The sequence below is a fragment of the Elephas maximus genome, chromosome 8, assembly GCF_024166365.1.
Source record: "Elephas maximus indicus isolate mEleMax1 chromosome 8, mEleMax1 primary haplotype, whole genome shotgun sequence".
Classification (NCBI taxonomy): Eukaryota; Metazoa; Chordata; class Mammalia; order Proboscidea; family Elephantidae; genus Elephas; species Elephas maximus.
Genome location: NC_064826.1, coordinates 33,579,458 through 33,867,815, shown reverse-complemented (window position 1 = coordinate 33,867,815; position 288,358 = coordinate 33,579,458). Strand labels below are relative to the sequence as shown.

At 36.7% G+C, this 288,358-nt stretch overlaps 1 protein-coding gene across 8 annotated transcripts; it reads right to left on the bottom strand.

Moving 5' to 3' along the window:
- Nucleotides 1-77,311: 77,311 nt before the first annotated feature.
- TFEC (transcription factor EC) lies at nucleotides 77,312-282,665 on the bottom strand. 8 transcript variants are annotated; one of them, XM_049893992.1, is made up of 9 exons: nucleotides 282,578-282,665; nucleotides 233,946-234,198; nucleotides 129,757-130,008; nucleotides 118,368-118,454; nucleotides 98,068-98,182; nucleotides 95,811-95,867; nucleotides 90,148-90,223; nucleotides 84,291-84,438; nucleotides 77,312-83,387 (listed from the first exon to the last, which is right to left on the bottom strand). In XM_049893992.1, exons 2-9 carry the CDS (start codon nucleotides 234,141-234,143, stop codon nucleotides 83,007-83,009), a joined length of 1,314 nt encoding a protein of 437 aa, XP_049749949.1. In that variant the 5' UTR covers nucleotides 234,144-234,198; nucleotides 282,578-282,665; the 3' UTR covers nucleotides 77,312-83,006. The 8 variants fall into 8 exon arrangements, with proteins under 8 accessions (XP_049749949.1, XP_049749948.1, XP_049749951.1 ...); XM_049893991.1 differs by lacking the exon at nucleotides 282,578-282,665 and adding an exon at nucleotides 240,156-240,212; XM_049893994.1 differs by lacking the exon at nucleotides 282,578-282,665 and adding an exon at nucleotides 240,156-240,212 and having other exon boundaries at nucleotides 129,862-130,008.
- Between the last annotated feature and the right edge of the window lie 5,693 nt (nucleotides 282,666-288,358).

Here is a 288,358-nt window from a genome sequence, read left to right as displayed (position 1 = left end):
GGGCCAAGAGAAGGTCTGGGGGCCATGATCACCAGGGTCCTTCTAGGCTCAGTCAGACCATTAAGTCTGGTCTTATGAGAATTTGGGGTCTGCATCCCACTGCTCTCCTGCTCCCTCAGGGGTTCTCTCTTGTGTTCCCTGTCAAGAAAGCCATTGGTTGTAGCCGGGCACCATCTACTTCTTCTGGTCACAGGATGATGTAGTCTCTGGTTCATGTGGCCCTTTCTGTCTCTTCGTCTCGTAATCACCTCGTGTCCTTGGTGTTCTTCATTTGCCTTTGATCCAGGTGGGCTGAGAACAATTGATGCATCTTAGATGGCTGCTTGGTAGCGTTTAAGACCCCAGACGCCACTCTTCAAAATGGGATGAAGAATGTTTTCGTAATAGATTTTATTATGCCAATTGACTTAGATGTACCCTGAAACCATGGTCCACAGGCCCCTACCCCTGCTACGCTGGCCTTCCAAGCATTCAGTTTATTCAGGAAACTTCTTTGCTTCTGGTTTTGTCCAATTGTTCTGACCTCCCCTGTGTGCTCTTTCCCTTCACCTAAAGTAGTTCTCATCTACCATCTAATTAGTGAATGCCCCTCTCTCACCCTCCCTCCCTCCCTCCCACCTCTCGTAACCACAAAAGAATGTTTTCTTCTCAGTTTAAACTATTTCTCAAGTTCTTATAATACTGGTCAAATTTTTTTTTTTAATACAATATTTGTCCTTTTGCAACTAATTTCACTCAGCATAATGCCTTCCAGGTTCCTCCATGTTATGAAATGTTTCACAGATTCCTCACTGTTCTTTATCGATGCATAGTATTCCATTGTGTGAATATACCGTAATTTATTTATCCATTCATCCATTGATGGGCACCTTCGTTGGGTCCATCTTTTTGCTATAGTAAACAGTGTTGCAATAAACATGGGTGTGCATATATCTATTTGTGTAAAGACTCTTATTTGTCTAGGATATATTCCAAGGAGTGGGATTGCTGGATCGTATGCTAGTTCTATTTCTAGCTTTTTAAGGAAGTGCCAAATCGATTTCCAAAGTGGTTGTACCATTTTACATTCCCACCAGCAGTGTATAAGTATTCCAATCTCTCCACAGCTTCTCAAACATTTATTATTTTGTGTTTTTTGGATTAATGCCAGCCTTGTTGGAGTGAGATGAAATCTCATCGTAGTTTTGATCTGCATTTCTCTAATGGCTAATGATCATGAACATTTCCTCATATATCTGTTAGCTACCTGAATGTCTTCTTTAGTGAAGTGTCTATTCATATCTTTTGCCCATTTTTTAATTGGGTTATTTGTCTTTTTGGAGTTGAGTTTTTGCAGTATCATGTAGATTTTAGAGATCAGGCACTGATCAGAAATGTCATAGCTAAAAACTTTTTCCCAATCTGTAGGTAGTCTTTTCACTCTTTTGGTGAAGTCTTTGGATGAGCATAAGTGTTTGATTTTTAGGAGCTCCCAGTTATCTAGTTTTTCTTCTACATTCTTTATAATGTTTTATATACTGTTTATGGCATGTATTAGGGCTCCTAACATTGTCCCTGTTTTTTCTTCCATGATCTTTATCGTTTTAGATTTTATATTTAGGTCTTTGATCCATTTTGAGTTAGTTTTTGTTCATGGACTGAGGTATGGGTCTTGTTTCATTTTTTTGCAGATAGATAAGATAAAGTTTTGTGTAGTCAAAATGGCCTGTTTATAGATATAGAGAAAAAAAAAAAAAAGAAGTATACTGTTCATTTACTTAAATATCTGTCCCTTATCTGGTTAGTATATGTTGAAATCATATCTTTCTGTTCTTACAAAAATAATAAATGTTAAGAAACTGAGGCATGCACAAAGAAAGCATAAATCCCACGCAATTCCACTCAGCACATGCGCTGCTGAGCACTAGAACTCTAGTGCTTACTTGGTTGAGGGAGGCTCTGGTCCTATTCCCAATCTCCTAAGTCAATTCTACATCAGGGTCCTTGATAAGTACAATGGAACTTTCTTCTCACCAGTATTAGTCCCCACTGGCCTTGGCTCTGCTTTAGCTGTAACAGAGACTCGCCATCCAAAGCCTCCAACTGTGCCTTATTTCTCTCAGGTACCCTCCTAAACCTTGTAGTTCCATCCCACTAATGAGAGAGATCTGGACTCACATCCAAACCTTGCATGTGGGCTGTGAGTTTTACCTTTCCTCCTGTCTGGGACCAAAGGTGGACGATGCTCCTAACCTAGTTTCTGGTTCTGAGTCCATTCCAGATGTTTGCTGGGGGTGTAGTTTCTTCAAGGAACCTCAAGCTCTTGCCAGTTCCTCTCAGTTCTGGGTTTGGACCGTATCTCTGAAATCCTTCATATAACCTTGGGTGGAGTTCCTTGCCCTATCCCTTGTTCACTCACACAATGCTGAGACTTCTTGCCACTACCTATAAACCACACCACCTTGCCCTGCCAACTGATCTTGGGGGAGACTCTTTGATGTCAGCACACTTTGAATTTTTCTGCATTAATTTTTATTTGTAGTTTTAACTCTCCCAACCTTTCTGTGTCTATTGGATTTCCCCAATGTCTGATCTGAAGAACCTCAGGAAGTTTCTCCTTGAATGGGAGCTTCCAGGAAGCCCGATGGCCATGGAAACAAAAATATACTAGTGAGTATCACGATCCATGTCTAGCTATTCCTACTTGTGGCCTGTGGACTACCATGCTAATCATGTGTGGAAAATGATCTATCCTAGAAGTACTCACTACATGTATTCATTCCAATTAATCTGTTTATTTTAGTGATAGAAGTTAATAACTATAATTTTTGGCTTACTGTGGAGGGTTCCAATATGGGGCAAATCCTCCACTCTCTGGAGCTATATCCCAAGCAAAAACACAAAGTTTGAGAATTCAATCTCCAGGAAGTTCTTAGTTTGCAGAGAAAGTAGAATAGCCCCTAGAAATAGAGTCATCAAAGTTCTGGATTAATGAATATATGTCAGAGACTGTTCTAAATTCAGAATGGACAAATTTGAGAGGACAGGTGAGGGGCTGCTAAAGGAATTTTTCAACCATCTTGCTCAAGATGACATTAGGCAAAAAACCTCTGTTAGCATAACTGTCTTGTTGGGAATTGTCCTAAACGTTTGCTACAAACTTAACCCTTTACCTTCAGCTTCTGGACTTGATGGCAGATAACAATAATAGCAACTCTCAGTCAAACCAAAACTTTCTGGGTATCCATTGTAGTAAAAAATGAAACCAGTTGCCACTGAGTCGATTCTGATTCATAGTGATCCCATGTATTGCAGAGTAGAACTTCTTTCCATAGGGTTTTCATGGCAGATCACCAGGCTTTTCTTCTGAGGCACCTCTCGGTGAGTTTGAACTACCCATTTCAGTTAGCTTGATTTCAGTTAGTAGCTGAGCGCTTAACTGCTTGTGCCACCAGGGACTCATCCAGGGGAGCAGGGATACCTTCATGGTCTTGGCAATATTTGGAGATAATTCAACCTACTGATGACAATAAACACATTGGAGGAAAAATAAAATTTTATCAAAAATGTTAGTTTTTAAAAAGATCCACCATTTTATTCAGATGTGTTCTTAGTTTAAGTTGTTCCAAATTAATAATTCTCATACTCAACCATTTTATTGTTCATGTGGCAGAAGCCATAGCTGTCAGTTATGTAAGACTTTCATTTTTTCAGGGGAAAAAAAATCAGATATTTTGATTATTTTTCATAAATATGTAAAGAATGTAAGGCTTAGATTTTAAAAAAGAAAATGTACAGATTTTTCATAGCAATCAATAGAAATTAAGAAGTCTCAGTCCTTTTCTTTCCTGTCCTCTTTGATGAAATTCTGCTGTTAGAAGTTCCACTATGAGTCAGAAGATGTTCCGAGGGCTGACCTACTAGATAATTTTTTCCTTTGCTGTTTGGTCCAAAGTCCATAAAAAATTGATGTTCCCTTCTCAGGTAACATGCTTATTTTTATCTACATGAAACTCATTGATCTCCTTCCAATTTGGTGTTAGCCTCTTCATTCCACTATCATTCCCGAGGTAATGAATGATATTTTCATAGGCATGGCTAGTAATCAATATAGACAAGCTCTGCTCATTGATTTGAGAAAGACCTTTGATCTGGAAAATCACCAATTATGGCTATTTAAAGTAGATTCAATTGGATTAGGCAGAACAAAAAAGAACTGGCACCCACGGTGTTCTTTAATACTTTCAAAACCTAGAAAGACACAAAGTTAAATATAAGCCCTCTTACAGAATAAGGGTTAATTTTCTTTCTTTCAATTTTAAATGAAGATTTTCCTGCACATTCTCCTTTATTTCTGAATTTTTTATGGCTGTGTAATGTGGTATTCTTATAAGAGACATCCAGGTACAAGGTAATTGACGATTTGCTGAGAGTCTCTGACAACCATCAAATCCTAATTAATAAAAATAGATTCAGCTTAAATATTGATATGCTAAGTATTAGTCTTCTTTTAACTGAAAAAGGCGGACTCCTAGCCCCAGCAAATGAAGTCTTTAATAGTATGCAGGCTACCTGGTTGATTGATAGGTTGCATTTTTCTTGTGCAATTTCTGGTTACTATTATTTTCAGCCTGTGACCAAATTTGAATTAGAAATGAGGATGTGGATTGTTTCTTGCCTACATGAGACTAATTATTCCCCAGAGTACAATCTGTATTACTTAATGTAGAATATTCTCTACTGTTTCTGAAAACCATGAATCATGAAAGGAATGGAAGGAAAAAAGTAAGGCCCAACTGTGTTTTTCCCTCATCTCTTCTCTATATCCAGGGACTCCTGAATTCTGGCGAAAGTTTTATAGTCTTAAAAGCTGTTTAGTTTATGACTAATAGCACAAGTTATGGAGTAGAGGGACCTGGATTCAGATTCAAGCTTTACAATTTACTAGCTGTGTGATCTGAAAGGTTTTTAATCTCTTTTTTCTGCAGTTCCTTCATGCCTGATAATAATAGTACCTACCTCATATATGGGTTGTGAAGCAAAGAAAGTAATACATAATAACAATGATAATAGCTAATTCCTATTTATTTGTCAATTACCATGTCATGAATAGTCCCTGGGTGGTGTGCGGGTTAATACACCCAGCTGCTAACCGAAAGGTTGGAGCTCTTTAAAGTTCTCCCAGGGCACCTGGAAAGAAAGACCTGTTGATCTACTTCCAAAAAAGCAACCACTGAAACCTTCCTCTGACATTCATGAGGTTGACATGAGTCAGAATCCACTCAACAGCAGCTGGTATTGGTACATGATGAGTAATACTCTAAACACTTTAAAGTATTTAGTCTTCACAACAACGCTATGAATGATGCACTCTTTCTCTCCCCATTTTATAGATGAGGAAACAACCACAGAGAGTTGAAGTTATCTGCCCAAAGTCAGAAGCTAGTAAAAAATCAAGAGAGGGCTAACATACATGTAGTCTCTTTTAGAAGCTGCCCTCCTAATCAACTCTAGACACACCCAAAATACTTAGCAGAGAAACTAGCACATAGTAAGTCCTCAATAAATGATTCTGAATGTTAACAAATGTAAACAGTAGATTCCCCAAATTCTAACTTTCAGGTTTCAAGATAAGTAATATTATGCCTAACCTTTAAGTGATATATTATTTCTTTAGGTTTAGAACACTGCAGAAAAGTCCAAGGGCATTTCTCCTTTCTAAGGGGTTTATGATCTAGAACACCCATGCCTTTAAGCCCAGGCAGTTTCCTTCCTGGGCATATCCTATGGGTCTGGACCATATAGGATAATTTACACATTCTGAGGCTGCTTTGGAAACCCTGGTGGCATAGTGGTTAAGAGCTACAGCTGCTAACCAAAAGGTTGGCAGTTTGAATCCACCAGGCACTCCTTGGAAACTCTATGGGGCAGTTCTACTCTGTCCTGTAGGGTCGCTATGAGTTGGAATTGACTCAACGGCAATGGGTTTTGTTTTTTTTTTTTTTTTTTTGTCAGAGGCTGTTTTAGGACACAGATGGGCAGAGGAGAGAAGCAGTAAAGTCAGGAGTCTAGTGATAGAGGATCATAGACCTGTTCCTGTAATTCAGAATGCAGAAACATGACAATGCTGAGTTTTGCACATGGAAAAAAGTGGTGATTCTGTCAGAGCTGTTTGGTATCGTCCCTTCAAAGGCTCACCCCTCCTCTTTAGCTACCCTACTTATGGAGGCACCAGAGGGTCTCCCTAACATAATAAAATTTGCATCATATTGCAAAATATGCACCCCAACAGTGATGTGCAAGAATATAATTTTACTAACTTTAAAGAGAAACCTCAACCACCTAGGCATACACAGAAGCTACATAATGACCTCAAGTCATTCTTTTTTTAATCAAAAGTAAGATGGAAATTATATATAGTCACAGAAAAACAGCTTCCCACCTGGGGAATCCTGAGCAAAAGTGCCAACCCCTGAGAGACTGGTTCACAATAGCACTTTCTATTAGCAACATGCCATTATAATACTTTCTTTTGATTTAAGGTTAGGATTAGGGTTAGGGTTAGTGCTGTTCTTTCTAAATCCCAGATCTGTGGCTTTTTTTTTTTAGCAGCATACTCAAACATTTAGCTTGGTATGCAATTCTCTTCCCAATTTCAACCTAAGCTACTTTGCCAGAACCATGTGTACTTCCTTTCACATACCTTGCTGCCTTGACAACATAGTTTTTGTCATTTCCTCATACCATGCACTTACACACCTCCGTGACTTTACCTGTTGTGCCAGACAGAGTTGGTAGTCTTCTCAACAGTAATACTATCCTGCATTCTTGTTCAAAGAACCCAATTAGCTCAGGAACCAGGCAGACACATGCTTCTATGTAGGCTGTGCTGTCTTAGGCCCCAGGGAGATAAACCAATCATTGCAACTCCATTTTTTTCATCAGTGATTGCTTTACATTTGGAAATATAATGTAATTCTGACCATTGTAACAAGCAGAGAATTTTCCTGGGGAGTTTTAAAGTTTTCCTGCTTCTTAAAAAGAGAGCCTTCAGAAGGGAAAACTGAGTTTGGGCATGTGTTTACCTTTCAGTTATATTTTTATTTTAGTTACTGTCATGGATTGAATTGTGTCCCCCCAAAATTTGTATCAACTTGGCTAGAACATGATTCCCAGTATTGTGTGATTGTCCACAATTTCGTCATCTGACGTGATTTTCCTATGTGTTGTAAATCCTACCTCTATGATGTTAATGAGGCTGGATTAGAAGTAGTTATATTAATGAGGCAGGACTCAATCTACAAGATTAGGTTTTGCCTTAAACCAATCTCTTCTGAGATATAAAAGAGAGAAGTGAGCAGACATACATGGGGACCAAGAAACAAGAGCCAGGAGAATAGCAAGTCCTTTGGACCTGGGCCCCCTGCTCTGAGAAGTTCTTTGACTGGGGAAGATTGATGACAGGGACCTTCATCCAGACTGACAGAGAGAGAAAGCCTTCCCTGGAGCTAGCACTCTGAATTTGGACTTCTCCTAGACTGTGAAAGAAAAAATTTCCTTTTGTTAAAGCCATCCATTTGTGGTATTTCTATTATAGCACCACTTAGATAACTAAGACAGTTATATATTGTACATATTGAAAGAAAATAATCTTATAATCATATATATTACGACCAAATGTATTAGATAATTTTTCTGGAGAAATGTAAATGTTTTATATTTATAATAGGCAGACAAAAATATAAGATATGTAAGTGATGTATAAATATTTGGAGATCAAGTAAGTTTAGATGATTGCACCAATTTTTAAATAAACATTATATTTTACTTTTATATTTAAATAAACATTATATTTTACTCTTAATTAGTTATTATTCTTACCTGTATAGCCTCATACTAACAACCCAATTTAATAATATGACCAAGTACTAGAAGACGGATGGTTATGGAGAGGTATTTTCTAAATTTCTTCAGTTCTACAACCTATGAGATATTACTAAGTGTTGTACAAAAAAAAAAAAAAAGATTCTATGTCAAATATATTAGGGAAACGCTGATTTAAACAAGGTAAACAGATTTCCTTACTATAAGACTTCTCAGAAATGGTATTATGCTGACATAGATTTTGTATTATTTTCAAGAGTGGTATCTAAGAAAGTGGGAGCTAACTCTTTCTTTTGAAGTCAGCATTTAAGATGAAAATCATACATGTTTAAAATTACCTTAGAATTCCTTAGGAAAGCACAACTTTGAAAAATTACATACTGTTTTTGTAAGCTCAATAAGCCAGTGTTTCCTCCAGGGTTGGGTCGGATGGTTTTTTCTGTGGTATGGTACTTGAATAGGTAGTTGGCTGTCAACTATGGATCATATCATATGAAAATCTGTTTTAAAAAATTGATTATACTCAGTATGGCAAGATCACACTATAAAAATTGCTTAAACTTAAGGCCTAAAATAAATCAATTCATATATATTATATGCTCATTCAGTGAAGTATCCAGACTAAGACAGACTAGGAAGAAGGACCTGGCAGTCTACTTTTGAAAGAATTGACCAGCGAAAACCTTATGAACACAGTGGAATTTTGTCTGGTATAGTGCTGGAAGATGAGACCCTCAGGTTGGAAAGCACTCAAAATACACCTGGGAAAGAGATGCCTCCTCAGAGTAAGGTCCTCTTTAATGATGTGGATGGAGTCAAGCTTTCAGGACCTTCATTTGCTGAGGTGGCACAAAACAAAATGAGAAGAAATAACTACAAACATCCATTAATAATTGGAATGTGGAATGAATGAAGTATGAATCTAGGAAAATTGTAAGTCTTCAAAAATGAAATGGACCACATAAAGATCGATATCCTAGTTGTTAGTGAACAGAAATGGACTGTTATTAGACATTTCGAATCAGATAATCATATGGTCTACTATGTCAAGAAGGACAACTTGAAGAGGAATGGCATTGCACTTATCATCAAAAAGAACATTTCAAGATCTGTCATGAGGTACAATGATGTCAGCAATAGGATAATATCCATATGCCTACAAGGAAGACCAGTTAAAACGACCATTATTCAAATTTACACACCAATCACTAATGCCAAAGATGAAGAAACTGAAGATTTTCACCAACATCTGCAGTCTGAAATTGATCAAACATGCAATCAAGATGCACTGATAATTACTGGTGATTGAAATGTGAAAGATGGAGGTAAAGATGGACCAATAGTTGAAAAATATGGAGATTACATGAAAGAATTTTGCAAGACCAATGTCTTCTTCGTTTCAAAGACCTCTTTTCAACAACATAAACGGTGACCGTACATGTGGACTTGGCCAGATAGAATACACAGGAATCAAATTGACTACATTTCTGGAAAGAAACAATGGAGATGTTCAATGTCTTCAGTCAGAACAAGGCCAGGGGCTGACTGCAGAACAGACCGTCAATTGCTTGTATGCAAGTTCAAGTTGAAGCTGAAGAAAAGCAAAGCAAGTTCACGAAAGCCAAAATACAACCTTGAATATATTTCACCTAAATTTAGAGACCATTTCAATAATAGATTTGATGTAATCAACACTAATGACTGAAGACCAGACAAGTTGTGTAATGACATCAAGGACAACATACATGAAGAAAACAAAAGGTCATTAAGAAGAAAGAAAAGACCAAAAGGGATGTCAAGAGAGACACTGAACTTACTCTTGAATGCCGAGTTAGCTAAAGTGAATGGAAGAAATGATGAAATGAAAGAGCTGAACAGAATATTTCAAAGGGCAGCTGAAGAAGACAAAGTAAAGTATTGTAATGAAATGTGCAAAGACCTGGAGTCAAAACCAAAAGATAAGTGTTGGCATTTCTCAAGCTGAAAGAACTGAAGAAAAAGTTAAAACCTCAAGTTCCACGTTTGCAGAATTCTGTGGGGAAAATATTGAATGACCCAGGAAGCACCAAAAGAAGATGCAAATAATACATGGAGTCAGTGTACCAAAGAATTGGTCAACATTCAACCATTTCAGGAGGCAGCATATAATCAAAAATCAATGGTACTGAAGGAAGAAGTCCAAGCTAACTGAGGGAAATGGTGAAAAACAAGGCTCCCAGAACTGATGGAATACCAATTGAATGGTTTCAACAAATAGATGCGGCACTGGAATCGCTCTCTCTTCTGTGCCAAGAAATTTGGAAGAGAGCTACCTGGCCAATGAACTGGAAGAGAACTATATTTGTGTCCATTCCAAAGAAAGATTATCTAACAGAATGTGGGCATTATAGAACAATATCATTAATATCACACACAAGTAAAATTTTGCTGAAGATCATTCAAAAGCCGTTGCAGCAGTACATCAACAGGGAACTGCCAAAAGTTCCAGCCAGATTCAGAAGAGGACATAGAACCAGTAATATCATTGCTGATGTCAGATGGATCTTGGCTGAAAGCAGAGAATACCAGAAAGATATTTACCTGTGTTTTATTGACTACGCAAGGGCATTTGACTGTGAGGATCATAATAAATTATGGATAACATTGCAAAGAATGGTAATTCCATAACACTTAATTGTGCTCATGAGGAACCTGTACATGGACCAAGAGGCAGTTGCTCGAACAGAACAAGGGAGTACTGCATGGTTTAAAGTCAGGAAATGTGTGTGTCAGGGTTGTATACTTTCACCATGTCTATTCAACCTGTATGCTGAGCAAATAATCTCAGAATTTAGACTATATGAAGAAGAGTGCAGCATCAGAATTGGAGGAAGACTCAATTAGCAAACTGTGATATGCAGATTACACAGCCTAGCATGCTGAAAGTGAAGAGGACTTGAAGCACGTACTGAAGATCAAAGACTACAACCTTCAGTATGGATTGCCCTTCGACATAAAGAAAACAAAAATCCTCACAACTGAGCCAATAAGCTCCATCATGATAACAGAAAAGATTGAAGTTGTCAAGGATTTCATTTGACTTGGATCCACAATCAAGCCCATGGAAGCAGCAGTCAAGAAATCAAATGTCGTATTGCAAATCTGCTTCAAAAGACTTCTTTAAAGTGTTAAAACACAAAGAAGTCACTTTGGGGACTAAGGTGTGCCTAACCCAAGCCATGGTATTTTCGATGGCCTCATATGCATGCAAAAGCTGAAGAAGAATTGATACCTTTGGAGTATGGTGTTGACAGGGAATATTGAATATACCTTGCACTGCTAGATGAAAAAACACATCTGTCTTGGAACAAGTACAGCCAGAATGCTCCTTAGAAGCAAGGATGGTAAGGCTTCGTCTCAGTTTGTATGTTATCAGGAGGCACCAATCCCTGGAGAAGGACACCATGCTTGGTAAAGTAAAGGTTCAGTGAAAAAAAGGAAAACCCTCAATGATATGAATTGACACAGTGGCTGCAACCGTAGGCTAAAGCATAACGAGGGTTGTGAGGATGGTGCAGGAGCGGACAGTGTTTCATTCTGTTGTACATAGGATTGCTGTGAGTCAGAATTGACTCTATGGCATTTAACAACAACAACAACATATGCTTATTCTGGGTCACATGCTCACTGGATTTGAATTATGGGTGTAATAAATCTGCTTTTCATATTTGGATTGTACCCTTGTTTATAACAGATAAATGAATGAACAGGTGACTGTTTATGCTATTGTTTTTCTTTAAGACTTGGAATAATTACCAGAACCTTTCTTGGGATGAAAGAGCACTGCTGGCACAATGGTTAAGTACAGGGCTGCTAATGGAAAGGTTGGCAGTTCAAACCCAACAGCCACTCTGTGGGAGAATAACATGGCAGTCTGCTTCCATAAAGTTTGTAGTCTTAGAAACCCTATGGAAAAATTCTATAAGTAGGCACTGACTCAATGGCAATTTTTTTTTGGGGGGATGGTTCTTGGGATGTGGGCATTTACAGAGAGAAGGAGAAAGCCTTGGGAGAAACACTGATGAATTGGGAGGCTTAGAATAACTGAAGTTAAAATTCTCTTATTGCATCTTCTTACCTAGAGTTGTCAATGGACGGTCTCCAAATGTTTTCATCTATTAAATGTGTTAGCAGTATAATTTTCATTGATTCTGATATTTTTAGGTGATACTTCTTGCTTTTATTTTTGGAAGACAATGTTGCTTTTTACTTAGTGTCTATTTAGAGCTGAAGTTACTGAATTTATCAACTGATTCCTCAACAAACCTGAGTCTCTAATATCTGCTAGGCATGTGGTATAGAAGTTACCAAGAATAACAAGACAGGATTCTTGCTAGAGAAGGATTTGGTAAAAAAAATTAGGTGATTACCAATTTCTCCACACAGATAGTTATTGTGTTTACTTATGTGCTGGTGTCTTAGGCAGAAATCCTAATATATTTCTTGATGCTGTGGAAGGGTTATTTATTATAACCTTCTTTCAAAGTCTTACCTAATGAAGACTAAATGCTCCTGGTTATAACATGTCTTTAATGAGTTCTTTCATTTTATTCTAATTTTGAGACACTGCTCTCCCTGACTTTACCTAGGGCTAAAACTGAGTATCATAATCCCATTGTGGTTTCTGGTTCATCAGAAAACACACTGAAGTCTCCCAAAAGGCTTATTACTCTACTTTTGTAAGAAAAGTGCATGAATCCAGGGTAAGTAATGCTTTCTGGTCTCTTTTAATTATTAGTATGTAGAGCCTAGTTTTGACAATGACATTGGATAGCTGATGAAACACTAGAGATCTAAGGCCAAGGACTAGTTGCAGTAGTGAAAAAGTCAACACTTACAATGTTCTTCACACTTTCCAATCACATTGCTCTTTTTCCTGACCCTAACAATTCATGCACAAACTCTCCTTGTTAATATACCCTTTCCTGACACCAATACTAGTACAGTTACCACAGAGTTGATTCTGACTCATGGCGACCACATGTGTGGGGACTTCCCTGACACAAAGGTGCTCTATTTTTCTTATCTTACTCTTTTTCTACATTGTGATTCAGAACTGCACTAGTCATGTGGCTTACAAGTTATGTGGCATAGTCACCTTTCTCTACCACCTCCATAGGCTTTAATCTGGACAAAAGAGCCACTGAATACCTCAGTTATCTTTGTATCTCCTTCAGTGGATTTAGCTCATTGTTAGTGTATGTTAGGGATTGAATTGTGTCCTCCCAAAATACGTGTAAATCCTATAGTCCCATTTTGGAATGGATTTTCTTTGTTATGTCAATGGGGCAGTATTAGTGTAGAGTGTGTCTTAAATCAATCTCTTTTGAGATATAAATGAGATTAAAGAAACAAGCAAGAAGCACAGATGGGGAAGAGAGATGCCAAGCCACATGAAGAGCATCCAGGAGGAGAAGCTCAAAAGAGACTAGGACCTTCCTCCAGAGCCAACACAAAGAGAAAGCTTTTCCATAGAACTGGTGCCCCGAATTCAGACCTCCAGCCTCCTAAACAGTGAGAAAACAAATTTCTGTTACAGCAGCACTAGATAACTAAGACAGTGTGCAAAACATGAACTTCCAGAATGTATTTCTTCAAATTCAGGACTGTACATTTCCTACATGTACAAAGCTCCTTTAGAAATATCTGACAATATTTTATCTATAAAAGAAACAGTCTGTGGGACCCTACTGTTTCTCTGTATGGATTGTTGAAATTGCAGAAGTATTACTTATAATTGGAAATTTGGGTGTTTATTAATCTTCACAGAAGAGATTTAATTTCTTACCACATTTGTTACAATTTTTAATATGATAGTTGCTACTTTATGGGTAAAACTGAGAATAAGAATTTCTTCTATCATTGTCACTATTTTCGAAGATAGCGTCTTTTATTATTTATTACCTGGCGGAAAAACAGACAAAATGGTAAATACGATAATGTGAAATAAAGAAAAGACCTTGCCTTCCGTTAGAACTATATTGATTAAAAATACATCGTTGACAACATCGCCATCATTCAAGGCACTGTACTTTATTCAGATGGCAGGTACTATTTTCAAATGCAGAGCTAATCAGAGAGGGCTTCTTTTTTTTCTTTCAGTCCCACAGAACTCTTCTATTCCACTAAAACAAAGAATTAGAAAAATTATGAAAAACAACCTAAGCATCCTCTTTTGTTCTTTAGCATACAGTGCTTCTATTGGAGATTTCAAATGGAATTTATTCATATGTCAGATGTATGGGATTACATTGTCCCCATTTTGAAAAGTTATAAATTCTTCATTACTCTTCTGCCCATATTTCTGAATGCCTTAACTGATGCATTGCTCAGGCTGTATTGGATGATTTCTGGTCAAAGTAGCTCTAATTCATAACTTTTGGTTTCTTTCTCACATTGGGACTGGTTTCAACGTGAGCTACTACATTCATCCTAGGCCATTTATTTTAAGGCTAAAAAAAGTTTTTGCCTTTCTTTTTGTGCTGTTTATTTATGTAAATTCAATAAAAATAAGAGACATAGAGATGAATGCTTTGAAATAAAATACTTACAATGTTAGAAAGCATTGTTAGGTGCCATTGAGTTGGTTCTGACTCATAGCGAGCCCATGTACAACAGAATGAAACACTGCCCAGTCCTGTGCCATCCTCACAGTTGTTGCTGTGTTTGAGTCCATTCTTGCAGCCACTGTGTCAACCCATCTGTCGAGGGTCTTGCTCTGTTTCACTGACCCTCTACCTTACCAAGCATGATGTTCTTCTCCAGGGATTAGTCTTTCCTGATAACATGTCCAAAGTAAGTGAGACGAAGCCTCGCAGTCCTCACTTCTAAGGAGTATTCTGACTGTACTCCTTAGAAAGCATGCATTTAAAAATTATTATAAAATAACCCTTTTGATTCTAGAAAATTTATTTTATAAAAGTAAATATAGTTTATATGTAAAAGCAACACATGCCCAATAAAGGTATGCAAATGTTATATACTTCTTGTAAAGGACTAAGAAACAAAATAATATACTCTTATTTAGCATTTTAATGAAAAATATAAAGGAGTGAGTTACTCATTGCATGAAGATGTTGTTATCTAGTATAAAAAAAAAGGGATTGGCAAATTAAGGCTCACAGGCTGGGTGCTTGTTTTCGTAAATTCAGTTTTATTGCAACACAACCATGCCCATTTGTTTACATGTAGTTTTTGGAAACGTTTATACTACAGCAGCAGAGATGAGCAGCTGTAAGAGACCATAGGGCCCAGAAAACCTAAAATATTTACTATTTGCCTGTTTCAAATAAAAATCTGTTGATCCTTGATGTAATACTAATTTTCATAAAATTATATCCCCCAAATTTAGAGGCTGAATGAGGTAGCTATCAGATTTTCTAAGGATAAATTATAAACGTATTTTATTTTCAGATACCGGGACATGAAACTTAGTAATAAGACCCAGTAAATGCAAAGGAAGGAAAAATATCTCATAATGCTTAGTGTCTGCAGTCTAAACCAATAGCACTCGAGCTACACTGTAGGAAATTTTCTGTGAGACACTGAAGGAGCTATTCATCGCCTCTACAAAAGATCTAACTTCATACAATAGAGAGTACAAAGAGTCAGCTGTTCCACCAAAAACCTTATTCTAATGTGAGATGGCAACAAGAGCTGGGCAAGCTAATGGGAGGTCTACAAACTGCATTCATAAAGCTCTGTATTCTCTGGAGAGATGAGTCTAGAAAACCAGGGAAATGTGAAAGCATTTAGCCATGAGCTTATTTCTTGCCTTCAGACTTTGCTTTGATTCTGTATTCATCCACAATACTTTTTTTTAAATTAACTAAGAGTTGTATAAAACACCATTAAAATAATCCTTGAGTACTTAGCTTTCCTGCAAATAGCAACTTTACTCCTGAAAAACGTGTTCCATTAATTATGATTTTACACTGGCTTTTCTGTCGCTGATGGCTTGAAAATGAACCATTCTTTATTTCCATCCAATGTATTGGACTTCGTTGCTTGGAATTGTTCTGATACATTTTTATCATAATAGCCACTGATATGGGCTCCTTAATAGCTGTTGACAAACGCAGTTGTTCTTTTAAAGAAGAAACCCTACTATTAGGCATCTATGTCTCTAATGAGAGCATGAAAGTTGTAAAATATGATATTGATATATTCAATATGTAACATTGTCTGCCTGGGTTAAAGATCTAATCTCTATGTTTCTTTGACCTCATAACCTTTTACCTCAACTTTGAGTCTGTGTTCCATTAAAAAATGTAAATATTATTAGTGCATATAAGAAAGATCATCTCTGTTTGAAAATTGCATATAAATAACTCCAGAGGACTGGAAAGAAGCCTAGGCTAGAATCATTGCATAAGGATTAGATCTGTATTACATTAACTGCAGAAAGAGGGAATTTCATATATTAACATACAAAGAACTAGTGAAGAGATTTGAGCTAAAATTTATAAACAACACAGATGTAAGCCAGTAAATGAAGCTCATGTTGAAAGATATTTTCTCCACAGTTGTCTCTCTGAATATTAAGTGTCGTACTAGCTATTAAGTATGGCTACAGGCAAGTAATTTAAAAAAATGAAGGTGCTCCTTATGCTCTGGGATACTGAGAAAGCTGGTGGCTTAAATCGAAGGGTCTAATTTCCATCCTGTTACATATCTACTGACATGACCAAAGGGATATAAAAATAGACCCTAATCTGCATCAGTTAAAGAACCAGAGAAGAGTTATCATTTCCTTTGTCAGAAATAGCAAAGTATTTCTGCTAGATTTAGTGCAGATAAGAAGACAAGACACCGAAGGCTGGCTGAAAAGTCCCCTCTTGCGAAAGTGGTTCAGAGTCTCGGAAAGTGTTCAGAGGATAGCAGACCCCTGACACGTTCTGACTGAGAACATGAACACTGGAGGCAAGGAGAACCTATGGAGTTGATGGGGAGTTTAAATTGGGGATCCCTTTTGCTGTTGCTAGTAGTTTTCTAACAAGTTTTTTGGAGATACCGCAGCATTTTCTTGTTTTCCCGGTGGGCAGCATAACAATAATTAATATTTACTTAGAGCTTATTAAGTACCAGAAAGTTCTCTAAATGCCCAACATGAATTATCACATTTAATGTCCCCATTGATCTTGTAAGGTGGCTACAGTTATTAGATCCATTTTATTGCCAAGGAAACTGAAGCACAGAAAGATTAAGTATCTGATCCAAAGTCAGGTAGTAAGTGAAGGAGCCAAGGTGAAATTATACAGTGGAAAAAGGCAAGAAAGTGAGCTGACTCCCAAGGGATTCTCTATTCTTAGCATGTACTCAGAAACAATGGACCTTAGGTAATGATAGAAAAGACTACTGAAAATTCTAAGTCAATACCTTGTCAGGTTGGGAGTTACCTACAAGATGGGATATGCTTTCAACCAGCAAATGCAATGCAGTTCTTTTTCTCTCCTAGCTGGAGCACACTGATCTTGGCACTAAGGGATAGTAATAGGAATGGCACTCCACTTCATCACATTTAATGATCTGCTTGCAATTTTTTAATTTTCTTATTTTGGTGAATTTGCTTCCATCGGTTTAGAGATCTTGGTGACCCAGGGAGGAATACTTCCTTCAGGGGACACATCAAAAGTTCTTTGAGTTAAATGTTCAGACTGCCACCTTTCAGAATAGCACTTCTCATGCAATTAGACCAACACAAAGAGGGGACTTTGTGTTTATTAGGGTAATTATTAAGGCTCCAGGAACTGATGGAATATTAATTGAGATGTTTCAACAAATGGATGTAGCAGTGGAGGTACCCACTCATCTATGGCAAGAAATTTGGAAGAGAGCTTCCTGATCAACTGGCTGGAAGAGATCCATCTTTGAGCCCATTCCAAAGAAAGGTGATCCAACAGAATATGGAAATTATTGAACAATATCATTAACATCACATGCAAGCAAAATTTTGCTGAAGATCATTCAAAAGTGGTTGCAGAAGTTCATCCATAGGGAGATACCAGAAATCCAAGCCAGACTCAGAAGAGGATGTGGAATGCCGATATCAGATGAATCTTGGCTGAAAAGCAGAAAATACCAGAAAGGTATTTACCTGTGTTTTATTTACCATGCTAAAGCATTTGGCCATGTGGATCATAACAAATTATGGATAACATTTCAAAGAATGGTAATTCCAAAACACTTAATTGTGCTCATGAGGAGCCTGCATATAGACCAAGAGGCAGTCGTTTGAACAAAACAAGAAGATACTGAGTGGTTTAAAGTCAGGAAAGGAGTGCTTCAGGGTTGTATCCTTTCACCATACTTATTCAGTTTGTATGCTGAGAAAATAATCTGAGAAACTGGACTATATGAGGAAGAACACAGCATCAGGATTGGAGGAAGACTCATTAACAACCTGTGTTATGCAAATGACACAACCTTGCTTGCTGAAAGTGAAGAAGACTTAAAGCACTTACTGATGAAGATCAAAGACTACAATCTTCAGTGTGACTTGCATCTAACATACAAAAAAAAAACCCAAAATCCTCACAACTGGACCAAAAAGCAACATCATGATAATTAGAGATAATATTGAGTTTAAAGGGTTTCATTTTACTTGGCTTCACAGTCCTTGCCCATGGAAGCAGTAGTCAAGAAATCAAATAAGGTATTGCATTGGGCAAACCTGCTCCAAAAGAACTCTTTGAAGTGTTAAAAAGCCAAAATTTCACTCTGAGGACTAAGGTGCACCTGACCCAAGGCATGGCATTTTCAATCACCTCGTATGTATAAGAAAGACGGACAGTGAATAAGGAAGACCAAAGAAGAATTGATGCCTTTGAATTATGGTGTTGGCAAAGAATACTGAATATACTATGGACTGCCAGAAGAACAAACAAATCTGTCTTGGAAGAAGTACAGCCAGAATACCTCTTATAAGCAAGGATGGGAAGACTTTGTCTCACGTACTTTGGACATATTATCAGGAGGGACCAGTCCCTGGAGAAGGACATCATGCTTGGTAAAGTAGAGGGTCGATGAGATAAGTTGACACAGCAGCTGTAACAATGTGCTCGAGCATAACAACGATTGTGAGGATGGTATGGGACTTGGCAGAGTTTCGTTCTGTTGCACATAGGGTTGCTATGAGTCAGAATCAATTTGATGGCACCTAAACAGCAACAATGGGGTCACTGATCCTGATTATTAAGGGGAATAAGGTTGCTGTTACCATGTGCAGCAGGGAGAGCTATATATGGAACTCACGAAATCCCCTGGGAGATACCCTTGTTCTGCCTTGTCTACCCATAAAACTTTATAGAATAGCAGGCAGGATCAAAAATGCTCAGACTCTCAGGTATGAAAGTTCGGGTTACCTCATAAGGTAAAAATCCAGCTCATTTGATATGTTGTCCAAATGTGAGGATAACTGAGAAAAGGGACTGAAGAAAGTCATAAACAATAATAATGTCCTCATGATCAGTTGCAGAAATAAGGACTAAAATAACTGCTCATATTGTCTTCCTGTACACTTACATACATATTATTTTTGTCAAACAATTTTCCCCCATTAGATATAGTGACTGGTGAGATTTTAGGTTTCCCTTTTTGAAGAGAAGGTGAAATATTTTTCATTTGTACATGGAAAGGTGCATTACTGCAGAATACATTCTCTTGTTCTATTGCTGTAATCTGAAAGGTTAAGACTGGAAAGGAGGACTTGTACAAATGTAAATATCTAAAGTGGTGGATTATGGTAGATATAGTAGTTCAGTACTCAATACCCATCGAAATCTCTCCCAAGGTGGCTTCCAATATTGCAAATGCTAGGAAATGAAAAACCATGTTTTAGTTCCAGGTCGCACTACAGCCAAGTTTCTGGATGTGCGTAAGGTTCCATGACTCGGATGCACACTGGTAAGACTTGGAAGATGGAAGTGAAGCAAAAGGGTTTGCTATTTCTACTGGCAATGGTGATCAAAGGGGCACTTGATTTATTTTCAGCTGCAACATTAGCAGAGGTCCCAGAGCCTGGTCACCAGATGCATGGATGTCAAGGCAGAATAGGTGGCATCCATTCTGCTGTACAGATTCCAACAGGCATAGCATTGGTTTGGAGCTGTTATCATAAACAAAGCAATTTCTTGATGACAGTGCCTTACTGATTGATCATAGTGGTTTGTGGATTGTGGTAGTGGTAGTCTGGATCCAGGGCCAGCAGCAGCCACGCCCTACAGGGGAAGGTGGTTTTCCGATCATAGAAGAAGCGACATCTGTTTTAGCGACCACGTTCTGCAGTGTGGCCGTGGGAGTCATTCCTGAGTCCCAACCTATCATTTGTTTCTTCGGTATTTTTGGCAGTTCCGTAAGCCATGCATCCTGTATATTTCTACTTAAGCTAGGTAGAGCAAATTGTTTTCTATGATGAAATCCTAAGTATACGGAAGGCCTGACCACATTAGATTGAGATGAGAAGTAAAGAAATATAAGAGTAGGCTGGGAAAAGACATGTAGAGGATATAAAAATTGCAAGGTTAACAATTAAGTTAAAAATTTTAAATTTGCGTGAAATGCAGTAAGGATTAGGATGCACATGGCAGAAAACTGAATGGAGACATGGCAGACAAACTTAAGAAGCCATCAAGAAAACAGAATAAAGACCAAGGAAAACAAGAAACAATGTAGTAGACATAGATGTGAAAAGATATTAAATATGTGGATATTAGGTGCTCTGTAAAAATAAACCAGAACTGAAGACAGGCAGTAGTTATTATACTACTGGGGGCGGGGGGTGGCAAACAAACAAACAAAAAAGTAAACTTAATTCAAAAGAAAATAAATCTGGGTGTGCAGAACACAAGGTCTCCTTCATAGATTTAGGTAAAGTTTTCTGATGACATGTATGAATCTAAAGACAACTAAAATTATACAAATACCCAGGCCTAAACAAAAGCAACCTCTCTAAATACCCCAAAACATTAAAATACTAGGTTATGTGAGAAGAAGGAAAAGTAATTTTAGGTCGAGTTACAGAGCACACTAAAATAATGTGTACGAAACTCAAAGGGAAAAATTTTCATGACCTAAGAACTATCCAAAACCAAAATTCAAACCCATTGCCACCGAGTCAATTCCAACTCATACCAACTGTATAGAACAGAGTAGAAGTGCTCATAGGGTTTCTAAGGCTGTGATCTTTACAGGAGCAAACTGCCACATCTTTCTCCCACAGAGTGGCTGGTGGGTTTGAACCACCAACATTTTGGTTAGCAGCCAAGCTCTTAACCATTGCACCACCAGGGCTTTTTATGGTGTAAAGGCAATAGAAAGAGCTCTAGATATGCAAGAACTCAGAAAGTATGCCACTCACATACCCTTCCTGAAAATAATTATTTAATAACCTACAGTCGCCCATGCATCTGTCCGTTTGTCGTATGGTGGGGCCTTGCGTTATTGCTGTGATGCCGGAAGCTATGCCACTGCTATTCAAATACCAGAATTGTCACCCATGGCAGACAAGTTTCAGCTGAGCTTCCAGACTAAGACAGACTAGGAAATAAGACCCAGCAGTCTACTTCTGAAAAGAATTAGCCAGTGAAAACCTTATGAATAGCAGCAGAACATTGTCTGATATAGTGTCAGAAGGTGAGCTGCCTCGGTTGGAAGGCATTCAAAAGGCAACTGGGGAAGGGCTACTATGCCGGGAATGACAATTTGAAGAGGAAAGACATCGAATTCATCATTGAAAAGAACATTTCAAGATCTATCCTGAAGTTCAGTGCTGTCAGTGATAGTATAATATCCATATGCCTACAAGGAAGACCAGTTAGTACAACTATTATTTAAATTTACACACTAACCACTAAGGCCAGAGATGAAGAAATTGAAGATTTTTACTAACTTCTGCAGTCTAAAATTGATTGAACATGCAATCAGGGTGCATTGATAATTACTGGTGATTGGAATGTGAAAGTTGGAGACAAAGAAGAAAGATCAGTAGCTGGAAAATATGGCCTTGGTGATAAAAATGATGCTGGAGATCACATGATAGAATTTTGAAGACCAATGACTTCTTCATTGCAAATACCTTTTTTCACCAACATAAACTGTGACTATACACTTGGACCTGACCAGATGGAATACACAGGAATAAAAATGACGACGTCTGTGGAAAGAGGCTATGGAAAAGCTTGATATTATCAGTCAGAACAAGGCCAGGGACCAGCTGCAGAACAGATCATCAATTGCTCATATGCAAGTTCAAGGCGAAACTGAAGAAGATTAGAACCAGTTCGCGAGAGCCAAAGTACAATCTTGAGTATATCCCACCTGAATTTAGAGATCATCTCAAGAATATATTTGATGCGTTGAACACTAATAACCAAAAACCTGACCACTTGTGACATGACATCAATGACATCATACCTGATGAAGCAAAAGGTCATTAAAAAGACTAGACAGAAAGAAAAGACCAAAATGGATGTCAGTAGAGACTCTGAAATTTGCTCTTGAACATCGAGTAGCTAAAGCAAAAGGAACAAATGAAGTAAAAGAACTGAACAGAAGATTTCAAAGGGCGGCTCAAGAAAACAAAGTATTATAATGAAACGTGAAAAGATGTGGAGCTAAAAAGCCAAAAGGGAAGAACGGTCTCGGCATTTCTCAAGCTGAAAGAGCCAAAGAAAAAATTCAAGGCTCGAGTTGCCACCGTGAAGGATGCTATGGGGAAAATACTAAACGATGCAGGAAGTATTAAAAGAAGATGGAAGGAATCCCTATACCAAAAAGAATTGGTGGACATTCAACCATTTCAGGAGGTAGCATATGATCAAGAACCGATAGTACTGAAGGAAGAAGTCCAAGATGCACTGAAGGCACTGGTGAAAAACAAGGCTTCATGAATTGATAGAATATCAACTAAGATGTTTCAACAAATGGATGCAGCTCTGGAAGTGCTTACTCATCTATTCCAAGAAATTTGAAAGACAGCTAGCTACCTGGCCAAGTGACTAGAACAGATCCATATTTACGCCTATCCCCAAGAAAGGTGATCTGACTGAATGTGGAAGTTATCAAACAATATCCTTAATATCACACCCAAGTAAAATTTTGCTGAAGATCATTGGAAAGCCACTAAAGCAGTATATCAATAGGGAAGTGCTAGAAATTCAAGCCGGCTTCAGAAGAGTATGTGGAACCAGGGTTATCATTGCTGATGTCAGATTCATCCTGGCTGAAAGCAGAGAATACCAGAAAGATGTTTACCTGTGTTTTGTTGACTCTGTAAAGGCATTTGACTATGTGGATCATAACAAATTATGGATAACAGTGCGAAGAATGGGAATTCCAGAACACTTAACTGTGCTCATGAGGAACCTGTACATGGATTAAGAGACAGTCGTTCAAACAGAACAAGAGGATATTGTATGGTTTAAAGTCAGAAAGATGTGCCTCAGGGTTGTATCCTTCCACCATATTTATTCAATCTGTATGCTGGGCAAATAAGGGTTGTGTTCTTTTACCATACCTATTCAATCTGTATGCTGAGCAAATAATTCGAGAACCTGGACTCTATGAAGAAGAACGAGGTATCAAGATTGGAGAAAGATGAATTTACAACCTGTGTTATGCAGATGACACAACCTTGCTTGCTGAAAGTGAAGAGGACTTGAAGCACTTATCAATGAAGATCAAAGACCACAGCCTTCAGTATGGATTACGCCTCAGCATAAAGAAAACAAAAATCCTCACAACTGGACCAATAAGCAACATCATGATAAATGAAGAAAAGATTGAAGTTGTCAAGGATTTCATTTGACTTGGATCCACTATCAACACCCATGGAAGCAGCAGTCAAGAAATCAAAAGATGCATTGCATTGGGCAAATCTGTTGCAAAAGACCTCTTTAAAGTATCAAAAAGCAAAGATGTCATCTTGAAAACTAAGGTGCACCTGACGCAAGCCACGGTGTTTTTAATCGCCTCATATGCATGCAAAAGCTGGACAATGAACAAGGAAGACCTAAGAAGAATTGATGCCTTTGAATTGTGGTGTTGGCAAAGAATATTGCTTATACCATGGACTGCCCAGGAAGGAACAGATCTGTCTTGGACGAAGTACAAGCAGAATGCTCCTTAGAAGCAAGGATGGTGAGACTAGCCTCACATACCTTGGACATGTTGCCAGGAGGGATCAGTCCCTGGAGAAGGACATCATGCTTGGCAAAGTACAGGGTCAGTGAAAGAGAGGAAGACCCTCATCAGGATGGATTGATGCAGTGGCTGCAATAGGCTCAAGCATAGCAACAATTGTGAGGATGGCGCAGGACCTGGCAGTGTTTTGTTTTGTTGTACATGGGGTCGCTATGAGTTGGAGCCAACTCAATAACACCTAATGACAACAACAACAACAATCTATGGCATTCAACCAGGATGAATCAAAGTAAATTAATGAAAACTATGGTAGGTGTAACATAAAAAGATGGAGTAAAGAGCATTGAAACTTAGGTTATAAAATAGAAATTAAACCCATAAATGCTTCTTGAAGGTAAAGACAAATAATATAACAATAATAGTTTAAATTTTAAAAAGTTGGTTTTTATGTGTCCATAGAGTATTTGTTAAATAGATCCTATATTAGGACACAAAGTTTGCTGCAATATGATCCCCAAAGCACCTTTCATTTGACCACACTGCCGTTAATTAAAAACTAGCCCCTTTGACAGAAAAAAAGGGAAAAATGCTAAATAACTCCTTGTTCAGAGAGAATATTAAAACTTCAATTATATAATATTCAGGGGAAAAAAAGAGAACACGCAAACTAAAGCACATGTGGCCAATAATATGAGTAGAGGCAAATTCAGGACTTTAAAACCTTTAATTATTAAGCAAGAAAAATAAAATTAAAGAACTAAGTATTTTTATTCAGAACTTACATGAAGTAAAATTTAAGCTAAGGAAAACAGAAGAATTGATTCAAAGGTAGAAAATCAAAAAGTTAGAAATTCACAAACAGAAAAAAAGTAGAATTGGTAGGCACGAGTGCATTTCTAACCCAAATAGTCTGAATCAGAACTTACATTTTAACAAGATTCCTAGGTGATTCTTATGTATGATAAATGTTTAGGACCATTACTCTACTAATGGTCCTCAGAATTGCCCCCTAACAGGCAGCATGAGCATCACCTTGGAGCTTGTTAAAAATGCAAATTGTCAGCAGGGGTTCAAACCTGAAGGAACTGGCTTGAAGCCCTGCTTTGATTTACTTTTTCTTAATGACTAATGATTGTTGAGCATAGTTTCATATGCTTATTAACCATATATATATACTTTTTTTTTTTTTTTTGAGAAATGACTGTTCTGATCTTTTGACCATTTCTTAATTGGGCCTATCTTTTATTATTTAGTTTTAAATGTTCTTTATATATTCTGAATAAAAGTCCCTTTTAAGATATATAATTAGCAAATATTTTCTCCTATTCTGTGTCTTGTCTTTTTATTCTCTCGATGTTATCATTTGCTACATGAAAGTTTTTAATTTTGATGAGGTCCAGTTTATCTTTTTTGTCACTTATACTTTTTATAGCATATCTAAAAATCTATTGCCTCATACAAGGCCACAAAGATTTTACTCCTATGTTCTATTCTAAGAGTTTTGTAGTTTTAGCTCTTATATTTAGGTCTATGCTCCATTTTAGGAAACATTTGTGTATGGTGTGAGGAAAGGATTCAACTTCATTCTTTTGAATGTAGATATCCAGTTGTCTCAGCACTATTTGTTGAAAAGACTATCTTTCCCCATTTTTTTGTCTTGACACCCTTCTCAAAAATTAGTTGACCATAAATGTCAGGGTTTGGTTCTGGACTTTCAATTCTATTTCGTTGACTTATATGTCTATCCTCAATCAGTACACACTATTTTGATTATTATAGTTTTGTAATAAGTTTTGAGATTGGGAAATGAAAATTCACAATGCTGTCTATGATTTAAATCCTTTTAAATTTATTGAGGCATATGTTATAGCCTAGCATACAGTATGTCCAGGAGAATGCCCCATGTGTTCTTGAGAAGAAAGCAAATTCTTCTGTTGTTGGGTGGCACATTCTATAGATGTCTTGGTTTATAATTTTGTTCAAGTCTTCTGTATTATTCATTCTTGTCTTCTGCTAGTTTTTCTATCTATTATTGGAAGTGGGGATTTCAGTCTCCAAATATTTTCATTTAATTGTCTGTTTTTCCATGTAATTCTGTCAGTTTTTACTTCATGTATTTTGGAACTCAATTGTTTGGTACATATATATGTATAATTGTTTTATATGTTCCTCATAAATTGACTCTTATCATTATATAATATTCTTCTTTAGCTCTAGTAACATATTTTAAAGTCTATTGTGACTGATACTAATATAGCCACCCCATCTCCCTTATTGTTGTTGTTTGGTTGGTATATATTTTTCCGTTATTTTTCATTCAACTTTTTGGTATTTTTAACATAAAGTGTGTCTCTTATAGGCAGCATGTGGTTGGATCTTGATTTATTATTCAGCCTGTCAATTTCTATCTTTTGATTAGATTGTTCAATCCGTTTGCATTTAATTTCATTATTGATATGGTTGGATTTATGCCTGCCATTTTGCTCTTTGTTTCCTTTACGTCTCATGTCTTTTTTTGTTCCTCTGTTCCTCATTTAGCAATTTTTAACTATTTTTTTTGAATTATTTTCTTAATTGTGCCTTTAGGTCTTCTTCAGATTTGCACTAATTTAATTCTACTATGATGGCAATGGGTTTTTATGGGTTATGATATAAAAATCTTACTCCTACATAGCTCTGTTTCCTACTCCCCCTTTTTGTGGTATTATTATTATGCATTTTACATTTATATGTATTACAAATACAACAGACATTGTTGTAATTTTTTGTTCACTAAAAAAGCAAAGAGAGGTAGGAAGAGCAAATATATAGTATATACTTATTTTTTTTTTTTTTTACTTATAGAGTTTGTTATATTAACTTTTTGGTTCTTTTCATTTATTCTTGTGGACTCAGGTTAAAATTTGTTGTCATTTTCTTACTCTGTTACAGCCTTGTTCCTGCCTTTTTTGTGTTGCTGCTATCATACATATTACATTTCAGTATATTTTAGGCCCCAAAATAAACTTATATACATAATGTTTTACGTGATTAGTTTTAAAATCAGTTTTAAAAAAACAAAGATATATGCATTTAAAATATCTTCTATAATTACCTACATATTTGCCTTTACTGGTGATCTTTGTTTTGTTATGCAGATCCAGTTATTAAATGACACATGTATTACTAAATGAGAATTTGCCATAAGATGTAGAGTACAACCCAATTTGTATTAGTGAATTAGAGAATTGGAATAAAGTGTTGCAAAATGTTGATCATTGTTATCTCTGATTTATTTCAACTCTATAACCCGTTGCTGATGAGTTGATTCTGACTCATAACAAGCCTCTAAGACAGAGTAACTGCCCCCATAGGGTTTCCAAGGAGTGGCTGGTAGATTTGAACTGCCAAGCTTTTGGTTTGTAGGCATATGCTTTATTCATACTTTGATGTATTTTTCAGTTTTTATAAAATGAATATATGCTATTATATAACAAAAAAGTATGCTTTAAAATACAGATTATGCAGTGCCACATTCTTGTTTTCAATGCCTTTTTAGTTTTATCTGAATATCCTGTTCTGCTCACTTAACTCAGGAGCCTTGATAAAGGCTGCAATGTCTCTGGACTATAGTGGAATGTGCATAGGATACCGTGAAAATCTAATCATCTATAGTGATTTAGTCAAAATATTTACTTTCCTCCAGGGAAATTGTTGCACCTATCAAGAAGAAAAAGTCCACCAAAGGATGTGAAAAAAGGAAGAATAGTCTAAATTGGGATAATGTGGGTCCTCATGTAAGTGGAATTGAAAATTTTTCTTGCTCATTATTGATATTTTAAGTGATGAAGAGGGCTTATTTTCCTAAAAATGTATATCTATATATCAAGAAATGTTAAGTAATTGCGACAGTTAAGCAGGCATTCCCATGAATAAATGTCTAGGATGACTCTAGGAAAACCGGCATTAACTATTCACTGTGTTGGACTCAGAAGCTCCTTTCATGACCTGTGGGATATACAGTTGCCCACCCACATCTTCTGCCTCTCAGATTACTTGGGATGCTACTTTGTCCAGTAAAAGTATTTGCTACCCTCCAGTGGAGACTTGTGTAAAGGTGAAAAAAGAAAAAAAAAAAAATTCATTGGCACAAGATAACTGGGGTATCTGGCTTAAATGTTATGTAGTGCTGGGTATGGGTACAAGAAGTGTGATTGGGTAAATTTTTTTTTTTATCTCTTTTGGCTTTTGTACAAGTAGATAAGCCTTGTAAGCATATTCATGGTTTCCTGGTGGCATAGTGGTTAAGTGCTACTGCTGCTAACCAAATGGTCAGCAGTTTGAATCCGCCAGGTGCTCCTTGGAAACTCTATGGGGCAGTTCTACTCTGTTCTATAGGGTCGCTATGAGTTGGAATTGACTCGACGGCACTGGGTTTGGTTTGGTTTTGGTCTGTGTAGTAGCTGGAGCCCTGGTGGTGCAGTGGTTAAGAGCTGAGGCTGCTAACAAAAAAGGTCAGCAGTTCGAATCCACCAGCCACTCTTTAGAAACTCTGTGGAGTAGTTCTACTCTGCCCTATCGGGTCACTCTGAGTCAGAATCAACTTGATGGCAACAGGTTTGGTTTTGGGGTATGTAATAGTTAGGGAGCCCTGGTGAGTTTGTTTTTGTTTTCGTGTCTGTCATATTTGGAAAACCAAAGGTGCCCGATGTAACCAAATGGAAGGTGCCTTGTAACAAAGCCTGCCACTCAGGCCTGGTGGGCCAGACTGGTGCTTACCAATCATGGCACCAGAGTACCCCCTGAGTTTTGTGGCTAACATGTATGCCCATATAATGTTTCTCAAAATCCATATAAGCAACCAAAAAATCAAACATACTCAATGATTCAGCATGCTTCCATTAATGAAAACACATGATATCAACAAAAAATTCAAAGCAGAAAATAATTGGATTTTAAAAGGTATAGGAAGTTAAATAAATGTAGTTGAACATCTTACCCTGTTTGGGGATAAAAATATTTGACCTATTCTATGTCCAATTTGGAAACCCTGGTGGTGTAGTGGTTAAGTGCTATGACTGCTAACCAAAAGGCTGGCAGTTCATATGCACCAGGCGCTCTTTCAAAACTCTATGGGGCAGTTCTACTCTGTCCTATAGGGTCACTATGAATCAGAATTGACTCAACAGCAAAGGGTATGTCCACTTTATTTTCTTGAGTGACAGCTAGACTTTGATTCTTAGTTCAACTTTCTTTCTTTGAGGTTCCAATACATTTTTAGCTGTATTATTTTGATGTATTCTGAGGGGTTTTAAACAGGTCCAACTTGTGAATGAGTTTTCTTTTTAATCACCATGTTTATGTTCATGCCTTAAATACATTATTTTAGTTGTGTTTCAACAAAGACATGTCAAAAACAATTACATGCCTTAATTTTATTTCTTCTCTGTTTTGGTGGTTTTAATATGCAAATGTGGAACCCTGTTGGCTTAGTCATTAAGTGCTTGGCTGCTAACCAAAAGGTTGGCGGTTTGAACCCCCCAGCCACTCCTCAGGAGAAAGATGTGACTGTCTTCATCCACAAAGATTACAGCCCTGGAAACACTACGAGGCAGTTTTACCCTGTCCATATTATAGGGTCACTATGAGTTTTTTTTTTTTTTTTATGAGTTGGAGTCAACTTGATGGCAATGGGTATGGTTTTTTTGGTTTTAGCATACAAAGCAAGTTAAACAATAAGCTCACCATGATACTTAGACCTTAAAACAAGAACAGTTAATTAGAGGCTGTGTATGATATAACAAGAATGAGGGAACTCTTTAAGATGATATACATATATATGCAATTAAGGCCTCCATTTTTTAAGAAAAGATCTTGGTTTAAGGAAAGTTAGATTCTTTCTTCAGGTCTCAAGGGAAGACAGGCAATTTTAAAAAAACAGCAAATGAGGTGGAAGTTAAGAATTTTACTTCCGAAAATATGAATTTAGTAATACGTGATAACTTTCTCATTGCTCCCATTATGGACCAAGGAGAGATGTGCATGTTCTCTTTGTGAACACTGTATTAGTGAAATTGAAAGTTGTGTGCCTTATGCAGTGTTTATGTTCCACAATACTTTGAAAGCTTAGCTGGGAATCCCTGTGGTGCTGACTGTAGGAAAAAAAGAAGCAAAGTCTTCTCCAGTTTTTAAAAACCAGAAGTATTTTTCAGAAGTCATGCATGAAATAAACTGCTTATGAGAAAATGACTGTAATGTGGCCTCAGTTTTCAGTGATAGAGGGATCTGTTTAAAATGCTCTGACACAAAAAATAAATCAGCTATAACTTCAATTATTAAGTGCTAAAAGTAGTACCCTTTGATAGAAAGTGGTGGGTTTCTGGTATCTCAATGATAAATATGTATGAAAAGAGTTATGTAACCATGGAAACCGAAACCTCACCATATTTTTTTAGACCCGGCAAATAGTATAATAGAAACTTGGGATCTCTTTAAAAACAAACCATTGAAGATCAACCACTGTTAGGGTATGTTTTTGTACTCTTATGTTTTATTTTGTTTTTTATTATGTTTTTGTATTCTTACAGGTTTGGGGTTTTTTTTGGCTATGGAGCTAACAATGAGCAGCCTAGTACATATCTTAAAACTTAAAATCATTGTGATACACTCACATCACAAGGAACACCATCACTTTTGTTGTTTACCTGGTTAACGTGAATACTATTTCAGTGAGCAATGCGGAATAGGTGATATAGCTGAATATTGACTACATTGAACTCTTAGTACAATGCATTATCAGTGATAATGGATGACAAAAAAAAATTACAATCTTGTAGAGCATCACTCTACCAATGGGTTTCTTGTAAAGAGGTTTCTACCTCTTCCATAACATTCTCCCTATTCTCTAAAACTCCATAGGCCGGCGCTGCTGCAGATACATCAACCCTGTCATGACTCCTGTAGTTGGTGGCACATATGTGGAGCCATAGCCCAAGTGACTTTGCAAGAGTCATCTAATTACTCATGTGAGGATGTAAGCCTCCCCAACTCTAGGTGAGTCCGCACAGTCAGGCACATGCTGCATGCTTCCACACTCGGACGTGCCTTAAAGCACCCAACTAGTTGCAGTCAAGTCAACTTCAACTCATGATGACCCGCCCCATGTGTGTCAGAGTAGAACTGTGCTTCACAGGGTTTTCAGTGGCTGCTCTTTTGGAAGTAGATCTTCAGACCTTTCTTCCCAGGTGCCTCTGGGAAGGCGGACTCGAGCCTCCAAACTTTTGGTTACCACCTGAGCACATTAACCATTTCTACCATCCAGGGACTCCTTAGCATGATTAAGATGAATTACTTAGTCTAGTTTAAAATCTCAGTGACTAAAAAGAATACTGGCGCAACAGACTTGCGACAAGAAATATGCCCATCCCAAATGGAATAACTAATCTTACGATGCTCGTTTCCATTTGCTTTTATTTATTTTGATGGCAAGTATATTAGTCATTTCCTTTTATTGGACAAATATGTATGTTTTTAAGTTTCTCATTCTTTAAATGAGTCACAATATTTCTTGTTTCATAGATACTGTCATATTTTCTGGAAAATGGGCATATTTCCAAAATAACCTTTCCTTTCTGTTTCCACAGAAGTGTACAACACAAAAGATAAATTCTAACACAAAATATGGGCTTTAGTTAATAATAATAATGATACAGCCTTGTCTAATTTTATTTAAGAGTTTACTGTTCGTTAAAATTCTCTGAGAACGGGCGAGAGAGTGAGAGGGGTGGGAAAAAATGTCATAAAGAGAGAAAGCCTGTGAACAGTTAGAGTCTGAGGTTGAAAGAAGGGCATAGAGCGGGAGTCGCAGGTCCTCAAAGATAAAATTCTGTTATTTCAAACCCTTCCTAGGCTTGGCTTTATCTTAACTTGTCCTTCAAGAATGCACCTACCTCCTCTCAACAATAGAATGGCATTGCACATGTTGGTTTCACCTTTAGGACCTTAACACACGTGGATGACACAACCACAGGATTCTCCCTTACATTATTACATGGGTCAGTTGTCAACAAACCATGCTTTAGCACATTTGAGCAGAGAACTGGAAAAGAGAAGACGAACCAAAAAAGAGATTGTTCTAATCCCAGACCCCCGTGGGACCAGGAGTAGAGAAACAGTGAAAAAAATAACACAAATGAACAATTGTAATGAAAACTGTTTTTTTTATCATATATGAACCATAAAACTTTGGCTGTTTGATAACAGTTATAGAATACAATGATCACAATTATTTTCTTGCGAGTTAATATTTTTGCATTATTTGTATCTTTGAGACCAATATATTATTTTTCTTTTTTTCCCCAGATTTCTTCTTTTCACATATGAAAATTTCCAGGACACAAAATGCAACTTGTAAATAATTTGGGCTTGGCAAGGCCTCATATGCACTAACAGATTACATATTGTTCCGATTAGGCACGCCAAACATGCTACTCAGTATGTAGACGGGTTTCAACTCACGATGAAAGCTCGTGTATGATTTACTATGCTGACTGCTCAAGGCATTTGTACTGATTCAGTATTCATATTTATTTATGCCAAAATTTTGTTGTAAGCAAAGCAATTTAAATGATATATCAGATGGCTATTGACAAAGAGTTTTTAAAGGCTGCTCACTTGTATTTTAAAGGAAAACAAAAATCACATAAATATGCCAAAGTCCTATGCCAATAAAGTAGATCTTTTTTGAAAGTAAAATAAATCCAACAACATTCCACTCTATGTTTCCTGTGCCATATTCTTTATACACTAAACTGAAAGAACTGTCAACAAGATGGTTCAAACATTTTTCTTTAGAAAAAGAATATTTCTCCATTAAGAAAAAGGCCTTTAGAGAAGAAACAAAAACCGGGGGTGGGGGGGGGGGTGGGGGGGGCAAATTCTTCTTTTTAGGTTTTTAGTTCACTCGAGTCAGAGCTGAACTCCAAGTGCCTGCTGCTTTTCCATGCAGGAACTTCTGTATGATCTAATCGGTGAGAGGTGACTCAATCTATAGCCATTGCACGGGCGGAATAACATGTGCTGTTTTTCTTTCACAGACAGTGGTAAATCACTCCATCAAGGGAAACACTTGTTAAAAGCCCAATGGTCAGATAAAAACATGCAAATTTCTAAAAGGAAAACAGGAACCCATTTCTGGGATCGTCTCTTAAATTGCACCCACACCCCGGCCACACAGGAAGAAAGCCCAACTTATTGCTTAGGCAGTAAACTGAATCTTCTCAGAGGAGGGAGAACTCACTGTGTTGACCTGTATCTTCCTGGCATGTTTATCTCTGATCAGAGATTATTACAATGTCGAATTTAATAGTGAGAGGGGAAGACATACCAGAACAGTTTATTTCCATGGTGGACTAAAACACACACACACACACACACACACACACACACACACGTATTTATAAATGTATATTTATGAGTTTAAAAGCATAGCCTTTAAAATCATTAAAACAAATTTACATTGTCTTCCAAGTGGTTTCCATTGACCTGATGAAAGTCATCCAGGATTTAAAATGGAAGATGGGAATACAACTTAAGCAAATAACTTCCTAATATTTCATAAGAGAAGGAAGGAGGAAATGATTTTTAAAAAGAAAAGATGGAGAAATAATGACAAAGGGAGAAGAAAAAATAAAAACTTTGTATTGGTTTCCAGATTTTTTTTCCTCACTCCAAATCATATTAAAAGTTGTTGTTGTTGTTAGGTACCTTCAGGTTGGTTCCAACTCATAGCAACCCTAGGTACAACAGAACAAAACACTGCCCGGTCCTGCGCCATCCTCACAATTGTTGCTAAGTTTGAGCCCATTGTTGCAGCCACTGTGTCAGTTCATTTCATTGAGACCTTTCCTCTTTTTAGCTAACCTTCTGCTTTACCTAGCATGATGTCCTTCTCCAGAGAGTGGCCCCTCCTAATAACATGTCCAATGTACATGAGACAGTCTCACTATCCACGCTTCTAAGGAGCATTCGGCTGTGCTCCTTCCGAGACATATTTGTTCATTCTTCTAGCAGTCCGTGGTATATTCAATATTCTTCGCCAACACCATAATTCATTTGCATAAAGTCTTCTTCAGTCTTCCTTATTCATTGTCCAGCTTTTGAATACACATGAGGTGATTGAAAATGCCATGTCTTGGGTCAAGGGTATCTGAGTCCTCAGAGTGATATCTTTGTTTTTTAATACTTTAAAGAAGTCATTTGCAGCAGACTTACCCAATGCAATATGTCATTTGATTTCTTGACTGCTACTTCCATGGGTGTTGATCGTGGATCCAAGTCAAATGAAATCCTTGACAACTTCAATCTTTTCTCCATTTATCATGATGTTGGTTATTGGTCCAGTTGTGAGGATTTTTGTTTTCTTTATGTTGAGGTATAATTCCTACTGAAGGCTGTGGTCTTTGATGTTCATCGGTAAGTTTTGCATGTCATCTTCACTTCCAGCAAGCAAGACTAAAGCCTTCTAATTATTAAGGCTGCACAAAAGTCTGAACCAATCAGAAGACAAACCAATTGTCTTTTTTTATAATCCCCTAGAAATAAGAAAATAAACATTTAGCAATTTTACCTAAAGGGTTAACCCCAAAACCCACTGCCGTTGAGTCGATTCTGACTCATAGCGACCCTATAGGACAGAGTAGAACTGCCCAATAGAGTTTCCAAGGAGTGCCTGGCGGATTCGAACTGCCGACTTCTTGGTTAGTAGCCATAGCACTTAACCACTACACTACCAGGGTTGGGTTACTGAGAAAAAAAGTGTACTGGAACTTTTTAAAGTTTGGAAATTGTTCATGATACTTTTACTTCCATAATACGTTCGATGTCAGAATGCTAATAATTAATCTGAATAAAAACCACTTAATAAATAATCGAAATATAATCATCAACTACCCTATTTATGGAGGTGTACAGAAAAGATCTCATGAAGGTGTACCATTCTTTTCAAGGAAAAATCCAGTCTTTTCTAACGTCTCTTGTAGATATTTTCAGCTTCTGTATTTTAATGGCAATTTATTTTATTATCTTTTCTTAGAAACCCTAGTGGTGCAGTGGTTAAGCACTCACCTGCTAACCAAAAGGTTAGAGATTAGAGCCTACCAGCCACTCTGCAAGAGAAAGATATGGCAGATTGTTTCATAAAGATTACTTCCTTGGAAACTTTATGGGGCACTTCTACCCTGTGGTGTAGAGATGCTGTGAATCGGAATTTGACTTGATGACAATGGGTTTAACTTTTGGTTTTAATCTCTTTTTAAGATTTTTGCCTTGAAAGGCACAAGCTTGACTACTACCTCATTTAAAAAATAAACTGCATTGACAAGAAAGAGAGAAAAAAAAAAGCTATCACATACATAAAACTCTTTGTCGCTGCTCTAATTTGATGAACTTTGTTTTGATTCCATCAGATTGGGTTAATCTATCCTCTATGAGTCAGAATCTACTTGAAGGCAACAAGTTTGTCCTCTTGTTAATTAGAATATTCTGAATTAAATAAAAAAATAATAAGAGCTGCCCGAAGACGTAAATATTAGTTTATCAGGCATGGAGACTGAAGGAAACATACCTTTAGGGGCATAGTGTCTACTGATGGATAACAAGCCCCCTGCACTGAATGCCTGCTCTGAAAAACCATCTTTCTTAAAGATAGCACTTATTTTACGTTCTGCTAAAATGATCCACTTACTATTCTGTGTAACTAAGTTTTTCCATAATAAAATGTCACTGACAATGTCCTTAACCCTCCAAAATCCAACGTCCGAAGAATTTATAATGTAAACATCACTGTGGTATAAACACTATATGATGCTATCCAGCCATTCTTTTTTGTTTTTATACAGTTTTTTTTTTTTTTTTTTTCCAAACTGCCAGAATGATCCAATCATTTAGGGAGCTTACAGTAGCCACTTCACCTTTCTGAACAGTCTCCTCAACCGTTAAGTGAAAAAACAGACAAAGTCTCTTAAAACATCTTCCTGAACCAAAATTCCGTAAGTCAGTTATTATCTCAGCCATCTTAACAGCTCAGATGGATCACTTGTGTGATTTTATTAGGAGCCCACCATTAACTCAAAAACACCAAAATTTTATAATAAAAAAAATCTGTTCAGTTTAGTCACTTGAGTGTGAAAACGTGTCAATCAACCTCATATTTGATTTGGCTGACCAGTAATTCCGCCAAAATGCTTGAAGCAATTGCGTATGTGGATTGACTTTCCATCACCAAACATGGCTGATTTGGAGTCGGAGGCGGGGTGAGGGGTGGGGGGGACTTTAACTGCTTAGTAAGTTATAGTTGGAGGAAGAGGTATTGTTGAGCTCTTTGGGTATTTCAATCATGTTTTAAATAATGCATCACCTATTTTCTGGTTCCATGAGAGTGTAGTTTCTGATTCTCAAAACTGTTGTCTGACAGGTCTGTGTTCTCCTGCCCAGGTTGTGCTACATTTTGCAGCTTGTCAAATGTCCTCGCGCCCTTTTTCATTATACACTATTGCTCTGTGCTCAGCCACTGCACCCGTTCGTGCAGACATGGGCTACCTTCAGTATAACACTGCCATTGATTTGCGAGGCACTCCTTTGCTTCTTCACATTTCACAGCTTCCCATTGAATTTCTTGTGTCAAGAGCTCAGCACTGTCTTTCTACTTCCATCCTCAGAAATCTGAACACTCTTTGGGTTTTCTGAATATTTAAATGGCCTGGCGACTGATGTCAATGCATTATCTTCTGTGCTACTTGGCTCAGTGCAGTTTTGTATTGCGCTTTGAGAAGACTCTGTGCTTATTTGCATTTTAGATTCTTTCTGTTTTAAAAGTATTAAAACTTACTGGTCTTTTTGCATGAGTTAATGGTAAGAGACTTTTTTTTATTACTTTTAAGACAAGGTTTCTTATTACTGTTTCACCCAGAAAAAAATATATTTTTAAATCCGCTGTATAATGTGGATTTGCTTTCAAGTCGATAGTCTATTTTCTGAAAAGGGGATAGACAAGGAAAAAGCAAGGCATTAAATACCCTTACGCAAACGAGAAAATGCTCCTTCTTTCCCTGCAGATGTGAAGAAATGAATGTGAAATGGTTCAGGCTTGCGATTATGTGATCTGAGTTAGCACCAAATCTTAGACACTTTGGGAGAATTTGAAGCACGAGGGTTTATGCTCGTTGATAAGGCACATTTACTGTGGCGTATTGTTTTAACTGGTCCAATTTTTGAGACTTTTGGAAGCGTAGGTGAAAGTTCAAACTTCTTTACTAAAGTGTAGTCATTGTGTAATAAAATACCCAAGATGATTCATTCAGTCAAACTAATATCCACTCATCAAGGAGGAGAACAAGCTAAGCAGGTATTATTACATCTTTCTCTAGCATAACATGTTAAGTGCAGCATTCCAATCTAAAAGGTAGAATTGTTCCTTTGAGTAAAAAAATTAATGAGCCCAACAAAAGGAAAGCTGTTACGAGAGAGACCTCTAGTGGTAAAAAGTACAAGTGTCTTGAAAAAAGGTTTTATTGTTTCCGCTTCGTCTGAAAACGGAGCTTGCCCATGCTGTTCAAGGCACCGTCCACAAAGCAGCAAACTAAATTCCCCTTTCACATTTAATATGTGCTATTTGTCCGAGCAAATAATGCGTTTCGGAGCAGAGCCAACCAAGTGCTCGAGGGAGACTTAATTTCTTAGACGTTATAATTTGAAAACTAAATTGCAGGTACCTATAAGAAGACAAGAAGTAAAAGAAGGCAACCGGAATCTGGAGGCACTGCGTTTTCTAGGATCCGACGGCAATTTTTTTTTTTTTTTAATACCCTTTTAATTTGTTTGTTAAGTAATACTTTATTTGAGGTAGTTTTTTAATATAGAAAATTATCAAAGCACCTTTTTTTTTCTGTATAGGGAGTGGTAATTAGGGAAATTTTTCAGTCTTTCATAAGCCATCACATTTAATAATAAAACATTAAAATATCAACTCAAGTTATTTAAAAAAAAAATCCAAGATCAGGGACACACAGAGTAGGGAGGCACCCAAGTACAGGTTATTTAAAGAAAATCAGTGGCCTCTGGATTGCAGAATGTTTCATTCAACTAATGCCTTTTAGAAGATTCTTTTTTTGTTTTTGATACAATTGAATTTAAATTTGCCCTCAGATATATAATCTAATTTTAACTATATTATGATTTTTCTACACTAAACAATGTTAATGGTAAATGTAAGAATTCGAGTATGTTTTCTGGTTAGAGGTCTGGCATAATAATACTAAATCCCAACGAAATCTACTATTACCAGCTAGGTAGTAGTAACACAACTTCTAACTCAAATTAGGGTATCCACTGTTTTTTTATCCACTGTAGTTCAGAGAAACCTGACCTAAAGCTATATAACCTAAGAACATGCCCCAGGCATAAGGAATAAAGTGAAAGAAGCCGATAATCCAAACATGCAATGCTAATTCAGGCACTAAAAGACGGTCACAATTTATTATGAAAAGTATCAGAGCTGTGGGAACCAGTTGCTTACAATAACAATTTCTGAAATTTCGTTCTAGAATAATATTGACAAATGTTTTTGTTTTGTTTTGTTTTAAATTAACCACAATGGAGATTTGTTTTTGGTATTGCTCAGATATAGCACTGAACTTAGGAAAAGAGCGTTTTGTAAGGTTATTTTTATTTTCAGTGTCAGCCCCTAGTTTCTTTTCATTTTTTAATTCTGCCAATCTCTCCTTAGGACCATGAAATTTAGAGCCTGTTTGTGGGACAGGTTATCCATAGCCCTTCAATTCCTTGTACTAATGTACTAATACATCTCAGTTAATGCTGAAGAAGGTCTATCTTTCCATTGTTACCAAAGTCCAAGCATCCCATAAAATAGGACATTGTAATTCTGAGGAAGCGTGGTTCATGAATCTCTCCAAATTTGGGCTACTGGCTGGCAACCGCTTAAATGAGAATTGGTAGCAGGGGAGGTGGTGGTGGTGGTGGTGGTGTGTGTGTGTGTGTGAGCGCGCGCGTGCGTGTGTGTGTGTGTATGTGTGTGTTAGAGAGTGTTACACAAATTTCATTTCCCTGACTTTGTTGCCAATTTAGAATAGACCTTCTTCAGAGACAGAAAAGTATCTTCCAAGTGTAGAGGCTTCATATGATTTTTTAAATTTATCTTCAAAATTTTAATTATTTTTAAATCATATGCTAGAAGAAATTTCCCAAAGATAGAAAAGCAGAAAGAAACATATTTACCCATCTTCTTGCCTGATTCTTTTTTTAATAGACAATTCATCATTTTCCAAGGTTACTACATATTCCTTAACTACAACTTATATTTTAGTTCATAACTATTTCCCCCACCAATGCATATACCATCTCTATTGGCATGTGCACCTCTGGAATAGTTACATTGCAGTCTTTCTCATCTTAATACGTTGCTCACCACTCAAGTTCCATAAAAAATTACTTTTCACAAGCACCTTGGGATGAGAAAGAATAAAGGTGAAAACAGTTTTCAAAGTTTGCCAGAATTCTTGTTAGGGAAGAAAAAGTCGTAGTTTGGTCTGACCCACCCCAGAGGCTGTGATGTGCACACACAATAAAAGCAAAAGGAAAAAGTCTGCAATAAAATTTCATCCCTATATTACACACGTGGAGACCTCTGCCATAATTCTGTAACTATGGATATTTATACACCTACTAGGAGCCCTGATGGCACAGTGGTTAAAGCGCTCAACTGCCAACTGAAAGATTGGTGGTTTGAACCCACCAGCTGCTCTGCGGAGGAAGGACGTGGCAGTCTGCTTCCACGAAGATTTACAGCCTTGGAAAACCTGTGGGGCAGTTCTACTCTGTCCTATAGGGTCACTATGAGTCGTAGTCGACTGGAAGGCAGTGGGTTTGGTTTGGTTTTCATACTCCCACTACTGCCTTTTTGCTTCTCTTTTATGTGTAAATGATGGATAGAAAGGAAGGAAGGAAAGAAGGGAGGGAACAAGGAAAGGAAGGAGAAGGGAGAAAGAGAAAAAGAAAGAGGAAGAGGAAAAAAGAAAGAAGGAAGGAAAGAAAAAGAATTAGCATCCTTTCTGCACTGAACATATGCTTTGTTTTTATTTTGCCTTTTAGTTGGGGCTGTGTTTTTATATAATCTTACCGGCTGCAAGAAGTTGGATCAAAATTTGTCATTTTCCGACCTTTCAATGTCATCCTCATTCTTACTCCCATTCCAACAGTCATGTACCACCAAGTAAGTACAAGCTGTGCTAGTAAAAGGATGCACCCTAGCAAAAAGCAAGCAAAGAAAAAGTACTCAGTTGAGTTGAGTTCTCCCCTCTGCCGCACTGGGCTGTAGTCTCTGCTCTGACAGTAAATACTTAGGTTACCTCAGGTAGGTACCTAACTCTTCTGAGCTTTGGTTGCTCTATCTGCAGGATGGAAATACCAATATTTCCCCTATGCAAACATTGATGAAAAGAGAAAATGCTGTGAAGAAACATAAATGCAAAAGCAGCGTTATACATCTGAAAGTAAAAACATCAGCTGCAGGATACTATCTGGAGAAGCGCTCTGCGGCAGAGAGTTGTCAGTATACTCTGTATCTCCCTACCTCAGACCCTGTGTCTGCTGCTTTGGGACCTTGCTACAGTCACAGTAAACTGCATTTCGCATATGAGTGACTGACTCGGAATTGTAGGCAGGACTAAGCAGAACCTTGAATTGATGTGTGTGCTTCCTTTCCTTTGCCAATAAAGCATCTGTGGCCGATTAGTTTCCAACACCAACTTCCAGCAGATAAGTGATTTCATGCCCCAGATGCAACTACACCGAGGAGGGCTAGAATTTCTCATGCCCAATTGTTTTAGGCTTTTCATCCTCAGAGGCTTTCAGAGGGAAGGAGGACCTATGAGGTCATCTGGTCCATTTATACAAGGAATTATTTAAGCACCTACTATGTAAGTAGAGCTTCCTCTGGTTCACCAACAAGAATGTTTCTGGTAGGAAATATCATGGAAATATAAGTTATTAAAACAGACATCTTAATCAATTCAAGACTTTTTCACTATAGTTAAACATTGGGCTTACTTTCTCTTGCTCGGGAGAAATCACAAAGGTCGGTCTGGAGTTTATGGAAAGCCATCATTCCCACATCAGATGCAGGAAAATGGGAAGGGGTTGTTTCACCTATCTTCTTTAAAGAACATCCACATAATACAAACATAATTTCCCTCCTTTTTAGATATATTATCTAAAAAGCCTCTTTCAGCTCTTAAAACTCCAGTTTTGTTCTCCTTTGTTCGTATGATGAAACTCGCGGGAATTTAAAAATAGTATATATCAATGTGAACTTGAATATTTGCATGTTGTTCTGTGTGGTTGCACACAGAAAAGGAATCGAGAAATTATCAGATAGGTGGTTAATTCAAGGTTGTAGAGATCCTGTGGGCGTAACTTCAAGCTGTGTTTTAGTATATTGTACATCTATCCATCTCCTCTGCTGGGTTATGAGTTTTCTGAGGACAATGACTCAGTAATCTTTGTATCTCTAGTACTCTGAATTCATTCATTCATTCAACATTTATTGAGCACCTATGTGCCCAGCATAGTGTTAACTGTACAAATGTTTACAAACATGAATTTAACATTATCCTAGCCCTAAAAGAGGTCACAGTCTCCTGGAAATAAAATAATATCACACGATTTTAGGAACTGTAAAGTTTGCAGGTTGTATTTACTTACATACTATCCTTTGAACTTTAGCAACCATGTGACATTGATATAATTATCCCCATTTTATGGATGAGGAAAATGAATTTCACAGAGGTTAATTATGCTTCTCCAGGTCACTGGGCTAATCAGTGGCAGAGCATGGAATCCAGGCTGCTTAATCGAAATCCTGCAGGTGCTTATTAAATAGAACCACTGATCTAGCAATAAAACCTTATATTGTTGGATTATTAGTATTATTGGATTATTAGTTGTATTGCTGCTGCTTCTGATCAAATGAAAATATTTATAAAATATCTCCTTAAACATCTGTCTTAAATCTATTCCATAAGTAAATTACATGGAATCAAAACTGAAACTCCTGATCCAACCAGATGAACTGTGAACATAGAATCTTTCAAAATAAATCAAAATATTCACATATCCTCAAAAATTTAGTACTGCAGATCTGATTCAGTTCATTTCAACAGCAAGAAAAAAAAAAACTTTTTATACATAAGGCATTGCATGCAGTAGAAGGATACGTTAGTACTTGCCCTCATGGTTCCAGTTCAAAGAATTACTGTGCCAGAAGTTGTTTCCTCTGTTATGGGTCCAGGAAAATCTGATTCTTGTTAGTTTCACTCCCTATACACAGGGAAGGTAGGCGAATGCTGCTTTGATTCAATCCAGTCTACACATCATGCTGTGCCTGCCAGGCTGGGTTTGTATTAAAAAGAGAAAAAAGTATAATATGGTACCCAAAAAGCTTCTGTGTTGCAACCGGAGGGATAGTAGAGGCAGGATGGGGGACATCTTAAGCAAAGTGGACTGAAGAAATACTATAAAGAATCATTTAGACAATCCAACTGCATCATATGCATGTTAATTTGAATAAACATTAGATCAAACCAGATAAAAATTGTATGAGGAATTATCAGTTGAGGGAATCATTTTAACAAAGTGTTAAATATTCTCAAAGGCAACATGACAGATCTTGTTTGGTAGCAGATGTAAAAAGCTTTGTGCCTGTTGCCTTGACTTTGGGTCTGTTTTATACTCAGGCATAGCTGTGCTATAAGCAGGATTATCTTTGGCCCATCTTGGAAACATAAGCTCCTGCTTCTGTCATTACCTTTTTTATTTTATCCAAACCAATGTTTGGATAGAGTAGTATTTAAAGTGATTGGAAACACTGTGCCATAGGGGTGTCTGAACATCTCAGATTGAAGACCAGTAAGCTAGAGATCAGAAATCAAGTATAATTGATTGCTATGTACCCTGCTTATTCATTCGTTAATTTACGTATTCATTCCACAAACTTTTATTGAATATTTTCCCTGGGGTTACAGAAACAATGAAGCATAGGCCTTTTCCTGTAGGAACCCACAGGTTAATGATATCAGAACAATAAAAGTAGTTTTCTATTACAACGAAAGCATCATCCCAGTTAATATTGAAGATGAGAGTCAAAATGAAGATGAAGGAGGTCAAGTCATCTCATGAGGATATGACGCTAAGATGACTGGCAGATCTTTAAAGAGGGAGGCATTGCATGGCTTAGGTTTATCATCTCCTGTGTCTGGGAGAGTGGCTGGTACATGGAAGATAATAAATGTTGACTGAAGAATGAATGAACGAATCAGTAAGTGAAATGAGCATTGTAGGTCAAATTTTCAAAGAATCCAGGAAATGTCTGTTTTCTTGGCTCCACTGAGTAAATAAATGTTAAGTTAATGATGGATGAATGACATAAGCCCTGAAGGCTTCATGCTCTAGTAAAGACCAGTGTTCCTGTCACTGGCGTGGACCCACACTGCCAACCACCTTATCCTTTCATAAGATGGACCAAGTGAGAAAGGAGAATAAGTTGACCACGGGACAGGTATGGAACGCCTTGGTTTTCCACAGGGTCTGGCTTGCCTGGTGCAGTCCACCTGTCTCAGTATAAGGTTTTATAGGGCTCCTAGTGAGCTCTGGGTTTTTTACATACTGAAAACATTGTCTGTTTTAGTGTCCTGCATATGACATCACTCTGACATACTGTAAACATAACGGTGCAGTTTATGGTGCTGAAAAAATAAGCAAGAGAAGGAAATATCCTTCCTCCACGCTTTGGTCAAACATATTTTATAGTTAACTAAACTTAGCGCACATGCGGTTTCCAGAAATGTTTATAAAGGAAATTTCTACTTTGGGTAAATTGTATCTAATGAATGCAACCATTCACAGAAAAAACCTAGAAACTCCATGAAAATGTACTATTTCCTGCTTCAAAGATGTGTTAGACCTTCAAAAAAAAGTCTTTAATATAATTCTAGTTCTAGGATACTAATATTGATATGCTGATGTCTCATTTTCATGCTCTCAGAATCCAGATAAATTTGTTAAATCATGAAAATTCATATATTATCCTTTCTATTGATTTTAAGTTACCCTTCCCCCCTCCACCCCTCCCCCCCCCCAAAAAAAACAAATCAGAGCCCTGGGGTCAGTCTTGTTGTTATTGAACAGCCATCAGGAAGAGGAGAAATAAGAATAAAATGGTAGGAATCAAATTTAAGTAGAGGACGTAATGAAGAATGTAGGGACAGGCAGCAAATAAAGCCAAAGCACAGGAAACAAGACAGCTTCGAGCTTCCTCTTTCATAGGAGGCCATCTTGACTCTCCTAGGCTTACTACTGTCCTGGTGGTTTCTGAGGTAAGCCCGCTCTTATTGGACACTTGGAAGTGCCAGAGGACAGGTTTCTTATTTATCACGTAGGTTATTCAAAATTATACAAAAAAAGTAGTGTTTAGTCATTTCTTGAAGTACTATTAAGAAGGTCAGGTTGTGGCATTCTGGTTTTTTGAATCATTTCCTGACTTTCAATTTCTCTGAAAACATGCAGTAAAAATATCCACTCACGTGTATTGCTTAAACACACAATCCCTACTTATCCTGTTATTATAAGTCATCTCTGTGGTACGGAATAAGTATGAAAATTGTTTTTCAATAGGTTTTAATTTTTGGTTCATCTTAGATATGTTAATAGGATCTGGTATGTCATTGATTCATGTTTAAAAGTTAAGAAAAAAGAATATAGAATTAAGTTTAACTAGTCCAGTAGTCCCTAAAGATTTTTTTTAAATCAAATTCATACATTTACAAAAAAAAAAAAAAAACTCATAAGAGAAAACAAACAAACAAAAATTCTGCTGCCTGGAAAAATAAAGCACAACTTATTTGTAATCTGTCTTCCAGCTGTTCGAAACAGAAAAATTCTATTCCATTATCTTGATGAAGTAATCTGCTCCTATTAATATTATAAGTTTTTATTTTTTCCTTTTTTTCTCCAGTGTTCACTAAGGATGTTTAAAATAATCTTGAGCTACTTCGACAGCTATGTATCGATGCATTTTATGCCTTTCGTTAGCTATAATCTTTAGTCATTTTAGTACATTGAGCCCTAATCTTCAAGTCTGTCAGTCCCATTTTGCATTACAAATCACTTGTAGTTTTATAACTGTCATTTCCAAGGACATCTGGAAAAGATGGATTTATGAAAGGTTACCATGCATTCTAAGAAGGCCGAGAATTAGCATGACTTTGTAAAGGTTCTTATAAATTGAGCAGCAGTCATCACGGGCAATAGGGTGTTTTCTGCTCTTGTCAAGTATCTTTATTTAAATATTAAGGGAAGGATATGACCTTTGGCCTTGGAGATCACTGTGGCATGGCAATGGCCCAGTCTATTAGCTGTCAGTGGACTGCTATGGCCTGCCTCTCTCAAGGCCCCTATTTGTGGACAGTGTTATAATAACCCTTCCATTAGGCATCCCCAAGGCAAATAACCTCAGCTTTAGCAGAGTCAGTTTAAAATTCCTTAGAGTAACATTAAGAGACTATCTGGTTTTTGTCAGTTTAAGATCAACTACTCTCTGCATTAGTTCAATTCTGTAAATTTTAAGTAGCCACAGTTATTTAAGAATTATTTCATATCTGCCTGGAGGTAAATATTAGACGCATAGAATGTAGAAATAACCCCATCTACTTCTTTGATTCCTTAACCAGCCTTTTTAGAGATTAACTGAATCCAAATGGGCTTGAGAGTCTACTTTTTTAACATGACTCCTTTTCATCTGTATACATACCTTTTGTTAATAGAAACTTCCCAGAGTTGCTGCAGTAGTTACTACATGGTATGGACAGGATCTGGAGGCAGCAAATCCTCTCACAGTACACAGTAAACTATCATAAATGGAAAAGACAATGTAATATTCACTAGGAAGCAGGCGTACTTCTCTCTGTGTGTGCTAAGGATAATGAGTACAAGACCAAAAGTGCCTTATTTTCTCTGCTTTTTCACCCTGGTTTGGTGAGCATTTTACACTATTTTCCCCCAAGTTAGTAAATCTGGTTGTACTAAAATGAAAAGCTTGTGTTTGAATCACAAATAATTACCACTCTTATGACCATTATTAGGCTCAGACTTTGGGGGGGGGGAAATCTTAGGTCAAAAACATCTTGATTCTGTAAAAAATCAAGATCAAAATCCCCCAGAATACTTTGAAAAATTACAGTTATGATCCTGAGTCTTAAAATAAATCACTAAAGGTGATATTTACTTCAACTATTTGGTCATAAACTAAATTTAGTCTCTTCTGAATCTAACTTTTGTGTTTGGGTCTGTGGCTTCTCTCCAAAAACATACAATCCAAATTAAAAAGCAATCCATTTGTGCTATAGATGGCTTCTCAAGTGCAACCTTCATTGTTTCATTTTCTTATAGTTAACTGTCTACGGATAAATTAGCTTAATTGGGAAATTTTTTTTTTTAAACTTATGGAAAAGTCAACAGATGTTTATAGAGTGTGTCTACAGTGTGTACCTAGCATTGAGAGGAGTATACACATGAATCTTTAAATATTCTTTCTGTAAAAACCCAGTCGATTTTAGAAATAAAAGACTAATTTCTAGGAAAATAAAATACAAATTTAATACTGACTTTCGTTATTGATGCACAAAAACTTTAAAATACAAAGAGTTGTTGATTGCATTAAATTTTGTCCCACATGAGGTTAAATGCTATAAGAAAAAAAAAAAATAAATGATATCATGTGCTAAAACTCCAGTGCTCATAAACAACACTTAGCTTTTGATTTACAGTGAAATCACAATTTTCCATTTCTCATTCCCTCTGTCTCTGACATTGCATGTGAGACCATAGGGCAATACATGCCCTTCGACATAATATAGGATGTAATTTAAAGGGTTCTATTGATGCCATAAATCACAAATAGTTCTGCTGAAGCAGTTTATGAATAGCAGTAAAACACAAAGACTGAATTATATCATTAGAATTATGTACCACATGCAGGTATTGTTATTTGTAATTGGGGATAAAGTATTACAAAACGCTTACGGAGATGTCATTTTTTCTTCGTATATACAAGCATCTTTTACTCTCAGGCAAGAAGACGTGTTTTGGGTTAAAATAAGAAATCTAGGAGTACAGAATATCTGTCACTCTGGAGAAAGGATTTGTGTGCTCTGAGAGTAGACCATTATAGTTAGAACATACTCTGACAGGTCATACATAACCTAAGTGTTAAAAGCACAAAAGACCATCTACATAGGGGCCACCAGCCAAGTTGACAAGGTATATTAGCATACACTTAAAGGCATGACACTACAATGACTCTGACAATATGATGCTCTAAAAGCCAATTGAAGAGTATAAAAGGTCAATCAACCTCTTGGTGCAATCTACAAGAAAATATACAACTGTAGTGAGCCACTATAATAAGCAACTATAATATTATGTCCCCCACGTGTCTGTCAGTTTGTCATACTGTGGGGACTTGTGTGTTGCTGTGATGCTGTAAGCTATGCCACTGGTATTCAGATACCAGCCAGGTCACCCATGGCGGACAGATTTCAGCTGAGCTTCCAGACTAAGACAGATTAGTCTGGACAGACTAACGTTGCAAAGAATGGGAATTCCAAAACACTTAATTGTGCTCATGAGGAGCCTTTACATAGATCAAGATGCAATTGTTCACACAGAGCAAGGGGATACTGTGTGGCTTAAGTTAAGGAAAGGTGTACATCAGGGTTGCATCCTTTCACCATACCTATTCAGTCTGTACGCTGAACAAATAATCTGAGAAGCTGGACTACATGAAGAAGAACGGGGCATCAGGATTGGAGGAAGGCTCATTAACAACTTGTGTTATGCAGATGACACAGCCCTTCTTGCTGAAAGTGAAGAGGACTTGAAGCACTTACTGATGAAGATCAAAGACCAGAGCCTTCAGTATAGATTACACCTCAACATAAAGAAAACAAAAACCCTCACAACTGGATCAATAAGCAACATCAAGATAAAAGGAGAAAAGATTGAAGTTGTCAAGGATTTCATTTTACTTGGATTCATAAACAACACCCAAGGAAGCAGCAATCAAGAAATCAAAAGATGTATTGCATTGGACAAAGCTGCTGCAAAGGAACTCTTTAAAGTGTTGAAAAGCAAAGATGTCACCTTGAAGGCTAAGGCGTGCCTGGCCCAAGCCATGGTATTTTCATTGGCCTCATATGCATGCAACAGCTGGACAATGAATAAGGAAGACGAAGGAAGAACTGACGCCTTGGAATCATGGTGTTGGGGAAGAATATTGAATATACCATGGACTGCCAAAAGAATGAACAAATCTGTCTTGGAAGAAGTACAACCAGAATGACCCTTAGAAGCAAGGGTGGAAAGACTGTGTCTCACATACTTTGGATATGTTGCCAGGAGAGATCAGTCCCTGGAGGCCATCATGCTTGGTAAAATACAGGGTCAGCAGAAAAGAGGAAGACCCTCAATGAAATGGATTAACGCTGAGGCTGCAAAAATGGGCTCAAGCATAACAATGATTCCGAGTAAAGCACGGGACCGGGCAGCGTTTCATTCTGTGGTACATAGGGTCACTATGAGTCGGAGCTGACTCGACGTCACCTAACAACTACAGCATAGTGTTATATGGATAGCATTTTGAAGAATGGGAATTTCAGAACACTTAATTGTGCTCATGAGGAATCTGTACATAGACCAAGAAGCAGTTGTTCAGACAGAACAAGTGGATATTGCACGGTTTAAAGTCAGGAAAGCTGTGTGTCAGGGTTGTATTCTTTCACCATACTTATTCAACCTCTATGCTGAACAAATAATCTGAGAAGCTGGACTATATGAAGAAAAACAGGGCATCAGGATTGGAGGAAGACTCGTTAACAACCTGCATTATGCATATGACACAACCTTCTTTGCTGAAAATGAACAGGACTTGAAGCACTTACTGATGAAGATCGGAGACTACAGCCTTCAGTATGGATTACACCTCAACATAAAGAAAACGAAAACCTCACAACTGGATCAATAAGCAACATCATGATAAACAGAGAAAAGATTGAAGTTGTCAAGGATTTCATTTTACTTGACTCCACAATCAACATCTATGCAATCAACAGTCAAGAAATGAAATGACATATTGCATTGGGCAAATCTGCTGCAAAAGACCTCTTAAAAGTGTTCAAAAGCAAAGATTTCACTTTAAAGACTAACATGCACCTGATCCAAGCCATGGTGTTTTCAATCACCTCATATGCATGCAGAAGTTGAACAATGAATAACGAAGATCGGAGAAGAATTGATGCCTTTAAATTATGGTGTTGGTGAAGAATATTGAATATGCATACCATGGACTACCAGAAGAATGAACAAATCTGCCTTGGAAGAAGTACAGCCAGAATGCTACTTAGAGGCAAGGATGGCAAGGCTATGTCTCACATGCTTTGGACATGTTATTAGGAGGGACCAGTCCCTGGAGAAGGACATCATGCCTTGGTAAAGTAGAGAGTCAGCAAAAAAGAGGAAGGCCCTCAATGAGATGGATTGACACAGTGGCTGCAACAATGGGTTCAAGCATAACAACGATTGTGAGGATGGCGCAGGACCAGACAGTGTTTCACCCGGTTGTACGTAGGGTCTCTATGAGTCGAAACAGACTGGACAGCACCTAACAACAACATAATGGACTTATCCTTCCAATTGAACTGACTTGTTTTTATAGACACATAGCCATTGCGAAGCTCTGAAATAATCTTGACTTACAAGCTTCGTTTTTGGTGAGGATAAAATGATAATTGCAGTCCATCAGGTATTCTTGGCACATCTTTGATAATAGAAATTCCAGTCTTCTGCCCCTTTTATCTGCATCCTTCTGTTATTTGGAGTAAATTATTCTAGTGGATGTGTCTATGTAGCTAAGCAAGATAACCTGGCTTGTTGCCACCACAGTTCTTCCATCTGCTATTTTTAATGTTTATTTTTTTCCTTCAAAAGAAGCTAAAATATCTTGTAGGGGGGGATATCACAAGTAATTTCAGAATACCATAGGTGGACCTATGGGTTTTTCAGATTAATATCCCCCAAAGAGGTCAATTCCAAGGAAAATTCTAAAATACGTTGATCATTGAGCACCTCCTTCCTTTCTCTTCCAGGCTTTGACCTGCAATGGCCATCGACCCCAAGCATACCTCTGGTGTCCCCAGGATACACTAGGTCCCTCACTCCAAGCTTATCCATATGATCACCTGTCACAGCTATGTCCTATCATCTTAGGCTTCTCCCTGCCATATTTCCCCTCCCACAGAAACACATTTCTTCCAATCTCATTCCTTTGGGACAAGGATAATAATTAACTGACTAGTAAACTATCTGCATTCATTTGCAAATATATAGATTATTTCAAAGTGGCTTTCTGGAAATGACTCTAAATTGATTAATCAAAAGATATATCTCAAAAGATTCAACTATGAAACCAAGTAGAAAGGGCAGTTAATACTGTGGCAGGCTAGTATTAGCATTTGATTTCAATTAAGTTGGACAGTGAAGTTCATTCATTCTGCAAAAAATAAAAATGAATATGAATAAAAATATAAATCTGTATATATAAGCAATTTATCTCAAACATTAATTCTGCACAGATGAAAGAATTTTGGAAGCCACTTATTTCCAGAGGCATACAACATTTCAGTGTAATATAAGCAAGATGTCTGGAGCCAGGCTACCTGGGTTCAAATCCTTATGAGTTGTATGACTTTGTCCAAGCTACTTAATTTCTTCATGCCGAAATTTCCTCATAAGGTAATTGTGAAATTTTAATGTGTTGATTTATGTAAAGGACTTACAGCAATGATTACCAAAACCAAAACACATATATTATATGTCTGTCATTCAGATAATAATACTCTCTAAGAAAAAGATGAAGTTTTTTAGCCAATATTTTTGAATATGTACACACATTTTTGTATAACTTGTGGATTATAGAATTACTGGTTGTGATTGCTATCCACCTAGTCAGCAATTTATTCATTCAACAGATAATTTTTTTAATTGTGTTTTAAGTGAAAGTTTATAAATCAAGTCAGTCTCTCATACAAAAACTTATATACACCTTGCTGTGTACTCCTACCTGCTCTCCCCCTAGTGAGACAGTACACTCCTCCTCTCCACCCTGTATTCTCCGTTCAACAGATTACTTTTAACACCTTTAATACTATGCACTAAGCTAAAAAAAATAAATAAATACACAAGAAAGCAAAAAAAGAAAAAAAACTTTTGCTCAATTAAAGTTTTTCACCTGTTAAATCATAAGAGAAGATATAAAAGATATAGCTGTAACCTAAGGTGGAAAGTGATAAAGAAGGCAGAGCTAACGTGCTATCGTAATTTAGATGTGGTAAAGAGGACTATCAGGTAAAGCTTCTACGGAAATCTTGGAGAAGGCAAAATTTGAACTGAATCAGGAAGACTAATCAGCACTCAGAGATAAAAGAGATTGTCATTTTGGAGGAGCATGGTCAAAGAAAAAGGCAAGGAAGTGAGAAATTATGGGTGCACGAAAAGAAGGAGTATGAGACACAATTTCTATCCATATGGAAACTCTGGGAAATGCAGAAGAGTGTAAAGAGGAAAATAATAATTTTACACTATACTCTTCTAACCAATTAATATTAACACTGTTATATCATTTTCTGGGTTATTTTATGCATTTAATTTTATTTAAATAGTTGAGAACATAATATAAATATACGATTATATACATATACGATTATATGTACATATACAATTATGCAATATATAGATATAAGTGTATATACATATATAAATCATATACATTTATGATTATGTATACCCTTCATTTTAAAATAACTTGATTAATCTTTAAAATAGCTATATACTTTTTCATTATAAGGATGATTGATTAATCTTTCAATCTCTATTTGAAATTTATATTGATCCTAACATTTTGCTATTGTCAATTAGATTAGAATAAATATACTTACACGTAAATCTTCCCAGAACTGAAATTACTGTGTCAAATATGTGAAGAATTTTGAGGTTTCAGGTATAAAATAACATATTTCTTGAGTGTATTTGATTTACACTTCTCAAGTAGTGATAGAGTGCCACCTTAATACCTATTTTCATCTTTCCTAATCTGATAGGCATAAAATTGTATTTCATTTATCTTTAAATTTGTAATTTAACAGGGATAATACATTGTTTAACTTTATTAATGATGTTTCTTCTTTGCTTTTCTTTATACTGATCTCTCTGCTGTTGGAAGGATATTCGGTTACCTATGAGAATGTTAGAATTCTTACCACAGAAAAAGAAACAGTAAGAATTTTTATTTAGCTTTTATTTTAACCCTGATGGCTTAGTGGTTAAGTGCTACGGCTGCTAACCAAAGGGTCGGCAGTTCGAATCTGCCAGGCACTCCTTGGAAACTCTGTGGGGCAGTTCTACTCTGTCCTATAGGGTCTCTATGAGCCGGAATTGACTCGATGGCACTGGGTTGGTTTTGGGTTTTGTAATAAAAAATAGGATTTTTTTTTTTTTTTGCAGAAGTAAAAATATTTTGAAAGTTAAGCTTTATTGTGAGAACAAAGATCTTTCCAAAACACACAAACTATGAAGGTTCAAGTTCAAAGGTCTCAGATCATAGTGCAGATAGAAAAATTTCTTTGTATTCATCCTGTTTGGAGCCTGTTGAGCTTCTGTGGGTTGATGCCTTTCATACAATTTAGAAAAATCTTGATCTTTATCTTCGGGTTGTGGGTTGATATCTTTCATATCTTAGATCTTTATCTTTGGGTTGTAGGTTGGTATCTTTCATATACTGAGCTTCCGTGGGTTGACATCTTTCATCCAATTTAGAAAAATCTCAATATTTCTTCAAATATTATCTTCCATCAGATTTGGGAAAATCTTGTCCTTTGTTCCTTTAAATACTGTTTAAGTCTCATGATCTCTTTCCCCTCTCTATCTGTGACTTCAGTTACACATACGGTAGACCTTTTGAGAGTATCTCACATGTCTCTTATGCCATTTTTACTGGTTTACTGGCTTTTTACTGGTTTGTTACTCAATGGCTTCAGCTTTAACGTTTTTCTATTTATATGTCTTTTGCCTTACTGACCCTGTGTTTCATTATGTACGGTAAGTTGTTTGATCCATCCAGTGTATTCTTTTTAAGCTCAGATACTGTATTTTGAAGTTCTATAAAACTCATTTGATTCTTTTTTATAGATTCTAATTCTTTCTTAAATCTTTGTCTTTTTACCGATTTTGCTTTATTTTCTTCAAAATAAAAATCAGTTATTTTGAGGTCCTTTTCTGCTAAATCCAGTATCTGGATTGTCTGTCTTTCCCAGTTGAGTCTTGAGATGACTGCAGCCTGTGAGTGACTCAGAGTCAAAAGCCCAGCTAAACCATTTCTGGATTCCCGACCCATAGAAACTGTGAGATAATGAATGTTGTTTTAAGCAAACATTATACTTAATGGTGATGGAGCTGATGTTTTCCCTAAGATCTCACTACTTTTAATCAATCTGGACTATAGGTTCTGATCAATGAACCACCCAGGCAAGAAAAATAATTAAAGTGATCTGTATCAGAAAGAAAGGAGTAAAGCTGTCTTATTCACAGACAACAGAATCATCTATGTAGAATATCTGATGGAATCTACAAAACAAAACAAAAAGAAACCTGCTAGAACTAATAGTTGAGCTATTCAAGGCTACAGGATATAAGATAAACATACAAAAATTAATCAGATTTCTATGAACTGGAAACAAAATCAGAAATTGAAATAAAAGTACCATTTATAATACTATCAAAAATATCTAATACTTAGAGATAAATATAACAAAATTTTTTGAAAGAGTTATACACAGTAAACTTAAAAACTGAAAGAATTAAAGAGGACCTAAATAAATAGAGACATATACCATGTACACAGGAGCCCTAGCTCATAAGGTTTTTGTTTATGCTCAATTGTTAAGCACTTGAATGCTAACTGAAAGGTCATTGCTTCAAACTCACCAGCAGCTCCATGGGGAAAAGACCTAGTTAACTACTCCCATAAAGATTACAGCCTAGGACACCTGATGCAGCAGTTCCACGAGTCAGAATTGACTTGACAGCACACAGCAACAGCTATAACTATGTACATGAATTGGAAAGCTCAATATTGTCGAGATGCTAATTGTCCACAAATTGATTTATAGAGTCAAAGCAATCCTAAGTAAAATTCTCAGTTGACAAGGCAACTCCAAAATTCATATAGAGTTGTAAAGGACCTTGAAAAAGAAGAAAAAAATATACAGCTTACTCTACTTGTTTCGAGACTTTCTGTAAAGGTTCAGTAATCAAGACAGTGTGGTATGACATAAATATAGTCAAAGAAATCAATGGAACAGATTAAGGAGTCCAGAAAGACACCCATAAATATATGTACAAGTGATTTTCAACAAAGGTGCAAAGGCAACTCAATGGAAGAATTGTCTTTTTAAGAAGTAGTCCTGGAAAACTTGAGTATCCATGTGCTTTAAAAAAAAAACAAGAAAAACTCCACTAAACATTCATATAACCACCCCCTCTACTCACACAAATCTTAATAGATCGAACTTCATTAGCCTAATAAAAAGTATCTACTAAAAACTTACAGAAAACTTTATATTTATGGGTTAAAAAAAAAGTAGAAACATTCTCAATGTTAAAGTATAATTAAAAAAAGTTAAAACATAACTGAACAAACTTAAAATGATCTTGTAGAACTTGTATCAAAATCAATTGTATATCTAGCAAACAAAATTCTTTGTGCTGCTAAGCGAAAGGATCATTTGCTTTACTCTAAAACAAGAATCATGGCATTGCTATCAATTTTCTACAAGTTTACATCTTTTCCTTAGAGTTGTAAAATTATTTAGTCAATAAAAAAAATCAATCGAAGTTACAAGTACTGAAAAGATATCCAGTGCTCTCTTTTGCATATTGCCATTTTGAGTAATTTGCTTGAAAGCATAGTTTTAAAAAAAAATTATCTGTTTTATTGTTGTTGTTGAAAATATACATAGCAAAGTATACACTAATTTAACAGTTTCTACATGTATAATTCAGTGACACTGATTACATTCTCTGAGTTGTACATCGCAACCGTTTTTACCCTCCTTCTCTGAGTTATTTCTTCCCCATTAACATAAGCTCACTGACCCCTGAGTTCCTGTCTAATCTTTCAAGTTTCTGTTGTCAATTTGATCCCATGTAGATAGTTCTTTAAAAAACATAATGCTCAAGGCAGACATTTTTACTGGTTAACCTAAACCATTGTTTGGTTTTAAGGAGACTTCAGAGGATATTTTTGGTTTAAGGTTTAAAGACTATCTCAGGGAAATAGTTTCAGGGGTTCAAACAGCCTCCACAGCTCCGGAAAGTCTAGAGTCCCTGATTTTTAATTTTTTTCCTCATTTTTCCCTTTTTGATCAGGATTCTTCTATATGATCTTTGATCAAAATGTTCAGTAGTGGTAAATTGGTACCACTCACAGCAAAGGAAGGAAAGGTCACTTTTTTTATTGACACCATTAAAATCATTAATAAAACTCTGATACCCTTATCATTGCTAATTTAACACTGAACTAGATATACAAGCTAAAACTTTGATACATATAAAAGAATACAAGGATTGCAAAGGAAGAAGAAAAGTTTTCATAGTTTACACAAAAAATTCAAGAACATTTGCAAACATAAGGTTGTAAACCTGGATTTCCTGTACCAATTCCAACCATCCATCCCTTTGTATGATATCACTTCCACACAGCTGCTGCCCAATGGAGAAAGGACTGGCATGCCATATCTGTACTGTTGAAAAATGCCTTAAATGCTTCTTCTAACATTCAAATGTTTTAAAATATGCTTTTGAAATATTAACCAAAATAATGCCTTCTAATATTCTTGGAAGACATGGATATTAAAAAAAAAAAAAAAATAGAAATGATTGACTCAAAAAATATCCCAGGGAGATGGAGTAAGATAATGAAGTGAGAGGAGGGTCCCACTTACTCTTCCAGCAAATAATCCACTGAATAGTGAATAAAAACAAGCAAAGACTGAGGTCTCAGAACTCCAGACAGCAGCTGAGGTGTTGGAGAGTCAGCATGAGTCCAGAAGTGAGAGAAAGGAGGAGTAGGGATGTTACAGAACCTGGGAGAACCTACCCACAAGCATCAGGATTGCTCGCTCTTCACGACAATTTTGAGACAGGGTTGGGTAACTCTCCAAGCAGGGAACACAGAAAAGGAGCTGATCTGATGAAGCTGAAGCCCAGTTTTTTTTTTAGGTGGCACAAATTGGCCGTAGGAGTTCACAGGTCATGCAACTGGGAGAGGGTGAAGGGAGGCCATGGCTCTGCAAGAGTATTGTTCAATCTCCCTGAGGCCAAGACAGATGGGCACTAGAACCAAGAGGAACAGCAAGAGCAGCAGGGTGAGAGGAATACATCAGACTGACAGGGATGCACAGAGGGAAATTGTCCACAGTGGGACACTGTGGGTGAGCCTGTGCAGGGGCATCCATGAGGGAAAGATATAGAGAGCCTCCTTACCTTTCCAACAGGAAAGTCGAGCCCCACCACTTACATCAGCATCTGCAACCAGCTAACCCCCCTCCCACAGATGCATATTGAATCCTAGAGATCAAGCATCCAGAACTCCTGAATCAGCACTGGAAAAAAACCTAAAGATAAGAGTGCCCTCTAGTGGTTCTCAGGAGAAGATACCAAGTCCCCGCCACTGGGTTGATTCTGACACACAGCAACACTGTAGGGCTAAATGGAGCTGCCCTGTGTGGTTCCCGGGGCTGAGAGTCTTTGCAGAAGTGGGCTGCTGCATCTTGTCATGTGGAGCGGCTGGTGGGTGTGGACCCAGCCTTTTGGTTGGCAGCCGGGCACTTAGCCCCTGCACCAACAGGGCATTCCATCAGAAAATTTTCTGGCCTAAGTTCAACAAAAAATACTAAAACACACAAAAAAATCACAAGAGAAGGACCACTCAAAAGCCAACCTTGAAGAAGAGGAAATTTCTCCTATGGAGGCCAGAATAATGCAAAGAATTGATAATTTTCAGATTATGCTGCTAAGTATATTTAAAGAAAACAAAAAAGCACATAGAAAATAAACTAGCAGAGATCAGAAAATGTACAGAGCAACAAAATAAGAGACTCAACATGGAAACTGAAAACATAAAAAAAAAAACACTAATGAAAAAGAGAGAGGGAACTATTGTGACTGAAGACTAAAACAACTGAGTTAGAAAAAGTAAGAGAAACACTCAGCAGCTGAGTCAGACAAAAGATAGAATAAAATAACCAGAAGACAAAATAACTGAATTTGTCAAGTCTCTAGAGAAAAAAAAAAAAAAACCCAAGAAAAATGAACAAACTCAAAATGAAATACGGGTTTCAATTAAGAAATCTCACATTAAAATTATTGGAATCCCAGGGCACCATGAAAACATTAAAGGGATAGAAATGATTTTTCAAGAGATAATCAGAGAGAATTTCCCAGATGTGAACAGCTTCGTGAACCCCAATTAAAAAAGACACAAAAGATCATCTTTGAGCCATATTCTAATAAAATTCTTGAAAATCAAAGACAAAGAGAGAATTCTGAAAGCAGCAAGAGAAAAATGCAATATAACATACCAAGGGACTTTTGTAAGAATCAGTGTGGATTTCTCCCCAGAAACTCTAAAGGCCAGAAGACAATGGAGTGACATATATAAAATACTGAAAGAAAACAATTCCCAACCAAGAATTTTTACCCAGCAGTGTTGTCATTCAAAAACAAGGGGGAAATCAAGACATTCCCAAACAAACAGAAGCTTGGGAATTGGCCACCACCAGACCAGCTCTGCAAGTGTTACTCAAGGGAGTACTCAAAATGGAAAGGCAAGAGCCTTAAGTAATACTCATATCTACACATGGGAAAAAAATAATCAAAAAATAAGTGACAGAGAGACAAATCTCCAAAAAATGCAACACAAGCAATCACTAGGACAAAGCGTATCTTTTCAGGGAGTAAACCCAATACTAAATCCCACAAACAATACAGCATCAGGTTTGTAAGAAATTAGTACAAAATAAACTTACCAAATACAGGTCGTATATTGATGTTAATGGAGATACCCCAACAGAAATGCAGGAGGGAAGACCATATCAGGAATAGTTTTATTATGTTATGTTTGTATGTTAACTATTGTTCATATGTTAAATGTTGTTGCAATTGTTAGTTGTGTAATATAACATATGTGGTAACCACTAAGAAATCACCAAGAAGAAACATTAGGAAGAAAAGAAAGACATTAGCAAAAAGGCTCATCACAAGATAGCAGCCAAATAAAAACAAAAACAGAAAAGTCAGAATAAAAAAACAAGGAAAATATGAAATGCTTGAAAAACAAATAGAAAAATGAATTAGGTAAACACTTTGTTTTCAGTAATAAACTTAAATGTAAATGGTCTAAGGTCCTCATGCAAAAGGCAGAGAGTGGCAGAATGGATGAAAAAACATGATCCATCCGTTTGCTGTCTACAGGAAACACACCTTAGACATAAGGACACACACTGAAAATAAGAGGATGGAGAAAAACATTCCCTGCAACCAGTAAACAAAAAAGAGCAGGAGTGGCCTTACTGACATCAGATAAAACAGACTTTGAATCAAAATCTATTACAAAAGATAAAGAAGGATATTACATAATAATAAAAGGGTCTATCCAGCCAGAAGACATAACAATTATAAATACATATGCATCTAACACAATACACCAAAATACATGAGACAAATACTGACTAATATGAAAAGAGAAACAGACAGCTCCACAATAACTTCAGGGAACTTCAACATACCACTTTCAATTATAGACAGAACCTCAAAAAAGAAGATTATTAAGGACATTGGGAACTTAAATAAAGCCATAAGCCAAATGGACCTGACAGATGTATGTAGAACGCTCCACCCAGCATCACAACACATACTCTTCTCCAGCACACACTGATCATTTTCCAGAACAGGCTATACGCTAGGACACAAAAAACAAGTCTCAACAAATTTAAAAATACTGAAATCATACAAAGCTTCTTCTCTGACCATGTCTTAGTTATCTAGTGCTGCTATAACAGGAATACAACAAGTGGATGGCTTTAACAAAGAGATTTTATTTTCCCACAGTCTAGTAGGCTAGAAGTCCAAATTCAGGGCATCAGCCCCAGGGAAAGAGTTTCTCTGTTGACTGTGGGGGAAGTTTCTTCTCATCAATATTCCCCTGGACTAAGAGTTTCGCCATGCAAGAACTCAGGGTCCAAAGGACATGCTGTGCTCCCGGCACTGTTTTCTTAGTGATATGAGGTCCAGCCCGCCACCCCGTCTCTCTGCTCTCCTCTCTTTTATATCCCAAAAGAAACTGGCTCAGGACACAATCCAGTCCCATAGATTGAGTCCTGCCTCATCAACACAACTGCCGCCCATCCCCCACTCATTAACATCGTAGATAGACAAGTTTACAATACATAAGAAAATACCACCAGATGACAAAATGGTAGACAATCCACACCTTAAAATTAAAAACTTATGCTCATCAAAAAACATTATTAAAAGAATAGACAACATACAGACTGGGAAAAAAATCTTCAAAAATGACTTATCCAATAACAGTCTAATCTCTAAAATCTATTAGAAAACTGCAACAACTTAACAACAAAAAGACAAACAACCCAGTCACAAAATAGACAAAGGACATGAACAGAACCTTCACCAGGGAAGACATCCAAGCAGTGAACAAACATATGAAAATATGTTGACAATCATTTGCCATTAGAGAGGTGCAAACCAAAACTACAATGAGATACCATCTTACCCTGGCCAAAATGGCACTGATTAAAAAAAAAAAAAAAAAGCAGTTAACAACAAGTGTTGGCAGGGATGTGGGAAGATTGGAACATTTATTCATTGCTGGTGGGACTCAAATGGTACAACCACTATGGAAAATGGTATGGCGCTTTCTCAAAAACCTAGAAATAGAACTATCCTATGATCCAGCAATCCCACCTAAAAATAATGACAAAGACATACACACACGTATGTTCATTGCTGCTTTGTTCACAATACCAAATAAATGGAAACAACCAAAGTGCCCATCAATGGATGAATGCATAAGCAAATTGTGGTACATACATACAATGGAATATTACACAACCAAAATGAAAAATTATGTGTCCACAAAATGTATTATAACATGGTTGGACCTGGAGGGCATAAAACTAAGTGAAATCAAGTATATAAGCACAAATATTATATGATCTCTCTTTTACAAGAAGACAACAATAGATAAATATGTTTTTGTTGTTTAAGTTGTCCTCAAGTTGTTGATGACTCATGATGACCCTATGTAAAACAGAACAAAATACTGCCCAGTCCTGTGCCATCTTCACAATCCTCGTTATGCTTGAGCCCATTGTTGCAGCCACTTTGTCAGTCTACCTCATTGACAGTCTTCCTCTTTTTCGCTCACCCTCTACTTTACCAATCATGATGTCCTTCTCCGGGGACTGGTCCGTCTTAATAACATGCCCAAAATATGTGAGATGAAGTCTCATCCTCACTTCTCAGGAACATTCTGGCTGTACTTATTCCATGACAGATTTGTTCTTTTTTTTTGGCAGTCCACTGTATATTCAGTATTCTTCACCAACACCACAATTCAAAGGCTTCAGTTCTTCTTCGGCCTTCTTTATTCATTGCACAGCTTTCACAGGCATATGAGGTGATTAAAAACACCATGGCTTAGGTCAGGTGCACCTGAATCCTTAAAGAGACATATTTGCTTTTGACACCTAAGGTCTGTGCAGCAGATTTGCCCAATGCAGTGCACCATTTGATTTGTTAACTGCTGCTGCCATGGGTGTTGATTGTGGATCCAAGCGAAATGAAATCCTTGACAAAGTATTTTCTCCATATTATCATGATGTTGCCTATTGGTCCAGTTGTGAGGATTTTTGTTTTTTTTTTATGTTGAGGTGTAATCCATACTGAAGGCTGTAGTTATCAGTAAGTGCTTCAAGACCTCTTCACTTTCAGCAAGCAAGGTTGTGTCATTTGCATAAAGCAGGTTGTTAATGAGCCTTCCTCTAATCCTGATGCCCCATTCTTCTTCATATAGTCCAGCTTCTCAGATTATTTGTTCAGCATACAGAGTGAGTAATTATGGTGAAAGGATACAAGCCTGATGCATACCTTTCTGACTTTAAACCTTGCAGTATCTCCTTGTTCTGTTTGAACCATTGCCTCTTGATTTATGTACAGCTTCCTGAGAAGCACAATTAAGTGTTCTGGAATTCCTATTCTTCACAATGTTATCCATAATTTGTTATGATCCACACATTCAAATGCCTTAGCATAGTCAATAAAACACAAGCAAACACTTTTTTGCTTTCAGCCAGGATCCATTTTACATCAGCAATGATATCCCTGGTTCCACGTCCTCATCTGAATCTAGCTTGAATTTCTGGCAGTTCCCTGTTGATGTTCTGTTGCAGCTGCTTTTGAAGAATCTTCGGCAAAATTTTATTTGTATGTGATATTAATGATATTATTTGATAATGCCTGCATTCAGTTGGATCACCTCTCTTTGGAATAGGCATAAATATGTGTCTCTTCCAGTCAGTTGGTCTGTTAGCTCTCTTTGAAATTTTTTGGCATAGACGAGCGAGCGCTTCCAGTGCTGCATCCATTTCTTGAAACATCTCAATTGATATTCCGTCAATTCCTGGAGCCTTTTTTTTTTTTCTTTTGGCCAATGTCTTCAGTGCAACTTGGACTTCTCCCTTCAGTACCATCAGTTCTTGAGCATATGCTACCCCCTGAAATGAGTGAACCTCAACCAATTCTTTTTGGTATACCGACTGTGTATTCCCTCCATCTTCTTTTGATGCTTCCTGTGTTGTTCAGTGTTTTGCCCATAGACTCCTTCACTATAGCAACTCAACGCTTGAATTTTTTATTTTTCAGTTCTTTCAGCTTGGGAAATGCTGAGTGTGTTCTTCCCTTTTGGTTTTCTAACTCCAGGATTTTTGCACCATTCACTATAATATTTTACTTCATTTTCTCAAGCTGCCCTTTGAAATCTTCTGTTCAGCTCTTTTACTCCATCATTTCTTCCATTTGCTTTAGCTACTCGATGTCCAAGAGCAAGTTTCAGGTTCTCTTCTGATATCCATTTTGGTCTTTTCCTTCCTGTCTTTTCAATGACCCCTTGCTTTCTTCATGTCCTTGATATCATTCCACAACTCATCTGGTCTTCAGTCATTAGCGTTCAACGCATCAAATCTGTTCTTGAGATGGTCTCTAAATTCAGGTGGGATATACTCAATGTCTTACTTTGGCTCTCGCGGACTTGTTCTAATTTTTTTCAGCTTCAACCTGAACTTGCATATGAGCAATTGGTGGTCTGTTCTGCAGTCATCTCCTGGCCTAGTACTGACTGATGATATTGAGCTTTCCACAAATGTAGCCAATTTGATTCTTTGTATTCCATCTGGCAAGGTCCATGTGTATAGTTGCCATTTGTGTTGCTGAAAAAAGGTATTTGCAGTGAAGAAGTTGCTGGTCTTGCAAAATTCTACCATGAGATCTGCGGCATGGTTTTTATCACCGAGGCTGTATTTCCCAACTACTGATCCTTCCTCTTTGTTTCCAACTTTTGCATTCCAATCACCAATAATCATCAATGCATCCTGATTGCATTTTCTGTCAACTTCAGACTACAGAAGTTGGTAAAAATCTTCAATTTTGTGTGTAAATTTCAATTTGGTGTATAAATTCAAATAATAGTCATATTATCTTGTCTTCCTTGTAGGTATATATTATCCCATCACTAACAGCCTTGTACTTCAGGATAGATCTTGAAATGTTCTTTTTGACTATGTAGGCAACGCCATTCCGCTTCAAGTTGTCATTCTCAGCATAGTAGACAATATGTTTCTTCAATCCAAAATGGACAATACCAGTCCATTTCAGCTCAATAATGCCTAGTATATCGAAGTTTATGCATTTCGTTTCATTTTTGATTCCCAATTTTCCTAGATTCATACTTTGCATATTCCATGTTCCTATTATTAATGGATGTTTGCAGCTGTTTCTTCTCATTTTGAGTCATGCCACATCAGCAAATGAGGGTCTCGAAAGCTTAACTCCATCCACTTCATTAAGGTCAACTCTACTTTGAAGAAGCAGCTCTTCCCCAGTTGTCTTCTGAGTGCCTTCCAACCTGAGAGGCTCATCTTCTGGGACAAAAGCAGACAATGTTCTGCTGCTGTTCATAAGGTTTTCACTGACCTTTTTTTTTTTTTTCAGAAGTAGACTTCCAGGTCCTTTTTCCTCATCTGTCTTAGTCTGGAAGCTCAGCTGAAACCTGTCCCCACGGTTGACCCTCCTGGTATTTGAATACCAGTGGCATAGCTTCCAGTATCACAACAACATGCAAGCCCCTAGAGTATGACAAACTGACAGATGTGTGAGGGAGATAAATATAGAGAAACCATTATTCATTGGTAGTTACCAGGGAGAGGAGAGGGGATGAGGAAAGTATACTTTATACCATAGAGACTAGTTGTTTTTGATGATGTGAAAAGTGAAATCAAATGTGGATGGAGTAAGCACAGCACAACCAAAGTAAAAATGAGTGTTTGAGCACATATGGATGGGTATAAGCAAACTGGTATAGGAATAGGTACAAGTACGTACATAGGTAAGAACAGATAGAAGTATCTATAAACCTGTTGCCATCGAGTCAATTCCAACTCATAGCGACCCTACCGGGCAGAGTAGAATGGCCCCATAGAGTTTCCAAGGGGCACCTGGTGGATCTGAACTGCCAACCTTTTGATTAGCAGCTGTAGCACTTAACCACTACATTACTATGTATAAATACAAATATGTGAATGCGGGTACATATATTCATCGAAGACACAAATACGGATACTTCTCAGACATAGCTGAACACCTTCCAACATTGGTTTTCTGGGTTTGAAGGCTTAGGACCATAGTCTCATGGAACAGCTCAGCCAACTGGCAAACATAGTTCACAAAAATGGTGATCTGCATCCTAGTGAAGTGAGTAGTGTCTGAGGTCTTAAAAGCTTGCAAGTGGGCATCTAAATGCACAACTAAAGGCCTCTACTTGCCAGGAGCAAAATAGTAAGCAGGTAACCAAAAGCACAAAAAAGAAATAAATCTACACAAGCCACAACCTCATCTACCCTGAGACCAGAAGAACTAGATGATGCCCAGCTACCACCACTAACCATTCTGACCAGGGCCACAATGTCTGCTCCTGGATAGAATGGGAGAAAAATATGGAGCAGAATTCAAATTCTTATTTAAAAAAAAAAAAAAAGTCATACAAACTGGGACAGTAGAAACCAGAGGACTGAGACACTTTTTAAACCTAGAACTGAGCCTATCCCCTGAGATCACCTTTTAATGTAATAACAGAGTGACACAGAAGATAAAGGTATTACCCATAAGATTGGTGCCCTACTTAAAAGCCATCAATATGAGACCAAAAGGCCAATGATTACTCAAAAGAAAAGATAAGAAGATAAGGGAGCAGGGAAACTAGAGTACTGGAAAGTGAGCAAACTGAATACAAAGGTAATGTTGACACATTGTCATAAATCTAAATAATGTCAATGAACAATCTGTGTGGAAATTGTCAAATGGGAGCCTGGCTTGCTGTGTAAATTTTCACTAAAAACTTAATAAAATATTGTTTAAAATAAAATAAAGAGTTAGGTTTATATGTAATGAAACAGAAAAAAAAAAAAAATTCCCAGGCACCAGAATGCTAACCACACCACTTCAATTAATATTATGAAAAAGAAGTGGTAATAAATAATTTTCCTATATCCTAACTGATGATAATTTAGTTGTGGTTAAAACTGGGGACTCAAGAGCTCAACATTGCCGGTCACATGTGTACATACTAGTCCTCGATTAAATCCAAACAGACATGTTATGTTATGTAATGAGTTTGGAAGAACAGCCTGTATCAGGAAGACATCTTCAGGTGATGCTATGACTAGAATACTCTACCAGCCAACCTGTTGCCATCAAGTCGTTTCAACTCATGGAGACTCCATGTGTGTCAGAGTAGAACTATGCTACATAGGATTTTCAATGGCTGATTTTTCAAAAGTAGATTGCTGGGCCTTTCTCCCAAGTGTCTCTGGGTGGAATTGAACCTCTAACCTTTCAGTTAGCAGCCAAGTGTGTTAACAATTTGTACCACCAAGGGATTCCCTGACTCTATATCCATGTCTCCTACTATAGTCTTCCACCTTCTATACAACCTAGTTGCACTAGCCTTCTATTCCTTAGCCCTTTCTTTACCAATTTTTTATTTTAAATATTTTTGATTGCATGTGTTTTCAGTATTGCAATCCATACTTACTAATTGAGTGTGTTTAAATTTTTGGTTGGTAATAAGGATTTTGAGAAATATGGTTTGGTAATACAAGCCACCAATAAGGTGAGTGGCACTCTTGTGCCACAGATCTGTGGTATAACAATATACCAACAAGAACTAAGTAGAGAATTTACTGTGGACAACAGCAACGGGTTTGGTTTCGTTCCATTAGATTACGTGAGGGACCTCTGGTTTTCCAAATATGACACAGAAAAACTAAAATGACCCATCATGTCTCCCTAACTATCACACAGAAAAGCTATAATTACGCTTGCAGCATTATCTCACAGAAATAAAGAAAAAAGACAAAAGTTTACAAAACTAACACATGCAGAAAGCATCACCGAATAGAATGGTCAACCTATACAACAATGAGACTCCAACTCTGGACTGCTGAGCTTCACACATTTTAAAAGGGACCCACCTTGACACTACATGCATTAGAGTCAGAATAACATACTGCCTATGAGGTCCAGAGGCATAAAAAGTGGCTGGTATACCATTAAACCAATAGGAACTAAAGAGTTAGACAAGCTAAGTTGTTCCTACTTTGAGGCTTTTTAACATTTACTCTTTCTTCTTCCCGGTCCTTTGCATAGCTCGTACTTCCATATCTTTGAGATTTCTGTTCAAATGTCACTTAATCTGTGATACCTTCTGTGATCTCCATGTTCAAAACAATTATCTCCACTCCCATCATATCTGTCATATTGTCCTGCTTTGTTTTCTTCATAATACTTCAGAGTACTATACAGTTCACATTATTTACCGATTTATTATATGTTAATTGCCTATCTCCCTTCTTAGAATGTGTAAGATAAATGAGGGCAGGGTCTTGGTCTTATTTACTACAGTGCCCCCTTGTCTATAATAATGCCTGACACGTAGCACAAACTCTATCATTTGTGGTGAAAATATGATTAACTTAGAGCTAGAATGATAAGGGTTTAGGTCCAAACCCTGTGATCTGGGTTATGTGGTCTAAGGTGGACCATTCATCACTTTTATGCTGAGATTTTGAATACTTACGGTATATAAATGAGCTATATGAAAATGTCTTACAAAACATATGGTCCTATGTACTTTAAATTATCTTTGTAATAAGGTTGATATTGGGTAGATGGCTAAACGGGGGGATGGAGAGATAGATACCAAACAAAAAAAAAAACATTGCCATCAAGTTGATTCTAACTCATAGCGACCCTACAGGACAGAGTAGAACTGCTTTATAGGGTTTCTAAGAAGAGGCTGGTGAATTTGAACTGCCGACCTTTTGGTTGCCAGCCAAGCACTTAACCACTACACCACCAGGGCCATGTGGAGAAGTGTTGGATGTGTAGTAAAAACTAAAGTAATGGCAGGCCACTATGTGGCTCACCTACCAATTACATAAATAAAAATTTGTTAGGAAATAATAATAGAAAGGAGTACCTCATCTCTGATAATAATTGTCATAGTTATTGGTGGCTCAGTGGTTAAAGCTCTCAGCTTCTATCCATAAAGCTGGTGGTTCCAACCCACCAGCCACTCCACAGGATAAAGATGTGGCTGTCTAATTCAGTAAAGATTTACAGCCTTGGAATCCCTGTGGGACAGTTCTACTCAGACCTATAGGGTCACTACGAGTTAGAATCGATTTGATGGCAATAGGTTTGGTTTTTTCAGTATTATTTATTGAATGGTAAATACATGCAAGGGATTTAGCTAAATTCTTTATGCACTTCTCTCACTTAATCCCTACGAACAATTTGACAACTTTCTTCCCATTTTACACATAGGGAGACTGATGCAAGTGAGATTAAGTGAATCCTCACTGTCACTCTTTAGTTGCAGAGCAAGGGCTTGAACCAAGTTTGACGACAAAGGCTATGGAGCTCTCAAGCACTGTATGCTGTCTCAGAATCTAAGAAATCTGAAAGTCTCCAAGGAATTCCCCATAGGAGATCCCATGCATTTTTTTTTTTTAACTTGCTGAACGAATGTGTCTGCCTGGGAAATACCTAAAGTGAGCTGGGTTACTTGAAAGAGTTGCTGAAAATAGTAAGATCTAGAGTATCCATTACTGTCGAGTAGATCCTGATTCACAGTGATGCTGTAGGACAGAGTAGACCTCCCTATAGGATTTCCAAGGCTGTAATCTTTGTTTTGGGTTTTTAATTTTTAATCTTTGTTTTGGGTTTTTAATCTTTATGGTAGCAGGCTGCCCCTTCTTTCTCCTGGTGGGTTCGAACTGCCAACCTTTCGTTTAGCAGTTATTCCCTTAACAACTCCACCACCAGGGTTCCTTAAGATCTAGAGCACAGTCATAGAATTTGAAAAGAAAAAAGCCATTCAAAACTTCAATTTTCCTCTTTTCCTTTATGAATAATTACAAACACCCACAGAGACATTTTGCATTTAATTAATCTTTGTCTCCTCCTCCTCTTCTCCCTGCTCTTCCTCCTCCTCCAACCTTCCCCTTTTCTCTCTTCTTCTCCTTTCCCCTCCTTGCCTCTCTTTTTCACTTTCTCTTCTCCTTCTTCCTTTTATTTTTGGCTTCTCTTGGATTATTTTTCTGTTTTCACCTTTTCAGAGATCCCACTCATGCCCATGGTTTGAATACCAAATCTAATATGAGCATTCTCCATCACCTTGAGGCTGTCTTCTGTGATCTACAAAATTTACCAATATACCCACAAATAACTATGCATAATGCCCATGTCACTGTAAATTTGCTGCTTGTAAAGCCCAGTCTATTAAGATAGTCCTTTACTGAGTACACTTTCATCCACGGACAAATCTAAGTCCTATTCACCCAGAAAAGCTGCACTGAGAAAATAAGTGTATTGCAAGCACTAGATCAGTAGTGGATTCTGCAGCTACATAGAGACCCTGCAATCTGTGTAACAGCACATTGGCCTGGAGCTAGGTGACCTGGAGTCTGATTCTAGATCTAGCTGTGTGATGGTGACGAGTCACAGAAATTATCCCGTCTCATTTGAGTGTAGGGTATCAGGAAAATGATAAAGTCACATTTCCCTCTGAACATCCCCCCCAAAAGAAAAACATTGCTGTCTAGTTGTTTCTGACTCATAGGGACCCTATAGGACAGAGTAAAACTGTCCCAGAGGGTTTCCAAGGCTCTAATCTTGACAGACAGACTGCCACATCTTTCTCCCGAGGAGTGGCTGGTCGTTTGAACCACCAGTCTCTCAGTTAGCAGCCAGGTACTTAACCACTGCATCACCAAGGCCTGGAAATAGTCTCTGCGTTTTAAGATGTATGTGATTAGACTGATCCCACCTGAATAATGCGGGGTACTCTCCCATTTAAGCATCCTTAATTGAGCAGTCTCAACGCAGACCTCTAAAGCAACTTTTGAAGTTTCTTCAGCCTCACAGCAATTTCCTGCCCTCTGTTCTTGATCCTTTTCATCTGCTTCCTGAAGTGGTCACTGACCTCAGGGTCCACCCTGAGTCAGGCTTTACCCCTTTAAGGTATAACAGAGTCGCTCTAGATTGAGTCTGAATAATGTTGTATTTTTACTATTCATTTATTTCAATATATCAGGTTTTCCTGGATGACCAAATGGAGATAAGTGGGCTACAATGTCAACACAATGAATGTTAAGTGTTGGAGGGAGGTCATAAGAGATGTGTTGCAGGGTTCTGTCTTCCCTAGTGTAAATGATTTCTATCAAAAACCTACATTAAAAGAAATTAGAAGTCATGAAATGAGAGGTAAATTTTTCTTTGATGTAATGAATTGCAGGAAAGAATCAATACCCAGAAAGAGTTCAGTAGTATGGAACTTCGGCCATATTCTTCAGCATAAAATGTAACAGTAATAAAGTTCTATACTCAAATCCAAAAAACTAGCTAAACAAAACTTAAAATGGGAACTTAACACAGTAACGGTCTTGCAAGTTGTGTGTGTGTGTGTATATATATACATATATATATACACACGTATATACATATACATGTCTGTATATTTGCATATAAAAAAACAAACCCATTGCCATCGAGTTGATTCTGACACACAGCAACCATATATACATATATATATATGTATACACACACACATATGTTGTTGTTGTTAGGTGCCATTGAATTGTTTACAACTCATAGCGATCCTATGTACAACAGAACAAAACGCTGCCCGGTCCTGCACCATGCCCACAATCATCGTTATGCTTGAACCCACTGCTGCAGCCACTGTGTCAATCCATCTCGTTGAGGGTTTTCCTCTTTTTCTTTGACACTGTGCTTTACCAAGCACGATGTCCTTCTCCAAGGACTGATCTCTCCTGATAACATGTCCAAAGTGTGTAAGATGTAGTCTCACCATCCTTGCTTCTAAGAAGCATTCTCATTGTGCTTTTTCCAAGACAGATTTGTTTGTTCTTTTGGTAGTCCATGGCATATTCAATATTCTTCGCCAACACCACAATTCAAAGGTTTCAATTATTCTTTGTTATTGCTTATTCATTGCCCAGCTTTAGCATGCATATGATGGTACTGAAAATACCATGGCTTGAATCAGGCAGACCTTAATCTTCAACGTGACATCTTTGTTTTTCAACACTTTAAAGAGGTCTTTTGCAGCAAATTTTCCCAATGCAATGCATCTTTTGATTTATTGACTGCTGCTTCCATGGATGTTGATTGTGGATCCAAGTAAAATGAAATCCTTGACAACTTCAATCTTTTCTACATTTATCATGATGTTGCTTGTGGGTCCGCTCATAAGGATTTTTGTGCAATCCATGCTGAAGGCTTGGTCTTTGATCTTCATCTGTAAGTGTTTTAAGTCCTCTTCACTTTCAAGGAAGCAAGGTTGTGAACAATGCAGGTTGTTAATGAGTCTTCTACCAATCCTGATGCACTGTTCTTCTTCATATGGTCCAACTTCTCGGTTTATTTGCTCAGCATACAAATTGAATAGGTATGGTGAAATATCTCTCTCTCTATATATATATATGTTGTTGTTAGGTGCCATCGAGTTGGCTCCAATTCATAGTGACCCTATGCACAACAGAACGAAACACTGCCCAGTCCTGAGCCATCCTTACAATCGTTGTTATGCTTGAGCTCATTCCTGCAGCCACTGTGTCAATCCACCTCGGTGAGGGTCTTCCTCTTTTCTGCTGACCCTGTACTCTGCCAAGCATGATGTCCTTCTCCAGGGACTGATCCCTCTTGACAACATGTCCAAAGTATGTAAGACTCAGTCTCGCCATCCTTGCTTCTAAGGAGCATTCTAGTTGTACTTCTTCCAAGACAGATTTGTTCGTTCTTTTGGCAGTCCATGGTATATTCAATATTCTTCGCCAACACCACAATTCAAAGGCGTCAATTCTTCTTCGGTCTTCCTTATTCATTGTCCAGCTTTCACATGCATATGATGTGATTGAAAATACCATGGCTAGGGTCAGGCGCACCTTAGTCTTCAAGGTGATATCTTTGCTCTTCAACACTTTGAAGAGATCGTTTGCAGCAGGTTTCCCAATGGAATGCGTCTTTTGATTTTTTGACTGCTGCTTCCATGGCTGTTGATTGTGGATCCAAGTCAAATGAAATCCTTGACAACTTCAATCTTTTCTCTGTTTGTCATGATGTTGCTCATTGGTCCAGTTGTGAGGATTTTTGTTTTCTTTATGTTGAGGTGTAATCCATACTGAAGGCTGTGGTCTTTGATCTTCATTAATAAGTGCTTCAAGTCCTCTTCACTTTCAGCAAGCAAGGTTGTGTCATCTGTATAACGTAGGTTGTTAATGAGTCTTCCTCCAATCCTGGTGCCCCATTCTTCTTCATATAGTCCAGCTTCTTGGATTATTTGCTCAGCATACAGATTGAATAGGTAGGGTGAAAGAATACAACCCTGACGCACACCTTTCCTGACTTTAAACCAATCAGTATCCCCCTGTTCTGTCTGAACAACTGCCTCTTGATCTACATAAAGGTTCCTCATGAGCACAATTAAGAGTTCTGGAATTTCCATTCTTCTCAATGTTATCCCTAATTTGTTATGATCCACACAGTCGAATGCCTTTGCATAGTCAATAAAACACAGGTAGACATCCTTCTGGTATTCTCTGCTTTCAGCCAGGATCCATCTGACATCAGCAATGATATCCTTGGTTCCACGTCCTCTTCTGAAGCCAGCCTGAATTTCTGGCAGTTCCCTGTTGATATATTGCTGCAGCCGTTTTTGAATGATCTTCATCAAAATTTTGCTTGCGTGTGATATTAATGATATTGTTCTATAATTTCCACATTCGGTTGGATCACCTTTCTTGGGAATAGGCATAAATAAGGATCTCTTCCAGTCAGTTGGCCAGGAAGCTATCTTCCATATTTCTTGGCATAGACGAGTGAGCACTTCCAGCGCTGCATCTGTTTGTTGAAACATCTCAGTTGATATTCCATCAATTCCTGGAGCCTTGCTTTTTGCCAATGCCTTCAGAGCAGCTTGGACTTCTTCCTTCAGTACCATCGGTTCCTGATCATATGCCACCTCTTGAAATGGTTGAACATCGACTAATTCTTTTTGGTATAATGACTCTGTGTATTCCTTCCATCTTCTTTTGATGCTTCCTGTGTCGTTTAATATTTTCCCCATAGAACTCTTCATTATTGGAACTCGAGGTTTGAATTTTTTTTCTCCAGTTCTTTCATTTTGAGAAACGCCGAGCGTGTTCTTCCCTTTTGGTTTTTCATCTCCAGCTCTTTGCACATGTTATTATAATACTTTACTTTATATGTGTGTATACACATACATAAAATGTATATGTAAATGTATAAATATATTCAAGTCTATTTATGTAGATGTATATGCATATAAAAAATTTTTTTATATGTATATGTAGGTATATAAATATGTTCAAGTCTATTTATGTAAATATAAGTCACTATGTAAGTCACAAGCTATTTTGCCAATACATTTATTTATGTCTATCTATTTATGTAGATATAGACAGATAGATGATTCAGGAAAGGTACCTAAACTAGGAAAAAGAATCCCACACTGGAATATTGCCGTTTGTTCCGGAGTCATTTTAAGGGAAAGCAACTGAAACTTTGGAGAAAACTTAGGAGAAATGACCAAAAGAGTGAATGAATTTTAAAACCATTTGATATGAGGAACATTAAAGTTACTGGCAATTTTTAGATTTAAGGAACAAAAATTTAGATAATATTTGAAGACTTTCACATTCGTAGAAGAGGAATTGTTTGAGAGTTAAAAAAAAAAAAAAAACTAGTGTAAGAAATAAAGATTTTAGCCAAACATGGGAAAACATACTTAATAGAGGAATTTTTGAGTGGAATGGTTTGCCAAATGAAAAAGATATAGGAGACATGGATAGAAATTTAGGATACTCTAACATCTAAGAAGCTGAAATGGAAAAACAGACTGTGAAGGAGAAGACAGAAAAACGAGAAAGATGATAGTGATGTCAGAGACAAAGGGAGAGCGAAAGAATGAGTTTCAGAGTGGAGTGGCCAAAAGATTTTAATGCCTGGAATTCCATAGTAGCTTCCTAACTGGTCTCTTTATTTAAAACTGCAACCTACCCTCTAACCCCCACTGTTGGTACCAATTTTCAAAGCATGTGCTTTTCTTGAGTAGCATTCTTCAGTCCAAATAAGATTATTTTTTGTGGAAGATGCTGTAGGTAGGATTCAGGTGACACTTCTGGGGATACTTTAAACTTTAAGACTCTATCATTCCACAAAAATTATATGGGAGACAAAGATTACCTATAAGGAGACATCTTACCCTAAAAATCCAATGTTTCCATAATCTGGTGGCTGTCTCTACTTCTTTTTGCTCTGAGCAAACAATTCAAGAGACTTCCTTGTTCACTCATTTAAACAAAACTCAAGAGCTTGACATTGGGAACATCCTATTTTCCATTAGACTTCATCTCATCCTATTCCTCAATCTTTCACTCCTGACCAGAAGCTTTCCTTACTGTTTTCTACGCAAGATTTTTTTCTATTTCTATAATGACTCTGATTGCCGGAGTATGGAATGTTCTTTCCTGTTTTCCCAACAATTCAATTCCTAGCCCAAGACTTTTCTTGGACCATATATCTTTCATAGACTTTTATCTTCATGGAGAGTGTCACTTATTCTAAATTTTTACAGTGTAAAACCTCTGCATTAGATTTGAGCCCTTGTTCAGATATTGCTTTGAGTTCTCTGGTTATTTCACATATTTAGTGCTCTGAAATTCTATTTAGATGGCTAAATTCTTCAAGCACAGATTCATTTTTTTGCATTCCCCTCAGCAGCAGCCATTGTTACTTGAGGCATGCTTATTAAACACACAGTGAATGAATAAATGGATGAATTGAAGAGCAGTTTCTCTACATCACTTGTCACAAAATTTGATATTTTTCCTCCTTGAACTCACATTTTAGATAAGCCAAAACATAAGGTAAATCTGATCTCACTGCAGGTGCAAGAATTGACAAAGAGAGGTTGGAAGGCAAGCATTTCAATGAATGGTCACAGCCTTAAGTGACCATCACTCCATTTGAAGATTCTGACACTTCTACACTTCTCTTACCTGCAATTAACCATCACTTAATCATTTATTAAAGACCTGTCATGTTTAGGCAAGTCACTCTGTTAAGTACTGTGGGATACAGAGAAAGTTAATTTGTATTTTTGCATCTAGTGTCATGGGAAAGGTAATCTATGCATTGCTGTAATAAACAGCAATACAAAGACAGAATATAAGTAGCAGTTGAATGATGCAGCCAGCAAAGACTATGTTGATGATAACTGATGACTGGGTGGGTGAGAGAAAGCCTGAAAATTAGGAAAATCTTGCAGTGGCCTTGATACATTAAAGAACGGAAGGCCAGACTAGGATGAGAGTTGTGAGGGCTGACTATCCATTGAATACGGATCCTGTGTTGCAAAGGTGGGAGCCCTGGCAGGGCAGTGGTTAAGCATTTGGCTGCTAACCAAAAGATCGGCAGTCTGAATCCACCAGCTGCTCCTTGGAAACCCTATGAGGTAGCTCTAATCTGTCCTATAGGGTCGCTATGAGTCAGAATCAACTTGGTGGCACCGAGTTGGTTTTTTTTTTTGGTTGTTAAGGTAAGCCATCTACATCTGAAATCTGCTTTTAAATATGAAAGGATTGGTAAATCATTGGCAAATATAACCAATGAATATATAAAAATTAATGTCAGAGCAAATGAAGTTTTAGGTTTCCCCAACTTTCAGTAACTGTCCTTACTGAATGGATATCAGAATAGATTTCATACAACTACATACTGCCTCTAACACTGTTAGAATGATTGTAAAGTCTTGAAGGATTTATAAACTCACTTGCACCATATAATTATGTAAAATCAGTATTTTTGAAGAGATAGCCCATTTTACTCAAACACTTTTTTTCTCCACACATACACACAGCATTCACTTTTCAATTTGTGTAAGCAAATAAATTATAATCTTGACTGTAGTATTGTTTGCAGCAATTCAATATTTTCTGAACATAGCTGTTATTCTATTATGATGCTTGAATGATTCACATGTAATGTTTCCAATCTACTTTTCCTGGCTTATGAAACTTTTTAAAGAAATGTTAGCATTTGCGGGCACCAGATGTTTTGACATAAGGAGAAGCAATATGTAAATTTTAATCTTTGTTAGGAACAATAGCCCGCAGGCAACTTTTTCTTATTACATGAATCATGCACTTAACCACAATGTGGTCAATCCTATCAAAATCATCACCATCTAGAATGTTGTACTCTTGTCTTATTGTTGCCAATTAATGAAACCGATACATATTTAACATGATGGGTCTCTATTACTTAACCAATAGGCCTTGTTGTATTTTACCACTTAACCACCTCATAGCTAGAATTTTATAGGTGATTTTTAATAACAACAACAGCTGTTGTTATTAGGTGCCGTTGAGTCGGTTCAGAGTCATAGTGACTCTCTGTACGACAGAATGCAACACTGCCGGGTCCGGTACCATCCGCACAATCGTTGCCATGTTTGAGCCCATTGTTTCGGCTGCTGTGTCATTCCTTCTTGTTGAGGGTCTTCCTCTTTTTGCTGATCCTCTACCGAGCGTGATGTCCTTCTCTAGTGACTGGTCCCTCCTGATAACACACCCAAAGTACATGAGACAAAGTCTCGCCATCCTTTGTTCTAAGGAGCATTCTCGTTGTACTTCCAACGCAGATTTGTAACAGCAACAACTTTTTAGGTGGGTTTTAATCTTCCGTTTGCCAGTCAATAAAATCTATGCTTACATTTAAGCTGTAAATATAAACTATGTTAATAAAGGGCATTAAAACTTATTACAGCTTTCCTCATCTTTTCAATCTTTTTGTCTTCAACTCAGCGTGAAGACATACGTGTGTGTATATGTGTGTGTGTATGTATGCAAGAAAAATGATTTGAGGATAGCTTCAATTTTACCTACATGTATGTCCCAATAATGATAACATATTCTTATGTACATAGCCCTTCCTAAAAGAGAAAGATCAGAAAAATATTAAGACTCTCACATGTCAACACATGTATACAGGCCCAAGCACACCACACACATACATACATACACAATAAACAATCTAATGTAAAAAATCCATTTGGCCACCCATCTTTTCATTTTACATAATGTCAAAAAAAATCCTGACTTATTTCTACCTGTATTAGATTAGTTATTCCTTTTCACACAAAAATTACTATATTGACCAGTTTTTTGTCATCGATAATTCTTTAAGAAAAATATCCAGGTGGTATTAGTTCTTAAAAAGCAATGAACCAATATTTGAACATATAAAAAACATAAAATATTGCTTTTTATAGTTAACTCAGAGCAGTCCTCTTTTATCATTCTTGAAGCAAGTATGTAGGACAAATCCATAAACACAGTATTAAATATCAGAAAGTCTCAACACTTAACTGAAATCCTTATTAATTTCATTACCAAGGGATAGGTCTAGTCAATACCAATTAGCAGTGTTATAATATTTTACATATTAAAATCCAGTATTCTGTTTATCCTCGATTGTCTGGGGACCATCTAGTATATTAAAAGGTTTTACAGAGTTTCTTAGAAATTTCACTGCTACCATTATGCCTGCTAGCAATTTTGCAACATTCTGATAAATATTTTCCATAAATCGGACCCATAACAGCATGGAGAAGCAGATGGCAAGAGACCATGTTAAAGATGTAACAATTATTTTCATTAATAGGGAAATGTTGGATCACAGTTTTCAGCATGGACTATTTAGTGAACAATTGTTAGTTGTGAACTGTTCTGGCTGCTAAATATCCTTTCAGATGATTAACCCACTTTCTGTATTTCTCAGCGCAGTCTATGTAAAAAGACAGAACAAACAGCACAGTAAACGTTTAATAATTACATGCTTTCATTTTACATATGCAAAGAAAATATCGGCGCATTTGAAAAACTATTTCTACAAAGATTCATGTATGTATTAACGTACACCAGTGTTCTTTATTTTCTTAGAAAATAAGACATATTGCTTTGTTACTAAAAATGAAAAATAGCAATAATTACCAATTCTAGAGTCTTATTACACTAACAATGTTTTCTTGATCTAACCAATGTTAGATTAAAATTATAGGAACGTTATTTCAGCTATTCATACATCTAACCATATTAAAGTCAAAGATTTTTAACTACATTGTTATTAAGATTAAATAGCTGAATTAATTTTAGCTTTTTATGCCATAAGCAACTGAAAGCTGTTAGATAAAATCCTTGATTTTAGTTACCTTTTAAGATTTAGAGTCCATGTATTAAAAAGTAATATAATATGTAACTTCCTGATTATATATCATTCTTTCAGCAAAATAACAGCCTCCACTTTTCTTTTGCATATTTCTAGTCAGTTACATATATAATCACCAGCTTTAAATAACACACAAACAAACTTATTTCTGTGGGAAAACAAAGATGGAAATGCAAAATTTTGAAAATAAAGTAGTAACACAGGAAAGGGAGAGGTAGCGTTTAAACACAAAAGTCTTAAACTTTATTCTGGAAGACTGTTGAATAAATGTAGGGGGGAAAAAGACATTTCACTGAGGATTTCATCAGTAGAAAACACAACAGAAGCCATCTGGATATGTAGAAATACATAAGTCCCTTTGCAAAAAGAAGATAAAAAGTTCCCTTTTATGTATAAAGCAGCAAACAGTAGTATTCCATTGCTAAATTGGCTAAATCCAGGAGGAGTTTTCTTTTTTTTCTTTTAGTCAAAATAACTGTCTTATGATAATCTCCTACACACCCAAATTCTCTGTGAGCCTGACAGGAAAAATAAAAAATACATAGCATAGAAAATTTTTAAGAAAAGCTATTTTTTCCTCAATTTTTTAAATGTTTTTTTTTTCAACTTAAAAATCACACAAATGCTAAAACATTTTTGTGTGCAATGAATCATGATCATAGGAGGGTCATATGACACATTAGATCAGCAATACTCCAAATGTGTTTAGTATTTATTAAGTAAAGGTAATGAAATCTGTGTCTATGTAATTCATACTAACTCAAATTGACATCTTAATCTTATCAAAGCAAAATAATATTCAACATGCCGGGGCAATGGAGGGGCAAATGGTGTAATTCCTTGTAGTGTATACAGATTGTGTCATTACCAATACCGAAGCAAAATTCAATCCTTCAGGTGTTTTCCAAAAACCCAGATGGATGATCTAGTGCTGATAAAACAGTAAAATGATCCATTGAACTGAATTTTTGTCTACATTTTAGGTATTATAAGATCAGTAAATATTAACCTTGAGATATTATAAAATCATTGGAACACTTAATTATGTCATTTTTATATTCAAATATTAAAATACCTCAATATCAAAACAGAAAAAGTATTTTCACGATACCTTGAAGCATAAAAAAATTCCAATCTAACTCAATCTGTCAAAACAAAAGAAAAATAAATTCTTTTTTTTTTCAGTTAAGAAATCTCACTTCTCGCCTGACATTAAGGTAAATAGCACACCAAACTTAGAAACTCATTGTGTCTCTCTTTATATATATTTTTTAAGTATGTGCTATCATATATTTTATTTATAGGCACGTGGATGGAGAAAATTGAATTAAAAAAGGAAGAAGGTCATTTCTCAATGTCTTCAGCTCATCTGGTTTTTTATTATTTAGAACTTGTTCCTATACAAAGGAAGTTCTGCACTCATCACCAATATCATGCCTGTAAATTGAGGAAATTGTGGTCCAGTTGACATGGGAAAAGTTCAAAGGAAAAAAAAAGGATATAAAAAATAATTTTAAAAAAGTTGTAAAGGTCTATATATACTCACAGGAAGTCCTCGTTATTTTAATATAATTGTGAATTGAAAAAGGCTGATTAACATGAATCTACTACAAGTGGACCAGCATTTTATAATAAATAGAGGGAAAAGATTAACTGAGAATATACCATGGCCTGCCAAGAGAATGAACAAATCTGTCTTGGAAGAAATGTAGCCAGAATGCTCCTTAGAAGCAAGGATGGCAAGACTATGTCTCAGATACTTCAGAAATGTTATCAGGGAGGATCAGTCCCTGGAGAAGGACATCATGCTTGGTAAAGTAGAGTGTCATTGGAAGAGAGGAAGACCCTCAACAAAATGGAATGACACAGTGGCTGTAACGATGGACTCAAACATAGCAACGATTGTGAGGATGGCGCAAGACCAGGCAGTGTGTTTGGACTGTTGTACATAGGGTTGCTGTGAGTTGAAACCAACTGGATAGCACCTAACAACAACAATCTGGAAAAAATAGTTTAAAAGGATAAAAATAAATTTATCTTTTTAAAAATTATGTTAAAATTGTAATTTTGCATGAATTCTTTCAATGAACAAGTCTTGGTTAATAGTTTATTAATAGCCTAGTGCTATCTGATGCTTTTTTTGCGACAAACTTGTTTGGTAAATAATGTGCCATCTTTTACCGTTATAAGAAGTTTCATTTCTGCAAAAATATCCTACATCTTCATCAATTCTCCCAGGGTTTGCTCTTGATTCTTAGATATTCAAATAATTTACTTTTGAAATTTATTTGCATCATTTTAAAATTGTGATTGTGGGGTGTTTACAATATCCAATAGTCGTAGAGAAACTGACCCACAGATAGGTAACACACAGGAGGCGTAATTGCTAATGTTGAGTGGAAGGACTATTTGGAAGGAGACTACTTTTATAAGTAAACAACTTAGTGAATAATACATTTGGTAGAATTTTGCCTTCCTATGCAGCTATGGGGATTGGGATAATGATATTCAGGTGACTAGGATTTCCTCCCTCATAAGAATCTCCACCCCCATTACCACATATGACACTAATCATGCATGTATCTCTTGATAGATATATGTCTACTTGTCAAAGTAACAGATCGGATGCAGGATTTCTTCACCTGGGATCCAAGGAGCCAATTCAGGAGGTCCCTGAAACTTTATGGATATAGAAAAATTTCTGTCCATACATATGACTCTGTATTTTTCTGAGAGTCTATAACTTTTGCTACATTCTTAAGGGATCCATCCCCTTAAAAAGTTAAGAACTACTGTCTAACGAATTGTTTAATCTGTTTCAATTGACTGTGACACAGCACTACTCTTTACTCTGTCTTTAAAAATCCATTACCCATTTTACAGTGCCCCAACAGCTATCATAATCCAAAAGTAGTAGCAAATTATTAGTACCCCCTCTAGATCTCTTTGTCTAGGTTCTACCATCCTTATGTTATGTGTCTAGCCCTTAGGCTAGCCGAGATGATGAGGTATAGAGTCAGTGCTGGGTAGTAGTACTTTAACAGAGTGAAAAATGATGAACTAGAAAGAACATCATTATTAGGGCAAGCCTTCTCAGAATATAAGATACAAGAATAATGGTGAAAACAGAAATCAGCTTCTATCTAGAATGGCGAGTTTTCCATGGACCCAGAAATCGATTCTTTCTTTATAACTTGCAATGTTGAATGATCAACTCAGATAATAAAATGGAATTTTGTCATAAAGTTAAAAGTAAGTATATAATGTCCTTTTGAAAATTATTGAGAAAATATCTCGCTGCTCTCTGTCTCAGGGTATATTTCAGATAAATTTATCTATTTGGCTTTAATGACTGTCCAGGAAATTAAGAACTTTTCTCAAGTCAAGCAGTTAAAATTATTTTAATTCTTCAAAATCTGAGATAGTGATGTAAGCTAAAACAAAAACCAGTTGCCATCCAGTCAATTCCAACTCATGGCGACTGTATGTGTTTCAGAGTAGAATTGCACTCCAGAGACTCTTCAAAGGCTGTAATCTTTTGGAATTAGATTGCCAAGCCTTTTTTTCCAGACATGGATTAATAATTATGCCATAAGGATTTAATATTTTCCCACTGTCATCAAAGTTTGCTCTGAAGATGACATATTTTCCATGTGAGTAGTATTTAAAACTTCTTTTCACAAATTTATGCCAAAGTTTAATATACATGAAAAATTATATCTCAGTAGTTAGTAACCTATAGTAGCATTTTAATTTTAGGCTTTCTCTCTCCTAGTTAAAAAGAAAAAGTCTATTTTTACTGTATCATATCATCCTAGTTTTCAAGGGCCTGTAAAACCTGTTGCCAATATTATTTTCCAAACTCCCTGATAGGTGTCTTCTCAGGTGGGCAGATTGTTCTAATGAGTGTCCCATGAGGAACCCTCCTCTGACTTATATTTACCTTTATCATTTGGTTTATATTATTTCTCTATAAGCCCTCCTTTTCACACATTTATGTCTTTAAAAAAACCTAAATTCTGTTGTTCCCTTAAAGGCTTTTCTGACTCTCCAACCCTTCATTCGTTTTCATTTTTGCTGACCTGCTGTATTTCCAGCTGCACCAATTAGACCTTAATTCTGTATGTCCTCTATCTTTGGTGGTTGCTTCATATGCAGTCTTTTGGGCTCCCCGAGAAGGAAGACTATGTCTTGCTCATCTGTTCAACACTTTCTCCGGACCCACTGCGGATCCTAGTATTCACTCCACAAATACTCATAGGTCAGGTGATTACCCATGGAGCTTCACCACAAAGCAAAATGTTGGTAACTTAACTGCTAAACTGAAAACAAGCTCAAAAGATAAAAATCAGAGAAAAGCATCATAGATACAAATGTATGTAATAGATGCTAACAAAGCAAAAAAGTTCAGGCACTTATGGGAACAGAACTTTATCCTCCACTAAAAACTAAACATAATAAGAAATAGTTCCATCTTTGATTAATTATCTTGTCAGCTAGAAATCCAATTTTCAGTATTTTGTCAGTTTGAAGCAAAACTGAATCCATTGTTCTCAACAACTATTTAATCGACATCCAATATTGGGCGCGGTGATAAATTTTAAATAGCTGACAAATTTTCTTCGAAGAAAGATTTTTTTATATTCAGTAACCAAAATTGATTATCCAACTTCTCTTCTTGATGAAGGAAAGAAGATTTTGGAATGTGGTGATGATTAGAAAATCTGAATGAAGGGGGGAAAAAAGAACACATACCACCTGGATTGATGCATGTGTATATGAAGCCATAAAATTTTAGCCCATATTCTTACGAACATGGTTGTCAGGAGGAAAACATTCAATGAGTTCCTTTTTCTGTATAGAGCATGTCTCCACAAATATGCAAGGATGCTTTTAGGATTACTGTAATTGAACTGACTAAAGGAATTAGGATCTAATTTTAGAAACCAATATTTTTGTAAGTTTTCTATATCTCATTATGGAAAATCCTAACATCTATCGTATTCAATTTTCAGTTACAAATGACAGATAATCTATTTTATAATTATTTCCCCTATCAGGTTTGAACTTTAGACAACATGACCACCAGACAGTGGAGAGAGATAATGAACGACCAGATCAGTTCATCTTGATTCTTGGGACACTGATCTTGGAAGAGCTGAACAGTGAATATGGAAGTGAATGGCTAAGAAAAGGGTTGTACATGTCAGCAGATTTACTCTTTGCAATCTGTTAGTTCCAGTAGTACATCACCAAGTTTCCACTTTTGAAACACCCAAAGAGAACTATTTTTCATACTCTACTCTTGCCAGGAAAACAAACATTAAGTAAATCTAGACTCTGTAGTCAAAGAGGAAACAATCTTTGTTAGCTCTCAATACTTCGTCAACATCGTGCTTCTTCTTCCTGTGAATTCCTCTGCTGCTTCTAATGAATCTTTTTTTCATGAACAGCATGTTCCTTTCAGAAAAAATAAGCCAAAGATGTACAGCAAATTCAGAACACGATTGCATAGCACCGGCATGGAATTGCTTCCGAGTTGATGACTTGAGTCAGTTTATTTTTTATAACTCATCACCATCATCTGAGCTAAAACTACTTTTTCTACTGCTCTCTTTGGAAACCGTAGGGGAAGTGGCAGATAGCAGAGGATCTGTTCCAAATGGGGATACTGTGTCATCCAGTAACATGACATCCAACCTTTGTTCCTCTTTCAAAGCGGCACTAAATGACAAATCAGTGAAGTGCGACAAGGGATCGGAGAAGGCCATCACTTGATCACAGAGTTCAGGGCTTGGTCCCTGAGACAGAGTCAGTTGCTGGCAATAGTCCACTGAATTCTGCTCGGGATGAGTCTGTTGTTTGGTGACCTGAGCACCTAAGTCCATTGTGCCAAGAGAAGCCAGGGTTGGCAGACCGTGTGCACGAGCCTGTATTTCTAGTTCCTGCAATTTCAAACAAACAAGATTAATTAGCTCATGACTTGGAAAGTCAACTCTAGAGAATAAACCAGAAATAGAAACAACCATTAACAAGCATCCGAGTATGAAGACTAATACAAATTATAGTTTTGCAAATAATGGTAACTGGTATATTTCTAATGCCTGAAAAATAGTCCTGAGAAAAATACTAGGCTTTTTAGTTTGTTAGTTTGTTTGTTTTTTAATTCTTCTCGCGTTGCTCTGTGAAGAAATACACAGCACAATGACGGTTCTGTAGTGCCTCAGCCTACAATACAGCTAGCAGAAGATAGTGGGAAAATCCTTCGCTTACTCTTTCTGATTAATTTCTCACCATAATTCAGGACTAGTAAGCGCTTTAAAAAAAAAAGGCAATAATTATGCTCACATTAAAAAAAAAAACCTGAGAATTATGAAAACCCATATTTTGATATTTTGAGTCACATGAACAGATGAGGAGTGACTTAATATAAGCTAGCACAAAGTGCCTTGAGGCAATGAGATCCATAGCAATGTTACTGAAGAAATAAAAAGGGAGGGGAGAATTTAGTGTCCGATATTATATCCAGAAACAAATGTTCTGCTTAGCATTAGTTTTTGGCTGGCATGATATTGTGTGTCTATTTATGAGATGAGATCTCTTTTCTGCATTTTATAATTAGTTGTTATTCATTACATATTTTTTAAGTCATCTTGATCCTAGATTTCTAATCAAAACCTAATCGAAATGATCCAATTCAGGAATGAGTAAAAGGCAATAAAAACTATCCTTCAGACTGAGGAAAAATAATGGTTAATAAGGAAAAATAAATGAGACCAATGAATAAAACTAATGATGGGTAAGTCATATGTAAGCTACATGGTTCGTGGCAACAGTCTTAGAAAAACCTGAATCCGGAGGAGAAGCCGTCTGTTAGCCTGCTCTAATTTCTTCTGTCTGTGTTCTAATTCTCGGGCTCTCTGTTGTTCTTTTTGTAGCCACTTGATGTACTCCACCGATGCTTTTAGAATGGTTCCTTTGTTCCAGCGCATATCACTGTAGAAGGGGGAGATAACCTTTTCACAATTGTGCATGTCAGCAGAATTCATAAGAACTTACAAAATCTTTTACATTAATATGAAATAATGATTTACATGACTATTATTCACTCTTAGATATTATTGCTTCTGAATAGAAATTTTAATAGAATAGTTAAGAAGCCCTTATATAGTAAAATTAATCCCAGAATGAAAATAAGTGTCAAAAGAAAGTAATAAAGTGACTTTTTGTGGGAGAGCTAAATGCAATATCATGATTCTACCATTACAGTTTTTATATTTTTAGTGAAAATTGCTTTTATTATTAACTCCAAGATTAAAATCTATGTGTAGTATTTCTGCATTAATGAACTAGGAAATGTACATTACTGAGGACTTAAGCCTAAATTTTTTAAGATCATTTCAAATGTACCAATCTTTTAACCTACTTTCTAATAAGCTTGCTTTTATGCTTCTAAGGAAAAAAAAAAAAAATTCAGATCCCTCCTGAATGGTGATCCTGAGTGATTGTGAAACAAATCAGAGTTTAGCAACATTACTTTATGCAATACAGCAAAACTTCCTAAAACCATTCGGGAAATCCTTCTGCACAAAAAGCACCAATGCTTTGTAAAAAGCTGGATACCTATTTTTAAATAAATTCCTGATAGAGAAATACAATTAAACTTTACCAGAAAACCTTTCAGGCTATAACATTGAAAATATTAGTTTAGTAAATCTTATTTTTTAAGACAGGAGAAATGATAGATCTGGGAGTACGGAACAGACTACTGATTTTAATATCTGAAAATAACGATCAGTGTATTTAATACTACATGTGAACTGGTAATATGTATGGAAAATGGGGTAAAACTAATTGTCAAAAAATTAATCAGAGCTGTTGGAAAACACTGATGAATTTCCAGTTTAGGGCCATGGGAGATTTTTAATACAGCATAAGTAAGCACGCTGGGAAATTTTTAAAAGACCTTATACTGTATGTTTTTAGTTTGAACAAATTTACGTGACATATATTGAACTTAATACATACTTATTAAGGCATCAAAAGTAGGAAAATACAGCTTATGAAAGGTCCAATTTCTATGCGCGCCTCATTAGCAGTGACAAATTAAGGAAAGATACATTTTTCTACTGGCACATAAAATTGTTTATTAAGGCCTGGACAAGCTGATTTTTACTGAAATACACCAAACAGCTGTCAACGTCTGCCTCAATTTTGAACTTGCTTTGTCAGTTCCCTAGGGTCATAATAGCTGTTGGTCTCATTATATTCATGGTGATTGACCTGGTGGCGAGAAGGCTAGGGAAAAGCAGGCTACTCGTATCGTTAAACCAAGGTGGTATCTTTGAAAAATGCTGCGGATTCCTAAACTAAAACTGTATGTGAAAGCAGGAGGCTTATGTCCCTTAACATTGTTTCAGTTCTGCCCACAGAAAGAAAACTTTGAAGGACAGAGAGAATAAGATAAAAAATATTAGCCCTAGCCAACTTTGAAGTTTAAATTACTATTTGTTTAGATCTAAAACAAACTTTAAAATGACAGTGGAGACCACATAATGGGTCTGTCTTCAATTGCACCTGATGCTGTTTATGCTAAATATTTAAAAGTTCACTGAATTTTAAAGCCATCTAAGAAGTTTCTTATTAAGATATTTTAAGTTCTCTAAATTTATTAAAGAAATTTTTGCCTCTCTCCCAAGAGAATTTCAAGCAGCTAGGCATTAAAGAGGAGCCCTGGTGGTACAGTGGTTAAGTGCTGTGCTGCTAAACCAAAGGTCGGTGGTTCAAGCCCACCAGCTGCTCCACAGGAAAAAGATGTGGCAGTCTGCTCTCATAAAGATTTACAGCCTTGTAAATTCTATAGGGCAGTTCTACCCTGTCCTATAGGGTCATTATGAGTTCAGGTCTACTCAATAGCAATAGTTAGATAGGTAGGGAGGCATTAAAGATATTGCATGTGATAGTACCCTACAAACATTAACACAGCAATAGACACATGGCTGAGGAATGAATGGATGTTGTTACTGACATTTTATTTTCTGCAAAATGATTTTCTCTGAAGAACTTAAAACATTTTGGGGGTTAAAAGCTTGAGCTTATCTAGTGCCAAAGCCCCAGACCATTGCTGTCGAGTAGATACTGACTCACAGCAACCCTGCCCCATAGGGTTTCCAAGGCTGTGATCTTCATAGGAGCAACTGCCACATCTTTTTCCCATGGAGCAGCTGGTAGATTCAGTTCACCGTTCAGTTAGCTGCCAAGCACTTTAACCACTGCGCCACCAGGACTTCTTAGGGCCAAAGCAGGTAACACAAAGGTGTGAATTGGGGTAGGAGTGCCGCCAGGCAAAACGCTGGAAAATGTACAATGTGTTGTCATTTTAGGAGTGAACATCCCACTTAAAACATCAAAGGATAAAAAGAGAAAAGGAAAGAAAATAAATGAAAAAGAGAAGAAAGAAAACACCAAAACAGGCCACATTTTTCCTGTTTGGGTCAATATTTTGTAACTCCTGATTCAGAAAATCTTATGAGATCTCGTTTACTATCTCAACTACCATTCTTACTCAAAAACAGAGAGAAGTTCTGGCTGTGGAGAGAGGAAAAAGATGAATATAACAAACAAACAAAAAAAAAAAAACAAATTATTTTGTAAATTAAAAAAAGTGGGAAAGCAAGAGTAATTTGATAGCACTAATAGAATAACTCATGTTCTAGTAGTATTTTTTATTTCTACTAATATGATTTTTTTGTAAACGTGGTTCCCACAATGGACAGATGTGCCTCCAAACAGACCGAAGTAGATAACCACCACACATCCATAAAAGCTCTTCACTTTTTTTGTCTGTTAATTGTGCTTTGGTTTTTACCAGCGGTGAAAGGATTGTCATTCCCTGGTAGTTTGCTCTGTCATGTAATTTTCTCAACCTATACTACTCAACTGCAGCTGTTCTCTATGCTGTTTTCCCTGCTGACCTCACCATTTTGACCTGCAAAGAAATAGAATTTCTGCATGTCTTTAAAACATAAAAAAATGGCAACTTCACATAACTCAAAATGTCTTCAGGTATTAGCTTTGATTTCCTAAAACAACTCCAAAGTTTATTCTAATCACAAGCTGGAAAGTCCTCAGAGGTCAACCACTCCACAGTTCCTGCTATTTGCCCAAAAGCATGTAGGATTTAGAAGAAGAGCCCAAGGTCTCCTCACTTCGGTCGGTGTTCTTTCTGCCACCTGTGGTTTCCCTGCCTTAGAAATGCATCCCATTCTGAGCAATATGTTTTATACTATGACTCAGTGCACTCTTAGTACATACAGCTGCAGTAAAGCTTCCACAAGGTGTTACTATTCTCCCTACATGTAATATTCTGATATTGTCATTGCTGTTCTTTCTTCTTTACTTAAAAATGCTGGATCTGCCCCATTGATTGGTTTCACAATCCATTAATAGGTTATGACACACAAATTAAAAAAACACTGCTAGGTCATCCCATAATTTGAAGTTTGTAATTTTTTTTTTTAAGGAATTGTTCATAGTCACTGTATTGGTTGTAATTAGCTTCTCAGCATGAATTGGAATCTACTCAATGGCAATGGGTTAGCTACCTTCTCAACAAATAAGTCTGAGATGTATTAATTAACCTCATGCCTAAATCTGGTTTGATCTTTCTTTTTTTAATATTAATTTTTTGTTAATCTTCACCATTGCTTAAACAGTTACAATGATAATGTTGTTTCTCCCATTCATTTCTCCATCTTCAAAGTGAAACGTCCCTCTTCTATATTTTATTCCACGCTCTTTCCCCAGTACTCTCATTTTCTCTACCATTCAGATTATCCATAGAGTAGATGCTCCTGAGGCCTGGGGATCTAGAGACCCCACTTTTCAATAAAGTTCATTTCAAGAGGCTATGCTCTGGATTCATCCAAAACTCATGAATCCACAAACTTGGATTCCTTGGACTCTCATTGGTGAACCCCACAGAGAGATACTAGAGTACGTAACAGGTGAGGCCACAGCAAGCCAACAGATAAGATATATTGAAATAGAATTGGTGGTCAGATATTTGTAATGCCACACCAGTCAGAAGTATCTTCTCTGCCTGTGTTATATGGACAAATACACATGTAGAAATAGCCAATATATGAGTAATTGGTGTGTTTGCAATTAAACCTGCAATAGTGTTATTTGACTAAATACAACATAATGGTATCTAAAAGAAAAGGGAGAGAGAGAGAGACCCCCTTTTCTGAGATCCATAAAGAAGAAAAAGACACTTAAGAATGTTGTCAATGAAGTTTTTCCAACTATGGTCTCTTTCAAATATGATTCTTAATTAAATTGATTTTCCATATTCTAGATGAGGGGCTGACAAACTACAACTCACAGGCCAAAAATGGCCTGCCACCTGTTTTTGTCAAGAAAGTTTTATTAGAACACAGTCATGCTTATTCATTACATATTGTCTATGTCTGCTTGCATCCTACAATGGCTGAGTTAATAATTGTGACAGAGGCTGTATGGTCCTCAAAGCTTAAAATATTTACTACCTGGCTCTACAGGAAAAGTTTGCCATCTTTGCTCCAGGCAATGAATTAGAACTAGAAAGGAGCCTTTAGATAAGTTTCTATAAAAATGTAGAGTAATAATAATCCCTCACATAAGCTTAGTAATGCACCAAGTAGTCTCATACACATTACTTGATTTTATTTTTATAAAAACCTAGTCCTCTAGAGATGACTGATATTCTCCAACTAACAGAGAAGTTGCATACCCCAGGCTTTAAAAGCCTTGAGGAGTTTTGAGTAGAGCCTCAACAATGACCATGTTGTTCAGATTATCCATCCAGTTATCTTTCTGCCATATTATTCTGGATGCCTTCAATATCTAGTACCTTTATGAGGTTAAATACTATATTCTCTTTCTCACAATTCTTGAATTGCTGAAGTGAAATAGCATATTTGGATTTAAGGAAAAATCTTCAGACCTCACAAACATGACTTTATCAAATATCATCATGTCTAAATAATGGGTAATTGTCAGTATTTGGGGATACCAGTTGTCAGTTTGAATGAAAAAAAAATTTAAATCATTAGTAATGATATAGATCATGTTTTATGTTCTCAAAGAAACATTCAACAGACCTAACTGATACTTTATTTAATCAAATATTTCATGAGATTTCCAACCTCTAACAAATTGTTTGAGTTTGTGTCTGGGTGACACCAAAACCTATTTGCTAATTGACTTAGTCAATTATTTGGTTGGCATCAAATGAGCAAGTTTTTAGAATTCTGTGTTTTTTTTACTTTTATGTCTCCTGAATTTTGGGACCTCTGAAAATAAGGCAATTCAATTTTCACATACATAAATCTTAAATTGGAAGAATTGCTATAATCAAAAAATACAGTATTTGATACTCCCACTAAAGTTGCCAAAATTGTTCCCATACGGAAAGACCCTACGAACTGAGAAGGAATAGTTTACTTATTTTCTAAAGCTCAGAAGGACAACTCTTAGTAACAGTCTTGATGTCTGGAATAAATTTTTAAAAATGAGACCAGCAATAGCTTTATCTTTGCCATAAGCTGCTTAGTTTCTTAGTCCTTGGTTCTCACCCTCTCCTCTTCCCTCCCACCTATTTTTTTTGGGAGGGGGCAGGTATTGAAGCTATAACATTATTACAGAAATAATTGTTGAACTCACGGATCATTAGACCTTGGAATAAGAGTGCCAAGCTCCTTGATTCGGTAATTAATATTATACCTTCTTCTTCTTTCAACTATTAAAAAAGAAATATTATTGATTATTCTCATTAAAAGTACACTTCACTTTTGGTCAGCTGTAAACTTTCCTAATAATCTTTAAGACACAGTGGGCCAAAAAAATTCCATTTAATGAAAAGACAGTACTCCCCAACAACAGAATAATGCCAATGTGTTTTATTCTAGAACTAAAAACATACATTATTAGAATTAGAACTAAATGATTCACGATGTCTTAAAAGCAACATTTTGGTCTCAAAAAACATTTTTTGTTATTCTTTGAAACGTTATAATGTTTACTTACACTGTAAGATCACTATGAGCCAGAATCGAGTCGACGGCAATGGCTTGGTTTTGTTTTCTTTCTGGTAATATGTATAGGTTTATTGGGTTTGCTCCTTATTTCTCATATGTCCATTTTGTCAGTCATTTAGGATTGTAATCCTTGAGGTCATATACCTTGCTGTATTCTTCTCACCGTCCCCTCTCAAGGCCAAACACAATGTTTAGCACGAAGTAGGTATATATGACCGTCTTGAGGACAGGGACTATTGTCTTACTTATTTTTGGTTCAACATACAAACCAAAAAACCCAAACCCATAGATGCTGAGTCATTTCTGACTTATGGTGACTCCATGTGTTGCTGAGTAAATTGCACTGTATAGTGTTTTCAAGGCCGTGACCTGTTGGAAGCAGTTTGCCAGGCCTTTCTTCTGAGGCCCCTCTGGGTGGGTTTGAATGGCCAATCTTTCAGTTAGTAGTTAAGGGCTTAATCATTTGCACCACTCAGGGACTTCACGTATTAAAAAAACCCAAAACAAACCCGTTGCTCTCTAGTCGATTCTGACTCATACAGACCCTATAGGAAACGGCAGAACTGCCCCCTAGGGTTTCCAAGGAGTGGCTGATGGATTTGAACTGCTGTCCTTTTGGTCAGTTGCCAAGCTCCTAACCGCTGTGCCACCAGTGCTCCAAAAAATATATAAAAAAAATATATAGGAGGTGCTAAATGAATGCATGTTGATTACAAATATATTTTACTAATTTAAAATTTTCAGTGTTGTCAGAGCAGTGGTTTTCAAACTTTGGCTTGTAGTAAGCATATCTCAAAGGCTTGTAAAAATAGGTTGTTTTTACACCCAGAGTTTCTGATTTCATTAGGTCTGGGGTGACAGTTCAAACCCACCAGCCTAGCTTCAGGGGAGAAAGATGTGGAAGCCTGTTTCCATAAAGATTACGGCCTTGGAAACCCTATGGAGCAGTTCTACTTTGTCCTGTACCATTGCTATGAGTTGGAATCAATTGGATGGCAGTGGGTACAGGGTGAGCCCCAAGAATTTGCATTTCTAAGAAGTTCACGGATAATGCTAATGTTGCTTGTCTGGGGCTCCAACTTTGAAAATTACTGATACAGGTTCTTATTCAGAGACTGTTTTTTTTTTTTTCTTTTTCTTTTTTCAATTGTTCTCTAGGTGAAGGTTCACAGAGCAAACTAGCTTCTCATTAAACAGTTAGTAGACATTGTTTTATGACATTGGTTAACAGCCCCATGACATGTCAACGCTTTCCCTTCTCGACCTTGGATTCCCTGTTACCAGCTTTCCTGGCCCCTCCTGCCTTCTAGTCCTCGCCCCGTGCTGGTGCGCCCATTTAGTCTCATTTTATGGCCTGTCTAATCTTGGCTGAAGAGTGAACCTCAGGAGTTCATTACTGAGCTAAAATTGTGTCCAGGGGCCATACTCTCAGGGTTTCTCCAATCTCTGTCAGGCCAGTAAGTCTGGTCTTTTTTTGTGTGTTAGAATTTTATTCTATATTTTTTTCCAGCTCTGTCTGGGGTCCTCTATTGTGATCCCTGTCAGAGCAGTCAGTAGTGGTAGGCAGGCACCACCTAGTTGTCCCGGAGTTTTAGAGACTGTTCTTGATGTTTGCCTTTCCATTCATTGCTTATAGCAATTTTGTGCATGTAGTACATGTTCAATAAATGTCAGATTTATAAATAAGTAGAGCTTCCTCTATTGACCCTTGCCTACTCTATATTCCTAATATCTAGAATCCCAGCACATACTTGTATATATTTTCAATAATAACATGTGTCATGGTTTCTAGGGAAATGAATGAAGTAAAAGGCCATAAAGAAGAAATATATATATTTTAAAAAATTGCAAAATATTTAAATAATACACACTTGAGACAAGCTGCTAGAAACAAGGGAAGTCATGAAAGAATATCAATTGTCTGGGTGAACCTACTGTACAAAGCAAATTGCTATGAACAGATTGACCTTCAGGAATAATACATTGGGCTTCCTCTAGATTGGAATATAATTGATTCCCAAGAGAATTTTCCCCCCTTTCACCAATCCTGTTTTCCATGTGTGTGTGATTCAAGACAACAACTAAATTACAGCACCTAAAAAAACTGAACAGAAAAAAAAAAAAACAAGGGTAAAGCTCATAGAAAAACATATATATTTTACAGTAATAGTTTATTAATAATTATTACGTTCACCAGGCATTTAAGATGAAGAAGAGCTATGAAGGATGGTTCACAAACAATTTTATCTCAAAATAGCTCAAAATAGGGGCTGGTCTAGTCCCATGATGCTCCTTTAAAATCTATTATTTAAATTCACCGTACGTAAAGCATCAGTAGCATCTGTTCAACTCCGTTTAGACTGTGGTCCATAAAGGCGTTGTTGCTGTTTGTTTAAAGGTTAACTATAATGAGAAATTTGATACCTCAGTGTTGCTCCTGTTGGTGGTGTTAGGTGCCATCGAGTTGATTCTCAGCTCATAGTGACCCCATGTGACAGAAAAGTACCCCGTAGGGTTTCCTAGGCTGTGACATTTATGGAAGCAGATCACCAGGTCTTTCTCCTGTGGAGGCACTGGCTGGGTTTGAATTGCAAAACTTTTGATTAGCAGCCAAGCGCTAACAATTGCGCGACCGGGGTTCCTTAATGTTACTCATAACCAAAAAACCAAACCCAGTGCCGTCGAGTCGATTCTGACTCATAGCAACCCTATAGGACAGAGTAGGACTGCCTGATAGAGTTTCCAGGGAGCACCTGGCGGATTCAAACTGCCGACTTCTTGGTTAGCAGCCGTAGCCCTTAACAACTGCGCCACCAGGGTTTCCATGTTACTCATAAAAAAAAAAAAAATTTTTTTATAGCCAGTACTAATTATTTGTAAAGGAGTCAAGTTTTAAGAAATTACTAAATTATTTTATGTTGTATGTGGTGGTGAATCAATGGTTCCATTTTTCACAAAATTTTTGATATATTCATTCAATCCTTCCCTTAGATCCAGGCAAGAGAGGATCCTACCTGGACCCCATATTTAAGAGGACACACTCTTGGCTTATATGGCCACACCACTCCCCACGTGGTAAGGTGTTCACAGGGCAAGGGAACACTATGCCCACTTAGAAAATCGCACCAGGAATTTCCTGCCCAAATGCCCTGGACCCACTTCCAGAGCCTGTGCAGGCTGCTTCCCCAGTCCCATTCTCTTGAGGGTAGACCATGACATCAGGATGTACCAAGGGGCTGTTGTTTGCAGTGGTGTGGATGGAGCTTAGATGTAAAGGAGGGGGTGCTCGAGGAAGCCACTGGCAGTGCAGAATGAAATTGGGGTAGGGAGAAGTGTAGGGCGGGCTGCAGGCTGGGAGTTAGCTTTGCTCTGCCCAACATGCCCATCCAGAGCTCAGAGGATCCAAGAATTCTAAATTCAAACTTGACCATTCAGTCTTTAGGGAGGATTGTTGTTGTTCTTATTAGTTTTGCCATGGAGTCAATTCTGACTCACGGTGGCCCATAAGGTCTCTGTGTGACCCAAATGGTTAAGTGCTCGACTACCAGCTGAAAGGGTGGCAATTCCAGCTCACCCAGAGGTGCCTCAGAAGACAGGCCTGGTGGTCTACTTCTGAAAGGTCACAGCCTTGAAAACCCTACAGAGCACTTCTACTGTGCACACATGGGGTCACCATGAGTTGTATTTAATTTAGCACTTTCTAGCTTAATTTATAACTTTTATATATTTTACATATTTAGACATTTGTCTTCATTTGTACTCTAGCCACATCCTCATAAATTTTAGGGCTGTCCCTGTATTTTAAATATACATACGTTTAATTCTATTTACATTTATGATACTTACATTTAATTGCATTTATATTTTAAGTATGCTTAAATTTATGATACTAATTTTTTGACATTCATTTCCCTAATAAGCAGATCATTCAGCAAGTGAATCGAGATTAGAAAACACTTTGAAAATGGGCATATCAGATGCCTATCATACTCTACATTAAATACCACGCCACTATTCTGACTCATGGCAACCCAGTGTGTGTCAGAGCAGAACTGTGCTCCATAAAGTCTTTAATGCTCGTTTTTCAGAAGTAGGCCACCAGGCCTTTCTTCTAAGGCACCCCTTGATGGATTCAAATCTCCAGCCTTTCAGTCAGCCAAGCACGTTAACTGATTGCACCACCCAGGGAATTCACTGTACATTAAATGATCTGCTATTTAAGCTGAGCACATACAGGAGGGAAGATAGGAGCAAGGAGAGTAATAGTTCAGCAGGTACAAAATTTGAAAGAAGCCTATAGTTCCCTGATGTATTTATTCCTTCTACCAACTATTAATACTCCTCAATCGTCTACTACTTGTCTCATAATCTGGAACAAAGTTGACCTGCTCTGCCTCTAGTGCTATGGAACTGGATCATTTTTTCTCCAGGACTACACAAGCGCCCTTTCCTTACTGTCCCGCAGTCAGCAAACTGATTACTCTGAGACGTAGGTGGATGCGTTACAAACAGGTACAGGTTTCATGAGTACCTGTAGAATCAATTTAAGCTAATCACATGTACGGAAGCGATGGTTTGTTGTAGGGCTTTATTTATTTTGTTCTTTTCTCAAAAAAAATTTTTTTTTTTTTGTTCTCAGACTAAGTAGACTTCACACCCAATTACTGAAGCTCACTTAACATAGTTAAGCAGTTGAGACATGACCAAGCACTCTAGAGCTCAGCCTTGCCCCTGAATTGCTTCTCTTGCCTGCATTCTTCCATCTCAGGTGACTGGTTATCAGAGTCAAATTGACCCCAGAAAGCCACTGGAGCTTTTCTTTTTTTTTTTTTTTTTTCTCCTCCCAAAGGTGGAACTAAGCAGTCCAGCATAAACAATGCCTTTCAAATAACATAGCATTACGATGGGAGGAGCAGATTGACCCAGAAAAATGAGAACCTGGAGTTGTGTGTCTTGCTATTTAAGTGTTGTATATTTTCTGAAGTCACTTTGGTCTCTTTAAACTTTTGAGTCAATGAATGCACTCACCTCCCTCACAGAAAGCCTCCTTGGGAGAAGAGTAAGTAACAAGAGAAAGTGTGATGTTTCACTTCACGAAAATATATAGCCCTTCTGACAGTTTGCATTGTTTAAATCTCCTGAAGTAGATCAATTTATTACCATGCGCAATTAATTTTTGGTCACTCTGACATCAAAATGCTTATGGATTGACGAGAAAATGCCACAGATTTTTAACCTCCACACATTCCCCCCTGCATTAATTAATTATATATATATATATATACTCACTGAGGTTGTGGTTATCCTTTTTTTGCCTCTCTTTTGCCAAAGCTCGAGTATCAGTTTCTGACCAAAAGGAAAATAATTGAAACGGTGTTTAGTTCTACCTTAAATGCCCCCCAATCAACATAATCCAGAAATACTAGGTGAAAAGACAAATTTACTTCAAAATATTTTAATAAATTTTTTTAACACAAATATTTGAAATTTTGGAACAGAATACTCTTTAGTAAGAGACAGTGTGATAAAGTCTTCAGGCTCTGGAGTCAGTAAAACCTGGATTTGTGTCCTGGCCTGCCATTCAGTAGCCCTGGAATCTATTACCTAACTTCTCTGTGCTTCAGGCTCATCTGTAAATGGGAATGACAGAATTTTGTGAGGATTAAAAGAGATACAGTACACAGCAAATATTAAACTGCCAGAGCATATTGCAGTATTATTACTTGCAGAATTTTGAGATTCAGAAAGAAATGATTCCCACCTAAATTCTTCAAATAGTTTAATTTTCTACATCCCAAAAGGTGGAATGTAGTTTTCTACATCTGAAGGTTCCTCATATACGCATCAGGCAACACTACGCTCTCTTCTAGTAAATTATATTTCACTCTGTGCACTACATGGTTGATAATGTTTGTATAGCCAGCCTCCAAGGTGGCCCACAATGATTCTCACCTCATTATATTCACACCTTTGGTAGTTCCCTCCCACATTGACTAGGGCTGACCTGTGAAACCAGTAGGATGTTGTAGAAATGACTAGTGTGACTCCCAAGGCTAAGTCATAAAACACTTTCCAGCTTCATCTTTGCTGTCTCTTGGGTTGATAGTTGTCATGAGCTCACTCAAAGAGCCGTATAAAGAGGTCCACAAGTTAAGGAATTAAGGCTACTTGCCAAGACCAAACACTAACATGCCAAGACTGTGAGTGAACCACCCTGGAGGTATTTTCTCCAGCCCCAGTCAAGCTATCAGATGATTGCATCTCTGGCTGACGACTTTACTGCAATCTAACGAGAGACCCTGATTCAGAACTTAGCTAAGCCACAGCTGGATTTCTGACCCACAGAGATTGTAAAAGAAAAATAAGTTTATTATTTCAAGATGCTAAGTTTTGGGGTACTTTGTTACACAGCAATTCTTGGATTATAATTTTAAAAACCACACACCCTAATTCCATGTGTTTATTTAAAACAATATTTTTTAGTCTGAATATTTAGTTTAGTCCGAACCATTTGAATATATAAACATTTTGAGTTATTGATTTGATGCCAAAGGTGGATACCTTGTATTTACTAAAACGTTAGTATTATTAATTGTGTAAAAATTAAAAGTCCAGTGAGTGAGCTCAAATTAAAAACTTGTTATGGAAATTTCAATTGATTTTATTATATTCCTACAGTAGAACTAACACTGGACTTGTAAGTCAGGAAATACTTACTTTGATCCAGTTCTGCCTCTAACCAGCTTTATGACTTTTTAACGTCTTTGACCTTTGATTTCCTAATCTATATGCTGGAGGAATCTGGCCACGTTCCTATAATACCTTTGATTTCTAACACATTTTAAACTGAACTATGGAGAATGAGGAGGGTCCCCCTCGAGAGAGTTATGCATAAGCAGGGCTTCCAACAGGTTCATTCTGGTTTGAATACCTGTTGGGAATTTGCATTTATAACAAGTTCCCAGGAAGTTATATATAAGAATCACCTGGAGATCTTGTTAAACTATAGATTCTGATTCAGTATCTGGGAAGGAAATGTGAATTCTCAGCAGGATTTCGAACCAGAAGGAACTGGCTCAAAGTCCTGCATACAAGTCTATTATGACATCTGTAAATCAAGCCAAAAAGGGACAAATGTAATTAAGTGTTCCTTTTATATAAAATTTTACATACGAAAAGTAGACTTATTTTGCCCTTATTTACTCCATAATTCTGCAAACATGTTAATAAATTGAATCTATTCAATATCAAAATGAAACTGTTAAGTGAAGGACTCAATCAAGCTCTCATATATGTCTAGACAGAGCCTAAGTATATATTTGCCCAATTCCTAAAATAATGAAAAAATTCAGTTAAACTGTATGTCACATTAATTCGCTGTATGGTTTTCATAGAAAAAAAAAAAGGTTGATTTTTCTCACTAAATGTCTCCTATTTTAACTATTTTGAAAATATATATGAGGATAGCTTGGCTTGGTAATGTATTGTCACTCATATCTTATATAGTTGATTTTAAAAAAAAGTAAGAATATAAAAGCAACATTACCTGTGATTTCTCTTTTCCTTGGTAGACCGTTTGGACAGGAAGCACTTGTAAGTCCCATATTAGCTGGTGGAATCCCCTGCTCACCACTGTACACATCCAAAATACTTCCAGACAACTTGAGAGGAAAAAGAAAGAAAAAACCAAGTAAACCTTCTGTAAGCATTGATATAATTAGTTGTTTATTTTAAATTTTCCATTTAAAATTTTTCACTTTATTAATGATGATTTGTGATATGTACCATTTCAATGTTAAAAAGAGATGGGTATGCATTGACAGTTTTTAAATACATTGTGGAATGATTGTGGATCAGATATTTTGAATGAGGCTATTTGGGTTCTGGATTCATATTTAAGCAAAAAACAGACCATTCCTGAAGGAAACTTATGATTAATATTTACAAAGTTACAAAAGTTTGATCCACCATATGACCTGGTTATAAATAAATACAATTAAAAATATCTTTTTGGGAAAAAGATCAATATGTATATTAGCAAGTTGGAAAGCTGATTGCATACCACAAATTAAGTATAATGGTCAAGTATTTTGGAAGCCTTGTTAATACCATTACTGCTACCAGCAGCTCACAGTCAAGAGGTGTTTTACACAGTTAATTAAGTGAGAAAATTTCTTTCCTTCCTAGAAGACATACTTTTTCTCATTGTACACTTAATGTTCTAGATTATTATTAAGTATACCAGCTGGTAGTCAAAAGTCTTCTAAAACTGCTATTTTCTCTAGTGGATATAAACTAAACCCATTGCTGTTGAGTCAATTCTGACTCATAGTGACCCTATAGGACACAGTAGAACTGTCCCACACAGCTTCCAAGGAGCACCTGGTAGATTCAAACTGCCAACCTTTCAGTTAGCTGCCATAGCTCTTAACCATTATGCCAGCAGGGTTTTGGTACATTGAGTTACAGCAACAATGCAATTCTTAAAGCATTTCTTGGGATTAGATTTTCAGAAAGCTAAGATGCTTTATAAACACGATTCAAAATCACTTCAGTCATTATTCAAAATGTGCCTGTTGATTCTGATCACCCAGGAAAATTAAGCTTAAACAATATTAATAATTCAAGTTAGTATTCATTATTATAGGACAGCTAGATTTAAGATTTAGGATTTGGAAATTTAATGTATTTCCATTCTAAGTATCTCTATCCCATTTCTAGGCAAATAAGCCATAAACTGAATAAGTAGAAACTTTTTTCCTCTCCTCAACGACAAGGAACAGTAAATGTAATCCAACAAAGCTATAACCACGTTATTACAGAGAATCTAACTCAATGTTCCCACCTCATGCAAAACTTTAATTCAAACTGAGGAAATTTTTTTGACACTTATAAAGTCAAACTGAAAACAAATGTGAAGAAAGGACATAAGACCAAAATTATTTTCTGACATAACAATCCATGAAACTCTATTAGTAAATATTACATCATTTTGAAAGGAAAAAAAAAACATTGAAAACACTGGAAATCAGTTAATATTTCAGTCTCTGTGCATATGGAGAAAGGCATTATTGACTGCACTCTGATTTATTTCCATATACTGGTTCTTTTCATTATTAACTCTGTTAGGACTCTTCATCTTTAGCTTATACAATTCCATTGTTGTAAGATGTATTTTTACTTTATGGACTTTAGAAGGGACCTACTTAAGTCAGGCACTTATTCCTTCTTAATTTCCTCCTCAGCAAGTAGGAACAAAGTTCATCTAACCTGGGGAGATGATATGTGTTAGTATTAGAAAAGTACAACTAGGAATAAATCAAAAAAGTAGTTATTTCCTTAAGATGTGAATCATTTAGTCATATTTTTAAAAGTGAAAAGTTTCCAAGCTCATTTTGAAAAGCCTGTTGGTTATGAGCTGAGGCATCGCCAACCTGAATTGTACTTTCCACTGTGCCTTTGAGAGACATAATGGGCATGCTGAACAAAAAGACGGGGGTGAGGGGGAAGAAACTAGGGAAAGGGCATATTTCATCTGAAGATCTTGAATTCAGATGGATTTCAATGCAGAAGTGGCAAATTGCAGAAATGTTACAGAAGAAAAGGAGTCATATTACATACAGACTGTGACAATAAAGTGATAGCTTCCTAACTATAGCCCTTCACTGGGTCCACATTACCTGGTCATACTGTAGCCAATGTGTGATTCTTTGGAAGTGGGGCTGAAATTCTAATAATGAATCTAATCCTACTTAACCATAGCTATATGACATCTTCCTCTGACCTTGGTTATTGTCTAATGTATGCCCTAAAGCTCCATGATTAATATCCTACCTAATTTTATGCTGTAGGTACTACTCTATTTCATGTAAATGGCTAATCGCTTTTTGAATATGATTAGACAATTGGTTTCAGTTTCAAAGTATATAATACCCTTCATGCAATCTAAAGTGTCTTTTTCTCAATTAAAGGATCTAAGTATAAAATGTTAGAAAAAATTTAAAGATTGCATACACATCCGAAAGGGTTTACAAAGTAGTTATGTCTACTTTTGTCAAAGTGTTTTAATTAGGCAGCTAAGCGCAAAGCCTTAGCTTTATTTTTGTACATCAGTAGGCAACTCTGATAGACAAGTTATGAAGAAATATTTATTATTCTGCTTAAAAAAAAGATTATTCCTCTGTAAAACAAAATCTTTGACCGAACAATATAGAAACCTATTATTATTAACAAACTCTGAAACTTTAAAGATACATAAAAAAGAATGTATCATAAAATCTTCCAACAACATAGAACATCCTCCTCTATTAGCCCATGCTTCTTTCTGCTAGAAAAAGTAAAGACCTAAACTGATGACTGGCTGTGAAGTGAGGAATGATTGGCAATGGTTCTCTAGTGTCTAAGGCACTCCCCTCTAGTGTTTATCCAAACTTCTACTATCGAGGCCACTAGGACTGAAATGAACTGAGTTCTGACCTTCTCACGAATACACTTCCTGTAGCAGTAGCCAATACACCCTGAAGAAAATGAACTTAGAGGTGAAAATAACAAAACATTTGAGAAAAATAACTATTTCAAAAGCAAAGCAACGTACAGTGTTAGATAATATATCAAATGCAAAAAATAGATGCAATCTAGATTCGTAAATTAGCCTAATAGAAATTCTAAAAGAAATAAGGGAAGATATTTTTAAATATGAAATAAGAAGGAGTAAACATAAAAATAACCAAGCAGAAAGAGGAGATGAGAAAAATATAATACTTGAAATAAAGACAACTATAGAATGGATACACTGAAAAAGGAATTAGTGAATACAACACCAAATTAATCTCCCAGGAGGATGAGGGAAAGGGCCAAGAAATAGAACATATTAAAGAAAACATAATCAGCATGAAACAGAATTACAAGAACTAAAATACAGATAATAGGAGCCTCAAAGGGAGAGAAAAATAAAAGTGGAAAGGAGAAAATAACTTAAAATATAATAGAGATACATTTCTCAGAATTCACACTAAATAAAAGATGGAAGTATTAATTTTATTTTATCTTTATTCTATCTAATTGGATTTAAAAATCAAAAGTTCTATAGAATGACAAAAAAGAAAAACAGGAAAAACCTACACCATGACACATGATAGTGAAATTTAAGAATATACACTGACAGAGAAAAATCTAAAAGCCTAAAGAGAGAAAGAGAGGATTATGTACAAAGAGACAAGAATCAAATTAATATAACATTTTTCAATTGGATCAAAGAAGAAAATATATCATTTTTCAAAAGTATTAAGAGAAAAAATTTTAAACACAGACTTTTATATCCAGCTCAAATGCCATTCACATATGAGACGTGATAGAAATATTCTTAGGTATAAAATGTGTAAGTAGGCTCACTCCACAAAGATTAACATTGAAAACTGTTTTGGGTGAAGTACGTAAATAGGACGAGAGATTTAAAGGAGCTGTTTCAAAAGGTATAAAGCAAAAGTAATGAAATACTGTGACAAAACCCATTGCCATTAAGTCAATTCCAACACATAGTGACCCTATAGGATAGAGTAGACCTGCCTCATAGGATTTCTAAGAAGTGGCTGGTGGATTCGAACTGCCGACCTTTTGGTTAGCAGCCATAGCTCTTAACCACTGCCACACCAGGCTCCAATCTTGGTAAAGTAAATGTATTTTTAAAAAGAAGCCAAAAATCAAAGATAAAGTGAAAAATGAGTAAACCTCAAACTCGATATTAATCTAGATAATATCAGCATGATGGGGTTGGGGTAACAGGGAGACTAAATGACGTAAAGGCAGTAAGAAAGTATTAAGGAAAAACATAGGAAAAAATGGGACAATCTGAAATAATAAATTAAACTGATATAAACAGGTGAAATTTGTAAATGATAATCAATATAAATAGGTCAAACTCCCAGGTTAAAAGTTTGAGAGATTGAGTTAAAAGACAATCCCAGATATATGTAGCTTACAAGAGACACAACCCCATAGCAAAAAGAAGCACAAAAGTTTATAGTTAAAGTATGGAAAAAAGATATAACCACCAAATGATCCAAAACCAACCAAATCTACTGGGGTTGACTCAATTCCAACTCCTAATGACCCCACAGGATTTCCAAAGCTGTAAATCTGCATGGAAGCAGACTGCCACATCTTTCTCCAGAGAAGCCACTTGTGGTTTTCAACCGCTGACCAGTCAATTGTTTAACCACTGTGCTACCAAAACCAAAAAACCAAACCTGTTGCTGTCAAGTCAGTTCCAACTCATAGCAACTCTATAGAACAGAGTAGAACTGCCCCGTAGGGTTTCCAAGGAGCAGCTAATGGATTCAAACTGCCAACCTTTTGGTTAGCAGCTGATCTCTTAACCACTGCACCACAGGGCCCCACTCCACCACCTGGGCTCCTTAAATAAACAATAGCCAGAGGAAAACTGATATAGTTGTATTAATGCAGAGAAAATAGGCTTTAAAACTAAAAACATTAGAAACAATAGAGTCACTATACAATAATAAGAGGCTCAATTCTCCAAGAAAGTATAGCAATTATAAGCATGCATGCATCTAATAAAATAACCTTAAAATACATGAGGCAAAATTTTAAAGAATTATAGAGACATGAATAAATCCACGTTCACAGTGGGAGATTTCAGCACATTTCTCCTCATTAAAAAAAAAAAAAAAACTTTCTGAGTATTTATTATATGTCAGGTATTAAGCTAAGTATGTTTCATGATAATACTTAAATATCTCAATTATTTTTTAAATAACTGTATAGGGTAAAAAGGAGCCTTGGTTGCACAACGGTTAAAGGGCTCAGCTGCAACCAAAAGGTCAGAGGTTGGAACCCACCAGCGGCTCCATGGGAGAAAGATGTGACAGTCCACTTCCATAAAGATTTATAGCCTCAGAAGCCCTGTGGGGGTAGTTCTACTCTGTCCTATGGGGTAGTTATAAGTTGGAATCGACTGGACGGCATGGGTATGGCTATAGGTTAAATATTAAAATTCCCATTTTTAATATAAAATAACTAAAGCTCTGCTCAAGATTATATAGCTTTATGAATAGAGGGTTTGGGATTCAAATTCAGGTCTGTTTGACACAAAGGCTGGATTTTTTACTACCTAGCCTATTTTGGAAGGATCCTTGCCTTCAACACTTTCAGTGATAAAAGGTGTTCCAAATACTCAAATAGGTTGGAAGCCATTGAATGTATTTTTCCTCAGTTTTGTTCTTTCCCACTGCTATTATCAATACCTCAGAAGTCCACACCCCTTCAGTAAGTATCAAATCCAACCTACCCTCTAAGGTTCAGCTCCAGGTTGAAATTCTCCCTGATGCTGTCGCTCATGACAGCCTAGTTTATTTTTCCCTTCACCAAATCACTTAGGACTAATAAACTCTGATATAAATTTTCAAACTTAATTTATTTTTATTGTTTTAGCCCTCTTCATTTATATTCATTCAGCAAGAGAGAGGGCACCATAGTATATTCTCATGTTCTGCAAATTGATTATTGAACTAAAACACTGAAAATTTTCTGGATATATAGCTCCAGGTAATTCCTCATTATAAATACAAAAGGAAAGAAAATCTTATATGTATAATCACATATTGTATTTCTGGAGCCCTGGTGGCATAGTAATTAACAGCTTGGCTGCTAACCAAAAGGTCGGCAATTCGAATCCACCAGCCGCTCCTTGGAAACCCCATGGGGCAGTTCTGCTCTGTCCTGTAGGGTTGCTATGAGTTGGAATCAATTTGAAGGCAATGGGTATTATATTCCAAGATAATTTCTCAATATAAATACCAAAAGGAAAAGAAATATATATATATATATGTAATATATACATAGGCAGTACCAGGTTACAAATGTCTGACTTACAGACAACTCGTATTTAAGAACGGGCTGCCATAAAGCCTATCATATTAAAAATCCGAGTTAAATATAATGGTTCGTGATAATGAACACATACACTCCTTTGTGAAGCTCATGAAAACATTGTGTTGTTTGGCAGTAATAAGTGTTTTAGGCGCATAAAAACCAAAACCAAACCCACTGCTGTCGATTCTGACCCAAAGCAACCCTATAGGACAGAGTAGAACTGCCCCATAGGGTTTTCAAGGAGCACCTGGTGGATCTAAACGACCCACCTTTTGGTTAGCAGCCAAACTCTTAACCACTCGGAAATATATACTGTATACTAAGACAAACATTTGACTAATCCACACATTTGACTACATGACGCTAATTAAGAACAGTATATACCTGTTCCAACGTACCTACAAATTCGACTTAAAGACAGGCTAACGAATGGATCTCGTTTGTACTCTGGGGACTGCCTCTCTCTCTCTCTCTACACACACACACACAGACATATAGAGTACATATATGTACATACATTTTATATATATATATACACACACACATATATCCCACATATTTAGTGTTAGTTTCATGGGAATTTTCGAGTTGTTTGAATTCTCTGTTTTGTTTTCTGTGAAGACGGTCACTGTGAATCTAAAATGGAGAAAGTGAGCATCAGTCTATTAGCAGAATAACTGCAGACATAAAAGGAAGATAAACTTCAGGCCTAAAGAGGAAACCCTGTAGGGGAGCATACACCTTCACAATGTATGCATACATGAAAAACTGGTATTTGAAAGATCCTTTTCTTTTCTTTTTGGTATTTATTCATCTAAATGCAGTATGCTAGGATTTTTCCAGTTTCAGGAAACACACCATCGAAATCCCTCTAAGTTTATTTTATTTGCCAAAGGAGGGCTCTGAGGTCTGAATAACAAAGATTGAACAGAGGAGGCCTACTGTGTTGTTATTATTATTATCATTTTGTTCTATCATGACTGAATAAAAAAAATGTATTGAGTGGGAGTGGGAGATCCCTTGTCCTTGCCGAGCTGGCCTGTAACTCAAAGAAAGAGGTAAAATACAAAAGATTCATAGGTAAAATTCAAATAACTTGTAAATATATTTTGCATCATACATTTCATATACACATAATTTATTTAGTACTAAGTTAATTAAAAAGTTATTAATTTAACATAAACACTATAACAAACAATTACTGGAACCGTACCTCTTTGATGAAAAATTGACAGTAAAAGATTAGTTTCAACAGTCTTTGCTAAACTTCCAAAATTTTTTCCTCAAGCCCAGATCCCTAAAAAGCATCTCATATGGAAACAAGCTTGCTGATACAGCAGATTATATATTTTATGCATTTCAAAGCTCAATTTCTACATACCTTATATTAATTATACATTTATAAAGTTTAAATTCAATATTTCAGGTGGTTTCAATCTCCAAACATTGAAAGAACTCCAAAGTGCACTTGCTCACCAGTTTTAGCTTTGAAGTGTCTATAACCTTCAAAATAGCAATGGTTTTCTCTTTCTCCTTCATCATTTTCTTTCCCTTAAACTTGAACACAATAACTGGGAGAGCTGTACAGAAACTTCTGCACTAAGGTGAACTTTGCTTCTTCCTTGGACTTTAAGACTAATCTGGTCTAGACTGTGATTGACAAAAGCTTGCTTGTTGATGTTATTCAGTCCTTTCAAGCTCCAACCAAGCACAGGAAGGTTGTTAATATTTACTCAGTCCTTGTCTCTGGAATGGTCTTGAACTGTAACAGTTTACTTAGATTGCCAAAGGCCACCAGCATTTACAGACACCTGATTGAAAAATACCTATATATGATAAAAGAAATGAATTACTATGTACAACCACATCTCTGAAAGGGACAGGGTAAAACTAAGACCAATGGGTGGAAAATATAGGAACATAGATGCAAGATCAAAGGCTAAGCAATTGTTCAACTGGAGTGTGGCAGAGGATCAGGTCAGCCTAAATTCCCTTCAAACACTAAGATTTTAAAATTCTATAATGTGGCTACCTTCTTAGAGCTCACAGCAGTGTGGGTAGGATCACTGCATTTGGTATCATGCAGCACTCTGTTCAAGCCCATACCTGGCCGTTCACCAACTATATGAACTTGGGCTAGTTACTGAATTTCTATAGCCTCCTTACCCATTTGTAAGATGATAATAGGTAATAATAGTCTCTAACTCATAGGTTTGTTGTGAGGATTAAATGCAATTGTTCATGAAGTCTTTTGCACAATCCCTGTCACATACCAAGTAACATCATAGCTATTATTATTGTTGTTGTCTTTGTTGCTGCTGCTTTTTCTCCATTAAAATTTCCCAAATAGGAATATATAATGGGAACATTTGTTTTCAATACTACACGTGAATTTTAGAATAATGTATTTAATATGTATTTGCTGAACATCTAAGTTGTGCTAAAATTGTGGAAAAGGCTGTTCCAGGCTTCAGGGGCAGAGCAGTGAACAAGACAGACAAAATCACTCTCTTCAAGGAGTTTACATTGTAGGGGTGGGAATACACAGTAAACAGGGAATTGAAATAATAAGATAATTTTTGTCACTGTACTCATAAGTGTCAGAAAGTATATAAAATAATATACTGGGTTAGAAAGTGATGGAGTGGGATCTTTTAGGTACAGTAATTACAGAAGGCCTTTCTGACAAGGTGATGTGGACTAAAGACCTAAATTATAAACAGGCAACCATGCAAATATCTGGAAGAAAAATATTCCAAGTAAAAATAAAATTCGATGATACCATGCTTGTCATGTTCAAGGAACAGGAAGAAGGCTACTGAAGCCAGGCCCTAAAGTCAAAGAGAAGACCCAATTACGGTAAAAAGTCTGGATTATATTCTGAAGATACTAGGAAGTTAATAGAATGTTAAAAAGGGAGTAACAGAATCTGATTATTGTTTTAGGAAAATCATTCTGGGTGCTCTGTGAAAAACAATAAGATAGCAAGAAGTAGCAGGGAGACTAAGTTGGAACTTATCGTAGTCCAGGTGGAACATGATGGTAGCCTGGAAAAGTGTATAAGTAGCAGAGATGGTGAGAAATGATGATTTGGGGGAATCCTTGGATGCTGACTAGAAGGATTTACTGACAGATCTGGGTATGGGAATAAGAAAGAGAAGAGTAAGAATAACATTTTTTTTTTTTTTTAATTCTGGATCAACAAGAGCAGACTTGCTGGGAAAAAAAACAAAAGCTTCTTTTTAGTCAAATTGAATTTCAGATGTGTGTTAGAAACACAAATAATGTCAGGTAAGCAGAATGATATATACATTCAGCATTTATGGAAGAGAATTAGTCTGGGACAAGTTGAGATCACCTACAGAGTGTGCATAGATACATGAGGAGTCACGGTTGAAGACCGACCCTTTCATTGCTTCAGCGTTTAGACATCTGTTAGAAGAGAAAGAACCATAGGACGAGTAAACGAAAACAAACCAAAGAATATGGTGCGACAAGATCACAGATAGTGCTTCAAGAACGAGGGAGTAGTCAACCATGTTAAATACTGCCAAGAATCCAAGTTAGATGAGAACAGAGAATTTATATTGGCTTCTTCAATATGTAAGTTATTGGCTGGTTTTAAGATCTCTTTTAGAATTGTGAGAACAAAAGTATATTGGAGAGTAGAGAATGGGAGGTGAGATAATGGAGGCTGGGAGTTTTTCTGTGTAAGGGAATAACGAAATGGTGGGATAGCCAGAGAGAGCAAATGTTGTCAAAGGAGTTGTTTTGTTTGATCTAATTTGTCATGGGTGTTATTAGACTAGTGTAATGCTAATACTTATAATCTAATAGATCAGAATATGCTGATAATGTAGGAGGAGGAGAAGCTATTTAGAGAAGGAAAATTCTTTGGAAGGTGCCAACAAATGGGATCCAGGACAAAAGTAGTGGGACTGACTTTAGATTATGAATTGGGACCATTATTCTATTGTAATGGAAGTGATGGCAGGAAAACTGAAAACAGATGAAGGTTGTTTAGTAGAATTGGTGGTGCAAAGCTAATGAGTAAGTGCTAATCTTATTGTATATATTTTATATATAAAAGAAAATCAGCTGAAAAGTGGAGCTTGGATGGGGGAATCTTTGAGATTTGAGGACAGAAAGGGAGGTATAAGAAAGTTGTTTCAAATAATAAGAATTTTACCAGAGAATAGCTGTAGTATAGTCTGGTAATGAACATGCTCAGCATTTTCAAGCTTAAAGAACTGAAGAAAAAACTCATCCTTCGAGTTGCAATAGTGAAGGATTCTATGGGGAAAATATTAAACAGTGGAGGAAATATCCAAAGAAGATAAAAGGAATAAACAGAGTCACTATACCAAAAAGAATTGGTCGACATTTAACCATTTCAGGAGGTAGGTGATCAGGAACCGATGGTACTGAAGGAAGAAGTCCAAGCTGCACTGAAGGCACTGGCAAAAACAAGGCTCTAGGAATTGATGTGATACCAATTCGGATGTTTCAACAAACGGAACCAGCACTGGAAGTGCTCACTTGTCTATGCCAAGAAACTTGGAAGACAGCTAACTGGCCAAACAACTGGAAAAGATCCATATTTATGCCTATTCCCAAGAAAAGTGACCCAACCAAATATGGAAATTATCGAGTTTTTTATCATTAATATCACATGCAAGTAAAACTTTGCTGAAGATCACTCAAAACTGCCTGCAGCAGTATATTGACAGGAAATTGCCAGAAATTCAGGCTGGATTCAGAAGAGGACGTGGGACCAGGGATATCATTGCTGATGTCAGATGGATCCTGGCTGAAAGCAGAGAATACCAGAAAGATGTTTCCCTGTGTTATATTGACTATGCAAAGGCATTCAACTGTGTAGATCATAACGAATTATGGATAGCATTGCAAAGAATGAGAATTCCAGAACACTTAATTGCACTCATGAGGAACCTGTACATAGATGGGATATTTCATGGTTTAAAGTCAGGAAGGGTGTGCACCAGGACTGTATCCTTTCTCCATACCTATTCAACCTGTATGCTGAGCAAATAATCTGAGAAGCAGGACTCTATGAAGAATGGGGCATCAGGATTGGGGGAAGACTCATTAACAACCTGTGTTATGAAGATGACACAACCTTGCTTGCTGAAAGTGAAGAGGGCTTAAGCACTTACTAATGAATATTAAAGACCACAGCCTTCAGTATGGCTTATACCTCAACATAAAGAAAACAAAAATCCTCACAACTGGACCAGTAAGCAACATCATGATAAATGGAGAAAGATTGAAGTTGTCAAGGATTTCATTTTACTTGGATCCACAATCAACACCCATGGAAGCAGCAGTCAAGAAATCAAAAGACTCATTGCATTGTGCAAATCTACTACAAAAGGCCCCTTTGAAGTGTTGAAAAGCAAAGATGTCACCTTGAAGACTAGGGTGCACATGACCCAAGCCATGATGTTTTCAATTGCCTCACATGCATGCAAAATCTAGATGATGAACAAGGGCAACTAAAAAAGAATTGATGCCTTTGAATTGTGGTGTTGATGAAGAATATTGCATATACCACGGACTGCCAAAAGAACGAACAAATCTGCCTTGGAAGAAGCACAACCAGAATGCTCCTTAGAAGCAAGGATGGAGAGACTACGTCTCACATACTTTGGAAGTGTTATCAGGAGGGATCAGTCCCTGGAGAAGGACATCATGCTTGGTAAAGAAGAGCATCAGAGAAAAAAAGGAAGCCCCTCAAGGAAATGTTTTGACACAGTGGCTGCAACGATGCGCTTAAGCATAACAATGATTGTGAAGATGGTGCAGGACTGGGCAGTGTTTCCTTCTGTTGTACATAGGGTCGCTATGAGTCGAAACCAACTCAACAGCACCTAACAGCAACAACAACATAGTCTGACAGTGGTGAATCCTCCTGTGCGATTTTGATGATATATTTGAGGGGTGTACCATCTACAATGTGATAGAATTTATCCATTCAGCTGCTCCAGATAAGATACTGAGTGAAATGAGAGATGAATTTAATCAGGGTTGGGAATTTGTCAGGAGAATAAAAGAAAGGAAATTGGGGTGACTATGGATGGAAGAAATCTTTAAAATGTTAGGAGTGGGAAGTAATAGCTATTAAAAGCAATGATAGGATCAAAGGATTTGGAGCCTCAAGGTGGAACAATTGTTAAGGTAGGAACATTAGAGTAAGTGCACTGAAAAAATAGGATGTGATGGTCAAAGAATGTGAAATAAAAATTGTAGAGGTACAGAAGAATTGATAATAACAAGATCTAAACATGACCATATGAGGGAATAACTGAAATGGGAGTGGAAGAAAATATCATTGACATTACTAAAAAACAAAACAAAACAAAAAACAATCAAACTTATTGCCATCGAGTAGATTCCATCTCATAGAGACTCTATAGGACACAGTAGTACTGTCCCACAGGATTTCCAAGGAGTGGCTGGTGGATCCAAACTGCTGACTTTTTGGTTAGCAGCTGGGCTCTTAACCACTGTGCCACCAGGGCTCCACCACTGACATTAATGAGATGAAAAAACTGAGAGGTTACAGTGTTGACTATGGTTGACCAATTTGGCTCCATTTTTCTGGCACTTTGACTCTTTCCATTTCAGGTTACATGGTCATTGCTATAGGGACTAGTTGATAGGTGGTTAACTCTCTTGATCAAATAGAAATTGAGAGGTAACTTCTGCTTAATTATTCAGTCTAGTCAGCTATCATGTATTGGTGGGTCAGAAATACCTGGGCAAAACTGAATTGTAAACACCTGAACTACTTCATTCATTCTGGATAACCCTGAGTAACTACCACAAGTGCCCCAAGCATCCCTAAGAAGGTTTCCAGTTTCCCGCCCACAGAAGTTATAACATGACTTTAGTTAAGTCTATATGCAGATTTTCTGCTCAAGCCACAGCAAAGGCCCAAAGTGACCAGTAGAACACTCAATGAGCACATATGAGCTGAGTTCTGTCACCTACAACCAAAAGTGCAGTGGATGATAAACTTGCTCAAAGCAATCCTCTGAGTATAACAGGTCTTTATTTTTATCCACAGGAACTATAAAAATCCTTTAGCGTTTCCTACCTCTATTCTATCAGCTATTCTTAAATATTCTCTTTTTTCTCACTTGTTGCCTTTTCTTATGTTCCCTTAACTTGCTACTTTTTTGCCTGCCTGGCCACCTCTTAAAATCTTAACTATTCTTCATAACTATATTTCAAACATCATCTCCTCCTAAAGCATTTCCCAAAATTCTCAATTTAGCGTGGTTACTCCTTCAGTCAAGCTTCAGAGCAACTCTCTGACTGGCATTTAAAATATACACATTTACTCTATTAAGTTTTAATATGAAAACTGCCTCTGAGATAAATACATTTAATTATCCCCATAATGCAGAAGAAGAAAGGAAAGCAAAGAGAGGTTAAATGACTTGCACAATGTCTCAATGTTAGCTGACATCCAGTCACCCTGAACTCTTGACAACCCCAAACACAACATAACTAGATGCTACCCAGTCCTGCACCATCCTCACAACCATTGCTATGCTTGAGGTCATCGTCGCAGCCACTGTGTCAATTAATCTCATTGAGGGTCTTCCTCTCTTTCTATGTTACCGAGCAACACACAACCCACCACTGACAGACAGGTGGTGGCTACACATGAATTGTAATGTCCAAGAATAAAACCTGGGTCTCTTACATGGAAGGTAAGAATTCTATCACTGAATTACCACTGACTCATAATGTTTAGATTAGAACCTGGACCAAAATCCACACCCTTCTCCTCCCTGCCTCTCCAGTCCACCTCATTGCACTGCTCCACTATATTGTCACTTTTTGGTACATGAATTGTCTGTCATTCAAATTTTAGTCTCACATGCTGTTGTTGTTAATGGTTTGCACATAGGTATTCAATATATATTTGCTTAATCGAATTTCTTGGTTTTATATGTAGATTCAGAATGATCAGTGATTTACCCGCCCAAACTAACACAAAATGATGTTGAATATCTAAACAGACCCATAACAAGAGAAGAGATTGAAAAGGTATTTAAAAAACTCCCAATAATAATAATAAAAAAAGCCCTGGCCTAGGGACTGGAAGGTAGGAGGGAATAGGACAGCTGGTAATAGGGAACCCAGGGTTGAGAGGGGAGAGTGTTGGCATGTCATTGGGTTGTTAACCAATGTCATACAACAATGTGTGTACTGTCTGATGAGAAACTAGTTTGCTCTGTAAACCTTCATCTAAAGTTCAATTAAAAAAAAAGAAAAGCCCTGGCCCAGGTGGCTTCACTGGAGAATTCTAAGCAACATTCAGAGAAGAGCTTACAAAAGTACTACTCAAACTATTTCAGGACAAAGAAAAGAAGGGATACTTCCGAATTCGTTCTATGAGGCCAGCATAACCCTGATATCAAAACTAGGCAAAACCACCACAAAAAAGGAAATTACAGACCAATATCTCTCATGAATATAGATGCAAAAATTCTCAACACAATTCTAGCCAATTGAATTCAGCATCATATCAAAAAAATAATACCCCTCGATCAAGTAGGATTCATACAAGTTATGCATGGATGGTTCAACATTAGAAAATCAATGTAATACACCACATAAATAAAAGAAAAAAATCACATGATCATTTCAATCAATGCAGAAAAGGCATCTGACAAAGTCCAACACCCATTCCTGATAAAAACTCTCAATAAAATAGGTATGGAAGTGAAATTCCTCAACATAATAAAGGGTGTCTCTATACAAAACCAACAGGCAACATCATCCTTAATGAACAGAGGCTGAAAATATTCCCCTTGAGAACAGGAACAAGACAAGGATGCTCTTTATCACCACTCCTATTTAACATTGCCCTGGAAATTCTAGCTAGAGCAATAAGGTAAGAAAAAGAAATAAAGGGCATCTAAATTGGTAATGAAGAAGCAAAACTGTACCTATTTGTGGATGATATGGCACTTGGGTTTTTTTTTTTTTTTCTTTATGATACTATACATAGAAAACCCCAAAGACTCAACTAGAAAACACTGGAACTAATAGAAATATTCCACGCAGTAGCAGGACACAGGATAAACATAGAAAAATCAGCTGGATCCCTACACACCAATAAAGAGAACTAAGAAAAGGAAGTCAGGGAAACAATACTACCTATAATAACCCCTAAAAAAAAAATACTTAGGAATAAACCTAATCAGGGATGTAAAAGACCTATACAAAGAAAACTACAAAACACTACTGCAAGAAACCAAAAGAAATCTACTTAAACGGAAAAGCATACCATGCTCATGGACAGGTAGACTAAACATTGTGAAGATAACAATTCTACCCAAAATGATTTACAAACACAATGCAATCCTGATCCAAATACCAACAGCATTCTTTAAAGAGATGGAAAAACTAATCATTAACTTTAAATGGAAAGGGAAGAGGCCCTGGATAAGTAAAGCACTATTGAAGAAGAAGAATAAAGTAGGAGGACACATACTACCTGACCTCAGAACATAATATACAGCTACGGTAGTCAAAACAGCTGGTACTGATACACAGACTCACACTGACCAATGGAACAGAATTGAGGACCAAGACGTAAATCCATCCACCTATGGTCACCTGATCTTTGACAAGGGCCCAAAGTACATCAAATAGGGAAAAGACAGTCTTTTTAACAAATGGTGCTAGCAAAACTGGATATTCATCTGCAAAAAAATGAAACAAGCCCCATACCTCACACCATACACAAAAACGAATTGAAAAGTGGATCAAAGACTTAAATATAAAACTAAAAACTACAAAGATCATAGAAGAAAAAATAGGATCAACTCTAGAGGTCCTAATACACGGCATTAACAGGATACAAACCATAACAAACAATATACAAACTTCAGAAGACAAGCTAGATAACTGGAATCTTCTAAAAATTAAACACTTATGATTATCAAAAGACTTCACTAAAAAAAGGAAAAGAGAACCTACAGTCTGGGAAAAAAAATTTGGCTATTACAAATCCAACAAAGTTCTAATGTCTAAAATCTATAGGAAAATCCAATACCTCTATAACAAAAAGACAAATAATCTAATAAAAAATGAGAAAAGGAAATGAACACACTTCACCAATGAAGACATTCAAGGAGCTAACAGACACATGAGGAAATGCCCACGATCACTAGCCATTAGAGAAATGTAAATCAAAACCACATTGAGATACCATTTCACCCTGGCATTACCGCCACAAAAAAAATCCCAGAAAATAACAAATGTTGGAGAGGCTGCGAGGGGGTTGGAGCTCTTATGCTCTGCTGGTGGGAATACAAGATGGTACAATCATTTTGGAAAATGATATGGCAATTCCTTAGGAAGCTAGAAATAGAAATGCCATATGATCCAGCAATCCACTTCTGGGAACATATCCTAGAGAAATAAGAGCCGTCACATGAAGAGACATATGGACACCCATGTTCATTGCAGCATTGTTCACAACAACAAAAAGACATAAATAATCTAGATGCCCATCAACAGATGAATGGATAAAAAACTATGTTTCATACACACAGTGGAGTACTAAGCAACGATAAAGAACAATGATGTGAAGCATCTCACAACATGTATGAATCTAGAGGGCATTATGCTGAGTGAAATAAGTCAATCACAAAATAACAAATATTGTATGAGAACACTACTATAAAAACTCATGAAAAGGTTTACACACAAAAAGAAACAATCTTTGATGGTTACGAGAGAGGGGAGGGAGTGGGAATGGAAAAACAGTAGACAATAGTTAAGTGGTAACTTTGGTGAAGGGTTAGACAGCACACAATACTGGGGAAGCTAGCACAACTTGTAAAAGGCAAGGTCACGGAAGCTCCATAGACACATCCAAATTCCCTGAGGGACAGAATTGCTGGGCTGAGGGCTGTAGAAACCATGGTCTCGGAGAACATCTAGCTCAACTGGCATAACATAGTTTATAAAGAAAATGTTCTACATTCTACTTTGGTGAATAGTGTCGGGGGTCTTAAAAGCCTGGAAGTGACGATCTAAGATATTCCACTGGTCTCATCCCTTTCAGAACAAGGAGGAATGAAGAAAACTAAAGACACAAGGGAAAGATTAGTCCAAAGGACTAATGGACTACAACTACCATGGCATTCACCAGATTGAGTGCAGTACAGCTCGATGGTGCTTGGCCAGCACCACTCACTGCTCTGACAGGGATCACAATAGATGGTCCTGGACAGAGCTAGAGAAAAATATAGAAGAAGATTCTAACTCACAAAAAAAGTCCAGACTTACTGGCTTGACGTAGACTGATGAAAACCAAAGAGTATGGCCCGTGGATTCCCTTTTTAGCTCAGTAATGAAGTCACTGCTGAAGCTCACCCTTCAGCCAAAGATTAGACAGGCCCATAAAACAAATCGAGACTAAAGGGGCACAACAGCTCAGGGGCAAGGACAGGAAAGCAGGAGGGGACAGGAAAGCTAGTTATGGGGAACCCAAGTTTGAGAAGGAAGAGTGTTGACATGTCATGGGGCTGTTAACTAATGTCATAAAACAATATGTGTACTAACTGTTTAGTGAGAAGCTAATTTGTTCTCTAAATCTTCATCTAAAGTACAATTTTAAAAAAGTAAAGAATAAAAAAAAAGAATTATCAGTGATCTCTGATTGTTCAACAGAAAATATTTCTTTACATACAAAGGAATAGGCCAGTTGTATCTACCTTTTAAAAAGTACATCTGTATATCAAAAGCAAATTCCTGATAGTCTTTGCCATCAATTTGTACTGAGTAAGCCATTTTACACAACTTCTGCAAAACAAGATAATTTGACAAAAAGAATGTTTCAAGATATAATTTAAATGATGTAAGTACCACATCCATGGAAGAGAAGATTGCAGGAAATTAACATCATTTCCTCAAATCCAGAAGTTGAATAATGGTTAAGAAGATAGCATCCTCATGCTGTGAAATTAGACAAGGAAAAATTAGTATCAATACGTATTTGTCTAAAGTATTAGTCACTTTTCATGTAACTATGCTACTTGAAATCTGAAGAGAGAGAGGTAGAAAGAGACGTCACTCTGTCCTAAAAAGAAAAATCTGCAATAAGAACCAAGTTGTAAACCTCATCTAACTTTTGGCAGTTTACACTAGTAACACTATATTATTATACGTGGAGGTGTCGTACGCCAGGAAAAAAAAAGAAAGAGACAAAAGGTAATTCTCTATTTAAGAATTCATTTTTGAAAAGGTGGGGTGCTTACTCCAGGTTTCTTTTAAGCCCTAAATTTAAAACACCATTAATATAACACAAGTTACTAATTAATGGATGAACAGTATCCACAATATATAATATGATCAGAATACGCTTTCTTTAGATGAAATTTTTAAAGGTTCAAGCATAGCCTTTTGTATTCTTTTTTTTCATGTTTTCAAGAAGTTCTTAAACCATATACAAATGAAGCAACAAGAACCACTCAAAATGTGTCAAAAGTGCTTGCATACCCTTTACAGATAACATTTTTAGTGATTACCAAATGAGCAAGGAGAAGGCAACAGCAATCCAGTAAGAGATAAGATACCATCCCTATATATATTATATATTATTCCAGGAATTTGCTCTGATTTTAACATAGAAGTCTTTCTTCATGCTTTAAAGTAGGGTGAGGCCTAGTTTACCTTTCTCCATACCACCTTTAAACTCTGCTTCTTGACTCAGAAGTAAATTTACATTTTTTCTTGTTGTAATCGTTTTCTTTCCTTTACAAGGTGGAGAACTTCTGACTCTAAGTTATTACTCAACCAACCCAACCTATTCCCATCAAGTCGATTCCGACTCCTAGCAATTCTAGAGCACAGAGCAGAACTGCACCAAACGGTTTCCAAGGCTGTAATCTTCAGGGAATCAGACTGCCACATCTTTCTCCCACAGACAGTCTGGTGCATTCAAACCACCGGCCTTTCAGTTAGCTGCTGAGCACTTAACCATTACACCACCATGGCTCCTGTAATAGTTATTAGTCGTGGAGAAATAGTCAAGATTTAGTTACGATCTTACGAAGATGTCTCATCATATGCTGTGCTTCAAACAGGAAATCTAAAGATTAAATCACTCATAGAAAGTGCCTATAACAGATTAGATATACAATTAAACCAAAAAAAACTCTGCCATTGAGTCGATTCCAATTTATAGCAACCCTACATGGCAGAGTAGAACCGCCCCATTGGGTTTCCAAGTAGCACCTGGTGGATTTGAACTGCCGAATTTTGGTTAGCAGCCAGCGCTCTTAACCACTGTACCACCAGCGTTTCCAGATATGTAATTAGATGGATGTATATAGAGACAGATGGATAGGTAGATAGATTAGACAGATGATAGATAGGTTAGATAGATGATAAATAGATGATAGATAGGTAGATAGATAGGTAGATAGATAGGTAGATAGATAGGTAGATAGATAGGTAGATAGATAGATGGATGATAGATAGATGATAGGTAGGTAGATAGATAGATAGATAGATAGATAGATAGATAGATAGATAGATAGATAGATAGATAGATAGATAGATAGATAGATAGATAGATAGATAGATGATAGACAGATGATTGATAGATAGATGATAGATAGATGAAAGATAGAATCTTCCTTGATAACATTATATAATCTTTTTTCTGCATAAAATTTTTCTAATATTAATCTATTTCTAGATTAATGTTAATCTTAATATTATTGATTAAAATATTAATGAAATAAAAATACAATAAAAATATTAATCTAAATAATTTCTAATATTGTATCTGTTTCAAAAGTACAGTGTTTACTAATCAAGCAAAATTCCCTTTTTTTATCATCCGATGATATTATTTACTTCCACCCTATTGACCTCTGCAGGTCTAGAAACACTTACTGTTCTTTGAATTAGCAGAGGAGAGTCTGTTCCTTCCTCTTTAAAACTTGATTCCATACCGATTATATCCTCAAAAACGTCCTCCATCTAGCAAAATACAATATATTTTTTTAAAACAGTGCATAATGATAAAAGTTGTGCTTCAGCCTGATTTCAGATAGGAAAATTTTAGCAATCTTAAATTTTTTTAGAATATTGAAATTGAGGCTATAGCTATATCAAAAACCCATAATATTAAAAAAAACTCAAAACAAGGTAACTCCAATACTCTTTAATCTGTGTTGCTTTTCCTAGCTTTTGCTTCCACCAGCTGATAGGTGACAGGTGGGCAAAGCCCCCTGGGCTTGTCCCTTGGAAATCAGTATCTACTAGACGGAAACATATTAGCTAGTTTCACTAATGACTTATAGCAGTAACAGTAATGGTACTATACGTGCACCCATTGCCTTCGAGTCAATTCTGACTCATAACTACCCTATAGGACAGAGTAGAACTGCCCCATAGAGTTTCCAAAGAGTGCCTGGTGGATTTGAACTGCTGACCTTTTGATTAGCAGCTGTACACTTAACCACTATGCCACCAGGTTTTCCACAGTAATGGTAGTAATCATAATAATAATAACAGTAACAATGGCAATAATCACAGACATCCTAAGTAGTAATAGTAGCAAACACCAATATAGTGCCTGAGATGTTCCAGTGCTCTGCATATATCAACACCTTTAACCTTCACAAAAACCCTGTGAAGTAAGGACTATCATTACTTCCCTAGCACAGATGAGGAAACTGAGGGAAAGAGAAGTTCAATAACTTTTCTTAGTTAGCGAATGGCAGAGGCAGTACTGAAGTTCTGGAAGTCTGCCTTTATAGTCCTAACTGCAATCAGATTTTTATTCCCTTTCTCAGCTCCTTTGTAAAACAGCCTTCCTTCCCTTCTGAAGAGATTTAAAGGTGTGTATTTTCAAAATACCATGCCATTTTTTTCTTCTCTCTCTCTCTCTCATCTTGAGCTCTAGCTCCAACTCTTTTCTCTCCCATCCTGTTCTCCTCAGTGAAATTCTAAAATATGACGTGGACTCAAATATGTGAAATATCTGAGTTTATATAGTTGTAATAGAAATTGCCCATGACATGTGCATAAACAATCATTAGAAAACTCTGGTAGATACATAAAAAAATATCTTATGATTCTGTTACTGTTAGCTTCTAAGCAAGATTTCTGGGAATCTTAGAAAATCAAGTAACCGGAGACTTCTACTAAGACACTCCCAAAGGTTATATGCCAATTAGTTGGAATGTTATTCATATGTTAATTTAACAAATATTTATTGAGCACTTGCTATTTGCAAAGCCTTGTTGTAAGTGCTGGGGCTACAGTAACAAACAGCACAAACTCCCTGCCTTCGCAGAACTCAAACGTTATTGAGAAGACAGACAATGAACAGCTTAATAACAAACAATGGTCTGAAGAGATTAGAACAGGTAGAGGATAGAGCTTGATAAGGACAGGTGTTATTTTAGGAAGAAAGTTTTACTGAAGAAGTGATATTTGAACAGGGACATGAATAATATGGGGAAGGATAGTTCATGGAAAATGACCAGCAGGGCAAAGGCCCTGAGATGGGACAAAACTCAGCATGTTTGAGAAAGAGTGAGAAAGCCAAAGGGAATGGATCAGAGTGAGTGCGGTCAAGAGGGGCTTGAGGAGAAGCTGAAAACATAGGCAAGAAACTGACATTGTAGAGAGTTCTAGGCCTCCTGCCTAAAAGAAAATTCTGCAGTGATGAAAATGGTCTGTATATGAGCTGTCCAATATGGTAGCAACTAACCACGTGTGGCTACTGAGCACTTAAAATGTGGCTAGTGTGACTGAGGAATTCAATTCGTAATCTCATTTCATTCTTAAAATTTTTATATTATCTTATTAATTTAAAATGAAATTTAAAGAGCCACATGTGGCTAGTGAGTACTGAACTGGACAGTGCAGCTATGTGCCAAGGTCAGGATAGGACTTCAGATGTTATTCCAAGTGCTTCGAGGGATGTTTAAAGGACCTACGATAATAAGTATGCGTGTATTGTTTCTTTTGTTTAGTCTGGTCTTTCAAAAAATTTAAGTAAATTCTTGATTATTACTAACCTCAAGTTTTTATTTCATGATATTTCTCCCACATTCCACCATTTAACAGACAACAAAATTGTACTGAACAGAAGTGAGAAAGGTTTGAGAAAAGGAGAACGCTCAACACAACTTGTGGCTTGTGCTTATTCTTCTGGGTACTTCTAGCAGTTCCAGTAAAAATTATACATAAGTCATCCCATCCCTTTTCTCTCTGGGAGCTTGCATCATAAATGACCCACTCTTTTGCATCTCTAATTTTCCTCTTCCTATAAACATGCTCTTCAAGAAAGAAAGCTTTCTCTTATACACCCTTCGTGGTTACTGCCCCTCTCTTCTCATCCTTGCATTTTTCCATTTGACCTGAACCCCACTTCCCTCCATTTGGCCCTCCACACTGGGGCAGAGCCAGCACTGCTCTTCTTTCTTCTACCTCCTCTCCTCCCAATCAATCCATAAGCCCTAGAAGTTGGACTCTGTTCCCACTACTAGGGCCTCTTTATCTTGGTTTCATTATCTCAGAACTATCCATAGCATTTGATGTTGTTAACAACCACTTCTTACTGAAACATCCTTAATTCCTGTATCACAGCATGGTTGTCATTTTCCAATTTGTCTGACTACTTCTGTCTCCTCGCCTGTCTTCCCTTCTTCTTAATGTCTGAATGTGATGCTCCCCAGAGATCTGTACAGAGCACTTCTTTCTACTTCCTTATGACTCTCCACAATAAAAATCACTGAATTTTATGGTTTCAAAGATCATCCATATACAGGTGACAGATGGAATTGCATTGAAAATCTAGCCTCTGCAAAATTACTCAAGAGATGACTCAAGATAAAGTTGAAATGCTTTTCATTTCTCAGAATACCTTTCAGATATCACTTTTCTCTCTACATGTAAAATTGCAGCCCCCTTGGAGTCTCAGCCTTTTGGTTGAACACCTCTATCCCTCATGTATGTCATCTGTACACAGGACTATCTTTGCTTCTTGATTTACTGAAGACTTTGGTCCTGTCATTATCCAAAGTTAATTAAAGATCTACAATCCATCCCAAACCTTTACTTCATAGCTTCCAGACATCTTCATAATTAACAACCCAGGAATCAGGCCGCTATTAAAAAAAAAAAAAAAGCTACAAACACAACATTTTAAATCAGATGAAACAGAAATAGAAATAACAGATCAGACAAAACAAGAATTACAAAATAGCAGAATAAGCATCCTCACAGCACTAAAGGAAGATAATGAAGTACAAAGAAGCAAAAATTTGTTTTGAAGAAAAACAAAATGAAGGTAATGGACATGGAAAGTTCAAAGACACAGCAAAAATATGTAAACTTTCACAGATTAAAAAATAAAGATCTACAAAAGAACAAAAGTCGAACTTTACTACAACATTGGAGGCAAGAGGACAATGGGATAATATTTTGAAATATAAAAGGTAATGAACTTAAAACCTAGACATTTATATCCAGCAAATTATCATTTAAATGTAAGGATAAAGTAAAACATTTTCTTGGACATAAATGACTCAGAAGTCTTCCTTTGAAAAACACTGTTTCAGGAAGTACTGTAAAAAGAAGGTAAATAAAACCATCAAATTGATATATAATGTAAAAAGAAAGACTCAGTAAATAACTTAGAAAAAAAATTCATGGTCTACATAGCAAAGATGACTTTCTTTTTGGAGAAGAATACTTCTTTGCTCATATCTATACCATTGCTCTTGCTACATAATATTATAATTATTTGTTTATGTATCTCTCTCCTCCCTTTAAATTGGACATTCTAGAAGGCATGGATCATATATGATATGTAGTTGGCATCCTGAGCATGTGACACTGACGGTTCCTCTGAATGAAGGAACAAATGAAATCTTATCTGCAGTTCCAAGTTCTTTCCTGAGAAATAGTCTTTTATTTTCAGTTGTCCTTTGAGCTTCCTCTCATGGAAGTCCTACAAGCTTAACTCATCATCATTTCCAAGCCAACCCTCATACTGCCTCTGACATCCCTACTTCTGTTAACAGGGCCATCATTTACATTACTTATCCAGTAACTTAGGCTCAAAATTATGTCCACATCCTCTTTGTCCTTCACAGAATATAACATGACATTGAGATCTATTAACACTACCCCTTTTGTCCATTTATTTTATTTTTCCTAGTGCAATTGTCCTGACCCTGGCTAACATTAAATTTCATTGCAATATTCTCTCATCTGTTCACCTGGCACTAGCCTTCTTCAACACAAATCTTTTCCACTCTACGGCCATTTAAGAGTCTCTGAAGCACATCTCTGATTATAATACTTTTGTCCTCAGAAACTTACTCTTGTTCCTGTGGCAGACGCTGAGAATCAACAGCTAAATATCAATTTTCTCTTTCTTCCTTATGAAAGGGCATTGATTTTGTTTGGTGCAGCAATATGCCCATAAAAAAAAAAGCATTTTTCTCAGCTTCACATCAGCTAGATATGGCCACGTGGTACAGTTTTGACTAATAAATCATAAGCATGAATCTGTTGTGGATTTCTGGGAAAGCTTCGTTCTACTGATATAGACTTCTCCCTTGTCTCTGCCTCTTCTTTCCACTTGGATTGAGGATATGATGCTGGAGATGGAGTATCCGTTTGGTTACCAGAAAGTGCCCATTAGGATAAAAAGCCACGGAGTTAAGAAAAAAAAGACAGAGGAGCCTTGATGAGTGTTGACATCAGGAAGAAGCTGCAGCAGCCTCAGGCCATCTACTTCTGGGCTTCTTCTATATGAGTTGCCCATTTTTAAAATGGACATAATAGCACCTAACCATGTGTTGTTTTGAAGACTAAACAAATTAATCTCGAAAAAGCATTTATAATATTTCCAGACACACAGTAAGGACTCAATAAATGTTAGCTATTATTTTTGTGACTAATATTATGATCCACAACATTATTATGGAAGAAAAATAAATTTGTATTTAGTCCAGTCATTGAGGTTGGGCCCTTTTTACGTGCTTCTGAGAGCTATCCTAACTGATAGAATCCCCCCACTATCTTGGGATCATTTAAGTCTACATATAATGCCCTCGATCCACCTCAGTTCTTCTGTCCAGCCTCAGTCCCTTATTTGTACTAAATTGGATCACTCTGAAACACTCTCCATGTCTGTCAACTCTGTGCATTGCTTATAATACTCCTTACTCTAAAATTGGTATGTTTTCTATGCCCAGATCATGTACCACCTCCTCCAGGTTATCCTGAGACCTGGAACTAAAAGAATCTCTCTTTCCTCTGATCTTCCAGAGTACTTTTATTTCATTTCTCTTATGGCCCCTGTCATATTATACTAACACCCTGTCTCCCACACTAGATGGCCAACTCCTTGAGCTCACATATTTTCTCTTATTTGTTGGCTTGTCTACCATATTGCTTAAAATACTGGTGCACCAATAACAGGACATGAAAGAATATTGACTAAAAAAAATAGTACTCATTTATTCATTCATTTATAAACTTGCCAAAAATATTCTCTGATTTTTGTTCAGTAGACTGATTTTTGTTTGTCTTAGACCCTGAACATAAAAAGATGAATAAGGGGTGGTGTGTTTTTATGAAGGAATTCTAAGACTAGAGAGTAAGACATGTAGCATGTGCTATGAAAAGTCTATTATACGTGCAGTTGTTATCCATATAATATAGGTGTTTTCATGAAAGCTCAGAAAAGGCACTTAACACAGACAGAACCATCAGGGAAAATAGCCTAGAGAAGATATCTGAGATGAATTTTGAAGAGGGAGCTGGAAATATTTAGATGTAGGATTGAGATAGAATGGATAGAACATAAAGAAAGGCAGTAAGAAGACAGTACCCAGTACACTTTAGACTCACTAGTGAACACATATGGCTGAAGCACAGTGTGTAATGGCCATGTTAAGACATGAGTCTGGGCCTGGAGGTAAGGGCTATGTGTGGAAAAGTCACATGTGCCAATGGTACGTATTTAGGCTTTATTCTTGAGAGATGGGTGCCATAAAATGGTTCTTTTGATTTTATATTTGATTTACTCAGTGATTTTTAATAACCAAGGTCTTCCTAATTCCAACCACCAAAAGTGAATTTAAGGATGCTCTCACGGATTTAATCTGCAGTAAAAAAAAAAAAAATTCTGGGGTCTTCTTTTGAATTTATGAAATGTTCCCTGATGTCATGAGAAGACAAGTCATTATTAGATGCTGTCGAGTCAGTTCCAACTCATAGCAACCCTATGTACAAGAGAACAATCCTGTGCCCTCCTCACCATTGTTGCTATGTTTGAGCCCACTGTTGCACTCAGTGTGTCAATCCATCTCGTTGAGGGTCTTCTTTTTTGCTGACCCTCTACTTCACCAAGAGAATGATCTCCTTCTCTGTGGACTGGTCCCTCCCAATAATATGTCCAAAGTACGTAAAGCAAAGTCTTGCCGTCCTTACTTCTAAGAAGCATTCTGCTGTACTTCTTCCCAGACAGATTAGTTCATTCTTTTGGCAGTACACAGTATATTCAATATTCTTTGGCAACACCATAATTCAAAGGCATCCATTCTTTTTCGGTCTTCCTTATTCATTGTCCAGCTTTCACATGCATATGAGATGATTGAAAATACCATGGCTTAAGTCAGGTGCACCTTAATCCTCAAAGTGACGTCTTTAATACTTTAAAGAGGCCTTTTGCAGCAGATTTGACAAAGGCAATGAGTCGTTTGATTTCCTGACTTCCATGTGTATTGATTGTGAATGCAAGTAAAATGAAATCCTTGACAACTTCAGTGCTTTCTGTATTTATCATGATGTTGTTTATTGGTTGTGAGAATTTTTGTTTTCTTCATGGATAATCCATACTGAAAGCTGTAGTCATTGATCTTCATCACTAAGTGCTTCAAGTCCTCTTCACTTTCAGTAAGCAAGGTTGTTGTATCTGCATATTGCAGGTTGTTAATGAGTCTTCCTCTAAGCCTGTTGTTGCATTCTTCTTCATATAGTGCCGCTTCTTGAATTACTTGCTGAGCATACAGATTGAATAAGTATGGCAAAAGGATACAACCGTAATGCACACCTTTCCTGATTTTAAACTACGCGTTATCCCCTTGTTCTGTTCAAATAACAGCCTCTTGGTCTATGTACAGGTTCCTCACGAGCACAATTAAGTATTCTGGAGTTCCTATTCTTTGCAATGTTATCCATAATTTGTAATGATCCACAAAGTCTAATGTCTTCCCATAGCTGATAAAACACAGGTAAACACCTTTCTGGTATTCTCTGCTTTCAACCAAGATCCATCTGACATCAGCAATGGTATTCCTCATTCCATGTTCTCTTCTGAATCTGCCTTGAATTTCTGGTAGTTCTCTGTTGATGTACTGCTCGAAATGTTTTTGAATTATCTTCAGCAAAATTTTACTTGTGTGTGATACTAATGATATTGTTTGATAATTTCTGCATTCGGTTGAATCATCTTTCTTTGGAATAGGCATAAGTATGGGTCTCTTCCAGTCGATGGCCAGGTAGCTGTCTTCCAAATTTCTTGGCATATACAAGCGAGTACTACTAGTAAGGCATCCATTTGTTGAAACATCTCAATTGGTAGTCTGTCAATTCCTGGAGCCTTTTTTTTTTTTTTTTTTGCCAACATCTTCAGTGCAGCTTGGACTTCTTCCTTCAGCACCATCAATTCTTGATCATAAGCTACCTCCTGAAATGGCTGAATATCAACCAATTCTTTTTGGTACAGTGACTCTGTGTTTTCCTTCCATCTTCATTTGATGTTTCCTGTGTCGTTCAATATTTTGCCTGTAGAATCCTTTAATATTGCAACTCAAGGCTTGAATGTTTTGTTCAGTTGTTTCAACTTGAGAAATGCCAAATGTATTCTTCCCTTTTGGTTTTCTAACTCCAGGTCTTTGCACATTTTATTATAATGCTTTGTTTTCTTAGCCACCCTTTGAAATCTGTTCAGCTCTTTTACTTCATTATTTCTCCATTCACTTTAGCTGCTCTATGTTTAAGAGCAAGCTTCAGAGTCTCTTCTGACATCCGTTTTGATCTTTCCTTTCTTTCCTGTCTTTTAAATGATCTCTTGTTTTCTTCATGTATGCTGCCCTTGATGTCATCCCACAACTCATCTGGTATTTGGTCATTAGTGTTCAATGCAACAAATCTATTCTTGAGACGGTCTGTAAATTCAGGCGTAATATACTCAAGGTCATACTTTGGCTGTCATGGACTTGTTTTAATTTTCTTCGACTTCAACTTGAACTTGCGTATGAGCAATTGATGATCTGTTCCACAGTCGGTCCCTGGCCTGGTTCTGACTGATAATATTGAGTTTCTCCATCATCTCTCTCTGCAGATGTTGTCAATCTGATTCCTGTGGATTTGAATTAAATTGACTATGCCACCAGTATTTCAAATACCATGTTGGACAGGTTTTAGTGGAGATTCCAGACCAAGACAGTCTAGGAAGAAGGACCTGGCAGTCTACTTCTGAAAGGAATTAGCCAGTGAAAACGTTATGAATAGCAGTGAAACATTGTGCTGGGAGATGAGGCATTCAGGTTGGAAAGCACCAGTCATGGAAGAGCTACCTCCTCAAAGTAGAGTCGACCTTAGTGACGTGGATGGCGTCAAGCTTTAGGGCCTTCATTTGCTGATGTGTCATGATTCAAAATGAGAAGAAACAGCTGCAAACATCCATTAATTATAAGAACATGTAATGTGTGAAGTACGAATATAGAAATATTGGAAATTGTCAAAAATTAAATGGAACAGGTAACCATCAATATCCTAGACATTAGTGAGCAGAAATGAATTGGTATTGGCCATTCTAAATCAGACAACCATATGGTCTACTATGTCAGGAATGACAAACTGAAGAGGAATGGCATCACATTCATTGACAAAAGGAATATTTCAAGATCTATCCTGAAGTACAGTGCTGTTAGTGATAGGATAATATCCATATGCCTATATGGAAGACCAGTTAATATGACTATTATTCAAATTTACGTTCCAACCACTAATGCCAATGTTGAAGAAAGTGAAGATTTTTTACCAATTTTCACAGCCTGAAATTGATCAAACATGTAATCAGGATGCATTGATAATTATTGGTGATTGGAATGGGAAAGCTGGAAACAAAGGACCAGTAGTTGGAAAATAATAGCCTTGGTGATAGAAATGATGCTGGCGATCACCTAATAATACTTTGCCATATTAATGACCTATTCATTCAAAATACCTTTTTTTCAACAACAAGCAGCTACTTTACACATGGACCTCACCAGATGGAATGCACAGGAAGACAAGGCCTAGGAGAAAAGCAATGTCAAAAGAAGACAAGAGCTACCATCTCCCAAGCTTTCACTCTGCCCTTGTGCTGAGAACTTTTTAAATGCAAGTATCAAAACAACTCTTCAAAGTTTAGAGATGTGGGTCTGAGATGTTAAGGATTGAGGTTTTGACCTAGGTCACAGTAAGTAGTACCTGACTCCAAAGTCCATGTTCTTTCTGCTCTAACACCTGATCTCTTGTTGTCATTGTTGTTAGGTGCCATTGAGTCGGTTCCGACTCATAGTGACCCTATGCACAACAGAACGAAACACTGCCTGGTTCTGAGCCATCCTTAAAATTGTTGTTATGTTTGATCTCTTAGCAATCAAGAATACAGGTTTCCTCTGCTATCCGAAAGTAGACCATGCCTATGAAAGCTTTTGTAAGCCAAAATGGCATAAAGAAAAGAAGCAATTACTATTAATTTATACGGGAAAAAATTTTGAGTGTTCCCTGACCCCAAAAAATAATGTACCAAATAATACATAAACCTAAGATAACAAGAATATATAGTAAAAACAGGAATGCTGAGTATCGTTCCCGAGAAAAGGAACTTGGCAATGCCACTCTCAGTGCTAGGGGTCGGCACTGCTTCTTTAAGGGCTGACTGCAGAACAAATGCTGAATGCTATTTCTGCTTTTTGCCTTTTTTCATAAAAATGAAAATCTGCTTAGGATTTCTTTTGGTTAGCAAAAACAGGTACTAATGTAGGTTTTTCGTAAAAGCAAAGCGGCATAAAGCAAACTTTCTAAAAGAGAGGGATATCTGTATTATGGAATTGTGACATCATAGGATACATCCTTTCTTTTAAAGACAGCAAATATGTGAATGATGGCAAAACTCAAAAACCAAACCCCTTACTGTGAAGTGGATTCCAATTCATAACGATCCTATAGGACAGAGTAGAACTGCCCTATAGGGTTTCCAAGGCTGTAATCTTTATGGAAGCATACTGCCACATCTTTCTTGCATGGCGGGGCTGGTGGGTTTGAACCTCAGACCTTTCAGTTAGCAGCCAAGTGCTCTAACCACTGCAGTAACAATCATCAGGAGTGTCGTTTGGGAGCTCAAACCTGGAAGATTATAGGGGCATGACCCCATCTAACAAATCGAATGGGAGGAAAAAAAAAGAAAAGAAAAAAGAAAGCTCAGTTTTTATTGTGGTTTTTTGACATTGCGATATTGAAGGAAGCATTTTCCCCAGTTAATTCTTTCCCAGTTCTATTCATTCTTCAATATTGCTAGACACTGTCTAATGTGTTTTGTTTCCTCAGCACCTCAAAATTCCTCTTATTTAATAAACAGGCAAAAATCTACTGAAAATAGAAATGAAAGAAAGAAGTAGACGAATATAAAAATCCAGATATAAATCCATAAAATATTAAGAACAGTAAGATTATCAGTCTTATTCTAATAAAGATTTGTCAAGGACATATTTAGTGTTATTTAAACAACTTCTGGCTCTTTAATTTCAGTGGATATTCAAAATAATAACCAATAAATATTTTAGCTGATCAGAAAATCTTTACAGTTAAAGTTAAATCTATTAAACACATATTATTACTCTTTGTGTCTATTTTGACTCATATTGATATATAATTTAAATTGAGTACGAAGAAATAACACGTTCCTTTATGCTAAATGGAAACCCTGGTGACATAGTGATTAAGAGCTACAGCTGCTAACCAAAACATTAACAGTTCGAGTCCACCAGGCTCTCCTTGGAAACCATAAGGGGAAGTTCTATTCTGTCCCACAGGGTCACTATGAGTCAGGATCAACTCTACGGCAACAGGTTTTTTTTTGGTTGTGCTAAATGAATCTGCATTTGGAGTATTTGCTATAAAAATATGGACTTCAATTTCTTTATCAGTGCTCTTTTCAAAAACTAGTCATATATTTACAAACAGCCATGAGACATACATGCCACTCCACATTGTCACCTTCTTCCCCAAGAGTTAGCAACTTGGTGAGTGGATTCCCTGTGAGGCCTGCATCACTGTCTGGAGACACGTGTCCATGCCTCACCGGAGGAGCACCACTGGTGGCTGGAGGATGTGAGCTTTTCAGGGTCTGGTTGAGTATCTGGTGGTCAAGGGTCATGAAGGGTTTCACTTGCTGTCTTTGGGCTTTCTGTAGCTGAGTCCTTGCAGGATTTTCCAGGTGTGCTGGGACCTACAAATAAAAACCAAACCAAACACTATGGGTACATTATCTGTTAAAATAGAGTTCTAAGTTTGACAACCCCCCAGGCTTCTGTCAGTTTGCCTTACTGTGGGGGGCTTGTGTATTGCTGTGACCCTGGAAGCTATACCACTGGAATTCAAATACAAGCAGAGTCACTCATGGTGGACAGGTTTCACCTGAGCTTCCAGACTAAGACAGACCAGGAAGATGGACTGGGCAGTCTACTTCTGAAAAGAATTAGCCAGTGAAAACCTTATGAATAGCAGCAGAACACTGTCTGATATAGTGCTAGAAGATGAGCCCCTCAGGTTGGAAGGCACTCAAAAGACAACTGGGGAAGAACTACTTCCTCAAAGGAGGGTTTAACTTAATGACATGGATGGAGTGAAACTTTTGGGACCTTCATTTGTTGATATGGCACGACTCAAAATGAGAAGAAACAGCTGCAAAGATCCATTAATAATCGGAACATGGAATGTACAAAGTATGAGTCTAGGAAAATTGGAAGTCATCAAAAATGAAATGGAACTCATAAACATTGATATCCTAGGCATTAGTGAGCTGAAATGGATTAGTATTGGTCATTTTGAATCAGATAATCATATGGGCTACTATGCAGGAAACAACAACTTGAAGACGAATGGCGTTGCATTCATCCTCAAAAAGAACATTTCAAAATCTACCCTGAAGTACAACACTGTCAGTGATAGGATCATATCCATATGCCTACAAGAAAGACCACCAGTTAATAAGACTACTATTCAAATTTATGCACCAACCACTAAGGCCAAAGATGAAGAAATTGAAGATTTTTACCAACTTCTGCAGTCTGAAATTGATTGAACATGCAATCAGGATGCACTGATAATTACTGGTGATTGGAATGCAAAAGTTGGAAACAAAGAAGAAGGATCAGTAGCTGGAAAATACGGCCTTGGTGATAGAAATAATGCTGGAGATTATATGACAGAATTTTGCAAGACCAAAGACCTCTTCATTGCAAATACCTTCTTTAACCAACATGAACAGTGACTATGCATTTGGGCTTCACCAGATGGAATACACAGAAATCAAATCGACTACATCTGTGGAAAGAGACAACGGAAAACCTCAATATCATCAGCCACACAAGGCCAGGGGCTGACTGTGGATCAGACCATCAATTACCCACATGCAAGTTCAACTTGAAACGAAGAAAATTAGAACAAGTTCAGGAGGGCCAAAGTACAACCTTGAGTAGATCCCACTTGAGTTTAGAGACCATCTCAGGGATAGATTTGACACGTTGAACACTAATGACCAAAGACCAGACGAGTTGTGGAATGACATCATGCATAAAGAAAGCAAAAGTTTATTCAAAAGGCAGGAGAGAAAGAAAAGGTCTAAAGGGATGTCAGAAAAGACTCTGAAACTTGCTCTTGAATGTTGAGTAGGTAAAGCAAAATGAAAAAATGATGAGATAAAGGAGCTGAATAGAAGATTTCAAAGAGCAGCTCCAGAAGACAAAGTGATGTATTACGATGACATGTGCAAAGAGCTGGAGATAGAAGGGAAGAACACACTCAGCATTTCTCAAACCAAAAGAACTGAAGAAAAAATTTAAGTCTCCAGTTGCCATACTGAAGGATTCTACAGGGAAAATATTAAATGATGCAGGAAGCATCCAAAGAAGATAGAAGGAATACACAGAATCACTATACCAAAAAGAATTGGTCAACGTTCAACTCTTTCAGGAGATAACATTTGATCAGGAACCAATGGTACTGAAGGAAGTCCAAGCTGCACTGAAGGCATTAGCAAAAACAAGGCTCTGGGAATTGACAGAATATCAACTGAGATGTTTCAACAAATGGATGCAGCGGTGGAAGTGCTCACTTGTGTATGCCAAGAAACTTGGAAGAGAGCTACCTGGCCAATCAACTGGAAGAGAAAGGTGATCCAGCCGGATGCAGAAATTATCAAACAATATCATTAATATCAAACACAAGCAAAGTTTTGCTGAAGATCATTCAACCAGCTAAGGCAGTATATCAACAGGGAACTGCCAGAAATTTAAGCTAGATTTAGAAGAGGACTTGGAACCTGGGATATCATTGCTGATGTCGGATGGATCCTGCCTGAAAGCAGAAAATACCAGAAAGATGTTTACCTGTATTTTATTGACTATGCTAAGGCATTTGACTGTGTGAATCATAACAAATTATGGATAATATTACGGAGAAAGGGAATTCTGGAGCACTTAATTGTGCTCATGAGGAATCTATACATGGTTCAAGAGGCAGTCATTCCAACAGAACAAGGGGATGCTACATGTTTAAAGTCAGGAAAGTTATGTGTCAGGTTGTATCCTTTCACCATATTTATTCAATCTGTATGCTGAGCAAATAATCCAAGAAGCTGAACTATATGAAGAAGTATGGGGCATCAGGATTGGAGGAGGACTCATTAACAACCTGCATTATGCAGATGACACAACCTTCCTTGCTGAAAGTGAAGGAGACTTGAAGCACTTACCGATGAAGATCAAAGACCACAGCCTTCAGTATGGATTGCATCTCAACATAAAGAAAACAAAAATCCTCACAACTGGACCAATAAGCAACACCATGAGAAATGAAGAAAAGACTGAGGTTGTAAAGGATTTCATTTTACTTGGATCCACAATCAACAGCCAAGGAAGCAGCAGTCAAGAAATCAAAAGATGCATTGCATTGGGTAAATCTGCTACAGAGGACCTCTTTAAAGTGTTGAAGAGCAAAGATGTCACCTTGAAGGCTAGGTGTGCCTGACTCAACCCATGGTATTTTCAATCTCATCATATGCATGTGAAAGCTGGACAGTGAATAAGGAAGACCGAAGAATTGACACCTTTGAATTGTGGTGATGGCAAAGAATATTGAATATACCATGAACTGCCAAAAGAACGAACAACTCTGTCTTAGAAGAAGTACAGCCAGAATGCTCCTTAAAGGCAAGGATGGTGAGACTGCGTCTTACATACTTTGGACATGTTGTCAGGAGGGATCAGTCCCTGGAAAAGGACATCATGCTTGGCAGAGTACAGGTTCAGCAGAAAAGAGGAAGACCCTCAACGAGGTGGATTGACACAGTGGCTGCAGGAATGACCTCAAGCATAACAACGATTGTAAGGATGGCTCAGGACCGGGCAGTGTTTGGTTCTGTTGTGCATAGGGTTGCTATGAGTTGGAACCAATTCAATGGCACCCAACAACAATAACAACAACAACTTTGACAATAAATACACTATAACATTCGTTTCTCTCAAATCTTGTAGACTTTGCTTCTATTTTAAAATTTTCCTGAATTATTGCTTTTAAGAATAATTTAAACTTTACTGAAATATATTAGATGTTTTTCAAAACATAACCTTAAAATTCCGGGTGTCCTAGGTCTGGTGTACGTAATAAGCACATATTGATCATACTTTTTTTTTTTCACTATATGCCATTACTTATATAAGGACAATTTTAAGCATTTCAAAGTTTCCCTTTAAAAGCCTATGAACACGGTATTGTCTACCTGCCCACTTTCTATTTACTATGCTGTGAGGTGGCTTCTAATACATTTTCCTCAAGTGGCCTGTATATAAGCCTATTTAATATTTCCCTCATGTTAAACAATAGTAAAGATCGCTGTACAGTGCTTATTTTTTGTTTTATTTCAGATGAACAAACTAGCCTTTAAATCCCTTACCATGCATTAGCCCAGATAAATAGCCTTGACTAAGTATTTTGCATTTAAATTAGCTGGTTTGGGGTACAATATTGTGGTAGTTACTTTAGTTTAATTCTGTTATGCTGACATTTTTAGCATTATTTTAATTGTCCTACCATAAAATAATTTTCCAGTCATATAAAAAAGATTAAGATTGGTAATAAAGATTACACATATTACTAATTATATTACTATGAGCTTTAAAGTTGTAAAATAACATTTCATTAAAATGCCAGTGGAAATTTTTTAGGGTAGCTATTTAGACTCTCCTACAGTTTTAAATTAATCCTTCTTAATCTGTCCTATAGGGTAGCTATGAGTCGGAATCGACTCGACGGCACTGGGTTTCTGGGTAATCTGTATACATTTACAAAATATACATTATAAATAGGATTTTTAGATTCACAAATCTGAATGATCTTTCACACAATGTAACTGAACGCTAAGGAACATTGTCTACCTACAAACAGAAAATATCTCCTGTTCTAAGAAAGAACGTTGGATCAGAATTTACAACATTCATTAGCGAATTCATTTTTCGCTTTTCATCCATTGACTCTAAAACCTTCATTAGAGCACTTACTGAATTTTTGCATTATATCAAGAACACAAGATAAATCACAGATGTGATCCCAGGGCTCTAGGAGCTTACATCTAGTCGGGCAGTATTAATATCAATTACAGCAACAACAGTAATGATAATATTAGTAAGCAACATGTCCCAGGTCCTATCTTAAGCAATTTACATACATTATGTAATTTAGTCCTTGTTTTAATCTTAGGAGATAGGTATTATTAGTATCCCCATTCCACCATATAGATGAAGCTACTGAAAATTAAGAGTGGTTGAATGGCATGCCTATTACCACTCAGCCCTCTTCTTAACCCTGAGACAATGTTGGTTCCAGGGTAAATGACTGAAGTATGAAGCAAAAGCTCAGTAGCATATACGAAAAAACTCAGACCAAACCTACTGCCATCGAGTCAATTCCAACCCACAGCCACCCTATAGGACAGAGTAGAAATGCCCCATAGGGTTTTCAAGGCTGTTAATCTTTTCAGAAGCAGACTGTCACATCTTTCTCTTGCAGAGCAGCTGGTGTGTTTGAACCGCCAACCTTACAGTTGGTGGCCAAGCTTTAACCACTGCTTCACCAGGGCCCCTATGTGGCATATACAATGAATTTAAAATGCTACAAAAGCACTGTTTGTCCCAAGCTCATTAGTTGTTCAAAGTTAATTGGAAGAAAGTGATAATAAATCAAGGAGTTGGAAGGAGAGATGGCCCTGCAGTAAGAGCAAAGGGTAGGAAATCTCAAATGGCAAAGATCAAGATGAAGGAAGGCAAGGATTTGGGACATAGTTACAAATATTAGTCATAAAGAAGATCCCACATTAATACTTTTCCTGTCTCAAAGCAAGACTACATCTCCTCTTCTGACCACACTATACAGAGACAGACTAAAATGCAACAAATATAGTTCTACCTAGATCATTGGTTTATTATACAGAGCTACAAAGTTCAAAAATTTAGCAGGCAAAAGTGAGGACAGTTCTGAACAGCATCTGTAACTTATCCAGCATCTGTAAGCAAAGAGGAATAGTCTAAGCTTAGTGAAGCTGGGGAAGATTCAATGGAATGTGATTGAAATACTTCCCAGAGTATCCCTGCCCTTTCCAGTCATGCACTGATAATCAGAACAACAGGGCAACTGAAGGTGAAACAGCAGTTAAACAATCTGTAGCCAATTTTTACAGTATTTTTAAGTTGCTTGCAATCCAAAAACATAACTCTAGAAGCATGTGTTGGATTTCTTTCTTGAATGTCCCAACATTTGGCAGGATGAAGTAAATGACATTGCAGGTTTCCATTGTTGATTTATTCACTTGTCCAAGAAAGATGTTTTGAGTATCAAGTGTGTGGGCACTGAGCAGCATAGAAGGGAGATAGCCACACACCTACCCTCAAGGAGCTTACGGTCTAGTCACAGGGGAACAGGGAATAAAACAGATGAGTTCTCAGAGGACAAGGACTTGAGTTTACTTTGCAGGCTCCTATACTGACATATTTCCTATACATAACCCAGAGTATGGCACATAGCAGGCACTTGAAAATATGTGTCCAGTTAATGAATAAAAGAATGAATCATTTTCACCCAGTATGTGAGTGCTACGATGACCACAGAGAGTTTTGGGAATCCGTTAAAACAGGTAAATCCTAGTCAGAATATCATTCTTTGCCTAGAAGGCTAAAAAGATGATAGATTGTGATTTGATGTTTTGGGCTGTCAAAGAGATGAAGGCCACCAAAATGAATGGATATTTTGCTACTAAATACAATAAATAAATCGTAGCTTCAGAACTCTGAACTTTCGGCATTGTTACCCTGACATACTTCACTTGCATACTAAAAATAATGGTGGTCAGATTGAGTTTCTGTCTATATGCGGAGATCTGCTTTACTTCATTTCCAACAATTTATTTATTTATGGTCTTTCTATCTCTGAAAATGTTATAAATAAATAAGAGGTGTGAATGTGGTGAGAGAGATTTATACCAGGAAATGTAGCCTAAGGCTTTAGAAAGAAGTCAGATAACATTCTTTAATAATAGTGGTTGAAACAACCGTAGAAGATAAATTTAGGGTATCTGATATCTGATGAAATTATTTGAAATCCCAGAGTTTCGATCTGTCTTGGGAGGGTTCAACTCTACAAACAATCAAAGATTAATTTAGAAAGTTTGGTTTTGCTTACGCCTAAGACAAAATCATGTCTAAAGTAAACAGTGATTAATTAAGACTGTTTCTGAGTTAGGCAACCCTATTTGCATTTGGATTTTAAAGTTTCCTGGTAGATAGAAGAAACCAAAAAACCAAACACATTGTCGTTGAGTTGATTTCGACCCATACCGACCCTATAGGACAGAGTAGAATTGCCTAAACGGTTTCCAAGGAATAGCTGGTGGATTCAAACTGCTGACCTTTTGGTTAGCAGCGAAACTCTTAACCACTGTGCCACCAGTGCTCTGTAGATAGAAGAGCTGTGGGGAAACCAAGGCCAGCAAAGAGGTCCTGGCTGGATGGGCTCTCTCTTCCTCACATGGCTGTTAGCTGCTGTGGAGTGAGCCCTGACTCATGGTGACTCCCATACATAAGAGGATCTAATATTGTGATCTATAGCGTTTGCACGGGCTGATTTTTCAGAAGTAGACTGCTAGGCCTTTCTACCTAGTCATAGTCTGGAAGCTCTGCAGAAAACTGTTCAGCATAGTAGCAACATTCAAGCCTCCACTAACAAATGGATGGTGACTGTGCATGAGGTGCATTGGAATCTAACCTAAGTCTCCCATATGGAAGGCAGGAATCCTACCCCGAAGCACCACTGCCCCCTCTCCACATGGTCATGCTTATTTTCACAGTGATTTGCAAATTATGCTCCTAAATACATGAGTTCATTCCCCCAGTTCACTTGCCAGTATTCTACACTGCCATCTTTTGACCTACTTCACATATAGGTTTCAGATCCTATTGAGTGGACAACATATTGTACAAGGGAATTTAAGAGACTATTTTTTGCAAGGGAATTTAAGAAACAAGTGGACAGTTTCACCAAAAACACTTTGAAGACCTCCACCAAAGCTGTGGTTCTCTATTCTACAACATCGTCCACTTTTATCACATCTCCTTAAATATTGTTATATGTCATGTACAATGTTTTTAACCACAATTCATGTTTGTACAGGCTTATCTTTATTTTACGTCCTTTAAAAACATTACCTTTTTATAGAGGAAGCGTAAGATAATGGTAAAAGCCCTCAGCTAGTTCTTTCAACATTCACTCAGCAAACATTTAATGAGAGTTTGTTCTTTGTTAAAATCAGTCCCAAGGGAAAGTCATTTCTCACAGAAAGCAGGGATGTGACCCCCCGTGTCACCATTCACCTGGAGACCACTTATCTAAACCGAGGGCGAGGAACCTGGGAGGAGATGGAATGGCTTCTGGGTACTGGCCTTTGGAACTCATAACTACAAAGTGATGGCAAACATCACACAAGCAATTATCTCAATAATGAGACTTTGTATGACTCTTCTTTTGACTAGTCAATCAACTCAAACAGGCAAACATGGGGACCTACATAGTAAGCATGTTTAGACTATCAGCCAGAGATAGATTTATTATAAATACATTACCTGGTGATAGTAAATAAAAACACATACACACTCATCCCCCACACATGTACACACATGTGTGCACATACACACACACACACACACACACAAAGCCAGACAATCCCATTCATTATAATATGACAGCTCTGATTTAATTTTGTTAATTTTATCCTAAGTTTGAATTTAATAAATGAAGTGAAAGTTTGGACTTCGCAAGTGAGTAATAGGTAACTATTAATTATGTTCCTGGTGTCACAGGTATATAAGAGAAAATCTATTTTGGGGGGCTTATGATTCTACCACCTCCTAGGTATCTACTCATAAAAGCCACATGACATTTGTTAATGTTCTATAGTAAAGATTAATAACTCATTTCTTCAAATCTTACTTTCCTCACAGCAGTCCTTGGATGTGATATGCCCATAAATCTCATCCTGACGAAACCTAAAATTACAAAGTAGAGCTTGTCTGATTAAGATATAACTACTGAACTAAAGTTCATCAAAAGTTTTACTTAGGTTTCTGAATAACTGTCAGCATATTTCAACTGAATTTTATATAATCCAACACTATTTAACGGATAATAATGTAAAATGTGATTGTAACATATTTCTTCAGTCCCAATCATTTAGATGCTTTGGATAATTCCAGTGGTGTGTCTTTGAGAGAGATCCACACTGAAAAGACTAAAAAGACTTGAATATTATTAAGCAGAGTTTTCCTAATTCAATAGTATTCTAGCTGTAAAATTGCCTGCTCTCCGCTAGCACTCATATGTCAACTATAAAGTCTAATCTCTTTTATTTCCACCAACCTCCATTTATTCCTGTGTTGATTTGTTTTGTTTACATTAGTTTCACTGTGAAATTTCCATTTTATACCATAAAAGGAAAAGGAACAAATACCAGCAATAATACTGGTTTACTTACTCTGATCCATTTTTAAGAGTGTGTGTATATGAGATTTTTTGAGGCACAAACATCAACCCAGAATCACCTCAGAGACTGACCATCTCACATTGGCTTCAAAAAAAATCACGACAGCATGTGCACTCAAAAGTCAACTGGTAACATCAATAACCAGAATAAGTTAGTATGAAACACTGAGAAAAATTCAGCCACGATACTTTAATGTATATTTGGTATTGCATTCTCAGGTTTAGTATTAATTAATTCTACAAATATTTTGGAGTGCCTACTACAATCAGGTTTTGTACTATCGTAATAGGTTCTGGGAATATAATCATGAACCAAACAGACATAATCCAGATCTTCAAGAGTGTAAACTTATAATTATTAGACAATGTGATAAACTGTATGAAAATAAAAGGTGTCATAAAATCAAGCAGAAAGACCTGGATAAAATAGGAAGAAGTTATTCAAATTAAAGTCTGTCTCTGTTTCTAGTTTCACTCATTCATTTAGCAAACATTTGAGTGCCTTTGCATGCTAGGCACTTGGGTTGGTAACTATGGTGAGCAATGTCAACCATGTTCCCTCCTCATTTAGCTTATGGACTAGTGGAAGGGACAGAATTTAATAAAATAATCACATAAACTATCATAAATTTCCAAGTGTGATAAGTGATAGGAAGAAGAGATACATGGCTGAAATATGATTAAGAGGGAGGTCAGGAAAGACTTCCCTGAGGAAGGGATGATAGGGCTGGATCTGAGAGATGAGTTGGAAGTAATGAGAATACAAGGAAAAGCATCCTAGAGAAATGGAACAGCATGTGCAAAGGCCCTGCTGTGAGAAAAATGCAACGAAACAACATAATCAAGCTACAGTATAGAGATCATGGTGTGAAATGAGGCTGGAGAGGCTTATAGGGCCAGCCCATGCAATCCTTAGGTATATAAAAGTATTTTAATCTCTTTATTGCAAAGTAGTGGGCAGTGCTGAGTGCAGGAGATCCAGATAGATGAATTTTAGAGTGGTAAAACAAGAATCCAGGAGACAAATAATAGCTGCTTGAACTAGGGTCACGAGAGATGGGGGGAGGTGGTCACATGGAGACAAGTAGCTGGATTCAAGAGGTGTTTAGAAATGGATTAAGGAATAGCAGGCTCCTGCTTTAAGTAATTGAATAGAAAGTGATGCCCTTCACTGAGATGTCTGAGGTTCGTAGAAGAGGACAGGGAATCATGAGTTTGGTATTAAGTACAGTGAGTTTGAGATACCTTGAAGATGTTCAAGCGGGGATGCCAAGAAGGAAGCTGGCATTTATGGGTCTGGAACTCAGAAGTAAGGTATTGGGATGCAGAAGTAACCTACATGTCATTTACACCTATATGATAACTGATGAGATGGATTTTGGAGGGTGTACATAACTTTTTTTTTTTTTTTTAACGTAACTAGGAGATGAGTTGGCCTAAAATTGAACGTGGTAGATTCCCAACTTTTAATTAAGCCTAGGAAGTCTATTTTGATAATAAACTCTAACTGTTCTCCCCCTAGGTCCCACTGATTTTGTTCCACACATCTTGCAAAATGCTTGTTTGAAGTTTGTATGTATTACACTGTCAGGTAAGTCCTCCTTAATTAAATAATTACTAGTTTCCTTATTTCCAAAACTGTGTATTCAAAATTCTGCCATAAATACAGCCTTATTTTCCTACTGCAACTGTATCACAGCCGTCATTTTATCAGTACTCAACCATTTATTTGCAATTCCGGAATCCAAATAGCTCTGAAAACCAGAAGGGTTTTTTTTTTTTTAAGTTTGGTGCTAATTCATCTGGTGGCAAAATCAGGCTTAAAATGAAGTAAGCCTATTTAGAATCGTTCTTTATCCCACGTAGTGTAAGTACTTATATGCTTTGTTAAGATATTAATGTGTTTGGTTATGAGATGGTGTCCTGGATCCTGGGGATGTCAAGTAATAAATAGTATATTTACCATATTACCTTTCTAAATCTCAAATATTAAGGATTCTGAAACACATCTAGCCCTAAGTCTTTGGATAATGGGCTTTGTATCTCTTTTTGCCTATTGAGTGTACAGTGTGTACAAAGGATTATGCTATGCACTTTGTATGTATTCTCTAATTTAATCTCATGATCATAAAATAAGAACTCAAATGGGCTTCCACAACTATTTAAGAAAATTTCAGTACTATATTTAAGTCCTTTTGATTTTCAGAAATAATAATTCATCAAAAATTCAAATTTAAATGGCACAAATGGTATCTCTTAGAAGAAGAATGAGATGGGGAATTGCCATTTCCAACTCAACAAACCAACCGAATGAATGAAGAATGACTTTTTCAGGTCTAACGACATTATATATTGATAACATTTTTAAACATAGTTAATATATTTATCACTTATGGGCATATTTAAGTAAATTAATACTGCAATTCAGATGTTTTTAGACACTTAAGCTCCCATGAAATTCAAGTTTTCTCTAAATGTGGAAATACGCAAGTTAATTACTTAAGCTAGACTTAGTAAAATGTCATAAATTAAACCTCCATTCAAAAAATGCTTATCTGATTGCTTTAGAACTTAAACATTAGTATTCAATTAAGAAGACTTACAAAGCAAAAGGCATTCAGCTTCAAAAATCAACAACTGTGTTTAGATGATGCTTTACATTTCACAGTTACTTTCAAGTTAAAACAAGGCTCTCATGTGATTCTCAAAAGCACTATTTTTCATCCTGGGTATAGTGACCTTTTGATATCATTTTCATTATCAAGTTGTGAATGTTCTTTCAAGGATGCAGAGAGTAAAGGAGAAACAAGACTGACTTCTTTAAAAGGTCATATTTCAAATATCTTAGAAATCATCAATGCATTTTCTTTAAAAAAACTACTTGTTCTAAAACAGCTCCAAAACCTATAAATTAGAACATCTAGGATAAAAACCCAAACCTGTCTATATTGCTAGCCATTTCTTGTATCATTCCATTACAAAGCACTGTATTTATAACTTTTATTGCATCTTAACAATTGGATTTGGAATAATACCAATACATTGTCAACCTATTCATACCTTAGAAAAGAAATTCACAGGCTACTTTTACTCAATGCAGTCGAATTTATAACAAAGAAATTTACATATTTTTGTAAGAATAAAAGGATCTTTTTAAAGGCTTACCCCTAAAAAAAATCTAAACAATTCAAATGATTTTATACTATTTTAGGCTTGAAAACTTTTTTATATCTTTTATCTACTTACTTTAAGGCCTGATGTATGACCATCAATTAATGAAGTCATTTTTGTTATAATAAAATGTCATCATTAGAACTGTAGTATTCTAACCATTTTATAAAGAATATGATTGGAGGCATTTTAGGTAGTTAAATATTAAAATAATCTAATTGAAAATGAGACTTTGAGATTATTCATTTTGATTGACAAACTGCAGAAAATGGCTTTGTTTCATAAGTGCATTTGTCTTTCAATTTTCATAGATATTACTAGAATTTCAGAGGAAAAAAAGGCAAAGCTTATTTCCTCTCTCTCTTTTTTTTTTACTCAGCTAGTAAATATGATCATTGTTGGCTCTCTAGATTTTAAATTCGCCTGTTATTAGGGTATCTACTTTAATCAAATTCCTCAAGTAATTCTACCTTTGTGGAGGAGAAGCCTTCTGTTACATGGTCATAGTGGTTCCACGTTCACCTTGAGCACTGAACAATTTTCCTTTAAAAATCGAAGAAACATACTTCCGTTTTAATTGTTTTATGGTTATAGAAAGTACATAGCCAGAAAACATTAGTTCACTGAGGAGACTGAAGGCAGCACCTCATGGACTAGTTGGAGCAAATACTAGTAGCCACAATCACTATTGGAGTTGAACATTCCAGCGATTTGAGTAAGGGCTTTCATTCTCCATTTTGATGAAAAAACTGAGGCTCAAACAGATTAACAGACTTGCTCAGGATCACCCAGGCAAAACATGAGCTCAGTTTCTAGTCTTTTCAATAGGGTATTCTTTCAACAGAGAAAGATATCAGCTTACAAGTTTAATAAAATTTAACTCCAGACCCCACTATTAGAAAGAAAAAAAAAGTGTTCTCTGTATATAGACAGAAATCAACTGACTCTAACCTCTTGTGGAAAAACCTTTGGAGTTGCTTCTCCATATTAGTGGGTTCTGACTTCATTCCTTCATGTTTTTGTTTTAGTTTTGTTTTCTTTTTATTTAGTCTATCCTGTGACCACCACATGCTCCAAGGACTGGGTTCTTCATACAGTCTGGCACAAGGCTAGAATTGAAGTCTGCCTTCCAACGATAATAACTCTAGACAAAACTGTCCCATTTCTTTAACGCACTTTGTTTCTAGCACTATGTACTAAATGCTCACTGTCCCAAAAAGTCCTAACTCTCTTCCTTGGGAGCAATTTTATTTTCCTTGTATCACCTAAACTATTATCTTAATCTTTCACAGCCTGAAAAAACCTCTGAGATAGAGGAATCAAAACACTATTACGCTGCTTTTGGACTCCTTGTCTCCAGAATGGTTGAGACGATAAATTTCTGGTCTTACAAGCTACATAATGTGTGACACAGAAGCCCTAGGAAACTAATACGTAATCCTCACAGCAAACCAGTGAAGTGAACAGCCTTATTCTCTACATCCTGCACTTGAGAAAAGTGGAGATAGAAGTGAGCTTATATAGCTCTGAAGTAGAGCAAGGATTCAAATTCACACTGGTCTCACTGCAAAGTCTTTGTTCCTAACCAGCCCCAAAAAACCAAATGAGCCGCTATCAAGTTGATTCTGACTCATATTGACCCTATAGGACAGAATGGAACTGCCCCACAGGGCTTCTAAGCAGTGGCTGGTGGATTCGAACTGCGGAACTCTTGGATAGAAGCCATAGCTCTTAACCATTCACCACCAGGGCTCCTCCTAACCGATAGTAATTAGTGAAACAAACCTTTCTGCCTTTCAAATTAACAAACACTCTTTAATAATAATACCTAATGCCGAGAAGGGATCAGTATGTTAGGCACCTGCATGAGTTGCTGTCCAGGGATGTAAACTTGTGCAAGTCATTTGTGTACTCTAAAGAAATATTCCTAAGTGTGTAAAAGATTTGAAGCACAGGATGATCACTGAAACACTATTAATAATAATTCTCTGACATTGTTGTCGTTGGGTTTTATCAACTCAATTCCAACTCATAGTGACCTTATAGGACAGAGGAGAAATGCTATATAGGGTTTTCTAGGCTGTAATCTTTACATGAGCAGATTGCCAGGTCTTTTCTCCTATGGAGTGGCTGGTAGGTTCAAACTGCCAACCTTTGGGTTAGCACCCAAACACTTAAAAATTGCACCACCAGAGGAGGGGCCAAGATCGCGGAGTAGTTAGATGCTTCTGGTGGTCCCTCTACAACAAAGACCCAAAAAAAAAAACAAGTGAACTGACTATATATATGACAAGCTAAGAACCCTGAGCATCAAAGGCAATGTTAAGAAATTGGACTGAGTGACAGGGGGAGGGAGAGATGGTGCAGAAGCAGTGAGGAGTTGCCAAGTCGGTGGGATTATCTCAGCCCGGATTCCCTGATGCAACTGTGGCAGAGCTGGCAGTAGTGTTCAGGACATGGCTGCTCCAGTGAAAGAAGGCAAGCAAAGTGGCATACCCATGATCCCCTGGCATGACTGCGGCAGGGCTGGCGGTGGCATTCAGAACACAGCTGCTTCAACAAAAGAAGGCAAGCAAGGTGGTGCAGCCCTAACCCTCTGGTGCAACTATCAGCGGGACCGAGCCAGGGCACAGAATCTATGCATGCCTCCAGAATCTGAGATAAAACAGTGCCATCAGCACAAAATAAGTGATTTTGTTTAATTTACCATGTGGATCTAATAGCTCCTCTTTTTGGAAGAACTCTCTCCCATCTATCTGATCCCTCCTACTTTAACTCCACCCAGCTTCAGTAACAGCTGATTTCCCTGGGCCTGAGATAGGTCCTGTTGTACTCTCTGAGCTATTCTCCTGGCCTTGGAGAAGGAACAAATTAACAAATGGGGAAAAAAAACTCTGTGACTCCCCAAATCTGGAAACTCAGGGCACAAGCAGCTCCTGTCCAGGCACAAGCAGTCCACAGAATTTGTCTTTCACCCCTGTGTGGATCCAGGTGGCCCCATTACAGCAGATAGGATCTGGTGTTATACTGCAAGGGCTAATCTGTTTAAGGTCTTACTATAACTGTTTCAGCTCCGTGGTGGAGAGGTGAGTTTTTTACACTCGATACCACTCTGCCTATTAAACGGGGCCTTCACCTTTTTTTTTCACCTACCCACAGCAGGGGCCTGAGGACTGGGGGCTCCACCCAAGCCACCCAGCCACCCACAACAGGGGTCCAAGGAAAAGTGGTGCCTTCTAGTCCTTACAGTTAAAACCATTGGGTGCCTATGGTACAGCCGCAGAGCCCACCCACCAGAGCACTCTAGAGAACAGGGACATGCCTTCCTCAGAGATACTTGGGGGAAGGTTGTTAGCCCCCTGCCTTCCTCAGTGTGACCCCCTGCTGCTACCAGAAACGTGTGCATACACCAATCACCACTGCTCCTCTAAGATTGTTGGTGAGAGCCTGTACCACACAGAAGGTGACCAACTACCTGGACACCTGAGCTGAATCTATACAAGAATAGTGAATGGACTCCAAGGCTCATAAACATAGCAGCAACTCTAGCCATCTGGTGACAGGACATTAGTGCTTCAAAAGCTCCAATAATCAACTTAACTCACTCTAGTAAAAAAAAAAAAAAAAAAAATTTTTTTTTTTTTTTTTTTTTTTTTAGTAGCCTACTCAGGTATATCAAAACAAAACAAAGCAAGAAGCTAGGACACAGTCAGCAAACATAAAATAAATTAATACAATGACTTATAGATGGCTTGGAGACAACAGTCAATATCAAATCAGATAAAGAAGCAGAACATGATTTCTTCAACAAACTCCCAAAACAAAGAATCAGGGAATCTTCTGGATGAAGATGTATTCCAGGAATTACCAGATGCAGAATACAAATGATTAATATACAGTACTCTTCAAGACATCAGGAAAGAGATAAGGTGAAACATAGAACAAGACAAGGAGCACACAGATAAAGCAGTAGAGGAAATTAAGATTATTCAAAAACGTAATGAAAAATTTACTAGGCTGCAAGGATCCATAGAGAGACAGCAATCAGAAATTCAGAAGATTAGCAATAAAATTTCAGAATTAGACAACTCAGTAGACAGTCAGCAGAGCAGAATTGAGGAAGCGGAAGTCAGAATTAGTGAAATGGAAGATAAAACACTTGGCAACAATATAGTCGAAGAAGAAATCAGGTAAAAGAATTTTAAATAAAATGAAGAAACCCTAAGAATCATGTGGGACTCTATCAAGAGAAATTACCTACAAGTGATTGGAGTACCAGAACAGGGAGGGATAACAGAAAATACAGAGAGAATTGTTGAAGATTTGTTGGCAGAAAACTTCCCTGACATTGTGAGAGATGAGAAGATACCTATCCAAGATGTTCATCGAACTCCATACATGGAAGGTCCCAAAAGAAAATTGCCAAGACATATTGTAATCAAACTTGCCGAAACCAAAGATAAAGAGAAAATTTTAAGTGCAGCCAGGGATAAACAAAAAGTCACCTACAAACAAGAGTCAATAAGAATAAGCTTGGTCTACTCGGCAGAAACCATGCAGGCAAGAAGGCAATGGGATAACATATATAAAGCACTGAAGGAGAAAAACTGCCAGCAAAGAATCATACATCTAGCAAAACCATCTCTCAAATATGAAGGCAAAATTAGGACATTTCCAGATAAACATAAATTTAGGGGATTTGCAAAAACCAAATGAAAGCTACAAGAAATACTAATGGGAGTTCTCTGGTTAGAAAATCAATAATATCAGATATCAACCCAACACTAGAACACAGGACAGAGCAACCAGATATCAACCCAGATAGGGAAATGACAAAAATAAATCAAGGTTTTAAAAAACTCTCAAAACAGGCAATCACCAATGTCATTATGCAAAAGATGATAGCATTAAATCAATAAAGAGGGACTAAATAGTCACAGATCTTTCATATGGAGACGAAATCAAGGTGATATAGGGATATGAAAGTTAGGTTAAATTAAGAAAAATAGGGGTAAATGTTAAGGTAACCACAAAGGAGACTAACAATCCTACACATCAAAATAAAATACAAGAAAAACATAGACTCAGCAAAAACAAAATCAACAACAATGAAAAAGAAGAACACACAATTTACAAAGAAAAACTACTCAGCACAAAAAATTAAGTAGAAAAAGTAACTGTTAACAACACACAAAAAAAGACATCAAAATGACAGCACTTAACTCATACCTATCTATAATCATGCAGAATGTAAATGGACTAAATGCATCAATAAAGAGACAGAGACTTGCAGAATGGATAAAAAAATGTGATTCATCTACATGCTGCCTATAAGAGTCACGCTTTAGACTTAAAGACACAAACAAACTAAAACTCAAAGGATGGAAAAAAATATATCAAGCAAACAACAATCAAAAAAATCAGGAGTGGCAATACTAATTTCTGACAAAACAGACTTCAAAGTTAAATCTACCACAAAGGATAAGGAAGGACACTATATAATAACTAAAGGGACACTATACCAGGAGGATACTACTATGTTAAATATTTATGCACCCAACGACAGGGCTTCAAGATACATAAAACAAACTCTAATAGCATTGAAAAATGAGATAGATAGCTCTACAATAATAGCAGGCTTCAGTGCATCACTTTTGGTGAAGGACAGAACATCCAGAACAAGAAGCTCAATAAAGATGTGGAAGCACTAAATGTCACAATCAGTCAACTTGACCTCATAGACATATACAGAACACTCCACCCAACAACATCCAAGTATACTTTCTCTTCCAACACTCATGGAACATTCTCTAGAATAGACCACATATTAGCTGGTAAAGCAAGCCTTAGCAGAATCCAAAACATCAAAATATTACAAAGCATCTTCTCTGACCATAAAGTCATAAAATTAGAAGTCAGTAACAGAAAAAACAGGGAAAAGACATAAAACATATGGAAGCTGAACAACGCTTTGCTCAAAAAAGATTAAATTATAGAAGAAATTAAGGATGGAATAAAGAAATTCATAGAATCCAATGAGAATGAAAACACTTCCTATCAAAACCTCTGGGACACAGCGAAAGCAGTGCTCAGAGGTCAATTTATACCAACAAATGCACACATCCAAAAAGAAGAAAGGGCCAAAATCAAAGAATTATCCCTACAACTTGAACAAATAGAAAGAGAGCAATAAAAGAAACTCTCAGGCACCAGAAGAAAGCAAATAATAAAAATAAGAGCAGAATTAAATGAAATAGAGAACAGAAAAACAACTGAAAGAGTTAACAAGCCCAAAAGCTGGTTCTTTGAAAAAATTAACAAAATCGACAAACCATTGGCCAGATTGACAAAAAAAGAAAAAAAAACAGGAGACAAAAAAAAAATAACCCAAATAAGAAATGAGGTGGGTGATATCACAACATACCCAACTGAAATTAAAAGAATCATAAAAGAATAGTATGAAAAATTGTACTCTAACAAATTTGTAAACCTAGCAGAAATGGACAAATTTCTAGAAACACAATACCTACCTAAACTAACACAAAAAGAGGTAGAACAACAAAAATAAACCCATAACAAAGGAAGAGATTGAAAAAGTAATTTAAAAACTCCCAACAACAACAAAAAAGCCCTGGCCTAGATGGCTTCACTGGAGAATTCTACCAAACTTTCAGAAAAGAGTTAACACCACTACTACTAAAGGTATTTCAGAGCATAGAGGAGGATGGAATACTCCCAAACTCATTCTATGAAGCCAGCATAACCCTGATACCAAAACCAGGTAAAAACACCACAAAAAAGAAAATTACAAACAAATATCCCTCATGAACGTAGATGCAAAAATCCTCAACAAAATTCTAGCCAATAGAATTCAACAACATATCAAAAAAATAATTCACCACATCCAAGTGGGATTCATACCAGTTATGCAGGGATGGTTCAACATTAGAAAAACAATCAATGTAATCTATCATATAAATAAAACAAAAGACAAGAACCACATGATCTTATCAACTGATGCACAAAAGGCATTTGACAAAGTTCAACACACATTCATGATAAAAACTCTCAGCAAATTGGGAATAGAAGGAAAATTCCTCAACATTATAAAGGGTATTTGTACAAAGCCAACAGCCAACATCATCCTAAACACAGAGAGACTGAAAGCATTCCGCTTGAGAACAGGAACCAGAAAAGGATGCCCTTTATCACCACTCTTATTCAACATTGTGCTGGAGGTCCTAGCCATAGCTATTAGGTTAGATAAAGAAATAAAGGGCTTCTAAATTGGCAAAGAAGAAGTAAAGGTATCTCTATTTGCAGATTACATGAGCTTATACACAGAAAAGCCTAAAGAATCCTCAAGAAAACTGCTGAAACTAATACAAGAGTTCAGCAGAGTATTACGATACAAGATAAACACACAAAAATCAGTTGGATTCCTCTACACCAACAAAGAGAATGTTGAAGAGGAAATCAAATCAATACCATTTACAATAGCCCCCAAGAAGATAAAATACTTAGGAATAAATCTAACCAGAGACATAAAAGATCTATACAAAGAAAACTATAAGACACTACTGCAAGAACCAAAAAGAGACCTACATAAGTGGAAAAACATACCTTGCTCATGGATAGTAAGGCTCAACATTGTAAAAATATCTATTGTACTCAAAGCAGTCTATAGATACAAAGTAATTTTGATCCAAATGCCAGCACCATTTTTTAACGAGATGGAGAAACAAATCACCAACTTTGTGTGGAAAGGAAAGAGGCCTTGGATAAGTAAAGCATTACTGAAAAAGAACAACAAAGTGAGAGGTCTTGCACTACCTGATTTTAGAACCTATTATACTGCCACAGTAGTCAAAACAGCCTGGTACTGGTACGACAACAAATACATAGACCAATGGAACAGAATTGGGAATCCAGACATAAATCCATCCACATATGAGCAGCTGATATTTGACAAAGGTCCAAAGTCAGTTAAGTGGGGAAAAGACAATCTCTTTAACAAATGGTGCTGGCATAACCAGATATCCATCTGCAAAAAAAATGAAACAAGACCCATACCTCACTCCATGCACAAAAATGAGCTCAAAATGGATCAAAGACCTAAATATAAAATCTAAAACGACAAAGATCATGGAAGAAAAAATAGGGACAAAGCTAGGAGCCCTAATACATAGCATAAACAGTACATAAAACATTAAAAACAATCTATAAACACCAGAAGAGAAATTAGATAACTGGGAGCTCCTAAAAGTCAAACACCTATGCTCATCCAAAGACTTCACCAAAAGACTAAAAAGATTACCTACAGATCAGGAAAAAGTTTTTAGCTATGACATTTCTGATCAGCATCTGATCTCTAAAATCTACATGATACTGCAAACACTCAACAACAAAAAGACAAATAACCCAATTAAAAAATGGGCAGAAGATATGAACAGGCACTTTCCAAAGAAGACATTCAGGCTGCTAACAGATACATGAAGAAATGCTCACTATCTTTAGCTATTAGAGAAATGCAAATCAAAATTACAATGAGGAGCTATTCAAAGACGGCTGACTAGGTAGAAGCTACCTTGGATCCCTCTTGCAACAAAGACTTGGAAAAACAAGTGAATTGATCACATACATGACAATCTACAAACCCTGACAATCAAACACAGATCTAAAGAGTTGACCTGAGTGACAGAGACTCAGACAGCACAAGGAGGCTGCACACTGACGCGGCTAACGAGAGGACGAACAACCACGGGGACGCAGCGACTTCTTTCGGAGCCTGGAGCAGCATCCCAGTCAGAAAACCTTGGTGCTGGGCTTTGGACTGGGCGCAGGGAAGCTGAGCACAGCATCCTGAGATGGCGCAAACAAGGGACACAGCCCTAGCCCCCAGAAGTGACCTCTGGGGAAGCCCAGCCAGTGCACGCAGGCAGCGCAGTGACACAGCTGACAGGACGAGAAGTCACCAGGAGGCAGTGACCGGTTTTGAAGTGTGGAGTGCGGCGTCCCAGCTGGGGAACCTTGGCACTGGGCTTTGGACTGGGAGCAGAGGAACTGACCACAGCTTCTGAGACAGCACAAGCACAGGACTTGGGCCTGACCCTCTGGGGCAATCTCGACCCAGCCAACGCTCACAGGCTACACACCCCTCGGGAATCTCAGATAAAACAGTCATCACCAAGCAAGATAAGTAACTTTGTCTATATTCCTGGGTGTTACTCTCTCCTATCTATCTGATCCCTCCCCTCCCCTTCCTAGGCAGCTTCATTAACATTGGAATTTCCTGGGCCAGTGAGTGAAGTGCTCTGCGGTTTTTTGCTTTGTCTTTTCCTAACTCATTCTGCTGGCCTGAGAGAAGCAGCTACAAAAAACCCAGGGACCAAAAATCCTTCCCTAATTGGACTAAAAATACAGAACCAGCTCCAGCGAAGCATATGAGATCCACAGTCTTGGGCTTTCATCCCTACAGGGAACAAGGTGGCTATTATAATGCAAAGGCAATTCCGATACTGATCTTACTGTAATTGTTTTAGCGTATTACTGGAAAGACAAGTTTCCCAGGTCTGATATCTCTACCTATTAAACAGAGCCCTCACTGACCCACAACGGAGAACTGAGGGATAAAGCTCCACCCAAACCACCTAGCCTCCTGCCGTAGGGGTCTGAGGATAGTGACACTTACCAGTCTGTAGAGGTACATGCATTGGGTGCCTAAGGTACAGCTGCAGAGCCTGCCCACCAAAGTGCTTTAGGAATAGAGACACGCCTACCTCACTGGCACTTGGGGGTAGCCTGTCAGCATCCTGCCCCTCCAGAGTGTGACCCCCTGCTGCTACTAGAATCTAGTGCACACAACTATCACCACTACTCGAATAGGTGACAGTCTACACCACACACTTGGTGACCTAAAATCAGATTCTACTCAAGAATAGTGAATGGACTCAGGCTTATATATCTGGTAACAGCCTAAACCAGTTGGTAATAGGACATAAGTGATTCAAAGGCTACAACAATCAAGACAGCGCAATCTAGTAGGCCATCTATGTATATTGGAAGAAAACAAGATAAGACTCGGTGAGCAAATATAAAATAAATCATTACAATATCTTATAGATGGCTTGGAGACAGCAGTCGATATCAAACCACATAAAGAAGCAGACCATGATTGCTTCTACAACTCCCCAAATTAAAGAATCAAAATCTTTCCCAAACGAAGACACAATCCTGGAATTGCCAGATGCAGACTATAAAAAACTAATATACAGAATGCTTCAAGACGTCAGGGATGACCTTATAAATGAAATAAGGCAATCTACAGAAAAAGCCAAGGAACATACTGATAAAGAAGTTGAAGAAATAAAAAAGATTATTCAAGAATATAGTGGAAAAATTAATAAGCTGCAAAAATCCATAGAGAGACAGCATTCAGAAATCCAAAAGGTTAACAGTAAAATTACAGAATTAGACAACTCAGTATCAAGTCAGAGGAGCAGAATCGAGCAGTTAGAATGTAGAGTGGAGGAGATGGAGGATAAGGCAATTGACACCAATATAGTTGAAGAAAAATCAGATAAAAGAATTAAAAAAAAATGAACAAACTCTAAGAATCATATGGAACTCTATTAAGAAGAATAACTTGCGTGTGATTGGAGTTCCAGAACGGGGAGGGATAACAGAAAATACAGAGGTATCTATCCAAGATGCTCATCGAACCCCATATAAGATTGATCCAAAAAGAAAATCACCAAGACATATTATCATCAAACTTGCCAAAACCAAAGATAAAGAGAAAATTTTAAAAGCAGCCAGGGATAAAAGAAAGGTCTCCTACAAAGGAGAATCAATAAGAATAAATTCAGACTACTGAGCAGAAACCATGCAGTCAAGAAGGCAATGGGATGACATATATAGAGCACTGAAGGAGAAAAATGGCCAGCCAAGGATCATATACCCAGCAAAACTCTTTCTCAAATATGAAGGTGAAATTAAAACATTTACAGATAAACACAAGCTTAGAGAATTTGCAAAAACCAAAGCAAAGCTACAAGAAATACTAAAGGAAATTGTTTGGTCAGAAAATCAATATCAGATACCAACACAACACAAGCTCACAGAACAGAACATCCTGATATCAACTCAAATAGGGAAATCATAAAAACAAATTAAGATTAATGTTAAAAAGAAAAAAAATGCTCAAAACAGGGAATCATTGAAGTCATTACGTAAAAGATCACAATAATCAAAAAAAGGGACTAAATACAGGAGGCATAGAACTGCCATATGGAGAGGAAAACAAGGCGATACACGATGGTACAAGTTAGGTTTTTACTTAGAAAAATAGGGGTAAGTATTAAGGTAACCACAAAGAGGTCTAACAATTCCATAACTCAAAACAAAAACCAAGAAAAACATAACGACTCAGGAAACATAAATTCAACTACTGTGAAAATGAGGAACACACAATTTACAAAGAAAAACATCTCAGCACAAAAAAGTAAGTGGAAAAATGAAATTGTCAACAACACGCACAAAAAGGCATCAAAATGACAGCACTAAACACATACTTATCTATAATTACGCTGAATGTAAATGGACTATATGCACCAATAAAGAGACAGATAGTCTCAGACTGGATAAAGAAACACGATCCGTCTATATGCTGCCTAAAAGAGACACACCTTAGACTTAGAGATACAAACGAACTAAAACTCAAAGGATGGAAAAAATATATCAAGCAAACAGGAAGCAAAAAAGAGCAGGAGTAGCAATATTAATTTCTGACAAAATAGACTTTAAAGTTAAATCCACCACAAAGGGTAAAGAAAGACACTACATAATGATTAAAGGGACAATTGACCAGGAAGATATAACCATATTAAATATTTATGCACTCAATGACAGGGCTGCAAGATACATAAAACAAACTTTAACTGAACTGAAAAGTGAGATAGACACCTCCACAATTATAGTAGGAGACTTCAACACACCACTTCCAGAGAAGGACAGGACTTCCAGTAAGAAGCTCAATAGAGACACGGAAGACCTAATTGCTACAATCAACCAATTTGACCTCATAGACTTATACAGAACACTCCACCCAACAGCTGCAAAGTATACTTTTTTTTCTAGTGCACATGGAACATTCTCTAGAAAAGATCACATATTAGGGCATAAAACAAATCTTTGCAGAATCCAAAACATCAAAATATTACAAAGCATCTTCCCAGACCACAAGGCCATAAAAGTGGGTATCAATAACAGAAAAATCAGGGAAAAGAAATCAAATACTTGGAAACTGCACAATACCCTGCTCAAAAAAGACTGGGTATAGAAGACATTAAGGAGGGAATAAAGAAATTCATAGAATGCAATGAGAATGAACACACTTCCTAACAAAACCTCTGGGACACAGCAAAAGCAGTGCTCAGAGGCCAATTTATATCGATAAATGCACACATACATAAAGAAGAAAGAGCCAAAATCAGAGAACTGTCCCTACAACTTGAACAAATAGAAAGTGAGCAACAAAAGAATCCATCAGGCACCAGAAGAAAACAAATAATCAAAATTAGAGCTGAACTAAATGAATCAGAGAACAGAAAAACAATTGAAAGAATTAACAAAGCCAAAAGCTGGTTCTTTGAAAAAATTAACAAAATTGATAAACCATTGGCCAGACTGACTAAAGAAATACAGGAAAGGAAGCAAATAACCTGAATAAGAAACGTGATGGGCCATATCACAACAGACCCAACTGAAATTAAAAAGAATCATATCAGATTATTACAAAAAATTGTACTCTAACAAATTTGCAAACCTAGAAGAAATGGATGAATTCCTGGAAAAACACTACCTACCTAAACTAACACAATCACAAGTAGAACAACTAAATAGACCCATAACAAAAAAAGAGATTGAAAAGGTAATCAAAAAACTCCCAACAAAAAAAAAGCCCTGGCCCGGATGGCTTCACTGCAGAGTTCTACCAAATTTGCAGAGAAGAGTTAACACCACCACTACTAAAGGTATTTCAAAGCATAGAAAATGATGGAATGCTACCTAATTCATTCTCTGAAGCCACCATATCCCTGATACCAAAACCAGGTAAAGACACCACAAAAAAAGAAAATTACAGACCTATATCCCTCATGAACATAGATGCAAAAATCCTCAACAAAATTCTAGCCAATAGAATTCAACAACATATCAAAAAAATAATCCACCATGACCAAGTGGGATTTATACTAGGTATGCAAGGTTGGTTTAATATTAGAAAAACCATTAATGTAATCCACCATATAAATAAAAGACAAAAGCCACATGATCTTATCAATTGATGCAGAAAAGGCATTTGACAAAGTCCAACACCCATTCATGATAAAAACTCTCACCAAAATAGGAATTGAAGGAAAATTCCTCAACATAATAAAGGGCATCTATGCAAAGACAACAGCCAACATCATTCTAAATGGGGAAAGCCTGAAAGCATTTCCCTTGAGAACGGGAACAAGACAAGGATGCCCTTTATCACCACTCTTATTCGACATTGTGCTGGAGGTCCTAGCAAAAGCAATTAGGCTAGATAAAGAAAAAAGGGCATTCGGATTGGCAAGGAAGAAGTAAAATTAACTCTATTTGCAGATGACATGATCTTATACACAGAAAACCCTAAGGAATCCTCCAGAAAAGTACTGAAACTAATAGAAGAGTTCGGCAGAGTCTCAGGTTATAAGATAAACATACAAAAATCACTTGGATTCCTCTACATCAACAAAAAGAACATCGAAGAGGAAATCACCAAATCAATACCATTCACAGTAGCCCCCAAGAAGATAAAATACTTAGGAATAAATCTTACCAAAGATGTAAAAGACCTGTACAAAGAAAACTACAAAGTACTAGTACAAGAAACTAAAAGGGACCTACATAAGTGGAAAAACATACCTTGCTCATGGATAGGAAGGCTTAACATAGTAAAAATGTCTATTCTATCAAAAGCCATCTATACATACAATGCACTTCCGATCCAAATTCCAATGACATTTTTTAATGTGATGGAGAAACAAATCACCAACTTCATACGGAAGGGAAAGAAGCCCCGGATAAGTAAAGCATTACTGAAAAAGAAGAAGAAAGTGGGAGGCCTCACTCTACCTGATTTTAGAACATATTATACAGCCACAGTAGTCAAAACAGCCTGGTACTGGTACAACAACAGGCACATAGACCAATGGAACAGAATTGAGAACACAGATATAAATCCATCCACATATGAGCAGCTGATATTTGACAAAGGCCCAGTGTCAGTTAATTGGGGAAAAGATAGTCTTTTTAAAAAATGGTGTTGGCATAACTGGATATCCATTTGCAAAAAAATGAAACAGGACCCATACCTCACACCATGCACAAAAACTAACTCCAAGTGGATCAAAGACCTAAACATAAAGACTAAAACGATAAAGATCATGGAAGAAAAAATAGGGACAATGTTAGGAGCCCTAATACAGGGCATAAACAGAATACAAAACATTACTAAAAATGACGAAGAGAAACCAGATAACTGGGAACTCCTAAAAATCCAACACCTATATTCATCTAAAGACTTCACCAAAAGAGTAAAAAGACCACCTACAGATTGGAAAAAATTTTCAGCTATGACATCTCCGACCAGCGCCTGATCTCTAAAATCTATATGATTCTGTTAAAACTCAACCACAAAAAGACAAACAACACAATCAAAAAGTGGGCAAAGGATATGAACACGCACTTCACTAAAGAAGATATTCAGGCAGCTAACAGACACATGAGAAAATGCTCTCGATCATTAGCCATTAGAGAAATGCAAATTAAAACTATGATGAGATTCCATCTCACTCCAACGAGGCTGGCGTTAATCCAAAAAACACAAAATAATAAATGTTGGAGAGGCTGCAGAGAGATTGGAACTCTTATACACTGCTGGTGGGAATGTAAAATGGTACAACCACTTTGGAAATCTATCTGGCGTTTTCTTAAAAAGTTAGAAATAGAACTACCATACAACCCAGAAATCCCACTCCTCAGAATATACCCTAGAGAAATAAGAGCCTTTACAGGAACAGATATATGCACACCCATGTTTATTGCAGCACTGTTTACAATAGCAAAAAGCTGGAAGCAACCAAGGTGTCCATCAATGGATGAATGATTAAATAAATTATGGTATATTCACATAATGGAATACTATGCATCGATAAAGAACAGTGACGAATCTGTGAAACATTTCATAACATGGAGGAACCTGGAAGGCATTATGCTGAGTGAAATTAAAAAAAATTAGTCAGATGCAAAAGGACAAATGTTGTATAAGACCACTATTATAAGATCTTGAGAAATAGTATAAACTGAGAACACATTCTTTTGTGGTTACGGGGCAGGGGGAGAGGGTTATTTACTGATTAGTTAGTAGATAAGAACTACTTTAGGTGAAGGGAAGGACAATACTCAATATAGGGAAAGTCAGCTCAACTGGACTGGACCAAAAGCAAAGAAGTTTCGGGATAAACTGAATGGTTTGAAGGTCAGCGGAGCAAGGGCGGGAGTTTGGGGACTATGGCTTAAGGGGACTTCTAAGTCAATTGGCAAAATAAATTTTATTATGAAAACATTCTGCATCCCATTTGAAGTGTGGCATCTGGGGTCTTAAATGCTAACAAGGGCCATCTAAGATGCATCAATTGGCCTCAACACACCTGGATCAAAGGAGAATAAAGAACACCAAGGTCACACAATAACTATGAGCCCAAGAGACAGAAAGGGGCACGTGAGCTAGAGACTTACATCATCCTGATACCAGAAGAACTAGATGGTGCCCAGCCACAACCGATGACTGCCCTGACAGGGAGCACAACAGAGAACCCCTGAGGGAGCAGGAGAACAGTGGGATGCAAACCCCAAATTCTCATAAAAAGACCAGACTTAATGGTCTGACTGAGACTAGAAGAATCCCGCTGGTCATGGTCCCCAAAAGTTCCGTTGGCCCAGTACAGGAACCATTTCCAAAGACAACTCATCAGACATGGAAGGGACTAGACAATGGGTTGGAGAGAGATGCTGATGAAGAGTGAGCTACTTGTATCAGGTGGACACTTGAGACTGTGTTGGCATCTCCTGTCTGGAGGGGAGATGGGAGGGTAGAGAGGGTTAGAAACTGGCAAAATTGTCACAAAAGGATAGACTGGAAGGGCTGACTCATTAGGGGGAGAGTAAGTGGGAGTATGGAGTAAGGTGTATATAAGCTTATATGTGACGGACTGACTTGATTTGTAAACTTTCACTTAAAGCACAATAAAAATTATTAAAAAAAAAAAAAAAACTACAATGAGATTCCATCTCGCCCCAACAAGGCTGGCATTAATCCAAACACAGAAAATAATAAATGTTGGAGAGGTTGTGGTTATACACTGCTGGTGGGAATGTAGAATGGTACAACAGCTTTGGAAATCAATTTGGCGCTTTCTTAAAAAGCTAGAAATAGAAGTACCATGTGATCCAGCAATCCTACTCCTTGAAATATATCCTAGAGAAATAAGAGCCTTCACATGAACAGATATATGCACAGCCATGTTCGTTGCAGCACTGTTTACAACAGCAAAAAGATGGAAGCAACCAAGGTGCCCATCGATCGATGAATGGATTAATAAATTATGATATATTGACACAATGGAATACTATGCAACAGTTAAGAATAACAATGTATCTGTGATACATTTCATAACATGGAGGAATCTGGAAGGCATTGTGCTGAGTGAAATTAGTCAATTGCAAAAGGACAAATATTGTATGAAACCACGATTATAAGAACTCCAGATAAAGTTTAAACACAGAAGAAAATATTTTTTGATGTTTACGAGGGTGAGGATATTCCCTAACTAGATAGTAGACAAATTTTTTTAGATGAAGGGAAGGGACAACACACAACACACAACACAGTCAGTACAACTGGACTAAACCAAAAGCAAAGAAGTTTCCTTAATACAACCAAATGCTTTGAAGGCCAGAGTAGCAGGGGTGGGGGTCTGGGGACCATCTAGGTTAATTGACAGAACAAAACGTATTCAGAAAACATTCTACATCCCACTTTGTTGAGAGGCTTCTGGGGTCTTAAATGCTAGCAAGCGGCCATCTAAGATGCAGCAATTGGTCTCAGCCTACCTGGAGCAAAGGAGAGCAAAGAACACCAAAGACATGGTAAAGATAAGCCCAAGAGACAGAAAAGGCCATATAAACCAGAGACTCCATCAGCCTGAGAGCAGAAAAACTAGATGGTGTCCAGCTACCGCAGAGCACTGCCCTCACAAGGAACACAACAGAGAATCCCTGATGGAGCAGAAGAACAGTGGGATGCAGATCTCAAATTCTCATAAAAAGACCAGGCTTAATGGTCTGACTGAAACTGGAGGGACCCTGACAGTCATGGTCCCCAGACCCTTCGATATCCCAAGATTGGAACCATTCCCAAAGCCAACTCTGCACACATGGATTGGCCCAGACTATAAGATAGACAATGATACTGATGAAGAGTGAGCTTCTTGGCCCAAGTAGACACATGAGACTATGTGGGCAACCCCTGTCTGGTGACAAGATGAGAAGGAAGAGGGAGACAGGAGCTGGTTGAATGGACACAGGTAATACAGGGTGGAGAGGAGGAATGTAGGGTCTCATTAAGAGGAGAGAAGCTAGGAGTATACAGCAAGGCGTGTGTAACTTTTTGTATGAGAGACTGACTTGATTTGTAAACGTTCACCTAAAGCACAAAAAAAAGAATTGTCAGGAACCACTGGAAGCTGGAAGAGGACAGAAAAGATCTTCTCGTAGAGTCTTCAGACAGAGCACAATCTTGCCTACGCCTTAAATTTGAACTTCTAGCCTCCAGAACTGTGAGGGAATGAAATTCTGTTTTTGTTTGTTTGAGCCACCCAGTTTGCAGTACTGTGTTACAGAAGCCCTAGGAAACTAGCACAGGATTACTTAAGACTAACCTCTGTGTTGGGGAAAGGATTGTCTTTCCAATAAATTAAATATCCTTGTGTGGAAAAAAAAAAAACTTCCACCACCAGAGCTCCTTTCTAGAATGTTGAGAACACATAACATTTAAATATATGCCCCTGTTGGCCTCCCTACCAACTAGTTGCCATTGAGTTGATTTCAACTCATGGTTACCCCATGTGCATCAGAATAGAACTGTGCTGCATAGGGTTTTCAATGGCTGGCTTTTTTTGAAGGAGATTGCCAGGCCTTTCTTCCAAGGTACCTCTGGGTGGACTCAAAATGACAACCTTCCATTAACCATTTACACCACCCAGGGACTCCCTACAGCATTCTTTAAACTCTGGAATTTGGTTTAGTTCTTTCTTTTACTCAAGTCTAAATGTCACATCACTAAAAACACATAAGATGACTCGAAAGCATAAACTTTGAAAGAAAAATAAGCTTCTTTCCTCCCTATTAATCACAAAAATAAAAAAAAATAGAATGACATATGAAGTGACTCTTCTACTTTAACACAAGAGAAAATGCAACTATTAAACAAGCTATTTAAAGAAAAGTGTCATTACTTTAAAGTCATTACTGAAGCTTTAGCCCTAACTTCTGTCTAATATTACCATTGAACTTATGTAGTAAAAATGCCTAAGATAGAATCTAAGTCCTATACATTTACAAAGCATTTCCATGGGAAAAGTTATCATTTTAAGAGCATTAAAGAGCAACACATGAATTAAGTCTTTCAAACAATAACAGGAAATTTAAAATTCTCAGTGTAAATACATTAGGACATTCAACTAACATAAACCAGACCTTATAAAAATGAGCTTACAGCAGACAATAACCTTGTTACATTCTCCCCATAAAATACAGTGTGGTAATATGAGATTAAATAATTTTTTCATCCTTAGAGTATTATTTTTGTCTGGCCTAAACCTGGGAGACCATATCAAAGAAAATTTTCTAAAGGAATATAAGAATAGATATATAAAGAGACTTGCTTTTAAGAAGAAATTCAAATAATCATGTCAATCAGATTTTTTGGTTTCTCATCAAAGTTTTTTTTTTTTTTTTTTTAATTTTCTCTCATAAATTCTTCTCCTTAGAAAGATTACTATTAGCAGGCAAGGTCAATCTGGCCTTACTAGGAGTCACTAATGATTGAGTTGGTAGCCCGATATCTGAGAAGTCATTTGCTGTCAGGCATCTATCATCAACCCCTCAGAAGGGTAAGAGAATCTGATGCCTTATTAGGACTCAGCCAAATTAGGGTAGAGGTTCAATCTTATTGAACTCTATATATGCACAGGGAAAAATGCAGTTGTGTTGTAGCCTATAAATATATTGCCAACTCTAGCAAGCAGCCAGACATCTCAGTCTAGAAGTCAAATGCTGCAATATGTCACTTTCAAACTCCTCTCACTGGTCCCAGGAAAATAGGTACAGATTTCAGATAAAGTTATTTAAAGTAGATTCTGGTATACAGACGCCCACGTCCTCCAAAGTTACATTTTTCCAGTTGGACTGTCTCCAGTCAATCTGACCACTTCAACCTATTTGACAGGCAAGCCAGTCAAATAAGCAGTCACAGCAGGCCAAAAATCTGTCAAAATGGTTTGCTTAACTGGTGATTACTTTCTGACTGACTTGAGCAGTCAAGTTAATCAAAACAGTCAAACTAGAGATCCCATGTATACGTGGTCTTAGCTCTTCCTGTTTGAGTAGGTGTGCCCTGTTTATATATTTGAAGAGCTCTATTAAATTACATTCTTGAAGAGAAACAAGTCAAAAAAGTTGTGAGCAACTAGTTTGACAATTAAGTTTCCACTCAGAGTCGGGCCTTCAGCTTCAGCGCTGGGGGCAAAGGGCTCATTTGGCCCTGCCTGAGAGCTAAAGAAGGCCAACAAGTGAGAGAGGACAAGAAAAAAGTATTATGGGAGCAGGAGGTGCCCATCTGCCTAGCTCCTAATATTTCCCACTTAGGTGACTGAGCATGAGTCCTGACAAGGGAATGGGCTAGTTCTTAATTTTTGAGATTAAATAAGAACACTTGGAAAGGACTCATTGTAGGGTTTCTTGCCATCTATGTCACATTGACAATGGGTTTTCTTTTCTTGGTGTGAATTGCTGTTATTTAGTGAGAAAAAAAGATAAGCTTGAAGACTCCTCTTAATTAATTTAAAAGTGGGGATTTAACTTCTCAGCTTGCACAAATGAAAACCAGGAAATGCAGTCTGATGTTTAAAAAAAGCATAATTAGAGCAATAGTTAAGAGCACAGGTTTTTGATCTGCAAGCCTAAACTCCCCACTGACAAATTGTGTGGCTTTCGGCTAGCTATTTCCTCCCAGTAACAAGAACCCTTACCTGCACAATGAGGACAACAATATTCCTCAACACTCACTGTGGTTCAGATTACTAAATGACTTAAGTGAGTAAAGTGTTTGCAATAAGTTAGGGTAATGAGGACTTGCTCTGGAGGAGCATACAACCAAAGGAAGATGGTCCAACTCAAGTTCACCATAACTATGAGAACATCTTGTTTAAATAAGTACCAGACTTCTTTTGCACCCAGTATCTTATGTTTATTTTAAATCTTGCTCCAATTGATAGATTTATCATTTAATGTCCTAATAATTTCTAATAATAGTACTAATGAGTAGATTCAATAGTCTCAAACATACCAACCATCAAGAAGATAGTACATGACCAGACAATGGTTCATTCTGTTATACATGAGGTCGCCATGATTCAGAGCCAACTCGATGACAACTAACAACAGCAATTAACAGAATGGTTAACAGTCGCCAGATTCCATCTCCACGCAGCACCAAGCTAGTTGTTTTACCCAACTCTCTTCATTTAATAACCAGGAAAACCTTATGATATGGATCAGGTTTACAGATGAAAAAATTGAATTTCCATCAAATTACATGACCTGTCTGAAGTTAGTTATGGCAGAGCTTGTTTTGAAACCTAACCATCTTACTTTAAAACTTATGCTTATCTATACCATGTTTCTAACAGCCTATAATGTAATAAAGCCCCAGTGGCTCAGTGGTGAAGCACTCAGCTGCTAACCAAAAGGTTAGTGGTTCAAACCCATCAGCTGCTCAGTGGGAGAAAGATGTGATCATCTGCTTCAGTAAAGGTTACCGCCTTGGAAGCCCTAATGGGTAGTTCTACTCTGTCTTATAGGGTCACTGTGAGTCTGAATTGACTTAACAGTGGATAATGCAATAAATGTGTACTTAACAATAACTTATATTTCTGGTTCTTCCAACAAAAAACAGCGGTTATATTTGGGACTCTCCTAAGGAGGAATGTTTGGCTATTGGACCTCTGAAGGCATTCCAAGTTAATCAGAGGAGCTAGAAGGATTCAGAAATTGACCTATCACATCCCAAAGTCCAAGTTTATTTCTACTTTCTACATTTCCATTTTGGGTTCCAAAAAATAAAATGTCTGGAAGATAAAATCCACATATTCCATAGAACTTAGAGCAGGGCAAAATTTCAAGGAGTGATTAATTCAGCAAATTCAAAGTACAATATCTCCTTAATTAAAGATGGTTCAATCATGAATTAATAGTCTGGAAGCTAAAAAATTACTGTGGCACCAAAAAAATTTCATGCTGTTTCCTTGGGTGATTTTTCTGCCATTGATCAAGGCAATAATCTTAGACAATAATGTGCAAAAAAAACCTAAAGACTTCGAAGGAACATGAATGAATGGTACCTCTGGGAAGAACTCAGGCTTCTAGCTAAAACTTAACATTGGATGGTGGAAACCAACATACAGGATTAACATCTCCAGAGATCTGCCTTAGGTCAATTCATCTCTCTGTGATGTCTTATCCTCTAGATGGAAATAAAAACAGTGAACTCTCTTAAATGTGCCCTATGGTCTGATTAAAGATTGAAAAGGGCTCTAAAAATCCATGGCACTTCCAGGGAAAAATGCTAAATATCATTATCATTATTACACCAAATGCCCTAATTTGGTCTCCTCAGATTCCCTTTTTATGTAGATTCCATCAGACTCTGACTTTTGACTTTTTGCCCTTCTGACCAAATCTCCAATGACAAAGCAAAGGGAAATGTTGAGGCAATTAGTGGGAAATGGAAGCAATTAATTGCCTTTTTTAGTGGAGACCTGGCCTCTGTGAATTAGTTTAACCAAAAATAATCACTGACCTTTCTCTGACCAAAGTGAAGCAAATCTACTTGATATTTGTCACTGGTGATCCATCTGGTGCTTCAACATTAACAAGTCTCTCCACTTTGCACCTTCATTTTTTGAAATAAAGCCATCTATTCTGGGTTCCTTGTTACTTCTACAACTGCAATTTTTGAAAATCTAATATAGTCAAAGGACTTGTTATCCATGTGTAGACCATAGAGCCATTTTTAGATAGCAGTGGTTTCTGATTTTCCCCCCTAATCTGTTTCTCCTTCACTGCTGTAAAAATGGGATTCTGCTCAAAATGAATGAAACAGGACAACAAAACTCGTTTAAATTTTAAAGCTCCCCAAAAAAGATTACATGATCTACCTATGTCTAAGTACCAGGCATATGTAGGTCCAAGTCCCCACCTTATCACTGGTGATCTTGAGAAAGTTTCTTAGCCCCCGTAACCTCTCTTTTCTCTTCTGAACCATGAAGATATGAATAGTTCTCGGCTAGAAGGTATTGTCAGGCTCAAATGAGATGATAACATGTAAAGCCTTTAGTATATGATGAGAGGCCAATCAATGTTAGCTATTATCAACTGTTTCATAGAATATGATATGTATATTTCATATAATATAGCTGATATTGATACTCACTAAACTCTTCTAAGATAACTGCTTCTCAAGCAGGAGTAGTTAACATTCAGTGTCTTCATTTTCATTCCCAGTAAAAGACTTACTATTTTAGTTTGTGCTTGTGCATTTATTTTATAAATTCTTTCCTTCTAGCACATTCTGGAATTTCTTTGCTTACTGTTTTGTTGTGGTGGTGGTTACTTGTTTTGTCTTTAGACAAATACGTCTTCAGTAAGTGGTCAAAAGTTTTGTTGTACATCTCACTGGGTGTGTCTAATAGCACTGAATCCCAGTGAATTTAGAGACAACTTAGAACACTCCATGTTTCACGTGGAAACAAATAGGAATGCAAATGAATTGGCTATAAATTTTGAGAAAAAAATGGAAAAGTAGACATGACCTATGAAGAAAAGGCAAATGAAGGGTCACGTCCCGAATATGCAGGATTTGTGCATTCTCTACTACATTTTTCTCTGAGAGTTTTGTCCTAAAGTGAATTCCTCTGAGGCTGTTTTCATAGGAGAGGACATTGAGAAAAAAGGCTAGATATGTGAGACAGCAGCTCATGGTAATGTTTAGTGCTCTGAAAATCTGTCAGAAATGAGGGTCCAATGGCCCCTTAGAGGGGAAGAGAGAAGTTCTCCCTTCAGGCTTTGTGCTGGATTTCCAACCCAATAGCTCCCACACCTGATCTGACTTTAGTGTTCCAAAAGCTGCTCTTCAGGCACAGGAGATGCAGATTTGAGCACCAGCAGACCCCTTGTACTTCATGCTCAGGCCCTGTCCCAGCCCTTCACTCTTCACATGAAATATTAACTCAACTTAAAATTTTCAGAAACACACAGACTTATTCAAAGTCACATGGCAAGTTAGTAGCTAGCTAAAAATGCTGAACTTCTGACTTCCTATTTCACAGTGTGTTCTATCAGCACTAAACCAAGCAACCACAAAGAAATCACTGAATCATTTGCAAATATTTGCTTGGTCCACTGGCTAAGGAGCTAATCCATGTTCAATTTCAGTGGTTGTTTTTACAGTGGAAAATATTGGAGTCCTCCCCCTTGGATTTTCTCATGAAGTCGACTCTGTCATAGTTTCAGCAAAACATTTGCCCTCTGTTCTTGCCAGAAGTACAACTACTTTCAAGGTATTACCCAGAAACTACCACACAGACTTGTCCTTACAATTAGACACAAGACAACTCTGTAAACTAAAGCCTATAACTTATGAATCCAGTCTTTCAACCCTCCGATCTGTCTTCTAAAAGGCCAGAGCCAGAAAGATCCAGTTAAAACACAATCAGGTAAAAACACAACTCTTGTTAAAATCCTACGACCCTTAAAAGCATAGTTCTTTGTGGTCTACCCTCACCTTCACTCTCCAGCTCTACTTTATGTCATTCCCCACAAAGGACCCAAGCTCTAATCAAAGGTCCCTGACTGTGCCATACTTTTCACAACCCTCACGGGCTAGTCTTTTAGTCCAATGCCTTTTGCCAGGCCTTTATTCTTAGTCTGTCTTAGCCTGGAAGTTCCACTGAAACGTGTTCAGTATCATAGCAATGTGCAAGCCTCCACTGACAAACAAGTGGTGGCCACACATGAGGTGTACTGGCTTGAAATTGAACCCAAGTCTCCCACAGGGGAGGCTAGACTTCTACCACTGAACTTCTGCCTTCCTAGAGAATGGCTAATTATCTTTCAAGATATACTACAACTATCACCTGTGAGCCCTTCTCAAACTCACAGAGCATTCATATACAGTCAGTTCTCATCATTCCTTGTAGTTATGTTCTATAAAGTCACCTTGAACACTGAATTAGTGAATGCTGAACCACTGCTCCATGGGAAATACAGAATCAGGTTTTTCAGAGGAGCTGGTCACAACATTTTTGTCAACCAAAAAATACATAACCTTATTTTCTGTTTAAAGACATCTTATTTGATATAAGGAAACCCTGGTGGCGTAGTGGTTAAGTAACCTAGAGGTCGGCAGTTCAAATCCACCAGGCACTCCTCAGAAACTCTATGGGGCAGTTCTACCCTGTCCTATAGGGTCGCTATGAGTCAGAATCAACTCAACTGCAGTGGGTTTGGTTTGGTTTGGTTTGGTTTATTTGATATAAATTATTGATTCATTAACATTGAACTCATGCCAGCCTTACTATAACTCATGCCTCCACAAAGTTTATTGAACACATATATTTTCTCTGTAAGGTACATCACAGCCTTTTTGTGTTTAGGAGCAGTAGATAACACTGCCACCACTCGTTTGTCATACTGTGATGGCTTGTGTGTTGCTGAGATACTGGAAGCTATGTTACTGGTGTTACAAATACAGCAGGGTAACCCATGGCAGACAGATTTCAATGGAGCTACCAGTCTAAGACAGACAGAGAAAAGGACCTGGGGATCTACTTCTGAAAAAATAGACCCGTGAAAACCTTACAGATAGCAGTGGAACATTGTCTGATAGAGTGCTGTAAGGTAAGCCCCTTAGGTTGTAAGGCACTCGAAATACGACTGGGGAAGAGTTGCTTCTACAAAGAGCTGCTGTAATGTCATTGATGGAGTAAAGCCTTTGGGACCTTCATTTGCTGATGTCGCATAACTCAAAATGAGAAGAAACAGCTACAAACATCCATTAATAGTCGGAACATGGAACATACGAAGTATGAATGAAATAAAATTGAAATTGTCAAAATGAAATGGAACATTTGAAGATCAATATCCTAGGCATTAGTGAGCTGAATTGGACTGGTATTTGCCATTTTGAAAATGGACATTCATATGGTCTACTATGCCAGGAATGACAAAATGAAGAACATTGTTGCATTCGTCATCGAAAAGAACATTTCAAGATCTATCCTCAAATAAAATGCTGTCACTGATAGGATAATATCCATATGCCTACAAACAAGACCAGTTAATACAACTATTATTCAAATTATGTTCTAACCACTAATACCAAAGATGCAGAATTTGAAGATTTTTACCAACTTTTGCAGTTTGAAATTGATCAAACGTGCAATCAAGATGCATTAATAATTACTTGTGATTGGAATGCAAAAATTGGAAACAAAGAAGGATCAGTAGTTAGAAAATACGACCTCAGTGATAAAAATGACACCAGAGTTTGCATGATAGAATTTCGCAAGACCAACAACTTATTCATTGCTGATACCTTTTTTCAATAACATAAACAGCAGCTAATCAAATGGACCTTGCCGGATGTAATACACAGGAATCAAATCAACTACATCTGTGGGAAGAGACGATGGAAAAGCTCAATATTGTCAGTCAGAACAAGGCCAAAGGCCAACTGAAGAACAGACTATCACTTGCTCATGTGCAAGGTCAAGTTGAAGTTGAAGAAAATCAAAGCAAATCCATAAGAGCCAAAGTACAATCTTGACCATATCTCACCTGAATTTAGAGACCTGCTCAAGAATAGATTTCATGCATTGGACACTAATGACCAAAGACCAGATGAGCTGTGGGATGACATCAAGGACATCATAAATGAAGAAAACAAAAGGTCATTTAAAAGACAGAAAAGAAAGAAAAGCCCAAATTGGATGTCAGAAGAGACTCTGAAACTTACTCTTGAATGTAAAGTAGCTAAAGTGAAAGGAAGAAATGACGAAGTTAAAGAGCTGAACAGAAGCTATCAAAAGGTGGCTTGAAAAGACGAAGTAAAATATTATAATGAAATGTACAAAGACATGGAGTTAGAATACCAAAAGGGAAAAACACAGCCAGCATCTCTCACGCTGAAAAAACTGAAGAAAAAAATTCAAGCCTTGAGTTGCAATATTGGAGGATTCTACATGCAAAAAATTAAACAACTCAGGAAACATCAATAAAAGATGGAACAAATACACAAAGTCACTGTACCAAAAGAATTGGTTGACATTCAGACATTTCAGTAGGTAGCATATGATCAAAAACCAACGGCACTGAAGTAAGAAGTCCGAGCTATGCTGAAGGCATTGGTAAAAAACGTGGCTCCAGTAATTGGAATACCAGTGGAGGTGTTTCATCAAATGAATGCAGTGCTGCCTATGCCAAGAAATTTAGAAGACAGCTACCTGCCAACCGACTGGAAGAGATCTATATTTGTGCTTATTCCAAAGAAAAGTGATCCAACAGGATGCAGAAATTATCAATGTCATTAATATCATATGTGAGTAAAATTATGCTGAAGATAATTCAAAAACAGCTTCAGCTGTACATTGACAGGGAACTGCCAGAAATTCAACCCGGATTCAGAAGAGGATATGGAACAAGGGATATTATTGCTAATGTCAGAGGGAATTGGTTGAAAGCAGTGACTACCAGAAAGATGTTTACCTATGTTTTATTGGCTATGCAAAGGCATTTGACCCTGTAGATCAAAACAAACTGGATAACATTGCAAAGAATGGAAATTCCAAAACATTTAATTGTGCTCTTGAGGAACCTGTACATAGACCAAGAGGCAGTTGTTTGAACAGAGCAAGGGGATGCTGCATGGTTAAAATCAGGAAAGGTTTTTGTCAGGGTTGTATCCTTCATCATATTTATTCAATCTGTATGCTGAGCAAATAATCCAGAATGCTGGACTATATGAAGAAGAACACAGCATCAAGATTGGAGGAAAACTCATTAACAACCTGCATTATGTGGATAACACAACCTTGCTTGCCTAAAGTGAAGTGGATTTGAAGCACTTACTGATGAAAATCAAAGACTACAGCCTTCAGTATGTATTACACTTCAACATAAAGAAAACAAAAATCCTCACAACAAGACCAATAAGCAACAACACATAAATGTAGAAAAGAGTAAAGTTTCTAAGGATTTCATTTTACTTGGATCCACAGTCAACACCCATGTAAGCAGCAGTCAGGAAATCAAATGCCTTACTGCATTGGGCTTATCTCCTGCGAAAAACCTCCTTAAAGTGTTAAAAAGCAAAGATGTCACCTTGAGGGCTATGGTGCACCTGATCCAAGCAATTGTATTTTCATTTGCCTCATATGCACGTGAAGGCTGAACAATAAATACAGAAGACGAAAGAAGAATTGATGCATTTTAATTACAGTGTTGGTGAAGAATATTGACTATACCACGGACTGCCAGAAGAACAGACTAATCTGTCTCAGAAGCAGTACAGTCAAAATGTTTCTTAGAAGCAAGGATGGCAAGACATGTCTCATGTACTTTAATCATGTTTTCAGGAGGGACCAATCCCTGGAGAAAGATATCATGCTTGGTAAAGTAGAGGGTCAGTGAAATAGAGGATGATGCTCAATGAGATGGACTGACACAGTGGCTGCAATAATGAGCTCAGATATAGCAAGGATTGTGAGGATGGCCCAGGACCAGGCAGTGTTTCATGCTATTGTATGTAAGGTCACTATGAGTCAGAACCGACTCAATGGCACCCAACAACAACAAAGAGCACTGCAACGCTATGCTCAGGGGTCATTCTAAACAACGAAATCACCAACAGAAAGCATAAGAGTACAAAAATTGTGACAGCAAATAGACCACAGAAGGGACACCTGTTTACAGTTGAGAGCTAAAACAAGAAGTCAGACTGTTGCCTTGTTTGACCTCAGCTGGAAACATTCACATCAGGTCACTCAAATTTTTTGCTGTTCTGTGCATGTCTGTGAATTACTACGAAAATACCACAAATATTGATTTTCAGGGTTAAAATAAATTTAGCAAGTAGGCTAATTCACAAATATGGCATCCTCAAAGAGTGATGATTGACTGTCAATTCTCATCATTGATTGCTTTATTATAACATGTCTCATGCAAATAATTGCTGAAATGCTTGAACTGCTTATTGGCAGGCACCTTGTCTTATGCATCTCAGTATCCTCAGGGTCTAGTGTAATAGTTGGTACACTCCTCTAACTATACACCTTCAACTTAACCAAATTTACATAGATAGGAACCAAGTTATTGGCCAAGGCAAAATCACATATTCTCTGCTTTAGTCAGAGAAGTCTTACCTACGGGGTTGTTCCTACTCTAAGAGTGAGTATGCTCAGATTTTTTTCAAATATTATAGCCCCAAATGTCCATAGGAAGTGATCAATAGGCTAATAAGAAAAAAAAATGGTTGTTTTCAATAAAAACAACTGTAGATGTTTAAAAACTTGAGAGCAAGAGAAAGTAAAGAAGGCTAAACACTCTTATGGGGAAAATATTTTGATAGTAGGTCCCATTCTGATGGACAAGCAGTAAATCCTCCATCTTATAAAGGTGCTGTGGATATGTTATCTGTAAAAGATGATCATTAGCTACAGAAGAGGAAAAGTGATTGGCTAAAGGGAAACATTTGGAAGTATGGGTAAAAGATCAGATGCCTTTTAGCCTAAGATTAATTAAATAGAAGCCTAGAATTTTACCAGAACTTAAAATCTGATGGTGAAAATGTTGCTAACAAAACCTTTGTTGTAGGTCTCAGTTCAGTAGGTTCAATCCAATTTGAATCTGCACAAGATCAAAGGCAGCAGAGAGTATAAACCTCTTATCTGTTGAGAAATTCCCTGCAGACACTAGCAGAGATCACTACCTGTCTAGGAAGATTTTCAGTGTAGTAGGTACTGGTCTAGATTTTTGGGGGGTAGGAGAAGATGCTTGATAGAATGTGCATCAGCCCAAAGGAAAAAACAAACAAAGAAAAGCAGGATTTAGCAATATACCTGACTAAACAGAAAATCCTGGCTCATGTTCCTATTTGCATGGAAATACATCTAAGGCAAACTGAAAGGCTTTCAGAATTTAATTTCTTCATGAGCACAGGAACTTCTGCAGTGGAAACATGTTTGCGGAAGGAAAACTTTAAAGGAGGAAGGAAGGAAGAGATAGAGAGAGTCTCCGGCCCGGTAGAAGGAGCTAGAAGGTGAACTACAATCTGTGCCAGAGAGGTGTGCTGAGGAAGAGTGTCTTAGGAAAGGCAAGAGGTGACTTGGAAATACTCTCCCATGGTGATGAACATAACAAGGCGTGAGAGTCCTTACTAAAACTCAACCTCTGTTTCTTTGACTCAGTCTCTTCAACTGCCTTTCTTAGCTCTATTTTTGAAATCTCACCTGTTCTTTCAAATCTCAAGAGACTAAAAAAAAAAAAAAAAAACACAGCTAACTAATGGGTTTTTAAGATCATTAAGCTCAGCCTCCTCTTGTTTCCTGAAAGCAATTTAAAAAACCTAGAACAAATCTGGACATCTGAAGAGATTCTACACCCTATCTTACTGTTTCACCTTTCCAATAAAATAGACCCCCTAAGTTTTCCTAACGTAGAACATAAACTATCTATAATATATTCTCATACCATTCTTTTTTGTTAATGGATAAGTGGCCGAGGTTGTCCATGTTCCAATAAGCATAATTTAATGGAACCACAAAATCACCCATTGTTCACTAAGCTCTCATTAGGCAAAGCAGTATCTGCCAAACACCTCGATCCTAACTCCATAGACTCCTTAACTGGCTGGTAATCCACAACTCTATAAAATAAAGAATATTTTTGTACATTAGTTCCGTACTACTCATTTTTTCTCCCTTATAAGACTATTGCTAATCTCTCTCCTCTCCTCATAAGTTATGTCTTTATGGACGCTTGCCTGTCATTCTTATCCTTCTCTTCACACACTCTGTGCTCTGTGCCTCATAGACTTGCCTCCCTACTCCTGATAATCATCATCAGTAAAACCCGAGCAGGAACATAATTAATTAATTAATTATAGATAGATCTATAAAAAAAAAAAAACACCGTGATAAATAGATCTATATACAGTGATAGATCAATATATAGTCATGCGTGACTTAATGTCCACGACACATTCTGTGAAATAGGACGTTGTGTGATTCGGACATTGTGCGAACACATTACAGGCAGTCCCCAGGTTACAAACAGCTGACTTACAGACAGTTTGCACTTAAGAATGGACTGCCATAAAGCCTATTATATTAAAACTTTGAGTTAAATACAATGTTTTGTAATAACAAACTCATACACTACTTTGTGATGCTCATGAAAATATTGTGTGGTTTAGAAGTGTTTAAGTGTTTTATAAGCATAGAAAGGTAAAGTATATACTATATACTAAGACAAACATTTGACTAACTGACACTAAATAAGAACTGTGTGTACCTGTTCTGACTTACGTACAAATTCGACTTAAAGACAGACTTTGGAATGGATCTCATTTGTAACTCGGGGAATGCCTGTATATAAGAGACATGAGATATCCATGTTGTGTGCAGGAAGCTGTTGTGTACACTATGTTCCGTTACACCTGCTATGTCCCATTCTCTGACTGGAATTTCTGAACTCTTTTATAACCTTATGGGACGATGCCTGTACATGCAGCCGGACATTGCACAAATGGATGTTATGTAGCATATGACTGTATATACATCTGTTTATATATACATTTATCTATTTATATTTATAAATACTATATTATAACTGGAAACCCTGGAGGCGTAGTGGTTAAGTGTTACAGCTGCTAACCAAAGGGTCGGCAGTTTGAATCCACCAGACCTTCCTTGGAAACTCTATGGGGCAGTTCTACTCTGTCCTATAGGGTGGCTATGAGTCGGAATCGACAAGACGGGACTGGGTTTGGTTTGGTTTATATTATAACTATATTATTTACATAACTTATATGTAATTATATATATACACACACACAAACATATGTGTGTGTATAGTTTGTTTTATTGTAAAAAATTCCCATATAGTAATTTGCTTTGTAAACATTGTCTCCCTGAATGTACCAATCATCACTCCATTTCTTAAATCTATTTTGTTTACTGTAAGAGTTAATTAAGTTTATCTCCCTGTAGAATCTGTCACATCTAATTGATTTCAGATACTTTTATTTGTATATCAGTTTATAAAAGATTGAATGATTGCATTTCACATTTATACTATATGTTTTATTTTATCAATATCCATCATTATCCCATTTGAATCATATTTCATTAGTTTGAGACCACTGTGTAAAAATAGTTCATTTTCTTTCGGTTTCCAATTCCTTATTTCTCCTTTCTGACTATTCAAACCTGTATTTTCCACTTCCTTTGTGATAATTACTACTATTTCTGAAAATTCAACTTATGCTAAATTTGTACATCACATTTAAATTTCTTGTAATTATTTTGGCTATTTAGAATTTATAACAAACCACTGTGTCACAATCATTAAAATTAAGCTTACTCTTAAGGAAAACTTTTTCAGCTTGTTTCATTTTTGACATCAGCTCGAAGTTTCAGTTCAACAAAATGTACTCAGACATTGAACTATTTTACTTCTTTAGAATGAATCTGAATAATTAAAACAAAACAAATAAGGAAGCAATATGAATATTATATGTATTCCATTTGTTTTGTAGCTAAAAAAATTTTTTTTTCAAAATCAAGATCATAAAATTTTGCCTACTTAAGGTAGCTTCTGCTAAAAACTAAAAGGTTTAGTGTTAATTCAAAAAACCTGCTCAAAAGTACATAACTACACACAGATTCCTCTAAATTAGTGGTGAAACAGAGTTGTCCAAAAGCTCTTGATAAAAGACTCCACGTTCTGTTTCACATTACGTTGCTGACACAATCTCTGAATGGGGAAGAATTGTGAAGATTATTTTTGAAGTCTCTTAATGTTAAGTAAAGTTTCTAGTAAATAAGTTACTAATTAAAAAAATAAGCTACCTGAAATCAATTAAAGATTACCTCAGGTGTATTTATTTCTCAAAATGTTTATCTTCAATGAAACATTCTAAGACAATATTGAAAGTATGGAATTATATATTCACAAAGACAGATATATACAAAACATTCAACACGTGTGTGTGTTAGCAGATAAGTAGGTGGAGGGAGAGAGAAAGAAACTAAGAAAAAGAGACAGGAATCTTGAAGTCTCTACCACAACTCTTTTAAATATTACAACTGAAGACTATTACTTTGAGAAGTTTTTGCTTTGGGATACTTGATATCCCTTAGACAAACTGTTTAGATCGAAACGTTCACAAAAAACAAAAATAATTTCTTAACCCAGGAAAAACAGCATATGCTAATATACTACCACCTATTGATATCTCTGCTCAATTCATATTTTCTTACCTTTAACAGAGATATTGCTAGAAAAGAGATATAGCAATAAAAGAGATATTGCTAGACTATAAACAGAAATTAACATTTACTCATGCAATAGCATATAAGATACAATAAAATGTTAAATCATACTCCAATTTAGTAAATATCTAAGGATATTAAACTGGAAGAAGAAATTGCTTTCGTTATCATGAAGTAAAACAGTGATTTCTACATCGTGATTAAAATAAGACATAGCATTTCAGTTATATTTTTCCCAAATTATAGAAAATCACAGCTTGACTACTCTGATACCCTGATACCTAGTTATCATGAAAGATGAAACCATAATTATAAGGAAAGCCACACGTAGCAAAGTAAAACAGGTATTGATTAGATTTGCCTCCCTAGTTTGTTTAAAGTACAGAAAATTAACCTGCCAGTTCAGTTACCTACCGGCAATGATTGGATCCTATCAGTTTTTTCACCTGTACAAAGCAGCACCCATTTATAATCTCTGTTCCCATAACATAAGCAACATGCCAGGAAAGACGACTGAACTAAACGATCTGATCATGAATAATGAATAGTTTGGGCTGGTTGGAAATCCACTTAGTTGAGGAAAGAGAAAAGAGAAGTGGCTCATTAGGGCATTTCCTGAACCCTGGCTGGAATTTCAGTTAAGGAAGAAGAAATGACACAGCAGTTTCAAGTAGGGGAACTTCCTTTCTTTATCTGAAATATGCTACTAATCTGAGAAACAGCACTCCAACAAAACTACTCCACAGTGGTGTGGCCACAGTAAAAGCTCTCATTGATCCCATTATTGCCCCATAAGTAACATTTCTTCCCAGAATATACACAAGCAGTACGTGATTGTTATCAGCATGGACTAAGACCCCATCTTCATTGCAACATGCTATGGTTCACACTTATCTTTCTTCAACATCCAACAGTTTTTGATTTTGAAGATTGTAAATTTGTTTAAAGTGTCAGTAGATTTTGAGTTTTTGCTTAAGGCCATCAAATTTCCCCTATGTTTTATAGTCTAATTTTCCTTACACATATTTCATTCTTAAATTGACTCCAGGATAATTTTGATCTTGCCCAAGAGTGCTTTATCTTCTCAATTTCATGGAAGGTACACAACTCACCTTATGAGATCTGTAATTTTTATCATTAGAATTTTTGTATCCTGGTTTGATCTGTATTTTTAAGGTTACTGGTTACTCACTGCCTTTACAAATGAAACTTCCAAAAAAGGACTCATTTCATGAGTTAATTGTCTGAAGGGACTTAAAAATCCAAAGACGTAAATTTGTTCCAACACTTTAATTTGTACTTTGAAAATCTCCATTCATTCTATAAATTGCATCATTTGCTTATTTTTTACCTATATTTTGATATGTATATATTATATAATACATATATATTATATTTGCATATATAATACATATAATATATGTATATATTTTAATATATATGTATATACATGTACATATATGTACATGTATATGTTTACATATACATATATACGTACATATATGTTAATTACTGTAGTTTCATGAAAAGTTATCTTCAAATACCTTTTGCCTTTGTGTTTAAAAAAATGTGCAATCAAATTGACATTCATGTTTATCAAAAACCCATTGCTGTAGAGTCAATTCCAACTCATAGCAACCCTACAGGACAAAGTAGAACTTCCCCCACAGAATTTCCAAGGAGGTCCTTGTGGATTTGAACTGCCAACCTTTTGGTTAGCAGCTGTAGCACTTAACCACTATGCCACCATGGTTTCCTAAAAAAGAGTAGAAATTACGTGAAAATATCTTAGCAGTTTATAGCTTGTCTGAAGAACTTCAAAATTATCAAATAGAAAGAAGTTCACTATTATCAATAGCAAATTGTTGAGTCACCTTACATTTTCAGATGACCTTATCATACATTTGAATCTCCTATACTTAAGTTAGAGTAAAATCTATTGATTTAAATCAATATGAGGAATGAAGAAACAGATTCATACCAGAAACATTATTTAAAAAAAGGAAACATATGGGATTTTAACGCATATTAAAGACTAAGATTGAATTTTAGTTTCAAACACTTTTTTGAGATTCAGAAGGTAAGTTTTGAAGATATATTACTGCCTGACATACATTTTAGTTTAAAAAATTTAGAAGGACACACATAGGCACCTAGGTATTAATAGTGGTGGTCTCTGAATAATGGCCCAGTAAGATAGTTGTGGCGTAGTGGTTAAGTGCTACGGCTGCTAAACAAGAGGTCAGCAGTTCAAATCCACCAGGCGTTCCTTGGAAACTCTATGGGGCAGTTCTGCTCTGTCCTGTAGGGTCGCTATGAGTCGGAATTGACTCGATGGCAGTGGGTTTTGTTTTGGTAAGATACTTGTGGTTTTAAATTTTTTTCTATATCTGTAACATCTATATTTTACATAACAAGTATGTATGTTATTTGTAATAAAATATATTTTTAATTTTTATCTTGTCCAAGAGTATTTAACTATGATGAAACAATTTAGACATCAAAAACATTTAGTAATAGGATATTACTTGCCACAAAATAATTTTGCCACACATTTCCTGCTTTCCTGTGATAAGACTATGATAAGGGCTAAGGTGCACTTGACCTAAGCCATGGTGTTTCCAATCACCTCATATGCATGTGAAAGCTGGACAATGAATAAGGAAGACTGAAGAATTGACGCCTTTGAATTACAACGTTGGTGAAGAATATTGAATATACCATGGATTGCCAGAAAAATGAACAAATCTGCCTTGGAAGAAGTACAGCCAAAATGCTCCTTAGAAGCAAGGATGGCAAGACTTCATCTTACATACTTTGGACATGTTATCAGGAGGAATCAGTCTGTGGAGAAGGGCATCATGTTTGGTAAAGTACAGGGCAAGCGAAAAAGAGGAAAGGAAGACCCTCAACAAGATGGATTGACACACTGGCTGCAACAACAGACTCAAGCGTAACAATTGTGAGAATGGTGCAGGACCGGGCAGTGTTTCTTTCTGTTGTATATAGGGGTCACTATGAGTAGGAACAAACTCGACAGCACCTAACGACAACAACATGATAAGAGTGAGATGTTGTAAATAATTCGGAGACCTCACCTACTTCAAGTCTTGTCTTTTTGCCATTACCTGATCAGTATTTATAGACTCCATGCAAGAATCATTTTAATCATATGACAGAGAAAAAGAAATATCTTCTCATGATTCATCAATAAATCTTTGTCTCTTAGGGCGCATTCTCACTTCTCTTTTTCAAGTGGTCATCGAGTCCTAGCAATACTACACTTGAAATTCTTCTCACAAAGAAGAACTATGTCAAAGAGTTTAGAAAAATGAACTTGGCTTTTTTTGGTTAAAATTCTACTGGGCTTCTTACTAGCTACATCGCATTGGTTACAGTATTTAACATCTCTTTGCTTCAAATTCCTCATCTGTAAAATAGGGATAGGAACAGCACCTTCAGGTAAGCTGTTGTGAGGCTTAAATGATTAGGCGAAACTATAACAAGTATGAAAATAAAATTATTTTAAAGGAAGAAAACCTGGAAGGAGAAGATCAGAGAGATAGAAGAAACATGTAAAACTGAGTTTCTCATTTTTCCCATTCTGAGTTTTTAAAACTCACTTGCAAACATGAGAATCATCAATGCACATTTCTTACCTTAATTTATAATTTCTGGTTGATACTTTTAAGTATGATAAAACTACCCTCTGACAAAGGAAAGAAGAAACAGGAGAAGGACAGATGGGGTAAGGTTTCCTTTTTTCTCAAATAAGATAGGGTATTCCATGAAATAATCTACACAGTCAAGAGGTGAGCTGGACAAAGAGAGTAGAATAAAGCAAGGTGGAAAATATTTTCTTAGAGATAACTCAGGCTCTTGTTGATCAAGAATGTAGTATGTTAAAAGTATTTTGGACAGTAGGTCCTTCATTGTGTGGGAATGAAGTAAAGGAAAATAAACGGCTCATAGAACTTTAGGAGAGATGTCAACAAATCACAAGAAAAAGATTATATGAGCAGGAATGTTTTTTTTTTTAATTGATAGTATCTTAGAAAGATTTGTTCATATTTCCTAATGAAAAATGTATGTGTGTCTATGTATGTATATGTATATATATAAAATATATATATATAAATGCTTTCTAATAACAAATTTTTTATCTCATTGAAGATATTCTTTGTGCTCTGAAGAGAGAAGCCAAAAGGAACACTCAAATCAGTATCTGAGAGATCTTTTTTTCTTAAATTTTTAAAGGGAAATAAAAAATAGAAATTACAGAGTTGATATTTGAGTATTCAGTTTGTTTTAAAATTGCAGTTTAAGTATTCCATTTTATTCCTTTTCTCTGCCTCAATTAAGAATATATTATAATACCTAGATCAATTAAAATACAGATGTTAACAATATGTTGTTGTTGTTAGATGCCATTGAGTTGGTTCCTACTCATAGTGACCCTATGTACAAGAGAATGAAACACTGCCCCGTCCTGTGCCATCCTCACAATTGTTCTTACATTTGAGCCCATTATTGCAGCTACTGTGTCAATCCATCTGGTGGGAAGTCTTCCTCTTTTTTGCTGACCCTCTACTTTACCAAGCATGATGTACTTCTCCAGGGACAGGTCCTCCCTGATAACATGTCCAAAATACTTGAGACAAAGTCTTGCCACTCTTGCTTCCAAGGAGCATTCTGGCTGTACTTCTTCCAAAACGGATTTGTTCATTCTTCTGGGCAAAAAAAAAAAAAATGGTATATTCAATATTTATTGCCAACACCATAATTCAAAGGCACCAATTCTTCTTCAGTGTTCCTTATTCATTGTCCAGCTTTCACATGCATATGAGGCGATTGAAAATACCATGGCTTGGGTCAGGCACACCTTAGTTCTCAAAGTGACATCTTTGCTTTTCAACACTTGAAAGAAGTCTTTTGCAGAAAATTTGCCCAATACAATGAATAAACTGACAGGCAAGTAGTGGGTTAACAATATAAGAGCATATAAAAAAATCTGCATGGTGTTGGAATGGCCAGCGTTAAATACCTGTGCTAATGACAGTAAACCTGGCCTTTACAAACAAACAGGATCACAATGTCTAGTCACTAAGGGCATGTCCTACACTTTCCAAACCACTTTCTCCACCCATTTATTGCCAACTTGGACTCATCTAATATTGTTTTATCCAGGTTTTCCATATTCCATGCATGCCCTCTACATTTGTGACTACTCTTACGCCAAATGGTAAAGAATTGGCATTAGATTATTCACTTTTATTTTGACAGAGTTTAAACAGTAAGATAAGTTAGATATACTGTCAAGGTTTAAGACCTTTAAAGTGGAATATGTTCTTGTTGGGTAGAGGTTTCCCTCAGGGGAATGTTACTACTTAATTCCCTAGGATCCTTAGTTCATGCAGCTCACATGTCCATTTCCTGTCATGACACTGAAATGAAAAGCATATGTTAAATTTGCTAACAGGAACATTTCTCAAAATGTAAATAACTAGGTGTATCTAGACTGGCATTTTAAATATTTATTATATCGGGTATAAACTATGAGTTGTCTTATCTTTCATTATAACATTTGTATATATTTCCCATATCAAAATGCTTTCTTTAATTTCACTGATATCAACCAATGAGATAAATGGGAGGAAGAATAAAAAGGAAATGAAAATATATCCAACAAAAATGCTAGGGGAAGATAGGCCAGCTATTAACAAATATAAAGAAAATATAAGCACAGCTCTATTCAAAGATCAGCTCCATAACCCAAACCCATTGCCGTCGAGTCAATTCCAACTCATAGCAACCCTATAGGACAGAGTAGAACTGCCCCTCAGAGTTTCCAAGGAATGCCTGGTAGATTCGAACTGCTGACCTTTTGGTTAGCAGCCATAGGTCCTAACCACTACGCTACCAAGGTTTCCACCAGCTCCTTAGTCAAGTAATCTGGTGCGTGCACATTACGTGCCAGGGTGTGCTAGGTACTTTCCTTGCATATGTTATTGAATGTAGTGATTTTAAAACTTCAGGTAACACACTTTAGGAATTATAAAACTAGACGATTGGATAATTAGCCCCCTTGTAAAACTCCCTATTCTAAATAAAAGGAAAAGAGCTGGTTATGAGCAGTGGCTATTTGGGTATATCTGAAAATCTGTGAAAGGAAATGGCTGCTCAGAAATTATTCCTTTCTCCTGTGTGTAGATCTTACTAATCATGTAGAACCCTCTCCTTTATTGTCTTTTCTCAACTCCAAGAAGACAGAGCTTTGAAATACCCAGGGATTTCACAGGTTTTTATGCTCCCTCTTATGCTCTCCCTGTTTGGAATGATAGCTCAGAAACAAAGAGGAGACACATATACACAAACACACATGCTTGTGCACATGTAGGCACACACACAATATGGCTGATGGTGACTCTAATCCCTTCGGGACAGAACAGTCTGCTCAGCCAGCCCAATCCAAGGGACAAGAGCGAGACCATCCATATACATGTGCATCTCTTACACGATCTGCAGACTTCCAACTGTTCTTCTGCTGGTAATTGGATACAAAGCTATAAATCAGGTATTGGGGCAACACAACAGGCCTAACAGAGAAGGAACTATAGTAGAAGCTGTGCCCAGTAACCTTTATTTAAATGAAAAAAAAAAAATACAGGTAAAAGTATCACGCACAATAGTTAGATTATAATCAATTCACAGAGTACAGATAGCCAAGAGAAAATGACATTTTAGCACAATGAGATAAATGCAATCCCGCAGGTGCCACTGAGAGTTGGTAGAATGGTATTCATTTCTAGAATAAAGCAATGGAAGAGCATCCCTGGATTTAAAAAGTATAACACAGCACAAAGGTTGGAAGGATTGCATTGCAAATGAAGAGAAAATAATTAGATAGATTATGTAGGCTCAAGGAAACACAGTGTAGATGACTTTGAACCAAATCATGATAAAAAGAGTAGAAATAATATGTGAGATAGATACCACCTCATTTCATAGGTAAAGTCAGGGCTGTTTGGCTGCTATTATATAATGCTGAATATTAAGTGTTTAGTTGGAAGCTTAGTTAAAATGGATAAATTTAAGTTCATGATTAATTTTTTAATAATTCATCCCTGTAAGAATATGAAATTTAACCTTGGACATGATAATCACAATGACTTTTTTTTTTTTGTAATAATATTTTATTTAGTTTTTGGAGAAAGTTTACACAGCAAGTTAGGCTCTCATTTGACGATTTCCATACAAATTGTTCAGTAACATTAGTTACATTTACCACAGTGTGTCAACATTCTCTTTTATTGTGTTCTGTTCGTTTCCTTTCCAGTACTCTAGTTTGCCTGCCCCCTTATCTTCTCATCTTTGCTCTTGAGTAACTGTTGACCTTTTGGTCTCATACTGATGATTTTTAAGTAAGGCACCTATCTTATGGGTAATAGCCTTTATTTTGTGTGCCACTCTGCTATTTTGCTAAAAGGCGATCTCAGGGGATAGGCTCAGTTCTAGGTTTAAAGAGTGTTTCAGGGTGAGAGTCTTAGGGAGTCCTCTGTTCTCTACTATTCCAGTTTGTCTGGCTTCATATATATATATATACACACACATATTTATGTATATGTATATATATATATACACATACGTGCACACACAGATACATATATACGTATAAAAGAATTTGAGTTCTGCTCCATATTTTTTTTCCCATTCTATCCAGATCAACTATTGTGACCCTGGTCAGAATGGTCAGTGATGGTAGCCGGGCACCAACTAGTTCTTCTGGCCTCAGGGTAGATGAAGCTATGGCTCATGAAGACTCGCTTCTTCTCTGGAGCTTTTGGTAACCTCTTACTGTTATGTTCCTGGCAAGTAAAAACCTGTAGCTGCACAAAGACTTTTTATTAAACGTAATTACCACAAAATTATTTGGAGGCCAGAGCTAAAGGCTATGAGTCGGAATGGACTTGACAGCACTGGGTTTGGGTTTTTTTTTTTTTTTTGGTTTAGAACTAAAGTTTAAAAGAAATCACCCATGCCTGAGCCCAACAGAATGCAGGATTCATTCAGGAGTCAGGCAGGGATGATAGTGAAAATGAATAAGTCAATATCTAGGCCAATATGATGCTGCTTCCTCTAAATTCCATTAATAAATCTCAATTCAGTGGAAAAACTGCTGAATAAATCTCAAAATGATAAACTTGAATAACACGTTTGGATTTCATTTAAAGCTAATGGTTTATATTTTCCAGAAATCTAAAATAAACTTGCCTTACATTGAGAGAGATGGGTATAATGTATGAGAGAACTGATCTTAAATATATGTACTTTTGTTGCTAAAACTTGAATCTTTTTACTCGTTAACTCAAACTGCCTTGACTTCTCATGTTTATGCAAAACAGATTTTATTTGAAGAAAAAAGAGAGGTACTGTAACATCAGAAGAAATCATCAAAGAACTAGTGGCAACATCTTAAGGCTTTTATCAAAGTAGTGAGGGAATGCATTAAAGCAACAATATCTGAAGCTTACATGTGACGGGACTACGAAATTTAATAGTGTGTCTTATGAACATATGTGGATATAATGATTTTTCTGTAAGAATACTCCATTCTGAAGCACTTTTTTCTTGGTAAGAGAACATTATTCCCTCAAGACAATTCAGAAAAAAAATTCACCAGTATTTCGTTAATAATAGATGCCTCACGTTCTACAAACAGAGGACCAAAGTTTTTGAAAAACTATATGCACTATAAATGAAGGTTATACAAAAGGGAATAAGCTTATGAATGAAAAAAATCCTTTAAAATGTCCCTCATCAAATTCTCATAAGAAAGTGATGGGCTAAAACATGAATTGTTAAAACTTAGGCATTGTACATCAGAATTAAAGTAAAAATAAGGGTCTCCCATCTTACTAACCTTGCTTTAAAAATGATGACTTATTTGGGATACTTATTTACATTTATTAAAATGTGTAATACATAAACCTTTTCTTAGCCTCAAAGAAAATATATTAAAAACAATATAGCTTTACTTAAAAATAACAGGATGAAAAAAGGAAAACCATATGAAAATACATATCTAAGTATTTAACCACCACCCATCTGTCAATTTGTCCTCCCGTGGTGACTTACATATTGCTATGATGCAGGAAGCTATGCCACCAGTATTTAAAATACCAGCAGGGCAACCCACGGCGGACAGGTTTCAGCAGAGCTTCTGGACTAAGACAAGAGTAGAAGGAAGGTCTGGAGGTCTACTTCTGAAAATTAAAATTGGCTAATGAAAACCCTAGGGATCACAACAGAATATTGGAAAAGGAGCCTCCTAGGTTGGAAGGCACTCAAAATACACAGTAGCCTCAAAATGGACTCAAGCATATCAACGATCGTGAAGATGGTACAGGACTAGGCAAAGTTTCTTTCTGTTGTACGTGGGGTCTGCAAGAGTCAGAGCTAACTGGATGACAACTAACAACAACAAGCTTTTAACAGAGTGTGACTGAGACACTGCTACTAAGAAATGTCATGTGAGTCTCCATTTTCTAGAAGTGATAGTGTTATCCAGTGGTGGCATGATGGCATATGCTGAGTAATCCAAGGACAACTTCTTATGAATATTCAATCTACTCAGAGTCATAAAATGAACGAAATACTATTGGGCTCTTTGGTTAATGAGGTGGAATGTATGCATGGGAATGATTATCTGAAGAAAGAAGACTCTTTTGGGTTCTAGATGGAGCTTTGAGGCCACTAACATTCAATTTTTGGGCTCTTAGCTATAGGGTTGCTATAAGTTGGAATCAACTCTATGGCAAAGGGTTTGGTTTTGGTTTTTTTTAGCTACCATGAAGCGCAGTGGTTAAGACCTCAGCTACTAACCAAAAGGTCAGCAGTTCAAATCCACCAGCCACTCACTGGAAACTCTATGGGGCGGTTCTACTCTGTCCTACTCAGTTGCTATGAGTTGGAATCAACTTGACGGCAACAGGTTTGGTTTTTATTTTAGTTAGCTACCATGTAATGTTCGTCATTTCCTCAAAAATAAAAAGATAATCTACAATCTCTAAAATTAAATCATCTCAATTTATGGTTGAATTAGAATCTGTGTCTTCCAAAGAAAAAAGATGTAAAATTTTACTTAGTTGTGAAATCAGCCCTCTGAATGTTAAATATAGAAATGGTTTGCCTCAAAAAAGACAGAAGAGGAATTTATTAACTATTCCAAAATTTGTACATGCATCTTCTCCATCACGGCCAGAGCAAGTCATATGGGCTAATCAGCAGCCTAACAATGTGTTCCCCTTTCTAATTTATATCTTAAGATATTTTTTCAAAATGCATTTAGTGAGAATAGGGAGAAATCAATTGCTCTTAATAGTAACAGTATAGCTTTTTGCAATCAAAAGAAGTGATTTATTACATGATCCAAACATAAAATTTTTACTTATTTGGAATATTCCTTCATTACCCAGCCACTAAGTGTAGATGTAACCAACCTACACTTATATCATTATAAGATCTTAATCATGTATCTTTGTTCAGTTTATTTTCTTCTTGTTAAAATGTTCCCCACTTTCTTTAGTTCTTGTTTTCATTTATTTTATTTTTATTTGTTTGTAGCAAAAAAAAAAAAAAAAAAACACATTTAAGAGTTTAAAGGTTAAGTAATAAAATGAATCGCCTGGTAGGCAGCCCAACATAGACCATTATTCTCCTACAGAATTTTAACTGCCTGCACCTGCTGGCTGCAGGCACCTGACAGCAGCTGGGTCTCAGGCTCAGAGTCATAATCAGTAGTTCCATTTGCTACCTGCCTGTGAGTGACGCAAAATGGGACAGACCAGCATCCTTGAAAAGCTTTCTTTTTCCAAATGTATTTACACTGAGCAATACTCTCTACTTCAATGGTATGGAGACCAACTTAGATCTCGCAGTTAGGTGAGGAAGTGTATCACGAAACCTGAGTGAATTAGCGTGTTGTATCCAATGTATTCCACAGTTGTTGCAGTGCCTCCTAAAAACTGTTGGCCCAATCCTTAATCCAACACAGGCATCACAAAGAAAGGAAATAGTTGGGCTTATACTATACAATTTAGGAAACCCTGGTGGCATAATGGTTAAGAGTTCAGCCTAACCAAAAAGGCAACAGTTCGGATCCACCAGGCACTCCTTGGAAGCACTATGGGGCAGTTCTACTCTGTCCTACAAGGTCACTATGAGTCAGAATCGACTCAGCAGCAACAGGTTTGGTTTTTGGTTTTATAGTAATTTTATGTGAAAAATGTCTCTTGTTTTATATCAGAAATTCTATGAGGACAGGAACTACGTCAGCTTACTCAGCATTGTACACCACCCCAAAGTTCAAAATGCAACACATAATTACTGCTCAATAACCATTTATCCAATGAATGAAAGTGACAGACATTTAATATTGATTAGATTCCCCACACTTTAGGTACAGCTCAAATCTTCCTTTTTTATTTCTGAAGCGTATATACAAAAGCTTGGCAAAAGACCTCCTGTAATTTATAATTCTGAAGTTACAAAAAACTATTTCCATATGCATACATCAAAATGCCTGCAAGAGAGATGAGCTGTAATACAACCTTTTGAATTCATGCCTTGGTACCTTCTTATGGATAAGGCCATTTTGTTATAATAAAAACAAAAATAGTAAACACTTATAAAGCACTTACTGTATGTCATTCACTGCACAAATATGAAATTATTGCCCACTCCTATGAGGAGGTGGTAAACCCTGGTGGCACAGTGGTTAAGTATTATGGCTGTTAACCAAAAGGTCAGCAGTTCAAATCCACCAGGTGCTCCTTGGAAACTCTATGGGGCAGTTCTACTCTGACCTATAGGGTCGCTATCAATCAGAATTGACTGGACAGCAATGGGAAAAGGTGGAGGTGGAGCCCTGGTGGGTAGTGGTTAAGAACTCATCTGTTAACCTAAAGGTCGGCACTTCAAATCCACCAGCCACTCCTTGGAAATCCTAGGGGCAGTTCTACTCTAACCTACAAGGCCTCTATGAATTGGAATCAACTCAACGGTAATAGGTTTGGTTTAGCTTTTTATGAGGAGGTACTATTACCATTCCCATATTACAGGTGAGAAAACTAAGGTACAGAGTTCAATTAAGTCACCAAAGTCCTACTGGAAGCAGAATTCAAATTCAGGAAGCCTGGCTTTAGTTGAATTCTTAACACTACACTACACCACTTCTCATAAAGAGGTTATTTGTGTACCTCCCAGACCAAACTCACATGAGCAGACCTACGTGAAATATTCTCCAGAATGAATTTCTGTTCTTTAAAGCCACTCACTTGTGGTATTTGTGTTACAGCAGCACCAGGAAACTAAGGGGGAGTGAGTGGGACATCTGAGGTTGGTGAGAAGGGAGAAGGTCTGAAGGAGAGATAGAATGAATTATGGAAATGTAACTGATTTTCTGGGCAGCTGCGGTGTAAATTCACTGCTTTTGTGTGGCCTTTCTAGCCATGGTCTTGTAGTTCCCACCCAGGTGATCGGGCAGGACTGTGTGATAGGGTAATTTTGGCCCCCCCAAGGGGATTGGTCAGTTTCTCCTTAAATGAGAGCCAATTCCAGAGCAGAGAGGAGGAGCCCATCACCAAGGAAGGAGAGACCCAGCAGCAGAGACCTGGCAGCAGGAAATGGTGCAGTGGGCTTCCCACCCCAGGCAGAGAGAAAGCTGAGTGCTTTGGGGCAGAGACTGAGGGCTAGGGAGAGGTGTGCCTGCAAGGAAGAGGCTAGGAAGAGGCTATCCTGATGAAAGAACTGTATCTTGAGTGTTCCTGAGCCTGAATTGTAACTGTTACTTCTCTAATAACCCCCATAATTGTGAGTATGGTGTGTGAGTTCTGTATGGTCGTTTCAATGAATTATCGAACCCAGTAGAGAGTGTTATGGAAGGGATAGTTGGTGTAAGAATTAGTAAAGATGGCAGAGAAAGGAGGCTTGTCTGGCCACCACCTCATGAGAGTCAGCCTTGCGCTGTTAATCTTGGTTCTCCTTCCTCCTTATGGGGTTGGAGGAGATCAGACACGACCCCCATGCCATTTTTATAGCAGTGTTAAGGGCCCCCATGCCATTTTTACAGCAGCATTGAGGTTCAAAACTATTCATTTAGAGTGAAACCAGACAGCACTTTTTCCCTCTAGCTTCCTACGTAAAGTGACACAGTAAGGATTTAAACAGGCTTAAGGTTGTGCCAGATGAGAAAGGTGAAGGAAGAGATGTACTAGGGATTTGAGAGTGTGAACAAGGGCATTTTGACATTGTTGATGGTGATAATGTTGTTGATGATGATAACAGAAGCTAACTACACAGAGATTACTGTGTACCAAGAACTGTCCTAAGCACTTCGTATAAGTCATTTATTCATCACAAAAGTCCTATATAACATACGTACCTGTTATTATTACCATTTTATAGATGAGTAAACTGAGGCAAAATATTAAGTAACTTAATGAAGGTTACAGCTAATAAATGGTGCAAGCAGGGTTTAAGCCCTTTAAGTCTAAGTGGTCTGGCCGCATATAACAATACTTCTGTCCTGCCATGGAAGACTGTAGGCTTTGTTAAATAAGGAAAGAATTAAGAGCATAAAGGGTGAAGGCAACGAAATAGTGGAAGGATCAATGGATTGTAGGTCCCGGTAGAATAAAAAAGAATGTTCGAGTTGGGGTCTTCAAAACTGGAAAAATAGAAAATGTTATTTAGCAGGTCAAATTTTTGAATTAAACATTATGGAGGAGGTGCATATATTTAGAATGATAAGGTCTAGAACATAGTCATGCAAAAGAATAGCTAACATACTTGGAGGCGAAGGAAAAGAGGTCAAGGAAGTAAGAGACCAAAGGAGTGGAATCATCATCTATAGAGGTATTAAAATGATCAAGACATAATAGGAATAAATGGGATTGATACTCTGATGGTGACTGATGGATAGGGTTGCCAGTTTAACAAATAAATAAGCAGGGTGCCAGGCACATTTAAATTTCTGATGAAAATTGAATTTTTTAGTATAAGTATACCCCAAATATTGCATGGAACATACTTATAACAACAACAAAAAAAAATTATTTGTTCACTGAAATTCAAATATACCTGGGAACCCTACTAATGGAGCTGAAATCTGAAGTCAGATTTGTCCTATTTATAGGCCAAGTTCCTAAACTCAACACTAAATCTTTACCACTTGTATTGATTTAAGCAAATAAAACAATACATAAGTCTTAACGAGTCAAAATTTTACCCTTAGTTTACTAAACTGGAGTAAATGAAATCCATGATATTCCAATATTATATTCATATAGATATATAAATGAATATGGCAGTTTATGAAAGCAAATGCATCTTAAAAGCATAAACTATGATCTAAAAAATTTATCACAAATTATATGAATAACAGGATATCATGGGCAGGCTCCCCGATCATCTCTCTGTTGTTAACTCAGTTTAGTGAATAAGCCCAATTATGATGACAGGAAAATAGCCTATGCATTATCACAAATCATCTTTCATCTTTGACATAAATGGGAAGAGATTCCTCTCAGTAATTCTATAGTTATAGTTAAAACAAATTGAACATTGTGTTTGAAGTTGTGCTTTTAAAAGAAGTAGCTCCCACAGTTTGGAATCAACACTAGAGAAGTGTATATCATTTAATTTTTTTTTCTTTTTCTAATGCTATTTCAATCTTAAATTTAAATCATTATTGAACTATGTAGCCAAAATATAGGAAGATATGTGAATAAAAGACATCAAAATCTAAATTATTCCGTATGAACTAAACATACAGATATTTTCCGATATTATACATTGTTTTATAATCAATTACCCACTGCCGTTGAGTCGATTCCGACTCATAGCAACCCTATAGGACAGAGTAGAACCACCCCATAGAGTTTCCAAGGAGCGGCTGGTGAATTCAAACTGCCGATCTTTTGGTTAGCAGCCGTAGCACTTAACCACTACGCCACCAGGGTTTCCTTATAATCAATTAGAACTCTAATTTTAGTGTTCTCTTATTGCAGGTTTTCCTGTGAATTGTATAAATAATATAGTAAATATAGATGGATTACATACTGCAAAAATATTTGTATTAAATAGTTTATAAAATTAAACTTGGAAACTTTCAAAAGAGATCTTATGTTTACATAATAATGTTGGCTTTCCAAAGTAATTTTACGTATATCATCTCATTGTCACAATCCTGTGAAGAAGACTTTATAGTTGGAATAATCTCTTTTTTGCAAATAAAAAAATTGAGGATAAACAGAAAGCTTAAAAAGTCATATCTTAATAAATAGCAGGTGTGGTTCATGAACCGTATACTCTCATTAGTGCCTTGTGATAATTTTACAGTGAAACCTGTCAGAGCCAGAACTTGATGGGACTGCCTTGTTTTTCTGGGTCTTGCAAGTTTTCTGACAAGGTGCATTCTTACCACTTTTCTATCACTTGTTTTAGTGGAAAATATTTGAGTTTTCCTTTTCTGACAGGTTTCCGCCTTACAGAGATTCCAGCTTTCGTAGGCTTTACTGCGCTACAGTAAACTACATCTTCAGATGCTCCTGTTTGGTGCATATTATGCCACGATGTTTCTGTTTTTATTGATACTATACTTAATAGCTCTTAAAGTACACTTTATAAATTTGGCTAACACATGGTTGAAATTTTACTAAAACAATGATAAAAATATTAAGAACTCGTACACTGGATGTTAGTCAAGCTGGCCAAGACAGAGTAATAGGGAGCAGATTTATCCTCCCAACTAAAACAACCAAAAAACAGGCAAATTGCTTAAAAGACACTGACACTAGTTAACAAAAGAGAGTGAGCCCAGAGAGACAAGAAACACTCAAGATAAAAAGTAAGCTCCATGATCGCCCTAGCTCACTGCCTTGAGAAATTTTCCAGACTGTGGTACAAAGAAAGTAAGTCCACGCAGAGGCTTGCAGACTCCCTAAATTGAGGGGGCAGAGGTAGAGTATGGGTAGACCAAGCTGGCTAGGGTTACAAAGACAGTATTGGAGAGGGGAAAGCTGCACAGAGAGAACTCAGAAATCTGCCAGTGCCCCTCTCAAGTATTCTGCTAAGTACTTGTCTTAGTTTCCTAGGTTACTGTGACAATATATCACAGCTAAGATGGCTTATAAGAACAGGAATTTATTGTCTTACAGTTATGGAGGTTGGAAGTCCAAGATCAGGATGCTGGTCATGTTGATTCCTTCTGAGGCTTTAAGGGGAATTTGTTTCATGACTCTCTTCTAGCTTTGGTAGCTTCAGGAGTTCCTTAACGTGCAGCTGCAGTATCACATGGCACCCTTCCCCTGTCTCCCTGTCTCTGTGTGTCTTCTCGTCTTTTGTAATGACACCAGCTATATTGGTTTAGGACGCACTCTGCTCCAGTATGACCTCAGGTTAACCTAACTGATAACACCTTCAAGGACCCTATTTCCGAGCATGGTAACATTCCCAGGTACATGGGTTAGGATTTCAATACATCTTTTAGGAGGATACAATTCCATCCATAACAATACTGATCAGCACATTTACATGAAGAAAATACCCAAAACTGGAAAAAAAAAATCCCACCAGGAACGATGAGATCAATGGTGTCTGGCTCTCCCACAGGGCCAAAAACAGTGCTGTTTCCCACCAATCATACTGCAAATCTTATGATCCATGGGACATTAGGCAGAGAACACAGAAGGGCCTTGCTTCAATTGTGAAGACTAATTAGCCCTAGATCAAGCACGGCTTTGGTCCATCTTAAAAACATAACCTGAAAATATTACATTGTTTCTAAGTAACTTCATTATATTTCAGAACAAAGTTTAAAAGGGTTTATAAGAATATAAAAATACCCATGACTGAATAAGGTAAAATTCACAATGTTCGGTATTCAATAAAAAGTTACAAGACATGCAAACAAGCATGAAAATACAACCAATAAGAAGAAAAGTCAGTCAAACAATAAAAACTGACCCAGAACTGACACGGATATTAGAATTTGTGAAAAGGGACATTAAAACAGTTATAATAACTGCATTACAGATTTTTAAAAAATGTAAAAACATAGAAAAGACTTACATTGAACATCTAGAGAGGAAAATTACAATGTGTGAAATGCCAAATGTGGTGCATAAGAATGACAGCAGGTTATATGTTGCAGAGAAAAAGATTAGAGAATTTAAGCACATATCAAAAGACACACTTGAAGATGAAACACAGTAAAATAAGAATAACAACAGCAACAACAAAACGAACAAAGATGTCAGTTAGCTGTGGGCCAATTTCAAATAGCCTAAAATATATGTATAGTCATCCCTCGGTATCCACGGGGGATTAGTTCCAGGACCCCCATGGATACCAAAAGCCGAGGATGCTCACGTCTCATATAAAATGGTGTAGTATTTGCATATAATCTACACACATCCTCCTATATACTTTAAATCATCTCTAGATTACTTATAATACCTAATAAAATGTAAATGCTATGTAAATAGTTGTTATACTGTATTGTTTAGGGGATAATGACAAGAAAAAAAAGTCTTTTTTTTATTCTCCAAGTATTTTCAATCCAAAGTTGGTTGAATCTGCAGATGGAAACTGCAGATATGGAGGGCCAACTGAAACTGGAGGGCCAACTGTAACTGGAGTCCCCAAAGATAAGGTAGATAAGAAAGTCAGAAAAAGTATTGGACTAAACACTGGCCAAAAAGTTTTCAAGTATGTTAGAAACTATAAACCCATAGATCCAAGAAGCTCAATGACCTCCAAGCCCAAAAATATATGAAGAAAATCACATCATGCCATATAAAAAACAAATTGCTCAAAACCAATGATAAAAAGAAAATCTTAAAAGTAACCAGGGAGGCAAAACATGTTATGCAAAGAGGAACAAAAATAAGGATGATGGCAGATTCTGTCACAGGAAACAAACAATCTCTTTAAGGTACTGAAAAATAAAAATGGTCAACTAGATTTCAGTCCTCAACAAAACTATCTTTTGGAAAATTAAGGTGAAATACTTTATTAGGCATACAAAAGCTAAAAGAATATATCCAGTCATTTTCAGTTTTTCTAAAAAAAAATCCAACCTTTTTAATTCTTACTAAAATCTATAATATTCAATTTGTTTATTTGTGTTAAGCTATTGAGGGTATTTATTTATTAGCTCTTTTGTCACTAGACAAAGCAAGATATCAATCCCTAATGCAAAAATTGATTATCTTTATATATTTATCCAAAAGTGACTTAATATGTATTTATTTGAAAAAAATAAGATTATTTACCATGTTTATGAACAAATATTGAACCAATAAATTCAGATCGCCTAATGGAAAATTAAAGTGTTTGGTGCTTTAGTACTTTGGTGCTTAAGAATCTAGTGCTATAACCTCAGAAATGATTATCACGGGGTGAGATAAATCTGAAGAAAAACAAACATAAACACATTGAAAATAAAAAGAAACAATTTGAGGTGCACAACCTTTTTTGGCAGTAGGTCAGGAATATCACCTTTTAATCTATATCACAATAAACCCAAGTGTCTACTAGATGTAAAGTGAAAGTTTCAATGACAAAATTTAGTTCTGAAATAATAAGGTTCTTCTATGACCAAATTATGGAACACTCTCATCTTTATCATGTAGTTAAAATCATATTGAACAGTGTTACTATCCACGTTACTTTTATCAAAGAAATATGAAAAAAAAAAAAACTCTTCAGAAATGTATTTGAAGAAACAACCCTCTCCCCACAAGAGCAAACTACACTCACTGCCATCGTGTCAATTCCGACACATAGCAACCCTGTAGGACAGAGTGGAACTGCCCCACAGGGTTTCCAAGGAACAGCTACTGAATTTGAACTGCTGACTTTTTTTTTAATAGCCTGAGCTCTTAATCATTGCGCCACAGAAGAACAAGATGGAACAAAAAAGAAAGGGCACAAAGCCCAAAGGCACACATGCAAACACACAAACATACACACATGTAATATACAATGTAATTGACTTAAATATTCCACTAAAGTATAAACCACCAACATGGTCTATGTTCTCCATGTAGAATGATTAAAAGAAAAAAGGCAAAGGTTCAAATGATAAAATACACATGCACACATATTTTAGGCTATTTCATTATACTACTGTATAAGAACAGAGATTAAAAAATAATACATTGTAATGATCAACAAGTTAACATTTTTACTCCATTTGGATGATGTTAAAATAGACCCATCAATGAAAAGAAAAATACTCCTGACACAAAGAAGTTTAAAATATAACTTTTAAAGTTTAGATATTCTCTGAAATTTATGCTTACCCCAATAAAAAAAAAATATGGCATAATGACATTCAACATATCAAATAAGATTAATACAAGATGAGATGACTCTTTCATCACAGCAGGCCAACTAAAGTTAAAAAAAAAAAAGCTGAATATGGATCAAGGTACTAGGTGTTTAAAGGGAAGTTTAGGTATGTTAGCAATACAGAAATATTTATGTTGAACTGAGATTTTAACATACTATATTATCAAAGGTAATTATCAAAGGTATTTTTCAAGAAATTATTTATTATTTTAAGAATAACTACTAAATTTGAAAAATATCCCCCTTCCTTTTCCTAAAAATTTACTTCAGCAGATATGAAGAGATTTCTTTAGTCTATTTATAATCATTGCTATATTTATATAAAAGGCACAATGAGAGAAATTCTACCATTGCCACATAATATGCAAATCTTATTTTAAATAATTCTCATATCAATGCTAATGGCTTCTATTCTGATCTAAACATCTGCTTGCATTAGAATATTTTGCAGTCTATGATAATGTGCTTGTCTTTTCTCAAGTTTAAATACCACATATCAAAGTAGTAACCCATTTTCAGATCTATTATATATGCCACCATTTTTAAGTAAAACATATACCAACCAAAAAAAACCAAACCCACTGCTGTCGACGACCCTATAGGACAGAGTAGAACTGCCCCATAGAGTTTCCAAGGAGCTTCTGGTGGATTTGAACTGCTGACCTCTATGGTTAGCAGCTGTAGCACTTAACCACTATGACACCAGGGTTTCCAGTAAAATATACAGTATTATTTAAACTAAAACATGAGTATTTCTCATAACAGAAATAAGTATGAGACCCTAAGAAGGAAATTTATTTATTATTTATTATTTCCCAAAAGTTACCCTCTATTCTGTCTTTATTGAGAATCAGTAAAAAAAAAAAGCTGCCACTGTGTACTTCTGTGTGTTTAGGTAATAAATTTTATTTTATAGGCAAAAAGAATGTATTTAAAATCTTATACAAAAAACGTATATTTAGTATGGGATACTCAGATCATGCCTCTGTAGTTGAGTTCAAGCAGTTTTCTTAAAAATATATACTATCAAAAATAAGAATGTATTACAAAAATGTTTAAGATGCCTTATAATGTTGTGTTGATCTGTATCTATGGACTGTGAAATGTTTAAACTTCTTCTAAAAAAAAACATGATAATCTCAATAGATGCAGAAAAATCACTTGAAAAAACCCCACATCTTTTCATGATAAAAAAAGCAAAAAAAAAAAAAAAAAAAACTAGAAATAGGAAGGAAACGACTCAAGGCCATCTATGACACAGCTAAGATCATACTTAGTAGTGAAAGACTGGATACTTTCCTTCTAAGGCCAGGGACAACACCAAGATATCTACTCTTGCCACTTCCATTTAACATTGTACTGAAGAGTCTAGTCAGGGCACTTAGGAAGCAGAAAGAAATAAAAGAAATCCAGATAGGAATGGATGAAGTAAACTTCTATTTGCTGATGATAAGATTTTGTACAAAAAAAATTAAAAAATTCTAAGGAATCTACTGGAAACCTGTTAGAACTAACAAGTTCAGCAAATTTGCAGGTATAAAACCAATAAACAAAAATCAATCATATTTTTATAAAGTAACAATGAGAAATCCAAAAGTGAAATTAAGAACAATACCATTTACAGCAACATATACTTAAAAAAAAAAAAAAAACTAGGAATAAATTTAACAATAGAAGTGCAGGATTTGTATCTTAAAACTACAAAATGTAGTCGGAAAAAAAAAAGCATAAATACCATATTTTATGCAAATAGCACATGCCTTCTACGTTTGTTTGCCCACAGTGCCCTCTCCCTGTGAGGTATTTCATAAATTTTTTTAACACATTGCTGTAAAGAAAAAATTAGCATAGTGTGCTTATTCAAAAATACCTCACAAGGAGAGGGTACCGTTGGCAAACAAAGGTAAAAGACCCACATTATTTATGTAAAAATACAGTAATTGGAGCAACATCCAAGCTTATGAATAGAAATTTTGAATTCTGTTATGATGGCAATTTTCTCCAAACTGATGTACAAATTTGAAGAAATTCCTATCAAAACCCTAGCTGGCTAGTTTGCAGACATTGACAAGCTGATCCTAAAATTAATATGGATACACAAAGGACCCAGAATAGTCAAAACAGTCTTGAAAAAGAACAACATAGAACAAACTTGAAAGACACACTTCCCAATTTAAAAACTTACTACAAATTTAGAGTAATGAAGACAGTATGGTATTGGCACAAAGATAAACATACAGATCAATGAAATATAAAATTGACAGTCCAGAAATAAATTATTATATTTATAGTCAATTGATTTCAACTAGAGTGCCCAGGCACTAAAATGGAAAAACAATAGTCTTTTCAACAAATGGTGCCAAGACAGCTGGCTATCCACAAGCAAAAGAATGAACCTGGACTCCTTTCTCACACCAAACACAAAAATTAACTCAAAATGAATCATATAACTTAATGTAGAAACTCAAATTATAAAATTCTTGGAAGAAAACATAGAAGTAAGTCTTCATGAGCTTCCTAGATATGAGAACCCAAAACAACGAAAAGAAAACAAGCAACAAAGAAAAAATAGAAAAATTGGACTTCAAAATCAAAAATATTTATGCATCGAAGGATACCATCAAGAAAGTAAAAAGACAACTTATGTAACGGGAGAAAATATTTGCAAATCATATATCTGACAAAAGATTTGTATCTAAAATACATAAAGAACTCCTACAACTTAATAACAAAAAGATAATGCAATAAAAAATAACCCAAATAAAAAGTGGGGCAAGAATGTGAATAAACATTTTGCCAAAGAAAATGTACAAATAACCGGTAAGCACATGAAGATATGCTAGACATCATTATTCATTGTTGTTGTTAGGTGTCCTCGAGTCAGTTCTGACTCCTAGCAGCCCTATGTACCCAGTCCTGCCGCATCCTCATAACCACTGTTATGCTTGAGCCCATTGTTGAAGCCACTGAGTCAATCCATCTTGTAAAGGGTCTTCCTCTTTTTCCCTGACCCTCTACCAAGCATGATGTTGTTCTCCAGGGGCTAATAACATGTCCATGCTTCTAATGAGCATTTGAACCGTACTTCTTCCAAGATAGATTTGTTGGCTCTTCTGGCAGCCCACAGTATATTCAGTATCATTGGCGAACACCAGAATTTAAAGGCATCAGTTATTCTTCCATCTTTCTTATTTACCGTCCAGCTTTCACTTGCATATGAAGCAATTGAAAACACCATGGCTTCGGTCAGGCAGACCTTAGATCTCAAAGTGACATCTTTGCTTTTGAACACTTTAAAGAGGTCTTTTGCAGTAGATTTGCCCAATGCAATATATAATTTTATTTCTTAACTGCAGCTTCCATGGGTGGTGATTGTGAACCCAAGTAAAACGAAATCCTTGACAACTTCAATCTATTCTCCACTTATCATGATATTGCTTATTGGTCCAGTTGTAAGGATTTTTGTTATGTTAAGTTGTAGTTCATATTGAAGACTGTAGTCTTTGATTTTCATTAGTAAGTGCTTTAAGTTCTCTTCATTTTCAGCAAACAAGGTTGTGTCATCTACACATCGCAGGTTGCTAATGAGTTTTCCTCCACTCTTGATGTCATGTTCTTCTTCATATACTCCAGCTTCTTAGATTATTTCCTCAGCATACAGATTGAACAAGTATGGTAAAAAGAAACAACCCTGGCATACACCTTTCCTGGTTTTAAACCACACAGAACTGCAAAATTCTATCATGTGGTCTCTGGCATCGTTTCTATAACCAAGACCATATTTTCCAACTACTGATCCTTCTTATTTTCCAACTTTCACATTCCAATCACCAGTAATTATCAATGAATCTTGATTGCATGTTTGATCAATTTCAGGCTGCAGAAGCTGGTAAAAATTTTCAATTTCCTCACCTTTGGCCTTAGTGATTGAAGCATAAATTTATATAATAGTCATATTAACTGGTCTTCCTTGTAGGCGTATGAATAGTATTCTATCATTGACAGTGACTTACCTCAGGATAGATTTTGAAATGTTCTTTTTGATGATGAATGCAACGACATTCCTCTTCAATTTGTCATTCCCATCATAGTACACCATATGATTGCCCTATTCAAAATGGCGAATAGGTCCATTTCTGCTCACCAAAGCCTGGTATATCAATTTCCTATTCAAAATGGCCAATACCAGTCCATTTCTCTCACTAATGCCTAAGATATTGATCTTCATGCATTCCATTTTATTTTTGACAGTTTCCAGTCTTCCTAGATTCATGCCCTGTACTTCCACGTTCTGATCATTAATGGATGTTTGCAGCTGTTTCTTCTCATTTTGAGTCATGCCACAACAGCAAATGAAGATTTCAAAAGCTTGACTGCATCCACATCATTAAGGTTGACTCTACTTTGAGGAGGCGGCTCTCTACTTTGAGGAGGCAGCTCTTCCCCCTCATATTTTTAGTGCTTTTCAATCTGAGGGGCACATCTTCCAGCACTGTACAAGATAATGTTCTGCTGCTATTCATAAGGTTTTCATTGGCCAATTTTTTTCAGAAGTAGATTGCCAGGTCCTTCTTCCTAGTCTGTCTTAGCCTGGAAGCTCAGCTGAAACCTGTCTACCATGGTGGACCCTACTGGTATTTGAGTACCAGCAGCATAGCTTCAAGCATCACAGTAACAGGAAAGCCACCACAGTATGACAAACTGACAGATGCATAGGAATTGCTAAAGTGTATAGTGTTTCTTTTAGGAGTGATAAAAATATTCTAAAATTACATTGTGGCGATGGTTGCACAATTCTTTGAATATACTAAAAACCACTGAATTGTCCACTTTAAATAGATGAATTGTATGCTGTATGAATACTTCTCAATGAAGCTGTTTAAAACTTTTTCATCTCATTATATTCCCACAAAGAATTATTGCACTATGTCTGAAACACAAAAAAATATAAATCTTGGGGTTTTCTCTAAACTACACCAACTTCTTTAATTCTCAGTATCAAATCCTATGGAATCTATCTCAACCCATACCCATGACCGTAGAGTCGATTCTGGCAACTCAATAGAATAGAGTAGAACTGCCCCATAGGGTTTCCAAGGCAGCCTGCCACATCTTTCTCCTGTGGAGTGGCTCATGGGTTCAAACTGCTGACCTTTCAGCCAAGCACTTAACCACTGTGCCACCAGGGCTCTTTTCTATCTCAACCCCATAAAAAAAAAAAAAACCATTGCCATCGAGACAATTCTGACTCATAGCAATCCTATAGGACAGAGTAGAACTGCCCCATAGGGTTTCCAAGGAGCACATGTTTTATTCAAACTGCTGACCTTTTGGTTAGCAGCTGTAGCTCTTAATGACTATACCACCAGGGTTTCCTCTATCTCAACAGTTTCCTTTAAATTAGGTCCACTTTTTATGTCTACTGCTTGCCTCAGTTAAGGGGGTCATGGTTTATTGTCTAAAGAATTATAGCAGCTTCCCCAATAGGTCAGGCTGCTAGCCACCAGTCTCTACTCATTCCACACCAGTTACCACCTGCCTACACCCTTGTTTTCCTAAAACACATGCTTTTATAGAGCCCAACATTCCTTCATAGCTCTCAGAAGTAAGCCCAAAATAGTTGCCATAGATATGACATACATTTCAATTTGAACCCCACAAAAAGAATTAATCTAATATCCAAGTAACTTCTAACAACTACTTTGTACTCAAGTTAATCAAATAAGGAACCTACTGCTTTTTGAATACAGTGCACTGGGTTTTTTGTTTTTTTTTTTTTATACTCTTTATGCTCCTTGCTTACTGAAAGTGAAGAAGACTTGAAGCACTTACTGATGGAGATCAAAGACAGCCTTCAGTATGGATTACACCTCAACATAAAGAAAACAAAAATCCTCACAACTGGGCCTATGAGCAACCTCATGATAAGCAGAGAAAAGATTGAAGTTGTCAACGATTTCATTCTACTTGGATCTATAATCAACACCCATGAAGGAGCGCAGTCTAGAAATCAAACTATGTATTGCATTGGGCAAATCGGCTGCAAAAGACCTCTTTCAATTGTTCAAAAGCAAAGGGTATGCCTGACCCAAGCCATGGTGTTTTTAATCGCTTCATATGCATGTGAAAGCTGGACAATGAATAAGGAAGACCTGAGAAGAACTGAAGCCTTTGAATTATGGTGTTGGCAAAGAAGATTGAAAATGCCATGGACTGCCAAAAGAATGAACAAACCTGTCTTTGAAAAAGTACAGCCAAAATGCTTCTTGGAAATAAGAATGGTGAGACTTTGTCTCACATATTTCAGACATGTTATCAGGAGAGACCAGTATCGGGAGAAGGACATTATCCTTGGTAAAGTAGAGGGTCAGCCAAAACAAAAAAAGGAAGACCCTCAATAAGATGAATTAACACAGTGGCTGCAACAATGAGCTCAAGCATAACCATTACGGTGAGAATGGAGCAGGACTGGGCAGTTTTCCTTCTGTTGTAAGTCAAAACCAACTCGATGGTGCCTAACAGCAACAATGTATTCTTTACGCCTCAACAACTTTGTAAGATGCATCCCCTCCACCTTTCCTTCTTTCCTGCATGATTCATTTTTATTCACTTTTATTTGATTTTATTTTTATTCAGTGTTAACCTAAGTTAAATGCCACCTCTTCTGTGGAACCCTCTAGGAACTTCCTCAGGCAGAGTTCCCGGCTCATTTCTTCTGCTCTGGAAGGATCTTACTCACATCTTTATCACAGCATTGAACACCATTGTTACGTGTTTGCACATCTGTCTCCGCCTGTAGACTGTGAGCTTAGTGATGACACTCTTTATCTTTGATTTTCCAACCCATGTATTAGAATACTCACTATATCAGGTGGTACTTAGTCGATATTTTAAAGTGTGGAATGTATACAGAAGTAATAAGTGTGTGCATGTACACATCTGCTTTAGAGTGAGTGGGGGGGGGCTTAAACACTGAGAAAATCCTCCATGTACCTCACTCCTGCATCCACCACTTCACCCAGGTTTAGCAGAGCGTATTAGAGCTAGGAGGCTCTTTTACTAGATTAACTTGATAAACTGAAGTTATGCCAAAAGATGATCTCTTAAGACTCTTAAAACTCCGATATACGTTAATTCACTACCTGAAATATTTGGCCATATATTATGTATTAACAGCTCATTTATGAACCAAAAGGAAAAGATGTTTCCTGGTACTCATGAAAAATAGCAACTATTGAGTTATCCTCTTTATTTAAATTTAATGCAGCATTATGACCTGAAACAAAAGGAAATATGCCAAGTTAAACACTACCCACCAGGAAATGTTAAAGCTAAATTTGTTGATCCATGGATTTATTGTAGTGAATCATAATGATTTTCTAACAATACGATCATATGAATTAGTGATGATGTCATAAATTATTTGTTGGCAAATATTAGCTGCTCAGCAAATACACCCTATGTAATCAGTACCGGTTTCATTACTGTGATATATATATATACATACATATGGAAATCTTGGTGGCATAGTGGTTAAGAGCTATTCCTGGTAACCAAAAGGTCGGCAGTTTGAATCCACCAGGGGCACCTTGGAAGCCCTACGGGGCAGTTCTCGTGTGTCCTACAGGGGTGCTATGAATCGGAATCAACTGGACGGCAATGAGTTTGGTTTGGTTTGGTTTTATACACACACACATACATGAACTGTCTAAACCAAGGCTTTATTTAAACGTTTCTAGTCAGTCTAATCTCCAGCATGCATATTCAATACATTTTAATAGAGGTATTATTTAATGTGAATTACAAATACCAAATCTCTAACTCAATCAAACTCGTATTCAGTATTTTACTCTAATTAGTCTCTAAAGTTTTAGAAAAAAATATTGAAAATATGATTATATCAGTAACAAATATATACAATATGCTTTTGAGAAAGACAATGTAATAAACAACTAAAAATATAGAAGCTGTTAAAAATCTCATTAAAGTATATAATTAAGCTTTTAATTTGATAACACGATAATATTAATTACTATGAAATTATTCAAAATTTCAAATTTTAAACATTAGATGTATTAATTAATTTTAGTCTTTATATATGCAATTGCATAATGACATATAATTTCTGAAATTGAAGAATGGCTGTAATAGTATGATAATGGAAATTAATAACCACAATGCTAACTTCTGAAGACTTTGGGTGATTAGTAGAAAATATATTTTCTCAAGTATCTAATAACAAAATATCTTTATCCTGCCAAAATAACATAATGCCTGCCCCAAATTAAATAAAATAACAAAGCTTAAATCTGAAAAATACTCATGTATCTTGTGCACTACAAGTTGTTGTTAAAACATATCCTCATATAAAACAGATTTAATTTACTAAATTAGAAGACTTAAGAATACTTGTCTTACAAGTTTCTCAGGCAACTTTGCACTACTTCTCCCATTATAATCGCAAAGTAAACGATCAAAGAGAATCCAAACTTCTGCAAGTTATATACTTCAAAAAATTCAGAAATAATCTACAGTTGCACACTAAAGTAACAAAACCATTGTTGTCTTGATGTGTTGTATGTCAGTAATTCATCTTCGCTTAAAATTGCACAGAGTATAAGCACCCTTACCATAGTCTCAAACATCATTTAAATGGAAATATACATACCTGCCCAGACCAACCATATTCCAGCATTGTAGAATTAGGGAATATAGGGCTTTCGCAGTTCCGAATATATGTGTAAAAGCTGTTGATTCATTCAAAAGGAATATGTTACTTTCCCCTCCTTGGAGTGGTTACCAACAACTTCTTACTTAGCCATCCACACAGCTACAGTCTGAGCTTTGTTGCAATGTTGTGCTCTTCCAGCTAAAACCTGTTGATAATGAACCTGAACCCATTATTTTGAGTCAATGAATTGAAAGGAATAGGGCAAAGAATGAAAGCCACAGGGCCAATTACCAGCATTCTTTGATGTATTACTTGCTAGCACCCACAATATCACTTTGTGTCTTTTGTCTTGATCCCCTCTGTTATTCATTAATTATTCTGGAAGGGTTAAAGTTCAGAGAGCTAATTGTACAAACCATCTTTCTTGGTGGGGATTCTCCCTACTCTGACACTTTCCCCAACTGTGCCCAGCCACCTTGTATTATGCCAATTAATCCAATTCTTGGCATTTTTGCTTGGCCTTCCAGCATCTTTTTGAGGTTTCCCTAAAACGTTTTCCCTGGTTTGCCTACAGAATAAACCAAGGCAGCTTTAAATTTTGAGTAAAGCTTATTTCATGAGAATAATCTTGTCTGTACTCCTAATGATACAATTAAATTTACTTCTGCACTGATTATCTCATAAACACATTATTTACAACAAATAAAAAGATTTTAACTAGCCAATTGCTGAACATTTATCATTATGACGTTATTCATTCTACCTTCCTATACTATCACACTTTATTCTAATAAAAAATGACTCTTGACACATTTGTTAGCCAAGACATGAACTAGAAGATTCAAATTCAGTTTTTATATGGCATATTGGTCATATTTACATAATGTATGAACCAACACCGGTATTGTCAGCATGTTTAAAGGAATCAGCTGGTGATTTTACATAGCTTCTGTAAAATTTTATGTATTTTCCCATTGTTATAATTCTGAAATAAAATTTCAAAAATAAATAATCATACCTTATAGTCCTTTCTGGGAAATGTCATAACTATACCTTATCGTTCTTTAAATTCTTCCAAACCTTCAAAAACTCATTGCTTTGTATATAGTCCAGTGTTATCCAGTATCTGTCAATTGTTTGAAGGCATTTACTTCAGAGTTATGCACTATTTAAGGGCTTGATTCATTTTCAGTTATCGTAGTTTGTCTTAAGTAATTAGTGAGCAGCTACTACATATCAGGCAGGTGCTGGCTACTGTAAATGGAGGTGAATTAGTCAAATAGGGTCTCTGTTCTCATAGAACTTTAGTTTAATGAGGTTGCCGGAAGATCAACAGATAAACGAACGCTAATAAACATACTTCTGAACAGGGACTAACTTGAAGCCAGAAAGGGAAAGAGCTTTAACAAGCAGGACCTTTAACTTGAAGAATAAAAAAGAGCCAGTCATGCAAAGAGCAGTGCAGAGGGAACAGCATATGCAAAGGCTCCCCAACAGAAGTGAGCAGGCTGCACTGAGGGCTGGAACTAAAGCCAGTTTGCAGCACAGAAGGAAAGGAGTGGCCTGCCACTAGATTAGGAAGATTGATGGGAACCAGATCATGCAAGATGTTTTAGACTATGATAAAGAGTTATATTTTATTCAAGGAACAACGCATGTGGTGTGATGGATTTCTGTACTGCTGAGAAGAACAGTACATCAGAGAAATTTTAAACTAAGAGAGAAATCCAGCCAGGGATCAGTTTTTAAGTACCTATAAAAATTCATTGCCGTCGAGTGGATTCCAACTATAAATTTTCTACCCCCTTCCCCACGGTAGAGAGAGTTCTTTGCATATGCCAGTAAAACTTTCTTAAAGTCTAATTTATAGAACTAGTTTGACCACATGGATTAATTGATAAAGAAGAGAGAATCCCATATTCCAGAAAGCAACTGTGTCAAAAGAACAGGCCAATAACTTCATGGTTTAAATGAAAATATGCTTAAAAGTCCAAAGTATATAATTGTGGAATAGGATTTTTTAAAAGTTTGTTTATAGATTTTATTGAATGTCACAAGAATAAAATAAGCCCAAGATGAAGCTAAAATGAAATTATTAGGTCAGACCAATCATTCATTCAAAGTTACATAGATTTCACCTTTAGCTGGAATGGCACGTAAAATATATTTGGTTAGTTCATTCACGGTGTTATCAATAACAACTTTCTAGATTGACCTTTTGATAAAGCTAACACAAAAATAACCACCATGATTCCAAACTTATTAAATGTATCATTTTAACCTCTCTTTCATAAGATGCTCTAACATTAACACTGGAATGGCAAAAATAGTTCCATGAATTAATTGACTCTTACATAACCACTGAAAAATTCATCTTTCAGAGCCTATGGCTTGTCTAGTCTTCATTTTTAGAATACCAATTATTCACTTTCAAATTTAATTTCTTTCACACATGATTTATTAAGATATGAAGCTACTTTTCCTCATGAAAATGAAAGGAAAATGATAGTGTTAAAAAGCATTGTTTTCATTCTAATGATTTTTTTCTCTTAATTCAAAGTTTCATATTTGAAATAAAGAGCATGCTCTAGATTGACTTTTAGCCCCCTAGAATTCAAAAGGCTATAGACATCATTCCAAACCCCACCTCCAAAAAGCAATATTTGTCACTCTCTATTTCTGGCTAGTGACATAACACTAAAATAATGAACCATATCTAGAACCAGGGAATTTGAGAAAGGCCAACTCCAGATGACCATTTAATTGGCCTTGTCCTCATTTTTAAGAAGCTTGAATATTTATTTATGAATTACCCTGTTCTCCAAGTTGTAATGCTATGAGATACCACTGTTGCCCAATAAATTGTTAGCAAATATGACGTAGCAATATGAATACCCAGAGAGAGTTGGATTTCGCCTTCAGGTATCAGATTCTAGAAGAATGGTAACTCAGTTCTCTACCCAAAAGAGAGAAAGTTCCACCAAGCCAAATGGTTACAAGCTTGGCTGCAAACCAAAAGACTGACAGTTTGAATCCACTAGCTGCTCCTTGGAAACCCTATGGAGCAGTTCTACTCTGTCCTATAGGGCTGGTATGAGTCAGAACTGACTCCACGGCAACAGGTTTTTCCGTTTGAGGAGCCCTGGTGGTGTAGTGTTTAAGCACTAGACTGCTAACCAGTAGGTTGGCAGTTGGAATGCACTAGCTCCCCTGTGGGAGAAAGATGTGGCAGTCTGCTTCTGTTAAAGATTTATAGCCTCAGAAACCCTGTGTGGCAGTTCTACTCTGTCCTATAGGGTCACTATGAGTTGAAATCAACTGCAGGCAGTGGGTTTGGTTTTGGTTTTCCCTATTTGCAGGCTTCTATTAAACTACTTGCACTGAAATAAAGTGGAATTTCTGCTCTCATATTTGCTTCATCATATCTCACAAGTTTATTCTTCCAACATAGTCCATTGTAGATCTACAGGTAAGATTGTCCTGAATCTGCCAAATATTATAAAATAAGTAATGTCCTTAAAGCAGCAACACCAATTTTAATTGAGCTTTTTTCCATTAAATCCAACCCACTGCCATCAAGTCAACTCAGACTCATAGTGACCCTATAGGACAGAGAACTGCCCCATAGGGTTTCTGAGGAACGGCTGGTGGATTCGAACCGCCAACTGTTTGGTTAGCAGCCAATCTCTTAACCACTACACCACCAGGGCTCCTATTTTCCGTTAGTCAACTTCATTAACTCTCTGGCTTACTCTGACACTATTTGGACCATTATAGGGAATTTTATGGCAATTCTGTTTGGTACATGATCCACAATTTTTTGGAGATCAGGGCAGATGAGATATCTCAACCAATGTTAAAAATTGCCAGTTTCCACCTAAGCCCTGAAGCCATCAACTCACACCCTTAAAAGTGTATCCCATTGAAATTATGATTAAAATACATTTATTCAGAATAGACTATATAAAAAGAAAGGTGGTGAATATTTTGCTAGATCATTTACTATATCAAAAAAATTATTTCTCTTTTTAAAGAATGGTTTCAGGTGAAAATCAAGAAATAAAAATTGCCACATTTAACATTTGGCCCCCCAAAATATATATCCTATCAAAATAGAATGTTCAGGATACAAAGAAATACTGTTTAGTATTGCCAGTAATGTATCTCTCCTATAAAAAAAACCTATAGATCATATCAACTTGAAAATGTATGTAAGAAAAGAGCATGGTTTTATACTTACCATTTCTCCAAAATATACAGGCTTTTGACCCATTAGCTATAAGGTTGCTCACAAATTGAACTTTAAATATCATCATACATATATCCTTTCCTACAAATTCTCTACTCAGAAAATTAGAGTGCTACATTCTATTATTCATCTTTTCATAACACCACCCTCACCAATCTAGAAATGGTTTCGGTGGTAGGTGAGGTGGAAGGTATTTTTGAGAAATTAAATTCCTTCCCAATTGGTGACAGATAAAACAATCCTACAGTATTCATGAAAAAGAAAAATCTTCCAACCTGTAATTAAATGCCTCCAGTAATAAGAATCTCAAAACCATTCTGCTTTTGGATCAATCTAATTGCTGAAAGGTTTAATTTTAAGCAATAAACCACCATATTCTAACTCCTACGTGTTAGTTTCTGTTGGCCATTCTTCCTTCTGGATTAATGTGGAATAAGATTATGCTCTCCATATAACAATCCTTTAAAAAAATAATTGCTATCACAATTCCCAGAAGAGCCCTGGTGGTGCTCAGCTGCTAATTAAAAGGTTGGCAGTTCGAACCCATGAGCTGCTCCATGGGAAATGCGGCAGTCTGCTTCTATAAAGATTACAGCCTGGAAAACCCTATGGGGCAGTTCTACTCTATCCTATACGGTCACTATAAATCAGGCTCAACTAGATGGCACATAACAACAGCAACAGCCTCACAATTACCTCAAGCCTTATCTCTCAGATAAATATGTAACTTTTTCCTTCACTGTTCTTTGTATGACTTCTTGTCAGGCTCTTCGTGATCTCTCTCATTTATGAACTTTTGGGCCGTTCCCTCTGTCTGGGACGTTCTTTCCTCACCTCCTACTTCTCCAAATTAACTGTTTCTCATTTACCAGATCTCAACCAAGAGATAATTTTGGGGGGAAGGCTTTCACTGGCCCTCTCAAAGAATGGGTTTGGTAACCACCACTCCTGGTATTGCTATAGAAGTGTGTGCTGACCCTCAATATGGAACTTTTCATAGTCTATTATAATTGCCTAATTGCCTCTTTTTTCTTTGTCTTTCTGATTAGACTGCCAGCTCTCTGACATCAGAAACTGTCTAATTACTGATATATCTCCAAAGCCTAGCTTTGGAGAATTAAGCTAAATATTCGTGGAATGACTAGAAAATCAGAGTGAAGTAGGATGCTGAGCATTGCTGTTTCTTAGTTTCTTTATATACAGAATGGAAATGAGAGCAATGTCCACCTCTTAGTGTTATTGTAAATATCAATTGAATTGAGATGTATAACGCTCTTTTAAAAGTCCCCAGTACATAGGAGGGTCTCAATAAATCTTACTTATTATTGTTTGTGGTCAACTAAAACCCATTTCTTTTTCACATAAGCAAATGTTACGCTATCCCTACCAATTCTGTACTTTAGTGCTGAACTTTTTAACATGAATGAAGAGCTTACCATTTATATTTGTTACTTTTTGTTGGCACAGTGGTTAAAGCAATCAACTGCTAACCAAAAGGTTGGCAGTTTGAAACCACCAGCAGCTCTGCAGAACAAAGATGTGGCAGTCAGCTTCTGACAGGTTTAGAAATCCTATGGGGTCACTCTGAGTCAGAATTGACTCAACGGCAGTGGGTTTAGTTTTGGGTTTTTTCATTTTAATTAGTCCTAGTCAGCCATTACAGACAACTGAAATATGCACGCATTTGATATCTTCATTTAAGATATATATATTAAAAAAAAAACCAAACCCAGTGCTGTCGAGTCAATTCTGACTCAGAGCGACCCTATAGGACAGAGAAGAACTGCCCCATAGAGTTTCCAAGGAGCGCCTGGGGAATTCAAACTGCTGACCCTTTGGTTAGCAGCTGTAGCACTTAACCACTATGCCACCAGGGTTTCTAAGATATATATATAATACACATATATAATATATGTGCCAGAAGGACAAATTGTCTTGGAAGAAGTAGGGCCAGAATGCTCCTTAAAAGTGAGGATGGCGAAACTTCATCCCAAGTACTTTGGACATGTTATCAGAAGGGACCGGTTCTTGGAGAAGGACATCATGCTTGGTAAAGTAGAGGGTCAGCGAAAAATAGGAAGACCCTCAAGGAGATGGATTGACACAGCAGCTGCAACAATGGGATCAAACCTAACAACGATCATGAGGATGGGGCAGAACCAGGCAGTGTTTCATTCTGTCATAGTAATAGCGTTGCTGTGAATCAGAACCGACTCAAGAGCACCTGACAACATATGTATATATATACATGTACATATACAGAGAGAGAGAGAGATTGGGGGCAGGAAAAGAGAAAGTGAGACAGAGAAGGAAGTTTATTAGTTAAGTCCAAGAATTTTGAAGACAGTCAGCTTTAGTTCTATGTCAGTTCTTACACTTACTAATTGTGCAGACCTGGACAAGTTGCTTACTCTCTTCTATTATTGATCTCTTTGTATATAAATGTTCAATCAACCACAAACTCACTTCAATGGATAATCATCAGATCAATATTTCATTATGACTTTGGCATTTACTTGCTTAACTCTATGGCAACTTGAAGCAACATTTCTATCTTCTACACTATTAAAGCACTTTACCTATACTTACTATACAGTATGTATCACAGAGAAGTATGGAGCATATTTGAAGAATAGTATCATACCTAGAATTGAAAATATGGTACACAAAATGTAGTAAAGAATAACACTGGAAAGGCAGGGAGGGGATAGATTATTTAAGACTTTGAAACACCAAAATGAAGAGTATACACTTAATTGGAAATATAGCTGGTGAAAGATTTTGTAGTGGAAGAATGATGTAATTGGAGCTCTATTTCAAGAATGTAATATGTCAGATGATGAGAAGAAGTTGACCCTTGAACAAGGTGACCATTTAAAGCTTTTTGTAGTAGCCTGTTATTGTTGTTAGGTGTCCTCAGGTCAGCTCCCATTCTTAGTGACCACATGTATAACAGAACAAAATGGTCCTGTGCCATCTTCACAATAAATAGTAGATATGTTTGAGTCCATTGTGGTAGCCACTGTGTCAATCCATCTCATTAAGTGACTTCCTCTTTTTCGCTGACCCTCTACTTTACCAGGCATGACTTCCTTCTCCTGGGATTGGCCCCTCCTTATAATGTGTCCAAAGTAAGCAAGATAAGTCTCTCCATCTTCACTAATAAGGAATGACTTGGGCGAGTGTAAGTAAGAGACTGGCGAAGAGTGTTTGCTAAATAGCTGTCAGGTGTGAATCACAGCCATTAACATTGATGGGAATGCAATGATGAAATATTCATTAGTCTTATAGACTAGAAGTACATAATCAAGTGAACTGAGGAATGTGAACATGTAAACTCTGATATATGGTAGTTTATGACCACTGTTAAAATAGAAATTCAAGTGATGATGATTGAGAAGAAGAGAAATTTATTCCCACTGAGGGCGGAAGAAACTAACAAAAGTATCTCAGAAGAAGGACAATCAAAATTGATCCTTGAGGATAGGGTAGGATGTCAATCACTAGCTAACTATGGTGGTAGGGGAGGAGGGAGGATGCACAAAAATAGGAATGTATGGCAGAGCTAATTTTAAAAAGGGGAAGATAAGTGCTTCCCTTTTCACTCCTGGCCAGTGTTGCTGGAACCTCTGTCCAGAGGCCCAGAGTGCCAAGGATCACATAAATCCAGCCCTCTGGTAAGAGGTCCCCAAGCCCAGAGGAACAATGTAGCCTCTATTAGATGGGTCAAACCATCACTCAGACTGGCAGTTGATATCCAGGGCACTGGTGTCCAAAGTGAGGTCTCACCACTGGGGTGAGAAAATATTAGAATTTTTACTAGTTTTTTTTTTTTTTATTTCAAAGATTAAAAAAAAAATCTCAAAAATCTATTAGTATAATATCATGAGTATACATTTCATAGTTTAATAAAATATGCATAATTTGCAGGTGCTCAAAAATGTTTTATCAATAAACCAAAACCCAAATCCATTGCTGTTGAATCAATTCCAACTCATAGCGACCCTATAGAACAGAATAGAACTGCCCCATAGCATTTCCAAGGAGCAGCTGGTGGATTCAAACTGCCGACCTTTTGATTAGCAGCTGAGCTCTTAACCACTGTACCATCAAGGCTCCATTTTATCAATAGGGGCATGCAATGTTAAAAGATTGAAGAGACTAGCCTCGAAATCTAAAATGTAGACCTAAAAGAAAATACACAAACACTCTTCCCTCCAATTCCTTAAGCATAAATAAATCCTCCAGGGAAATTCATTAAATACATCAGAATTGGGTCCAGGACACTGATAGCATTAGCAGCAAGAATGGTCTCCTTCCTGAAATCTTATGGATTAGACTCTATAGGGCTTTTGATCTTTGAGAATAGTATTAAATGATATAAGATCCTAAATAAAAGCAATACAGCATAAATGGTGAAATAAATTTTCAGTCCTGCCTTTCCCATAGAAGTTTAGGATTGTATTTTCCCCCTGTTAGGTCACCACTAACAGGAGATTGTTATTATAGGAAATTCATAAATATTTGTAATCTCCCTACCATTTGAAAATCAGCATTCTTTATTTGGAGTCCTGGTGGCACGTAGTTAAGAGTTCAGCTATTGACCAAAAGGTCAGCAGTTTGAATCCGTCAGCTGTTCTTTGGAAACCCTATGGGGCAGTTTTACTCTGTACTACAGGGATGCTCAACACATAGTGAACATATGGGACAGAGCAGAACTGTCCCCATAAGGTTTCCAGGGAGCACCTGGTAGAGTCGGACTTGACTCAACGGCAATGGTTTTTTTTTTTTTTTTTTGGTATAGGGCCGCTACGAGTCGGAACGGACTGGATAGCAACGGGTTTGGTTTGGTTTTTATTTACAAAATCTTTCAGCGGAAGAATAAGAACAGAAACCAAAGACCTTATATAAACAAAGACATTTCATTTCCATATGAACTTCAAAATTGAGTCAGTTGCATTCTAAATGGAGAAATATCTCAAATATGAAATTAAAAAACATTTAATCTCTTAATCCAATTTATGAAATCATCCTAGATTAAAACTGTGCATTGTTCCGAGCTCCTTCTTTATAACATGTGTCTGTTTAGTTGATAGAATAAGAATTGTCCAGTTGCAAATACCATTCAAAATATAATGTCAAAGCCACATTTAAAAAAAAAAAAGGCAACAGAATCCCAAAGTTAAATTAGGACACACACATGCATCTCCTTTAGCCTGCATTTCTAAAAGAAATTAGCTTCTGGGCTAGAATGCTGAAGCCAACTTTAGGCTGGAGCAAAATTTTACACGGAGGGTGTTTGCCCTGGAAAACCTTCATGGAAACACTGTCAGACCTTCATCTGTAGTTGAGCTACTGAATCCCCCAGAAAGACATAATTTAAACTTCCAAACACAGGGGAGTTTTTTTCCTACTAATTGTCCTTTCAGAGAGCAAATAAGATTCCAGTGTCTCCAATGAATTGCCCTGTGAACTCAGGAACACTCTTTTCATGCTGCCCTACGGTTCAAGTGTAAAGAATAAATGGCTAGAGTTAGACATTACTGTTTGGTTCTTATATTTTCCTTCCTTTGATACCAGTTACAACTTGAACTTCACCTGACTGACAAAGCCTGCAGACTCCATTCAATTAGCTTTAATAGGATTAAAACGCTGCTTTGGAACTGCAGGTTTAAATAGGCAAAAATCTTGGCAAATACATCTTTGATGTATCTCATTAATTCTAAAACAAATATGCTACCTGAGGCAAAATAGGTATAATGATCCAATATTTTAGCACTGAACTTTTCAACTAAAGTCCTCTTCTCTCCCCATTATGGCGAAGTTTTAATACCCAAAGTTTAAAAAGAAAGACTGATGTGTATGTGAATTAAAGTTTTATTCAATGTACCTCCTTGCTTGATAGTTTCAAACTGATTTAAAAGCAGGGTCATGGGCAAAGTAGATGCTCACTACATTAATGCTTTGAGTTAGTTTATTTGAGTTGGGCCATCTCCATCAACAAGACAGATTTCTGTGATGGTCACTACTGCTCCGTTTACCCATACTAAAAAAAAAAGTAGAAAATGTAGGTCACCACAACAGTTACTGAATAACTGACCACTTTCCAGATTAGATGCTCTAATCCAATGTCCAAAAAGTACACTGCAGACATGAGTATGATCATTATTAAAAGCCAGCCACCTTCCAGAGACTCAACAACAAAATGCAAGTAAAATTAACAAATGGCCATAACAAATGCCCTTAACAGCAATTTAAACCAGTCCTAAGGAAGAATGGATTAATCATTCTTAACAAAGGTAAAAGAATTTGCATCCCTTTCATTGGTTCATTTCTTCAACCAATTAACATTTACTGAGTACCTATTGAGTTAACACATCAGCAGACTGAGTACTTTGAAGTTTCAAAGAAAGCTGTAGACTTGGGCCTTGTCCTCAAGGGAAATTTTCCTAGTAAGAGGCAAGACGTGACATCCATGAAACTATGGTAAGACGACACATGAACTCTGCAGTGCGGTCTATAGAATATATTTGCTGAAAAACAGAAAGTAAAAGAAAAACCTACAGGTACAGTTCATAGATGAGGTCTGCCTTCAATTTTGTTTTTTAAAACAGAAGCAAACTTTTCAAGGACACACATATGAAGAAGAGAGATCGTGGTGGCACAAGGCAACAAAATGGGCAAAAATAAGAAAAAAATAACAAGTAAAGAATGTGAGGCTTTGAATTCTGAAGGTTAAATTTACCTACTCTACAATTGAATTCATGGCTTTACCCTGTTAAATGGTCTTGAAGTGGGTTAGTTGTTGATTTTTGTTTGTTTGTTTATATTTATTGTTTTTTTGTGTGCTTCTATCAACTACATAATCTCCTTGTATCTTCATGTCTCATAATTTTTTTCCTCATATCTGCCTAAATAGTCTCTCACTTTTTCATAGAAACGTGCCTAATCTTCTTTCCAACAATTATGACTTCATTAATTTCCAAAGTTCTGATAGAGAAAGCAAAATATAAGTGGATGTTAGGAAAATGTATTCATAAGTGGATAGGCCTTGAAGGAATATAAACTCAAAAAATTTGTGTAGACAAAACCCCACCCCCCAAAAAAATCAAAACCAGACATTTAATTATGTATACTTCTCTTGTCTTCTTGTTTTCCTTCATTTTCCATTTTCCCCAGACTGTGCAAGTGAATAGAATTTATTTTAAAAGTAAGTTGAATTCACAAAAACAAAAACCACAAGAAAAATATGAAGACAAAAGGAACGAATATAGAAACCACTGAGACAGGTTGGAGACCAATAAAATAATATGAGGTAGTTTTAAATACATTAAGGAGGTAGAAAGGCCATAAATAATCTTGATTCCTGTATGTGAGATCATAAACACTACAGAGAATATGCCCCCAGCATCTGGTAACCCGAACAATTTTATAAAAGTCAGAATTGGTTTGAAGTCAGATGGGTAAGACCAACTGCTGTTAATGTGATTACTTTTTTCTCATTATGTCTAGGTCTAGGCTAGACCTCAGGATTTAGCTTCCCATAAGCATACCATGTAATGACAAATGCATTTAGAAATTAAAATAAAAATAATAGTACATTTTTATTGGGATATAGTAACCTTAAAGATTACCAACTTAGTGGATGGTTTTTCTCTACTCTTATTTTTTATTCAGTGGTCAATTTACTGTTCATTATTATAATAACACCAGTATTGTGGAATGAGCTCACCACACCTAACCTTTACCCAGGTAAATGAAGTTAAATTGCTAACTCCCATCAGATGCTAATTAAAATATCACTGATTTTATGTAGCACATTGTGCTTTAAATATATATATGCCTGGGATACTCATCAATGAATTGCTACTTATAGGTACTAATAACGAGGATGTTGGTTATTTTTTCAACTTTAATTAACCGGTATAATACACACTTGCAAAGCCATCATTAAAACGGTATCCAGTGTTTACAGAATTTACAATACAGAGTTGGTCACTTAATATTCCTCTCAGAGTTTGACTTTTTTACAATGTAGTCTAATATTTGGCCATAAGACCACTGAATTTTCAAAACTTTGTTGCCTTAACTCACTTTAAAGCCTATTTTCTCTGTAAAGTTTTTTGAAAATGAAAAATAGTTTTACTAATGCCATTATAAAAAAACCAACTGCAAATTAGAACTAAAGCAAGTGTGTGTGTTTGGGGGTGGGTGAGTGGGAAGGTGACATTGTGGCTAGCACATACACACACAGAGACAAGCATCCAAGCCCCAGAGCTTTATAACCTGGTTAACCCGTTGCTGTCAAGTTGATTCCGACTCATAGCGAAACTATAGGACAGAATAGAACTGCCCCATAGAGTTTCCAAGGATCAGCTGGGGAGTTCAAACTGCCATCCTTTTGGTTAGCAACCATAGCTCTTATATACCAAAAACCAAATCAAACCCATTGCCATCCAGTTGATTCTTACTCATAGTGACCCTATAGGACAGGGTAGAACTGCCCCATCAGATTTCCAAAGAGGGCCTGGTGAATTCTAACTGCCAACCTTTATGGTTAGCAGCTGAACTCTTAACCACTACGCCACCACGGTTTCCATAGCTTTTATATATGGTCCTATATTTTAAGACTTAGCCATGCTGTTCCCTGAAACTACCATCAGTTTCTCTTTCACTCAAAGCAGTCATTTATACCCTAAAGTAACTCATTAAAATTTTGTAATCTGACTTCCGTCCCCAAATCTTTTTGAAACTATGGTACTTTCAAATGCCAGTTATGATTGCTTAATCTAATGTCCTTTATGGAGTACACATTTCCCTTGATATTTCCTACAGCATTTGGATGAGGTCCTCTTCCCTGAATGTTTCTTGCTTTCATCTCCATCATCATACGCCATTTTCTTTTTCATCTGCCCCCTCAGCTTTTCCTGTCTTCGCTTCCTTCTCTTTGTCTTACACTCCTAATTATGAGTTAATTCTAAGATCCTACCCTTCACCTATTATTCTTCTTTTTCTTGGCTTCATCTATCCCCTCTGAATGTAACTGCCAAGTCTATGCAATAAACTTGGTTCCTCTCCCACAGTCTAGCCCTGCAAATCCAAACTGCTTACATTAACTTTCCCTTCCTAACCTCAAACTCAACATATCTGAAACAATTTTCCTTTATTAATAAAGTCTTTTTCTATAGTGAGCACCAACTATTTTTTTAAGCACTTTGTCTAAAGAAATACTGGAGTCAGAGTCTTCTTTCTTATGGGATCAGACTCCATCATACCTCATAAACACACACATACACGCACACACAACTATGCACATACACTGACTTGCTTTATAAGGTTACTTATATTGCCTCATTTTGTACTGTTATTACTATCATACTAGTCAAAACAGCCCCCCCCCATTTTAAATGAGTGCGAAGTATCATTAATGTCTTTTTCATATGATGATCAAAACAAACACTAGTCATATCTTCAATTAAGAAAAAAAGCCAATTTAGAGCAGATAAATTTAAAGGTCTTTGTTAAGAAAATTATTGCAAAGCAATGGAGGAAAGAAAAAAAAGTGCTTAAAAGAAATAATAAACCCATTGCCATCAAGTCGGCTCCAACTGATAATAGCCACTGCCAGGTAGCCAAACATCAGCCAAACAAATCAGTCTGGAAGAATCCTGATTGACACAAATGTTAAACAAACCAGAATCAACACATTAAAAGCTTTGAGAACACCAAGGAAAACCACCAGGTTTTCAGAATGGGTTTTGAGTGGCACGCACATGCAGCAGAACAAATACCACTGCAAGGGCTCTGAAAACTAACATGTTATTGGAACCACATTCCACAAAAGTAGGTCACGACCTATTTGCTACATTAAATTCTAAACATGATCACTGCCTGTTAAAATAGAATATTTAAATTAGGTCCAGAATTTCCTAACCCAAAATTCAAAATGTCCGAATGTAACTGAAAATCATTTATCGAACCAGGAATCAGGATAATTACAACCTGAATAATAAAATACAATCAATAAATGCCAACACTGAGACGACTCAACAAGAATTTTAAAGCAGCCTTCGTATCAATGTTTCAGTAAGCAATATCAAACTACCTTGAAACTAATGAAAATACAGAAAATCTCATTAAACAAATAGAAGATGTAAAAAATAACCAAATGAAAATCATAAAGTTTAAAAACACCTGAGTAAAAATTTCACTGGATGGGCTCAATAGTAAATTAGAAATGACAGAGAATAGGACAGTGAGCTTGAGGAGAGATAAATAGAATTTACCCATTCTAAACAACAGAGAAAAAGATTGATTTTTAAAAAAATGAACAAAGTCCCCAGAGAGTGGGGGGATTAAAAAAAAAAATCTAATATTTGTGTAATTGGACTTGCAGGAAGAGAGAAGAAAGTGCATGAGGTTGAAAAAAAAAATAATAATAACAAATTTTCCCAAATTTGTGAATGGCATAAATCTATAGACACAAGTATCTGAGCAAATCCAAAAGAGGAAAACCCAGAGAAATCCATGTCCAAATCCATCATAACAATGCTCTTAAAAACCAAATATAAAGAAAAATTGTTGAAAGCAGCTATAGAGAAATGACTCATGATGTATAGGGAAACAATGGTTTGAATGACAGTGCTTTCTTATCTGAAACCAGGGAGACCAGAAGAAAGTGGCTTCAAGTGTGGACAGAAGAGATGTCAATGCAAAATTCTGCATCCAGTGAAAATATCTTTCAGGCATGAAAGAGAAATATAGATATTCAGAGTTGAAGAAAAATGAAAAGAATTTGTCACCAGTGGGCCTACCCTTAAAGAATGACTAGAGGAACTTCTCCAAACAGAAAAGAAATAATAACAGAAATAGGCTTGGAAATTCAGAAAGGGAGAAACAATAATGGAATTGGTTAAAATATAATAGACCATTCTCCTTTGAGAAGAAATCATGCTTAACGGTTGAAGCAAAGATTGTAATGTCATCTGATGTGTACTCAAGGTATGTAGAAAAACTAGTTAAGACAACAATATTTTAAAAAGTGGGCAGGGTAAAGGGATGCAAATGGAAGTAAATTTTCTACCCTTTACTTGAAGTGGTAAAATGTCGATACCAGTAGACTGTGACATATGTAGACTGTGATGGTGGACTATGTATATTGTAATACCTAGAGTAATCATTAGGTTAACTATAAAAGAGATATACTAAAAACCACTGTAAATAAATCAAAATTAAACTAGTAATATACAGCAAGGAAAGAAAAGAGAAACATGAACGCAAAACAGACTAAACAAACAGAAAATGAATAATAAAATGGCAGACGTAATCCCTAAGATAGTGATAATAGCATTAAGTCTAATTGTTCTAAATATGTCAATTAAAAGAATAGCAATATGGACAAAGACATGATCAAATTATATGCTGTCTACAAGAAACTCACTTCAAACATAAACAGACAGGTTGAAAGTAAAAGAATGGAAACGTTAATTTTTAAAAAGGCAGGAGTGACTATATTAATGTTATATAAAGTAGACTCCTGAGCAAAGAAACTTACCAGAAACAAAGAGAGATATTACATAATGGTGAAAGGGCAAATATACCAAGAAGCCACAGCAATCCTAAATGAAATGTACCAAACAACAGAATACCAAAATACATTAAGAACTGATGGAACTTAAAGAAAAAGTAAACAAATCCACAATTATAGTTGGGAGTTCAACAACAAAATAACTATCAGAGGAATTGAATTTGTCATTTCAAAGTTTTCAAAAAAAGAAATCTCCTGGCCCAGATGGTTTCAATAGAGAATTCTACTAAACATTTAAAGAACTGGCACCAATTCTATATTATCTCTTGCAGAAAACAGAAGTGGAACAAACACCCACAGCTTATTTTATGAGGTCAGTACTACCCCGACAAGAACAATCCAAAACAACAATCCAAAAACAAAGAAAAATACAGACCAATATCTTTCATGAACTTGGATGCAAACAACCCTCAATAAAATACTAGCAAATTGAATCTAATAATAGATACAAAGAGTTGTTAGACGTGACACCAAAAGTACAATCCATAGAAGAAATAATTGATAAACTGGACTTCATCAAAATTAAAAAAAAAAAAATTTACTCTGGTTGGAGCCCCCAGTGAATGAGACTTTCTTGTATCGACACCCTCATCTAGCCTTCTCCCACACCAACTCTGGGCAAAGCTATGTTGGCTTTGTCAATGAACTCTCATGCAAGCATAAGTTTAAAGTAAGTTGCACATTAGGACTAGACCCCTTTCTTGCTGCTTTTAGAATGCTGATACCATATGAATAAAGAAGCCCTGGTTGTACAATAGTTTACTGCTTAGCTGCTAACTGAAAGGTCCGTGGTTTAAACTCACCAGAGGTTCTACTAAATATTTAAGTCTTAATTAAATATAACCTTAAGTGCATGAGTTAACCCAGTTGTGTAGTTGATTGCTTTCATTTCAACCCTTAATTTTAAAAAACTTTCATAATTATGCCATTCTAATGTTTTTGTAAACAGAAGTGCTCATAGGGTTTTGAGGATTATCAAAGGTAGTGGCACTCTCAACATAGATGGTATGGGAAATTGAAATAATTTCAATTTATCCAGAACCTATCTTGCATGTTGTATTTTATTTCGACAATAATGATCATGGCTCCACGTTTTGCCTGACTTCTTAACATCAGATGGCTAAAAATAGAGTTCACTAAGAACAAATTTATATAAAGTTTTACTAAATATACCTTTATATGAGATGGAGAACCAAATCACCAACTTCATATGGAAGGGAAAGAGGTCCCACATAAATAAAGCATTAATGAAAAAGAAGAACAATGTGGGAGGCCTCACTCCACCTGATTTTAAAAACTATTATATTGCACAGTAGTCAAAACAGTGTGATACTGGTACAACAACAGATACATAGACCAATGGAACAGAATTGAGAATCCAGACATAAATCCATCCACATATGAGCAGCTGATATTTGACAAAGGCCCAAAGTCAGTTAAATGGGGAAAAGACAGTCTCTTTAACAAATGGTGCTGGCATAACTGGATATCCATCTGCAAAAAAATGAAACAAGACCCATACCTCACACCATGCACAAAAACAAACTCAAAATGGATCAAAGACCTAAATAAATAATCTAAAATGATAAAGGTCATGGAAGAAAAAGTAGGGGCAACGTTAGGAGCCCTAATATGTGGCATAAATAGTATACAAAACATTACTAAAAATGCAGAAGAGAAACTAGATTACTCGGAGCTCCTAAAAATCAAACACCTATGCTCATCCAAAGACTTCACCAAAAGAGTAAAAAATTACCTACAGACTGGGGAAAGTTTTTAGCTATGACATTTCCAATCAGCATCTGATCTCTAAAATCTACATGGTACTGCAAAAACTCAACAACAAAAAGACAAATAACCCAATTAAAAAGATGGGCAAAGGATATGAACAGGTACTTCACTAAAGAAGACATTCAGGTAGCTAACAGATACATGAGGAAATGCTCACAACTATTAGCCATTAGAGAAATGCAAACCAAAACTACAATGAGATTCCATCTCACTCTAGCAAGGCTGGCATTAATCCAAAAAACACAAAATAATAAATGTTGAAGAGTTGTGGAGAGACTGGAACACTTACACACTGCTGGTGGGAGTGTATAATGGTACAACCACTTTGGAAATTGATTTGGCGCTTTCTTAAAAAACTAGAAATAGAATTACCATACGATCCAGCAATCTCACTCCTTGGAATATATCCTAGAGAATTCAGAGCCTTTACAAGAACAGATATATGCAAGCCCATGTTCATTGCAACACTGTTTACAAAAGCAAAAAGATGGAAGCAACCAAGGTGCCCATGAACAGATGAATGGACAAATAAATTATGGTATATTCACACTATGGAATACTACACATCAATAAAGAACAATGATGAATCCATGAAATATTCCATAACATGGAGGAATCTGGACGGCATTATGTCAAGTGAAGTTAGTCAGTTGCCAAAGGACAAATATTGTATGAGACCACTATTATAAGAACTCAAAAACTAGTTTAAACAGAGAAGAAAATATTCTTTGATGGTTACGAGAGCGGGGAGAGAGGGAGGAAGAGGGGTTTTCACTAATTAGATGATAGAACTATTTCGGGTGAAGGGAAAGACAACACACAATACAGGAGAGGTCAGCACACCTGGACTAAACCAAAAGCAAAGAAGTTTCCTGAATAAACTGAACACTTCGAAGGCCAGCATAGCAGGGGTGGGGGTTTGGGGACCATGGTTTCAGGGGACATCTAAGTCAATTAGCATAATAAAATCTATTAAGAAAATATTCTGCGTTCCACTTTGGAGAGTGGCATCTGGGGCCTTAAAGGCTAGCAAGTGGCCATCTAAGATGCATCAGTGGGTCTCAACCCACCTGGAACAAAGGAGAATGAAGAACACCAAAGACACAAGGTAATTATGAGTCCAAGAGACAGAAAGGGCCACATAAACCAGAGACTACATCAGCCTGAGGCCAGAAGAACTAGATGGTGCCTGGCTACAACCGATGACTGCCCTGACTGGGAACACAACAGAGAACCCCTGAGGGAGCAGGAGAGCAGTGGGATCCAGACCCCAAATTCTTGTAAAAAAGACCAGACTTAATGGTCCGACTGAGACTAGAAGGACCCTGGAGGTCATGGTCCCCAGACCTTCTGTTAGTCCAAGACAGGAACCATTCCCAAAGCCAACTCTTCAGACAGGGATTGACTGGACTATGGGATAGAAAATGATACTGGTGAAGAGTAAGCTCCTTGGATCAAGTAGAAACATGAGACTATGTGGGAAGCTCCTGTCTGGAGAAGAGATGAGAGGGCAAAGGGGGGGCAGAAGCTGACTGAATGGACACAAAAATAGAGAGTGGAGGGAAGGGGTGTGCTGTCTCATTACAGGAGAGCAACTAGGAGTATATCGCAAGGTGTATATAAGTTTTTGTATGAGAGACTGACTTGGTTTGTAAACTTTAACTTCAAGCACAATAAAAATTTTAAAAATAAATAAATATACATTTATACAAAGATTCAAGTTTTAAACCATTGTGGACTATGGACATTTTTCTTTTTGTTTGCTTCAAATAGTTGGTTTTAAAAGAGAAGAATCAATTGCCAAACATGGGGCCGAGCACTCTTAAAAGATTAAAATGTTCATCTGCCATTCTGATTTTGCCAAATAATAAGCTATTAAGAGTAATTTGTGAAATTTCTTACTCAAGCTTTTATTTAGGTCAAACAATCTAATGAGCACGTTAATATGAAAAACATCCCATTTTCCATCGTCTTAACTACAAGAAACCTTAAAGTATGCCAATCTTCATGCTTTAGGGCATAATTTGGTTACCAGCTGGGGTCAGGAAGAAATTTTCCCCATAGTGTAATACTGCCGATTACCATAGGTGTAGAGAGAACAACAGAGAGAGTCAGGGGGTTATGTGTCCCTCCAAAGCATCTGGCACTGGATGCTCGGTGAATGGGAACACAGGATAAGATGAAACAGCCGATCGTTCCTGCATGTCAATCCGATATCCCTAAAAACTGCCAATATGACACTCCTGCCACAAGGGAGGGATTTCCTACAGAACAGATGTCACTTACAGTGTTATGCGGGCTATCTATCTCAACAAATAATTTGCATGGCGCTTCTGCCCTATGGCAAGGGTCTGAAAATATGTTAGGGTGAGAGCACACCGTCCAAGAGAATGGGTAGATAAAAGAAAGAGCAAGGGCATCCTGAGCCTGAAATTGTGTATGAAAGCCAGATGGGGGCACCGAAGCAGATGTCTTTCCTTATCTTCAGTGACTGAAGCCCAAGATCAGAATTTTCCAATTATTAGTTATTTAGAAGTTCTTTTTTAAAATGTCTTTGGATGAATACGAGTTGCCTAATTTTCCAATTTATTGAAACAAGAAAACTTCCCTTTTTGGTGTAAATTGGCATTTCCATTTTAAATGATGACATTTTGGTTAAGGCCTGAAACTGATGTGAGATTCCTGAAGCCTATGCCCCCCACCGCCCTCCACCCCCCCAAAAAAAGAGAAATGACAAAATTAGGCCAGGATGAGAGGATGGGCACAAAGAATGACAATGAATGAGAAAGGACAATTGAGATGGGACTTGCCTGAGAAAGACAGCAAGAGAGGAAAAAAGTCCTTTTAAAATATCAATAAGGGAATCAAAGAAAGCAAGATCCTTTTTCTGATAAAAGCGGAAAAGTTAATAACAGTGAAGGAAGAAGGCAATTGCAATATACGCCAGCCGTAACAGGAGAAAGGAAAATGAAGACAGAATCAGAAAGTAACCGTTTTAAATAAGTTCAACATACAGGTGTTGCTTCTGCCCTTAACTACACAACTCATGGATTAAAGTTTTAATAATACTTAAGTTGCGCCCATAGCAGACTTGAGTGGCTATCTCTATCTAAATAATTAGTTCAAGAAAACGGAGGGATGTTTTTGTCACAATAACCAGCAAAGGAATTTTTACTTTTAAAATAGCACTGATTGCAGAAATGACCTTTGGGGGTTGCAATTATGAAAATATTATAAATTGTTAAGTAATTCACTCGTATCTCAGAATTAGGAAATTCTTCAGGGTATTATTAATTTTATGGTCATAACAGGCAACAAGTAAGACTGCTTTGAAAATTTTCTAGACAAAAATAATTTTGTCATTCAGTAATGTCTGAAAACTTCAATTCAATTGAACATTTTTTCATGTCCTGGAGCAGATCCAAAGATGATTCCTAAGGAAAATTCTAAGCTTAGCTTGCCACTATCCCATTGTGTGGTATTTTAATCTTAAGAAATATTGGAGACATTCTTATTTTTTTGTAGATATGAATCCTACCACATAGTCCTCTGTTTTCAAAGCCTAATCATGTATCTTCAATTATTAATATGGAAAATCAGGACACAAGGTCATATTGGAGAATATAATCTCAATTTTTTTTTTTTTTAGTCTGTCTTCTGGCTACAGTTCACTAAGAGAACTGCAATGTAGAGTGTAGGGAGAATTACCTAAGGGTCATTTCCAGCCAAATTAAGGAGTTTGACTTTATTTTAAAGAGAATGAGAAGCCACTGAAAGGTTTTGTAGGTATGTTTGTTTATTTGAGAAAAAGATGCTATATTAACTTTCTGTTGTTGCTGTTGTTAGGTACCATCAAGTTGGTTCCAACTCACAGTGACCGTATGTACAACAGAATAAAACACTGCCCAGGCCTGCACCATCCTCACAATTGTTGCTATGTTTGAGCCCATTGTTGCAGCCACTGTGTTAATCCATCTCCTTGAGGATCTTCCTCTTTTTCGCTGGCCTCTACCTTACCAACCATGATGTCCTTCTCCAGAGACTGGTTCCTCCTGATAACACGCCTAAAGTATGTGAGATGAAGCCTTGCCATCCTTGATCCAAAGGAGCATTCTGGCTCTACTTCTTCTAAGACAGGCTTGTTCATTCTTCTGCCAGTCCATAGTATATTCAATTCAATATTCTTCACCAATGCCATAATTTAAAGGCATCAATTCTTCTTTGGTGTTCCTTATTCGTTGGTCAGCTGTGGCATGCATAGGAGGCTATTGAAAATATCATGGCTTGGGTCAAGTGCACATTAGTCCTCAAAGTGACATCTTTGCTTTCCAACACTTTAAAGAGGTATTTTGTAGCAGATGTACCCAATGCGATATATGGTTTGATTTTTTGACTGCTGCTTCCATAGGCATTGATTGTGGGCCCAAGAAAATTAAATCCTTGACAACTTCAATGTTTTCTGTTTCTCATGAAGAAGGCTATTGGTCCAGTTGTGAGGATTTTTATTTTCTTTATAAATAAAAGTGAGACGTAATCCATACTGAAGAGTGTCACCTTTGATCTTCCTCAGTAAGTGCTTTAAGTTCTCTTCACTTTCAGCAAGCAAGGTTGTGTCATCTGCATATTACAGGTTGTTAATGAGTCTTCCTCCAGTCCTGATGCCACATTCTCCTCCATGTAGTCCAGCTTCTCAGATTATTTGCTCAGCATACAGATTGAATAAGTATGGTGAAAGAACACAACCCTGACACATACCTTTCCTGATTTTAAACCATGCAGCATCCCCTTGTTCTGTTCAAACAGCTGCTTCTTGGTCTATGTACATGTTCCTCATGAGCACAATTACGTGTTCTGGGATTTCCATTCTTCGACATGTTATCCATAATTTGCTATGATACACACAGTCTACACACGGGTAATCTTTCTGGTTTTCCTTGCTTTCAGCCAGGATCCATGTGACGTCAGCAATGACATCCTTCACTCCGTGTCCTCTTCTGAATCCAGCTTGAATTTCCAGCAGTTCCCTGTCAATGTACTGCTGTAACTGCCTTTGAATTATCCCTAGCTTTTGCTTTCTTCATGTATGATGTCTTTGATGTCATCCTACAACTTGTCTGGTCTTTGGCCATTAATGTTCAATGCATCAAATCTATTCTACAGTCTCCAAATTCAGGTGGGATGTACGAAGGTCATATTTTGGCTCTTGCAGGCTTGTTTTAATTTTCTTCAGCTTAAACTTGAACTTGCCTTTGAGCAAATAATGGCCAGTTCCACAGTCAGCCCCTGGCCTTGTTCTGACTGATGTCTTTTTCCACGAATGTACTCGATTTGATTCCTGTGTTTTCCATCCGGTGAGGTCCATGTGTATAGTCGCCATTTATGTCGTTGAAAAACTAGGGCTGCTGGTACAATGTACTACAAACTAAACTGGTCCACGCATCTATTCTTTCACAGTTCTGGAAGTTAGAAGTCCAAAATCAAGGTGTTGGCAAGGTTGGTTCCTTCTGGAGGCTCTGAGCTTCTAATGGTTGCCCTCTCATAGCTTCTGGTGGTTGCTAGCAATCTTCGCATTTCTTGGCTTGTAGGCTCATCACTCTAATCTCTGCTTCGATCATCACATGACATTTTCCCTCTGTATCTTCATATAAGGACACAGGTCATTGGATTTAGGGCCCATCCTAATCCAGTATGACCTTATCTTAACTAATTACATCTGCAAAGATGTTATTTCCGAAGGAGGTCATGTTCACAGGTACCAAAGGTGAGGATTTCAGCATATCTTTTTGGGGACAGAACTCAACCCATCATTGTTGCCATGATTGCATTTACATGGTGAAAGATCACTGGGGCTATGTGATGGAGAAAGATCTGAGGAAACAAGCCTGTATGTAAGGATACCAGTGTGGGGCTGTGGTAGGAAGTCAGAAGAGAAATGATGATAGACTAGAATGGGTGGTGGCAGCAGAAATAGAGAGGGAGACTATTTACAAGGGAGACTCAACAGGATTTTGGAATAACTTTGATGAAAGAAAGAGGAATAAAGGCTGATCTGTTTTAAGGCTTAAGCAAGTGCATGGACAATTATTCCATTTATGAAGCACAAAACACTGAAGCACAGCAAGGTTTTTCTTTTGTTTTATTTTGTGAAGGCATTTCCTTAAATCTTGCACTGAGTCTCTTAGCTTATATAGTTATATATTAATATTAAAAATGAAATTTAGAATGGAAATACATACTCCTCCTGCTTTTCTCAATTATCTATGTCTGCAATTTCACCCCAGACTCAGTTAAGACTTACAGACACCTTTATTCACCTACTAGCAGCTACTAGAAATAATTAACATCTATATATCTGACCTTTATTATTTAAATGATAATTGTAAATGAGGAATGCAATATTGCCATGAAAAATTAGCAAAACATAGTTGAATACTGAGTACATATTGTATTCAAATCATAAAGAAACATTTTATATTTTTGTTGGCCAATCCCCATTATGTATTTTCAAGTAAATGTGAGAAACTTGAAGAGAAGACTACTGTTCATAATAAGCCATTAAAAGCCTCAAAAAAAAAGGGAACATGCAAGGAAAAGTTGAAAAGAAAAACAGTCTCATGTCTAAGGAGGGAGATTATAAAGTTAAAGGTGACCAATGTTCTATGTTTCAGGATAAGTAAAGGAAAATTAGGCTAAAATTATAAGCCAATCATAGCGAAGGAGAAAGAAAATTAATGTTATAACTTTTCTGGATGCTGCAATACATAAAAGATTGTATCATTTTCTCTGCTTCATTACCTAAAATCGAGACAGACACTGAGGAGCAGGTGTTGATTAATAAGAATCACAGTGCCAGCCTGCCTTATACCTGAGACCTTGGTGGGAGCAGGTGACTCCCACTCTTTCTGCTCTCAGCTTCCGTGAGCAATTTCCTTCCTTTAGTAACTCCTGGGCCATAAAGCTGTTTCACAGGGCATTAGATACCACGAGTCTCTGGTGTATAATAAGTGTTCTTCAGACAACACAATGAGGATTGGGTGACTTCTTTAGGCTTCTTGATTACAGTGTTGATCATAACTTGGACAAACTCAGCATTAAGCACAGTTACCATTTCAGTTCATCCATTACTCATTATAAGATAGTAGTAGCTTTCATTTGCTCAGATCAGGGCATGCATCCCTTACATTTATAACCAAAGGGAACTTTGGGGAAAATTCTTTCATTCTGATCAAAAAAACATTTTTTAGAGACAGTGCATAGTTGTCATTTTATGTACTGCAGCCTGCAGCTTCTATAATTTCTATCCCTTTTATCAACACTAGAGACTGACAGAATTTTAAAGAATGTAAGGTATATTATGCAGACCATTTAACATAATTTCCTCTTTTTTTTTTTTTTAGTCTGAACTTTATAAAAAGTTAAGTTCTGAGAGATCTTTAAAACAGGTAACTTCAAAAGGGTATTTAGCATAAATGTATGCTAGATTTGGTCATCTGAAGAAGATGACCAAATCTTATAGGTTATTGAACAAATTTAGAACAGATAAGAGGACCTAGGAATGGAAAAAAAAATAGCAATTGACTTTGTAATTGCAATCATTATTATTATTATTTTTCTGCCTTCTCTTGTTTTACAAGTATCCCCTCTGAATTAGGGTGAATATCCTTGAAATGTACTTTGTGGTATATTTTCCATTTTCTATATTTCACCTCCTTTCCCTGCAGCCCCTTTTCTCGGTGGTCCCAGGGAAAAGTTAAAGTGAATGTCGACACAGGAGAAAGGAAGCTGTAGGAAGTTCCTGGAGACCAAGAAGAAATAAGCCCAAAAGCCTGGAGAAAGATAACAAAGGGAGACAAGAAGACAGACATGAGGGTCCTGATTCCCTGCTCTGAAACAAAACATTTTGGTGTGTATATGGTGGACAAAAGGACAGAAAGCCCAACAGAGAGAGGAAGAAACATAAATAAGAGAAACATTTGCCCCTTTTCCCATTTAGGATTTTGACAGTATGGAGTGAACTCAGCATATGAGAAATGGTGTCCTGATGTATACTCCTTTGCATTAGAGTGGCAATGAGAAGCGTTTAGCTGAAATCTGTAGCTAAGGCCCAAGGTCCATAGACTTTGACCTCTGCCTCTGCCTGTGCCAAGAGAACAGTCCACGAATCCAATCGGCCATAGACAGCAGTAGAAGCCAGCAGAAGTCTGGAGGCCTGGCAGAGCAAGAAGCATCTCTGAGGAGGCCATCCATAAAGACAAACAAGCTTCGCCTCACATCCACGAAAGTCTGAGTGTTTGCCAACAAGAGACAGGTTTAACTGGAAAGCAACCACTTTATACTGAAAGGCTTTGAGATTCCTTTAACCGAAAAGTTAAAATTTCGTCTCATCATCCTTCCCCCTCCCACATTAGCCATCTCTTCCTCCCCTTCTCTACAACCTTCACCCCAGAAAGATGTGTTTAGCAGCAAGGGGTGGGATGCACAGGGGGGTAAGGAGTTCAAGGAAAGTTTGAGTTAATTACAGAAAAGAAACAGGCCATACTTTTCTCATAATTTTCAACCCCTCTACATATGCTATCAACAAAATGAGATTAGGTGCTCCAAGAGGACAGAGCTTCCTACATAGAGTATCTTCAACACGGAATTCATATGACAGGTGTTTAGTCAGAAACACTCTGCCATGGATTAAAGAAAACCCCTATTTTATACACTCTAAAACAGCCAAATTTCATTTTTTAAATCAATTAATAAGTATTTATTAAACATCCATATTACAATGTGCTTTCAAAAGTTTCATAATATAATCCAGAACTAAAAACATTCCCGAAGACTATTCTTCAGACAAAGATTAGCCTGGACTATAAAACATAAATAATACTGATGAAGAGTGTGCTTCTTAGTTCAAGCAGACACATGAGACCAAAGGGGTAGCTCCTGTCTGGAGGCAGGATGAGAAGACAAGAAGGGACAGGAGCTGGTTGGATAGACATGAGAAACCCAAGGTGGAAAGGGGAAGTGTGCTGTCATAGGGATTGCAACTAGTATCACATAACAATATGTGTATAAATTTTTGTGTGGGAGATTAACTTGAGTTGTAAACTTTCACCTAAAGCAGGATAAAATAAAATCGTCAACGCTGGAGAAAAATCGGATTTGAATTGAGGAAGAAATTCAGTTCTGGGCACATTGAGTTTGAGGGATCATTTGAGGCATCTCTACGGAGATGTCCAGTCATAACTGGATTTAGATATTTAGGCTGGGTATATAAATGTGAGAATTAGCTGATACTAAATTAATTGAAGTTTAAAAAAGAAGTTTCATAATAAAGTACATAAATTGCACTTAAGGCAGTACGAGTCTCTAAGGCTTAGGATCTTTTACAGTAACGTGTCACAATGTTTAAAAAGTCGAAAGTGTAAGCTGGTTGATGACTTCAAACAGACCTTCAAAATCGGCATTATATTCAAAAAGTCCCTACAGACCAGGGCCTTGTCCTCAGCTTTTTAAACCCAGATCATATCACATTGTTTTAATCCATCTCTGAGATGCTGACACATGCTAACCAAAAACCCATTAAAAAAAAAAAATTGCCATTGAGTGGATTCCAACTTATAGTGACCCTATAGGACAGAGCAGAACTGCTCCTTAGGATTTCCCAGGCTGTAATCTTTATGAAAGCAGACTGCCACATCTTTCTCCTGCAGAGTGGGTGCCAACCTTTCAGTTAGTAGCAGAGCACTTAACCACTGTGCCATCAGGGCTCCTTAACCAACATTGTCAGTCATAGACCAAAGACAGAGTTGACCAAATGCACCCATTGTGTAAGGTATGTCTGTCCACATATCACTTCTACAGAGTTTTAAACTTATCCGTTATATGCTGGTTTTTATGTCTTTGAATTTTAGAGGTTGATCCTGTTCCCAATCAAAAACAGAATTTTCTACACTAGATAAATAGCAAATGTTTAAGATCTAGAGAGTATATCCACATCAAATCAGTTTCAAATGTTCAAAACACACCTGACTTTAGATTAATGAACAAAATTAGACAAAACCCCTCCACTCTATAGATGTGATTTTATACAGATAAGATGTTAAACGGTGGAGAATAAGCTAAGGTAATAAGAACAGATATCAAAATAATATGTGTTTATAGACACCGACTGAGATGACCGCCTGGTTCATAATAGTTTCTTCTAAGCCATGACTACAAGCATTCCTACCCAATTCAGATAACAGGCTATCCTATCTATCTCCCCCTTCGGCCACAAAAGTGAACACCTGTCAAATAAGAACGGAACGCAGCACTCACTATCTTGGTCATGACTGGCCAAGTGTTGGACATGAGATCCTAGCAAACCTTTCCCTGGAATTTTCACACTGGAGCCAGTTAACATAGCCCCTATATTCCTTGGCAGCAAGATGTGAGGATGAAAGGCCAGAGGCACTGAAGGCCACACTGTTTGCTACAAGGAGGAGCCATTCTGAGAATAAAGACGATATGCAAAGATAGAGAAGTTCTAGACAATATCTGAAGTCCTGGTTCCAGTTAGCCCTGGTATCTGCTCTACTTCCTGCTAATATGAGCCAACAAATTCTCCTGTGGTTTAGTCTACTTCACATTGGGTTGTTCTTACTGAAACTCATCAGAGTCCTCACTTATAAAGCTAGTAAGAAAGTGGTAAAGCCCAACTAGGTGGATAAATAAGAAATACCAACATTGTCACAGTCATAGAGTATTAACATTTTTCCTTGTTGTTGTTGTTAGGTGCCATCAAGTTGGCTCCAACTCATAGTGACCATAGAATAAAATAGTGCCCAGCCTTGTGCCATGCTCATAATCGTTGTTATGCTTGAGGTCATTGTTGCAGCCACTGTGTCAATCCATCTCATTGAGAGTCTTCCTCTTTTCCACTGACCCTGTACTTTCCCAAGCATGCTGTCTTCCAGGGACTGATCCCTCCTGAAAACACATCCAAAGTATGTGAGATGTAGTCTTGCCATCCTTGCTTCTAAGGAGCATTCTGGTTGTACTTCTTCCAAGACAGATTTGTTTGTTCTTTTGGAAGTCCATGCTATAGTCAATATTCTTTACCAACACCGCAATTCAAAGGCATCATTCTTCTGTCTTCCTTATTCATTGTCCAGCTTTCACGTGCATATGATGCATTGAAAATACCCTGGCTTGGGTCAGGTGCACCTTAGTCTTCAAGGTGACATCTTTGCTTTTCAACACTTTAAAGAGGTCATTTGCAGCAGATTTGCCCAATGCATCGCACCTTTTGATTTCTTGACTGCTGCTTCCATGGGTGTTGATTGTGGATTCAAGTAAAATGAAACCCTTGACAACTTCAATCTTTTTTCTGTTTATCATGATGTTACTTATTGGTTCAGTTGTGAGGATTTTTGTTTTCTTTATGTTGAGGTGTAATCCATACTGAAGGCTGTGGTCTTTGATCTTCATCAGTAAGTGCTTCAAGTCCTCTTCACTTTCAGCAAGGAAGGTTGTGTCATCTGTATAACGCAGGTTGTTAATCCTGATGCCCCATTCTTCTTCATATAGTCCAGCTTCTTGGCTTATTTGCTCAGCATACAGATTGAATAGGTATAGTGAAAGGATACAAGCTGATGCACACCTTTCCTGACTTTAAACCACATAGTGGTTAAACATTTTTCCTAGTTGCCCAATTTTGAGCTAATTTCTTAAAATCCCAGAGCCTCATTTCAGTATCCACAAAAGAAGGTTCCCAGCTACTGTACTAGATTACCGAAAAATTAGAAATAATTAAGTGCTTAGTATGACGCCTGATCCCATAAAAAACTCAATAAATGCTGAAATGTTTTGTTGGTGAGAATATAAACCTGATGATGACAATTATCCTAAAATATAGATACAGATCTCAAAATATTATGTGATTTTTTTTCCATTACAAGCCTGCCTGATTAAGCATTTCTCAGTAAAGAAAGTTACAAGGACTAAAAAGAAAAGAAATTAATAAAGTCAAAACCAATTATAAACAAAACGTATCTATGACCTTAGGAAGCATTGATTTTTGAGAGCTTAATTTACAATAAATAAGCAGAATGTAATTAAAGGTTAATTTGATGGTTATTAGAATAAACTTATTTTTAAGAATAGGTTTAAAATGAAACTTAAATAAGATCTATATAGTTATTCCTAGTTTAGGAGCTATTCCCTGAGAATGGATGTAGCAATATTTTTAGGTCCAACTCAAATGTCCCTAAGATAATAAAGCCTTCCACGACATCACCAAACCAGTGTACAATCACTATGCACCACACCTATGGCATATTCTTTTTCTTGCATTGTGCTCATTTCCCCTACTACATTATACTACTTCAGTAGCAAGGTCTCTCTTGTGTTTGTACCCTAGAAATCTAGCTCAAGGACTTGGTAAAGAGTGGGTTCTCAGAATATAGTATTTAAATTAAATAAAATTCTAGAATTGGAAGACATGGATTTGAATATTGCCTCTGCTACTTACTTGCTGTACTCACTTGAGTAAGTTACTAACTTTAGGATCACGTGCTTAATACTTTGAAGTTGTTAGCCTTCAAAGTTACCTACTCTAACTTCCTACCCCAGTACAAAAATCTCATCTAAAATACATTTAGCATTTATACACACTGTTTTTGTGATAGGGCCTCTACAAAAATAATCTCCCATCACGCTTCAAAACCACTCTTTATCATAGTTATTAATATTTATATTGAACAATTCAATTAAACAAGGCTTTTAAAGGCCCACTGTTAATGGAGTCATAGACACAGAATTCTAACTCAAAGAACATGTCCTTTCTCTTCACCACAACATTTGTACTTTATAGTTCTTGGAGGGCTTTTTAAAAAGCTTATGACTATTAATAATCTACCTACTGCTATGACACACCTCACTGATGAGTAAACTGAGGTGACATGAAACTTCTTTGTAAAGTAGGAAGAGCTCCAAAATACCAAGCAGTATTATTATCATACCAGTGATGTTGATGATGGTGGTGGTGGCGGTGGTAGTGGTGGCAATTGGAAGGAGAGAATTATATACTTTGCATGTATGCTTTGTTGTTCTAATTTTTATACGTTGTTGAATGAATCACCGTGAATTGTAGCTACTTCCCGGGAATTGTTTTCTCTTCTACTTTTGAGTACAATTAAAATTTTTTTTTTATTTAGAAATTATGGCTACATATGTATCAGATATGTACCTTGAAAAAGGATGGTAGTTGACTTGAAGAAATTTCTGGTCTTACTTGAAAAAGTCTATGACACATTGGTGTGTATGAAAATTGCATGTGGAATTGAGTACGCTGGACCCTGGCTCCTTGGCTGTGTTGAAGTCTCCTCTCCTTTTTTCTTAATTGTTCTCTCATCTGAAATTGGACTCCAGTTAGAGCTTGTAACATGTTTTTCTTCTTTTCTTCTCACTATTTAGTGGATTTGAAAAAAAGAAGAGAAACCCTGCAAAACACATAGAAAAAAATTATTTTCTTTTATCATTTAAGTTTACCTATTGTAAAATAAATCTAGTAAATGATAGGGGAAGCATCTGAAATAGAAAAACAAACTCATTCTTTAAGGGCTATGGTTCACCCATAAAGATACAATTCTTAACGTTCAAGTTAAAAAAAAAAAAAAAAAGAAGATGAGAAGAAACAGTTGGCATTCAGCTAACAATTGTGTTTGGAGATTTGTGCCTGACTTTGTTATTCTGAGCAAAGCCAGGTACCAGTCTCTTGGGATTATGTACAAAGGCAAGAAAAAAAGTGGACATGTACAAACCTCAAAGGTGACTGCTGGGTTAATAAAACAGTCTGTTTTCTGTTCACCCACTCTTGCTCTCAGTGTGCAAGTATATTAAAATATGTCAAAAGGAAAACCATTTGCTGAGCAAAAATAATTCAACTACAAGTCACAATTTCCAGCTGGTGGAGTGCCTTGGTGTATTTAAGTGCACTAACAAGTGACCCATACATCTCCCTGGATGAAAGTTGTATCCTCATTAAAGGAGAAACAAACACAAAATAGGAACAACTGTCAAATAGAGAAACAGACCACAATAGATAGCTCATTTTCCTCACTCAGTTTCTGACTTGAGCTATCGCAGACTGAAGAGCAATGCTGTCCTAGAAGTAACCTCTTAAAAGGCAATGAAAGTAAACCGATGAAGCTGCTAGAGGAATTGAACATGTAGCTAATGGCCATACATATTATTGTTCAACGTATGGGGAGAAACATCCTCTTCTTTTTAGTCTCTATAAAATCTCACACCACGTAAGACATTGCAATAATGTGAAGTGGCTGGATTAAACAAACATGCCCCAGGGAGTTTAGAATTCATGCTCTAGCTTGTATCTTTAAATAACCTCTCTTAGATAAACTCTGGTTTAAGCCTTTATAAGGTATCATACCAACCTTTGCTTTTCTGATTTTCCCTTACAGAACTATATCGTTGTTAGAAATCTGCAAAGAAAAAAAAAAAAGGGCAATTTTGTTCAACTCCAATAAGTCTTCTAATTCGAATAATGTTGCCTCATTATTTAAACTGGAAACCCTGGTGGCACAGTGGTTAAGAGCTATGGCTGCTAAACAAAAGGTCGACAGTTCAAATCCACCAAGCGCTCCTTGGAAACCCTATGGGGCAGTCCTACTCTGTCCTATAGTGTCTCTATGAGTTGGAATCGACTCGACAGCAATGGGTTTGGTTTTTTCATTATTATATAGCAAAAAATATACACTGAACGCTCAATGTGACAGGCAGTATCCTAAGCGCAGCAAGGCATACAGAAGGAGTACGTGATATGATCCCGCTCTCAAAAGTACATAAACATGTACCATATTTTTACACAAATAACACCCATTCTCTGTTTTGTTTTTGTTTTTTGCCAACCACAGCAAGGTATTTTCATAAGCATGCTATGCTAATTTTTTACATGTTACAGCAACAAAATACTCACAGGGGTATGGGGGAAGGCAAGTCTAGCAAAAAAAAAGGTATGGCAAAAAAAGTAGAATGTACACATTATTTGAGTAAAAATACAGTACCTGGAATAATAACGGAAGAAAATGAGAGAGATTATAACTAATTAAAAAAGTGAGATGTTAACAGTTATTTCAACACTGGGTAAAATGTTCTCTTGCGTACAGTCAACACTCTGCACTCAATTATTTTCATAGCAATCATCACATATTACTCCAACTACCTGCTTACTCTTTGTTCCCTTACCCCCACCCCCTATACTAGAATGTAAGCTCCTCAGCGGCAAGATTTCTTATATGTTGCCTCTTATGTCGTTAGAGTCACCATCTCATACGGCTTCTGGCACATAATAGGAATTCAACAAATAGTGATTAGTTGGTTTGTTAAGTGTTTAAACATAGATGGGCATTTGCCAGCTTTGAACTCCCAACCCTCCACTGGAAGATAGTAGAAGCCCTGGTATGGAAAGGTGGATCTAGGGAAAGGCCAACTTTTTCTATGACAAATTGCAGCCCAAGAGCAATGGATATACATATTAAAAAAGCAGAACTACTCAACTCTGAATTATGCCTTAAACTAGAATACATAGTAATCATTCGTATATAGAGCAAGCATTAAAATGAAATTGAATCTCAATCTAGGAGTATAGGTAACAAGGGATCTGCAAAGCAATCTAAATACGTTAAACTGTCCAGGCCCGACCAATAATAAAAAAAATAATAGGAGCTTGGAAACTGGAAAAATATTTGAGGAACCAAAGTTAATGATCAGAATATTTTTAGCCCCCATGAAATTCTAAAGCAGATTATAAAACAGCTAGTCTGTGAGTCCATGAAAAAGAAAGTGGAATTCGCTAGAAGATGGGGAAGCTGGAGTAAAAAAAAAAAAAATTGTATGAAGAAAAAAGCTCTGGGTTTTTCTTCTGAAGGTTTGCCCCTGATCGCTTTAATGTCTCCTTGTCCCTATTTTATAAAATGAAATCAGTGATGTATCTTCCTAGGGTGCTTGTCGGGAGATACAAGGAAATCTTAATTTCAGCAAAGCATTTCACAGAGATGCTTATAATGTGCTCATTGATAGACTAAATCTCTGTGAGCTCAGTTACTACTTAGGTTGAAGGTTGTTCAAATTGCCATTCCCAAAGAGAGCTGATTAATAACTCAACATGAATGTCTTCTTTCCCAAAATGTTCACTCATTGATTTATTAAAAATCGCTCTCAGGCCCCCCATTTCTTTGTTTTAGGATACTTTGGAGACAAAGGACACAAGTTTGGAAAACTGACTTGGAGTGATATTTGTCACAGTGGACACAGAGCCTTTCTTTTATCTTCTGTTGTTCAGCATATTCAACAAGATATAGAGAAATACATAGGATGAAGGCTATTCCAATACGGGGGAGAAACTAAGTTGGGAGAAATAACTAATTCACTGAATGAAAAAATCAGCATTTAGAAATAAATTTTAGTAACTATTTTAATGATAGTCTGTATCCTAATAACATCAATTTAGTGGTCATAATTATCAATAAAGTATAATATTTTAAATTCATAATAGTCATTGATACACAGCAGATAATAAATTATTATGATTATTAATAGTGTGATAGGTTGGAATGATGGGTCAAAGCTACTTAGTGGAAAATACAAAATATTTCATTTGGATTTAGAATGTAAATAAATGTAATCATTAACTCATATGGAATAGATCTAGGGGTGCCCATTTACCAAAGGCTCCATGTGTCCAGAGATGTTTATGGCTCCTAAACAAGACCAAGGAAAAATCGAAACCAACACAAAACAAATACAGCAAAGATAAGAATTTAGGATGAATTGATAGATGTATGTACCCAGTAACCAAGCACATGATAATTTGTGGAGACAGAAGTAAAGGAGTCTGTTTGTCTAAAAGCAGAAATTCTCCTTGTTAAGTCTGACGATGATCTACTTGGTAGGGGAAAGAGGATGGAGTTCCAGAGGAGAAAGAGGGTATCTGTACACTCCCATCCCAACCTTCAGGAGGATTAAAGAGATGTAGACTCTTCAAGTATGCCAATCTATGTCTTGAGAAGCGAAGACCCTTTTACTGCTGCCTGGGAACACTTGAGGCTTCACAAAAGCATCATCCAAGAAATGCAACAGTAATAAGAAGCATCAGAGACTCCTTCAATTAAGATTTAGATGTGCAAAGAATGGCCACAGACATTTGAGGGGTTGAGAGAAAGACCCATCTAGGAAGAGACACTGGAGCATCTTACGCTCAAAAAAAATCCAAAGGAGACTCTAAAGATAATGGAGGAAGGAGAACATGTGACAGAGGATGACAAGCAAAACCAAACCAAACCCACTGCCTTCGAGTCCAACTCATAGTGACCCTATAGGACAGAGTAGAACTGCCCCATAGAGTTTCTAAGACTGTCATCTTTATGGAAGCAGACTGCCGCATCTTTCTACCTGCTGAAGCAGCTTGTGGGTTCAAACCGCCAACCTTTCAGTTAGCTGCTGAGCACTTAACTACTGTACCACCTGAGGCTCCCTGAGGATACAACAGAGGCACCAAAAGAGAGTCTCCCACACAGTAGTGATGCTCAAGAGAAGGGGGCAGAGTAGAACTGATCTAATGTTGTTAGTGTGGTTTTTGTTATTTAAATCTCCTTCTCGAGATGTTAGGAATATCACATTCAAGTGGGAACCTTCTACATGTAAGACATATTTTCCTACATGTTGACTGGCGACACAATGCTTATTATAGCTCTCATAGAAGAAACTCTGGCTCTTTACACCTGAGTTATTTTCGATGCAAGATTTCAGAAAAATTTTAGACAACCAAATTTTTTTTTTTTTTTTATGGCTGCTGTAACAAATTGACACAAACTTGGTGACTTATAACAACACAAATTTATTCTCCTGTATTTCTTGAGGACAGATGTCTGAAATCAATTTCACTGAGCTAAAATCAAGGTGTACACAGGCCTGGTTCCTTCTGGCGGCTCTAAGACAGAATCTGTTATCCCACCTTTTATAGTTTCTGGAGGTAACCTGTATTCCTCGGCTTGTGACTCCTTCCTTCCTTAAAAAGCATCACATGTATTTCTTTTTAACTCTGACTTCTCCTACTTCCTTCTTATAAACAACATAGGGATTATATCTGACCACCCAGATAATCCAGGATAGTCTTCCCATCTCAAGATCTTTAACTTAATTATAAACACAAAGTTCCTTTTGCCATATAAGGTAAAATGCACAGGTCCCAGGGATTAGGGTGTGGACATATTTGTCTGACCACTATTCAACCTACCACACCCACTTTGGAAACCCTGGTAGTTTAGTGGTTAAGAGCAACGGCTGCTAACCAAAAGGTCAGCAGTTCAAATCCACCAGATGCTCCTTGGAAACTCTGTGGGGCAGTTCTACTCTGTCCTATAGGGTCGCTATGAGTTGGGATCAACTCGACAGCAACGGGTTTGTTTTTTACACCCACTTTAAAAGAAACGTCCTGGGCTTATGTATAATTCCTTCCTTTCTCTCTTTCTTTACTCTTACATAGAGCTTTCTATGGGCCAAACACTTCTTTAAGTATTTTACGAATATTAACTCATTTATTAAATATTAACTCACAAGAGTCCTATGAAGTAGGGATCATAGTAACGCTCCATTTTACTGATGAGGGAACTGAGGCACAGAAAGGCTAAGCTACTTGCACCTGTCTTTGTAGTTATTTACAGCAAGTATGAATGCAAACCGTGTCTCTTAGCTGTGTGGCCTTGGCAGGGTGTTTTCATGTACATAACTTGTTTGGGGAAAAACTTATTTTAGATAGTTGGTGTGATGACTAAAGTATACAAAGTGCTTATCACAGGCCTTGGTGCAAAATTTACTCGTTACATGAAAGATAATAAAACATATAGATAAGTTTATTAGAGGCATTGACAAAAAAAAGTAACAGGGAAAGAAGAATAAGAATGGTGAGGGAATTGGAAACATTATCACCTGGAAACTGGTAGTTTAGCTTGGAGAAGAGAAGAATTATGGGGTACATGATGGCTGTCTTGAAGCATGTGATGAACTTTCATGTGAAAAGGGAAGTAGATTTATTTTAACGTTCTTCCATAAAACCTAAGGGTGGAAATTACACGGCGATAAAATCTGACTCGAAAAAAAAAGAGAGAGAGAGAAAGCTCTAATAATTAGAGTGATCCGCCAATGAAAAAGACTGCTTTGGAATTTTGTAAGCTTTCCATCAGTTGAAATGTTCACGCACAGGCTAAATGACTCTCTGTAGTAATGAGAGGGACTTTAAAATACATTCATGCATTTATTCAGCAAATATTTACTGACCACCTTCTACGAGCAGCTCCTGTGAGTCGTCTTACAACTCTAAGAATAAAGAATCTACTATTCTTTGAATGAGCAAATAAGAACACGTGTCCTCAAAATGTACCTAATTCCAGGTACGGAAGCGTCTGCTGATTCGCCAGCTCCCAGGCTTTCCGGCAGGTCTGTCGTGCTCTGCAGCAAGCCTTTACTCTCCCGGTAATTTACTCACTAGTTACAGGAAGCATTGTCCTACAGTAAAGAGTCCACTTTTAATGAGAAAAAAATCATCCATTTTTGCATTCTGATAGAAGAATGTTTTCTTGAAAAGACAGAGGAAAATTTCACCCCAAAATGATTTTTATTTCCTTTTAGCCTATACAAGCAGGTAAAATAACAATTACCACCTTTCAACCCTGGGTGATGAAGATGATTCAGCACTTGACTAGTAGCCACAAGTTTGGTGGTTTGGTCCCATCCAGAGGCGCCGCAGAATGAAGACCTGGCGATCTGCTTCTGAAAGGTCAGAGCCTTGAAAACCCTGTGGAGCAGTCCTACTCTGCACACATGGGGTTGTCTTGAGTCGGAATTGACACAACAGCAACTAACAACGACACCTTTTAACCAAAAGAAGGGAGAAAGCGGTGATTCTTGTCGTTTAACCTAGGGCACGCGCTTCTTCTGGAAGAGCTAGTGCTTTGTCATTGTCTCTAGCAAAATATGCAGAAACGCCACCCACTCTTTTGGAGCTCCCCAAATGGAATCAATTATGGCAGAAATATATTAAGTCTGATTTGTCCTGAGAATTATTAATAGATTGTCTACCTAGCTCTCCTCTACTCTCCCTGGCCAAGAGAGATTACTTTTGGAGAACACCTGAATAACGCAAGTAAACCAAGAAAGCTTTCAACCACTGGGCGGAATGTGCCCATATGACAGCCCACGATACAGCACCCTGTGACATTTATTACACAGCTGTTAGTATGTGTCAGAATTATTCGGATAATTGGATACTCTTTATTTTCTGCTTACAATACTTTATTTGCAGAAGGTACAGAGAAGGAAAAATAATACTACAAATTGTTGTTAGTTGAGGTCGAGTCGATTCTGACTCCTGGCAACCCCATGTGTGCGGAGTAGAACTGGTCCATAGGGTTTTCAAGGCTGTGACCTTTCAGAAGCAGATCGCCAGGCTTGTCTTCTGAGGCATCTCTGGGTGAGTTCAAACCACCAACCTTTCGGCTAGTAGTCGAGCGTTTAATCATTTGTGCCACCCAGTTGACATTTAATGATCTCTTACATGGACTACAAAAAGAAAAAACAAATCAGTCTTAGAAGAAATACAACCAGAATGTTCCTTAGAAGCGAATTGAAAAGACTTTGATTCGCTCATTTTGAACACATCATCAGGGAAGACCAATCACTAGAAAAAGACATCATGTTTGGTGGTGCAGAGGGCCAGTGAAAATGAGGGAAACCCTTAATGAGGTGGATCGAGATAGTAGCCACAACAATGGATTCAAACATACCAACCATTATGGAGATGGAGCAGGACTGGGCAACATTTTCTTCTGGTATACATAAGGTCATCATGAGTAGGAGCCGACTCTTCGGCGACTAAAAGCAACAACTGTGTGCCACTCACTTAACCTGTATCATCGTAGATGATCTCTTCAACACCTCTAAGGCAGACACCATACTTATCTTCGTCTAGAGAATGTGATGGAGCTAGATTTAAAATCCAAATATTCGTGGAGCTCCTGAGCACCTATTGACTCATAAGCTGCCTCCACAACCACTCACCTCTTCTCTATTGGGACGGTTAAGCTAGAAGAAATATTGAAGAGTAATTCTGAGTTTAGATATTATTTACAGAAATAAACAAGGCAGGATTAGAACTGAGTTCTCCAGATACCTAATAATATTCCAAATAACTACTGATTAATTAAATGTCAAAACACTGTCAACCCTTCTGGGTTAGCTATAGCACTGAGTTATTAAATAATATGCAAAGCCTATAGGCAAGAACCTTTTTTAAAATGCGGTAAATTTTCTTCTCTTCCCCTTCAAAATGCCCCAAGGCACTCATATACATTATGGACACCACTAGTCTGAAAATTCTCAGTTGAGGGAAAAAGAAATCCAAAATCCTTGAATTATAAGAGCACTGGACGCATCTAAAATGATAACTATTTTACCCCTTTAACACCAAAAGAGTCAACTGATTTTTATTTTTTACTTGGAGTTGACCTTTATTTAACCCATGGCATGCCTAGTTATGGCCTGAAGCAATTTTTTTCCTTGAATGCCTTGGCTTGGGACAAGAATAGACATATCACTCATCCTGTCTCTGAATCATTGTTTCGTAACACTGCTGATGGTCACTCTGACAAAGAAAAAACATCTCTCAGCATTTAGGAAAAACTAAAACTTCCTTTTGAATTATTTATTTCCCCCAGTTCAAACAACCTCACAAGTGTAAAGTATTTGGAAAATTTCAAAATTGTTCCTCGAAGTTATTATTAAGCGCCTCACTAAAATGTTTGTGTCCAATTATACATAAAAAATAACCAACTGATTGTGTCTGCATCACAAAAAGATTTTTAAAAAGTTTCTTTTGATCACTTGACTGCATACTGGCATCTTTTCCGGATGGGGAAATTAATCTCAAGGCATCGCTGCACCTCTGTCACCCCTAGATAAGTCCTGCACTATACACAATTGCTCAGGGCTAGCCCACTCTTTTGAACATAATAAATATGTTTAAAGAATTTAGACATGATGTATGGAATAGTATAGTCTACCACTCTTTCTCTAACAAAAACAAACTCAGTACTTCCACATTATGAAGGACAACAATATCTAAAAGAAAAGTCCAAAGTTACAGTAGGAGGTATTTAATTTAAAGATTAAGAATTTATGGCTCTAAGGGCGGTGAGGCACCAATGTGAGTTATCCAAAGGAGAATTCAGATTCTCTGGAGATTTTTAATGATGTAAACAGCTGTATTCCTGGGTTTGATTAAATGGAATCCTGGTTATAGGTAGGCAATATAATAAAATAAAATAACTACCTCTGTAGAATGGGTAGATACAGCCTGGCCCAAGTATTTCTACAGGAAATTGTTCAACAACTATACTTATATGAACATAATTTAATAGCAGCACAAGTCTACTCTCGTGTTTCATTTTCATATGGTTTTATTTCCTGGGCAGCACTGATCTTTAGAAAGTCACAGAGAAGTAAGTATCAACCATACAGTGAGCACTTCGTTAAGCACTTTATATTGGTTCCTATCTTTAATACTTTCAATAAACCTATTTTTTAATGTCCCTCAGTGAAGAAACTGATACTCAATAATCATATGTAATTTTCCCCAGGCTACACATTTAGTACTCATTGCCATCAAGTCAATTCCAACTCATAGAAGCCCTACAGGACAGGGTAGAACTGTCCCATAGGGCTTCCAAGGCTGTCATTTTTACAGAAGCGCATTTAGCAAGTGGAATATTAAATCTAGATCAGTTTGACTACAGAACACATGCTTTTAATCCTTATATAACAAAATAGTATTAGCAATAATTGAGAAAAAATATGTATCCAGCCAATGCAACAGTTAGGAAAGAGAAATAAGTGTTCCAACTAATAGAAGGGAGACAAAATTATTATTTGTAAATGGTATGAATGACTATGTAGAAAACTTAGGAACAGCAACAAAAACTATTGAAGATAACAAGAGTTTAAACACAATAAATTTAATTTAAAACTAATTATAAACACAATCTTGTTAATATACTAAAAAAACACTGATTTTATAATTCAAAAGGATGGATTTTATGGTATGTGAGTTATATTTCATTAATGACTATAAAAAAATTATACTAACAGTTAATATTGGTGGAAGAGGGACGGTAGAAATGAGGACTTGTTCACTGCTTGTATGAATGTAAATTAGAACAATTCATCTGTAAGGTAATTAAGACCCATTAAACCCATTGCCTTCAAGTCCAACTCGTAGTGACTGTATAGGACAGAGTAGAACTGCCCCATTGGGTTTCCAAGGGGTGGCTGGTGGATTCGAACTGCTGATCTTTTGTTTGCCAGCCGAGCTCTTAACCACTGCACCACCAGGGCACATTAAGGTACTTATGCATTGTTTATCAAAAGTCCAGCTAATATATTCCAAAAAATGTATTCCAAGGAATAATCAGAGATGTGCCATTAGATTTATATACAATAATATGCATCACAGTCTTGTTTATAATAGCCCCCCTCCAGAAAAGAATTAAAACTATGGAAATCACATAAATCCTGGAGCTTCTAAATATGCTTTATATATCCACGTCAGATCATGTTTCAGGAAAACAGATAATTCATTGGAAATGGTCACAACGTTAAGTGAAAAAGGCAGGATAAAAAGGAAATAAGAAAAGAAGATAGTGGGTGAAAAGAAATGAGAGCAATGCATGGTATAAGAAAAAAGATAGTTTTGCAAAGATATATTAGACAAGATTTGAAGGTATGACTGGCTCTAAGATTGAATTCTCACATATGTTAGTGAGGAATAGGCTGTGACAGTTGTAAGTGGAAGTCAAGGAATTCTGGCTTATCTGTATGTGTATAACCCTCACGTCTTAGGGAAGGAGAGAGAATTCCTATCTTTTTCCTTTGAATACATACCTACTCCCTCCGTGAAGCCTTTACAAAAATTGTTTCTGTCTTTGGAACTTTTTTGGCTTTCTAGTTCCTGATCCACATTCTGCATTCATGTCTCCGCTGCAAAGTTACCACCTCCTAAGGCCTTCCGTGCTCAACTGATGATGTATCACCTATTCCTTTTTCAGTTACTCTCACTTCCTGCTCAAAGCAGCACAGGCATCACCAGAGAATGTGTTAGGAATGCAGAATCTCAGGCCCTACCCAAGACCTACTGAATTAGAGTTTTTATTTTATCCAGACTTCTAGTTGGTTCTCCATGCACACTAAAATTTGAGAAGCACTACTTTTATAATCTAGTATAGACTCCATACCATTTTCCTGCAGCGTTTCCTTTATCTCTTATCCATATCTAAAATGATCTTTCTTCCTTCTTAAATGTAGTTCCATTATGGTAGAACCTTTTTGTCTTTTTGTTTGTGTCCCAGTTCCTAAAATAGTTATTGGTGCACAGTTGGAACCCAATGAATATTTGTTGAATAAAAGCACAGGATAGGGACAGGGATGCTTCAGTAGTTTTGACTGAAGAAATATCATTTTCATGTTACCTTAACTGTATAAGTTACTCTGTCTTTGGGGCCTTAACTATTGGAGACAAGAGGTAATTGATTATTATTCTATTCCAATGCATTATAACCAAGCAATATTTACTGTTTGCATAATAAACACTGGAAACCCTGGTGGCGTAGTGGTTAAGTGCTACGGCTGCTAACCAAGAGGTCAGCAGTTCGAATCCACCAGGTGCTCCTTGGAAACTGTATGGGGCAGCTCTACTCTGTTCTACAGGGTTGCTATGAGTCGGAATCAGCTCGATTGATGGCAGTGAGTTTGGTTTTTTGGGTTTATAATAAACACTAATAACTTTCTGAAGGATAACCAGCATTAACATGTGAAAAAATAAAAGCAGGCTCCTTAAAAAGTTAAACATAGAATTACCATATAATCCAGAAATTCCACTCCTATATATATGCCCAAAAGAATGGAAAATGAGTATTCAAACACTTGTAACAAATATTTATAGCCGCATTATTCATAATAGCTAAAAACTAGAAACGAACCAAATGTACATAACTGATGAGTAGATAAACAAAATGTGGTATATTCAAGCAATGGAATATTATTCAGCTGTTGAAAGGAGTGAAGTACTGAAACGTATTATAATATGGATGAACCTTCAAAACATTAAGCTGAAAGAAGCCAGACATGAAAGACATGTGATTCCATTTACATGAAACGTCCAGAATAGAGGCATAGTGACAGAAAGCAAATTAGTGGCTGGGGTAGTTCTACTCTGTCATATGGGGTCACTGTGAGTTAGAATTGACACAATGGCCCACAACAACAGGGCTTGGGAGGAGGGGGAAATGAGAGTGACTATTTAACAGGCACAGGGTTTCTTTTTGAGAAGATAAAAATGTGTTGAAATTAGATAGTGGTGTAGGTTGCACAACACTGTGAATGTACTAGAAGTCCCCGAGTGGAATGGTACGCTTTAAAATGGTTATAATGATGAGTTTTCTATTACATGAATTTTACTTCAAAAAAAAAAAGTAAGTTACTGTTTCAAAACATAGCAGTATTTAAATGTTGACTTGCTATCAAGAAATTTTGTGTTACAGACTTGTTATTTTAGGGGTCAGGTTTCAAATGATAAACATTATGTGATGATTATCTCTGCTAGGAAGAGGCAAGATAGGAAAATAATGTAAAAGAAATAAGTCTGGGATTTGCTTAAGCCAGAACTCAGACTTCTTTGATCCTTGGCTAAAAGCCCTGATTGGCCCAAAAGGTCAAATGGGAAGGAAAAGGCAGTCAAGAATAAATCAGTAAAATAAAAAATTCATTAAAATTTAGCTATGGGGAGGAGAGGAAATAACCTTCCTTTCTTCTGCTAAAGAGGGCGTTGACAACCTAATTTTCAGAAGAGGTAACAAATGTACGGCTGCTGTTAGGTGCCCAGAATTTCTTCTCTACAGGGAAAATGTCGGGAAATTTAAGGAGAAGCCTTCAGACTTTGAAGTCACTGAAGTTGTAATTGTTGTTACAATTGCATAGGTTTATTAAAGATCATCAAGAAGCTTGACATTAAAAAGAAGTGTTTGGATAGATAAGACCCCTGTTTGGACTTTAAGCCTTTACTGTTAATTACATGTTGCTGTGACTAAGCACTTCAAAAGTGACTTTCATGAACTGTGCTATTATTTTATTTTAAAAGAACTTGCTATAAAGTCACAGGTTAACAAAAGTTCATTGGTAAGTTAGATATTTGGAACTCAGAAACCATTTCCCCACAGAAAAATCTTAGCCATGGTGGTTTCTATGTCAGTAGGATACAAAGACCAGGTGACCATATAGACTTACACCAGTATTTTTAAGGTGAACACTACACATTTAAAAAGGCTTCTAGGGAAGCATTCATTCAGTGTTCTGGGACCAAGACCATCTCTTCCTTCTACCACCAGTACCCGTGGCCATTGAGTTGATTCCGACCCATGGCAACCCCTTGCATGTCAGCGTAGAGCTGCGTTCCACAGGGTTTTCAATGGCTGGTCTTTTGGAAGTAGAATGCCTGGCCTTTCTTTCAAAGCACCTCTGGGTGGCCTTGAACATCCAGCCTTCATTATCAGCCAAGCTCATTAACCCTTTGCACCACCCCAGGACTTCACTGCACTGCTGATATTCATGCATTCATTCATCATTCTATCACTCATTCACAAGCATTGGCAGTTCCTGCTCTGTGCCCAAACTTTTGGTAAGCTGTCTCTCTTCCCACCTGGCAGGTGAAGCTTTGGGTAAGTAACCTCCAACATGATGGGGTCTCTCTAGTGCAGAGGATGAGGCTCCAGGGAAAATAGAAGTAATGAAGGTTGAGGACCAGTAAAACACAGTGATGGCATGAGCACCATCCTTCAGCCAAGCTGCCTATGCTCTTCTCCCCCTTTCAATTCACCATGGCTGACACTGGCTTTAGGGCAGGAGACCCCTAGGGGCTGATGGCAATAAAGATCAGCAAGATAGAGAGGATGCCTTTTCCTGCCACACTCTCCCAGAGATCAGTGACCAAGACAGGGAAATGCCAAGGAGTAGTGTTAAACCTAAACAAGCTTCAGCATTAAGATCAAATAAATTATTTCTTCCTCATCCCACCTCACCAAAAAGAATAAAGGAGAAGGGAAAACATTTGTGGAGATATATTCATAGGTATGAAGGTTAACCTATGAGGGACTATATGAAACAAGAGAGGCTCTGGTGGTGCAGGGGTTAAGCGCTCAGCTGCTATCCTAAAGGCCAGCAGTTCGAACCCACCAGCCGCTCCGAGGAAGAAAGATATGGCAGTCTGCTTCCTTAAAGATTACAGCCTTGGAAACCTATAGAGCAGTTCGACTCTGTCCTATAAGTCACTATGAGTCAAAATCGACTTGACGGCAACGGAGTTATACGAAATGGTACACGAAATAAAAACGTGGTTTTTTGTTTGTTTGTTTTTGTTTTTTTAATAACTGCTGAACTCATATTTAAAGGACCACAAGTTACCAACTAACAAAGATCACCACCTAGTGGTCCCGGTGAGATAATTGCACTTGAACAAAGTGCACTGAAATTCAAAAATATTGGGGGTTTGTTACAAGAACCTAAGGCAACATTGAGGCTTCTCCGTTTATACTTTGGATTCTAATCTCCCCTTTCCCTTTCCTTCTAGGCTTGATTTCTCCTAATTTATAATTCTAAATTGTCTCAAAGACAATCCATTTGCAGAAACTGTTATTTTAATCTTTGCAATCAGCTATCTACTTCACCACCCTTTGAGTCCCTTTTCTTTTACCGTACACTCTAAGCCCCTATGAGCCATACCTGAAATCAGTTTCCTTAAAGTTCATTTTTGTCATACCACCTCCCTTCTAAAAGCTTCAGTGCTTATGTGAATCCTGTCGCCATCTTAATCAACTGCGTCCTAACCCACATAAGGCCAAGCTCCACCTTAGAATGCTTGTTGCCTGCGCCTTAGGGTACTTTCCTCCTGGACGCCTCACCACCCCCCAACCTCAAACACAGTCACCTTTTCACCACCTCTGACTACTCTGATCCAACTGAAATGCCATCTTTTCCCTAAGTTTTCTCCTACTGCTCCTGCCAAATACACTTCTTTCTTCTCCGTGCGTCTTACATTAATGACTATTACCACTGAGTTTACTACTTAATTATTTTCTAATTGTTTCATGAATATTTTGCCTGTGAAGGAATGTCTAAGGTATTAATGCCTCTCACAAAATCTCCCACAAATCTCAGCATGGTATTAAACATAACACAAGAGTTTAGTAAATCAACAACTGATTTAGCAATGAATAGAGAAAAATCCTATAAGGATTTTAGTTATAAACTAAAGTGTTTTTAGGAGCCCCGGTGGCACAGTGGTTAAGCCCTCAGCTGCTAACTGAAAGGTCGGCAGTTTGAACCCACCAGTGCTCTGCAGGAAAAAGATGTGGCAGTCTGCTTCTGTAAAGGTTTACAGCCTTGGAAACCCTATGGGGCAGTTCTATTCTGTCCCATAGAGTCACTATTAGTCAGAATCAACTAGAGGGCAGTGGATTTTCTGAGTGTCAATGGTTAAGTGCTCAGTTGCTAACTGAAAGGACTGTGGTTTGAACCCACCAGCAGCTCCATGGGAGAAAAGATCTGGCAGTCCGCTCCCACCAAGTTTACAGCCTTGGACTCCCTGTGGGGAGTTCTACTCTGTTCTATGGGGTCGCTATTAGAATGACTCCACAGCATACAACTACAAAGTGCTTTTAGTGGTCTGGTGGAGGAAGACAAGAGAAGTGCAGGGCTTGTACAGCGGGATTAGATTGCTGGAATTATATTTCATCAATGGAAAAAAAAATTCCATCCACCTTTATTATGTAAAATGCCAGTGAGAAATTAGTAGAAATGTAATTCCCTAAAATGCCAAGATACATTTAAACAATTTCCAAAATATAGACGACAGTATAAGCATAAAAGTTTTCAGTGGAATACAGCTGCTTTGGATGCAGACAGGGATTGAAGCTCGCTCCACAGGTAAAAAGAGGGAAAAGGCTTGAGGGGGGCAGGGAGATGGTGAGGGTGGGAAATGGCTACTACACAGTAAAGAAATGCTAACTTGCATTCTAAGCTAGGACAAAGTTTTACTTCCTGTACAGCAAAAGAAAACCCCTTCCTGGGATGTAAATTACAGACACATTTTCAGCTGCATACTTGGAAAAAACAGGACCGAAAAAGTTCTCTGCACTCCAACTCTGGCATACAATTCACCCAACTTTGAATCTGAAAGGATATATTTCCCCCCCAAATGTGAATAATAAAACAAATAAAATATTAAATAACCTACTCAAATGAAGAAGTCTGCAGAATAAGTAATGTGAACTTGAAAAATCTCATTAAGTGACACCAGAAATTCTATTTCTAGTGCAACTGCAAGTTGGTTTATAACTAGGTCTCCAGTAAAATAATTAGACTATTTTAAGGGGTACCAGCAGGTTCTATCTTGAGAAAAAAAAAAAAAAATGCTTCTCCAATGTAATTTTTCCCCCAAATTTCTCAAGCTGACATTTTCGAAGGACAATTACTTCTATACTATTGAAAAAAAAAGGCTATAGAGTCAATTCCAACTCATAGGGACCCTATAGGGTAGAGTAGAACCGTCCCATAGTGTTTCCAAGGCTGTAAATCTTTAAGGAAGCAGACTGCTACATCTTTCTCTCATGGAGCAGCTGGTAAATATGAACCACCGACCTTTAGTTTAACAGCTGAACACTTTAACCAATGTGCCACCACAGCTCCTTTATATACTATTAAAAAGAAAAAAAAAAAAGTTGCAGTTGAGTCAATTCCAACTCATAGCAGCCCTATAGGACGTAGTAGAACCACCCCACATTGTTTCCAAGGAGTGCCTGGTGGATTTGAACTGCAGACCTTTTGGTTAGCAGCTGAACTCTTAACCAGTAAGCCACCAGAGTTTCTATATATATTGCTATTTCACCACAAAAAAGCAGTATATTGCAAGGTACTGTGCAAGATACTGTAGAGATAAACAGAGAATATAAATGACATAAACTCTTCTCCTCAAGTGTCTTATTGGGATGAGAAGGTTGACATATATTCAACAAATGGTAAATAATTCCATGGGAACTTTAAAGTAACTATACCACATATTATGCAAATAATTTACATGTTTCATGGCTCAACAAATACTGAAGGCCCACAATCCACAAGATACTCTGCCAGATGGATATTTGGAGAGTATAAATCAGCTACTCAAATGACCCTCCAGAGCAGAACGTCTAGTAGGAAATCCTTGGCAGGCACACTAAATAGGAGCAAGAGATTATTCAATGGAAGAGGCAGAATTTGTGATTCACCTTAAAGTGGTTTACAGAGATGATATCAGCCTGAGACCAGAAGAACTAGATGGCACCTGGCTAAAACCGATGACTGCCCTGACAGGAAACACAACAGAGAACCCCTGAGGGAGCAGGAGAGCAGTGGGATGCAGACCCCAAATTCTCATAAAAAGACCAGACTTAATGGTCTGACTGAGACTAGAAGGACCCTGGAGGTCATGGTCCCAGACCTTCTGTTAGCTCGAGACAAGAACCATTCCCAAAGCCAACTCTTCAGACACGGATTGGATTGGACTATGCGATAGAAAATGATACTGGTGAAGAATGAGCTTCTTGGATCAAGTAGACGCATGAGACTATGTTGGCATCTCCTGTCTGGAGGGGAGATGAGAGAGCAGAGGGGGTCAGAAGCTGGCCGAATGGACACGAAAATAGAGAGTAGAGGGAAGGAGTGTGCTGTTTCATTAGGGGGAGAGCAATTAGGAGTATACAGACAGGTATACATAAATTTTTGTATGACAGACTGACTTGAGTTGTAAATTTTCACTTAAAGCATAATAAAAATTAAAAAAAAAAGTACAGGTATGGTTTGGATATGCAAGGTTGAGGAGTATTAAAATTCTAAGCGGAGGATTTATCCTATACAAAGACAGTGTTGATAGAGCAAGGACGAGTATGACAATAAGTAATTCCATTTACTGGGTTGTGTAGACATGTGATAAGAAACAATGGGAAATAAAATTGGAAGGCTAGGTAAGAACTAAAATATGGAAGATTTTAAATTCAAGACTGAGGAATTTGTCTTGAATTTAGCAAACAACTAGCAGTCAATAAAAGTTTTGATCAGTTTAGAGAAGAGATCGCAGCTGTGCTTTGGGAAAATTACTAATCAGGTGACAATGTGTGAAATGGTCTGGAATGTGGAGACATGGGCATTCCATTAAGAGAATATATTACACTACAGGTAGTTCCCCATCTACAATGTATTTGAGTTACTATGACCCACTCTTACGACTGTCTGTTTATTTATTTATTTAGGATATTTTATGTACCCTATAATGGGGCAGCACATAATTTGCTGATGTCGTCATATCTGTAAGTTTAGATGTAATGTTTCCAATACCCAAAGACAAAGATTGGATTTATGAAGATACTGATAATAAAAGGCAATAATAATTAAAACTAAAAAAAATATATATAAGGTACCCTACTTACATCAGAACCAACTTAAAGGTGGAGTCCTCAGAACATAATCCCGTCATAAGTCAGGACTACCTGTAGTTTAGATAGAAAGTAAACCTGGTAGTATATACAATAATGACCATGAGGGCAAAGTGGAAGAATCAATTCCAAGAGATCCTACAGAGATAAAACTGTCTGAGACTTTGTTGGTTAGATTTAATACGAAAGGTAACAGAAAGAATGGACTTAAAGATACTGCGATTTACAGAAAACAAGAACAAAGGAGTAAGGTTGGTGTCTATGAGGAGGTGATGACTTCATTAAGACATATTTTCAGCTTGACGTGCCTTTCAGAAGGAAGTATCCAGTCGGGATTCAGCTATGTAGAACAATCCAGATCAGGGCTAATATTGTACATTTGGGAACCACCACAGTGAGTGTAAAAGAACTGATCAAGACAAAACCTCAGCATTTGTAGAGAAGGACAGTAAGGAGAGCCAATTTGAAACCACAGAAGCCCAGTAGTGAAAACAGAGAGATTATGAAAAAGAGTGATTAGGAGCAGTTAGTGTCCTATGTCCCCATTCTATATTTGTCCTCTTCCAACACGGTAGGGAGTGGGAAATTTATACTTCAGAGAAATTGAACTAAGTAGTACCAAAAAAAAAAGATCTTCTTGTACGGAAAGTATAGAGGAAAAAATGTGGAGGAAAATAAGACAATGTATACAGGGAGTAAAAGGAAAAAAAAAAAAAAAGGCTTGAGGTCAATATCTTCATAAAGATATATGTTGTGAAATAAAAATCAGGATGCACTAAAAAGAAGGAAAAATTAATTTAAATAAATATAACAGACTATCTCAAACCACAGAATTAAAAGAAATTGATGAAAATAGAAGAGGAAAAAAAATAGGAAAGAGTCTCAATCATGGAGATACAACATTAAATAAACTAGTAGGAGCTTGAGAATGGAAAAACAAAGGGAAGAAAATAATCAAAAAATTAATAAACAACATTTTCCAGACAGGACACTCATTAATTTCCATATTGAAAAGGCCAATAAACACCTAGCCCAGTGAATTATAAAAGATACACTGTCATGAAATTTTAGTGAAAAAGGAGCACAGAATTAGAACTCCAGACATCACTGGTATCGGTAACCCTGGAAGCTAGAATACAGTGGAGATAAGCCAGCAAAATCTGAGGGAAAATTACTTCCATTCTAGAATTATTTACCAGCCTAATTATTAGGAAGGTGTGAAGGAGAAAAAAAAAAAAAAATGACATATTCAGACAAGCAAGATCATGAAATTTTATTTCCCTTGAATACTTTTCTGACCCAGTACTGAGTGGTGGACTTTAGTGAACTGTGGGAGTAACTTGCAGAAGATATTGTTATAAAATAAACTAATAATATTGAGGCCAAGTTAAATATCTAAAAACATTTCTAAACAATTACTCTCAATTTTTGTGCTTACTACAGATCAATAGGAAGTAGTTCATGCATAGGCACAGATCTGATGACCATATTTTGAGTAACACTGGTCTAAAGTTTTAGTTTAGCTTTCATTTATAAAAATAAAAATTAGATGTTTATACAGCCAATAGCTAAATCATTTTATGACATATTTTATAACTTCTGAGCTCAGAAATTTTCTTGTAAAAAAACACCAACCCTGTAGCATCAATTTTATTCTTGTTGACTTGTTTTCACCTAACTCTGGAGTGATAGTTTAGCTAAGTGTAAAATTCTAGGTTGATAATTATTTTCTTTCCACTACTCCATTGTCTTTAGACCTCTATTGTTGCTGATGAGAAGTCCTAAATTATTTTAATTTTCATGCCTTTTAAGCTAATCTTTCTTTTCTCTCCACTAGCTTTAAAGATTTTTCTTCCTAGATAGGTTTTGCTCGGTATGGATTTAACTTGTTTTAACTTCCTGGGTATGTAGAATATAACTTCCAACTAGTACGCTCAGAACTTCGGTTTTATTGACTGTTTTGCATTTTGAGTCAGAGCACATTTAGCTTTTTCTTAAGAAAAATTATGTCATTTGAGTTACCTCTTTTTTAGTAGTTGATCTACTTATCCTTCCTGTCTTTGGTTTTCTTTCTTAGAAAGATCTTATAAACCCCAAGACCATACGAGTATTCAGGAGTAATTTGACAAAAATGTCGTTTAAAGAGGAGCCCTGGTGGCACAGTGGTTAAGAGCTTGGCTGCTAACCAAAAGGTCAGCAGTTCGTATTCACCAACCACTCCTTGGAAACCCTATGGGGCAATTCTACTCTGTCCTATATGGTCGCTACGGGTTGGAATTGACTCAACGGCAATGGGTTCAGTTTTTTTTTTTTTAGTTTTGGGTTGTTTAAAGGTGAATGGGTAAAGAATAATCTAGGAGTGGTATGTGGGTGTGACTAGGCTAGGAAAGACAACATAGATAAGCCATAACATAATACAGATGCAGAATGTTGAATAGGAGTAGTTACTGAGAGATACAAGGGAAACGTGCACAAATTTATATTGTCTTTCTCGTAAGTTACCTTTACGTTGGCACACTATGTTTTGGTAAGCATATAGAATACTTAATGTCATGTGTCTGTTAAAGATAATAAAAGGGTAGAAGAACAAGGTTTGGAACATGACCCTCCTTGTACAATGTTTTCCTTACTACCTTTCTCGTCACCAGTGTTCTTACATTTTGATAATTTCTAAGGCTAGTCCTGAGCCAAATTGCAAGGAAGAAGATCGTTGTCATCCCCGCATGTGTCTTTTCCTGATGCACTTTTTCCCCTTCAGTGATGCTGCCCTTCCACCTTCAAGTCCAAGTGTTCTCTTGTCCTCACACGATGACGTTAATGATTCAGTCATTTGGCCTGCACCCTTGTCTATATATCAACATGTCCCTGCCCCACACATGCAAGAACACACACACGTACATTTCCTTGGCAAACTCCTTCCTGCCCACTCTTCCAACTTAAAAGCCCTAACCTCTGGAAATCTCCCCGGACTAACCAAGACTAGGTTAGGTGTGTTGTTGTTCTTTTGTACGTTGCCCACAGTTTCACTAACCTTGCATTTAGCACAGTGTGCTAGCAGTTTGTTTTCTTGTCCATTAACCAGCTGGACCAAAAATTCCATGAATGCTGAGATATGATCTCTCTGCTTCACTGTTGTCTGTCTAGGACAGCATGCTGTTTAGCACAACAAATATTTGTTCAATGTGTGAAAGAGATAGAGTGAAGTATGCAAATGATACTGCTTATGCCAGAGCATTTTCCAATATGCCTGGAGCTTGTTTAACAAAACTTGGTGAGTCACCTCTGAATATTTTATGCACAAATCCTGTATTATTATAGAGATTTTACTTGTATGTTTTCTTTCAGAAACTTATTTTAAAAAAATCTATGTATACTGCATATAACCTCCAACTCTTCACATTTTTTCAATCATTGCACAAAGGCCAGATAACTGCAGAGTGTCTATTACTCTCTGGTAAAAACTGTGAGCATGATATCCCAGACTGAAAGGTAAGACTTCAATGTAGAAATAAGAATGCTTAAACAAATGGAAGGAATTTTTTCAAATTCAGAGAGAAGGAATTGGAAGTGGTAGCCTGCAAGGAAAACTAATACTACACATTTAAGATTTGATGAAAGTCCAGTTGAAAGGGTAAGGGCCAAGTAGTCAGGATCCCCAAATTAAAAGATGTGTGAATTTCCAGGAAACTGTTCCACATTAACCAAATATGATTATTTATATTCTCTTCAAAATCCCATATGATAAGAGAAGAATTAAAAAGTGATAAATCCCTAAAGAAAGACACTAGGACAGGAAACATCAGTTGATGGAAAATGTTTTACCATACTTTTAGAAGACGAATAGAGGGATTGTAAAAATCTTTATTTTGAAAAGTTCATGTTGCCTATATTTTAATTTGTGTCCAAATCTCACTAATTTGGAACAACGTTATAGAAGACCATACAGCAGCAGTAAGATATTTTAATTCCAGAATAGAATTTAAAATTTCTATATTGTTCCTCTAATATTCCATGTGTTGGAAGGGGCTTTAGAAGTTGCCATTCAATACTTCATACAATAAAACAACATTTCCATAAAGTGCTTAAAAACTGTCACTAATTGGACAATCTTATCTCTATTTATAAGGTCCCTAAGTGGTACAAACAGTTTGCGCTTTATGGCTAACCTAAAGTTTGGTGATTCAAACGCACCCAGTAGTACCATGGAAGGAAAGGCCTGGAATATGCTTCTGTTAAGACTACAGCCAGGAAAACACTATGGAGCAGTTCTACTCTAACATATGAGTAGGAATCAACCTGATGGTAACTGACAACAATAGCCTGTATTTACATAGCTTTCAGGTCAAGCTTCTAGCACTTAACAACCTTGTGTAATTATAAAATAGCCACCAAGGTTTCTCTAAGTTTTCACTCATTCTTGTAGTTTATCCAGCTCCTCCTATGACACCATTTATCATAGCAGCTCTCTTAACAAATTGTATTTTGTGAGACTCAGAGTAATTCCCCAAGCTGAATATAAATAATCAATTGAATTGTGGTGAGAATGTACCTCTTTTCATTTCTGTATACTACTTCTGCTAATATAACCATTATGAGTGTTTTGGATTCTCTCTCTTTCTCAATTTCTCTCCAGCAACATCATATGGTTGACTTATACTGAGTACAGTTTAGAAGATAAAAGACCACAGACTTGAGATTCAAAAACAATAATAACCTTGTTTTTAATTTGGATTTTGCCATTTACTGGCTTAGGCTAGTTAATCATTATTTATACTTAATTTTTTTCTCATTCTAGAATGTAAGTTTCATGAAGCCAGGAATTTTTGCATGTTTTGCTAATTGTTGTATCCCTAGCACTCAGAAGAGTTATTGGCATATACTTAATAAATATTTCTTACATGAAGGATGGAGTAAATGAATAAATTTATAAAGAATGGTAACTTAGTCCCAGACTTCTTGTGAAAATCATATAATACATGCAAAATACATTGCATAAAATCTTTCACACCAATGATTCTCCAAGACACAATTCCCCTGTGCCCACATGTACATCACACTTAACACATCTAAAACTCCTCATTTAGAAATAACCAAAGTGCTTCTAATCCTGATGTCTCTTCTCTCTATTATTTTTCAAAGATCAGTTTCCCCAAATGTAGTATAACATTAATTTAACTATATGACATGATTAAATGGATGATCCTTTCCTTTTAATAGATATGTATTTAAGTTATTGCATATTAATAAAAAAATTGTGCCAGTACATTATATTATTGCTTATGTGTTGCTAATTTTTTTGTTGTTGTTGATTTATAAATAATTATTAAATATACAGTATAGGTGGTAAGCAGATGGGGCCTTAGTTTCTGACCATATGTAAGTGAGATCAATATGTCATCTTTATCCTCATGCAAATAATACATAAATATCCTAGACAGGACATAAACAAGGACAGAGCACAAAGATTAGCCACTATAGATTTCTTTCTTGGGTAATATGGATCCACTAATCAAAAGTGATCATTGAATTGGTTATAAATTCATTAACAATTCTACTATCTAGAACATAGTTCTTCATCTTGGTCACAAAGTTGTCATGAAAGTATATATCTACAATAGATTCCTCATTTGCCAATCTAGTAACCTTATTAATATAGTAAAAACAAATGTAGTCATATCATTTTTAACTAATTTCAAACTAAGCACTGCCTCCTAAGAAGAATTCTTAGAATATCCACTTCGGAAATAAATAGGAATGATTTTAATTAGCAGTGTTCAGTGCTTATATTTAAACATATTTTCTACAGTATAGGAGAGTACTTGAGAAAAGATTGTTTCCTGGAGTATTTTGTTTCCTCTACCACTACCCATAAATAGTGTGTTTGCTAATCAGTGATAAAATTTCTTTAGCTCAGCCTCTGTTCTAAGCACCATTGCTAATGAGGATTTATAGTATTTTGTACCTTTGAGATGTTAGCATGTAGTAAATATAAAGTGGTTTGAGAAGAGCTTTTTCTATAGGGGCGTAATAAATGGAAGAAGCCAAGTACTTAATTATTTTCATGTTCTGCTCACAGAACATTTTTTCTTTGAGGTTTTTGGAAAACATAATCATATTATTCTTCACTTTTTGCTCCAAAAATGATCTGTTTGATGAAGTGCTCAGGATGAGTTTTTTTTTTTTTTATGTTTTGTTTTCTTAATCAGAAAGTAGTACTGTTCTCTCTAGATCAACAAAATTGTGTAGCAGGTGATGAGATGCCCTGCAGAGCAGCTGCCTGGTTTTTTAGGGGGTGACTGCCTAAAATTGGCCCATGAAGTAAAAAAAAAAAGTGTGTAATCAAAATTACTAATGAAAATCCCTTAAATCAACCATAAACCGAATCCCTTTAGTGTTGCTTATACAACACTGTTCAAAAAAGTATCTCTTGATAAGCTCGACACTGACAGTGTGCTCTGAAGCATGTGAAAAAGTTATTGGTTTTTTGAGCATCAGATGGAATAGTTGGCCATCTAGGTCCTTGCTAAATGTTCATGAAAAGATCAACCCCCCAAATCCAGAAGTAATTGGAATATCACCAGTTAAGTACAGCTCTCAAAAAACCTGAATGTGCTCAAGGGTCAAGGTGTCATAAAATTTATCATTTTGACTGCCTCATCAAGGGCATTCCTATGTAAACCCGGCATTTTCTTTTTCTTTTACTATGAGTGCATGGCAGTGAAGAATATGAAGCCTAGAAGTAGTCTGGTTGCAGGGGCAGCAGTGTTATTCACCATTGCCTCTGTATCATCAGTGCAAATGTGAAAACCATGAAATGCAAATACAGTCTTAAAATTACTAGGAAAATAATTTTGACACTGTGGGCCTCTTGAAAGGGTCTTGGAACCTAGTAACTATGGAACGCCCTTTGAGAGCCACAACATTAAATCAAGATTTCAACAAGTTATAGAATACTAGTAGGTAGAAAAAAGTGAAAATTCTTTTTTTTTAAAGGTAAAAAATCATTACATTTTATTGCAAATATTCACATGATGATTATTTATGTAAAAATTCAACAAAAATAATATGTACCATTTAAAGTCACTTTTTTTTTTTTCCGCCTTTTATGTCATTTTTTACTGTTCTCTTTCCAGCACCATGCCAGTTTTGTAACTTTGCCAGGTTACTTTTTCTATGCTTCTTCAAAATAGTGTTTCAACTAGATTAGGATATGAGGAAATCATTTATTACAATTCTTAAAAGATAAACACATTTCTACAATAGAATTATCAAAACTTTTAAGATGCTTACTTTTTTTTAAATTGTCAAGTTTCAGAAGTTATTAAAATGTTGAATTAATTTTTGTTTAAATGACAATGCCTTCTGTTTAGATTCCTGGTTACCAAAAAATGCAAACATTTCCAACTTATCAAAAATAAAATAATTCACTCCTTGATTAGTAAAGTTTTTTTGCCAATGATTGTTTTCTGGAAAAATATAACATTATAATTTAATCATTTAAATAAAAGATTTTTATGCCATTCTTATTGAATTCCAAAAAAAAATTAAAGCTCATCTTTTTCATTCATGCCTCGGTTTTAATTTTAAATAACTGAAAGAAAATTCCAGATTTTTACTTCTTTATTCATTTCTCATTTTCTCATGTTATTTATCTGAGGTTTACCTACACTACTACAATAAATGCTAACTAAAACCTTTGAATAGCATCTTATGAGATGCCTAAGACACCTTTTAGATGTGAGAGCAATGTTTACGAAATAGAACGCTGTTGAATTAGAGGGTAAGAGAAAAGAACAGGTTCTGAGAGATGATGTGAAAAAGAAAGGGGAAAAAAATAGATAGGCACAAGTTCCTAATTTGTTCTCATTCAGAGAAAAGCCTGCAAACCAAGCCAAATATACCAGTCCAATGGAACCAGACTAAAAACTTAAGTTAAAAATAACCACCTTACTTGGTCTTTATAGAAAAAAATCCTTCATGCTAAGGATTTCAACTTAAATGTGACTGGTTATGAATAAGATTATTTAAGAACAAAAACTGCCTACATTAAAAGAAATAAAATTAGTATAAAAGATGGAATCAAGTAAATGATCTGTGTAAGATTCAGAAACTTTTTGGTTAAATAGTGGAAAAGCTGTAAGACTTAGAATGACAGCTTTTATCCTTTATCATCCATAAAGCAGGGAGTCTATGCTTGACTTCTGCTCTCGTCCTGAAAATAAAAAATAAAATTAAAAAGAGTCAAGGAAAAGACGTGTGCTATAAACCGGTGCTTCTAAATAAATTAATTGTACACAAATTGAATTCTCTCTCTTTCCTTACAAGTTAATTGGAAACATTGCTATGCACAGAAATGACCCATCTTCCATTTCAACTCCAATTCAAGCTCTGCCCTGTAGGTCTCTGATATTATTTTAAAGCATTTGACAGTTAATTTTGCACATCAAGAGAAAATATGTTTACTTGTGAAGCCCTTATTTTGGGGAGGAAAAACATGAGAAAACTTTGAGATTACCAAGATCGTGAGCACTACTGTATGAAAAATTACAAGTCCCATTTTCTTTTTCTTTTTTTTTTTTTTTTGGTCTTCTTCTTGATACCCGCCTTAGGTATATAGACATAAATATTTTCTCAATCTACATACATCTTACAAATGTGGCCATATTAGTGAAAAATAGAAGGTATGATATAGCTTTATGGTGGAGTGGCAATAAATGTACCAATCCATACTTAAAGTATTAAATAATGTTACGGTACTGGTCTTTGAAGCGAAAATAAATGTCTTATTTATTAAGCGTCAGGAAAACCTCTTCAGCTCCGACTCAAATACGTTGCACGTTTGAATAATGCCAGTCTCTGTAGGACTTGATATTGGACTATGAATATTTGACCTAGAATGTCATTAACAACTTATACATTTTAAAATCACGTTTCGAAATGCGGCAAAACTAAGATTGCAGTGAATTTAATTTCAAAGTCATGCTAGCCCTCCTTTTATGCTGTATGTGGTAATCCTTGATTTTTTGCACTGATGCTAAATGTTAATGAACAGAGCCACCGTGTACCGTTTCACCTGGAGCAATGAAAACATTAAAATCTCTTAGAAGCCTGAATAAAACTTTATTTTATAAATATAATCCATGTTAAAGCTCCACCGTTTCACTCGACTTTTGAAATAAGGGCACATGGAAAATATGGAAGCGTTTCCTTTGAGATAGCTAACGAAAGCCACAAAATGAGCACGATACGCCATTTCCAAGGAACATGGTTCAAAAGTTGTACGATTACTACTAAGGTTGTTTTATTCTCGCCCACATTTGGAACAGGAAGTCTGTGTTGTTCTTGAAGAATTCTGAAAAGCAATGTCACAGTCTGATGACCTCTTCTCCTCATTAAAACGTCCCCAAAGACAGCGCTCTGCATGATGTTTTGTAGCTTCAGCAGCCATGAACTAATTTGTACCTCTTATTTTGATCATGCGCTGGTGAAAGCACCAAACAATATTTTTCTTTAAACACAGAGAGGTCTTTCAACAGCTCAGCATGCACTTCTACCCTCTTTTTAATCTTGGAGCACCTATTTATTTGCTCTTTTCACCACTAAATCTTCTTTGCTCCTTTCTGCCCCCTGCAAAGCGGCTAGTTAAAAATCTTCAGTGTTTTTTCTTCATAGGCTTAAACCATTAAAAGGGTATTACCATAAAAACAGAGATGACGGTTTAGAAATATCAGACAAGGAGTATTTGCATTTCTAATTTTTAATCCAATTAAACTAAAATAATATTTATTTAGTTACCACCTTTCTGTAATGTGTAGGCTCACTAAAGCTAATGTGAAAAAAAATAGAGCTTTTTTAGAAAATTAGTTTTTAGGGTTCTCTGCCAACACTGATTGGTTCTGCACACTGAATATTACAATTTTTTTTTTTTTACTTGAGGCTTATTAGTATGTACGTGGCTCATTTTTTTATTTTGCGTACCCCGACACTTTCTTTGGTTCAGTTAGGCTAATTCTCTCTCTACATATATATCATGAAGAAGGTGTTGAGAGTATTGCACGCGTTTTATAGGAAGCAGTGCATTTAATTTACATAAGAAAAAAAGGAGGGACCATAATAAGATTACACTCTTTTAGGCAGTAATATTATGAACTTTATTAATGAAAACAAGTCCAAGTAATTTAATAATTCAAACGTATTGTTTTAAAGTGTATATTAATTGGAGTTAAATAGAATGCGAATATGAAGATGTACTCGCAACTGGATAAATTATGGTCGATCCCAACAAACAAATGGTATCACTGTAAATAAGATACAGCTGGGATTACAGATCTAGTTTAGGAGAAGTATACAATTACACACTAATAAATGGATTTTTTTTTCCTTCACTTTGAAAGATTTACTCTTTCAAAATGCATTTGCTTGAACACATTAGATTTCTCTGAAACAGGTTTAAAATGTTAATGTAAGCGTTTTGCCATTTAATGAGTCTTGGTGTATTTTGAAACTCAATGGAAATTTGAATATTAATATCAGGTTATTCAAAATGTTAACTCATTGACTTCCAAATTTTCAAAACTCAATTGATTCTTGAATACTGTTTTATCTAAAGATGTAGTTCATCCAAATAGTTTCTCAATATATTTCTAAAACTAAATATTTGTATGAAAATAAATAAAATATAAAAAATGTGTTATTTCTATGGATATGAGTAATATTTAAATTTAGTGCCATTTTACAAAATTATATTTGTCTAAGTAAAATTAATCAAGTCAATATGTTGTCAAAATACATTACGTGAGACTTTTTAAGTTGCTTCATCTAGTTGATTGATCCTTCTAGCGATTCCAATTTGCCTCCTTTTTACTTTTCATTGCATTTTCCATTCCAACAGAAAATGTAAAAGTTGTTAATTTTATGCAATTTTTTCCAAATTTAATTAATTTTGCAGTTAGAATTGTTTCTTCCATAAATTTGTCTTTGCCTTATTTAATCTTGAGACTCAATGCACATCTACTTATGTGTCTCTGTTGTATCTTAACATCATTTCTTCATAAATAGAGACCTCGTGGTGACCAGCAATTCTCATAAATTTTCTCGGTGATCTTTTTCCACAAGCTAAAAGACTCATCACGTTTTTTTTTTTTTCTTTAATTTGTCTTTTGAAATACTGTTTGGTTTTGTTTTTTAACCTTCTGAGATATTTCACCCTAAGTTGTATTTATGCTTCCATGTCTTTATGTTGAAATGGTCTAATTGGAGACTTTGAGAACACCTACCTACCTGAATCCTGAGGGAGGAAGGGAGAAGTAAACACACACAGCACCAGCTTTCCAGGATTCACTTGCTTGCTCAAATGATGCCTTTATGCTTCATGCAATTAAGTCCAAGAGACCTGACTATAAACACAAGCCCTGCCACTGTTCCCTGGTGAACATGAGCAAGTTATTTCACTTCTTTGAGCCTTAGTTTCCTCAACTATGCATTGGGTTTAATGATCCTATTCTGCAAGGTTGTTAAAAGGATTAGAATAATATATGTAAAGGACTTAGTATAAGTAGATCCTACCTGGTAGCTACTAACTGTTGACAAGAAAGAGAAAGGGATATAGATCACAGAGAAAATGAAAGAGCTGGGTTCTCCCAAATATTAAGCAATCTACTCCCTAGTGATAGTGCATCAACAAGGAGATCTACCAGAAAAAAAAAAATCAAATTGGGTGTCAAGAAACCTGGGCTCTTTCTTCAGCTCTCTAGTCACCTCACCTCCCTGAGTATCAATGTATAGAATTTGAATGAACTACTAGGACGTTTCTATTGAGAATTAGTTTACATGATAGCTGTGAAACCCTTTGAAACATGCAAAAATTATAGAAATTAAAAATATTATTATACAAATAGGATTCCAGATTACCAAACTAGAAGAAACATGACATATCATTGCTCTAACCGTGCTCTTTACATGCGAAAGAAAAACTGAGATTATGAAAGGCTTTTTACCAAGGTCACATAACTAGCCAAATGCGGTGTGAATGTACGCTATGTAAATCTGCCCTTCTAGCATTGATAGTAATATTTGCCCCTCTATGTACAGTACAGGACGTATTAAGTTAAAATCTAATTCTGCCAGAAAAACCTGGACCAAGTCCAATCAAACTAGATAAACCAAAAAAAAAAAAAAAAAAAACCCACTGCCGTCCTGTCGATTCCGACTCATAGCGACCCTATCGAACAGAGTAGAACTGCCCTGTAGAGTTTCGAAAGAGCGCCTGGTGGTTTCGAACTGCCGACCTTTTTGGTTAGCAGCCATAGCACTTAACCACTATGCCACCAGGGTTTCCATCAAAGTAGATAGGCCATTAAATTCACCATGAATTCTAAATAACAGACAAAGGTAAAATCAAATTTAAAATGTACATGGCATTTTATTTCACAGAAAGCATACCGATTTTGAAATAGGTGCATAGTATTTTGCAATTTTCTTTTTTTTAAGCATAATATTATCTCAAAGTTAGAAGCCTGCACAGATGTACGGTTTGTAGTTGCCATTCTGACTTTTGTCCACTAGATGTCCCCAGTAGGTCATACAGAAGCTCTGATCTCAGATGGGGCCTTGTTAGGGAGAATCTGCCTCTCCTTGTTCTTTTTGAAGTGAGTCCTGAGATACCTTGTCAAATGATTTTTATTCCTCAGTTTATTTCATCCTCAAAATTAACAAGCTACTAATCTACAGAGAAATGCAATCATTTAAAGATTTTTGTCTAAGAGACAGAATATAACTCGGCCAATTTAAAGAGCAATTAAAGCACATGTATATTTTCTTCTCTGAAATGCATTTAAGAAATCAAAGACGTGAAACACGTTAAAAATCCTCAGAGAAAAAGTTCATAGCCTTGAAAAGGAGGACTTTACACAACTTTTAATTGTATTGATTTCAAAGGGTGAATAACATTTACACAAAATAGCTCAGGAAACTTTGGTAACAGCAGGAGCCTTGTTTAATTTGAACTTTAATAAATTAAAGAGAAAAAAAAAAAAAGTAAAGACTTGAACGGTCACCCAAAGCGTCCCCTCCTAACTGACACAAAAACCTCCGTAACAAAGGCTACAAGACCGAAATGCAATAATAGTTGCAACGTGGGGATGTTCAATTAGGATGAGGCTTGCAAAATGCTGTCTTTTTTCCCTAAAAGCCCAGCGAGCCCGTATAACCGTGAGCTTCTGCCTCTGACGGAAAAATAACACCCTCTGGGGTTGCTGAGGCAGATGGCTGCACTAGAGGGCTGAGAATCCGCTCTTCTAAAGCAATTCAATAAGGATTCCTACAAGGTGTCTCAAAATGGAAGCACTCAGGCAGCGTGTTTCTGCCTCTCAGGGCAAGAGGTAAAAAGTTCAGCCTGTGAAGTAGAACAGTTTCTGCCCCGGAGCAAGAGAGAAAAAAAAAGTACAAGAACGTTCTGATGAATTCTCTTACTCGGAGCTAACACCGGTGTCCCAGGAACAATGGCCAAGTCTAACCAGAGTTGACAGCCTCCATTCACTGCCCAGCACTCCGTCCGGCGCGGTGGCGAACAATGGTCCATTCTCACCGCTTCCCAACCCGTCCCCAGCCTTTCAACAAACCTTCTCCATTCAAGAGCCACTTCTTTATCGTGTTTTCTTTGATTATAGCTCATCTTTCATCTCTCTGGTATTTTATTGTTATTATTATTTACTGAGTATGCCAAGAAAAGAGGCAATGTCAAGAAAAGTTTAAATCATTGAGTCCTGAAGGTATTTAGTTTATATTCAAGGTTAGGAAAAGTTAATCAAATCGTGAGAAACAATTAAGGGACGATTTAATGATAAACCACGGGATCCTGGTAAGAATGCCTATGATTACTATGGCAGCTCACAGAAGGAGATTGTATTTGTGTCCTGGAGAAGAAGGGTTTTATAGGGGAATAGAAGTTTGAACCAGACCTTGAAGGACTGGTGAACTGAGAGAAAGAAGGAAGACAAAAGGAGAGTCCAGATGAGAAGCCACCAGGTGAAAGGACACAGATGTACAAAGAAGGTGACATAAGCAGAAGACAGGGGAGCCAGCTGGACCAGGCAGCCAGAGACACTTGGACAGAATTGGACAAAACACCCAAGTAGGCTGGATTATAGAGATACAAGGGAAACAAGTCCAAGGGCTTAAAAAGCAAAAGGGAACCATTGTAGTGTCTAATGGCGGAGCATGATACACTGGAAGGAATGGTCTAGAAATATCATCATAGTGGATTAGCTGGTTGAAGCAGAAATGGAGAAAGTCTATTAGGAGAGGTTAGGAGAGGTGACGGACTGTCGGGAAACCCATTAGTTGGCTATTAAAACAATCTGGGCTTTTGGTAATAGGGACCAAGGCCAGAGGCGTAGCTATGGAAATGTAGAAAAGGCGGCAAGTCTGCAAAATAAAATAATAGCATAGCTTTGTGGAAAATGAGATAAATGAAAGAAAGACGTGGCTCAGAAAGGAAGAAGACCTACTTCTTGTTTAAAGCCGACAATTTAATATTCTTCACCCAAAAGTAGAATCAATTTAATCTGTACATTCTGTTTAGTATTCCACAGAATTATCAACACCTTATTTAATAAATTTGCCTTTTTTAGTGACCCCTTCACATGACGAGATGTTTTATGTCACAAAAGATTATTCCAACTTCCTCTAGAGTACCTAGAATAAGTAGTAAATCTCCAGGGTATTCTGAGCTTATGCTAAGGACAAGTGTTGCATGATTTCAAGGTATTACATCATTAAAACTAATAATAACAAAAGAAGATATGTGCAATGTAAGCTAAAGCAATGATCTATTGACCCTGTCTTATGACATAAGCATTCCAGTAAGTATTTTAAATGCATTGCTTAAAGGAACATGGCAGTCCATAGACCTAGTCTTACAGGTAAAGTGATAGGTCAGGTGAAAACTGTCTTATGTCTCCTTTTCCATTTGGGTCCTAGCCAGACTGTCCACACTCAGAAGGCCATAGCATTGCTGTCTTTTAGTCCTTCGGGAAATACTTATGGGGCAGCCACCATGTGCTAGCATTCTACTATACACTAGCAATGTGATGTTGAATAAAACACAATCTGTGCCCTCAAGGCACTTGTAGTCTGGTGTCTTTTCTGGACTGTTACCAAATCTCTCCCACCACGCAGATATCAGCCACTTATTTATAGAATAGTTATTATGTACAAAGTGTGAAGCCCTATAGGGGACTTGGAAGAAACTCTATTATGTGATCAATACACTTTGGGAATTTACAATCAATGTAAATTACATAGGTACATAAATATAAGATATATATTATGCTACATGCTAATTAATAATTATGCTAAGTAACCAAGTGCTATAGAAGTTGTTCCAGGAGTTCACAGGAGGGATATGTCAATAAGGCAAGATGTAGGCAATAAAAGTAAAATTTAAAAGACCAATTGTCATTTCCAAATTTAAAAATTGCTTGAGCAATTTTAAATATCTGAAACTAAAACAAAATTGGAGCAGGTTATATATGTTCTCATCATTATGTTAATGTCGTGAATAATAAAGAATCTTCCATAGAGATTTTTCCAAATCTAAAATATTTTTTAATACCTAAGGAAAAAGGAACAGTATCTGTGGAATTCCTCAAGTTATACTACCCATTGCTGTTGAGTTGATTCTGATTCATAGCGACCCTATAGGACAGAGTAGAGCTGCCCCATAGGGTTTCCAAGGAGCAGATGGCGGATTCAAACTGCCAGCCTCTTGGTTAACAGCCAAGTTATTAACCACTGTGCCACCAGGGCTGACTTTACTAATCTTCTAAGCAAACCAACTCACTAGACTAAAACGTGCTCATACAATTGGACAAACAATAGAAAGAAGAGAGAGTCTGTATGTGAGTGTGTGCACAGGAATGTGTTTAGTTCCGTGTGTTTTGCTCTGTTTTTCTTTGTGTCAGATCCCTTAGAGTAGTACGTCAATGGCCACCAGCCAAGGACCACTTGGAAAATACCTGTAGTCAAACAAAGTTGGATTTATTTTTTGTTGCAGAAGAGAAGACCGCACCCCACGAGGAACTCTGAAGCATCTCCATAACAGGATATTACGGAGACTCGTTAGGACCTTGAGTGGTACAAATGGTTAACGTACTCAGCTTTTAACAGAAAGGTTGGCAGTTCAAGTCTACCTAGAGGCCTGGCTATCTACTTCTGAAAAATCAACCACTGAAAACCCTATGGAGTGCAGTTCTCTGACACGCATGGGATTACCGTGAGTTGCAATCAACTGGATGGTAACTGGCAAAAGTGAGACTTGTTATAGAATTTGGGCTTGTGTTAGCTGACTTTCGGGGGGGTTCAAGGAAATAAGGATTTGTTCTAGATTGGACTGTATCAAAAAGTAGGGATAATTAGGTGATCAAATACATTAATTTTCAGGAAGCAGGAAAAACAGAGTGTAAAGCTGCAGTTGGTAAATAAGCAGCGGTTGCTTATATTAGCTAGGGGAGGGAGCTAGTTGGTCATTTTTGTGGCTTGCACAAGGTTCAGTTCTCCTTGAGACACTATTAAAAAGTGGTTTTGTATTTGTCTCTATCTTGGTCACAGACTGACCGTGTGAGATGCTGGTGCTGTTTAGGCTAAGCGGGAGAACACTGCGACTTAGCTGTTTGTGCAAGGCCAGTTATCAGCTGAACAGCTCTTGGGGCTGCTCTTTTTCTTTCTCAAGTACCAGTGATTTTCTGTGATGAAAAGATAGTCCACACAGTTAACCAAAAATGTAAATCTTTAGAAGCCCAAGGAATTCTCCATTTTCTTTACAATTCCCAACCAATGAGAATTTGGGATGAATTTAGCTGGTCTTTATGAACACATGCTGTCGCAGTAAACTAGAAGAGCTGGAAACAAAAGGTTCATATTGGAAGTGATAGGCTTCGAAGAATACTAATGACGCTGGAGATAGTGGACATCTTTTAGGGAGCCCCTCCCTATTTTTCAGAATGGTACTCCCATACATTGTTAGGCCCTATCAGCCATAGCTGCACTATATGACCCCTATGCCCTTGGCCACAATCAACTGGACCAGAGGAAGGCACTTGACCATAGCTGGACCAATCATATTCCTCCAACCAGAAACTGGCAATCAGAATTCAGAAAAGTCAGGTGAGTTCTACATGCAGCTGGAATTGTCACAGGTAACCCAGGGGCTCTCTGGATGCTATTATGTGCCCCGAGGACCACAGAGAGCCAAGCTACAGAGAAAGTGTATCGGAAATACAGACAGAAACAAAGAGTCCTGAAAATTTCCAGTTCCACTTTCTAGTATCTTCCTGAGGTCTAGCTGAATTCTTGCTGTTGAGTTTCCTGCATCTTTATAATAAATTCCCTATTTTTGTTTAAGCCAGCTCAAGCATATTTCTGTTACTAATAGTAAAAAAAAAAAAAAATCTTAACTATCAATGATAAACAAACAAGCAAGGAATGACTGTAGCATAGACCACTGATTGTCACCCAGTATTTATTCCTCCCTTCTTCCTTTTATAGAATGTCCTGAGTTTTAGCTGGGTACATGGTTGTTTAGCTAAAAACAATGTTCCCCAGCCTCTTTTGCAGCTATCCATCGTGGTCGAGTGGATTCCAACTCATAGAGACCCTGTAGGATGGAGTAGAACTGCCCCCTATAGGGTTTCCAAGGATCAGCTTGTAGCTAGGTATGGCCATATGACTCAGTTGAGTTCAAAAGAATGTGAAGGAAGGTGATGCATGCAACTTTCAGGTTATCTCCTTAAAGATAAGCAACACCTGCACTGAATTTCCTCTTTTCAATTCCTCACTGTCTGGATGATAACCACTGGAACAACTGCCTTGGACTAGAGTCAGAATACATTTTAAATAGCAGAGTCAACCCACCAACCAAAGTTCCCGGTTAACCTTCTGGAGCAAAGCTGTCTCCCCCTATCCCCAGACAACCTGCCTATCTTTGGACTACCAATATGAGAAAGAAACTTCTGTCTCATTTGCACCTGTGTATCATCAGATCTTTTTTGATACAGCAGATTAGACTAACCTAATCAATACAGAGTGGTTACCATAACAGACTTTTGGGAAAATGCAGTTAGCTGAGCATAAGATATGTAAGGTAATGATTCTCATTCCAGGATGAAAAGCTGATAATGATTACACTATGCAGTGCTGAAGCAGTTGGTTAACTGTATTACCTGTGGTCTTCTGGGAATTGAAATCGCATTCCCACTAAAGATGACAATGTTTTAGGAGAATTCTTTGTTAAATATGTAATATCAAACAGTGATGCCTACTCTTTGTGTCAATCAATGAATTGCCACGTGAAAGAGACAAGCATCCGTCCAGGGTTTCCCAGCGGGAGGTAGATGGAGAAAACAGGTTTGGTAAACCGAAATCACTGGTCTAAATCAAGACTTTGAAGAGAGGTCTTGCCAAACTGAATTCTACACATCGCCCTTTTTTGTGTGTGCATGATTGATGTTCCTATCAGGGAACTGTGGGCTCCTGGCAATTGGAATGGAACCTGGAAAAGCCAGAGAAAAGAGGAAACCCAACCCTATCACTACCCTTTCTGCAAACGTATTACCATGGCTCTAATTATAAAGTTTATCCCGTGATTATGAGGAGAAGGGAAGAAGTCCCAGAGAAGATTGCAGTTAAAGGGTTTCCAGCCACTCTTCCTCAGCCTGATGTTTTGTAAATATTTACTGATTAACTGATGCTGAAGTATTTACAAAAAAATTTTTTTTTCATCAAATCAATTTCGATTTATACTGACCCTATAAGACAGAGTAGAACTGCCTCATAGGGTTTCCAAGGAGCAGATGGTGCATTCAGACTGCCAACCTTTTTGTTAACAGCCAAGTTCTTAACCACTGTGCCACCAGCACTCTGGCTCAGGTATTAGGAAAGAGTTTTTCTCTTTGTGCCCCAGCACAAAAACAGCATGAATATATTTTGGGGTATTTAGGTTAAGTCTGGGTATGCACAAAGCATGGCTCAAAAGTTTATACAGCTATACATGGAACCATGTTAAATGAAATTGGCAGGGGAGCTGCTGAGATTACATAGGATCGTAGCACTTGGCTAAATGTAGCAAACAAGAAAATAATAAAAATTAAAACTATACCCTTATAATAATCTCCCTACCTTTTTTCTCCCACACTTGGGAAAGTTTTGAATTATTAAGTGATCCAGGAGATCTAATGTATCCTCAATTTGAGATATTCTCAGTAAATCAAGTTATGTACTTTGACTTAATGTAGGTCCAGGTGTCAGACTAAAGCCACCCCAAGCGGACCTGATGTCAGAAACACCCATGACATCCAGTAGAATGAGATGGTTCTAGAGCAGGCAAAACTTCTCACGTCCCTTACAAATTAAAATGCCATGATCGCTGTGATAACCAATAAAGTAATATTGTAAGATTCGGGTATGATACGTGATAAAAATCAACCATCATCACTTCTTTTACATTTTCCAACTGAAAATAAAACAGAGAAAAACAAACCGAAAATTATGATTTTATAAAATGATTGAGAGAAGTGGAAGCTGAATAGTAATCATTTCAAGGAGCTTTACCACAGGGAAATGCTGTGGTACCTGCCCATGTAAGTAAGGGGAAAGAACTTCAGAAAAATGTGTGAGAAATAATAGTATGCTGTATGATGATGGCAAAGTCCAGTAGAAAGGAAACAGTTAATGATGCAGGAGAGGGAAGAGTTTCTGGAAGAGTAGACAAAAGGATACAGGGTCTGTCATGGATTGAATTCTGTCCCCCCAAAAATGCGTGTGTCAATTTGGCTGGGCCCTGACTCCCAGCATTGTATGATTTCCCTATTTGTTGTAAATCCTGCCTCTACGATGTTAATTAGGGAGGTTGGGCCCGGCAGTTGCAGGACTCAACCTACAAGATTGGATTGTGTCTTGAGGCAATCTCCTGAGATATAAAAGAAAGGAGGGAGCAGAGAGACAGGAGGACCTCATACCACCAAGAAAGCAACACCAGGAGCAGAGCACATCCATTGGACCTGGGGTTCCTGCACCTGAGAAGCTCTTCAACCAGGGGAAGATTGAGGACAAAGACCTTCCTCTGGAGCTGACAGAGAGAGAAAGCTTCCCCTGGAGCCAATGCCCTGAATTTGGATGTTTAGCCTACTCTGCTGTGAGGAAATAAACTTCTCTTTGTTAAAGCCATTGACTTGTGGTATTTCTGTTATAGCAGCACTAGATGACTAAGACACGGTCTAACGCACAAGTGGAAAGATAGACTTTAGATAAGACATAGTGAGTTCACCTGACGTTTCAGCCAGGACATCAGAATATAGATGGTATGTGGGTAGAGGTGATATTGGGAATCTCTGGATCTTCTCTTCTGGTTACTTCCGTTACTTCACTGAAGTGGAAAGCAAGATATTCAACTGTGAGCGGAGCTGGACGAGAGAGTGTCAAAGGCTTGAGGAGAGAAGGTGAAAAAACCTTTCAAGAATGAGCATAAAATAAAAACACTTTTCAGACAAACAAAAACTGAGTTTATTACCAAGAGACCTTCACTAAAGGAATTAAGAAGAAACTTATCTAGAGAAGGAGGATCTGAGAGGGTAAAAATGAATGGGCACAAAAATAGTTAACAAGAGGTTAAATCTAAACAAACATTGTCTAAATAAATCAATAGCAATAATATCTGATTTGTGGGATGAAAAAAACCAAGGTTTAATCAAAATACTTGTAAGGAAAGCATGAAAGTTAGGAGAGGACGGGACTAAAATTAAAATGTTAAGTTCCTTGTATCACTCAAAAGGAGGTTAAAGTTGCTGAGCATCTATAAACGGTAAATTAAATACATATTCAAACTGAAATTTCTATGGCATGGAATAAAAGACTAATCAGAAAGATATAGCAAGTTTAACCTTGTTTGTACTAAATAACATAGCCTCAATACATACAGTAAAATGACTGACAGAAGTACAAGGAGAAATTAACAAATACAACATCCTCTTCTTCCTTAGCTTGATTCTCTTCCAAGTAAATTAATTCTAGAATTCAGAAGTTTGTTCCTGTTGGTCTTTGAAATCCAAATAATGGCACACTCCAACAAATCAAGGCATTTTTCACACTTAATCTGAAATTTCCTTTGGGTTATACTTTACTTACTTTTATAGTTTTGTGACTACTCTTGTGTTTCTTATTTAAAATTGCTCAGTGTTAATCAGAAAACCTTACTTTTGTTAAAGCTCCTCTTCTTTGGGTGGTAGAACCATGAATGACCTTTTTCAACTTCTCTCTATTTTCACAATTTTCTAGGATATGCGTGAATTACTTTATAATAAAAAATTAAATACTTTATTAGAAGTCAGGGTGTAAACTGGATTGGACTGGCTGAGACCTCCAATATAATATTAAGTAGAAATAATGAGACTGGGCATCTTTATCTGTGAATTTTCGTTTGGAGTCACTGGAGCTATGATGCAACGGCCTAAAAAAAAAATCCACACTCACATTCCTGCTTCTGACGACCTAGCCACTTCAGTCACATGGTTATATATCACATGACTAAGAATATTAATGAAAGGCTCCTCCACTAAGAGCAACGACAAGAAGCATGGCATCTACATGTTTAGAGAATGTTTTATTTTTATTGTTGTCACATTATTACTTTTCTTGTAGAATGTGTAGTTAAGGGAATACTATTTTAATACTGTGTTAACTGGAAGTGAAACTAGCACTTAAAAATTTATGAGAAGAGTTTTTGAGTTTTTGTATGAGCATTCAGAGATACAATAAGGGTGATTGGAAGACATATGAATGTGACTCAAACTCACATTATATTTGTTTATAAAAAACGAGAATGCCTTCATGGTACATGGCTTTTTCTTGACTCAAAGCACATTAATTTTTGCATGTGCTACTTTTAGATGAGTGCAGTTGATAACATGAAATCAGTATTTAAGGTTTTAAGAATTATAAATTCTAAGCATAATTGTATTCAAACCACAATATCTTTCACTGGTCTTTAAAAATCATGCAAGTTCTATATAGCATTCCATATGTCAGTAACATATGGAAATGCATAAATGTGTGAGAAAGTTTGAATTTCCTTTAAAAGGAAATTGTTAATCTTTGTTAAATTCAAAATACGTTTCTTCTAACACTAATCTGAATGCAAAACACTTTCATCTGATATCAGCTTTTCAAATTTTAATTCTCCAACTTGATTTTTCTCTGTTTCCTAAGAATGCTTTTTTTTTTTTTTAACATGAAAATTTGTTACAGTGGAACTTTTCCTTCATTCAGCAGGACAAATATACCTATCTCTTAATATCATCATATAAATTTTCATAATTTAAAGGTTTCTGTTTTTAATGGATGAAATTCTAGTGAATAAACAACTCTCATGTCAGATAGTGTAAATGGAAAGATGTAATTAGTTAATAAAAAAAATAGTAAAATCTTAATTGATTGTCTTTACTGGACTTTAAAATTTCGTTCACATCCCTGCCCATTTGGTAAGCATTTCAGACTTCAACAAATATTAAATTCCTGGCAGATTTGTCATTCTTTCCCAATGTAGAAAGTTGAGTAATTTAAATATAAATATAGATCTTGTAATCATTTTCTCAAAAAAAAAAAAATTGTATTAAAACCTTATCAAATGATGGTGTGCAGTAATACCTGGATATCTCCAAGTGTACCTAAATTAAACAATGAATGAAAAGAACGACCTTTCGGAGGAATTTGTGCAATGGTTTTAGTTTGGTGAAAAACATCAAGGACTTCTGCTAACAGCCAAAGTAGGGTAACATGATCCTCATACCTTAACTAAAAAGTTGAATAAAATATTTGAAAAAAATTTTCAGACATTGAAAACTAGGCAGTGCAGAACAGTGATTTCGGAGAAAAGGGAAGTAAACTAGGTAAATCCTATAATTGCTTCGGCTTTCTGCCTAGAGAGAATTTCCAAGTTGCAGCACAGGGAGAGAGAACCCAAAGAGAGACCAAACCTCTCTCTGAATTGAGAAGAGAGAGATGAGAATTTAGAGAGGCCAAAGCAGCTAGAGTTCATGAGGCAGAATACCAGAGAGGAGAACCAAAAAAAAAAAAAAAAAAAACCCGTTGCTGTTGAGTCAATTCTGACTCAAGAAAGGAGAGAGCCTCAAAAAGAGAATGCTCCTGAGATCTGCAGAGGATTCCCCTAGAGTCCCCACCTGAGTAGTGATCAGAGCATGCGTGTAAGCACACTACCTGAGGCTGGGCAAAGAGCTAATGAAAAGGAGCAGGTGGAACAATTTCCAGACATCACACAGAACTGGGAATAGTTCATGTTCCCAAGAGCCAGAGAGGAGAAAACTTGTAACACACAGGGCACCAATATCTAAAGGATATTGTCTCAGTAATGGGGAAAAATTAGCACTGGACTAAGAACTGCTGTGGTCCCACCTAGAAAATCTTAAAAGCTAGCCATGAAAGAACCAAACTTTTTCCAAGTAACTTAACTGCATTCCAAAAATGATGCTCAAAAATATTTAAACGAGTACAAAAAACTCTAACACCCAACAATGTACATTTGTATACAATTCAAAATCACCAGGCATGCAAAGAAATGGAAAAATATGACCAATAATGAGGAGAAAAATCAATGACTAGAAACAAACTAATAAATGACAAAGATGTTAGTAAAAAGTAAATTAAGCAACTATTGTAACTGCACCTCATGTGTTCAAGAAGGTAGAGGAAGCCATAATCATGTCAAGGGGAGATATGAATAAAGATACTTAAAAAGACACGAATCTAACTTCTGGAGAAGAAAATACAATGATGAAAAATAATAATATAAATACTGATCACTGGAGCGGTTAGCAATCAGGAAACACCAACAGGCTAGACAAACAGACTTGACATTCCTTTATCCTTCAAGCTAATTAAGCAATGCTGGTGACGGTGTGATTATTTTCTACTGCTTTATTGTCACCGTTGGAGTTATTTGTTTTTCGTTTTGCATCCCCTCTCTGATAATTTGTTTTTCCACTGGTGATCAGCAACAATTAGGAAAAGAAAAAAAAATAATAATAATGCTCTAAATTTCTTTACCTTTTTGAAAATCAAATAAAATTTAAAAATATACTAGCTAGAATTAACTGCAGATTAGACACTGCAGAAGAAAAGATTAGTGGATTTAAAGACACAGCAACAGAAACTTTTCAACGTTAAACACAGAGGGAAAAAAAGGCTGAGAAAACTAAGGAGACCATCAGTGAGCTGTGGAACAACTTCAAGTGTCCTAACATACATATAATTATATACATGATTATATAGAGAAGGAGGGGGCAGAAAAGCACCCCTAGGTTTTGAAACCTTATGTCCTTGGCCCATCCTTTGGCATAGAGATTTAGATGATATCATAAAAGGAGAGAAGAACGATTCTGCCCTGACAAAAAGGTACTATGCCCACTAAATATCATTTTGCAACAGACATTAAAAAGATTATTCCTTAATTTTAGTTATAAATATTGAGCTACAGTGGCCATTATTCATATGATGCCAGCCTTCTCACTTCTTACAAAAACACCCCGAGCTAATGTTCATGATGGGGTGTGGCCTTTCAGGAGTGAGGATGAAATGGGTGGAACATTTAAGGCTCAAACAGAACAAGATTTTTCTAAGCTCTGAAACTCTGTCATTTACTAATGTACGTCCTTCCACTCTGTCATCTCTGCCTCCCACTGTCTTCACATGGAAGCTTTGGTATCTCCTGGTATATCACAGAGCTCCTATTCACACTTGCATTAAAGAGGCATATAGCTAACTCTACAGTTGAGACCATGACCCTTGAAAGTATAGTGGGAGTGAAGAGTCATTCAAACATATTTTCATTCATTCAAACTCTCCTATGAGCTGGGCAATATGAAATGTGCTGAGAATACATTAGTGAATAAAGCAGGTATATTCCTGACTCATGAAAATTATAAACTGCCTAGAGAGACTGGCATTACCGTACACTAATAATGACATTAATTTATAAATAATTATTTAATATACTAACATTGATTATTTGCCTCAGCTCAATTCCTTTCTTCCATGCCCTGTGCTTTATCACAGGAAATTAGAGACCCCTACAAATCGTATTTCTCAGAATCCTTTGCCAATGATTTTCAGTTCGGCTTAGCCAAGAAGAGGCATTGGTACAAGACTGCAGGATAGGAGGAGAGAAGTCATGAGTCTTCCTCTCTCTTTTTCTTATATTGGTATCTCTGAAAGTGACTGACCCTTCAGCAGTCACAGCTTAGGCCAACAAAAAAATCACCTCTTAATTGTATTACTAGGCATTCACGGAAGTAACAAGTACAGTCTTTGTCTCTGGTAATACCACCTGCTCTTTTTCTCTTCCTATCTGAGGAGTGAAATGTACTTCTTGCAATTACTAATCTCTGGGTTACCTCACCTTATAATTATTGCTCTTTCAACCCTTTCACCACTTTATAACTAATTTCCTCTATTAAATACATTCTCCTTGAATTACCTAGCATGGTTCCTGTTTTCCCTGACTGATACACTTAATATTTATTAATGCTAAATACTTGGTCCAATGAAAATATATAATGTGAGATCTAATCTATTCTGATGTGTCAAAAACAATTTACTTGAGAAATTAGTACTTAAACCAAGAACTGGAGAATGAATAGAAGTTAACCAGGCAAAGGGAAGCTACCACAACCACATGGTCAAACATCACATTATTTAAGATATCAAAAAATAATTTTTCTACAAAAGTCAATTCCTTGCTATGCCACAGTTGATATAGTTCCGTGCTGTACTTCTTACTGTGCCATTGGACCTACACAAAGTCTTCCAATACCTACTCCAGGGGGCTAACTCAAGGGTTTATTGAATTGCGATTCTATTAAACTTATCCATATTTTGTATTTTACCAACTCTAACTTCTTTATGGTGCCAGAAAAGTATTTGCGGAGAGAAATTTCTAGTGCATGAAGGCTTTTAAGCATTTGCCTTTACCACTATTTCCAAAGTAGTATCTCCACCTCACAACCTTCAGGCCACACATTTAGTCAGGAGCTTTAAAAATGTCAAAAAGATGAGGCTGGCTGACTGAATAACTGTTTCTATCTTGCTATCTTTTTTATAATATTCCTGGAGATATGGCTGCCTAATTATTAAAATCTATCTTACTTTTTTTTTTTTTATCTTACTAGTAAAATAAAACTCCCTTTCCTCCCCAGCTCTCAGATCAGTATTATTGATTTTTTTTCCTTTTGCCCAGGGCTCTGATATGACTTAGTACTGACTCTTACTGATCTTTTGCTATTTTGCTTATTGTCAATTTTTTTTGCATAAACTTAGATTTTTTTTAATATGGTATTAAAATATTATTTATCTTGATTACTGAGTTTTTTGATGCCTCCTTAAGTTTTGTGCCTCACTCTCCTCACTCTAGTCCTAGGGCAGTTGCTCTTGTTACTCCCAGAAGGAATCTTAGCCTGTGTTGGGAGCAGTGTGGAATTTTTCTGTCTACACCACTCCAGAGGCTCCCAGCCTGTAAGAGTGTTCGTTTTCTTAAAGAGTATTCAAAGGCAGGTTGTTGAGAATATTTGCATGAACAAATATGAATTAGATACTACCATTTCTCTGACTTATTATTTGTTTATAAAAAATATATTGTAGGTGTCAAATAGATCTTTAAGAGGAATGATTAACTATGAAATTTACTTACCCTTTATAACAGTCCTACTTCTAAGGTTACAATCAAACCACGAGTAGCAAAAGACATTTAAAACATAGGAAAATAAGATATTACCATCCGGAGAAATATTTAACTTGGTATGGGTTTCTCCGTGACTCTACCGGTTCCCAGCCTTAAATCTTTCAAGCTGTTTGGACACACACAAATGGCTCGTGCATATTTGTAGCTGTCTGTTTATTGTGATTCTCTAGAATTTCTGCTTGACCTCTTACTACCAGTTACTGTCAAGTGGATTCCAACTCTTGGAGGCCCCATGTGTGTCAGAGCAGAGCAGTGTTTGGAACGGCTGATTTTTTGGAAGTAAATCACTAGGACTTTCTTCTTTCTGGATGGATTCGAACCTCCAACCTTTTGGTTAGGATCTGAGCACTTTAACCTTTGCACTACTGAGGGACTTCTCAAGGGCTTCCTTTTACATTTCCCAACTAGTCCACAATTCTGACATTTTCCATATCAATGTTAACAAGCTCTGATTTAATAGACAAGGACCCCATTATATGGAATGTAGGCACATCTGCTTATGGCTACTGTTTGCACTTGAAAAAGACAGGCCTTCATCTCCTCATCTCCATAATGAAGGTTTTGGACAAAATGGTCCTTAAGAACAATGACTGTGTACTATTCAACTTTGAATTCTTAGTCTCATACATAGCAGGAACCTAGTTTAAAATTTCATGCCCTCTACTTACTATTCATGCATAATTTTTTTTAACTTTTCTGAGCCACAATCTCATTTGTGAAAAAAAATTGTAAAATCAGGATTAAAATGAAATAGTTAAGTTTGAGCTTTCATTAACCACTAGGGAATTAAGTGAACTTTTGTTTTTGAAAGTCTATAAATTTTTAGAGGATATTAAACTAGATTCTGTGAGAAGAAACAACCTATGAAGGTTGATGAGGAAGCAAATAGCCTAATTCCTGACAGCCGGATTCTCGAGGTCTGGTAGGAAAAGAGGGTGGCCAGCTCTGCATATGTCAGACACCTGGATCTCTGAGATGGCTGACTTACAGCAGGGACCAGGTGCAATTGAGCACTGAGAGGCAGCATCTTCAAATAGACCACAGAGACTAAAAATTGCTTCACAATTTTTTTTCCTGAAATTGCAAGTTTCAGCATTCAAGAACAACCCAAATAATGAAGAAGGAGCCACCAAATAACTTGATGCTGGACTTGGTGAGTAGGGAGCTGAATTTGATCCCTGCCCCCATCCCACCATAGAGAAATTTAATAGCTCTTGTCTTTCCAGAATTTTCAAGCAGCTCCTATGTCTTACAGGATCTCATGACGTGAAGTTTTGGTTAGTGTTGGCTTGGACACTATGGTAGACAGAGTTGTTTGGGGCACTTGAACATGCCCACTCTAACTGGAAGAATAGCTTTGTTACTTCTAGTCTGAGGTGGGGAGAAGCACACTAATCTCACTAGAAGACAATTTGGGGAGGATGTTAATCAACAGCTCCCATTTTGGAAATTATTTCCAAAGATTTTTAAAGCATACCTTGATCAGAAGTAGCAGTCTTTGTGCTAGGCCGCTCATAGCAGGTTTCATTCAGAAACTCTTCGTTTTTCAGATACATTATTTTATTACACTTCTATTTTATACTTTCCACATACATTTAAATTTTTTCTCCTGTTTCCACACTGTAATTTATCTTCCTAATATGCCATGTGACTCACCCTCATTACCATCTTTTTTGCTGTATGTCTCATAACATTCTTCTCAGAAATAGCAAAAGTGCCATTTGAATTTTACCAGTTTTATGCAAATACAAAAATTTTTTAAAGTTTATGACTGGGTGAGAGTAATAAGCAAACCAATAGAAAATATTTGTAAATTTCAATCTAAAATGTCATCTAAGCTTCTCCATGTAATGTTATGAAATGGTATTTTTGGTCCGTTCCACAACCTATAGAGGCTTTTGTTTGTTGTTTTGTTTTTTAATGATTATTTCTTCAACAAGTAATATCTATTGAAATCTTTTACACCTTTAAATGAACTTTATTATGAACAAGAAAATAAATATATAAACTGAGTAAGCCAAATTGCTTTGGGTTTTTTGGTTTAAGTCAAATTATTTAGTGACGTGAAAAATCAGGAAAATCTCTGAGGCTTATATTCCATCTTCTTATCTGCCTCGTGTAATTGAAGCGACTAAGTATATCTTTAGCTGAGCTGAACAAACTCACATTCTAATCATACTTTCTAAACAACTTATTTTCTATTTTTTAAAAATTCTGACAATTTGATTTTCAAATGAAAGGTGTGCTAATGGAAATTTTCATGATGTCCAGAGAGAAAAAAAAAATTTAAGTTCTGAGATACCAAATCATTTTATAAAGCTCTGTGCTCTCCTTGTTTACAGTAGACACTAACTGACAAACAGTTCCCTTTCTTTTGCTCTGCATACTATATAATTCTTTAATAATATAAATTGTTTTATAGTATTTCACAAATTCCATTAATATTATATGAATTCGAGAGAGCCTTTCTTATTGTACTTGCTTTCATTTTTGATATTGACTCATATTAAAAATACAAAGAAGCAAACATTTATAATTAAATATTTATTCATTTTTATCCTTAAAAAATTATAAAATGCTATGCTAATTTATTTAGTATATAATTTATCATGCTCTGAACAAAAAGAAAGTCGACTATATAAATACTAATCCAAATAATTTGTGTTTCATGGCACTCGTGTCTAACTCAAGTGATACCTTTATTTAAGTTTTTTTTTTTTTTGAATGACTTATTTCTCCTTCTTCAAGGGGCAGGATGCAGCATGATAAAAAAAAAGTGAGTGTGAAATTGCAAGTGTATTTATGGAGGTAAAGAATGAGAAATAAATGCCTCATTCATTAAATTTTCAAATTTAAATCTATTTATGCCTTACTTTAAGAAAATATAATTTTCACAATTTTATAAAACATACATATTTACAAAAAAGTACAATCTGTAAAATATCTTTCCTGTCTGGTACTCTTTTTTCTAATTGGATAGATGGATATATAGATGATAGATAGTACTTCTTACGTATATTAATATTTCTTTTGTATATATAATAAGTATTTATCTTCAACATATTTTTCAGAAACACATGTATTGCTTAAACTGAAATAAACGTAGTCATGCCAAAATTCTCTGTAAACTTTGGCAACATTTGTAACCACTTCACACACTAAAAAGAAAATAATATTTTGAAATCTTATATACCAGTCGTTTCATTTCCATTTTCTCCTGCAAAGTTCATAGTTGAAGCATTATAAGCAAATGTTACCAATTATAAATAAACTCTTAAAATGTTATCTATTTCTAGTTTATCTAGCAAAATATAAGTTAAAATTTTATAATTTTAAAACTAAGTTGGAGTTTAAAGTCATGTACTTTTAAAATTCTATATATAAATAATTTTATGTTTTACAGTTTTAATTAAATAATTTAGAGGAAAAAATTACCTTTGTTAGTAGTTCAGGCACATAGTTCGTGAAAGTCAGTCTCTCCATTTGCTTTGTACTTACTATAAGCATTTTCTTTCTATTTGCTCCGACTTTACTTATTCTACTTCTAAGGGAGGCCAAGCTATATAAACCTTGATTTAGTTCCTCTTTTTGGCATTACATTCATTTCTCCTCTTCCTGACACTAGCGTTAAACAAAATGAGTAATAGCAGGTCATGATTTGAACAATTTGCAATTACGAAGACCAGTTGAACTCTTTTCCTTTTTCCTCAAATATTTCATTATTTTATCAAGAACTATTTACATGCAAGTAAACGTTACAGGTGATTAATATAAAAACTGAGTAGCAAGCACAAATCTAAATGTGTAATCAGAGGACAATATTGGCACTATTAGGTGAATCCTCTCAGGAGAAGATACATTGTCTCTTGGTCATCTTGTCTGGCTTCAGTTTCCCTGAGTTTTACAGTGGTACAGTGGTTAAGAGCTTAGCTGCTAACCAAAAGGTCAGCAGTTCAAATCCACCAGCCACTCCTTGGAAACCCTATGGAAATGTTTTATTCTGTCCTACAGGGTCACTATGAGTCAGAATCAACTTGATGGCAATGAGTTTGGTTTTTTGGTTTGGTACCTGGAGAAGTCAACCAGGAAAGCCAAGAGAGGCCTAGGAAATACTAGGCTTGCCACAGTCAAAGGGTCTGGCAGGGCAAATGGGTTATCTTCCCAGGAAAAAAGCAAACAAAGAAAAAAGGTGCCAGAAGTGAGTGTGCGTTTGTGTGCATGTGTGTATTTGTCAATCAATAGGTATGATAATTGTTATCAATATTCACCATTTTCACCCATGTTCCATTTGCCTATACTTCTGGCTACACAGGGGTTACACATCCCTGTTCACCTGAAGTTAGGAGTGGTCATAGGATTAGTTCTGACCAGTGAAATGGGAAAATTGAAACATTTAATTGCAGATGCTTGGCTCTATAGCCCTTCTTTCCACCTGCCTTGGTGATCATGGAAGTATGGGCCCAATGGACCTTCCATCAACCTGGGGCCTCAAGAGACTCTGAAGAGTCAAACCCTCTAATAACCTAGGTTAGACTTGTAGAATAAATTTAAAATAAGCTATTGTTTTTACAACTACTGACATCTTAGGGTTACGTTTTATAACTTAGCCAATTCTGACTGGTTCAGGGGACAAGATTACAATTGCTTTGTTTTCCAAAGCAGTATACCATTTACTATCCATATCTAGAAAAACAACATCCTCCACTTACCACTGTGTAACATATGGCTATCTTCCCGCTGTGGTGGATAGGAGGGATAGCAGTGTAGTAGAGAAGAAAGAGGACTAGGCTAGGAGATTTGGATATTGTTCAAGTGATGCAAACCCGTTAGTAGCAGATTATGGACCGGTCACTAACCAGTTTGCATTACTTTCGACAAATCATTTAAGTGCTCTAAACTTACATTTCTCACTTGTAAAATGGGGACAATAATAGCTTCCCTGTCTACATAACCAAGTATCAAATAATACACAAGCCTTATACAGTATCGTTACTAAAAACATTTAAAAACCTTTTGCCTTTGAGTTGATTTTGACTTGATTCTCCTCTAAATACCCAATCACCTAATAAAGTACTTTATGTACAATGGGTACTAAATAAATGTTCATAATTAAAGGTAGATTCTATTCGAATAATTATTTAAGCCTTTAACTAATGTCTAATGTCTAGCTTTGTTTTATAGAATAATTGAGAGCATGTCTTTCAAAAAATACCTTGCTAACCAAGTATTTAATTGCTTTTAATATGTTAAATATTTATTAATCATCTATTATGTACCAGGCACTGTTCTAGGCACTGGAAAGATGGATCGGTGGAAAAATTAGACAAATTGTCTGTTACGATGGAGAAAAGGAGACAGTGACATTCAAATGTTGTATGTGGGATGCAGTAGGAGAGTGGGCAGGATGACTTTGATAGGTGGTCAAGAAAGCCTTCTCTGTTAAATTGACATTTGGTCAGAGAATTGAACGAAGGAATAGAGCAGGCTGTGTAGATACTTGAAAATCACTTGCCATCAAGTTGATTCCAAATGAAGGTAAGCCTGTGTGTATCTGAGTAGAACTGTGTTCCATGGGGTTTTTAATGGCTGATTCTTTGGAAGTGGATCACCAGGCCTTTCTTCCAAGGTACCTCTTGGTGGACTCTAACCGCCAACCTTTTGGTTAGCAGCTGAGCACATCAACCATTTGCACTACCAAGGACTCTGTAGATACTTGAGGGACTAGCATATCAGGCAGTGGGCACAGCATGTAAAAGGGTTCTGAGGCTGGAGTGTTCTTAGTGTGTTTGAATAATTGAAAGGAAACCATTCAGATTGAGGCAAAATGTGAGAAAGAGAGAAAGACATAGAGAATATAAAAGACACACATCACTTTGTTTCACGTCCATTGGTCAGAACTCAGGCTACGAAAGAAACTGGGAAACATAATGCGTGGCCAGGCAGTCATTCACCCTGCTAAAACTCAGGCTTCTTTTAACCAAGAAGGGGAAAATCGGTTCTGTTGGACATCTGGCAGTCTCTGCCCAGGGAACTTGACAAAGTGTACAAATATGACTCCCGAGAGGAAAAGATTTATGGGTTCCCCTCCCCCCATTTTGTAGGTAAAAAAACTAAAATATAGTTATATGACATTTTTTTCTTTTTTTTAAAGTTTTTTAATTTATTGTGCTTTAAGTGAAAGTTTACAAATCGAGTCAGTCTCTCATACAAGGTCTTATACACACCTTGCTATGTACTCCTAGCTGCTCTCCCCCTAATGAGACAGCACACTCCTTCTCTACCCTGTATTTCCGGTGTCCATTCAACCAGCTCTTGTCCGCCTCTGCCTTCTCATTTCGCCTCCAGACAGCATCTGCCCACACAGTCTCATGCATCTACTTGAGCCAAGAAGCTCACTCCTCACCAGTATCATTTTCTGTTTTATAGTCCAGCCCGATCCCTGTGTTTCATGACATTTTATAACTCAAATCTGGAAGAAGAGTTTGACTTTCCTTGCTATCTTTGAATGAAAAGATTCCATGTTCATATATTTGTTTCCCCTAAGTATTTATGGGAAACCCTGGTGGCATAATGGCTAAGTGCTACAGCTGCTAACCAAAGAGTCGGCAGTTTGAATCCTCCAGGCGCTCCTTGGAAACTCTATGGGGCAGTTCTACTCTGTCCTAGAGGGTCATTATGAGTCAGAATCAACTTGACTACACTGGGTTTAAGTATTTATATCCTTTGTATTTACACAATTTTTTCTCTATTTCTGTTTATTTTTGGTGACAATATACACAGCCAAACATACATCCATTCACAATTCCTACATGTACAGTTCGATGACATTAGTTACACACGTCACATTGTTTCACAAAATTTTGTTGGGAGTAATTTTATTCTTCTACATATTACTTTAAAAATTACCAGTGGCCCAGGAGTTGAAAGAATAGGAATTTGTAATATGTACCATGTAAACTTAGCTCTAATTGAGCTCTCCGTTTCTTCTACTAATGAAGAGACACATTTTAATAAACATCTGCAGACCATATCCTCAAAGGAAAACCCCTTTGAGAAAGATTGAGAAAGATGCATACTGTCTATTTCACCCCAAATTCACCACTCCCATTAATAAGCCAATGCATGTAACTCTAACCAGAGATTAGTTTTTGAACCCTGATTCTTATTTAAAAGTATACTTTTTATCTAATATACAGACAGTGCAAATAAAGAAAATCCTGAAAAGAAAACATTTTTTCAGGAAATAGATCTATTTTCATAAAGTAAAAAAAAAAAAAAAACTGTTTTAACTGTAATAACAGTAATGCTAAATAATTATGAATTTCTTTGTAATATGATAATATCGGTAATATAGCACCATAACTGCCTGCCTGGGATAGTGATAGGCATTTTACACATATTACCTCTAATTCTTAGAGCATTTCAGGGAAGATAATAAGATCCCCATTGTAAAGCTTAGAAAATAGAACCTTAGAGATTTAAGTATCATGTCTTAGATCAGGGGCCTTGGTGGTATAGAGGTTAAGAGCTTAGCTGGTAACCAAGAGGTCAGCAGATTGAATCCACCAGGCACTCCTTGGAAACCCTATGAGGTAGTTGTTCTCTGATAGGGTCGCTATGAGTTGGAACTAACCTGATAGCAATGGGTTTGGTTTGGGTTGACTTTTTTGTCTAAGATCACACAGTTAGTAAATGACAGATTTAAAAGGCCAGTCTAGGTCGTTCTGTCTCCAAAGCTTATGTTCTACAGCTGTGCTGTTCAATACAGTAACCACTACTCACAGGTGGCTATTTAAATTTACATCTAAATTAGTTAAAATTAATTAAAATTAAGAAGTCAGTTCCTCAGTACACTAGCCACATTTCAATTATGGTAGCTACATATGGCTACCATACTAAAAAAAAAACAGCACATATTATAGAATAAGTTCATCAACACAGCAAGTTCTGTGCTGAACTATAGATTCTATATCACACCACCATGCTCCTTTACTATACCCAATTTCTTCATTTATTTATTTTTATCTCCATCTGTTGCACAGTAAACCCTTGATAATGGGCTATGTCTCAAATCTCTGTGAATCCCAAAATACAAGAATATCACTGAATAAAAGGCAACTTCAAAGACTACATCACAGCAAATGACATTCAAATTCATGTCATGGCAAAATTACAAATGATTTTATCTCATGGACCTTCTAGATCAGTAAGACTCAGTGCGGTCCATGGCCTGGGGTCAGTTCACAAACTACTTATGAATTGTCTGCAGCAAAGCAAGTACAGAAATTGAGAGTAAACATTTAGAAACCTCTATAGCAATTTGGCATTTTTGTGGCATCCAGGAGCACGCTTGTTCTTCTAATAATTTATTTTTATTGCATTTACTGTATTGGAATATAATGAGTTGGAGGGGGAAAAAAGTACTGGTCCTTTGGATATTTTGAGAGGCATGGATATGGCTGCTAACTGAAGGTCATCAGTTTGAATCTACCAGGTGCTCCTTGGAAACACTATGGAGCAATTCTACTCTGTCCTATAGAGGCACTATGGGTCGGAATGGACTTGACGGCAATGGGTGTAGTGGGTTTCTCGTTCTAGACTACAAAAAAAAAAAAAAAAAGTTAATCCAAATTATTAAACCTGCCAATGTATTTTCAAAGGTATTTCAAATTCTAATTTTAGAGTGGAAGAAACATCTTTTGTGAATTGGTATATTGAAACTTTCTTACCAAACAGATATTTAACAATAGGTTTAACGCACTACACAGGAAAGAACAAAATCTAGAGAATGGAAAGATGCCTTCGAAGTGTGAGGTTAAAGGTACTACAAGGGAGCTTGGGTGGCCAGGAGAAAGCAGGAGGGTTCATAGTGCTAGAACAGCTGAGGCTGCTGTTACTGCTGAAAGGTGTATCGCAGCAGGAAGTCAGTAGACATTACAGATGAACCTTTTCTACAAAGCAAAAAAACATCATGGCCAGCATCAATCCTGAGTGTATTTATGACGTCTTTAAAATATTTTTTTTTATAATATTATACTGTAAGCATGCATTTGACAGACACTTTTTTTTATATTATGCAACTTTTTAAAAACTATGCTCAAATCTCATTTTTATCATTAAATCTTTCATTTTTACATTTTTTATATTTTTGCATTTACAACTAGATTATAAACTTATTGAGGGAAGGTGTAATTTATCATTTTTATTTTTCAAACT

Bases quoted from the DNA above. Each gene is read 5' to 3' on its own strand.
- TFEC (XM_049893992.1), bottom strand. From the start codon at position 234,143: ATGTTACAAGCTCTAACTGGAGTCCAATTTCAGATGAGAGAACAATTA. The intron at 90,224-95,810 runs GTGAGTATATAT...CTTTTTTAATAG, and splicing joins AAAGGATAACCACAACCTCA to TTGAAAGAAGAAGAAGGTAT. The intron at 84,439-90,147 runs GTGAGTTCAACA...CCCCTTCTACAG, and splicing joins ATTCCAAGGTCTAATGATCC to TGATATGCGCTGGAACAAAG.